Below are 288,358 nucleotides of genomic sequence, written 5' to 3'. Positions count from 1 at the left end.
TATGAAGCTTAGGGAACTGTTCAGGATCAGTAAAATGAAACTGAATGCACTGTGCAATTTCTTAACATTATCAGAGTTGTCTGCACAGTTGGGAACCACTTTGGGATTTGTATCAGCATCACTTACAGGGTTTTAGAAATTTGGAAGTAATGATAACAGTAATAATAGTGCAGGTGCGTTACATACGTTGAGTGAACTTGCAATGGCATTACTCTTGTCTTTTTGTTGTTTGTAGCTCATGTTCTTGTATGATCGCTTGATACCAATACTTGCACACAGCAATAGCAGGAAATATGCCAGAGGTTTTTTTGACATTTATTGAAGTAGGCTGTCAGTAAGATCTTTTACTTTTCTTTTATTAAGTGCAGTGAATCAACCCACCATGTTATACTGTATATAAGGTTATCGTTATATACTGTATTTGTTTTTATAGGTTTACTTTGTCTTAGGCCTATTTTCTGCTTTATGAAGCTTTAGTTCTAGCAGAGTTTTATGGTGGCAGGGGGATTATTACATTACATATTACATATATATATATATATATATATATATAAGAATGCAGCTGACTGAAGAGGCTTTACATATGCAGATTTTTTTATTTTGCTTCGAAAATTTATACATTCAACTTTTTTCATTCAACTAGTAACATGGAGTATTCCTTGACATGATGAGATAATGTTAGAGAATTTAGACATCTAATTATAGATTGGTTGGTTTTCTTCCATGGATTCACAGTGTCACCCACTCACCTATAGCACATAACAGACAGAAGCCAACTCTCGTATGGTTAGATTAGAAAATGGTTAAGTACACATGAAGCACATTAAGCCAGGTTAATGGCCGCTTGTCGGTAATGCTCTGCCTCATTACAAAAGCAGTTTGGATTAAAGTTAAAATTTCCAGGAACAGTGACTGCCTTTGTCCTTAGAAATGAATTTCTATGAACTTTTCTTTTTTTTTACCAGAAACCAATTCTCAGTGTCTATTAGCAGACTATGGCATGCAGTTAATGATCCAATGAGCATAATTGCCTTGTTTTAACCTTGACCATTTAGCCAGCTAAATATAGTAAGTGTAACAAATAAAAATAGGTGGCTGTGTTAGGGCTCTTACAGATGAGCGTTTTTACCTGCGCTCCCCTGCGTACCGTTTTTCTGCGTTCAGCCGCAGGGGAGCGCAGGGATAGACGCATTACTTTTTTTCCAATGGGGCTTTACTCACACGTGTAGGCGCCGAACGCAGGAAAAATGCAGCATGTTGCGTCTCAACCTGCGTTCGGCGCCTACACGCGCCCGTGTGAGTACAGCCCCATTGGAAAAAATGTAATGCGTCTATCCCTGCGCTCCCCTGTGGCTGAACGCAGAAAAACGGAACGCAGGGGAGCGCAGGTAAAAATGCTCAACTGTAAGAGCCCTTACACAGGTATGGGATCTGTTATCCGGAAACCCATTATCCAGAAATCTCTGAATTATGGGAAGGCTGTCTCCCATAGAATTCATTTTATCCATATAATACAATTTTTTAAACATTATTTCCTTTTTCTCTGTAATAATAAAACAGTACCTTTTACTTGATCCCAGCAAAGATATAACTATTTCTTATCGGAAGCAAAACCAGCCTATTTAATGTTTACATGATTTTCTAGTAGACTTAAGGTGTGGAGATCCAAATTACAGAAAGATCCATTATCTGGAAAATCCGAGGTCCTGAGCAATCCAAATAACAGGTCTCATACCTGTATGAAAGCTTTGTGTTTAACATAACCCTGTTTTGAGCTCACTAAAACTAATTTTCTGTTCAAGGGATGCCAGTGTGATGGAAGGATACACTTACATGAAAGCTGAGTACTCAGGAAGACTTTTTTATGAGAAGATGTGCTTCACATATTTGAGGTTTGTTTTGATGCCCTTTACTATTTCTGTTCCAGTCCGTACCATCTGTAATAAAAGTTATTTCTGAAGTGCCTGACATCTATTAAACAATAATCCTAGCATAAACATAAGAAAGGAGTACTTTGTAGAAAAAGAATAGACTCAATTCCATCATTTGATTTTTTTAAGGGAAACTGACATGTTTATATATCATCCTTCTGTCATCGCTGGACTTGATGTCCTGGGAATAGTACTTTTTAGCTGTGGAACAGCTGCCCAAAATTTCAGTCGGCAGTGGAAATCAGGCCGCCTGCTTCAAGCACAGGGTAACTGGGCAACATTAATTGAGTAAAAGCTGGGAAATTAAACAGATTTTCAAATATACATTTTAAAAAATTCAGCAGTTTTTCAAGATACATTTGTCCAAATAATGTCAGTGGTTTTCAAGTTATTTGTAAATTTAATTGCTGCTGAAAGCAGTGGCCATTTCATTTAAGTTCAATGTAGCAGAAGCCAAGGAGTAACAGACCTGCAACAGACGTTGCTACATTGTTTCAGGAGTTAGAACCAAACAACAGAAAGGGATATTTACAAATATTATTCATATTCCACTTTCTAATCAGCACATGGTTACTGAATTGCAAACCCGAGAGCTGCTGAACAAAAAACTAAACAACTCAAAAACAACAAATAATAAAACATGAAAACCAATTGCAAATTGTCACTTTCTACATCAGTGCTGTCCAACGTCTGTGGTACCAAGGGTTGGAATGTTTCCATCCAACATGGTGGAGGGCAAATAATGGAAGCCAGTGTTGACCACTCCCTGTTTTAAACCACACCCACTTTAAACCACACTCATGTTACCACAAGACCATGTCCACATTAATGGTGGTAGCACACCAAAAAAAACAAATGGTTGATGCTCACTGCAGGGATATCACTTATCACTCATATGTGAAAAAAGTTGTCATATTAAGTCATACCCTTAAATTCATATGCCTCATCCTCCCCTGTGGATAACACAGCACCCCCAGCACATGATTAAACACAGTAGGGGCCCCTAACAATACTTTTCAAATGCTAACAAACCCCAGAACAAATACCAGGCTTATCTTCCACAGGCAGAGCAGGGCACACACAGGCTGTGTATGGTACACAAGGGGATCATAGGGAAGGCAGAGTATGGCACACACAGGCAGTGTATGCGCACCCAAGAACAATAGGACAGGCATAGTATCGCACACCCTAGGAGCATAAGGCAGGCAGAGTATAACACACACATGGAGCATATGGCAGGCAGAGTATGGCACACACAGGGAGTATAGGATGGTCAGAGTATGACAAACACAGGGAGCATGGGCAGGTAGAGTATGGCACACACAGGCAGAGTAAGACAGGCAGAGTATGGCACACACAGGGAGCATAGGACGGGCAGAGTATGAAAAACACACACATGGAGCATGGAGCAGGCAGAGCATGGCACACACAGGCAGAGTAGGACAGGCAAAGTATGACACACACAGGGAGCATAGGAAAGGCAGAACAGAGCAGGAGACAGTTTCCAATTATCAGGACCAGTCTACGATGTGCTACATACAGTGACACAGTGCTGGTGCCCCTCCAGCAGTTTGTGTGAGTGTGAACAGGTGAACAATGTGGGCAGTTTCAGTCTGGGTCTCAGATGTGACCAGTACAGGGATTTAGGGTGTGAACAATAGAGGCGTCACATGTGTGAACAATACAGGGAGTATGGCACACCCAGGGAGCATAGGGAATTTGAGGTTTAAACAATATAGGGGCCAGTTAATCTCTGTAGTGATACCTTTTAAATCTTACACATGGTAAGCAGACATAGCAGGAAGACTTTCATGTGGGGGCCACGGGGGGGGGCTGGATGGCTGCATGCGGATGCGGGCCACGGGCTGCCAGTTGGAAAGCCCTGCTGTACATCAGTCTAAAAGTTAATTTAAAGGTGAATTACCCCTTTAAGCATGTATGTTGAAAAGGGAAGTTGTTTTAGCAAGCAAATAGTATTTAGCAATCCCAGTTTTCTTAAAGAGATATGAGTTTCCACATGTCCTAAACATAAAACCCATGACATGCGAAGGTCTTCAAAGCATCACAGTCTTGGTTAGTAGTATAAGGGTGTTTGTTTGTTTGTTTGCTGTTTGTTTGTTTTATATGAATTCATAAAAACTCATTGTATCTGTGACAGTGCCCTTTCAGATGATTAGAGAGGTTTACCATAGATTGCTGGTCTAATCTGCGTAGAGTTCTAAAACAGTGTAATAATATATTTGTTGTGTCATAAAGTACACTTTAGGCTGGTTGGGAATATTACAGCACCTAGAAATAAAGGCCTTCAAGTATCTGCAGATTTGGCACACACATTTATTATTTTTATTTAAGACAAGTATTGCCCAAATTCCTCTTTTGTAAACTCTGAATTCAGTATCCATTACCATTCTTCATGGGGGTTACACTTGGGTCAGCCTGTCTGCTACAACCAGGTTGATCTATAAGGCAGCAGGGAACATATAGTCATGTTCAAGCCTCATTGGCTGCACAGATGAGCTGTAAAAATAAAACAAATACACTAAGCTTCTAATATTTTCCCAGGCTGTGCAGAGAAAGCAGCCACTTGGGATTTGCCTGAATTGTTTTCTGTGACTTCAGTAGTTTGTTCACAGTCGGCAATAGTAATGATATTAAACAACATTATTTTATATTGTTTCTTTTCAACCAAATACAGGAAAACATTTATCACTCTGCTCCATGCTAGTTTTAACTTCAGGATCTTGCTCTGTGCATGAAATCAATCATAATACAAAAGCATTTCTAAAAGTCAATTGTATTTCCTTTAAAGGGGAAATAACTCCTCTCTATTTGTAGGGATTATGTTATTTTTGGTTACTTTTACTTCCAAATAGGTTCTTTTTCACAAATCGTTTTATTTTTTGTGGAAAAAAACTTTTATTCCCAAAAAAATCTTTTGCAAAGATTAAGTAAATTTACACTCACCGTAATTTACTTTTCCCTCAGTCCCTTCAGCAGCACAATGAGATTTATTTTGCTTTCCCTTTCATGTAGGACAAGTGAGAAAAAAGAGTTAATTAACACCACCCATCATAAATATCCGTCAGTCAAAAGCCCCACTAGTTTTTTTTTGTTTTTTTTTTTAAGACACACAGACCAATGCTTAATCTTTTTATCAGGGCGAGTAATTTATTGCTGCCGAAGGGACAGAGGGAAAAGTAAATTCCGATGAGTATAAATTTACTTATTCCCTTAAGTCCCATTCCATTATAGAGACGTTGGCAGCTTCCGCCCAAGATGTAGAAACTTTCCTTGTAGAGTGTGCTCTGACTTGAAATGGCGGACTGAGATTATCCTTAATGTAGGCCATCTGGATGGTCTCTTTAATTCATCGAGCTAATGAAGGTTTCGAGGCCTTGAGCCCCTTGTTCTTCCCGCAGAAACTGATGGATAAATTCTCAGATTTCCTAATTTCCTCTAAACGCTTTAGTTAAGCTCTCAGAATTCTGCCTACATCCAAGAGGGTAAGATGAGGGCTGTGCCCTTGGTCTTCCTGAATATTTGGTAAAACAATCTCTTGATTAATATTATAGGTATTAACAACCTTGGTTTAAAGCTTGGAAGGGTTCTCAAAACAACACGATCTGGAAGGAAGGTTAAATATGGCTCCTTTACTGACAAAGCCTGGATTTCCCCAATTCTTCTAGCCGAAGTAATGGCTACTAAAAATAACGTCTTGAAAGATAGACATTATAAAGATGAATCCTCCAAGGGTTCATAAGGTGATTCACATAACTTGTTCAAAACCTGAGGTAGATCCCAAGCAGAAGAGGGTTGAATGATCCTAGGCCGAATCTTAGAAATGGCCTTGACAAATCTTTTAAGTAACAGTAGGGTAGATAAAGATTTATTTAGGAGAGCAGACAAAGCCGAAATCTGAGCTTTGACAGTATTAACAGCCAATCCTTTATCAAATTCTTCCTGGAGAAATTTTAACAACACCAGTACAGGTGGTTGTGCATGTGAAATCTGTCTTCTATTGCACCACTCTCTGAAATTTCTCCAGACTCTAGAATATTTCTTGTTAGTAGAAGCTTTCCTGGATTGAATGAGTATCTCTACTACTTCTGTAGTAAGTCCCTCCAACTCTAAAATGGACCTGTCAGTCTCCAGGCTGTCATCTTCAATCTTGAAGGATGCTGTCACAAAAGAGGCCCCTGGATCAATAGATCTGCAAAGTGACGGAGGATCCAATATTGTCCCCTGGACATTCTCATTAACAGAGAAAACCAACTCCTCCGAGGCCAGAACGGAGTTAAAAGAATTGTCTGCACTCTTTCCAACCAGATCTTCTGCAATACCTTGGGAATCATCGGTATTGGAGGAAAAATGTAGACTAGACGGAACTCCCACCTGATTGACATAGCGTCTATGTAATACGGATGATCTAGTCTGTTTAAGGAGCAAAACCTCTGCATTTTGCGCCCTTGATGAATACTGAAATTCAAAGAAATCTCTTGTGAGTCTGATATATTGGAACATGAACATACGCATCTTTGAGATCCAAAGAAGCCATATAGTCGCCGCTGTCCAAAATGTTTATTACCGATTTGATGGTTTCCATATAAAACGTCCTTTTGTGGATGAACTGATTGACATATCTTAAGTCTATGATGGTTCTGAAAACTCCATGGGGCTTGGGAACTAAAAAACCTTTGAATAGGTTCCCTGATGAACTTCTTGTGGAGGCACCGCTTTAAGAGGATAATACACTCACCTGCCTACAAAGGTAGGACGAAAAAACACTTGGGGGTTTTGAGTGATGGATATTTATGGGTGGGGTTAATTTACTCTTTTTTCTCACTTGTCCTACATGAAAGGGAAAGCAAAATAAATCTCATTGTGCTGCCGAATGGGACATAAGGGAAAAAAACGAATTATCATCCATAGATGATGTTTTATCGTCAACTGACATTTACAGTAACTATCCAAATGGATAAAGAGTCTTATTTCTGATCACAGATGAGTTTTGGAATGGTATCCAGAGAGTATAATGCACTGATAAAATCTCTTCACGTCTCTTACTGATAACCAAGAACAATATCCTGTATCCATTAATATTAGTGTGTAATCCCTTCCCAGACACTGCTACCTAATTACAGCTCCTCCAGTTAGTCTGGAGTATATATTAGTATCTATTAATTTGTACAATTATTGAGTCCTGGTGCTGTTCAAGTATCTATAATTGTTAACAATGATTGAGTCCTGGTGCTGTTCAAGATGGGTCGATATCACTCCCTTTAGTCTATTTTTACTGAGAAATTAGAATATAGTGATTAGAATAAAGTGCAGGGTCGGACTGACACCAGCAAAACACCCAGTGGGCCTGGCCCAGACCTTATTCTTGCTGCCTGAGACTAACAATGATCCCCCCGGGCCTCCCCTGAATGTGGCACAAAGAAAAAAGTAAAGGTACACGTGGAGGAAAATGGGGGTTGCAGCCAGGGTCGGACCAGGTCAGTAGGATACTAGGCCGCCAGCCCAGATTCACACCCAGATCCATGATTTTCACGCTCCTTCCTGCTGCACCAGCCCAAAAAACCCAGTAGGGCGCCAATGCGTGCTGAACAGCGGGCCCTCCAGTCCAACCCTGGTTGTGGCATCAGCATGTGGAGGACCTGAATGGGGCTGGGGGCCAGACAGGTGTGTGGGGGACCCTGAAATAGCAGCCCTGGTCTGATGCTGATAAAGTGGGAAACAAGGAAATTTATATTTACTGGTGGATGCCAATATGGGTTTGGCACAGTTTGGGCAGAGGAGGAAGAAGCTGGCAACTGGTTACTGCACCCATTTTCAGGACATCAGAGGGGGGGAGCGGGGTCAAACAATTTACTATCCCCAAGAGCCATAAATGGTGATGTCATCAATTACAGTGGGTGCTCAGTGATGTCATTTTTGCCACATGACTCTGAAACTTGTGTATTATAATAAATAATATACCCCTTGTTCTAAAATATGAGGATATTAGAAGGCACCTCAGAGTTCCACGGCCTGTATAAATGCACTCGCCTTCAGCCTTGACCTTTATATGGTCATGGATCTCCTTGGTTACTAATCCTTCAATTTTACAAAGAAGGGGGGGTGCATTATCCCCATTATATTGCATAATAATTAATAATGAATCCTCATTCTGCAATAAAAAGCATCCCTTCTTCTGGGTGATATTAGTTGCCTTCTTTCTTGTGTGGCCAATATAATATATACCTGTTCAGCAGGCATTTGTAAAACTGCTGTCTTTGCTTTATATGCTCTAATATATTTTATAGGAATAAACGACACACTGCTGTCATGGAGAGAATGCACAAAGGCGAACAACTGATACACCATTAAAATGCCATTATTATATGATAGAGTGGATGATTTCTCACAGAAAAATGTTTTCTGCACACCTAATGGCACATACGTTATTGGAGTTTGATACTGAAATGAAGAGGCGCAGGATCCTGCTCATTAACTCACGTGAACAAATGACTGCGTGATTCCAGTGCAAGGTAACCGGATCATTATGTTCAAAATCAGGGGCACCTATAGATAATCCAGCTAGGAGGGCTGCAACTTTTAGGTTATACCATTACATTTCCTTGATTTTTCAAGTGATCTGTCAAGTCTAATGCCATGTTGATTATATTTCAGCCAAGCTGCAATTGGTTTTCATTTTTTATTTGTGGTTTTTGATTTATTTAGCTTTTTATCCAGCAGCTCTCCAGGTTGCAGTTTTAGCAATCCAGTTGCTAGGATCCAAATTAGCCCTAGCAACTATGCATTGATATGAATAAGTGACTGGAATTTGAATAGGAGAGGGCATGAATAGAAAGAACAGTAATAAAAAGTAGCAATAATGATAAATTTGTAGCCTTACAGAGACTTTGTTTTTTAAGGCCAATGTAATGTTGCATGAGCCAACTGCTTCTTCCCTCTGGCAAAGAACAGCGGCAGTCAACATGGCCTTTTCAACCATTGTGTTGGCTCCGGCTCAAACACTCTCAGTGGATCTTGGAGCAAAATGCCAAGTCTTGGCTCCAGATGCAAATAGAACAATGCTACTGCCCATGGTAGGCTGATTTTGGCCCCCACGTGGCACTAGCTTAGCAGAAAACACATTTTAGCACTGTGACGTTAACGTCCAGACAAAATTATTAGGGATGGGCGAATTTGACCCATTTCGTTTTGCCAAAAATTTGCCGCCGGCGAAATGTTGCCAACGGCCATTAAAGTTTATGGGCGTCAAAAAAATATTGACGCGCGGCGAAATATTTTTTGACACACGTCTTTTTTTTTTTTTTTCACACAATGCCATAAAAGTCTATGGGCGGAATTTCTGCGGTGAAACAAGGCGAAAAAATTTGCCCATTCCTAAAAATGATACTTAGCTCCCCTGGCTAATGGTATTTGCCTCCTCCTGCTGTGAGGACATAGGGGTGAATACATATTCAGGGTGAAGTCTAAAAACGAAAGGAGAAAAATAGGCTTAGCTAGGCATGAAAAACTGAATTTTATTTTGTTTTTATCAATCCTGTCGATTAATCTCCCTAGCCGATAAAAATGTTTTCTCAGAGGAGAAGAAGATGAACGGTCAGGGGATAGAACATGTTAAATGAAGGAGATTGTACAGACAGAAGAAAGATTAAAAGTAGAGAACATTGTCGATCATCCCATAGCAGAGGAACTTGCACGATCTGATACTTACTAGTACAAGGAGTAGTCAAGAAAACTAAGGGAGATAAGATATCTAGAATTCTCCCTTATACAGTACTGTGGTTGTTGGTTTTCAGATACTAATTACAAGTCACATGTACAAGCAACTTTTGAAGGCAGTTAGTCTGGGCTGGCATTTTATGGTATCCTTCATTTTTTTCCGGCTTGGGAAGGATTGCTGCTTTCTGCTTAGCTAAATAAACAGTAGCATTTCCAACCATGCAGTCAGGCACATTACATGTTGACAGCAAAAAACAAACTTTATCATAGCAGAGTCACTTAGAAATGCAATTAAGGAGATGTATGCATTTAGACCCAGCAATCACAGAACGTCTCTGAATTTGCTTCTGCAGTGACCTGTGCACATGAGCAATAATCATCCGCAGGCTGAGCTCTTTGTATAGTCATTTATCCATTTCGCAGGCAAATAACATGAGAGTTTCGGCCATGACTTCCATTCGGTTAATCTAAAAATACAAGTAGAATTGCGCCATTAAAATATTACAGGACCTTGATAAATCTTGGCTGTGAACAACACTGCTTTCCTCTCTGCACAGTAATTACTTTTATTATGGCAGCTTCAGCTGGGTAGTGTGAGTAACGGCAGCTACGGGATAAACTGATATCTAAATGGGTCAGCGAGGGGCAGTGATGATAAATTAACCTGCACATGTGTGTTAACCTTAAAGCAGCAGCAGTGGGAATTACTTATCAAGAGAGTCACAAGTGCCCCATTTCTGGTGCAGTTTTGTTTTATTTTACTTGCTTGGTTTTTAGCTCTTTAGTACCCCTTGTCCTTCTGATCCTGAGTGGCACTCACCTATGGCTTGAACCACAGCTATTTTACTTATAGGAAAACTATACCCCCAAACAATGTTGGTCTCTGTAGTACTGAATTTTGGATATTCAACAATAAGCCCATACACGCAATGGGTTAACAGATATCTGCCTTTCCATCAATGGCAACTGTGAAGGTGCAAGCCTGGACAACAGTCATCCTGCCATAAAACAATCCTTGTAGCTACAGTAATGTCCATATCAAAGAGATGCAAATAACTGGACATACTGGTGTGGGTGCAGGGATAGCAAGAGTTCCCAAGGGAATGACACTCTGCTGGATCAACAAAGGGACACCTGGAGCATTGGGTTATGGGATTTCTTTCACAGTGCATCCTAACTTGATTTCAGTCCCTTGTCTATCTAAGAAGAGATGAACCATCTTCAAGAAAAGCTAACATCGACCTGATTGGCTGGGACTGTCTTTTGGGTGTGGCTGTTTTGGGAACAGGGTAGTATGTTTGTTTGAATGGTCTTCCTTATGTGTATATAAGAGCATTGTAAACACTTTATTAGTTAGTCACTTTCCACTCCCTTCCATTGCATCCTTCCCTATCCCTTTCTACCTCCCTCCATGTTAGTTAGTTCCCTTTTTATGTAATACCTTTTAGTTCCTTTGTAAATAAATACCACTTATTTAAAGATCAGTCTGTCTCAAGTCATTAGCCTGGCACCTCAAAATAGAGCAGATCCAACAGTCTCTATAACAATATATTGTACAAAACAGCTCATATAAAAATATACATTTTTAGTAATATGTGCCATTGGCCAATCCTAAATAGAAAATTCCCTGGGACTACACAGACCATGGTGTGCACAAACAAACCAAGGGCACATTGCACACTGGGTAAAAGAATTCAGACAATAATGGGTTGATAAATCAGCCCTATACTAATACATGGCAATTAGGCTCTCTGCGCTAGCGTACTGGCCCTCTCTGCAGCCCCTGTGGACCCCCCTGGACCCCCTCAGGTGCAAAAAGGTAAGCGCACGGTGGAGGGGGGGACGGCAGCAACTGCTGCTGCCTCAGGCGGCGGAGGGGCCAAGATCGCCCTTGTGCAGGTTCAACTGTGAAAGCACTCATGTGATTGGTTGCCATGAATTACTGTCCAGGTGCAAATTTGCCCGGTGTTTATATATAACCCCCACAGAGTCTTGATAATAAATCAGACAGAGACCACATATTCGTCACCATGGCTAATAATTTGCAGAATAATAACATCTGTCTCCTACCTCATCCTGAAATTAAGTTACATGTGGTGCATATTTATAAAGGTGTCTGACATAAAGTGGTGTTAAAGTGTACCATGCATCTACTTTAACACCACATGTAAAATTGCCCAACTTTGTGACGCAATTTGGTTTCCAACCATTGATAAACCTTACTCGAATTCCTATTTCATACAGTTGTAAGAAATGTCCCACTTTAAAAATGGGAGCATGAAGAACCACCCTAAATAGCACGGGGGCCCAATGTGGGTCTCAATTCATATCGTAAGAGTCTCTGTTCTATATATCGCTGCCTGGAAACATGTATAATGCTACATAATGAAAACACATGGTTACAATTCTAATGGGGGAATGTAAAAATAAGTTGCAAAGAGAAAAACAAGTTTTACCCATAAAAATAAAAATTTGCATTTCGCAATGTAATATTCTTCCTTAAAGGTACCGTAACATCAAAAAATTTAAGCATTTTAAAGTAATAAAAATATAATGCAGTGTTGACCTGCAGTGTTTGCTTTAGAAACACTACTATCGTATAAATAAGCTGCTGTGGGGCAGCCATTTAAAGGAGAAAGGGCTCGGGTTACACAGCAGATAGCAGATAAGCTCTGTAGAACATAATGGTGTTATCTGTTATCCACCATTTCACCTGTGCCATATAGCCTTTTTTCAATTTCCACCATTGCTACACAGCAGCTTGTTTATATGAACTATAGTAGTGTTTCTGAAGCAAACAGATCCGTTTTACCAGTGCAGGGCAACACTATGTGATATTTTCATTACTTTAAAACACTTTTTTTGGTGTTACTGTTCCTTTAAATGAGAATTCAACCATTTAAAAAAAAAAACCCTATCCCCCACCCCATGTAGACCCCCTCCCTCCTTCCCCCCGGGGAAATGCCCATTACTTTATACTTACCCCTCGGTGCAGATTCAGGCATTGGAGTTCATGGCAGGTATCTTCCGGGTCTTTGTGTCTTCTTCTGGCTCTTCAACAATTTCCGTCCATTTCAGCGCATGCGCAAAAATTGCTCCAACTGCGCATGCACTGAGTCGCCGGTCTCCCACTCAGCTTACCAAAGACCCGGAAGATGGCTGCGTGGAACTCCGACGCCTGGTGGGGGGGGGGTAGGGTTTTTTTTTTTTAAAACGGTTGAATTCTCCTTTAAGCTGTTATTGCATTGCAAATTTTTAATTACACTTTTAAGACGTGCTTGAAGGTGTCTTAATCTTTTGTAGCAAACATAACTTTTTCAGTAAGAAGTTGTATTCACTGCTCAAACTATAAAATTCACAAACTTTCTTCTACTGTAGGAAGAGGTCACTAAAGAGTTTCCAGGTTCACAAAAGCTCTATTAAATTCGTGCAAAGCAAAATTTGTTTGCACAAAGGCATAACTTTCCTCATGGCGAATAGTTTTTCAATTACTGACTTTTATTACATTCCCCCATAAGTGTTTTGAACACAAAAGGACAATCCTCAGGTAAAAGGTTCCTTCACAGCTGTAACCATCTGCTTTATTTAATTTGCACATGACTTGTCAACATTAATAACCCTGACCGTTGTTTAAGCTCTTGAACTGCGATGAATGTATATTAAGCCCATCAGGCTATGTCATGTTTGAAATGATAAATGAACGGTATAACATGAGATCAGGATACATCTGGGTCACTCCAATGATCACAGGCAGTCGTTGGTGAATATTTTACTGGCTCAGCTTCCCCTGAAAACGGTCATGAACTGTTCCCCCATTTACCATGCTCACAAAAGAGATTGAATCCTGTTTTCCACTATAGCTAGGTCTGATTCATTATCTCATGGATGATCTCCAGCGGCTATAGTTATAGTTTAATGCTATGATGCATTATTTTCTGCATTGACTACACAAGCAGGTGTTTCCTGCCTCACAGAGCCCGTCCTTAGAAAAAGTCTTGTGGTTTATCACGTAAAAACTCATGGATTCCATTAGAGGAGAAAAAAACTTTTCCCCATAGACTTCAACGGAGTTTTCACGTGATAAACAGCGAGATACGTTTTTTTTAAAAAATTGAATCTCGTCCATAAATTTTCACGTGATCAATCTTTTTCTCACTGAATTGAATCTGACCCATTGTATGATACAGGTTTATCTTAATTAGGTAGATTAAGGGGCAGATTTATCAAGGGTCGAAGTGAATTAGAGGGAATTTTCTAAGTAAAAAAATTCAAAGTAATTTTTTGGATACATTGACCATCGAATAGGATACTACGACTTCGAATTTACTTTAACTTCGATTCGAAGTAAAAATCGTTTGAATATTCGACCATTCGATAATCGAAGTATTGTATCTTTATAAAAAACTTTGACTTCAATACATCGCCAAATTAAACCTGCCGAAGTGCTATGTTAGCCTACGGGGACCTTCTAGACCATTTTTCTAAGTCTTCACACATCTAAGTAAAATCGTTTGATTGTACGCTAAAATCGTTAGAAAAAAAAATCGGTGAAAAATACTTCCACTTCGATATTCGAATTTGAAGTATTTTTATACTTCGAAATTCAACCCTTGATAAATCTGCCCCTTAATGCCAACCAAGTGGCATTTTTTTTTGTATATCTGGGCAACATTCCCATAATATGAACTATTTAAAGGGGGCAGCACCGTGGTTAGAATTTCAGCCTGGCTCTGCCACGGCTCTAGATTTGATTACAGCTACATGTAAGGAATTTGTGTCTTTGTACCGCAGATTCTCACACTCCAAAAACATACAACCAGGTTAACTGGCCCTTGATAAAACTGGCCAATGAATGAGAATGTGATATGTACATTAAACTGTAAGCTCCCCTGGGGCATTGGATGATGTATAACCTCTGTGTCAGCACTATATAAATAAAGGATAAATGTAGAAAAAGTAATCATCTTGTTCAGCTAGGGAAGGTATACGCCATCCATTTACAGATATCTAAAATCAAGGAAAAAGTCATATTTGCAGGAAATGAAGACAGATGGTTCTTGATTAGTGGTGATCCCAAACCTTACAAAGAAACAGGATGTATTTCTGGCCTGTCTCACTTAAATGGATACCAGTATATTGCCCTGACTAAAAGTGATTATACCATGTGAATTGTGGAAGGAGCAAAATCATTATTGAGTAAGACTACTTCCATGCTGGAACAACGTGCTGACCTTACTGGATCATCTGCCTTCTGTAAACGTTCTACTGCAGTGGAGATAATCATCTTCAGCAGCATGCACTTGCAATAATGAATTGTTTGTCTTAATAATGCGTAAACTATGGAGATAATCTTCATAAAGCCTCTGCAAGAATAAGGAAATAGTATTTGACAGAATATGGTGAATGTAAAAAAGGACATTCCCAGGAATTAGCAGATAGTAGTGAAGTTACAAACAATGCCAGGGCTAAACTGTTCAAGATCAACTGTTTCAATGTAGTCATTCTCTTAGTGGCTCCATATCTGAGGCATACTTGAGTATAAACTTGGAATACCATTTATTATAACATCTCAAGGGCGGTTCATTGATTTCATTGGGCAAACCCAAGCCAAACTGCCAAAACCATCAAGTTCCTAGATATAGACGTGTTCCGGGTCCAATATTCACTGTTTTCTTTGGAAACATATTAATAGGTACCAGACAGTAACATAAGCAGTACTTATAGCCGCTGAAAATATCATTAGACATCCTGGCTATTAATCATTAAACTGACAAAATGTTCCAGCTGCCATAAAACAGTAAATTCAATCAGTGGACTCCTGTGAAATGTGATCATGAAGGAGCAGCCCAGTCAGCTGGTAATGGGTTTCAGATCAATGACAATCACTGGGAGAAGCTGTGGCGTCTTGACGGACTGAATATTGATGGAACGCCGGCTGCGTATAGTGGAGCTGAACCTCTCAGATACTTTTTCTACCTTGGTGACAGGTGGAAAAAATGATTTAGGGTACTTAGCACATACTGTAATCCATCCATAGCAGCCAATATCTAAAGAAAGATAAGAGATGGAGTGTTGCAATAATTATCAAAAAAGTACATAAAGGAGCCCTCGAGATACTCTGTGCTGTACCTAATAACATTATAATAGAGGTGGTGATAGCAAGCCACATTGACTGCACGTTTTTGCACAAGTCAATGTATTGAATGTAATGTCGAATAGGTTGCCAATCATGCTGGCACAAACTAATTGCCAATAAATGTATTAAACATAACATAATAATGGCCTGTGCAAGCTATGCATATTTTGGAGAGACTCCATGCTCCTAGCACTAAAATATTTGTTGCAACTGAAAAAAAACAAAAAACAGAAAAATGTTGAGCATATATAAAATGCACACAGCAGCCTTTTGGTTAGAGAGAACCAATATTAGGACTATTTGTTAACAGACTGCTTTGCTCATCGGGAGCAAAATTACTTTTGTATATCCAGGACAGACTTTTATAATCGTCTCTCTACTCAAAATTATGTAATTTAAAGTTCATTCTAATATCAGTAAAGAAGTTGCTGGCCTATTCTTGATATGGGTCTGGGATGGCACATAAGCAACTGGAACTTCGCAGGTCTCTGCTGCTGTATTTAGTGCAGGTATAGGATCTGTTATCCAGAATGCTCGGGACCTGGGGTTTTCTGGATAATGGATCTTTCCATATTTTGTATATTCATACCTAAAGTCTACTAGAAAATCATGCAAACATTAAATAGAGCCAATAGGGTAATAAGGATTAATGATATATTATATATTAGTTTGGATCAATTACAAGGTACTGTTTTATTATTACAGATAAACAGAAAATAATTTTAAAAAATTTGGATTATTTGTGTAAAATGGAGTCTATGGGAGTCTATTTCTGAAATTTGGAGCTTTCTGGATAAAGTGTTTACAGATAACGGATCCTATTCCTGTACAGGCATTTTCGAAGAAATACAAGAATGTGATGTAATGTCCTGAGTTATAGGCTTTATTATTCAGCCCTGTTAGCAGCACAATAAATAAATATACAGATATGGGATCCATTATCCGAAAATCCATTATCCAGAAATCCATTATGCAGAACGCTCTGAATTACAGGAAGGCTATTTCCTATAGACTTCATTTTAATCAAAAAACAATTTCCCGTTTTCTCTGCAATAATAAAATAGTGCCGTGTACTTGATCCAAACTAAGATATAATTAATCCTTATAGAAAGCAAAATCAGCCTATTGGGTTTAATTAATGTTTATATGATTTTCTAGTAGACAAAAGGTATGAAGATCCAAATTATGGAAAGACCCCATTTTCAGAAAAAAACCCAGGTCCCATGCATTTTGGATAACAGGTTAACAAATGAGCTAGAATCAAAAAATAATAGACAGAAAATAGTAGACAGACTCATATGTGCCAGGAAATATTCAGACAACAGGATATAACTTTTCAGAATTAAAGTAAATTCCATTGTTGAATTGCAATCTCTTTCCCTGAACCATGCACTTTGTTTTCCAGCAAAAGCACTTTATTCTGATGATGGTATGACTTTAACTACTGAGATTTTGTACAGGGTATTTGTGGTCCCCGCAGAGAGGGCAGAGGAACAATGAGGAGACTGGTGTGCAGCTGCTCCCCCCCCCCCCTCTAACCATAATGAGCCCATTATAAGTCAACAACATGTTTAGAGGATGGTTATGTGAAATTATCAATAATGAACATAATGGAGAGACAAGAATAGCTTGCATTTGATGTAAGCAGGAATATTAGTTTTATAAAGGGGTTTATATCTTTATTTTGCATTAATGTTTAACCCTTCATGCACCAGCGTGCATACTGTATAATATAAGAGTGCAAAAAGTTGTACCTACAAGACAAAGTGCACAAAAAACAGTGTGTATTGCCAAGTAATATTTCCCATTTGCACCTTGTTTTGCAAACGAGCCCTTGTGTTTTGAGGTTGCATTTGGATCTTTTCAAACCTCACGTTTCCTGGCAACAACTCATTTAGTAAGATCAAAGTTCCCTAAATCTAATGCGTTGAAAAAAATAAAAATGAAATATATATATATATATATGACTAGTTCATAGTTTCGATTTAGACGATACTGAAAATTACATTTATTTCAGGCACTAATTATGGTAACAGGTTGCAAAGTGCAAAAAACATGAAAGTTTGCACCTGTTTTTGCACTTTGCACCATACCCTGCGCTTAGTAAATAAGCCATCATACAGGTGCCTACTCCAGAAAAAAAGACCTTGGTGTTAGTCTAGGTTTCCTACTTCCAGGTTTATATTTTCCATTCTCCATCAAAACTTTTTGTTTTTAATGTCTGCCAGTTCTCTGCTCTGACTGAACACATCCTTCCATTCTTTGTGTTCCAGTCCCCAAAATTGGTTTCTTTGCTTTTTAACCTGGCCTGACTTCACAAGATATTCTCCTGCCCTAACACTTTCTGCTGTTAGTCTACATCAGGGATCCCCAACCTTTTGAACCCATGAGCAACATTCAGAAGTAAAAGCAGTTGGGGAGCAACACTAGCATGAAAAATGTTCCTGAGGTGCCAAATCAGGGTTGTGATTGGCCATTTACTAGCCCCTATGAGGATTGTCAACCTACATTGAGACTCTGTTTGGCAGTACACCTGGTTTTTATACAACCAAAATTTGCCTCCAAGCCTGGAATTCAAAAATAAACACCTGCTTTGAGGCCACTGGGAGCAACATCCAAGGGGTTGGGGAGCAACTTGTTGCTTGCGAGCTACTGGTTGGGGATCAGTGGTCTACATTAACCGATTTGGTGCTTCTTTTTTTGTGCCCAATTACTGAGACTGGATTGTGTATTTATACAAATTGTATCTCCCATCAACACTTGCCTAGTATTCCCAGATGTATGTCTAATGTTGGAGTGTGTGTGCATATCTAATAAGTGCCCCAGAACAAATGTGAGATGCTGGTTGTGCATGCATGTGCTCTAATATGATTGGACAGCCAATCCATGTAAAACCATGCACTGCCACTGCCCACCATAGCTTTTGTGAACCCAGAAACTGTTTAGCGACCACTTCCGACAGTGGAAGAAGGTTTGCGAATTTTATAGTTTGCACCAGTGCGCAGTAAATGTAATAAAACTTCTTAATGAAAAAGTTGTTACATTTGCCCCAAAAGATTACCACACCTTCAAGCACTTCTTAAAAGTGGGCAATGCGCAATGAAAATTCGTAGTGCGCAATGAAAATGAGTGTTTTCAACCCATCGACACCCAGTCCCCTCACTGACAACGCAAGGTGTAATGGACCTACTAGATCCCACTGCTGTTTCTATAGTGATAATAGCTACTAAATATCCTGTAACATTAATGGGGAAACTGAATTTCCTCCCTCTGTTTATTGTCCTTGCTCCCCATTTCATGTTAATTTCCCTGTTATTTATATTTGATCCTTATTTCTTACATCTACTGCTTGTCTAGGGATGGATATGGCCCTCCAATAGATTCCTATGGATCCCTGCCACTGACATTATCATGCGTCCACCACCTTGTTTTACCCCTAGTCTATTCCCATACTCTCTCCACAACTGAGTTATCTGGCCAGGTAGGGCAGCATTGTAGTAATAGCCTCAGTGATAACCAATAACACTGTAACATTTATTTTGTTGTACAGGCATGGGACCTGTTATCCAGAATGCTTGAGACCTGGAGATTTCCGGATAACGGATCTTCCATAATTTGTATCTTCACATTTTAGTCTACTAGAAAATCAACAAGGATTATATCTTAGTTTGTATAAAGTACAAGGGATTATTTTATTATTACAGAGGAAAAAGGAAATAATGTTAATACATTTGGATTATGTGATAACATGAGGTCTATGGGAGATGGCCTTCCAGCTTTCTGGATAACGGATCCCATACCTGTACCAAATAGTGCTGCTCCTACTCTCTATTTGGTGTCTTCCTTACCTCTTTTGTTCCCTGCATTCATTATTATAATTCATGTGGTGGGTGACATTTTATTATAGCTCATCTAAAACCTAACATAATCATGCTCAATCCATGTACCTTTAATTGGACGATTTTATTGCTACAGCTTTAACATATATTAAAAGAAAAAAGTCTTTATTCCTCCAACCACATATCTATGCGTTTCGATCCACACTGTGTATATACACAGTATATACCGTAATATGAAAGGCTTGTGCCTTGGTGATATGTCTTAACACATAAGATTCTTTGTGACTCTAATAATATGTTGCTTGTGTTAAACAGGAACAAATGAGCATCAGACCGACAATACAGCAGCACTGGATTCATAAGAATTATGCCTTTTTCTTCAATAGATTTCCTTTAATCGCTTCAGCTTCCTGATTATGCTATAAGCTGTTATTGTGGATTCTGAAACCTGATGGGGGTGGACACAGAATATACGCTGAGGCTGTGAGTACTACCCACCAATATTCCTTTCTCCCTTTATATTATATATCAGGACTATTGACAGACTGCTAACAATACCCTCCATTCAGTAAGAGAACAGGCAGAGTATAAGCCTTAGATAACGGAGAATCTCAAATAACATGTTCACCATGGAAATAGCTTTTCTCCTCTTTATAATTAATATATCTAAAATTCAGCTGAAAGCTTTAGAGAAAAGCCTTAGGAAACAAATCTCAGGCGATGAGGAAACTTCATCTTCAAAATGACCCAGTAGGGTACAGAGTAAAACACAGACAACATTGCATTTGAACAAGTTATTATCGTCTGAATTCTGAATGAGGTCCTACTTAATCTTAACAAATTAATTTTTGGGTGTTATTACAAATAACCATATGCTTAGGCTGGAAGGTTAACCTAAACACAGCCATCTATTAGCCACAGCAGAAGGTTGGTTTAATGTTATATTTTATTACGACAGTATAACCAAGTCCTGGAATGGAAAATTATGAATGATAGCCCAAACCATATTACTGTAAATTATATAGATTTATAAAAATGATTTCCTTTTTCTCTGTAATAATAAAACAGTTCCTTGTACTTGATCCAAACTAAGATATAATTAATCCTTATTGGAGGCAAAACCATCCAATAGGGGTTATTTAATGTTTAAATTAGCTTTTATTAGACATAAGAAATAGGAATCCAAATTACAAAAAAATCCTTTATCTGTAAAGCCCCAGGCCCCAAGCATTCTGGATAACAAGTTCCATACATGTATTGTGTAAGGAGGTTGAGTCTTGGCTTTTAGGCTATGACAGTTACGTAGGTGAATGCATAGTAAAATCTGTACCTTTCTATCTCTAACTCTTGGCATCTTTCGTATGCTCCATATTTGATAATGTGTCTAAAAAAAATCATAGCAAGATGCTTGGCATCTAAATTTTGCATTTTTAACATTGGCAGTTGGAAAGACAGAGTACAGATTTGGGACCTGTTATTCAGAATGTCTGGGACCTGGGGTTTTCCAGATAACGGATCTTTCCATAAATTGGATCTTCATACCTTAAGTCTACTAGAAAATCATGTACATATTGGTTTTGCTTCCAATAAGGATTAATTATATCTTATTTTGGATCAAGTACAAGGTACTGTTTTATTATTACAGAGAAAAGGGATATCATTTTTAAAAATTTGGATTATTTGGATAAAATGGAGTCTATGAGTGACGGTCTTTCTGTCATTTGGAGCTTTGTGGATAATGGGTTTCCAGATAACGGATCCCATACCTGTACATAGTGTGGCTTAAAACTCATTCCAATATCTTTGCTATGTGTGGTACGCCCCTACCATGCTCCCTGATCTGTCTGTTTCAGAGGATTTAAGGTGTGTTTCAATGGTGGAGGGCAAGTAAAATTACCATGAAAATCCCCACCTTTTGAGGAGTAAGGTTCTAAAGACAGCATGGTACTGAGAAGTGGCCCGACTTTGCCTAATATCTTGATTCTATATATTTGGCCTAAATTTAGTCTGTTCTATGACTCATCAGCTGATATAAGGGAAACCTGAAGCCCATTATAAGTTCCAGATGTGGTGCTGTACTGTTGTGATTGCTATTACCAAATCCAGGCCTATGCTCTCAGATCATGTTTCCCTTAGCCTTCCTTTTGGTACCACGTCGGACTGGCCCACAGGGATACCAGGAAAAGTCCCTGTGGGCCCAGGTGTCAGTGGGCCCTCATGATGCTAAACCTTTGATCTATTTCATGGCCATTCCCTATTTCTATGAGAACAAAGAGGCTAAATAGGTGGAATAATAGATTATAGTATGTAAAGAAAAGAGACTAGGAGAATAGAGGTTGAGTGAAGAGAGGAAGAATAATAGTACCGAGGGTGGGCCTCTGGTCTAAAAACTTTTGGTGGGCCCCATGGTCAAAGGTTTTTTGGTGGGCCCCTGGTATCCCAGTCCGACACTGGGTACCACTAACCCTAGGCCTAGATGAAGCACAGGAGGCTACATTCAGCAATAAGCTTTAACATTGTAAATTACAAACTGAATGCCAGGAACAGACTGTGCCATGGCATAAAAGCCTGCAAGATGTTTACCAAACACTTAAACATAGTAAGGCTTATTTATAAACCCTGGGCAAATTTGCACCTGGGCAGCAACCAATCAGTGATTAGCTCTTTTCAGCCAGTTGCAGGTTGAACACTGAAAGCAAATATCTGATTGGTTGCCATGGGTTACAGCCCAGGTACAAATGTGCCCACTTTTTATAAATTACCCCCTGTATATTTATTTATTTTGACTATATTTGTATGGCTGTGTTGTGTTGCTACTATGTTTCTATTACTAATATTTTGTGTTTGGCCTCCTCAATATCCCCAATATGTTATGTCTCCCTCAGGGTCCTGTAAGATGGGTTCTTTTTTTGTTTTGAAAGACTGAGGTCAGTGCTTTCATTCCATTCCCTGAGTGCAAAAAAGTGCAAAGTTCAAAAGTGCAAATCACACATGCACAAAGGGTGCAAAATGGCCTATCCTTAAAAGGAAAAAGGCCCCAATACTTGACTCCCGTAGGTCCTCCTTCACCGAAGCTTAGGATGGCCCCTTTATGCCCGATCCAAAAGGCGCCATTGGGCTTCAGAATCTCTTTTGCATCACAGCTAGGGAGAGTCCCTTTTCCCTAGAGTGGGCCGAAGCTTCCCCCAGCGTTTTTCCAAGTCTTGTTCAAGGAGGACCGAAACCTAATGACCACACGGTCCTCCCCTAAGTCTGTGCAATACCCTAATGGGCAACTTGCACCCTTCAAATCCCAATAGTGAATGTAAACACATAAAAAAGATTGTGATGTACGGGGAGTGTGTAACAAATAAATAAATAGTGAAATACCAGCGGCGGAATGGTTTGTGCCATGAATGAAGGTGGCTGAATGGCTTACTGTTGCTAAGCTCCTTTCCATAGATACCTGTATCAAAAATGATGATATACCAAGAAAAGGGCTATTTTAAGAGGAAGCACACTGTAGGCAGTATCATATATATGTCAGACAAGGTAAAACCAGGCCAAGCACACAAGGAAATTCAGACTAGATTTAAGATGTTGCAAACATTTTTGTGTCCTGAATGCATATTTGCGGCCTTGGCCCAGATACACTTATTATATAATATTTGCACTATTTAAATGCCCTATTTTTATTACTGGAGTTTCCCATCTTCCTTCATAATTTCCTGTAAGATAATTTATTTCTGCAACCTTAAAATAACGACTGTATATATACCAGAGGAAAAGTTTGACTGTCGGGTTTAATGGTGTGTTTAGTGTTGTGCTTTCAGTGCTATGTCAGCCTGGTGTGTATGACAGCATTGATCAAACCATCACTTGATGAGATGAACATTCCAGGGTGACCTGAGGTGCTTAGATTTATCTTAGTTGGATGCAGCGTTGGACCAGGTCCACCCAGTGGTGTAGGAACCAAGAGGAATCATGCAAACAACTAGGGGGGGGGGAGAATCAAGTGTTAATACAAAGATATAAAGACGATTGTGACTTATATGACTTTTATACAGCAAAGTAGAGTCAGATGATGAACAACTCGAATGAAGATACAGAAAAAAATCGATTGCAGCTACCTTCTGCACCAGGAGGTTAAAGGCAGTACTATCTTACAGCAAACAAGAACATTATGGAAAATAATAAGCAAGTGGTAAGTGGATTGATGAGCTTAATTGTGCTAAATTGAAGTCTTCTGGTTTGTCATTCTCAGCAATAGCATGAAGAAGAAGCAAAAGGTTGGATTACATGAAAGAGTCTTCAACAAAGATTAATGACAGTGCTTTGCAGGCAAATATCAAAGTGTCGTTCCAGTGTTATGGTTTGGGACAAACAAAACAGGAAACTGGTGCATGTTTTTCCTCTTATCTGTGCAGGCCTGTATTAGACAAATATTGGGGTAGGTATTTCCAAAGTGAAAATAAAATCCATTTATGTTCTTCCAACTATTTCATGAGTATGTGCCATTGATTAATGGGAACAGTGTCTGACGAGGGACATAGATTTATATTTAAAACAGGTACAGTTAATTATTCTGAGAACTTTATTGCTTGCACTATTCTCTTTCCACGTGCTAAATAAATACTGCTGTAGTTCTGAATGATCCACTAGGTAACAGTCTTATGCTAACCCTAATCCTACCCTATATTGTGTTTAGGGGAAGAGTCAATTGTTCTATGTATTAGACCTTGCCAGTTGCCAGAACTGTAAAGCAGGTTCTGTGAAAGTCAACAAGGTTGCTTTTATATACAGTACGTGCACTTTTCTGCTTCAATTATAATTCATACAAACTCTCCTGTTTGTCTGTGGGACAGTCCCAATTTTGACAGCTCAGCCAGCAGTTCCGGTTTCTTACTGAAATGTCCCGGTTTCTGCTTGATCTCCTGCACTGACGACAGAAAAAGATACAAAGTTTCTGAAACTGAATTAAATAAGGCTTTTTGGCAGACAGTCCACAATAATCAGCACCTGCACTTATATTTGTAACTTTTTAAGATAAGCAAAAGATACAATTGTAACTAATATTTAAGATAAGCAGGTCTCTTCGGAGAAATGAGACTTGCATCTTAAAGGGCAATTCATCTTCATTAGCAAAACTGTAATAACACATAAATCAAGGTCAGGAAAACACAGAATTGGGTTCAAACTTTCCATAAGCTGCCAAATCTAGTAAAATAGACATGGTATTCAGGGGGTGTTACCACCAGAACTTTTTGTCCCTCTTTCCGATTTTCAAATGTTGGGAGATATGATCATTTAAAATAAATTCCATCTGAGGATGTATTCTAAATTACTCCCTAGGGAGAAATCAAATGTAAAGCTCCAATATGCCAATTAGGTTCTTTTGTAATTTATTAGGAGGAATATATATGATAGAATGTCTTTTCTTCCAGTTTGTATTTATTTAGAAGGGATCATATACTTTATAACAGTCACACACTGTCAAGAATTCAGTGGTATATTTTGTGTGGCATCCCTGTATAAGCCGCACACAAAAGGCATATACATAAAGACACTAAAGCTCGGAGATCCGAGATTATGGGAAATCCACACCTACAGCACTAAGCAAGTTTGGAAATAAGGAAGAGTCTGGGGGCTCATCAATCCCCATTCCTAACAGCTCCTTGTCATTTGAATCTATACGTAAGTGTGCTTGTAATAGCTGCTAAAGGCGATGGACCCTAACAGTAGCATTGCATCCATCCCTTAGAGGAGAAAATCATCAGATGTGAGACGCAGTATTTCTTAAGTATGTTCTATATTTGTTTTCTACTATGTCTAATAGAAGTGCATTAAATACCACAATGATTATTCTAGCCCTGTGGAAACCCGCACAGTAATAGATTTCACCTTTAATAACAACATTCAAGTGAACCCTGTTGTCCCACTGAGCTATTGCTGCACTGGAGAGGATTTCCAGCATAGAAATAAGAACATTCTAGGTTCAAAATAATATTCTGCACACTGTTCAGAGGATCATTATGTAAGCCTACTGAATTCACAAGAAATTGAAATTTTCCTTAAGGGTAGCCTTAGTATGAGTAAAAAAAAAAAAATATATATATATATATATATATTTGATACAAGGATATAAAATATAATTACTATTTCCACTTGATAAATATAGCAACAGAATGAATTAATAAATGAATCATTCTTTAACTAAATAACTATATATAAACTATAGGAGTAGCAACCTTTTGTGAAACAGCGTGTAAGCCTCCCTCCTACACAAAAAAAGCCCAGAACCATATTCTTGGGGGTGGGGGGCAAGGTATATTGTGATTTACTATGCCAATAGACCTTTACTGTTGATCCCTTGATTCCACTGCAGACAACCCGGCCTTATATATCACTTGTGTCATCCAAAGATATATTGTACAGTATTATTTGGCTGATCTATACTTATCAATGTCAATAAGCAGGAGGAAAGGACTGCACCTAAGGGCAGAATCTTCTAAGCAACACGCAAAGTGCAAAAAACATAACTTACGGCTCAGACACAGGTATACCAATGCACTTTTTAATATTGTCGTAATAGAGAGGAACTCCTGGGAATGGAGTATAATGGAAATGTGTTAAGATTATAAAAAATATTTGTAAATGCTGGGGCTTTTGACTGCCTAAATATGGAAAGGGGAATAATATCACTATTCTGCGGAGCTTTTGCTGCTGAACAGACAAACACGCGCTGTGTGTTCTGATGGTTCTGATAGATGAGCAACAAATGTTTTGGAAACGTTGCCATAGAAACCAAAAGCATTCTCAAATCTAGCAAAGAAGCAAACTGAGCCGCTGGAAAATGGAATATGCAGAAATTCTGTTTTACTGTTTGTCTGAAAAAGGGACATCTGGAGAACTTCTGCAATGAATAGAGGCAACTGATTTTAATATATATATATATATATATTTTGTAATGCAGGGGCAGCAGGGCTGGATTTCATGAAGCAGTGCCCCAAGGCCACATGGACCCAATGCCGGCCACTTCTTGCTTGCACACCACGCCCCCAGGCTGCCACATGGTCCTAGTGCCGGCCCCTTAGCATACCCTCCCTGTGCGCAAGCGAGCGCACTCTCAAGCACCGGAGCACTGGGGAGCTTTGAGTCCCAAGTGCTCCTTAGCAATGCGGCTGGGCGGCATAAAAATTTGTGGCCTCACATATGGGGCAAATATTCAGGTGGGCTGAGGGATCTTGGGGAAGCAAAATTCTTATTTTAAGAGAAATGACCCATATTCAAAACCAACCCTGGGGCTCTACTGTATATGGTCACCACTGTTATTATATAATTCTACTTTTGCCAAAAGCAGAACACAGAGGAAACCATGATGAGGACCCAAGTTTGTCTTGGTGCATATGATGAAGGTTCTGTTTAAAGGAAAACTATACCCCCAAAATGAACACTTAAGCAACAGATAGTTCATATCATATTAAGTGGCATATTAAAGAATCTTACCAAACTGGAATATATATTTAAGTAAATATTTCCCTTTTACATCTCTTGCCTTGAGCCACCATTTCGTGATGGTCTCTGTGCTGCCTCAGAGATTACCTGACCAGAAATACTGCAGCTCTAACTGTAACAGGAAGAAGTGTGGAAGCAAAAGACACAACTCTGTCTGTTAATTGGCTCATGTGACCTTACATACAGTACAGTGAATCCTACGATCCCAGGGGGCGGCCCTTATTTTTTAAAATGGCAATTTTCTATTTATGATTACCCAATGGCACATACTACTAGAAAAGTATATTATTATGAAAATGGTTTATTTACATGAAGCAGGGTTTTTCACATGAGCTGTTTTATAGAGACCTACATTGTTTGGGGGCTATAGTTTTCCTTTAATGATCATCACAGTATGGGAATCCCTTAATAGGCTATGTAAGAAAATAGACTATATCCAGAGAAGAATTAGTCAGTGCTTTCCTTACACACAAACCTGACAATTTGCATAGACCAAACTCTGCTTGACCAAACTCCCATTCCTCATTTTATCTTATTTAACAATTAAATAACGGATCGGGATAAAACTCGATAAAATCAAGCAAAAACTTGAATCATACAAATCTTCAGATTTGACTAGCTCGATTTTTCTTTGGGTTATCGCCCAAAAACCACAAATTTTTCTGCGTATCGGATGAAACAAAGCGCAGATTACAATATCTTCAAATAGTAAAAAAGACATGTCTTCTACATGATCTCAGCAGGGTTGAGATGGCAGATTTCGGATTTGAACTTTTAGCAGCTTCGGGATATAATAAATCTCGAAAAATTCTAGTTTTTTCGCTCCTCTAAAAATTTGAAAAAAATCAAGGTTTCGTTAATAACCCCCTAAATGTATTTGGCAGTTTTGGCCTTTCAGGGCCACGTTAAATGCATATTTCATGATGTCTTTATTACTACATCCACATTTTGACAAAACTGAAATGTTACAAATATTATATTAGCAATGGTGTGTTGGATATAACAATGGGCTGGGGTAAGAGATTTAACACAGAAACGTCTTGGTCAATTCCTGTGTCATGGGTGTGCCCAGCAGCACTTGGTCATATCACAAATAAAATAAATATGAAGCTACTCCGGACATCAGGGTGAGAGATCCTGTATCCAGAATCGTCATGAGGTTGTTTCTCAGGAAGAAATATTTAAACTATTTAAGGAGACTTTCACAGAAAGCCTTCAGAACGGAAATAACAGTATTGTGTAATTATATTAAGCTCTCCTGTTACTGTAAATGACCTTATTCATTTCACCTTTGAATTAACTTTTAGAATGATGTAGAGAGGGGTATTCTGAGACAATTTGCAATTGGTTTTGATTTTTTATTATTTGTACTTTTTGAGTTGTTTATTTTTTTATTCATTCAGCAGCTCTCCAGTTTGAAATTCTGGTGGCTAGGATCCAAATTACCCTAGCAACCATGCATTATTATTACTGAAATATGAATAGGAGAGGTCAGTGACCCCCATTTGAATGCTGGAAAGATTCAGATGAATAAGGCAAATAATCGAAAACCTTTAAAAAATAAATAATGAAGACCAATTGAAAAGTTGCTTAGAATTAGCCATTCTATAACATACTAAAAGCTAACTTAAAGGTGAACCACCCCTTTAAATGTGAATTTCATTTGGGATGCAATAAGGTCACAGGCAGGATCACAAAGTTATATAAATATATTCCAGCTACCGTAGTTGTCCTCATGCAAACACCCCCTACTCTGACTCCTTATGTTAACAGGGCCCTAAAATGTCTTTGCAGAATGCACTGAAAAATCAATTAATTTCGGTCATCGGTATTGAAAAAATAATTCAACATCACAGAGGAGGAAAAAATATTTTTGATAGACTGCTAAAAATTAGGGATGCACCGAATCCACTTTTTTGGATTCGGCCGAACCCCCAAATCCTTTGCGAAAGAATCGCCGAATACCGAACCGAATCTGAACCATATGCAAATTAGGGGTGGGAAGGGAAAACCATTTTCTACTTCCTTGTTTTCTGACAAAAAGTCACACAATTTCCTCGCACCCATAATTTGCAAATGCAAATTAGGATTCGGATTCTATTTGGCTGGGCAGAAGGATTCGGCCGAATCCGAATCCTGCTGAAAAAGGCCGAATCCTGGCCTAATCCTAAACTGAATCCTGGATTCGGTGCATCCCTACTAAAAATGTAAGTGCATCTTTCTTTTAGGCACTAGAAAGCCATAAGGTATGAATTGTCAGTATAATATCTCGTTTCATTTGATATGTTTAAACTGGGCGTTATTTGCACCATAAATATATATATATATATATATATATATATATATATATATATATATATATATATATATATATATATATGTATATATATATATATATACTGAACTAAACAAATTAACCCAGCACTATCATTATACAACTTTAAGGAACAATTGGATTAAAGAGAACTTATCTGAATTTGGCAAAAAGAGACACTTTTGGTTACATGGTTTGTACAAAGTATGCATAAGCTGATGCGCCCCGCCAAGGCAGTGTCCATGCATCAGTCCTACCTAAGTGAAAAAGGTGCTCTCCCAACCCCCGCCCCTCTAAACACAGTCCTACAGATTACTTAAAAGCCCATAATGCTGAATGTTTCTTTGGAAGAGGTCATGCCAAATAAAGAGAGAAGCAGGTATGGTCTTTCTCCTCCCAAAGAAAATACCCTTTTTCACTTAGGTAGGATTGATGCATGGACACTGCCTTGGCGGGGCGCATCAGCTTATGTATACTTTGTACAAACCATGTAACCAAAAGTGTCTCTTTTTGCCAAATTCAAATAAGTTCTCTTTAATCCAATTGTTCCTTAAAGTTGTATAATGATAGTGCTGGGTTAATTTGTTTAGTTCAGTATATGATATAAGCCACACACCCATGCACCAGACTGATTTTAATTGCAACACATGGATGAGCTGCATTTTTTGTTTTTGTATATATATATATATATATATATATATATATATATATATATATATATATATATATATATATATATATATATATATATATATATATATATAAGTGTTGCAATCTCAGTTGACATGTTTTTTTAACTAGAGTAAAGGCCTCATTAAGCTTTCTGTGATCGGCTGAATCTTCAAACTATGTGATTTGATTGGACATTCAACCATGTTCTGTGATTGGTGGTTTCAGCTTTAGATACTGTAAATGTTTTGGTGATTTTCTAGCCAATGATGAAGTGCCCCTTTTGGCACAAAACTCATAAGACTTTATTTATATGTCATTTCTTTAAACAACTTCATCAACATTTCTTTTAATGTTCTAAGAAGTGCTTAGAATGTTCTAAGAAGTGCTAGGCATGGCACTCCAAATTATGGGAAAAATCTTATACATAGCCCCCATGCCCAAACTATTGGACGATAATGACAAAAACGTGTAATTTAAAACACATACTGTAGTCAGCAAGCCTATCAACCATAGATTTTACCATGGAATGCCATAATTCTTAAATGAATACATTAAAATGGAAAGGTTTATATAAAAAAATATATCCCGATGTCTCTAGTCTAAAGGATCCTTGTAGTGTTGTACTGTACAGTTATCTAGTTTTTTCCTAAGTCAGGGATTGGTGTTTCATATTTGTCCATTCACTCATGTAATCTGGCTTATCATTAAAATATGTCTTTCATATTATTTCACAATTGTATTGGCTATTTCAATAGTTTCTACAACAATTAACAGATGGTGTTTCACAAGCTCCTTATTACTACTAAATGATGAGATCCATTTCTGGCATTAGTTCCCAGCACTCATGGGTAATTCTAGCAAACATTTGCATGGCTAATCAAGGTGAAGCTCCTTTCTGTGCTTGGCTGACAAACATAATCGCACTCTAGGGGCAACTCAGAGCGTCACTAGTTAATAACTGCGTGCCGAAAGAAAAGGGCTGAGTATATGATTGGAAACGGAAAAATAATGAATCGCCTACTTAAATATTTATAATGGTATTTTTATAGTTTCGTTTGTTTGCAATAATTAAAGCTTTAGCAAAACAAAGTAAAGTCAAACCGCTGGTTAATAACAATGTTTATTCAATGGACACTATTAATCTATTTTAGAATCTATTGATGTCATAATATTTTCGTTCCTGAGTGGGTGGCTCAGTGGTAAGTGATGTTGCCCCATAGCACTTGGGTTATGAGTTTGGTTCTACCCAGGGAGTAAAGAGAGTTTATATGTTCTGCATTCATTTCCTCTGGGTTTTCTCTGAGATACATAGGCTCCTGATAAAACTGACCCTACTTTGTGTGATGGTGAACAAGCACCATATAACAATTAGGTGCTATATACAAAAAATGATGAAATAGGTGAGTTTTTTGTTTACCTGTTAATTTTTAAATTCATATTGTTATTCATGTTGTCATGTTGTTTTTATACTAGACAGGGGTGCAACTACAGAGAAAGCAGACCCTGTATAGGGGAGGTAAAGGGGCCCCATGAGGACCTAATTAATGAGCAACTTTAACATATATTGATAAAACAAGTCAACCTCTGGATATGCAGGGGGGCCCACTAATTTGCTGTGGGGCCCAGTATCATCTAGTTGCTCCACTGATACTAGGAATGATTTTTGGCAACTGAATGCCCTGAACAAGGCAGTTATTGTGTGAAAAAAACTGGTTTTAAAGAGGGTTTAATTTACATAGCAGAAGGTACCATGTCAGCTCACTCAAAAGCATTTTTTCAAAGCAATGTACTCTTCCAGGTCCATATGATCCTGCACTGCACATCCTCTCCCCATTCCTCCTATCAGTCACAACACAGGACACAACTTCTCTCAACACAGACATAAACAAAGTCACAGACATAGATTACTCTCTGACCTGAACAGAAAACCCCATCAAATGATTTAAAACTAGAAGTGAAAAACAGGTGAGAGTGAAAGGAAAAGGAACAAAGGCAACAGGGAATTAAAAGTTGGTTGGAAAGCAGGCAAAAGGAAGAGGACAAGGGAGAGAAGAGAAAGGGGGGATGCATGGAAAAACTAAAATAGCAAATAAATAGTAGAACATGGATAAGTGACATCTAAAGCAAAGGAAGGAAATGAAGAAGAAATGTAACTGGAGGGACAAATCAAGTGAAAATACAAGGTAAAAGACATATTAGAACCTTAAACTGGACAGGAAAGTATAGAAGCCTCGGATGAAGTCGTTAAGCGACGAAACGCGTAAGGCATAGACGGCTGACGTCACATCCAAGCGTCCAGGAAGCAACAAGCGGCAAGCGGATTGTGGAGGAAACGCTGGTCGGAACCCCAACAGCAACCGCTAGTAAAGACTTGCAGCAGTACGGACTTGCACGGATAAGTGACTATATGCCTGTTTTAACTACTAAAATGTGAGTGCAACCAATTGTTTTTTTAGGATATTTAATAAAAAGGGTTTTACACTATATTTGCGCATTTTTAACCTCTTCCAGCTCAGAAGGATTACCCTACAATTTTATTTCTACCAATCGTGATGTGCATATGCTAAATCTAAACGTTTGTAAGTACCCATTCAATAGCCACCTGTGGTGAATCGTAAAGGGTAACTGCACCAAATAGTTTTTTTGGTTGTGGAACTACAACTCTCAGTAAATACTGCAGTATAAAAAATTCATTTTTTTTCTCTTTTTCATCATATTTTTTCCCTTGAGCTTTAAATTAGCGCTGACCTTTTAAAGAAAATTTTGGACTGTTGTTTTGTACTCGAGTAGAAACGAGGATCGTTGGGTCAGACAACCAAGGGGAAGACTCAGAGACTTTGGTCACCTAACTTTTTATAAGTTTATATTTTCATTAGGAAAGTATAGAAGCCTAGAAAACCCTTCCAATGAACAGGTCACTTTTATTAGTAAAAGATACAACTGGGGCACTGTAGTGTTCTAATACATGCATGTTAGCTCAACAGATTTACAAAGAGTACCCATCAAATAATATTTTTGGTCAACCTTCTCTATCAATGACCAGTTTAATACTAAACTAATAAAGCATTATAAACACAAAACTAATGCGGGAATGGGATCCTTTCTCCAGAAACCCATTATCCAGAAAGCTCTGAATCAGGGGAAGTCAGACTCCCATTGACTCCATTTTAATCAAATATTTCAAATTTTTAAAATTGATTTTCTTTTTCTGTATAATAGTAATACAGTAGCTTGTACTTGATCCCAAGTAATTTATAATGAATCCTTATTCGAGGCAAAACCAGCCTATTGGGTTTATGTAATGTTTAAAAATAATTTATAATAGACATGGGGAGTATTTACTAAAACGTTATTTAATTAATTTATTTCATTTATAAGTCAACCTAACTCCCATCCACAAATTTAACTAATATCAAAAAAATCAGCTCGAAAAAGTCTTAACAAAATTGTGAGACAATTTGAATCATACAATTTTTCCATTTTGTCATCTGAATTGCTCGATTTTTTTTAGTTGTTGTTGCCCAAAAACAATAACTTTTACAGATCATCGTATGAAACCCAGAGCAGATCACACTGTCAAGAAACAACTTCAGAGACATCTGCCATTGACTTATATGTGACCTTGATAGGTTTGAGCTGGAGTATTTTTGGATTCTAATTTTTACCAGCTTTGGGGTATAATAAACCTCTAAAAACTCAACCAGAAAAAAATCAAGGTTTAATAAATAGGCCCCTTAATATATTGTGATTCAAATTATGGAAAGATCCCTTAATCCAGAAAACCCAAGGTCCCAAGCATTCTGGATAATAGGTCCCATACCTGTATTTGTTGCACAGAAGTGATGATTGCCACACATTAAGCATATCAATTGAAAAATCTTAAGATATTAAAAAACAGAATGTTAGTTAGTAAAATACTGGTAATGGATGTACAGCAGAGGACAAGGGTCAAGATAAAGTATTTTTTGCCTGAAATGTTATTGTTTTCAATATCTCAGAGGCTGACAAAATAGCACAAAGAAAAGAAAAAGCAACCGATAGGATTCAGGGCACATAGGGTTCTGTTTAGGTCACACTCTGCCCTAAGGAAGCACTCTAGCCAGCCCAGAATCACAGGCACTCCCTATCACAATGTTTTCACCAGAAAGGAGCAAGTCAGGGCAAACTGCAATTACAAAAATAACACTCATGAGAAGAAAACTGAAAAAAGAAAACTATTTTCAGAATTATAAAAATATCAATCATTTAGATATACAGAACAATAAAAACTGACTTTTAAAAAATCAATAAAGTAACAACATTTATAATGTTGCACTCATGTGTGCAAAAAAAGCGCAAAAACAGCCCACAATTAGCCCTTTTTTTTTAACTTTACCTATAGTTTTTTTTAGTATTTTAACTGTTTTTCTCTTTAATTGTATTCTCATATATTTGCTTAATTATTACCTTAGCAAACTCATGTTTCCTTTATTCATTTGTATTCTAATATGTGCTTCGTATGTTGGCACTGCTATCATTTTCCTTTTCTTTCTTTTTGCCAACAAGAATGAAATCTTTATAATGCCGGAGCGGTGTCTGTGGCCCATAAATAAAGATGAGCAAAAAAAAGATGCGTGAAACCAATATTCTGAAACTGAAGGACTTATCATTTGTTTTTGCTTTAAACTCATGTACTCATGCACCCAATTACTTTCACAGGGTCTATCAATTAATGTAGCCTCGACAATATCAGTGATCTCAAGCTCTGAAGTTTGGGGACGGAAGACTCCAGCAGTGGGTGAGAGGCATTTAAGGGACTAGGTATTGTGCCAATAAAACACATGGAGATAGTGTGGACATGCTATTCACTCATGTAAAATTTTGTTTTAATGAACTTTAGTAATTCAAGTGCTGCTTTTAATGCTTGTGCCTTTAATCTTGCCTTGCAGAGTGTTGCCTGCCATAGATGAAAGAAAATCTGAGGCAGTGAGATACATGACAGCTGCCATCATAGACTTTAATATATATTAGGTTGTGGGTAAAGCAGTTGCAGGTCAGCTATTGGTAGTGGATCATACTAATTATTATTTGAATTTATTTTACAAAAAAGATTTAAAACATCAAGAATAACAATACAAAGAATTCATAATAGGAAGGCTAATAATTTGAAAGCCTAGTATGGCACTTGAAGACCAACTGAAACATTGCTCGAAAGTAGGTACACACAGGCCCGGATTTGTGGCAAGGCAGAATTTGAGGGGCGGCATGCCGCTCAGACACATTAAAGTTAGATATTAGCACTGGAGACTCATGTTAGTCTCCAGTGCTGTTCCCAACTAAAAAGACTTGTACGTTCATGCCTGAGAGCCAACACAGAGGAAGAGGACGGTGCCTGGCAGGGAGAAGGGGAGGGCGGGATGGCACCTGGCAGGGGGGAAGGGGAGGAGAGAGGACAGCACCTGGCAGTGGGAAGGGGAGGGGACGGCGCCTGGAAGGGTTGAGGACAGCAGAGGGGGGGGGACAAAACTGGAAGGGGAGGGAACATCTGAGGGGGAACAAAACTGGGAGGTGCCAAGAGCAGAGCTGGCCTAGGGGCAGCAGGTTTATAAATCCAGGCCTGGGTAGACATAAATATAATAAATATTTATTTGATGGAGAACTTACCCTATAAATGCATCTGATTTTGCTGTGTTTGAGCTTTATGCTTATGTGTGTGCTGTTGTAACTAGACCCTTTTGTATAATCTTTTTTAAAAATGTTGTTTTATGCACGTCTATAGCGTCAGTATAATATGTATGCTTTATTTATACAGCCATGCACAGCATATGAAGCAATTTATAGAGGAAAGCAAGAAAGCAAAAATATTACCATCATTTACTCTGTCTTTTAATCTACTGTATCTTAGCACTAGGAGTCTCATTTATCAAGTTGCTATGTCGTGCAAATCACAAAAATAGCTGCAACTTTGCATCCATGAAACACAGTACAGAAACTGTACAGAGTCCTGACTTTTGGTAAAGTTGGCCAATTGGGCAAATAATTCCACTTAGCACTGTATTGAATAGATATATCAAAGGTTAGTGAATTCAAATCAGATTTCTTTAATAGCCAAGATTTAGAGAGAATTAGCCAAATATATCCTCACGGACAATCAAAGGAAAGTTTTTTTTTTTTTTTTAAATACAGACAATTGGCATTAACTGAAGGAAAAAATAAAGACATTTTTGAATATTGCAGATGTCATGTAATGAGCCCCCCACCCAAAATATCCTCATGTAGCAAAGCCCTATTGCTCACGTTTTGTGAAATTGGACGTAGAACACAGGGCATTTTGTAGGATCTTTAAACATCAAAGGATCTGAAAGAAATGTAAAGGTGGCCATACACGGAGAGATCCGCTCGTTTGGCGATGTCGCCAAATCAGCGGATCTCCTAGGGCCCAACGATCGGATCCTAACGGTGGCTTTACGGGCGGTCGGATCGTGGGACCGCATCAACCGTCGGGGGGCCCCATACACGGGCCAATAAGCTTTTATCGGCCCGTGTATGACCACCTTTAGTCTGGTTGGAGGTACAGAGGTTTTGTAACACACATATACTGTATTTATGTACTTTATTCACATTTGTAAGATAAGTTATATCTGTAGTGATGTCTGACTCAGCTCCTAAACCAATGTTGAGCTATAAGCCTGTAATACAATGATTGTTAAAATGAAATATAGGTATGGGACCTGTTATCCAGAATGCTTGGGACCTGGGTTATTCCGGCAAACAAATATTTCATACTAGAAAATCATGTAAACATTAAATAAACCCAATAGGCTGTTTTTCTTCCAATAAGCATTTATGATATCTTAGTTTGGATCAAGTACAAGGTACCTTTTAATTATTACTGAGTAAAAAATATTTGTATTATTTGGATAAAATGGAGTCTACGGGAGACAGCCTTTCTGTAATTCAGAGTTTTTTGGATAATGGGTTTCCAGATAAAGTTTCTCATAGGCACATTCTTCTGCAATCACATAATATCTGTTAAACATGTGCTTATAATTGGTTCATAGTGACGTCATCAGTTCTTGTGTTTCACAGTAGGGTTCCTGTTACATTAATAATCATATTGAAGACTGAAGACTGTACCAGGCAAACAGGACTTATATAATAGATGTAAGTGCAACACAAGTATGGCATCCCTTATGCAGGAACCTAATATCCAGAAAGCTCTGAATTACGGGAATCTTCCATTAAGTTAGTTTTAAACAAATAAAACACATTTTTGGAGTTATTTTCTCTGTAATAACAAAACAGTACTTTGTACGTTATGGTAACTAAGTTGCATGAATCCATACTGGTGGCAAAACAATCTTTAGTTACATTGTTACTGTATCATGCTGACATACGTATATAGGATCACCAGCTTGGAATACACTCTTGAATATTAATTGAACTATTAAATGAATAGTGACCTAGTATTTTCTAAAATATAAAAAAATGAAGTCTCAGCTGGTGGGCAGAGTTGGCTGTATTTCAGTATCCAGTTAAAAAAAACAACATTTCGTAGCAACACGCCAGAAAGGTCTCAGGCAGACGTGTTTAATTTACGATTGTTTCTATTTTTTGCTCTTTTCATTTTCATTACAAAGAAGTTCCAATGACAGATGAATAGAAACATTTGTGTGAGAACATGACCTGTACACGGCCGCCCTAGTGAAGGTTCTACTCAATGTAGGGCTTTCTCACATTTGCCTAGTAATTGGGCCTAAGCAAGAGCTAGCGGGTTTCTGGCAAGGGTTTGCTGCTAAGAAATGTCTTCTAATATTTTATTTTCTAATCTGCTGACAACGAAGTAAAGTTTGTCCCTGGCTATCAATTCCTGGGCACTGTTGGAGTTGCTGACAGTGCAATTAACTGCAAAGCCAGATCATTCCCAAAAGATGCATTGACAGCGGCCTTTGAAGACCGGGTTTGTGGCGTTGGGGCAGGCTGTGGCAGTTTTATTCTCGTATTTTCATTATGTTCAGGGCCACCCAGTATATCTGCAGCAGCTTTGCAGAAGGACAACAAGCAAAACAACAACACAAGTGATTGTCCCATTTATTCCTGTCATGGTTTCTTTTCCTTAAGGTAATAAAAGAAATCAAGCTTTTGGGAAAACTCAGCAGATAAATATGTAGGCCGGCGAATAAATGCTGCAGTAAACACTTTCTGTAATTGCAATCTACTGTACTGAAAAGTTCTGTACTAAGGGGCATTGCTGTCAAGGCCTCCTGCTTTAACACTGCAATGTCAATTTTCTGTTGAGTATTTTGGAGCAAAAAGGTGTTTCCTATTCAACTGAATGGGAGGTGGCCCATGCGGATTACGGTGCTTCTGTACCATCTCAAAAAAGCACCTCATTTGCCATTAAGGTTAAGGAACCAGCATCTTCTTTTGTTTCATTATCTCTTCCCCTACCACGAATATTTCTTCTAAATATGGCTTCCACCATGGGCTACAGGAGCTGCAGTACAGCAACAACCTTTGATTGGTCAACACTGATCTCAACTGAACCTGAAGAATGTGTATTCTTAAAGTGTGGATCACTTTTAAGTTAACTTTTTTTAGGTTATAGAATGGCCAATTCTAAGCAACTTTTGAATTGGTCTCATTATTTTTTTTTTTATAGTTTTTTAATTATTTGACTTTTTCTTCTGACTCTTTTCAGCTTTCGAATATGGGCCACTGCCCCCAACTAAAAAAACAAATGCTCTGTAAGGCGACAAATGTCTTGTTACTAGGGTAAATTGGACCATAAACTAGCATGGTAGCTAGGGTAAATTGGACCACAGCAACCAGAAATTACAAACTGTAGTGCTACTGAATAAAGTAAGTAATAAACCACAAATAAAAAATGAAAAGCAATTGCAAATTGTCATAGAATATCACTCACTAGATCATACTAAAATTTAACTCAAAGGTGAAAAACTCCTTTAAGTAGTGATGGGCGAATTTGGGGCGTTTCACTTCGCCAACAAAAATCGCCTGCAAAATTCACAAAAAGGCGAAAAATTTGAGAAACAGCGCCGGCGTCTCGTTTTTGACATCCAAAAAAATGGATGTGAGTCTCCCTGAGCCTAAAATGCCACATTACTAGGGATGGGTGAATAAATTTGGCAGTCGCAAATTTGCTGTGAATTTCACAAAAATTTTCACAAAAATTTGCTGCAGCTAAAAAAAATCGGAAACGTCGCAGGCGTCAAAACTGAAGCGCGTCAACATTATTCAGACACTCATTGACTTTAACCTGAGCATCAAAACTGGCGCAGGCGTCAAAACTGACGTGGTCGTCAAAAATTGCAAATTTCGCAGGACATTCGCAAGTTTTTTGGCGAACTGAAACAGGACAAATTTGCCCAACACTACACATAACAGAGGGCTGTAGCTTTATGAGTAATAGATCACAGGTTCTCAATCAAGTCGTCAGTCCTAACCAGCAGGAGGGGGTCAGACAGTCAATGGAAATTGTGATTGTGCTGCTAGGGTGATGTGAGTATCATTGATTGTGGGGCAAGAGGAAAGGTTACAATGCTGTATATTCTCTATACATGTGCATTTAACTTGCATTTTAAGCTTAATGCTCCTTTGGGAACATAATTCAGGATCCAATTTCTACTTATGTTTCTTCTCTGATATCAGTCAGCCATGCTAATGCTGCTTTGAGGTGATATAAACATTATTTTACTTGATGATGGAAAAATGATACCGTTTAACTTTGTGTTAAAAGCTTCCATCGAGCATCCTGAAATCAGCCAGCCTGTCACATTTCTTATATTTCTATTGACTGATGCTGTGGTAATTATCTGTATAGTAATAATAATTTAGGTTTTTATAATGTTTATGGACCCTATTAATATTATATAGCAAATACATTAATATTACAGCAGTAAACGGCAGGGTTGTGGTGGTGGGAGCTGTAGAACCCGTTGTGATGGTAGATTCTGTTACGGTAACTCCTTTAAGAGTGGCTTGGATGACTAAGAACAGAATAATATTCAAGGGTGGTGTAACTAGATGTTACTGGGCCCCACAGCAATTCAAATTCAATTCGGGCCCCAAAATATTGGTGAGTTGACTTTTTCTACTATGATATGTTGAAATAAGTCCTCACTGGGCCCTCTACACTCCTGGCCCCCCTGCAACCGAAGGGTCTGCTTCCTCTGTAGTTACACCCCTGCAGGTATTGCTATATATGTGAGTGTATAGATAGGTCTGCATAATTATAGTACTTGATATTTACACTATCCAACAGATGCTGTCTCTTGTAAAAGAAAATACAATATAATTGGCCTTCAAAAAAGTGTTTGTATGCCACTCTGTGAAATTCTAGGCACCATAGTCCAGAACGCTGTATACATTAGACAGGGTCGGACTGGGCTTACAGGACACTGGTTAAAACTCGGTGGGCCAGGCCCTTGTAGGCCCTGCCTACCCATGCCATCTACTGCCCACATGGGCCCATGCTTCCCCCTGATCTCTTCCCCCTGCCCTGATTACAAAGGCAACTAATGGACAGGTACGTGCAGGAGGCCCAAAGGGGGGTTGTGGCTGGGGCAGGGGGGCTGGAGGAAGATTGTTGCAGGGGCAGGGGGCCCGGAGGGGTGTGGGGCCCCTGTGGTAGAAGCCCCAATGGGCCTTGAACCCTCAGCCAATGTTGACATTAGATCAGATACAAATACTGATCCATACAAGAGCTAAAATGGGCCCTAATGCTAAGAGCTTACAATCTAAAAGGAGCAGGAGGAGGCCAAGATCAGCAAAATAAATGATGCAACACTGAGCACTGCACATAACAGGGGTCAGTGGCTAAGACCGTATACTGAAGGAAATCAAGGCTAGATGAGGGTAGACTTCTCTAGAGAACTGTGTACGTGATTATCTAAAAGCTAAAAGATAGAAGAACATCTGGTAGAACATAGAATAGAATCCAAAGAAGTGGTGTAGTTCTAGGTAATGAGTGAGGAGCTGAGGAGTAAATTGTTAGAAGAGTATAATGAGTGGTTTGGTGAGTACATCAATAATTTATATTTTGGCCTGAATGTCAGCATGGCAGGATAACAAAGTGCATGTAAAGGAGTTGGCTAAGTACAGAGTCAATAATTTAAAAAAAAAGAAAGAATGCATTTAAATGTTGTTGGCATCTAGTGTGATGAAGGGTTTTATTGTAAAAAGCGTCCCGATGTAGATATAGATTAGATATCACAAGTGAAAGAGAGAGCACTGGACCTTAGGAGAAGGGTTTATAGTGGGTGCCCTATCCCCTGAGTACTTTAGCTATTTATATTCATTTTCTGTTTTTAGAGGTTTCTGATATATTTGCTGCTTTACCAGGGTTTTGACTCAACGCCACTTAAGGAAGTCAGAAAGTCGGTAACCCAAGTGTTAGCTGGAAGTGCATAGGATGGTGAGGATTGCTGACACTATGGGGCAAATTCACTAAAGCGTGAAGCGGCTAACGCTAGTGCAAATTCGCCAGTAATTTCGTTACTTTGCCGATTTACTAACGGGTGCTGGCGTAAATTCGCTAGCGAAGTGGACCTACTCTAGCACTACTTCGCACCCTTACGCCAGGCGAAGTTGCGCAATGGCGAAGGGATGTAACTGCACTAATTCACTAACTTGCGCATTTTACTGAACGTTACCTCTTGCGCCAGACTTGCCTTCACCACCTCAGACCAGGCGAAGTGCAATAGAGTAGATAGGGCTTGCTTCAAAAAAAGTTTAAATTTTTTCTAAGTCCCAAAAAACGCTGGCGTCTTTTACTTTTTTAAGGGTGATAGGCTGAAAAGGATCGTAAATTTTTTTGGGGTACCCTCCTTCCCCCCTACATTTACTAACATATGGCACCTAAACTATACAGTGGGCTCATGTATAGGGCAAAATAACAACTCTATTTTATTTTATAAAGCTTTCCCAGGCTTGTGTAGTGTAATGTATTTGCTGCTACATATCCGTCCATTGTACTTTAACTTGGCGCTGTATGCAAATTAGACATCGCTAGCGTAACTTCACTTTGCTTGACGAATTAATACTAGAGCAACTTCGCTACCATTCACCTCCCTGAGCGCAACTTCGGATTTTACTGAATTAGCGGCGCCCTGACGAAACTTTGCCTGGCGCAGGCGTTGCTAGCGCATTTTCGCCGCTTAGTGAATTTTCAACTATGACCTTCCAAGGTTGCAGTCAAACTAAAAGCCTGGTGTTAGTCTAAAACTGTCTGAAACTTCTAATATCTCAGAAACCACTAAATAAAGAAAAATATGTAAACTGCTCAGATGACTATGCTTAGTAAGTTTACACCAGTGCTGTCCAACTTCTGTGGTACCGAGGGCTAAAATTTTACTGGCCTGTGTTGTGGAGAGCCAATAATAGAAGTCAGTGTTGGCCACTCCCCATTTTAAACCACACCCACTGTAAACCACAACCATTTTACCATAAGAACTTTTAAGATCATATCCACATTAACGGTGGTAGCACACCAAAAAACAAAATGGTTGGTGCTCACTGCAGGGAAATGCCTCATCACTCATATGTGAAAAATTGAAGTCATGTTAAAATATACCCTTAAATCCATATGCCTCATCCTCCCCTGTGGATAATACAACAACCCCCCAACACATGATTAAACACCTTAGGGGCCCTTAACAACAATTTCCAAATGCTAATAACCCCAAGAACAAACCCCTAAAAGGCTTACATTCCACAGGTAGCATAGGGCAAGCAGAGAATGGCACAAACAAGCAGCACTGAGTAAGCAGAGAATGGCACAAACAAGCAGCACTGAGTAAGCAGAGAATGGCACAAACAAGCAGCACTGAGTAAGCAGAGAATGGCACAAACAAGCAGCACTGAGTAAGCAGAGAATGGCACAAACAAGCAGCACTGGGCAAGCAGAAAATGGCACACAAAAGCAGTACTGAGTAAGCAGAGAATGGCACACACAGGGAGGGAAGGCAGAACAGAGCAGGAGACAGGGAAAGCTATCACTCTAATATGTACTACATACAGTGACACTGTGCTGGTGCTCCATTAGCATTTTGTATAAAGTGTGAACAATGTGGGTAGTTTCAGTCAGGGTCTAAGGTGTGAACAGTACAGGCCTTTAGGATATAAACAATAGAGGTGTCAAAAGTGTGAACAATACAGGGGATTAGTCTGAATTTGAGGTTTAAACAATGCAGGGGCCTGTTAATGTTTCTAGTGCTACCTTTTAAAATTTACATATGGTTAACAAACACAGCGGGTAGGTGGGGGGCCACAGAAGGAGCGGCCGCACGCCAGTTGGACAGCCCTGGTCTACACCAATTATTTTTTTGGGATTAGCACCCACTTATGTTCACTGGGGTATCCAATTATAAATGGCTGACAAACAAGAAGAGATGCGGGTTGAGATAAGTAGAGAGCCGATAACTTGTAAATGTGGTACTGGAATCCATATGCAACTGCTGTTTTCTTTTATTAATGATATTAGAAGTATTTACATTGTGCCTTGACTGCAAGATAGAAACACTGTCTCTAGATTATATGTCAGTAGTCGTAGTGAAATGTTTGGAGCGGATACACTTATTGTGTGGCGGGTGAGGGATTCAGGATATATGCAGGGATAGCTCATTGTGCTGAGTGCTACAAATGAGACTATTTTGTTAAAGAATGTGCCATAATGATCTCTGTGCAGAAGTGCTGCGCTTACAGCAGGAAAAGGGAGGGAGCTGAATAGACATAACATTTAAGCAATCAAGTGCACATTGTTTGTAATAAGATGGAGTGATATTTCACATGGGTGCCATCCTTGGAGATGGGACACACAGGAGTAACTGCTTTACAAAGAGAACAGTGAAAGTCAACATTCCAGCAGAGGTAGTAGTGTAGAATTTTAAATGGATGAATCAAATGGACTCTCTTCCATAGACCACTTAGAACAATCAATCTTTGTTTTCAGATGCCCTTATCATTTCTATTTCTCTTTATTTTAGCCCTAGGAAATGCCACAGCACTACGTCCTAAGCTGCTACTAGAAATATTCAGATACAGCCAGGTATGGGACACCGAGTACATTGGCACAATAGCACAGTGTTCTGATCATTTCCTTAGAGATTTCATTGGAAATTGCCATTCAAGTCTCACTTTCTGGCTTTACACGCATCATTGTTTTGCCATGCGTTCTTGGAATTAAGACAATAGAGCAGAAACGTCTAGCAAATAAACAATGTTGGTATTTTCTACAGTACTGTGCTGATACACAGAGGGATATATTTATTAAACGGCAGTACTCTTTGGAACCTGATTCCTTGTAAATTATATTATAAAAGGAGAAGTAAACCCTAACAACAACGACTAGAAGTGCTGTATTATGTAATGAGCTTAGTCCAGATATCCCATTTCTCCAGTACAAACTATATTTCAGCTTTAAGAAATCCTGTGGAAATGTATTTTTAGATGGGATATATTTAGATTGAAATCTTGCAACAGACATTATACAGCTTGTTCCTGATTACTGAAGTCTTTCCATTCAATCAAAGAGCGATCTGGATTTTTTTTCACATCAGTCTCTCCTACCAGAAATACAATGGCTGGAATGAGTGAAGTAGCTCAGGGAATGGGTTTCTTCTCATTCAAATCACCTGCGACAACTCGCTGATAGTTCATGTCAACCACCAGGCAAGTTCTGGTTTGAGTTAATACAATGTTTATTGCAGGATACTCTGTGAGATGTCATGCTGGTTAGACCTTGCCTTGTATAATTCAAATATTTAACATTGGATTTAAAGACATTTTCTCAGCAATTTCCTCCAGTAAATTCCATAGTAAACATCCTTTAGTGAATGTACATATTGATTTTCGTTCTCTAAGTATAGTAAACTTGCAAGGCATGTCGGTGATAATGGAGGATGTGTTTTAACCCGCAATTCTGTACAAAGAGTGATGACGTTGGGCAGATTTACTAACAGGCAAAGTGGCAAATGCAGGCGCCAGTCCGCTAGCGAAAGAGATAGGCGCTAGAGCTCATTCGCACTCTAGGCAAATGGACGTTTCTCGGCAAATTCACTAAAATGTGTATTTTACTGAACATATAACATAAAGACGTCGATTCAACTTTAAATTTCCTGCCGTATGCAAATTAATCTGAGCGCAAGACCTCTAGCGACTTTGGGGAGAAATGAATGCTGGCACATCTTCGCATTGTATTGCTCGCAATGCCGAAGTAACGCTAACGAAAAGTCGCCAGCGTTTGGCGGCCCATGACGAAACTCCACATTTTAGTGAATTAGCGTTGTCTGAGCAAATTTTCGGCTGAAGAAGTGTAGCAATGGGTGCAAAGTGGTCAATGGGGACTTTTCGCCGGTTATTGAATCTGCCCCCAAATGTTTTTGCCAGCCTTGAGTTCGAATTCTGCACTTCACCATCGGCAATTTTTTTTCGGGAAACTACAGCAAAAATTTGCCACATAAAAATTTGCCGCAAAAAAAAATTTCACAAGGAAAAATGCCTGATGAATTTAATGCATTTGGAGCAAGAAAATTTGTTGCACGCTACAAAAATTGCCATGCAGAAAAACATTTTGACTGTTATTGACTTCAATGCATTTCACCAATGTTTTGCCATTTTGCTAATTTTTCAAAATGTTTTGGCCAAAGCGAAACGTCACAGATTCGCTCATCACTATTGGGGATCTATTATCCAGAAAGCTATTAGGGAAAGGCCATTTCCCTTAGACTCCATTTTTTCCAAAAAATCTAATTTTTAAAAAAATAATACATTTTTCTCTGTAATAATAAAACAGTAGCTTGTACTTGATCCAAACTAAAATATAATTAATCCTGATTGGAAGCAAAACCAGCCTATTGGGTTTATATGGTGTTTAATCATGTGCTGGGGGTGCTGTTTTATCCACAGGGGAGGAGGAGGCATATAGATTTAAGGGTATGTCTTAATATGACTTCAGTTTTTCACATGAGTGATATCCCTGCATCAACCATTTGGTTTTTTAGGGTGCTACCACCATTAATGTGGACATGGTCTTAAAGGACAAGGAAAGTCTAAAATAGGATAAGGCTAGAAATGCTGTATTTTGTATACTAAATATAAGCATGAACTTACTGCACCACAAAGCCTAATCAAACAAATGATTTATGCTTTCAAAGTTGGCCACAGGGGGCTGTCATCTTGTAACTTTGTTAAACATCTTTGCCTGACTCTGCACATGCTCAGTGTGGTCTGTGCTGCTTAGGGATCATAAACAAAGCTGCTTGAATTCTGCAGGGCTGGTAAGTAAGGTGGGGCTCCCCCTGCTGTTCATAAGTATGATTGTTTCCCTGCTCAGCAGTTAGGCACCATCTGACAACTCCTATCCACAGCAGTAAATGAAGGGAGAATTTCACTGCATACAGTCAGGTTTCTTATAAAAACGGTTAACATTTTTTAATTAAAGTATATTGGAGATAGGTTTCTTTTTCATTAAAGAAAGTAAAAATGGGATTTTATTTTTTTGCCTTTCCTTGTCCTTTAAATGTTCCTGCCCTCTGTAACACAGAAGTTGGACATCACTGAGGTAGCTCAGTCCTGACTCAGGTAAACTATTCCCAAACACAGTCCCACCGCAGCTACCAAAAAGAGTAGGGAAAACTTTAAACCAAATCTGCCTTTATTCGGAGTAAAGAATAAAACAGGAGTACATGTTTTTCTTTTATAACATTCAAATTATTAAAATATATAAATTATAATACAGCATCTCATTTATTTGTATATGTATGTACATTTCAACAGGGATATGCAGCTGAAATCGTTTATTCAAGCTACGTCTCTGTTTTAAGGTCGGTTTTCAGAAAATAGGCACCGAATTGGCATCCGAACCAGTGCATGAATATTTACAAACTGCAAACTCTGTGATAGCATTCGCTTCCGTTTCCTTTTCCAGTACGTAATAAGTCTGAGTTAACCCCTAACGTGCTAGCTGCCCATTGAGGGTTTATATTTGGTTGAGGGGATTGGCTAAGCTTTAAACCCCTTACACAGCTAGTTACATGGCGATGTATCTCGAGGATACAGACAATGATTTGTGCTTCTTTTATTAGGTCTATTTCACTTGTGACTGCAGATCTAATGCCACTTTGGAGAAAGGGCGTTTTTTCCAGGCTGCAGATTTAGTTATATGACTGCTACATGTTTCAGTTATTTGTAGGACAAAAAAAAGGAGACATTTTTGTACTCAAAGAGACAACAAACGCAATGCAGCAATAATCTAGCCCCTTCCGCACTAGCTCCTGCAGTAGGTCATTTGCACCAGTGCAGTAACCCATAGCAACCAAGCCGTTAGTGTAGGTCAGTCTACTGCCGAAGAATAATGACAACAGCATCCTAGTTGGCTGCTATGTGTTACTGCACATCTGAAAATGTGCCCAATTCTAGCATATAAACCTTGATAATTCCAGTGTGGCTATCTACCCAATGTCTTTATTTTAATAGGACTCCTGAACTGCAAATACAAATATAGGCCTGATGATGCTAAGGGGTTATTTGAGGCCTGTCTTAATCGGTTCCCATTTTTATAAACGGGCGACTGATTCTTCTCTGCTGTCAAAGTCTATATGTTTCTGAATAAAAAATAGGAAGCCGTGGTGTAGAACATTTCCCTTCAGTTTACGGGAAATACAAATGGTGATGCTACATTCAGTGCAAAGTTCTGTACAGGCCACTTTACACCATTGCAATGGCTCCCTTATTCACTGGCTCATATTGAAAGGTCTGAAATCATATTATTTGCTGTGGTTGGTTATAATATTTGTGTCACAGAAACAAACTTTGGCCTTCGGTTTAACACAGTGGGAAGTCTATAATGCACCACAAATGTGATGACTGGTCTGTGCACGTTCAGGTGGACTTCATGCTAAGCTGAACTAGGAGCTTCCTGAAGTTGTCCGCCTGCTCCTCATTCAGCAGGAATTTTCCATATATGTCCATAAGTTTGTTACTTAGCACCAGTTGAAACTCTTCATTCTCAATGCCAATGGCAGCTGCCAGGGCCAGCAGGAAGTATGTAGCAGCATCTTCTGCATCCTATCAACACATCGAAATACATTAGCACAAAAATCTATTACATATATTTAGGAGAGACATAGTTACATAGTTAAATTGGGTTGAAAGAAGACAAAGTCCATCAAGTTCAACCCCTCCAAATGAAAACCCAGCATCCATACACACACCCCTCCCTACTTTTAATTAAATTCTATATACCCATACCTATACTAACTATAGAGCTTTGTATCACAATAGCCTTTGATATTATGTCTGTCCAAGAAATCATCCAAGCCATTCTTAAAGGCATTAACTGAATCAGCCATCACAACATCACCCGGCAGTGCATTCCACAACCTCACTGACCTGACTGTGAAGAACCCCCTACGTTGCTTCAAATGAAAGTTCTTTTCTTCTAGTCTAAAGGGGTGGCCTCTGGTACGGTGATCTTCTTTATGTGTAAAAAGGTCAGACAGACACCTAAAGCTCAACAAACCATTCTCAGGTCAGTTCTGTTAACTGGAGGGATGAACCCCAGATCCCTGTCTAAAGCTTTATTTATTCTGTACTGAGCTGGCACTTTGTAAGGATAAACCAAGAATACTGATAATGCAGAAATAACAATAAACAAAATGCTTGCGAGCATTTCAGAGCTCTTAATGCTATCTGGTCAGGCAACATACAAGGACCTCCTGCTGAATGTGGGCCTCAGTGGAACATGGAGTAACCTCGTGCATCTCTAGGTCAAATCTTGTGCATCACCATAACAATGAGGTCATGTGCTTTGAAAATTTGAATATGTGTGTTGTTTTCATTTGCCTTTGCTAATTTAGACTTAAAGGGGTGGTTCACCTTTATAATAGCTTTTAGTATGATGTTGAGAGGGATATTCTGAGACGATTTGCAGTTGGTTTTCATTGTGGCTTTTGAGTTATTTGGCTTTTTATTCCGCAGCTCTCCAGTTTGAAATTTCAGCTATTTGGTTGCTAGGATCCAAATAATCCTGGCAACCGTGCATTGATTTAAATGAAAGATTGGTATGTGAATAGGAGAGGGCCTGAATAGAAAGATGAATAATAAAAGGTAGCAATAACAATACTGTATATTTGTAGCCTTACAGAGCATTTGTTACTATTTAAAATAAATAATGAAGACCAATTGAAAAGTTGCTTAAATTTGGCCTTTCTATAACATGCTAAAAGTTAACTTGAAGGTGAACCACTTCTTTAAGGTTGCTGAACAAACAGGCAAAAGGATAGCATAGATCCATAAAGCCCCCACTGCAGCCATAAAGTATAAAGTACCTCGGTTCCTCTTGTTACCAACAAGTCTGCATTAAATAGCAGATATATACTGTATATATATAATACATAGGGGATAAAATACTGGTAAATTAAAGATAACCAGTTATAAGAATTACACCTGCATGGAAGCAGACATGAAAACCCCTGAATGTCCCTCTGGCTAACTAACTAACTAACTTAGCTCCTTCTAGTTCACTTTATTCACACTTTATCGATTACACCCCCAGAAGTGGTTCCTATTGTGTTATGCAGTAATGAGAACCAACAAGATCCCAATAGTCTCTCTGCATGTAGGGTTATATGGCTTTATCTGTATAGAAGTAATTGTTTTATTAAAAGGGAACTGTCATTGATTTGTAAGCAAATCCAGCCTGCAGTGGATTTTCAAGAATCGTTTTCGACAGATACGTTTGAGCCATTAAGATCAGCTGAAATATGTCTGTGACTCACAGCATGTTGTTAGCAGCAGGAAAAAAAATGTTTGGTTGAGGAACTCACATATAATTTCAAATATACAAACCACTGAAAGAAAGAAAAGTAAAGACTATTTGGGAAACATATTTATTAAACATCTGCTACTGATTTGCATGTCTGATTCTTTACACCAGGACTATCCTCTAATTTTCCAACTTTGCAAGACAACACTATAGGGCTCATTTACTTTGTCCCTAGATGCAATGGCAAGAGAACTAAGGGGAGCAAAAGAGGATCAGGATCTGGTTATGCTCTGCACCTAGCATCGGATTGAAAACCCAGCTAAACCTGCCACTTGCCCTCATGAATACAGCTCTGACAAATGCAGTCAGCACTGTATTCATCATCATCATCATTTATTAATATAGCGCTGTCAAGATACGCAGTGCTTTCAATGGGGGGGTGCAAACCTCTGTGTTCTGTTTTGGAATGCAGATACTTATGGCAATTTTTAAGGTCCACAGAAGTGTGCAAAGTGCAAAAAAAAACATGGAAGATTGTGCCCCTTTAATCAACTCTGCCTTAAACGTAGTAAAAATAAATATTTGGCGTGCGTTTGGTGAATACTTTACCCTTGCAAGAAAACTCCACCATATTGCATAGCTGCTTCCCTGGGAAAGTAATGAAAACCTGTATGACAATACAGTGGCTGTAAGTATTCATATAGGGCCTTGTGTAAAAAAGAAATGTGTTTTTAACTTGACCGTCTCCAGGTTCACTAAAGGTGGCCATACATGGGCAGATTAAAGCTGCCGATATCAGTCCTTTTGACCGATTCGGCATCTTATCTGCCCATGTGTGGGGGCTCCCGACGGTCCTCCCGATCTATATCGGGCCAAAAATTGGGCAGATATCGATCGGTCAAGTTTGATTTTTTTCTATGATCACAGGACCGCATCAATCGGCTAGTTGATGCGGTCCTGTGACCCTTCTCCGCCCATTCGCAGCATTGTAATCCAATCGTTCAGCCCCACGTTAGTCCGAACCGGATTCACCCTATATCGCCCAGGATTCACCCGATATCACGCATTCGGCCGACGTTCCGGTTTCATCCTATGTCGCCCAGCCGTTAGTGGGCATATCGGGTTAAGATCCGATCGTTTGGTGACCTTGCCAAACGAGCAGATCTTATTGCATATGGCCACCTTAAGGGCTCTTACAGATGAGCGTTTTTACCTGCGCACCGGTTTTCTGCGTTCAGCCGCAGGGGAGTGCAGGAATAGACGCATTACATTTTTTCCAATGGGGCTGTACTCACACAGGTGCGTGTAGGCGCCGAACGCAGGTTGAGACGCAACATGCTGCATTTTTCCTGCATTCGGCGCCTACACGCGCCTGTGTGAGTACAGCCCCATTGGAAAAAATGTAATGCGTCTATTCCTGCGCTCCCCTGCGGCTGAACGCAGAAAAATGGAACGCAGGGGAGCGCAGGGAAAAACGCTCGTCTGTAAGAGCCCTAACTGTGCATTTTCTAGAAAATGTGTAATGTTGGTAGCAAGGTCCTAATGACAGGTTTAGGCTTATGCAATAAAAAAAACACTAGAATCTTGAACATCATAAAAATAAAACTCCTGTAGGGAAAAGGGCTTACATATTACCTTTCTTTTAAGCAGAGCGATATTGCCCAGCCGCCAGTAAATCTTTAGGTAATAGCCAGTCTCTGCATCATGCTGCATGGGAGATGGGCATAATGACAGGGCTTTGAGGTAACAGTACTCAGCAATCTCATAAATCCGTTGGGAATAGTACACTCCGGCCAAGCGATGGAAAGCAACCAGCTCATCTAGTGGACTCTCTGCAAGGGAACATAAACAGTGACACATCAGTAAGGCGTGGAATTTCTTTGCTCTGCGGCTTATTATAAACCAATACCAAAAAGAGCAGCCCCAAAGAGCTTGGCTTAAACAATAGATGAAAATTCCACACATACTGTACTAACAGCAGAACTGCATTGTTATTTGATGTAAAACCATAAACTTGGCTAAGACAGATGCATAGCACATTTCATAAACCCACACACAAACTGAGCTTGCCTCACTTAACAGGAATTATTTGTTCATTCCCTATACGTGTGACAGGTATATATTATTCTGCATCTTAGAAATATTCAGGGTGTCACTGGGTGTCTATGATTAATTCAGACGAACTACAGAGATGGCTATTTTTTATCAAATGTGCCTCTGTATGAGAAAATATACATTTGGGTATCTATATATGTACTTATGAGTGCACTGCAACCTAAATATGTCCATTAAAGGCACAGTGCAGATTACCTACACCAAGGGGCACATTTACTAAGGGTCGAAGTGAATTCAAAGTGAATATTCGAATTGAAAAACGTAGAATTTCGAAGTAATTTTTGGGTACTTCGACCATCGACTATTCGATAATCGAAGTACTGTCCCTTTAAAAAACATTGACTTTGCCACTTTAAACCTGCCGAATTGCTATGTTAGCAGATGGGGACCTCCTAGAACATATAGCCAACATTTGGCTAAGTTTTTAGAAGTCAAAGTGAAATCGTACGATCGTGCGATTAAATCGTTCAATTCGAAGTACAATCGTAGTACGATCGTGCGACGTTAAAAATCCTATGAATTCGACTTCGAATGTCTAACTAGCAACGAAGTTTTATTTTTTTTAAACTATAAAAAATAAAAAATGAAGACCAACTGAAAAGTTGCTAAGAACAGTCTATTCTATAAAACATAAAAGGTAACTTAAAGGCCAACTATATAACAGGGGAACATTTAATGTGAAATAACGCCAGTTTACACTGGAACAAGTAGCATGTATTTTGTAGTAAGCACACAGTACATACTACTCCTTTGCAAGTAAAATACAATATCAGTAAATGTCACATATGTTATTCAGGTGTCAAATCTACCGAGAGAACACTTGGTAACCCACATAGATCAGTTCACACAAACAAAACAATTATACTCTAAATCCATGGAGGCTATAAAAAGGTTAAACACATTGACAACATAAAAATAACAATAAATGTGGTTAAAAGGGTCCTTAATCCCCCCCCCCCCGAAAAAATATTTTTTTGCATAGTGAAGGGAAAATGTAATTCCAATAAACATTAATGAAACATTTTAAGTGATAGTGTATTTCACATTCTCTTCACTCCTGGCACCTGAAACAATGTTGCTGATTGCTAATTAAAAGACCAAAAGAAAACCCTGAATCTTGTTAAGTTAAAGAGTCAGACCAAGAGAACAGAAAGGGATAAACAAATACTGTATTCAACTGCGATTGCATTTACATAAAACATTACTTGAAATGTTGTCATTAATGTACATTAGAAAGATGCTTAGACTTACACTTGCATTCATTAGGCAAAAAACTCTTTTAGGGCGGAGGACTTTTAATGCAAAGCCATTTTGATTATAATTGAATGCAGTTCATTTTAAAAATGAAAAAAAGAGAAAGAAAATATCCCGTTGATTAAAAAAAAAATGAAAAACAAAAATTTTTTACATCAGCGGTTTGCCTACACAACTAAAGGTAGCCATATATTGAATCACTATTAAAGATTTGCTCAGTGCCTTTTCTAGTATCCTTATAGTTAAGACTAAAGCCTCCATTATCTCTTAATATAGTTTTTCTCAGTCTTATATATCAAACCCCCTTATCTAATAAAAGGCACTAAAGCTCCCCATACACAAGCCGATATAAGCTGCCAACAAAAGTTAGCAGCTTATTGGGCAGTGTATGGGGCCCTCCAATGGGCTTCCTCGATTGATATCTGGCCAAAAGTCGGCCAGCTAATTGGGCGGGTTTAAAAATAACGTCAGATCCAGGACCACATTGGTTCGTTGATGTATTCTTCTCATTGTGATCCGACCGGCGGGCCCACGACAGAATCAACCCAAGATCACCCACCTCATTTGGCAGCATCGCTAAATGAGTGGATCTTCAATCTCATGTATGGCCAGCTTAAGTTTGCCCAGAATCAGCAACCCATACAACCAATCAGCAGGAAGCATTTATTGGTCACCTGTTTAAAAGCAAACATCTTATTGGTTGCTATGGGTTACTGCTCCTGGGCAGACTTACACATATGGGAGGTTGTCTCCATAGGTCAGTGGCACAAGGTACATAGTCACTTTACAGAGGGGACGTATGTCCAGAAAAAACATGTTTGAGGGGCTCTTCTGTAGCCAGTGTCGGACTGGCCCACCAGGATGCCAGGAAAACTCCCGGTGGGCCCAGGTCTCAGTGGGCCTCTTACTTCTAACCATTTGGCTTATTTCATGGTCTTCTTCTTCTTCTTTATGGGAAACAGAGGCTTAATAATGGAAGAATAGAGTATAGTAGAGAAAAGAGACTAGGAGAATAAAGAGGTTGAGTGAGGAGAGGATAGTTTGGAAAGTGGGCCCTCAGCCTAAGGTTTTCTGGTGGGCCCCTGGTATCCGACACTGTCTGTAGCCCACAGCACCTTCTATTGAATGTACTCTTCTCTTTACAATGGCACTGAAAACATTTCTCGATAAAAACATATTATGCACCCGGAGGTGCTTCAGGATTGCAAACACGATTCAGGCACATTTTAAACAGAAGAAGAAAGACTGTGATCACAAACACTCTGATTAGGGGTAATAATGCCAATTATTTACTTAACCATAATTTATCTTTAATTTCCCCTATTTTTTTATAATATATTTCTCAATTTCAACTTCCACATTGCCTATTCTAAATGCATCTCATATATCTGGAACCTATAAACAATCATTTCAGAAAGTTAAAAAATAGTATTTTCTTATTTTTATTCGTACCATATGGAAAAATTCTCTCGAGGGTCTCTTTATATATATATACATAGCACTATAATTATAAGTTATTTGATTTTGAATATGCACAGAGCTTTCTTGTGGATTTGTTTAAATGCCCTGCATCAGTGTAATCAGTACCACATTATGACCCGTTCCTTTTCTTCTACTAGATGAAAGAGTGTGTGACATTCTTAAGGAATTTTAAAGGTCACGTTGCTGACCATTAGTTTATTCTTTGTGTCTACTTACATAATATATGTATTTTACCATTTAAAAGACGGTGCTGGCATCAATAAATGAAGCATATACTTTGAATAGTGAATGTATAGGACTTACCCTCATATGTAATATAAGGCACTAAGTTTGCCTAGTAACCCATGACAACCAATACGACTTTTGCATTTAAACAGGTAACTAGCATGCTATCTGCTGATTAGTTGCTATGGGTTACTGGGCAAACTTTTTTTTACATAACCCCATTAGACTTTAAGGGGGTTATTTATCATGGTCCAAATTGATCTTAATATCGGCTGCTACAGACTCCGATCTAACCTGCTCAGGTTTTTAACGCTTATTTATAATTACATATTACATTGCGTGAAAAGCTCAGATTTTCGTGAATTTTCCCCTGAATTTTCCGGAGTTTTCACTCAAAAGCTCAGAAAACATTGTGAAATTGCCCGAAACCAACAACGCAACCAAAAATCAATGGGACTGTTCCCATTGACTTTTATGCAAAAATACGAAATAATGGGGAAAGGTATTGGTACTGGCCTCTTCCACCGCCAGTTATACGTATTACGAAAAAATGAAAAGCCAATACCTTATTTAAAAGTGGGGTGTTCCCAAATTTATTGTGGTGCTCCAGACACATACTTCTGATCATGACTCACGTGTCTGGAGCACCACCCGTACTACACAATAAATTTGGGAACACCCCACTTTTAAATAAGGTATTGGCTTTTCATTTTTTCCCACTGACTTTTATGCAACCTCAACAGGTTTGAGATGCCATGTTTTTCTATTCGGGCTTTTTAGCCCTCGTGGTTTAATAATTTCCGAAAAATTTGTGATTTTTTTTAAGGCTATTATAACACAAAAAATCACAAATTTTTCGGATTTGGGGAATTTCGGGTATTCCGAGCTTAGTAAATAACCCCCATACTGTCAAGTGTGCACGTATATGTGCATACATACGCGCACACACATATGCGGACACACTCAATGGTTTTCCCCTAGTTTTCAAGATATAAGCCAAAAGCTCCACCTGCTGGTCATTTTGGCCAACTGGCTACAGTCAGCTAAAGGTTAATTTCCTTAGAAAGGTAATGTCTTGTGATGCTGAGATCAGGTGACACTTCTCTGCTCATCAACTTAATTTTCTAAGCCAAGCAACATCACAAAACATTTAATTTCCCTGGAAATTAATTTTCAGCTAACTGTAGCTAGTCAGCCAATATGAACTTTTCTGAAAATTTCTTTAAGTTGTGCAATCCCTTTGCACATTGATCCCAGAGTTCAGTGGCTGCTTGTTCTGCAAGAATGGACATGGACACTATATATTACATCATTCACAATACCCACCAACACTGGCACTGAGTCGGACTGCCATGGTGGCATATTCCACTGACTTCTTATAGTGGCCTTGGCTTACAAGTAGTTGTGTGAGCTTATGAAAAAGACGAAGTTGTGCTTCAGTGTCCTGGACTTTCTTGGCTAGCGGGAGAGCACCTTCCTGCAATAAAAAGGGAAACAATTTTTAATTTCTATAAAAAGTATTACTAAGGGTTTACTATGGAGTGACTGTACAGCACAAGGTACAAGTGAATTATGTTCCTGAACAATAAAAACTATACCACTGGATCTCTGGCCATACATCAAATACTGAATATGTACACCTGAAATACAGCATTTAAGCACTAGATCATGCAGCGTGTCTTTTTTACCTTATAAAAATACATTGCTCTTTCTCGCCTCTGAACTCCATGAAAGAAAACATCTCCAGCTGCTTCATATAACCTCAGTGTTGCGGCAATGTCCTGTGCCTTTTGGGATGCCTGTATAGCAGCCTACGCAGAAAAAGAACATTGTTACAGGCCCTGGCTATACCACTTCTCAGGCCTAGATAATGGCAATCAAACATTATAATTCTTTCTCTGCCAATCAAATAAATGTGAATAGGAATTCAGCTAGAAGAAAGCTATTCCTAACAGCATAGCTTGTTGGTTCCACCATTATGTTTTTTTATAAATGTTTTAATGTATTTGGTTACATATCTATAAGAAATGTGCTCTATATCAGGTATTACCAGCAGTTTCTGCAATCCCTGCATACCAGAAGTTGTCAAGTTATACTAGGAACTATAACTTGGCAAAAAAAGCTTGTTTTATGGTCCCTGACATACAATCCAATTTTGTTTGGAGGAGAGGGTCATTATGGAGGCCTCATAAATATGTATTAAACATAATTAAACACTCAAAACGCTCAGACAAAATGGCCACAATTAATTTCCTGATACTTGATAAATCTAAATGAAGAACTGACCACTGTGCATGGAGGGCTCAGGTGCTCTTGCCTTAAACCTTTAGGATAGGAAAGCAGATAAATCATATCAAAAACAAAAATGGGGTCGACATAAATTGCCACAGCTCATTCCAGGGCTGGTTAGTTCTAAGCAAGTCTGACCGTTTCATGCTTCTTATGGATCACTTTTGCTTTAGCATGTGCCAGCCCTTTCACTGTTTATTCTGTAAATACTACCTTCTGACTGGTTGCTATGGTTTATAAGACCTGGTTTAAACAATTTTTACTGTATCCATTTGAGCATCTCCATGGCCCTTGTTTTAACCTGAGCTTATCATTAAGAGCTAACCCATCTAAAGGGCAGTCTACTTATTGCTGTCTGTTTGCCTTACAGACCATTAACAGTAACAGACCAGTAATAATTCTAGTAATAGAACTAACGTATAAATAAATCTCCACTAGCTCTTGCTCTCCCATCATATAATACAATCTTCCTGCTTGAAGCCAATTTTCAGCAGCTTGGTCACGTTGACCCAGATCAATGGAAATCCTTAGACTTTGCTTGGTGTAATCCAGGGCTTTTCGAAGAGACCTGTAATGCAGAGATCTATTTTAATACATTAGATGAAGAAACCTCATAAACAACCCAAAATTAAACACTTTAAGCCATAACATGTCATGGGGAGCCACAGTTTTCCTTAAAAAGTGCCAATAAGGTACTCTCTAGTTAGAGATTACAGTAAAACCCCCATTTTATGTTTTCAGGGGACCAGGAAAAAATGGTGTAAAATAAGAGAAATGCATTATGCATTTTATATTGCTGGGACCACAAAAAAAACCGGTGTAAAATGAGTGAAAACTTAAAATCAGGGTATGTAAAATTGAGGTTTTGCAGTAGTTACAATCCAGAGAAGGTTGACATTAGTTAATGGTTTTAAAGGAATTGTTCAGTGTAAAAATAAAAACTGGGTAAATAGATAGGCTGTGCAAAATAAAAAATGTTTCTAATATAGTTAGCCTAAAATGTAATGGGTAAAGGCTAGAGTGATTTGATGTATAACATGTCAGTCTGAACACTACTTCCTGCTTTTCAGCTCTCTTGGTTTACACTGACTGGTTACCCTGGTTACCAGGCAGTAACCAATCAGAGACTTGAAGGGGAGCCACATGGGTCATTTCTGTTGCTTTTGAATCTGAGCTGAATGCTGAGGATCAATTACAAACTCACTAAACAGAAATGTACCATGTGTCCCCCCTTCAAGTCGCTGACTAACTCAGACTTATAGAGCTGAAAAGCAGGAAGTTGGATTCTGGCTGTTATGTTAGACATCCAGTCACTCCAGCCTTTATACATTACATTTTTGGCTAACTAACTATATTAGAAATATTTTTGCACAGCCTATCTATTTACACAGTTTTTATTTTCACACTGAACTGTTCCTTTAAGGGGCAGATTTATTAAGGGTCGAATTGAAAATTTGAATTAGAAGTTTCTACGTTTTTTTTATGGTCAAAATTACGAGTTCTTGTATAAGTCAATGGGAGAGGTCCAGTGAACATTTTTATGCTGTTAGAAGCCTTCCTGACATTTGAGTTTTTTACAGAGAAAAAACTCGAATCGAATTTAGTTGAATTCGGTTTAAGTTTTCGGGTCAGGAATATTCGTCTGAGTTTTAGATATTCAAATTTATTTTTTTTATAAATAACCCCCCATTCGAATTTCGAATATAATCGAATTTAATAGAGTTTAAAAGAACTCGAATTCGAAATTCAAATGTGCCTCCCAGAGTATCACTTTAAGACAGTGCTCGTTAAATTTCCAATTAAATTGTGCTTACTTGGCGGTGTTCAGGGTCTGGTATAGCTGACTCAGAGTGCTCAGCAATTCACCTTCCTTTCTCTTGTCCTTCAGTAGCTGCACTAGGTACATCCAGTGTTCACAGTAGATTATATGGGTTGCAGTGACAGGGCACACTTTGCTGTAGAAATTGCACAATTCCTCAATGATACTGAGCTGGCCTGTATGAAAGATATTGCACGGGTTCATTGAGGAGTAGCTGGGTATACAAGGTAATGCATTTATAAACAGTTTCTGATTCATTGCTTGCTGCTGCCGCAACAGTCAGAGCTATATATATATATATATATATATATATATATATATATATATATATATATATATATATATATATATATATATGCTAAAAATTACTTTTGGATTTAGCCCCTAGAGATCCCAGGTCTTTATAGCAATGTATCCCTAATATAACTGCCATCTCTAAGCTCCTCTAGTCAAAAAGCCCTGCTGTTATTGTTTTAAACGGATAAGGTTTCAAGGTTGGTGCATTGTTAATGAGAAGACTAAGACAGCTCATGGCATCAGGAGCCACCCTCAACAGCCAATAAACGTTCAAAAGAGGGTAAGAACAAAACGGTTTCTAGTTCTGGCACGGTGCTATTCATTAAAACCAACTGTTGTATTACTATTCAAATCTAGTAAAAGGTTTCCCGTGAAGCAAATAAGGGGGATACAAAGGAATAAAGGAAGTAAGGTTTTGACTTGGATCTAGTATCCAAGTTCAGTATTTACTACAGCGCACCATTGAGATCTACCTGCTGATAGGTTTCAATTAGTCCTTTTAATTGTAAGTCGTCTGTTTACCGCATTATTAAGTCTTATTTGCCAGCATATAATGGAATGGAATTAAAACCTTCTTCGTAGAAAAAATGGATACATTGTGCAGGTCTCTTTGAAAAGTATGATATACAGAAAAGTTTTTGTTTTCTGCCTTGATTGGATTTTACATTTTCCTTTCATCCACATCTAGTTCTACAATAATCCCAGTGACAAGCAAAAGAATAGAAAAGAAGAATAACAAGCTGCGTGCGCTGCAAAAAGGTACAAAAAATATTTTCTCTCACTCTATTCCTCAGTAATTGCTTTAAAATGCTCTCCTTAAACATCCACACCACACTGCCCCATTGCTGACACCCTGTAACCTATAGCAAGCAGGTATTTTTCATGTCTGTCCCATTAAAGTGTGCCTTCATTTATTATTGTTTTTTACGGCTATAATTTGTGTAAATTGTTGACGCCCTGGATATCAGTGTTAACAAGAATTATACCAGGCAAAACAATACATTTTTTTCTTTTACATTTAATCAGTTTAACGAGTATTTTTTTGGTTGCAACCCACCAGTTTTCTATGTCAGTATGCCTGTTGGCAGTCAGTGTTTATCTGTGCAGATCAGACAGAGCAGCAGCTTTGTACTGCAGCATAACATAAGGACAATGGGGAAGCAGATCCATGTAGTAAAATTCAGCATTGCCCTCTAGCACTGAAATATCAGTGAAAGAGAAAATTTAAAGCAAGTTGTATATGTTCTCTTAGCTCCAAGAGAAAAACGATATTTTAGTAAGATTACTGTATATGAAAGAGTATTTTAGAACGTTCACAACTATTCATGTTTTACAAGAAACAGAACATCAATATGGCATCTATTATTTGAAATACTTGGGATCTGTTTCACCTGTCCCCTGATAGACTAAAACTGAGCAAGTAGACAACTGGTTACAAAAAATACGGTGAAACATTTCCCTACTTTTACCAGCATTTGATAATTAAAGGGGTAGTCCATCATAAAGTTAACTATTATTAATGGCCAATTTATATTATATTTATAGTTTTTCCTCTTCTGACACTTTCTCCAGCTTTCAAATGGGCCAAAAACACTTGCTATGTGAGGGACCATTTTTTTTAGATATTGTTACATTGTATTACTTATCTCTCAGGCACGCTCCAATTCATGTTCCAGTATCTCATTCAAACCAATGCCTGGTTGCTAGATTAATTTGGACCCTAGTAACCAGATAGCTGCTGAACTTCCATACTAGAGAAAGGTGTATCTAGTATAGTTAAGTCTAAAGCAACTGGACCAAAGAAGCAGCTCGGATGAGTAGTGAAACATTTCAAGAAAAGTCCAGTTGCTTCAGACTCAACTCTACTATATATTGGATGACCTGGATGAATGAGAATTTCCATAAACATAGAGAAAGGGCAGTTGCAAATGGTGTGAAACTAGCACTCTATACATCATACTAAGGGGCTGATTCACTATGGGTCGAATATCGAGGGTTAATTAACCCTCGATATTCGACTAGGAATTGAAATCCTTCGACTTCGAATATCGAAGTCGAAGGATTTAGTGCAAATGCTACGATCGTACGATCGAAGGATTATTCCTTTGATCGAACGATTAAATCCTTCGAATCGAATGATTCGAAGGATTTAAATCCAACGATCAAAGGAATATCCTTCGATCAAAAAAAGTTAGGCAAGCCTATGGGGACCTTCCCCATAGGCTAACATTGACTTCGGTAGCTTTTAGCTGCTGAAGTAGGGGGTCGATTTTTTTTTTAAAGAGACAGTACTTCGACTATCGAATGGTCGAATAGTCGAAAGATTTTTAGTTCGAATCCTTCGATTTCTAGTCGTTGTCGAAGTAGCCCATTCGATGGTCGAAGTAGCCCAAAAAATACTTTGAAATTCGAAGTTTTTTTACTTCGAATCCTTCACTCGAATTTAGTGATTCGGCCCCTAAAAGTATGTAAAAGTGACCAACCCCTTTCATAAGTGAAAAAAGAAATTTTTTTTTATATATAAACATATCCTATATTAAGCAATTAAAATAAGACTTGCATATGGAATCTGTCGACCATATTCAATATGTAGTATGATTTACTTACTTTTAAGGTTGTTAGACTTCAAGGCAAACATTAGGGCCAGCTCATAACATAGTATGCCTTTCTCGAGGATTCTTTGTTGAGTGAAAATCTGTCCAAGCCAATGCAAAACCTGTACCAGCTCCCGCTCAGCCTCATCACTGCCCTGCACTTCTATATACAACTGGACAGAGTGGAGAAAGTAACTTTCCGCCATAACCACAGCTTGACAGGAAAGAGACAATCTCCCAAAATTAGCCATCACTATTGCTTGGTTTCGCCTGTTCCCTGTTTCTGTGGCCATTTTTAGAGCTTGGGTGTACCCTCTCGATGCCTCAATCACATTATTATCCATCTTTTTGGCATTGGCGAGAAGGTTATGGACAACTCCGCACTGGGTGGTACTGTCTGTTTCCTGCATGGATTCTAGCAGCAACATCAGAATCTTACAAGCTTGTTCATAATGGCCGTCTAGTACATACATCCATCCCAAAAAGACAGATGATTCAAATGCTTCCTCATCACTGGTCCATCTGCCTAATTCAGCAGCCCTTTTAGAGTAACAAATGGCACCTGAAAATAGTTTATATTGGAGGTATAATTTAGATAAAATAAGGCATAATGTTCTTTGAGCTTTCACATCTCCACTCTCATAAGAGCAGGAAAGTGCATGTTTCAAGTAAGGAGCAGCTTGTGCAGGAATGTAGTTGTTTTTCAAAGACCCCTCTGTGATCTTATAAATATTTTGGATAACAATCCCAGCTCTCCACATTGCCGATTGCATTATTTTTATGCCAACAGTCTTGCACAGTTTGGAAGATGCCAAAGCAACGCGTGGAAGATATTTTTTGTCATAGAAGTAACTTAAAATTGGCATCACACCTAATGTGGGGTTTAATGTTTGAGAACATGAAGCAATGAGAAGAAACTGCAGTCGTTCCACAAATGGCAGTGCCTCATCATATCTTCCCAATTGCTGGAGCAGCCTGAAAATGAGAAAACACGTCCTGGCTTCAGATGAGACATTGTTAACAATTATGGATTTTCTTAAAATGTATTTTAACACCTCAAACTCTATTTCTGAGCTGAAATTGTGATGGGGCAAGCATGCTAGGAGACTTGCTGCCTTCTCTACCAATAAGTCCTGTTTAGGTTTCATGTTCTGCTTCAAGTAAATAGCTGCGAGGTTGCCATACAAAGCTCTCAACAGGTGTAAATCAAGAAATCCCTGCCTTGTAGCACTTAATGCTTCTTCAAAATAAACCCTGGCCTGGGATAGCTTCATTCTTTTGGCACAAATCCGCCCCAGAAGAAAGCAACAACGTATGTGAGACCAAGTCATCTGACTTTTCTTAGCCCAGTTTCGAGACGTTTCAAGGTAGAAAACCAAATCTTCTTCCTCAGAAAATCCATAAAATGTGGTGCTTAGGAATGACATAGGCAAGTCATATAAAGGCTGAAAGTAGACTTGGTAACCCTCTTTGTTGAGGAATGTTAAGACAGGTTCAAAGACTTCAGAATCATCCACCTCCCCAGTGTTTAAATCAACAAAGAACTTTGGGTCATCAATGTCGTCCTGTGCTTGAATATGGAATCCCTCCACTTCACCTTTCCATTCTGAGTCTGGACTAGATTTCTCAGATGCACTGCCTTTGGATGAGCCACTTACAGCTTCACACTCCTCCCAGCTCTCAGTGATCTGAATTTCACCCAAGTCCTCATTTATAACTGTAACAGAGAGAGGAAATATTTAGTGTCACTGTTTAACCGTTTTATGTATGTTTTCATCATTATTGGTGATATATGTATACGAAAAAATGCCCTCTATTTTCCCCAAATCAGCTATAAACACCCAAGCAGGTTAGTACAAACTAAAAATCTTTCCATTGAACTTTTCTTACCTATTTAGTATAACGAACTAAGAAAACTAGATGTTCTTTAATTTAAGCAGCAGAAAGAATACAAGACGGTAAATATAGCTAAATTAAATGCATGGGTGTTCACATTTCAGTAATTCATATCTGCCCCATCCTATATGTCTTTGTTAGCTAACAAGGACACATCAAATTAATAGCATTGTTCTCTCAAGAGTACCCTGTTAGATATGAATAGTTTACTCATCTATCTTCAAGAAACGGAATTCCAGATTAAGTTACAGCTCCCCACTGCTGAAAATGAATAAAGATAATGCAGATGAAATATGTTTGCAGATCTTTTGTTTGAGGCTCTCCATGGTAAATCTGCAGATCTTATAGATGTGACCTTTGCATGACAAACAAGAATTTGACTGCATTTTATCAATTTAATTTCCTGTTTTCATCAGACACCTACTTTTCATAACTGTAGTGCACACGAGTCAACCAAGCAGGACATGGTTATTTGTTTTCCTCTATTCTGGTGCCTTTTTAGATGTGAAAGTGTCACTCACTTTCAGTATCAAAAATTGAACAGATAATTTATCGATCAGTTAACTATAAATAAACAGCACGGAGAATCCTTCTGTATAGTTGTTTTAGGGCAGAGACAAACGTGGAGATTTGGGTAGATTAGTCGCCCGGTGACAAATCGCCTCTTCTTCGAACGACTGGACTCCCAGAACTGCCTTCCCGCTGAGAATCTAAATCGTCGGGATGGCACTTGGAGCACTTCATTCTTAACATGTTACACAGTGCCCTGCTGCCATTAAAAGAGCTCCTTGAAGCCTTGGTAAAGCCTCATCTCTAACTTTGCAATTATTTTAAACTGAGAGGTTAGCAATTCTGGAGAGGGCTAAATTGACTTCTTGCTCATCATGCTTTTTTAAAATATTAAAGGAGCTGTTCAAATTTGCAGTTGGTTTTAAAGTATTTGTGGTTTTTTAGTTATTTCGCTTTTTATTCAGCAGCTCTCCAGTTTCCAATTTAAGCAATCCGGTAACTAGGGTCCAAATTACCATAGTAACCATGGATTGATTTAGATAGGAAACTGGAATATGAATAGGAGAAGACCTAGAATATAGTTAAGATTATGTTGTAGGTGTTATAAATCTCAAAAGTGTAAAACATGCTGAGATTTTGTGCATAGGGAAATACCAATGCAAATTTCGGTGGTATTTACTGTTGCTAATCGTTTGCAGGGTCCATTTCAATTGGCCATGCCACTAGTTTGGTCAATCCCCAGTCCTTTGCCAGTACAGTAAGTCACGACCTCTCATTATTTGTTAGAGTGTTCTGGCCTCTTCACATCATGATGAAAGCTGTCAGGCATACAGAGGTGTTTGACCACTGTTAATTCCCATAAAAGAAAAGGATAGTGGTAAAAACTTTTGTTCAGGGAATTATGGCATTGGCATTAGAAGATTATGGCACATCAGATCTCCATAATTGAAAACTATGTAGATGATTTGGGGGGTGGAAAAGTCTTTTATGAGTTGAGTGCTTTGACTACATACAACCTGCAAAAAAAAACTAAGAAATCTCTGATAAAAAGTTTTTTTTACCAATTATTTCTTTTAACAGTTACATTTCACAAAGTGATTTAATGACACCTTGAAGAAGAGCATTTTCTGTGCAGCATTATCTCAGCATTATCACACAAAACGCTAAAACGAATGGCCATCATATAATTAAGACATTTTCTGATGATCCAAGGGAAAAAAAGTTGCAACTTCGACTGTAACCATTCATTATACTAATAAAAGCTTTTTTACCTGGGTAGGAGAAATGACTAATTCAGCCACCCACCAATCTCTCTTTGTCTACAGGGATGAACACGAACCAATACAGATCCATTATCTAAAAAGAACATGTTCCCTGTTTTCATCCTACAGTTATGATTTTAATGCCATCTGTGTTTAATATCGTGTTCAGAAGAGCAGTCAATCAACTTTTGTTCATTTAAAACTGGAGGCCTTTTCATTGCAGAAACAAAGTATAAATAGGAAAAAAAACATAAAAAGAAGAACACTTTGGTGGTATTTGCGCGTTTAAGGGAAATTGTGAAGAAGCATTCACCAATGAGCCATCTGCAGTGCTTGAATTCAGAAAATCAAAATACAATAAAACTTCAGAGGCATGAAAAGAGAGTTCTCACTTGGGAGCTAGGCCTGGCTTTAGCATGCATAGGCTACAAATGTAATGATATTTTCAGAAAGTAGTTGCAGTTCTGTGGACACGGGCAGATGTATATAACACTGAAACAGGGCCTGAGCTGATACCCTACTGTCACTAGAGATAGGCAAACTGTTTGCGGGATCTTGCCTCTCATAAATTTCCATGACAACTATTAAAAATGCTTATTTTTTTCATTTAAATCCACCAGGATAGCTGTCACCTTTGTTTCAGAAAATGGCTGGTAAGTTGTATATTGAAAGGATCAAAGCACTGCCCAAAAATAAAAGTGAAACAGTTTTATGGAACATGAAAGGCAAAGGAGACCATGCAGCTCTTTCTACATACCTACCCCTAATTTAGATGGTTCAGGTGATGCTATTGATCAACTTTAGTCATGTTCAGCTACATCCAGGCATAACCTTCATCCATCCTAACCCCTACCACTTGATCATGCATGATGAAACCAGTGCTTATGTTTAAATACACATGATTAAATTCAGTGCTGCTGAAAAGTGAAATTAGATATAATATGACTCACCAGGGGATGCTTTCATATATATGCCCATAGGTTCCATACCATCTGCAAAACAGAAATATAATCCATGTTACGGGATTTGAAAAACAAGGCTCAAATATGCAGGTGAATAATGAATGCCAAAGTATTATTTGTTGTAAGGGAAAACTGTAGAGTTTGTTTTGTACATTTGTCTCACAAATGGATTTTCTTCCATTTGTGCTATATAAATGGCTTATTTATACCCTCCCTCAGCTTACATTTTAGGGCCTGATGTTAAAGGAGAACTAAATGAATTTGGGTATATGCTGAACTTATTGCACCAGCCTAAAGTTTCAGCTTCTCCATAGCAGCAATTAACCAGGTCTTCAAACTTGTCACAGGGGGTCACCATCTTGGAAAGTGTCTGCGATACTCACATGCTCAGTGGGCTCTGAACAGCTGTTGAGAAGCTAAGCTTATGGGGTCCCTAAGCTCAGTAAGTGACAGCAGTACAGAGCATGTGCAGTGAATCAGCAGAAAAGAAGATGGGGAGCTACTGGGACATGTTTGGAGGCACAGATCTTTACTGTTAAAGGGCTATGGTTGCCTTGGGCTGGTACAGAAGTCCAAAACATAATGTACAACATTTCTAGCCTACTTCTTTAGTTAAGCTTTAGTTCTCCTTTAAGGTGATTTTAGGTAGGTTATGTATAAAAGGTACATAAATATTTTCCACAGTTTCCATGGATTGACAGGAAGCCACGTTGCTTCTAAGAACCATTTGCCAACCACCACAATGTAATGCTACCGCAGCTTTGCCTTATTCTATTGTGATTATGGAATTTATAGCTAGTAACAGAGGGACCCCTCTTGAGGGAGGGTTTACATTACACTGCAAGCCTAAGGGGTGGGGAACTGGAGCACAGCTAGTTTTCTTTTAATCTTTGGAACATGAATGTCTGTGTAAACAAAATACATTTATATTATTTTGAAAGTTAAGAAAGTTTTTATGTAGCTTTTTTTTACAGTTGAATGATGTTGTGTCAAAAAGGGGGATATATTTTCCCTTTAAAGGCTTCATAAGGGCAATTAATGGAAAACTGATATATGCTGTTTTAAATTTCCAAGAAACGCCCAATAACGCCCATGCAGATTACAAGTGGATTAAAAGGCAACTGCTTGTGACTGCGTGCACTGGAAGATTTCATCCCGAAAAGTGAATATTTTTTGGCTGAAATCTGTCTATACACATAGTTACAGTTAGTTGACATTAAAGTCAAAGGGCAGTAAAGTCTACTGAGGCAGTATCAGGTGTGTGACACCTTGGAGGAACTAAGAACATGTAAATTGCTAGGTCTCTTTTTTTTTAAATAATTTACATCTTGCTCCCTTTTCTTGCTACATTTGGATGCCATTAGTGTAGTCATACCTCCTGCCCCTGAGTCGTCTCTGGTCTCCATCAAACACTTGTGTGCACTGTCAAAGTACAATATAATATTGAAATTGCATTTTTAGTTACAGTTTCAATAGGCCTTTTTTTCTGAGCATCGCCACTAGAATAGATCAAAACAGTAAGATATTGGGAAAGTGCATATAGATTAATACAAGAGGTCCTCTGCGCTCAACCCATTATCAATATATTTAGTACATTGAGACATTTTGTGCCTTAACCTTGCATTCACTGGCAACCATGTTTGGGAGTTTGAACCTTGAAAGCAGCAAGTAAGTTGCAGGTAAAACTTAGCCCCTGTGTAAAATGTATACTGAAGCAATAGAATTCTTAATGAATCAGATGCAAGTTGAGTGTAGGACAGGCCATACCGAGGATGACTTTGACGTAGTTGGCCAGCTTAAATATATTGCAATATATGGACAAACAATTCCTGTTTTGTTTTAAGGTTAAGTCATTTTTAGTAGTTGAAGGCACAAAATGTCTCAATGTCCTTAATATATTGATAATGGTTGAAGTGCAGAGGACTTCTTGTATTTGTCTGTATGAATTTTGTGGTCACAACCTCATTGCAACCCCGCTTAATGGTTTTAAAAATTAGTGGTGAGCACAAGTTTCCCTTGTTTGTTATATTGGGAAAGTGCTCATCATCATCAATACTAAAAGTAAGCAGCCATCCATAGGATACAACATGCAAGGAGTTGCATTTTGCTCTCCTGATGCATATTTTAAATGATTATGGATATATCAGGGATATCTGGAGATATTTGGTGGTATTTCGGTGCTGCAGAGTGCAGCTTCTAGCATGTATCTATTTATCTATATTAACAGCCTTTGGGAAGGCCAAACATTTAGTATCCTATGACATGTATTACAACTCACCGAGTCTGTACACTGAGCTGATATCTGTCTGGCAGAGGCTGCTAAGTAGATCCATGCAGCCTTTCTGGGTGTCATCATCGAGGACATTAAGGAACGATCTCTCCTCTTCACTTAGAAAGAGCAAGTCCTTATCTCTGGGAACAAAAAGGACAATGTTACTGATGGCTTTAGTCACACACAATGAGGGCATGCTACCAATTACATTTGTACCACAGAAGGCTACATATAGACTTACTAAGTAAACAACACTGATGATGTTAGATAGAACACTCCTCAATGCCTTGTTTACATATTTTGCTTTACCAATACTAGCAGACGGAGCAAAAATTCTAAAATAGCCCTGCATAGATTACAGTGGTATTTTTCCTGATCATGCCAGTGATATTCAGCTATTGCACCTGCCATTACCACATAGCTGTGATACAAACATTCATAGATTCTGACTGAACTGAATATATTCATAAGGAACTGAAATGTCCACTTTGCCCAGCATGACCGTGTACTAGAGTTGTTGTATAGCACCGGGGGTTCTGGAGGAACGTCATTTCATTTCTACTATGTACCTTATTTACTGTATATGGCTGAAATGACAATAAAATCCACTTGACTTGACATTCAGTTTACAATCCCCTGAAATGTAGTTTTAACTTTAACTATTTAAACAGTTTACTCTTTGCCATGTTATCTATTCCTTTTAATGCAGACCCCGATACTGTTGTACATTTATTTCTATAAGGGTCTGGCCACACGGCTGGCAGATTCATGGAGATTAGTCAGCAAGTCAAAATCTCCCCAATCTGCCTTCCCCCGGCTAAAAATCGCCTGGGGGCAGGAACTCGGAGTTCTTCATTTTCCGAAGTCGCCAGTAATTGCCTCACGAGGAAACTCTGCATAGAGCAGATGCATGAGTAGAAATCAACATCAAAACTATGCAATGAGTATATACTGTATGGGGAAAGTGGTGCTTCAGCTGTTAAGGGGTGCAGAAGAATGCACACTAGTAAATTCTGCTTTTAGATCGCTGACATAGACAATTTTAACTAAGCACTGACGTATTCTCACTGATAAATATCTGTTATTTTTCCTAGCATGATATGTTGTTCATTTGGAATGGTAAAGGCTGTCTTACAAAGCTTTAAGAATTACCTTAATCATGCCACAGCTCATAAATCCAATATGCTTTTTAGATGCAAACTGAGATAATCCTTTTAAAGTTCTCACTTTATATAAATAATCAAGAGGACTCAATGATTACATTTTCATATACTATGTTATTTTATGGCCTGCATAGCCAAGGTATTTAAGTAAAGATACACGCCACAGTTTGTATAGAGGTCTTCTGCGCTAGTTATTAATGGTCTCTGGCTGTTTATCTAAAAAAAAGCAATAGTTTTGAAAAGATCAAAGCAAAAAAAACAAATTGTGATGTAGATACTCATAACAGTGACTAATAAATGTGTAAAAGTGTCCATGCCTGGGCTGATATTCCCTTAGTTATTCTGGACTAAGAAGGCAGCCCTTATATGGAACCAAACGGATGGCTGCCCTGACCATTATGTAGTGGCTGAAAAATTCCATTGGCTTGTCAACGTTATGGGGGATACAACCTCCGCTGCTGACCACCACATACTGTAAGCAGTACGAAGTGTAGGGTGGTAGGGAAGGAAGATACAGCCCTTGACTCTATCCCATGGAAGGAAGCAATGGCAGACACAACTAAGCCCTGTACTGCCATAAGCAGAAAAGTAGAGGGCTGTCCTTGTGGCCCTTAACACTCTACAGCTGGCACATCTAAATGATATGCAATGTGCATATGCATATGTGCGATGAGTTGTACCTCATTGTACAAGAAGCCTAGCAACATGTAAGGTGCAAATTGCAGTTTGCACGTGGCTCATTATATTTTAACGGACTTGTACATACAACATAAAAATGTATTTTTGTGCCATCTGATCCCTTACAAGAAAAAAGTCTTTAATGTATTTATATGTTAATGAAACACAACTATTTTATTATTACAGGTATGGGACCTGTTATCCAAAATGCTCAATGCCTGGGGTTTTCCGCATCTTTCCGTAATTTGGATCTTCATACCTTAAGTCTACTAGGAAATAAATTAAACATTAACTAAACCCAATAGACTGGTTTTCATTCCAATAAGGATTTATTATATGATATATGTTAGTTTGGATCACCTACAAGGTACTGTTTTATTATTACAGAGAAAGAGGAAATCATTTTTAAAAATTTGGATTATTTGGATAAAATGGGAGTCTATGGGAGACGGCCTTTTTGTAATTCGGAGCTTTCTGGATAACGGATCCCACACCTGCATTATTAAATTGTATTTATAAAGCGCTGGCATTTTCCACAGTGCTCTGCAAAAGAAGGGAGTATATATTAGCATACAAATTACATATCAATATTGACTGATATAGTAGATAAAGAGGGCCCTTTTATTGTATAAACATCCAGCAATATTAATACAGTTGTGTTGACAGTCTCAGTCATACTTAACCAATTAGTAACTGGACTGGTACCTGGGTATAGCAGCTAAAGCAAGTTTAGAATTGATGCACCATTTCACTCTGTTGAACCCTCTAGAAACTATTTACCTAAGGTCTCCTTTTCTTCAGACAGGCATGAGAATCCCCAAATTATTGCTAGAAGCCAGCAAGCTGTTGACCAAATGATCACTGATATAGATCACTCCTGCTGGCTGTATCTGTTCTTTGTATTTGCACTCCTTTTCATGATAACATGCACTTGTGCACCAGTTTAAATAATAAATAAAGTAAGTAAACTACATAAATGTCATTTTAGTGATAATTAATGTGTTTCAGTGATGCATGGTGTGACATGTCTGTGTCACAATCGGTATGCCTGATACAGCTACAGTTGGAGTGCTGCTTTTTCCAGCTAAGAATATCCCAGGAATTCCAGCTTTCTGCATTATTTGATTAAATGGCTCAAATTAAGCCCTAGAAACTCAGCTTACAAAAGCAGGGAACTTTATATGAAATACCATATTTTTGGCCAGTAAATTGTAGTGTGATGCTTTAGTTTAGTGTTTTGGGAACTGTGTTTGTAACAAGAACAACAGTGACACCTTCTGGCTTCATTGATAAATAGTGTTCTTCCCTGTCTCCTGAAATCACACATACTTTGTTATTGTTTTTATTATCAACTTTATACTGTCAATTGTTTTATATATATATATATATATATATATAAAAATATAGTGTTGTGTAGGCTTTAAACGCAATGGAACATTGGAACAGGGTTGTTTTTTTCGTGATTTGGAAAAGAAGGTAAATGCAGGTTACTACTAGCAGGTTACTACTAGGCATATGCAGAGACAAAGCCACTAGTAGTACATAAGGACAGGCTGGGAGGGATGTGTTTCTTTGGTTCTACACCTCAGGTGGTGGTGGGAGCACCATCAATGGGTTAATGAGTCCCCAGTGAATGAAGCTTTTGAGACTGAGGGAAGCATTTGGAGCAAAATTAAAATGTTTGCAGATTCCCCAGCATTTATGCCAAAAACCATTTGACTGGTGTATGTTGTGAAAATCTGCAGAGGGCATTCATCTAGTAGCAATAAATAGTGAGGGTAAACAACGAGCAGCTGGATATGGGACCATGTAAGAGGCTTCTGTTCCCTTTATACCAGGGGAATTCACTCAATTAGGGCTTGGTATACTATACTCCGGGACTCCCCAGTTTACACTAAATGCATTGCCCTATACTCAATAAGGGATAGTTTCCCTTTAGAGGGACACCACAAGTAATCCCTGGCCCATGTTTCTTACCCTGAAACAAAGATCAAAACCAAAAAATAACAAGGATGCATTTAGATTTCTACTTCTCAATAAGAATAAAGGTGGCCATAGACTTTACAATTACAATCTTTCCTGGAAAAGATATTTCCAGGAAAGATTGTTTGTTTCAATACACACGTGAAGAGCTGAATCGTCAGATATACAGGTAGAAACAATAGAATTCTACGAGCACTAACAATGACCAAAGTTCAGGCCAAAATTTTCCAGGCAGCCTGATTGATGAGCCGACTAATATCCAAGTCTTCTGCTGATATCGGTTGGCTCGTCTCCATATACTGTACGTACGAAAATTTGTTTTGTATGATATTATCGGTGAGTCTATAGCCCCCTTTATCAAACTGAGATGTCATTTTACACTTGCTAAGAGCTGATAAAGGCAGAGCAGGAAGAGTTGCCAAGAGTGTTACACAGTGCTGGGTAGAAACTTACAAGGCTTTCAAACAGCTTGTGTCCACATTATTAGTTCTGACAAATCCCATGACTCCATTAGAAGGGCATCTGCCCACAAACCACTTCAGTCCTGGTATAAAAAAGCCTACAACTTCAATGGTGTCTCCAGTGATGTAGCTGAGCTCATCCCATCCTGTGGCCACGTGGTTGTCTGTGGCGATGCAAAAACCTTCTCCTGGTAAAAGAATATTTATGGTTTAGGAGATGCAGATAAATATATTTATTATCATTATATATCAATACAATATACAGGTATGGAATCTGTTTTCTGGAAACCCCTTATCCAGAGAGGTCGAATAATGGGAAAGGCCATCTCCCATAGAATCCATTTTATCCAAATAATCGGAATTTAAAAAAAAGGATTTCCTGTATCTTTGGAATAATAAAATAGTAACTTGTACTTGATCCAAACTAAGATACAATTAGTCCCTATTGGAAGCAAAACCAACCTATTGGGTTTATTTAAAGTTTACATGAGTTTCTCGTAGACTTAAGGAATGAAGATCCAAATTATCCCTTATCCAGAAAACCCCAGGGTTGTGTAAGTTACAACAGTGTGAGACCAGCTGAGACATCTTCACTCATGAATGCTGCCACAGTATCTCTGGGATACAATGATTCCAGTCTGTATTGCTGGACTGAAAGCATGGTATAAGTTTTGTACCAGACAATCGTATTTGTTATGCAAACAAATAGGACTATAGTGCTCCCTCTACTGGAGCAATATTAAAAGGGACTGTGTCATTTATTGTGTGTGTGTTTTAAGTGTGACTAATGTGTCTCCCACAAAAAAAACTAACCGATTGGTTGAGATGTTCCAAGCAAGCAGTCGGGATCCATGATGTTACAGGACACTGGGTATGTCTTCAGAAACCATCTAAAAGAAAAGTGAGATGCAGACACAACATTGAAAATTGAATATCTCTGTACTCTCTGTCAGGTCAGTAGATTCTCTCTACTGAAAGGATCTATTCAGTTTGTAAACAAGGTTGTAAACAGGTCAGAGATATTCCACCCCAGATAAATATTTAAGATCTTTGGACTCTCCGTTCAGCACTGCTGATAATAGTATTTTTATAGGTGTGGGCTAGGTTAGTGTTGGTAATCTTTGCTAGCCACTAAAAGCTTCACCAGAAGGCAAGTAGGTTTAAAGGGGAAGTAAAGACTAAAATAGAATAAGGCTAGAAATGCTGTGTTTTGTATACTAAACATAAACAAGAACTTACCGCACCACAAGCCTAAGCAAACAAATGATTTAGGCTTTCAAAGTTGGCCACAGGGGGTGACCATCTTGTAACTTTTTGTACATTGTATTAGCCTGAAGCTGTGGCTTAGCTTCATGTGGTTTTTAATAGCACCCCATACCCACCCCTATATACTAATGGTGGTCCTATGCTTTTAAATATGGGCGTTGGTTTGGGCAATCTCTCTCTCTTAAAAGCCTTAACTGGCGGGGGAGGATCTAGGCTCCAGAGTGAAACCAATGTTCCACAAACACTGAATACAGGTAATGCTATTATGCAGAGAATTGTCTTTTTATATTATGACCTGAGAATAAACAAGTTAGGGACCGCCATATGGGGTTTACCTTGACGTGTTATGGTGGCTTTTCAACTTTATGATCATAACTTTGTAACTAAAAACCCCCTGTCTTTGTAAACACATGCACTTGCATTTATACTGAATTGTTTATGAGACAGGGGCCCAGGGAAGTGCATTGTAAGTAGCACTTCCATTATACTTAAATATACTTTGATTTAGCCTTAGGAGTGCTTCCACAACCCCCCAATTTTGTACATTGTATTAGCCTGAAGCTGTGGCTTAGCTTCATGTGGTTTTTAATAGCACCCCATACCCACCCCTATATACTAATGGTGGTCCTATGCTTTTAAATATGGGCGTTGGTTTGGGCAATCTCTCTCTCTTAAAAGCCTTAACTGGCGGGGGAGGATCTAGGCTCCAGAGTGAAACCAATGTTCCACAAACACTGAATACAGGTAATGCTATTATGCAGAGAATTGTCTTTTTATATTATGACCTGAGAATAAACAAGTTAGGGACCGCCATATGGGGTTTACCTTGACGTGGTATGGTGGCTTTTCAACTTTATGATCATAACTTTGTAACTAAAAACCCCCTGTCTTTGTAAACACATGCACTTGCATTTATACTGAATTGAGACAGGGGCCCAGGGAAGTGCATTGTAAGTAGCACTTCCATTATACTTAAATATACTTTGATTTAGCCTTAGGAGTGCTTCCACAACCCCCCAATTTCATCTTGTAACTTTGTTAAATATCTTTGCAAGGCCAAGACTGTGCACATGCTCAGGGTGGTCTGGGCTGCTTAGGGATCATCATAGATTAGCAAAACTGCACAAGTCAAATAATATCTGCCAGAAGCCGATACAGCGAAACTGATTAATAATTAGAATATGCAGACTGCACTGGGTCCTGTGTTGTCATGTAATCTAATGTGGATTTTACAGTTTTTGTATTTTTTAATACAAACTTTCTCCTACTCTGCAGAACCAGTGGCTGCAGCAAAATAATCCATCAAATAGAATCCCATTTGATCTGTTTAGATCTGGCTCCATGATATTTGTCCCTGTAGCTGGAGTTGAAAACAGTAAAGGGGATGTAAAGGCAAATATAAAATCCAACACACAGTGACAGTTTACAAGGCAGTTCCTGTTTTGTCAAAGAAAACAGCTTTGAACTGCTGGATTCCATTCTGTGCTATGGGGTTGCTGCATTGGGCACCACCAAACCCTTAAACTGCAAAAAGTAACAAGTACTGCATTTTAAGTTACTAGGAAGCCTTAATCCTTAGGGCGAAAGTCTTTTTTGATCAGTAATAAATCCTATAATATCATTAATTAGCCCGTAACTGTCCAGAATGCTATTTTACATATGATGATTAATATTACATAAAACAACACTTTTTGAATAAATACTGGAAGCGCAATTATATTCATGGTGAGTAAGTAGGCCACATCCAGATTCCATACTTTTTTTATCATATTTTCAGACGCAAAGAAACTGAAAGCGTGTGGCCTATTTTGTCCCTTGCTGTTCTTGACAGACATGCTTTAGGGAACATACAATAATTTTAATTAAGATAAATACTGCCAGTAAGTGCATGTGTATGTTTCCTCCAGGTACTCCATTTTCCCTTCCATATTTCAATAAAATCAAGGTAGGTTCATGGGCTCCTGATAAAAAGGTGATCTGACTGTGTTTGAGAGTGCGATATGAACAGCGCCTGATGTGAATGATGTATAAGACATTGTGCAATATGTTGGCACTTTATAAATAATGGATGATAATGCTTACTGGTAGAAGGGATGTGACAATGGCTCCACAGCTACAATGGGCACCAAACCCCGTTCTCCAGTGCTTAAGGACTGGCCTTCCCATGCTGACTCATCTCCAACATCTTTTATATGAACCACATCATTGAGACGGACTTCTAGAAATTCTGAATTCCCTTCATCAAACTCAATACCGCCTCCACTACTGACTACTGATTTGGCATAGAAGTTTCCTGTAAATTAATGATGAAAGATTTGCATTCTAATGTCTTAGATTAAAAGATATAGCAATTATAAGACAGATCATAGGTGCAATGCATACTTACCTTGGGCGCTAAATAATTGCCATGGAACGCTGAATGGTTTGTGTAATGAATGAACAACTTTTGTTCATGCATCCAGACATTGATATATATACTGTTATATAGAAGATATAAGCGGGTAATTTATGTCATGTAATGCTGTGTGCAAAGTGAACAGGAATCTTGCCACAGGTCTCTGTGCTCCATTTAAGCCCCTAACTCTAAGGGGCGCATTTACCTAGGGTCGAATATCGAGGGTTAATTAACCCTCGATATTCGGCTGTCAAAGTAAAATCCTTAGACTTCGAATATCGAAGTCAAAGGATTTACCGCTATTCCTACAAACGAACGAATAATCATTCGGTCGAACGATTAAATCCTTCGAATCGAACGATTCTAAGGATTTTAATCCATCGATCGAAGGATATTCCTTCGATCAGAAAATTGTTAGGAAGCCTATGGGGACCTTCCCCATAGGCTAACATTGGCCTCGGTAGGTTTTAGGTGGTGAACTAGGGGGTAGAAGAATTTTTTAAAGAGACAGTACTTCGACTATTGAATGGTCGAATAGTCGAACGATTTTTAGTTCGAATCGTTCGATTCTAAGTTAAAGGTCATAGTCGAAGGTCGAAGCAGCCCATTCGATGGTCGAAGTAGCCATATTCGACCATTCGAAATTCAAACTATTTTTCCTCTATTCCTTCACTGAACTAAGTAAATGGGCCCCCAACACTCACCGGGGATAAGTACTGTAAATAACCTGTTTATTCTCCAATGCCCCCTGACTTATCTGCCTGCTCCTTCTGTAATCCTTGTCCAAGTCCAAATGGTTAGGGGGTGGTGCTTCCTACTCTCATAAACTAGCATTCACTGAAACTAGCAGTGTTGCCGCTGGCCAATTCGATTTTGAGGATAAATAACAGTTAGATGAAGACAGATTATTTCATGCTACAATTTGGAGTAGCTCCAAGATTTCTCCTATTCCAATTAGTGTTAATAATTTTACCTACCTTCTTGTAAGAGTAGGCCCAGATAAAGTCTAGCCAGCTGATCCTGATTTATAGAGACATGAATTTCAGTATCTTCCACTAAAGCCGAGTTTAGCCAGTATCTCTCATCAAAGAGCAGGTGTTCCAGGCTGCAAGCCACAAAGCCTAAAGAAAGAAGTCTGATTACTATGACAATTTGGATTGTGAATCAATGTGCAGGATTGCTGGGGAGCACAATCATGTAGTGTAGGTTTACCAACTGCTCTTCCTTCATCATATAGCCATCTATAAAGTCAGCCACACCTGGGCCCATTTTCTCATTACCCCATGGGCTGAACAGTTGGGTATTGTAGGTTGAACAGAATCTCTTGTTAAACCAATGTGCTAAACATATCGTCAAGGTGTGCCACTTTACCGGGGGCCATAAAAATGTACCCCTGGAGAGCTACTAGTAGCAGCTACAAAATACCCTATCATAGACAATTTTAAGAATTGTCTCTGCTAAAACACACGTAGGGGGTTATTTATCATTATCCAAAAATATCTCATTATTTTCTAAAATCTACTCTGACCAAATCTGCACAGGTTATTTCCCCTTATTTATTAATATATTTTCCCTAAAATTCACTGTGCGGGAAGAACCCCAAAAATTGTGATTATTGCACGAAACCCAGTGCAGATCAGGATATCTTCGGGACTTTACCCATTGACTTCTATGCAACCTTCAAGGTCTGAGATGCCGGTTTTTCAGATTCTGACTTTTTCCATCCTCAGGGTTTAATACCGAATGATTAGAGTTTTTTTTTCCACTAGTAAACCCCTGTAGTGTCTTAGCAAAGCCAATTATCACTATTGTCTATTTTGTAGCCATGACAAGTAGCTGCTAGTAGTAGCTCTGTGTGTCTTTACCCTAGGGGGCATATTTATTATGCTGTGTAAAAAACAGCAAGATAATACATCACACATCACCAGGCTTCGACGTGTAAAACAACTGCAATAAAAAACTTGTTTTTTTGCTAGTTTTTTCTTAAAGTGACTTCCGCCAGAAGCCACATAAAATAACAGCAGCAAATCTGGCGATCACAGGGTGTAAAATTACACAAACCTTGATAAAGTTGCCATTTATTTTACACAGCTTTTTACACCGAATTTCGTTTTATGCCCCTAATAGTCAAATTAAGTTGGTTACACTCAATTTAGTTACACTCCCTAAACTAATGATACTGGGCTAAGCACTAGAGCTAAGCACAGGGAAAGGGCAGCATAGTATCTGCTGCACTGGCTAAACAAGCAGCTTCAAATGAATGGAGAGGGAGGCCAATAATATATCCATATTAACTGGTGAAAGTCTGTGCGGATTGTCTAACTACAGTTCCACTTCCTATATAGAAAATTTGCATGGAACACAGGATAGAATCCTACCCAGGGCTTCCCAGGACTGTCCCAGACTGTCACCTTTCAGATGCTGAAAACACAAGAGACAGGTGGCCCCCATTACCTAATGACAGATATGTTGTAAATTTCCAGATCTCTTCCACAGTTTTGAAAGTAATAAGGAAAAGGTCCTGGCTGGCTTGGATAGAAACCAGTCGAGCAGACAGCTCCTGAAATGGAGACAAACGGGAAAAGTGACTAGATAGCAGCAGCAGACAACTTGTTTTCTACTGAAAGCAGAGGGGTAAACATGTTTGCACTAGGTGTAGCCTGAATATTCCGTTGACTAAAATGATATATTTTCTTTGTTATTTTGCAGTTGCTCAGTAATAGATTAACCATATACAATGACATTTATATACAGGAATAAGTGTAAGTACATTCAGAAGGGCAAGAGCAAGAAACAGTACATATAAATAGTATAGAACATAACTAACAGCACAAGACAACTGCTAAATGCAAATTAAACTGGAAATTGTGCTTTTACAGCTGCATTGCCCGTATAGAGCATTGGTTATATGTAAGTCAACCATAGTGAAGCAGCAGGGAATTTGTTTGTGCACCCGCTTCTTAGGCTAGGGCCAGATGATCTTTACCAAAGAATCCGCTGTCCTGCTACTCCCCTTGGCTTTCTAACTGGGGGTGGATTTCAGATCAAAATGCAAAATGACGCATTTCGGCACTGAAATCTGCCTCGTCTACATGCAGCCTAGCAGAAACAATTTTTAGATAGAAGGAGGTATAATTAATTTATACCAATACCGCGCCACTGCACTATTGACAAAAAAGGGGGGGCTGCTTCCTTGAATATCACCGTTCACACCAGGTTAAAACGACACAGGAAATCTGAAATAGAATGCAAAAGGAAGCGCACACATAGAGTAGTATTGTCTCAATTAAGATAAGCAATTAAGCCCCTAGAGCCACAGAGTGTTTAAAAATGGTGCCTGGAGAGCTATATTGCAGAAGATCCACCAGTGTGATATTCTTCAAGGTTCCCCCTTTCGGGTATATACTCACAAGATTTCTTGGATTTTTGATGCATATAGTAATGTTCGTTCTTCATCTTATAAGTTTTCTCCAGTCATCCACCAAGTAATATAATGAAGATATAAGCAAAATATAGTATAATATTGCTTTAATAAATATTAAAAATCACCATAAAACAAACGATTTTCTACTCACAAGGATCACCAGATCATAAAGCACGTAGTACCCAAAGCAAAATAAAAGTCCAGAGTTCTCTGGGTCCAGGAAGGTTTCTCCTGTTGCGTCTGTGATCGATGAATAAATCAAACTGCTCCAATATCCGTGACCGTGATCAATGAATAAATCAAACTGCTCCAATATCCAACGCGTTTCGCAGTCTCTCTTGACCGCTTCCTCACAAGGACTTGTGTGATCATCACACCTTCCCTGAGGAAGCGGTCAAGAGAGACTGCGAAACGCGTTGGATATTGGAGCAGTTTGAAAATCGTTTGTTTTATGGTGATTTTTAATATTCTTCAAGGGGGAACCTTGAAGAATATCACACTGGTGGATCTTCTGCAATATAGCTCTCCAGGCACCATTTTTAAACACTCTGTGGCTCTAGGGGCTTAATTGCTTATCTTAATTGAGACAATACTACTCTATGTGTGCGCTTCCTTTTGCATTCTATTTCAGATTTCCTAGCAGAAACAATGCTTCTGGGTGCAGGCAGATCAGTAGCGGAAGCGTAGCGGACTCTATCGTTTTGCAGAAAAACTCGGAGAGCCACCATCGTCTGGCCCTGGCCTTAACGGTGCTGTGAAAAGCATTTCTCAAGGTTGAAATTCTTTAGGCACGCTGCACACACTGCACAAAATGAACTGGTACATTTATGCAATGGGAAGCATTGCACTGATTCACTGCCTGTTATAAGTCAAGAGTGTTTGGTCCTATGTGCTCTGTTCCCTGCAATTGTTGTTCCTTTGATTCCTGCTACCTGCTCCTTTCCCCGTGTAACTTCCTGGTTCTGACCCTGGCCTCACGATTCTGCTCCTGTTATCTGGTTCTGACCAGGCCTGTCTGACTATGTCCAGCTTCTTCCCTAAAGGAGAAGGAAAGGCTAAAACTAAGTAAGCTTTATCAGAAAGGTCTATAGAAATACACCAGTAAACCCCATACTGCTCTGATTCCTCTGTCAAAAGAAACACCACATTTCTTTCCTTCTATTGTGTACACATGGGCTTCTGTATCAGACTTCATTCTTTCAGCTTAAACCTCCAGGGCTTGGGCATGAGCATGCTCAGTTTGCTCCTCTCCTCCTCCCCTCCCTGATGTAATCTGAGCCCACAACTATGAGTGAGCAGGGAGATACCGTACTCACTCAGGAAGTAATGTCAAGCCAAGCTAATATGGCAGCTGCTATACTATGGCTGAAGAGCAAGCCTATACAGGAGTCACTTCCCTGGGGTTTGGGTTCACCATACGTGACAGTATCAGGGATTAAAACTAATACGAAAATAACAAAAGGCACCGCTCAAAACTCACGCTCCCATAGCTGCTCTCAAGTAAAAAGCTGGGAGCTCTGTCCACAGCATCCCCACTGTCTACTCAATATCCACGATCAAAAATGGACGGCACTCCGGACAAAAGCAGGTTTATTGCAGTGCCCTGCAGATAAAAATCGCTTTGCGCGTTTCGGGGGTAAATCCCTTAATCATAAACCTATGATTAAGGGATTTACTCCCGAAACGCGTAAGACCTTTTTTAGGTCCTGATGGGGGCCAAAACATACCTTTGGTTGTTCATGCTTATATTTATTTCCAACATACATAGTTTCAGTGTTTATTAGCATGAATTCCGGTGTTGCTGGACTCATTAGTGTTGGGCAATGACTATATATAACTAAATATACCCAATTTTCATAATATGACATATATTAAAAACACTACGGGCTTGATTCCTTAGTATTGCTAAGCTTTCTGTTAAAGATTTAGACTCCTGCACCAAACAGTGGATTTTAGGTTTTTTTTAGGTCTTTGATCCACTATGGTCTACAAAAATTATTATATGTAATATGAAGCATAATGTAAGACAAAACTATTAGATACACCAGTTTGAGCCAATTCCCTATGCATGTTAAGGAAAGTAAATACTTTTTTCCCAATAATAAACTAGTAAACATTACATATTATTTTCAGACACAAATCCAAACCTTTCATAGATTTATTGCATTTGATTTTTCAGTGCGGATGCTAAAAAGCATGCTATTCAAAGCACCGCTTAGTGATTTGCTTATATGCTTGTATTTATAAATGAACCGTACTACAAAGGGCATTTATGAAGGCTGCAAGTGGTGTTTTTACCCAGTATTAATTATTAGTATTAATTATTTTTAACAGTATTGATATAGGATCTTCTACCTGAAAACCTGAATTCCAGAAAGATTTGAAGTATGAGAAGGCCATTTTTCAGAAAGTAATTTTTTAAGCAAATAACTTTCATTTCATTTTCTCAGTATCTTATACGTGATGGTAACTAAGCTGCTTGAATCCACATTGCTGGCAAAATAATCCTACAGTGTATTGGGTTTATTTAATTTTTTTTTTTATTTTTAGCATACTTAAGGAATGGTGATCCAAATCACACAAAAAAAACTCCAGGTCCCAAACATTCCAAAAAATAAATCCTATATTAACAAGACCCTTCTCAGTGTAAATATTTTTTGAAATTTTGAAATTGAGACTTTGTGCAGACTGATATCCCTATTCAAATACTGCTTGTTATTTAAAATGATGAGACCTAATTATAATTAAGGCATGCTGGGGAAGCTGCCGATTTGCGTTCGTGGCAGATAAAACGGAAGACGTGATAAGGTTACACTGCGTGCTCTAAAATATTGTTTAAAATATAATTACTCCTTTACACATCACAGACCTTTCTAATTAAAGAGAAACACAACAAACTGTTTTAATCGACCAGGCCATGGGCTTGTGCCAGTTACTATGGCATGTTGCCCGGATCTTTTTAACCCACAATATTAAATATGCTATAACACTCTCACAGATCTTTTTAACCCACAATATTAAATATGGTATAACACTCTCACAGATCTTTTTAACCCACAATATTAAATATGCTATAACACTCTCACAGATCTTTTTAACCCACAATATTAAATATGCTAAATTCCTCTCGCAGACCTTGAGCCAGTATTGGTGAAAAAGAAGCTTGGCTATTGACTATTATTTCACTTTCCTCCTAGCTGCCCACAACTTTAATTGCATGTGTTTTACACGCAGTTCCAGCTAAACTATTACAAAGCTGCAGAAGAAAATTCCACTTGACACATAACAGCTGCCTTAGATAAGTCTTTTTGCATTGATTTAAACACTTCTAAATGCTTTATTGATCTTTTAATTTTATTTTTCAGTAAGTGGAGCTGTTGCTCATGACCAGTGCGAGGCAATCAATGCTGATTTCCGCCTTTAGCCAGTCTCTTGCTAATTATATACAGCAGGTAATTGAGAGCAGCTACCAGGCATGAATCTCACTGCCCTGCTGGAGAAATCACTGTGACTTATTTGTTAAAGAAATGTCTTCTTTTAAAACCATGGCACAAGAAGGATTTTGAATGGAACTGTTCACTCAGAAAACAGCGGCCGTCAATGCACCCTTAATCACCTCCTAATGATTTAAAATAGCCTTTAAATGCAGCTCTTTCACTCAATTGCCAATACAGAATTAACCTGAAAAATGACAGTGTGATTTACCGTTAACTCTAGAAAGCAAGCCAGGACTATTTGATATCAAGTTTTCACAGAGTAAAGAAGCAGACACTTGAATACCAGATAATTCAGTCCCCATGTAATTTTTAGATGGTCAAATAAACCCCAATTAAAAATATATATACTGTACTGTACTATAAATGATCTGTTAGTTAAGTATTCATTCTGAAGGGATAATTTCAATCTATTGTTCTAGTGTCAAGGGGAAATACAGTAGAACCCCCATCAAGTTTTTCAGAGGACCAGAAAAAAATGGTGTAAAATCCAGGAAAACTTAAAATCAGGGAAATGTATAATTCATAATATAAAGGTGGGACCACAAAACAACAATGTAAAATGAGGGGAAACTTAGGGGATGTAAAATTGAGATGCACATTTAAATCCATTGATAATAGACACAACGCCATTTTTAATCTTTTGCTGGTATGTCCAGGGGCAATATGGGCAAACCAAACCCGTTGCACTTTGTCTGGGCTAAGCAAAATTTTTGCTACTGTATCTAGAAAACTCTCCTCATTGCAGTTGTGATTTTTGCAGCAATGAACGTCATCAACTCCACTGTGTAAAAAAAAAAGTGACATGAGAGATATTAAGCTATAAAAGAAAACAGGAATAGTTCCTACCTTAAATAGCATTGAAATATCCTTGTTGTCATTTTCTAGGGCCCAAAGCATCTTCCTTGCTGCCTCCTGTAAACGGACATTTGGACCCTGGGTTGAACGTTGCAGGATGGAGAAAGACAAGGGGATTTCTGTCAAAACAGGAAGGGTTGAAGCAGGAGAGGAAACAAGCCACATTTATTCGGTAGCTATGCACAATCCAACAGGCCAAATACCTGGAGAGCTAACAATACAACGACCCCTTGGGCTTAATATCTTCATAGGCTGATATTTCCCTGCAATTCATCAGGCATGCAATCTAGTAAACTGAATTATCTCCACATTGGAAGTGATTTGCTTCATATACACATTGCCATGAGAATAGCTATAATGAAAATAATGAGGATTCTGTGCCGAGAACTTGCAGTCTGCCAATGTGTAAGTACAACTTAACATCTGATACTGGACAAATCCAATGTATGCAACCCATTTACAGTTTCTAATATATAAAACATCAAACATTTCTACATTGTTTCGATTATAGGATCAGCAAGGGTGGTAACTAGAAAGTATTTTGCAGCCATATCTGCTGAACTGTGTCTTTCCATACATGATCCAGGCAAGGCAGGCAAAATAGAGGCATCTGGCACACATAGACACACCCAATTTCTCATGACATAAGTGATGAAACATGTGCCGTGCGTGCAGCAGTATACACCAAGAATATATGTGTCTCTATGTATCTATGCTTCTTGCAACGTCCCATAAATTATGCAGTGAGCATTCTAAGAACAGGCCTTCTTCATTTATTTCAAATATTAATAAATCCCCTACCAGTGCTAAAGGGACTATACACGTCCCAGACATCTGTTCCCAATGACAGAATTCTAAACATAATTATGGGTTATCCATTTATTTTTGCTTTTCAGTGAATTCTCAGTGTTGCTACTGTCAGCCTGTCTTGCTGTAGAGTGAGTAATCATTTGATGGCCGAGGCATGGGTAGGCAAAGCAAAGGAGTTTTATTCAGGGACCATCCATTGACATAATTGTCTTAAAACTGCCACGTTTCAAGCTTGAGCAAAGGCCATACAATGCATGAAGCGTCGCAATTGTCTCTATGGGGCAGATTTATTAAGGGTCGAATTTTCTAATTTTTTTGTGATCAAAACTCAAATTCGACTAGGAAGTTATCAAAACTCGATTCGGGTTTTTTAAAGAATTCAGATTTGATTTTCGAGATTAATCATACTCTGGTCCTTTAAGATTTCAATTATTCGCCACCTAAAACCTGCCAAAGTGCTGTTTAAGTCAATGGGAGAGGTCCAGGGGTCAATCTGGAGATGTTTGCAGCCATCCTGACATTCGATTTTTTTTTTTGGAGAGTTTGATCGAATTCAATTCGATTTTTGGGACGTTTCAATTTGTCTCATGAATTCGAAATTTGACTGTTGATAAATGTGCCTCTAAGGGTGTCACAATTACCCTAAGGGGCAGATTTATCAAGGGTCGAAGTGAAAATTCAAATTTAAAAATTTGATTTGCTAGAAAATAGCCCAAATTCGAATCGGATTTGAAAAAAAAATCGAAAATACGAATATCGAAATTTATCATGTACTGTCTCTTTCAAAATTCGACTTCGACTATTCACCAATTGCTGTTTTAGCCTATGGGGGACATCTTAGAACCAATTTGGAGTTATTTGATGTACTTTGAAAAATTTAAGGTTTTTTTTTTTTGGAAAATAAAAAGCCTATTCGCCCAAAGTTAAAAAAAGTTTAAAACAACTCCCCATCGGCTTGAAATTCGACCCTTGATAAATCTGCCCCTAAGTGTTGAAATTATTAAAAATCACCAAGCTTACACAAGGTCTGCTAACCGATAGCAACTAATCAGCAAGGAGAACTTTCTACTCACCTGGTTAAGAGCAAACCATTTGACTGGTTGCTATGGATTACTAGACCTGGGGCAGACATTGCAACTTTTATTATATTTGCCCCTTGTTCACAGAACAAGAAAAAAAACTTCACTGCGCTGAACTATCAGCCGTTGTCCATTAAAGATGTCCATTAAAACTAACTTACAGTCCGTTATTGTAATTGCTCAATTAAATTCAGCCAAGGACAGAGGCCATACGGAGGGTGCCGGCTGATTTTTAGATACAGAGAACAATGCAGTCATTCATCAACAACATTTTTACCTGTCTGTTTGTCTGCAGGCTGAACAGCTTTGTGAAAACTGATCATATTCACCCCAAAGCACAAGTTGAACCAGATCTAGCTATCTATAGCCAGACAACTTTAACAGTCTCAGATCTCTAGCCTACATTTTTCCACTGCCACACTCATAGTTTTGAAGTATCTTTAAATCACAATTATGGCACTGAAAGATTTTTTTTTAATTTTTCATCCATAGCTTTTTTGAAAAACTATTTCTTGCGCTGTTCTTTCACATTCTTTCCTGTAACTACACCCTACTATGTTATTGCACTTTGAACTATGCTAACTAAAAAAAAGACTATAAAGAGCTACACTATTAAAAAAGAAATGCAGAACCACATTTTAAATAAACAAACTGATAAGCCTATTATAGGTTCATAAAATGTAACACGTGCTGAAAATAACATTATTCAATACTTTTTATCAGCAGATTTATGGCTGAAACTTTACATAAATAAATATATTGAATCAGACATTCCAGCACTTTTTCAATGTAATATATTTCCTGGTCAAAACCTCTAAAGGGGAGGTTCACCTTTAAGTTAACTTTTACATGTTTAAGGCTAGAAATGTCTTGTTATTGATGTTTCTAATCAGTTCATCTCGTATTCATTTTCCAGTCCCGTATTCAAATTATTGCATGGTTGCTATGGTAATTTGGACCCTGGCAACCAAACTGCCGAAATTTTAAATTGGCAAAAGCAAAATAACGAAAAAACAAATAAAAAAATGAAAAACAATCGCAAATTGTCTCAGAATATCACTCTCAACATCATACTAAACATTCATTTAAAGGAGAACAACCCCTTTAATAGCATATATGGTCTTGATTTTAACACATTTAATAATATTTTATAATATTTCAACATTAGATGATACCCTAAAGGGGCAGTATACCATCTTGTTCAATATGAGTTCAATGAACAGAGCTTGTGCTGAACATACTATGATATCCTCTGGCCCTATAGATTTACACAAATGTTTGTGTAAACAATATTTGTACTAGTATATTGATGTGTGTTATATATCACATTCTTTTATACATGCATCAAGGACATTATGTACCAAAGCAATGAATTATTTGTACAAGCAGAATTAGTGAAACTGAGAAATAAAGTGCTATTCAAGGCCTTTTTAAGCCAAGAAGTAGATGACATTAATTTTTTGTTAAGCACATACAGACCATTTGCAATTGAAAATGGGAAATCAGATTGTCAACCATCAACAGTAAATAAGGAATGATCTGTGTAAAATGAAAAAAAAAGCCTGTGTGATGAAGAGCGATATAGATCTTAAATGTGAGTTTCTACATAGGGTGCAATCTTCTAGAAAAAGACTGTTATTACATCAGTAGATACTAAAGGATGGTTTGGATATTTTCAGTTATCCAGCTTGAAGCCCACTGGCCGGATATGGCTTCCAAGAGATTCCAGGAGGCCACCTGCCTCTTTAGGGAGCTCAAGTGATACAATACCTTGATTTTTTTTACAATCCCAAGAGTATACAGGTATGGGACCTGGAATCCAGAATGCTCTGGACCTGGTGCTTTCCAGATAACGGATATTTCTGTAATTTAGATCTTCAAACCTTAATTCTTCTAGAAAATCATTTCAACATTATTATAAAATAATTTAGGATTAATTATATCTTAGTTTGGATCAAGTACAAGGTACTGTTTTATTATTACAGAGAAAAAGGAAATCATTTTTAAAAATTTGGATTATTTGGATAAAATGGGAGATGACCTTTCTGTAATTTGGAGCTTTCTGGATAACGGGTTTCCGGATCTCATACCTGTAGTATAATGAATGATCTGCCCACAAAACCCTTTGTTGAAAAAAATTTACCATTAAAGGTTCCTGTGACAAAAAAATAAAATTTTTTTTTTTTTAAATCCAGTTGAAGTCTATGGTGAAATTTGGGTGTAAATTAGGTGATCTTTCTCAAGTGGAATCTGATCCAGTGCAATACTCTCCATTATTATAATTTCTGTATACGTGTTAAGATTGTCCGGAAGCCTAAGAAAATGTATAACTCGTGCAGGCCCAGTACCCAAAAAATTATAGAGGGTACCCCTTGACACTGAGAATAACAGTGTCACAAATATATAGTATAATGTAATCATATACTGTAGAACAGGGATTATTGACTTATGGGTCGGGACTCAAAAACGGGTTTCCATGCTGTTTAGGGTAGGTCTCCACAATATTCCTAAATAATGTGCATTTTCCCCTCCAATTAAAGATAATAATTAAATAAGGTGAATAAGTGCAGTGCTCATTTTGCAACATAGTTTCAGACCTTAGAGAAATAAGGTTAAGAACCACTTATACTGTATAATAAAGTAGAATTTGATCCGATTCATTGTTCACATATAGGCTGGTAATAGTTAATACAAAAAGGTTATTTCATATAGGGTATTTTAATAGTTGCTACATGTAGCCGAGGGTAAAGTTAAACCACTGACCAAAGGTCACTTCCTACTGGCGTAAATACGAAAAAGCTATAAGTCACATTTCAGGTGACCATTATTCAAAAATGTCTATCTACAAAACCTACTACATGGCGCAGGACCGCCATCAGAAATCGCAGGGCCCCGTACGACAAAATTTCCTGGGCCCCCTGGGCTGCGCCCACCGCAAGCCCCACCTACAGGTCCGCCCTCCCCACCACACAGTAAAAAAAAAAAAATATTGGTGGCTAGGGTTCCCACATGTTAATAAAAAATAAAAAGATATAATGTGGGGGGGGCCTGGCCACCAATTTTGGCCACCAATAAGAAAATTGGTGGCCAGGGCCCCTTAAACGTCCATGCCTTCCCGAAGTCAGCAGCTCTCAGAAAGATGGGGGGCCCGGCTAATCAAGTAAGTGTGGCATGGCAAGGCCCCCCTACCCTCGGGGCCCCCTACAACTCTCCCCCCTGATGGCTGCCCTGTGTGTACCTACATCATTCGACCTAACAGGAAGAAAGGTTTGGCAAAATCCAGCTGCCACATATTGCAATGTTCAAAATGCCCAGTATAACATAAGCCTTTTATCTTACAAGAGTAAATACAGAAGGAAGAATTTTTTGTCCATTTTCACTGAGTTCCCTGTAGGCCAACATAAGGAATACAGACAGTTCACTAGAATGAGCAAAGGGCACAGAACAAGCCTATAAAAAGTTAAAAGAAGTTTTGCATATCTTGAGTTGCACAAAGGTGCAGGTATAATGATTAGTGTTTCTTCGTTTTTCTTTAAAGGAACAGTTCAGTGTAAAAATAAAAACTGGGTAAATAGGCTGTGCAAAATAAAAAATGTTTCTAATATAGTTAGCTAAAAATGTAATGTATAAAGGCTAGAGTGACTGGATGTTTAACAGAACACTACTTCCTGCTTTTCAAATCTCTAACTCTGAGTTAGTCAACGACTTTAAAGGAGAATTCAACCTACCATATAATAAAACCCACTACCTCCAACCCTACATTGTCCCCCCTCCCTGCTCCCGTCAAGACAGATGATAACTCCAGTAATTGCCCCTAATCCTATAATTACCCCTTTTTACAGAGTAAGCAAAGCGGAGCTCACGGGCGCCATCTTCTTCTCTTCAGTAATCTTTGGAAAGTAAGCGCCGTAACGGGGCATTTGCAGTTGAAGCAATCTTCCAGTTCCAGATAACTGCGCATGTGCCCAAAAGTGACGGAAATAGCTGAAGGGAAGGAAGAAGACCCGAAGATTACTGAAGCACCATAAGATGGCGCTGACTCTGCAACAAGGGTTATTTACAAGATTAGGAGCAATTACTGGAGTTATCGCCTGTGCGGGTGGGAGTAGGGAGACTATGTACGGTAGGGGGTAGTGGATCTTATTATATGGGGGGTTTAATTCTTCTTTAAGGGGAGCCACATTGAATTTTTTTTTATTTTGCACAGCCTATCTATTTACCCAGTTTTTATCTTTACACTGAACATTTCCTTTAATATCCTTGCAGTGTGAAAGCATTAGTGTTTACCAGGGTGACCTTTAGTAGTCCTGTACTACAAGCCAGCCAATGCAATTTCATGTTGCTCATTTCATCCTCGAGTATACAAAACTATGAATCTGAAAGGGCAAGAGGAATTATTAGATTTCTCTACATATTTATATAAAAAATATTAAAGCTGTTCATATGACAGCATGCTAAAATGATTTTATTATGATTCCTTTATGATATAGAGAAGGCCAAGCTGTCTTGTTGTGCCCAGATATATTACCAGTGATAAATCCTTCTCCCACTGCCAGGGAGACAGACTCCTTCCCCACTGGGCTCTCCTCAGCCTCACAAACAAGTTCTGAGTCCTCCGCGTCATCTATGGAGAGAGAAAGCATGGAGACTCCTCATGCAATTGTAGATCAATAGTGTATTTCTAACTTGACTGCAGGCCGTAGAGGATATTTACTTGGTTCTACAAAAACACATCCTTTGGTGTAAATGTACTGATTATGTACTAAATTTACAGTTTACTAATCCTACACTTTTCTAACACTTTCATAGCAAGTCATTCTCATATGGGGAAATGCTTGTGCATATTGTACATTTCTCTTACATGTTCTGGCATTAAATGCAATTTAGTGATTGTACCATTAGTTGGCTTGCAAATGTCATTTTTAATAACCAGCAGGAAACAGTTGCAACAACAGAAGAAGCAATGTAAAGCTGTAGTGCCCCATTACACCAAAATGGGACAGTATGAGCAGTTACATTTTTTGCTGCAGAACTGTCTGTATGGGGTCTCTGTCCTTGGCCTATATTATATTATAGCAGAAAATTGCTGCACTGTGGAAGTAAAAGAGTACAGAGGCTTTCAGGGGATGCTGGGTTTGCAGTCTTAAAACAGCTGAAGAGCAGCAAGTTCCATTATACATAACAGAACCAATTATGTAATGTTGGCCCAGGCCCCACCCATATTGAGGAATGTACTCAATCTGTATTTTTTGCATGATCCAAGCTCTTACATGAAGTGGTTCTTCCTCACCCAATGGCATATAGGTACAATTGTAATAATGTAAACAAAACAAATCTGTTTGATTATATACAGTGCCAGCAAAATACTATAAAATTATGAACTAGGGATTCTTGGTGTATGCAAACTTCTTACTTCCTTGCTCTGTGACAAAAAGTCACGTCATTTCCCTTCCCACACCTAATTTGCATATGCAAATTCAGATTTGGATTCAGTTCGGCAGAAGGATTCGGCCGAATCTGAATCCTGCTGAAAAAGGCTGAATCCCGAACAGAATCCTGGATTGGGTGCATCTCTACTATGAACCCCCTTGGAGAACTGAGGTCTATTCTTCCAAATTTAAATTGCTGTCCAATTCAGTACTGCCTTCAGCAGTCTTTCATTTACTAATACAAGTGCAAATTACAGTAGAACCCCCATTTTGCATTTTTCAGGGGACCAGAAAAAAAATGGTGTAAAATCCAGGAAAATGTAAAATCAGGGAAATGTATTATACATAATATATAAGTGGGACCACAAAACAACAATGTAAAATGAAAACTTAAAATCAGGGGCTGTAAAATTGAGGTTCCACTGTACATTATTTGACATTGTTCTTCGCATCAAGAACAATGTAAAGTGCTCACTGGGTGCTATGGGTTATTGCACTGGTGCAAATCCACAAATATGTTAATAAATGAGCTCAGGGTGTTTGTCACTATACTTTTTTATGTATCCATGAGCAGAAAAAAGTAGCAAGTTTAACATAATAATATATCAGCAGCCTCCTTGGTGGAACTAGACTTCTACAGAGACACTACAGAGCCATCTCATTATATTTTCCAATACTAAATACCATTGCAAATTATCAATATCCTGAAATCACCTAAGGATTCCGTCATTAGGAGACTTGAAAATAGTTCCGGGAAGATTCAGTTTATTGATTTAGGTCAAGAGGAAGCTGACTGTGGTGAAAGATGGCATAGAAACGCCAGATTAATATTAATAAAGTACAAGGAAGACATGAGGCTGCACTATTAGCCTTTAGTGATTTACCACAATTCATTTGCCAGTTCTAGATACAGCAACTACAAAAGCAACTATAAATAGAACGCTTTGATTTTGTTTTGAATAGCTGGACCACAATAGGCCATACATAAAGATGCATGCAAGCAGTCTAGTCATGCATATCTACTGATAGCTCTATTTGCTTACCTGATTATTATTTATCAAAGGCATGCTTGAAAAAGAAAAACATGGTGTGTTATTACACAAACTTGGCAGGTCATAGTCTGAGCTCTGATTCCCACTACTAGAATATTTTGACTCAATTATTAGTTAACAACTAAAGCTTGACACTGGGAAAAAATCACATGTGCCTGATAGAAGAGCTCCTACCCCAAAAATATTGTGGCAAGAATTGGTGAATATGAAATATACAATAGTGAAAGAATTCCATTGTCGCTGTTCCAGCAATTGGCAATATGGGTTGTTAGCCTCTAAACAAGCAGTAAGGAAGACAAGTCTCCTTTTTGAGAGAGGTCACAGCTTAAAGATGTTTTGTGCAAACATGAAGCACTACACAGTAAAAAGCTGTGTAGAGTACTTAAAACAATATAGAAACATTGAGAAAGTATTGTGATTAGGTGCCTAATATAAGAGATACTTTGGGGGTTATTTATCAAAGGTCGCATTTTAGTGCTTTGTGAGGTTTTTATAACTCAAATGATCTCACAGCTCGAATTTTTTCATATTTAAGGAAACGCTCAAATGGAAAAAAACTCTAATCTGTGAATACGAGGTGAACAACTCCAAAACACTAATTGTTCCAGTTTTCCTCAGGGAAAAAACTCGAATCACTTGAATTGATTGAGTTTTGAAGCATGTCCCACCGAAAAAAAACTCGAACATCATAAAGAAACATTGAGAAAGTATTGTGATTATGTGCCTAATATAAGAGACACTTTGGGGGTTATTTATCAGAGGTCAAATTTTAGTGCTTTGTGAGGTTGTTATAACTCGAATGAACTCACAGCTCAAATTTTTTCCAATTTAAGAAAAATTCAAATGGAACGAAAACTCTTATCAGTGAATATGAGGTGAACGACCCCAAACTCTAATTGCTCTGGTTTTCCTTGGGAAAAAAACTCTAATCATTCGAATTGATTGAGTTTTCAAGCGTGACCCACTGAAAAAAACTCGAACAACATGAAGGCTATTAATATCTTCAAATAGTTCAAGGGACCTCTGCCTTTGACTTCTACATGACCTCAACAGGTTTTAGATGGTGCATTTTTGAATTCAAGCTTTTTCCAGGGTTGGGGTATAATAAATCTCGAAAAAATTGAGTTGGTTTTTTTTTTAAAATCACCTTGAAAACTTACATTTTTTTAGAAAACAACCTGACCCTTAATACATCTGCCCCTTAATATAATGGTATTATTGTGTATAAAGGTAGAGATCATTGTGGATCCTTATACATAAGTGCCACTACTTTATGGATGGTCTTGCACAGATTTTCCGATTCGAAATAAAGACATTGGATCCAGGAGGTCCAAAACATTGTGTATGTCATGATGCTATAATAGAGGGATCCTTATCTCCTTCCCTTGCTTGGAGGAGGTGGACAATGACCAACAACAGCTACAAAAAGTTTTGGTGGGTACAGTCATAGCTACTAACAGATCACCCTTTGGTGGCCAAGTAGAAACATTGGAGAGAAAAGATGTGTGCAGTCCAGGGGTGTATTTATGTTAAGGCACCAGAGGGCCTGTGCCTAAGGTGGCAGGTTTTGAGGGACAGCCCTCGGGTGCCTATAAATGTATTTTTTAGATTAAAAAACAAAAATCTCCCAGCTTCTTCCACTGATTTCCTTAGGAAATCCAGTGAAAGAGCTGGGGGGGGGAGGGTGAGGTGTATGGGGCCGGGCTGGTTGGTGGAAGTGACGTCTCACGCGTCACGTAGGGGGCATGTTTAGGTCCGGTGCCTAAGGCAGCGTCAGCCTAAATATAGTCCTGGTGCAGGCATCAATTTGTTTGAATCAGATATATATATGAGGTGTGTAGTAGAACTCTACAAGAAGACCAGCACCATTTAGTGCAGACAAGGACGTCATAGGCTGTATTAAATATCATAACATAGACTATCATATTTACATCTGTGATATCATCAAAATAAAACTATTACGTTAATTAATAAGAGATCAGAGTGCTTTGCTGTTAACATGAGTAGTAATTAGGTGCCCCAGGGAGTGTGAGTAACATAATATATATCTAAATGACTACAAGTGCATGAAATTCAGTAATGACATCTCAGTGGCAGAGGTATGTGTATCTAGTACACTGTAAGTACTGATGGTAGGAATTCAAGCACTTGTATGAAGCACGTTTCCTTCAACAACCAATACAAAAGATGTACATAGATTACAAAATTAAGCCCAGAACCTGTTTGCATTATAAGCTCTGAAAATAAATATCATGTCTATTGTGATTTCTAGTTATGTCATTAAAGTTATTATTATCCTCCAAATTGTTTCAAGGCACAGTACCAATTTGGATTGGTTCTTGGTAACTTAGGTCTAAGTTCAACCCGCTAATGAATAGTTTATACTCCATATATTACATTGTCCATCTATGTGTTTTTTAAAAAGCAACATAAATTGTTAAAACTCTTTCTTTTTAAGTAAAAATGTGATTTCTTTGATTAAAGTCTGTACTGTCACTTGATCAAGTCAATGCTAGTCATTATTTCGTTTTTGGCCACTAGGGGCAAATACTAGTTCTTCCAAAGGAAGCTTTTGCTCAAGAGGAATAAAAAGAAATGTAATTAAAATCATTCTTTGTGGTACAAGTGCAAGCGGCTTTTAAGCATTGTGTATTTCCTTATCACAGGAAACTCTCAGATTCTACCAGGGCACCCATTTGTTACACTACTCTCAAACTCCCAGCTTTACACATCTAAGTACATCTATTATGAGAGGGATAATGCTTTCAAGGATGTACAAAGGCTGACACAAAGAGAAAATCAATTTGTGTCCGTAAGCCTGACCTCTGAATAATAACCGTACTATTCAAGTACAAAGTACAAAGTTCATAAAAAGCCTTTGTTATGGAAAGTGTTCACTGTTGCCGTGCGCAATAAGTCAGGTAATAGCCCTTTATCATTGTGCAGAAACCATTCCCATCCAAGAAGGCTGAAAAACAACAAGTTAATGTGGTATTGTGCAGCCTGCATAACAGGACAGTAATCCCTCCTGAGAAGAAAAGGTCAAGTTTCACACACATCTTAATGCTAAGATCAAGTATAGTACTTGTCATTCAGTTAAAATTTCCAGACAAGTCTTGCCCTCAAATATATGCCTCAACCTATTCTCGGATGTTTTGCTGTCTTTCATTTCATATGAAGCAAATCTGTCAAACAATAATGGGTCTATATATGTATATATATCTATATATATATATTTATGAATAGGAGCTGCAGCATTACTTACTAACTACAATTGGCACTTTGTTTTGTAGACATCAATAGGGTAGAAGGTGTTGCTACATTGAGTGTCTACAGAGAATACATTTGTTCTTTGTGACCACAATAAGCTACAGAACACCTTCATACTGTATGCGTGTGGGAAAATTACTTTTTTAATTAGTTTTTTGTGTTCAGGCTATACATATTTGTTGCTGCTCTAGTGCCTAACTACTCAGTCAGACAGTCTTAACCAACCACAAGCCTGAGTGCTTGCCACTTATTCATTTTTCAGCCTCCTACATCATTGTACATGCTTACAGGAGCTAAAAATGTTCTTCACATTTCCTCTCTAGCTAGGATATTTGCATGGAGAGTCATACTGTAATAAAAAGATAGAGCCTGTTTGAAGGGTTGGTTCACCTTTAAGCTAACTTTTAATACGATGTAGAGAGTGATATTCTGAGACAATTTGCAATTGGTTATCATTTTTTATTATTTGTGGTTTTTTAATTATTTAGCTTTTTATTCAGCAGCTTTTATTTCAGCAATCTGGTTGCTAGGGTTCAAATAACCCTAGCAACCATGCAATGATTTGAACAAGAGACTGGAATGTAAATAGGAGAGGGCCTGAAAAGAAAGATGAGTAATAAAAAGTAGCAATAACAAGGAGAGGCACATTTATTAAGTTGAATTTCGAATTCATGTGAGTTTTTGTTAATTCTATTAAATTTGAAAATACTCGAAATCTGATTGGGGGTTATTTATTAAAAAAATAGAATATCTAAAACGCTCACAAATTTTACCAATTCGAAATCTAATTCGAATCAAATTTGACTAAACTCAATTCGAGTTTTTTTCTCAGAGAAAAACTCGAATGTCAGGAAGACTAATAACAATAATCAAATTGGTCCCTGGACCTCTCCCATTGAATTATACATGAAATCAGCAAGTTCAAGTGGCGAATAGTCCAATTTGAATTTTTAAAGAGCCAGAGTTTGATAAATGTCTAAATTCAAATTAGAGAGTTTTGACCATAAAAAAAATTTGAAATTTTTAATTCAAATTTTCAATTCGACCCTTAATAAATGTGCCCCTTAAATGTGTAGCCTTACAGAGCATTTGTTTTTAGATGGAGTCAGTTACTCCCATTTGAAAGCTGGAAAAAGTCAGGAGAAGAAGGTATATCATTTAAAAACTATAAAAAACATAATAATAACAACCAATTGAAAAGTTGCTTAGAATAAGCCATTCTATAACATACTAAAAGTTGAACCACCCCTTTACGGATCTACAATGCAGCAGTGTAACAATAATAAAAAAAAATGAAAATAAAATACAAAATAAACAAATTAGTATGTTGTACGAGAAACGTTAGTCTATAGTCTTTATGGAATCTGCACCCACCAGCCACATGGGTAACATTTACTTGCAACCCTAACCCTCCTATAACACTGGTGATCCTGTTGGTTTTGGGATGACCATTTAATAACTAGTTCTTAGAAGGCTGTTTACCTGGCAATATATATATATATATATATATATATATATATATATATATATATATATATATATATATATATATATATATATATATATATATATATATATATATATATATATATATATATATATATGAAATATATAGAAATCATTTTAAATAAACCCATTTAGCTGAGCTAAGTTTGTAGGTCTGTAACAGAATCTTTTCCTCCATGTTTAAACTTGCATTTGTTTTATATCTTCCTTCATACAGACACGTTTATAGACTGTATCACTGCAGAGTAATATTCTACCTTGTATATTGATTTATAGTTCACATAAAGCACCCTCTGTTATCCTCCAGATGATGTGGTACTGATTTCAGTTACTCCCTCTGCATATGCTGCAGTTTTTTGTGATTAAATCGGTTACTGTCCGAATGAATGACTTCAAGGCCCAAGCAACCCCTCCCTTCACGTGTTAATCATGAAATATCTGCCACACTATGCTACAATACATTATGATACATGATAGAAACAAAACATATAACAAAGGGCTTATTGGGTATGGTTGTTTTAGTAGACACCTTGTTTCCTTGACTTTTTTGTAAATCAAATGAAAATTTACTTTTTTTTATGCGGCACATATGTCATCAGGGTGTGAGATTTCTATGTGTCTTATTCATGCCCTATGTCTTATTCATACACTGATTAGAATATAAAAAAATATTGTGTGTGTGCCACCTCCTATTCCTTATACAAGCATGCCAACTACTGTCACAATGCATCGGGGTGGAAAGCAATACATGCACATAAACATTATTATGTCAGGGACAATTGGCTATGACCAATGTTTGTTTTATACAATGTATTGTGTGCCCAGGTGCACTCTATAATGTATATATACTTGCCTGATGCCATTGCTTCTATGCTGGAGCATCTTTCTTGTCTGTTTCGACTGTATTCTTGCCAGTGTGGCCAACCTGCCAGGAATCCCGAGCCTCTCCGCTCCTCTTTACCTGAGGATGAAACTGATAAACCAGATAATTAAACACTGAGAAAAAAAATCATGGTTTAAAAACATTACGTAGAAGACTATCTGACTGGTGGTTGCAACTTTTACATTACTCCTTACATGTTTAGTAATAACTTGGAAAATCACAACATAAGCACCTGAGGAAGGATCTTTGATCTTTGCAATTTTCGAAATAAAGGGATCACAGTTTGATTGATTGACATGGTTCTCTGGAGAGATATTGTCGATTTGTGAAGTCTGAGAGGTGTAGTGGTTAAGCATGAGCGAAAAAATTGACGGAGATAGACTTTAATGCATTTCGGTGAATTTTCACCTGCAGCAAATTTTTGTCGAAGCGAAACGGGTCAAATTCGCCCATCCCTAGTGATGGTGCCTGGCTCTGTGAGATGATCTTAATGGATGAGTAAACTATTAAAATAAGTGAATGTAAAATTGATTAGGGGGCTCTTCTATGTACATTCATTATTTATTTTCTTTTAATTCCAAGATATTAAGGGATACACGTACTGTTTATATGAATGAATTCTGTTACAACAGTGCCACCTGCTGGTCAGTTTCAAACCATTCTGACCACCAAGTAGTCAACGAAGTTAAAATAAAGAGGCTGCTCTGATGTTCTTCTATTATTTGAGAAAGGTTTCTGATTTTTTTCCTAAGCAGAAGAACATCAGTGCAGCATCTTTCTTTTAAGTTCTTGGTGGTCAGACTGGTGGGAAACTGACCAGCAGGTGGCGCTGTTGCAACAAAATTAATTCATATTAACAGTACATGTATCCCTTAATAATTTGGAATTAAAAGAAAATAAATAATGAATGTTAATTGCAAAAGTTCTTAGAATAGCACCCTCGCCAGTTTTACATTCACTTATTTTAAAGGTTTACTTATCCTTTAATATACGAGGAATAACAAAGGAAACCTTCACCTACATCGTGTTTATACCTTAGTAATAACTTATATGCATGGCAGCTGATACAGTACAGCTAAAATCTATACAGTACGGGCTGTTAAAATAACAACTGCTGACTTGAGTCAAATTATGGTCTAGTTATGGTTGGTATTTCAGACTTATTAGGGGAGTTTCTAGTCTCCACGGAAACCTTTGTATAGAAAACTAGCGAAGAGAGAAAAAGGTGAGCCTTGTTTACATGAGGAATGCATCAGTCGAGACAGAGACCTATAGATGGAATAACACTCGTGCCGAGAACAAATATGAGAGAAGAAGAGGAAACAGTCAAAAGAGATGCGACATTCCTGCAAAGGCAATAGAACAAAGCAACGCTGTTATTCTTATTCTAAAAACAAAGACCAGCCCACATCTATATCCTATGTTGCATGTGTGCAAAGCAGTTTAGTCCCTATATTTATAGAGAAGAACAATGTGTCAGGAAGCTGCTTACTATGAATATTGTCTGTAAGGATTTTGTTCCCATTGGGAGATCTGGTCTCTCAGGATGGAACTTCTGAATATCAGATGGTGTCATTAATAATTTTAGTTCTCCAAATAGAGAACTTCTGTGGTTAACTCCTTGCATGTTACACAGCTCTCCCCATACAGCTGCTAAGAGCACAGCAAAAAAATCTTTTTTTTAAAAAAAAAAAAATAGTTCACGGACGCAAGCGTCGGAAACATGGTGGCTATTTATTGCTATTGTTACTTTGTATTGCTTATCTCTGTATTCAGTCCACCTACTACTCATAATCTAATCTCTCATTCAAGCCACTGTCCGGTAGCTAGGGTATATAAGACCCTAGCAACCAGTTAGCTGCAGAAATTTCAAACCTTTTGAATAAAAAGTGAAATAATTGAACCAAACAAAAATAAAGACCAATTGCAAATTGTCTCAGAATATCACTGTCCACATCATACTAAAAGTGACAAGCTTAAAGTAATGCAAGTTTAAAGGGGTGAACTACTCCTTTAAAGGGGGTTGTTCAACTTTGAAATAACTTTTAGTATGATGTAGAGGCAGGCCTGGACTGAGAATTAAAATAGGCCCTGGCATTTCAGGTACACAGAGGCCCACTCAGCCCACACAGAGGCCCTAACAGCCACCACCAGCCCACTAAATACTGACTTTCTATGGCACCTTATAGCAGCCTCTCTGGCATTTGCCAGAACCCACAGATCCGGGCCAGTCCGGGCCTGTGTAGAGGGTGATATTCTGAGACAATTTGCAATTTGTTTTCATTTTTTATTATGTTTATTTGGGGTTAAATAAACATTTTTATTATGTTTATATGTGTTTTTTGAGTTATTTAGCTTTTTATTCAGCAGCTCTTCAATTTGCATCTTAAGCAATCTGGTAACTACAGTCCAAATTCCCCTAGCAACCATATATTGATTTTAATAAGAGACTGGAAAATGCATAGGAGAGGGCCTGAATAGAAGGATCAGTAATAAAAAGTAACAACAATACATTTGTAGCCTTACAGAGCATATTTTTTTAGATGGTAGTCAGCGACGCCCATTTGAAAGCTGCAAAGAGTCAGAAGAAAAAGGCAAATAACTATAAAACTATAAAAAAAAATCAATAATGAAAACCAATTGAAAAGTTAGTTCGAATTGGAGGTTCAATCTATAACATAATTAAAGTTACCATAAAGTTGAACCACCCCTTTAAGCTTGTGTATTATAAAAAGAGAATACAAAGAAGGATAATAAAGGGAATAATATATGAAATAATGTACCTACAGTAAAATGTGAGGATACCTTGGAGTGCCGTTACCTTCATAAATGCACCTGGCCTTCAGCCTTGTCATTTTATATAATCATGAAATTTCTTGGTGACTGCTAATATCCTTATATTTTACAACAGAGGGCACATTGTTCCCTATTTTATCCATCTTTGTATTCTGTCCTTTATTCTCCCATTTTCCTCTTCCAGGATTATAGCTTGCACATAATTGCAAGGTTTTCCATTCATAAGCCGTCCAATTCTCAAATATTCAGTGGAAAGAAAAATTATCTTTTAAAATATAACACAAGTATGGGACCTAGTATCCAGAATGCTCGGGACCTGGGATTTTCTGGATAACGGATCTTTCTGTAATTTGGATCTTTATACCTTAAGTCTCCTAGAAAATCGTGTAAACATTAAATAAACCCAATAGGCTGGTTTTGCTTCCAATAACGATTAATTATCTCTTAGTTTGGATCAAGTACAAGATACTGTTTTATTATTACAGGGAAAAAGGAAATCATTGTTAAAAACTTGAATTATTGTATAAAAAGGAGTCTATGGAAAACAGCCTTTCTGTAATGCTGAGCTTTCTGGATAATGAGTTTCCATATAACAGATCCCGTACCTGTAATCTTTAGGGGGCTAATGTCTGTTCAATGTCAGTTCAAAATTGGGAATTGCATTGGGGACCTTTCTCACCCAAATGGGTTAATGTCACCCAGATGCACCAAACAGAAGCACGCCAAACAAACACACACAAAAAGAACAAAGGCAGGATGTGCATTGACTAAATGAAGAAAAGGGGTCATCTAGTAAACTACTACCAGGAAACGTGGGTAAATTCCAAGGGATAGCTTTTAAGAAGCACATTATGCTCGTAATTGGATTTTAACCCACTCATATCAGTAAACAGATAGGAGAATTTGCCTGAGCACAGAATGTTTATCCACCAGTAAATGGACTGGTTCTGTGGTGCAGTTAGAGAAGGTTTTAATGAGCAGCAGTAATGCATGTCAGCACTCAGGAGTATTGCACGGGGAGCACTTAATGCACTTTAAAGCCCACATGAAGACCCTGGCAGGAATCCCTTAACTCTTTTATAACTGAGCTGGGCATTGGGTGTTTGCCTGTCCCACCATCACCCCACCCACCCCTGGGGGAATACTGCTACAAATGACATAATAATTTACATACAGTACATGCCATTCGTATGGAAGCAATGTTACACATGTTTATTGATGTAAAACTACAACTCCCAGCAGCATCCCAGTTGGATGTTAGGATGTAGGAAAATCCTCCGTAGCTATGGCCCTCTTCCTTAAAGGAACAGTAACACTAAAAAAATAATTTTTTTATATCATGTACTGTTGCCCTGCACTGATAAAACAGATGTGTTTGCTTCTATAGTTCATATAAACAGTGTAGCAATGGCGGAAATTGAAAAAAGTCTATATGGCACAGGTTAAATAGTGGGTAACAGATAACACCATTATGTTCTACAGAGCTTATCTGCTGTGTAACCTGAGCCTATTCTCCTTTGATTGGCTGCCCCACACAGAAACATATTTATATAAACAATAGTAGTGTTTCTGAAGCAAACACAGCAGTTTTACCAGTGCAGGGCAACACTGCATTATATTTGTATTACTTTAAAACACTTTAATTTTTGGATGTTACTGTCCATTTAAAGGGGTTGTTCACCTTCCAAACACTTTTTTCAGTTCGGTTGTTTTCAGATTGTTCCCAAGAAATAAAGACTTTTTTTTAATTACTTTCCATTATTTATGTTTTACTGTTTTAAATTTTAAAGTTTACTGTCCCTGTCTCTGGTGTTTCAGTCTGGCAGCTCAGTAATTCAAGTGCAAGATTCTTAACTGTTACAATTTTGCTACATTTAGTTGATACATTTCTCAGCAGCATCTCCGGATTATTAGCAACTATTGTATCAATTCTAACAGCTGCCTGTAATGAAAATCAGGGATTCTGCTCAGCAGGGACAATGATAAGAAATGTATCAACTATATGTATCAATTTAGAACAGTTTGGGGGGGTCGGCGACCCCCTCCTGCCAGAGCTGCTTTAGAAGGTGAAAAATGACACTTTACACTTCAATATTAGAAAAACGGGTACAAATAGAAACTAGAAAGTAATTGGAAAAAGTCGTTATTTCTGGTGATCTATCTGAAAACAACTAGTTGTTTGAAGGTGAACCACCCCTTTAACTTTCTTTGACATTAATTCAATTTCTAAAATAAAATATAAATGACAAAATGCAATTAAATAGTTACTAGTTTAGATGTAAAGCCTAGAAAGCTATGAAAAGAGTTACAGAAATAGAAAAGTAACAGCATTCGTTGGTGACACAATGGCTGGACTCACCTGGGCACCTGAAGAACTTCCTGAGGCAGGGAATGGCAACACAGCAGCCCATTGAGATAAGGAGATGTGTGACACAGCAGAACAAGCTGAGTGGACTGTGTGCAGGGCTGTGCCATGTCTCTGCTGTGACACAGTGCCGGTCCCTAAGCACAATGCATCTTTTCACAGCACTGTACATCTGTGGGCTGGAGGAGGGAATAGAGAATAGAGGGAATAGAGAAAGGCACAGTGCTTGTGGAAGGAGGACTTTTGATAGGCATTACGGGTACCCTGACAACATGGCACTTTTTTTTTCTTGTTCTCCTTTGCCCCCGCTGTCAGATTCTGAATTCCTGGCATTCCTCCACAGTATCCTGGAACTAAACCCTTCTCCTTACGCCCACTGGAGCACAGCCGCCCATCCCAACTTTATCACTAAGTATGTTCTGCTGAATATGGGTCACTCTAACCGTTACTTAACTGCATAAAAGCAAAAGGAAAACATCATAAGAAATGTATGGAATATATTTTATAAGTAAGTTAATGTGCAAAAAGTGTGCCCCTGAGCACTCCTGTAATTTTTTTAAAAAAAGGGGGTTTTCACCTTCCAAACACTTTTTTTTCAGTTCAATTGTTTTCAGATTGTTCACCATAAACAAAGACTTTTTTTTTCTATTACTTTTCATCTTTTTTTTTTTTTTACAGTTTTTTCAAAATCTAAGTTTAAGGGTCAGGGCACACAGGCAGATTCGGGGAGATTACTTGCTGGCGACAAATCTCCTCTTCTTCGGGGCCACTAATCTCCCCGAACTGCCCCGCCGGCTAAAATGTAAATCGCCGACGGGATGCCACTCTGACCGATCCATTTTTTGAAGCTTCCTTTTTGGGCGACTTCGGAAAATGAATCGCTCCGAGTGCCATCCCGCCGGCGGGCAAATATTCTCCCCGAATCTGCCTGTGTGCCCTGAATGTTCCTTTTTCTGGTGTTTGAGTCTGGCATCTCAGTAATTCAGGTGCAGATTCTAAACTGCTACAATTTTGCAACATTTAGTTGATACATTTCTCAGCAGCATCTCAGGAGTATTAGCAACTATTGTATCAATTCAACAGCTGCCTGTAATGAAACCCAGAGATTCTGCTTAGCAGGGACAAAGATAAGAAATGTATCAACTAAATGTATCAATTTAGAACAGTATAGAGAATAGTCACCCCCGCCCCCCCCCGTTCAATTCTGGCACGCCTGCGTCCAATTGGGAGCGCCACATTGTCCCGTAGGCTCGGCGGCCCAGTTCAAGACTGTCCGCGCCCCGGCGGTTGTGATAATATTAGTCACAACTAGAAAATAATTGGAAAAAGTCTTTATTTCTGGTAAACTATTTGAAACCAAATGAACTGAAAAAAGGTTGGAAGATAAACAACCTCTTTCTGCCCCATCTCCTCCAGCAATCCAACGATCACTACATGGTTGGTGGTCCAGGGGCTAATTACCTTATGTAGAAGGCCTATCCAATCAAGTTCTCCCACTGCACTTGGCTCTGGATGGTGCAATCATACTGAATGGCACAGCTGCTGCACCACCCCTTTTCACTGTGTCAGTACTGTGACCCTGAACAGGGTACTTTCAATAATATACATTACCAAAACTGCTTTATTCATGTACCTTATTAGTAATTTTCCAGCAAGAGCCGGGCTTCTGAATGGAAATCCCTCCCCTCAGTGATCTGAGCCAACAGAGAGGCAGTTCCAAAATTGCAAAAGCCACAAATAGTTTGAATAATTGCAATTTGTCTGAGACCATCACGATCTACACCATTCCAAAAGGCAACTCTAAAGCATGGTGGGCATCAGAACAAAATCCTCCTTATGAAAGGGCAATACAATACCTACATTTAAGCTATGATTATTTGTGTTATTTCTTCCCTATAAATGCTTTCAAATAAGCAAAAATGTAGCAGTTTGTTCTGCCAATATGCTAATAGCTCAGCATAGCACAGAATGGTAATGGGGTAATGGGCTGTTTACCACCACACAATCTCTGTACTTGAAGGCTGTGAAATTGGCTATGTCCTTGGTAAATATAATACTTGATACTTTTGGCAGCCATGGCATTTTTTTTTTTTTTGCAACAATTTAATCTGTTTTCACAAAGTTGGAAGATGTCCAAAAACTCCAAAAAGTAAAGCAGCACTGCATGAAAAAAATGTTTTTATAACCCTAAGAGACCTACGCATTAATAATGCCTCTAGATGTTTGGTAGGTAGGTGTTTGCTATTTACCTGCACCATTTAAAGGCTACAGAATAGGACTAGAAGTAGGTCTTACTTACTTTTGGTTTGTCTTCAGCATAGATAAATCCTTGCCATTATAACAAAAAGGCAGGTTCTTGAGACTCAAGGCAGCTGGACGGCAGTTGAACCAAATGAGCCTCGCCATTAAACTTACTATTATAGAAACCAAAATGTATTGGGCAAAGGTATAAAGATGGAGCTACTACCTATAAAGAAAAGTGTTTGGAGTGAGGATGCCTTCTACTTATTTGTTTGTAAAACAGAGACAATACTGAGAGAGAAAAAAACAGTTTTGCTTCTAAAATATCCATTTTCATGGAATGCTGGTGTGGGATCTCTTATCCAGAAACATGTTATACAAAAAGCTCTGAATTACGGGAAGGCCATCTCCCATAGACTACATTAAATCAAAATGATTTCCTTTTTCTCTTTACGGGTATGGGATCTGTCATCCGGAAACCTGTTATCCAGAAAGCTCCCCATTGCAGAAAGACTGTCACCCATAGACTCCATTTTATCTAAATAATCCAGCAAACTTGTAATAAAACAGCAACTTGTACCTGATCCCAACTAAGATATAATTAATCCTTATTGGAAGCAAAACCAGCCTATTGGGTTTATTTAATGTTTAAATGATTTTCTAGTAGACTTAAGGTACTAAGAGCCAAACTACAGAATGATCTGTTATCCAGAAAACCCCAGGACCCAAGCATTATGGATATCAGGACCCATAACTGTAATAATAAAACAGTACCTTGTACTTGGTCCAAACTAAGATATAATTATTCCTTATTGGAAGCAAAACCAGCCTATTGGGTTTATGTAATGTTTACATGATTTTCAAGCAGACTTAAGGTACTAAAATCCAAATTAAGGAAAGATCTGTTATCTGAAAAACTCCAGGGCCCAAGCATTCTAGATACCAGGACCCATAATTGTAATAATAAAACAGTACCTTGTACTTGATCCAAATTAAGATATAATTAATCCTTATTGGAAGTAAAAGCAATCCTTAAAGTGGACCTGTCACCCAGACACAAAAATCTGTATAATAAAAGTCCTTTTCAAATTAAACATGAAATCCAATTTCTATTTTTTATTTAAGCATTCTTAGCTGTTGTAAGCTCATTTAAACATCTCAGCTGTCAATCAAATATTGTCTGCCCCTCCTCTATGCCCGTGGCATAGAGGCGGGGCAGACAATTACTTTCACTTTCAATTCAGCACTTCTTAGATGTCACTGCTCCCCACACATTCCCCCAGTTCTCTTTACCATATAACAGTGTGGCCAGGACATGGGGATGGACATTGGGTCCCCCATTCTGGTGCACAAACAAGATTCTGAGATGATACAAGGCTTGTCTTAATAACAGTGTCCACAAAATGGCTGCTGCCTGCTTGCTATAATTTTGAAATCCCAGACTGAAGGAAACAAGATTCAAATAATTTATATAGTGTAATTAAAGTTCATTATCCTTGACTAATCAGATAAAATAGGATTTTGAATAATTTTTTTGGGTGACGGGTCCCCTTTAATGGGTTCATTTAATGGTTTTTAATTATTTTTTAGTAGACTTAAGGATTTAAATTACGGAAAGACCCTGTTTCCAGAAATCACCAAGTCGCCAAGCATTTTGGACAACACGTCCCATACCTGTTGGCTAGAACTCACTGGGTTGTAAAGCAGAGGCAGGGTAGTTGCTGTTCTTTTTTTCCATATAAATAAAGCTGAGACATGTTATGCCATGGGGCACTGTGTATCCTGTGATGTAGTTTAATGTAATGTAGTTTAATGTGGGCCTCCTTTTTTGTTATTAACAGCTGCACTAGGTCAGTAAAACACTTACAGCTGAGAGACCGCAATGGTTTTCTCAAGGAGAACACCCATCACAAACAGCATGAAATACACTGGGTAAAATATTAAAGAACCCAACCAGGGAGCAGTCAAGGCCAAGATATGATATAAGAAAGTATTACATTTCAAAAGCTTTTATCCGCAGTTATATTTAGTAGTTGTAAAAATGTTATTGGCGGCTATAAAATGTAATACACTGTCAATAAAAGTAAGGCAAAACAAGTACTGCGGGTCTAAAGGCTGAATATGTATCAAAATTGGACAACTCTTTGTAGGATAGTGCTTAACCCCTGACTGGGTGAACAGAACTTAAAAAGTATACAATCAGGGAGTTTGATTCCAGCTAGGAATGTTCTATCCCCAAATACCTACGATGTTAGTCCCGGTGCAAGAAAAATTAGCACTGACTGATATCACTTAGAGAAAATACACTGAAAATGTGTCTTGTTGCTCCCTCTTTTGCAAAGCCTAGTAAAGTAAATGTCAGCACTGAAACTCATATATTCTAGTGTTGCCTGTTGGGGCTTTGCTATTCTGATGTTTGATGAACAGACTCTTCACTGCAACATTGTAAGTCCAATTTTATTTTAATTATTTATTTTAAACTTTAGTTATGATGTAGAGTAGAGAGTGATATTCTGACACAATGTGCAATTGGTTTTCATTTTCTATTAAGTGTGGCTTTTGAGTTATTTAGCTTTTTATTCAGCAGCTTTTGCAATTTCACCAATTTGGTTGCTAGGGTGCAAATTACCCTAGCAACCATGCATTGATTTGACTGGAATATGAATAGGAGAGGGCCTGAATAGAAAGATGAGTAATAAACAGTAGCAGTAACGATAAATAGGCAGCCTTACGGAGCATTTGTTTTTACATGGGGTCAGTGACCCCTGTTTGAAATCTGGAAAGAGTCAGAGGAAGAAGGCAAATAGTATAATAAACTATATTAAAAAAAAAAAAAAAACAACTGAAAAGTTGCTTAGAATTGGCCATTCTATGACATACTAAAAGTAAACTTAAAGGTGAACCAACGCTTTAATAATAAATCTTTTGGAACATACTATACCAGGGAGTGTGCCCTTCTCTTTATTTACCTGTAAGATAGATTGCATTGTATGGACTCAAAGACCATGCTGTCAGACAAAACAATTATCAGTCAATAAGCAGACACATTGGATCTGATGCTTTCCATACACATCTGCCAACTGCCTACATCAAACCACACTGAGCACAGGTCATTGCTGCAGTTATCTTGCCTATCCAACACCCGCCAGATTCAAATTTGATTTCCGAGATTTATCATACTCTGGCCCTTTAAGAATCCGACTATTTGCCTAAAATTGATGTATAAGTCAATGGGAGAGGTCCAGTGACCAGCCTTCCTGACATTCAGGTATTTTTGGAGAAAAAACGCGAATCGAGTTTGGTCGAATTCAAGTTTTCGAGTCGGTAAAATGAGTCCGAGTTTAGATATTCAATTATTTTCTTAAATAACCCCCCAGTTTAATTTCGTGTATATTCCAATTTAAGGGAGTTTAAAAATTCAACCTTTGATAAATGTGCCTCAAAATCTCGAAAAATTTGAATTGTTCGAGATTTATTATACCCCGAAGCACCAAAAAGCCTGAAACCTGAAAATCCGACATCTCAGACCTGCTGAGGTCCTGTATAAGTCAATGGTAGAGGCACCTATCTCAATTTAAAGTTTTAGTGGTCTGCACTGGGTTTAGCCCAAAAATTTGATTTTTCTCTTTTCGGGCAAAAACTCAAAAAATTCGATTGCTTTGGGAAAAAGCCCAAAAGGATTTGAGCGATTCAGGTCTCCGTTTGATTTTATCGAGTTTTTCCTCTATCCGATTAAATCAAGTTTTTTTATCAATAAATAAGCTAAAATCGGGCATGGGAGTTTGGTCATGGTTTTTTCTAATAAAATGTGAGATAAACTCAGGTTCTAGTAAATACCCCCCTTAAACACCCACCCTTTGGTAAAAGGTATAATAGGTCCCTCCTATTCAAACTCAAGTCAGCTGTAAAGCTTAGTTTTCATTGACTTTCTAAACAATGTAGATTAAATCCAAATTACCGATATCCATTTCGTCCGCTTATGTTATCAGAACCAAATCCTTACCAGGCCAAATAGCTAAATAATGCCTTTGAGGAATTCATTGCTGTCATGCAAGGATTCTGACTTCCATCATAGTTCCAGTTAAAGGGGTGGTGCACATTTAAGTTAACTTTAAGTATGTTACAGAATGGCCAATTCTTAGCAACTTTTCAATTGGCCCTCATTTTTTCCTTTTTATAATTTTTGAATTATTTGCCTTCTTGTTCTGACGTTTTGCAAAAAGTGAAAGCCACTTGCAAATTGTCTCAGAATATCACTCTCTACATCATACTAACAGTTAATTTAAAGGTGAACAACCCCTTTAAGAAGCAATAATGTAAAAGAGCCTGCCATTAGAGAAGACACCATGCTTGCCAAAGAGTCACGTCCTTAGGTCCTTGTTGCATATTAGATATAGTTGGCAGATTCTTATGACTACATCACTAAGTGCTTATTATCCCGGAGCGGATGAGGGTGCTGGGAAATGTAGGCCCCAGAGGGCTTGGCTCATGAGTTTCTGTCAGTGCTACTGGGTTTCATCTGCAAGATGTGGCTAAAAGCAACAGATAAAAAAGAGCTGAGCTCATCCGTACAAGCAGACCAAGAGAAGGCTTAACTTGATATCATGCTCTGCTGACCATAAACAGACAGGATACTGGTGCATAATGATGGTGCATCTATAGTCTGCCCCATACAGCAAACTGTAAACGCACTTAGCTAAAAACCATTCAACAGAGCTACCTGGGAAAGTATGCAAGGGCTGTGCCTTTTATTTTGACATCCGATGTGCAGAAACAAATGGTAAAGTTCATGTCTTTCTCAAACAAAATCCATCAAAGCTCAGATTTTCCCATCCTGATGTAGCATTCAGCAGGAGCTTTTATCATCTGACAGGCAGAACAGGGTAAATGAACATTAGATAATCACTAATTCCACACAAGGGTGATAAAGAATATTTGGATTGGTCATGTTCCAGTTTTACAGTCATATTATTTGAAAAGCTCTGCTTAACTGTGCCGGGAGAATACAAATACATTGTAGCAATGCTGATATGATAAAGGAACATCTCATTGTGCTGTATAACACGTAGGGAATTCAACTGAAACAATAACATGTCTTGATACCTACATAGAGAGGCATTTGTGCCCGCTACATTCCCAATGTTAATATTTTTATTTAGTTATTACGAGACATGCACTGAATAACAACTCCTTTGTGAAAGATTACTGAACCAAATCTGAACCCTAATTTGCTTGTGTAAATTAGGGGAACGAGGGGCAAAGAGAGTGTAAAAAGAGTAAAAAAACGTTTGACTTTTGTTTGCCAGGCACTTGGATTCGTCCAAATCCGAATCCCGATGAAAAAGGCAGAATCTTGGTCGAATCCCGAACCGAATCCTGGATTAGCCCCTAATGTATTGACTGAATAAAAGAAATGTATCTGTTAATGGATAGAAATGCAGCACAATGAAAGGTGATGCGTTTATGCCTCCGCAGTGAGGGGAATGTCTTCAGAATAATGCAAGAGTCATATTGAATGAGTACAGAAAACACAGATGGGTCACTGACCCCAGCGGCCAAAAAACTATTGCTCTGTGAGGCTACAATTATATTTTTATTCAGGCCCTCTCATATTTATGTTCCAGTCTCTTATTCAAACCACTGCCTGGTTGGTTGCTAAGGTATTTTGGACCTTAGCTACCAGAAAGCTGCTGAAATGCTATACTGGAGTGCTGCTGAACACAATGCACTAATTGGTAAGTCCTTCTTTCCCCTCAACCTGCTAACCTCATTATGCTTCATTGCGGAAAATTCTAACCTTAATCAAACAGGACTATAGAATATGGTGGTATTGTTATTATAAAAAATGACTTTGTATTCAGAGGGCCAAATAGACAGTGACTCATCACAGGAACATGGATTCAAGTCATTCTTATAAGGAAGTGAGCATTGTGACTATAACAGGGTAGGTATATGAGATTCCCTATTTTTATTGGCCTTTATTTGGTTTTCGCAATTCTTTTTTTAAACAACACTTTTTACCATGAAAAAAATGATACAAATAAACAAATGGATTAAATGGCTATGCATATTGACATCCACGTGCACAAATAATAATCATACATATATTTCCCACCAGTGATCTTGATACAATGATAAATGCAGCTGCAACAGCAGAGGCTAGGGGGCCGTTTTGGTGAGGTATCAACAATTAGGGCAGGGCCGCCATTAGAAATCACGGGGCCCCATACAACAACATTTTTGGGGCCCACCCCAGCCCCAAGCCAGATTCCGCCCACTCTACATCACAGTTAAAAGACCACCCAGACATCAGCGCTACAAAGGTTACCCCTTGGTGGCAGGGGCCTATAGAGTATTAAAATAATACATTGGTAGCCAAGAAAAAAAAAAAACCACACACATTGGTGGTCAGAGGAATTGAACTCGTGGCTTCAGGACTTCAACTTCGCCTCCTTTCGTGACTTTGGGTCTTTTCGCCACTTCAGGACTTCAATTTCGGGCGTTTTCGTGACTTCGGGTCTTTTCGCTGCTTCGGGACTTCGGCTTCGGTTATTTTCGTGATTTTGGGTCTTATCGCTGCTTCGGGACTTCGGCTATTTTCGTGGCTTCGGGTATTTTCGATGCTTCGGGACTTCGGCTGTTCAACACTTCCGCATTCGAGACTTCGGCTTTTCGTCACTTCCGCATTCAGGACTTCAAAGGAGTCAAGGGGCCCGGCTCTTTCAAATGTTCAGCACTGCCGGGCCCCCCTTCGGGCTTGGTACACTCTTACCCCCTGTGCCCCCCTGATGGCGACCCTGAATCAGGGTGCTCATTTATGAAAAGTAATGCAACTAGCAAATGCAATGTACATAGATGCATCTTCAGACGTTGCAGGTAGGCTACTGAAAGCTGGTAACTACACACCTCCGGAGACCCCTGTAGCAAAATCTGGTCTGGTACTTTTAGTATGATGCAGAGAGTGATATTTTGAGACAGTATTTGAGTTATTTAGCTTTTTATTCTGCAGCTCTCCAGTTTTCAGTTTTAGGAATCTGGTTGCAAGGGTTCAAATTGCCCTAGTAACCATGCATTGAATTGAATAAAAGACTGGAGTATGAATAGGGGAGGGCTTGAATAGAAAGTTGAGGAATAAAAAGCAATAACAAAACAGTTGCAGCATTACAGAGCATTTGTTTTTAGATGGGATCAGTGACCACCATTTGAAAGCTGGAGTCAGTAGAAAAATGCAAATAATTAAAAAAAAACTAATAAAAATAATTAATGAAGGCCAAATGAAAAGTTGCTTAGAATTGGGCATTCTATAACATACTACAAATTAACAAAAGGTGAACCACCCCTTTAAGTTAACGTTTCATATACTATAGAATGGCCAATTCTAAGCAATGTTTCCATTGGTCTTCGTTATTTTTGTCTTCTTCTAACTCTTTCCAGCTTACAGACGTAGGTCACTGACCCCACCTCAAAACAAATGCTTTGTAAGGCTACACATGTATTGTTATTGCTACTTTGAATTACTCCTCTTTCTATTCATGCCCTCTCCTATTCATATTTCAGTCTCTTAATAAAATCAATGCATGGTTGCTAGGGTAATTTGGACCCTAGCGACCACAATGCTGAAATTGCAAACGGGCAGAGCTGCTGAATGAAAAACTAAATAACTCAAAAACCACAAATAATAAAAAATGAAAACCAATTGCAAATTGTCTCAGAATCTCACTCTCTATCTCATACTAAAAGTAAACTCAGAGGGAAACAACCCCTTTAAAAAATGAATGCCATTTGCAGTTTGTCTTTAGATACCAGGACCCTCATGCCAGTAAAAGTTCAGGGCAAGGAAACTGTAATTCAGATAAACACCCCACAGTGAATATAATTGCTTACCAGCCCACTACTTTTCCTCTGAGCACTGTGCCACCAGCTTCACAAATTTCTCATGGATCCATTATGGCTGTCCAGGGCCACTGGCATGCGCATTACAGTTACATTTCCAATTTGACTCTACTGCTGACATGTCGTTTGTCCAATATTCTCTACTCGATACTTGAACGGACATGGACAGCTCCCAGGGATCCATGGGAAAATGGAGGCATAGAAAAGTCAAAAAAGTAAGTTTTAGGGTGACCGAGTCACAGGTATTGCCTGATAACCCAAGGCAGAGTATTAACATATTGTTGATGTTCTCCAAATTATTATACAGGAACCTGAAAGACTTAATAACAATGTTTACTAAACGTACAAATAGGATTACTAATTGCAAAGTTGGATAGCAATGTGCGTATCGCATACCACTTCAGCTGAGTCATATTTCAAACACACATGAGGCCATGTGGATGAGAATTATGTATAATCAACACATTTCACAGTAGGTCAGGACAATATTTTTTTGTTAATATTAGACTGTGATGAAAGTGCAGACCAACGAGTTGAAATAAATCAAAAATACTTTTGTTTTAATGTCTGGCCAGCATATTACACAAGCATCAGCAGTATCTAGATACACACACACAGATAATTCTTCTTTTCTCTGTAATGAAATTACAGGAACTCCTGACAGAACTATTGAAGGTACAGAGTGCTCGTTAGGATTCTATTACATCCCCTGCGTCAACCAATAATCTCATCTCAGCACACGGTACACCAAATGAGATTATATGATGTACTAATCATATCGAAAACTATCATTCAGCAGTTAAGATGAAAGGCCTAAATATTAACTCTGTGTAAAGACAATTTACTCGGACAACAAATGGCTTAAAGGGGGATGTATAACTTTAGAAACAGAACTATTCACTTCTATAAATGGCCTGCAAAACATGGGAAGATGCATTTAAAGCATGTCTTCATACGTAAACTGTGATCTTGTTGTCCAGTGCTACTACGCATTGTAGCTACAAGCTAGCAAAAATGGGTATAAACTTAGTGGAGAACAGGACAGTGTCAGACTGGGTACCAACAAGCTCAGGGTATTTCCCCCGGGCTACCAGCAGGCCAGACCAACGCTAGAATGGAGCCATAGTATATAAAGCAGACACAGCAGTATGCACTCTTAAAGGGGTTGTTTACCTTTGAGTTAGAGAGTGATATTCTAAAAAAAATTGCAATTGGTTTTCATTTTTTATTATTTGTGTTTTTGGGGTTATTTAGCTTTTAATTCTGCAGCTCTCCAGTATGCAATTTCAGCAATCTGATTGCTAAGGTCCAAATTTCCCCCGGCAACCACGCACAGATTTGAATAAGAGACTGGAATATGAATAGGAGAAGGACCGAATAGAAAGATGAGTAATAAAAAGTAGCAATACATTTGTAGCCTTACAGAGCATTCATTTTTAGATTGGGTCACTGACCCCCTGTTTGAAAACTGGAATGAGTCAGAAGAAAATAAACGATAACAAAAAAAAACAATGAAGACCAATTGAAAAGTTGCTTAGAATTAGCCATTCTATAACATAATAAATGTTAACTTAAAGGTGGCACCCAACCAATCCATCTTCACTAAATCAATGTCTATTGACACGCACATACTAGAGAAGACTATGAATTTCAGAGCAAAATTTAGTGCAGGGCCAGACATGTTTTTTGTTTTTCTTCAATGAGAAAAGATCATATTCGTCGCTATGATGGCCCCTTTGGTTCCGATGACACAGGAGTAGTTGGAAACCCCGTAGCTCCTCACTTATTTATGCTCTGGTTTTCCAGCAGATATTTTTTTTTTATTCAAGTAGTAGTTTCAGAAGCGCTTGTTCACTTGCTGGTGTAAAAATCCAGGACTCATGCTATTTCCATTGTGTGAATACAGGTATGGGATCTGTTATTCAGAAAACCGTTATCTGGAAAGCTCCAAATTACAACAAGGTTGTTTTCCAAAGATTCCATTTCATTGAAATAATCCAATTAAAAATTATTTCCTTTTTCTCTGTATCAACACAGTACCTTGTACTTGATTCCGAACTAAGATATAATTAATCCTTATTGGAAGAAAAACCAGGCTATTTGGGTTTATATAATCTTTACATGATCCAAATTATGAAAAGATCTGTTAACCGGAAAACCCCCAAGTCCTGAGGATTCTGGATAACAGATTCCATACCTGTACCATGTTCCTTTGTGACTGAATACTATATTCACGTGGGAGTGTTTCCGCCTTTTCTGCTGTGTTGAATTTGGGTGGCTTTGCTTTAAACAGAGCATTCAGCCCTTAGTCATCTTTATTAAATGGAAAGAACAAGCGGAGAACGAGTGTATACATGTGTCTTACAATCGCATCACCAGCTAGACAGGAAGCCAAACAAATTATTTTGGGAAAGGCTTGCATGTAACTTTTCCGAATTCTCCAGGCACAGGATAGAGGGCTTGGTACACAGCCTTTCTATTTGACTGTGACATGTAGGAGATCAATTCACTGTGTGTCTTTGGGGGTTTTTACTAAAATCTGGTTTATCGAATATTTTATTTTAAAAAACCACAACCAAACTCCCATGCCCAATTATAGCTTATTTATTAATTTACAAAACTCAATTTAATCAGATAACAGAAAAACCCAATAAAATCGAGAGAAAACCTGAATTGCTCAAATTTTTCTGGCTTTTTCCCGAATTGCTTTGAAAATGTCGGATTTCCAGGCTAAACCAAGCGCAGACCATGAAAACTTCAAATTGAGATAGGATACCTCTCGCACTGACTAAGTGTAGAACTACATGGGCGATATAGGTCCGATCCGATGCCACGCGACGAGAAGTCAGACGTCGGATGCATTGGAAATAAGGTAAGAAATAGATATGTCGGACGAAGTCGCAGCATGCATCCGTCATGACACGACTGTCGGATGCACGCTGCGTCTACATCCAACATTCCTACAACTTACCTTAACTTCAGCGCATCTGACTTGATGCCAGCGTTGCGTTGCGTAGTGTTGGATCAGACCTAAATCGCCCATGTAGTTCTACCCTTATACAGGACTTCTACTGAGATGGAGGATTTTCGGATTCTGCCTTTTAGCAGCATCATTCGAGTTTTTTTTACCTCTAAAAATGAAATTACTAGTGAAAATTGAACACTTGGATTATAATAAATAACCCCCTGTGTGTGCAAAATATACATTTTTTGTGTGAGTAGTGTCTGCATTGTAACTACTTACTGTACCTCAGAAGCATTCCCTATAACCTGTAATAGCACAGAACACCTACAGACAAAATAGGTGTCGCTGTTTCAGTGATCTATATACGGTAGTTAAAACATAAAAGGTCAAGAAAGTCATCTGCCACACATGTACAAAAAACAAATAGAACCCTACCTATACCTTCATACTGTACTGTTTAAGGGAAAATACATGGAAGACAAACAAAACTTATAAAAACAGGATGTATTTTTCCGTTAACCCTCTCCTTGCCGAGCATACATAGTTACAATGCAAGTTAGGTAGAACCAATCCTGTCTAACCCTTCTGCAATACTGCAATACAGCAAAATAAATCTGTGTCATAGTCAGAAAGGGGTTAAGAACAGCCAACTGCAAGTAACACAGCTAAACAATTGACAGATGTTTCCTTTTTGGTGTTAAAATCCTAGGCTGTAGCAAACTTACCTCAGTTGCACGCTGTTCCATTCCCTGTTCTGCCCTGTTATTCAGAATGCTACCCATGTACCTGCGGACATTATGATATCTCTATTCTAACACAAACAATGATTTCTAAAGGCGGAACTGTCATTCCAAACATAATTGTAGAGATCAATAGGGAGGGGGGGAATATGTTTAGCCCTTTGCAGTAACATTTACAATTAAAAGGCAAGCACAATAGATATATATATATATATATATATAATTACAGAGCATAAACCATAAGATTTTTACCTATACCAATAAAACTCCCAAAAGACTCCGGTTATTGGTGGGAGCTCATTTAGAAGCTGGAGGGTTGCAGGATTGGACTTGCATGCTTTGTACAGGTGAATCAAACTTTGGTTTTACACATGGCTCACATGGAACACCACAGTGCAACATATCACAGTATCCGTGGTAAAATGGTGGGAAGGTGCGAGCTGAGATCCAAATATCTAGACAAAGTTTGCTTCATCTGTACGTCTAAGGGCTTATTGATAAGAGTTACATTCCACCTGCCAATGGCATATCTAGATGTTACTGGGCCACACAGCAAAATAATTTATGGCCCCTAAAATATCCAGAGATTATCTTGTTTTACCAATATATATTGAAATTATTCATTAATTATGACCTCATGGAGCCCCTTATTCCTCCTGCACCCCGACAGGTGCAGGGCTTGCTTCCTCTATAGTTACGGCCCTGCCACCTGCGTTTGGTGGTTCCCTACGGCAGAGTGAATACAAAGTCATTGGAAAGAACGGGCTGCATTGTGGTGGAACGTATAAAGGGTCCACTGCAGGAACCACAGGAAGAAACACTCGTGTGTGATAGGAATAAGGCCAAGGGCAGATTGAGGGAAGCAGATCCACTCCATGCCCCATCTAAGGTTGCCACCTTTTGCTAACTTTTTTACCGGCTGGTGGGGGTCGGGTACAAAAAGGGGTGGGGTGTGATGTCAAAGGGGCGGGGTTGTGCCATAAAGGGGCAGGGCCACGGCGAGGCCAGGACAAAAAACGGAGGAAAAAGCTAAGTTTACAGGGGATTGGGGGCGGGCCGAGGGGGTATTTTTAAGGGTATTACAAATTTACCGACAGGTACATTGCCTGTAAATTTGTAATACCGGCCCCGGCTAGGCCGGTAAAATACCGGCCGGGTGGCAACCCTAGCCCCATCTCCATTCATTTGAACCGCTTGCATGCAGTCACACGCAGCAAGAGCGTAGCGGAGGTCGGCCTAAAAATGCCTGCTTTCGCGTATTTGGTCCAACTTCCGCTCCACTGCATGGGAAGTTGTACATATATTATACATAAGTCAGTGGAGATGAGGCATGGAGCAGATCCGCTTCTCTCAGCCTAGGGTTGAGGGCTCCGTATGCCCTTGGCCTAATGGCACACAGGGAGTATTTATAAAAACTGGGGCACTTGGGCAATTACCCAAAGCAACCAATCAGATGTTTGCTTTCATTGTTTTCCTTGCAGCTGGCTGGGAAAAAAAATCTAATCACTCATTGGTTGCTATGGGTTACTACCCAGGTGCAAATATGGCCAGTGTTTATAAATGTGCCCCAGGTCTTTAGTCTGCCACTCAAGTACCGGTCACACAACTGTACTCTAGCACACCATAAAAATGGCTCCCTACCTACACAAACTGTATGTGCACTGCTTTCACGTGTATAAGAAACATTGCCCATGGATATATTCTCCAGCAGTGCAAGCGTTGAATAAAGCCCCCATGTGACCCAAGTTTCATTTTTTCCATCACCACTAAAACCACTCCTCGGATTCCTCTCTCACGCGGGAAATAAAGTAAAAAAAAAAAAGTAAAACAGCGAGTAAAGGTTTAAAGTGAAGTAGTTGTGGTGCATGAGGAGAGCTCAGGTGGAGGAGAGATAACAGGCCGTTGCTCTTGCTACAGCACTGACTGTCATTAGGCGGGTGTCGCGCTCTGATTCGCCTGTGCTCGCTCTGATCTATAAATAACGTAGTGAGAGGCGCAACAGGGAGGCCAAATCACGGATATGCAAACAGACTGGGACGTTTCCTTACCCGAGCGGGTTGTTGACGTTTGATAGAAGTCCCGGGCTGAGAGGAAAGTCCTGTCAGGGTTGAGGTGTATTTCTGAAACTAAGTGGAACAGGCACAGGCTCACGGAGTTTGTAGGACTCTCCCACTCCCTCCCACATGGGAGGAAGGAATGTCTCAGTTCCTTATCGCACTAGTACCACAGAGAACTTTACTTGCCATGGATTGCTTTCCCTAATCCGTGTTCAGCTCTACATGACCTCTCCACTATACAAATCAACACACATTTTAGGGCAGAGCCAGAGACACACGAGGAGATTCGGGGAGAATAAGTCGCCCGCTTGGCAACAAATCGCCTCTTCTTCGGGCGACTAATCTTGCCTCCCTGCCGGCTAGAATCTAAATCGCCGGCAGGATGGCACTCGGGGCATTTCGTTTTGAGGCAACTTCGGGCAACCTCGGAAGAGGAAGCTTTCCGAGTGCCTTCCCGCCGGCGATTTAGACTCTAGCCGGCGGAAAGGCATTGCGGGGAGATTAGTCGCCCAAAAGAAGAGGCAATTTGTCGCTGGGTGACTGATCTCCCCCATATAGCATTGTGTGCCTCTACCCTTACACTGCTTCTGTTGCTTTTGTCCAACTGCAGAAAATTATTTTTTAGCATCAGGTTGCTGATGATCAGCCATATTCGAACATTTTATGTGCCAAATGGTGATGCTGTTCTTCAGTTCTTGAAGTTTGATCATTTAGATTGAAGGCCCAAATAAACAGAAAATGAAAAGGTTTATATGCACATATATGGACACCTGCATGAAATCTGTCCATTCAGCCTGCAAGTTGATTGGATTGCATAGGGTCACAGCCAGGTTGGTATATTACTGTAATATGTTATACCCTAAGGCTAAGGTCACACTGAGCGATAAGTTGCCCGCAATTTTTAAAAGAAAGTCGCGGCGACAAGGCGATTGCCTTTGTGCAGAAGGAAAGTTTAGAGCGACTTTTACCAGGAAGCGATTATCATCCCATAGTGCTGTGCGCTACGTCCATACGCTGTTTGTCTGTACTGGTACGGCCTCTCGTAGCGTTGTTACGTAGCGCCTTGACGTCAGCGCGAAAATTTCCATATTATCGTGGCTTCTATTCTTTGTGTGTGTGTTTGTTTGTGGGAGATTTCTGTGCTTCTCTATGTACATGCTATTTCTCAGCTATCGCTCCAAAAAGGGTCTCTGCGCGTTTTAAAGCTACAGGCGATCTCAAATCAGGCTGTGTACATATTATCTTGCAATTTGCATGAATTTTGATGTGTCGACAAAACGAACGACTTGGACTCGCTTTTAAAAATCGCAGGCGACTTATCGCCCAGTGTGACCTTAGCCTTAAACTGAGCCCCTGTCCCAGGCCCTGACTGGCAATCTGTGGATTCTGGCAATGCCAGAGGGGCTGCTGTAATGTGCCATAGACAGTCACTATTAAGTGAGCTGGTGTGGGGCTGTTAAGGTCTCTGTTTACTTAAAATGCCAGGGTCTGTTTTGAATCCTAGGCCAGACCTGCTCAGGCCCACCAACTGCCTTAGAACCACACTAACTTACCCTTTTCTCTTCCCCGATCTCTCCTTTATCTGCCCTTGGCCCATCTGTTGTATTATAAATCCACCCTTTGATATCACTCCTCCCCTTGCGCAATGATCCCACTCCCTTTACATAGTAGACCTCCTTTCTTATGTTCTAAGAACATTTTAAAAAGGTAGCAACACTAGTTGAACTTGATGGCCGTGGTGATGTAGAATTTAAAAGGCTGGGAGGAGAGAAAATGATAATTAATTACAAATTTACTTGCAAGTACATTGCTAGTACACTTGCAATACAGGCCAGGTGGCAAGCCTAGTATTGTCCAGTATATTATAATCATTATTGTTAACACATACTTATATTCCACAGCGCTGTTATATGGCAACGTTTAACCTTTTCATCCTTACTTAATTTGCACATACACCCTTTTTGCTTTAGGCAAAAAATTTATATTTTTAAATGATAAATGCATTGTCTGTTTGGTTTCTGTCTCTAATATGTAATAGAAGGGGTGCAGTACCAGTGCAACAGAACCATACTAATTAGATCTTTTATCACAGACAACATGTAAAAAAAAACACATTCAGTTCCACGTGCAGATATGGGAGTCTGCAAGAACTTTTCCAGGGAGGAGACAAAGTCATAAACTCAAAAGCAACCTGTTTTCCCATAGTCTATACAATCACAGATGTTAGGGTAGGAGACATCATTTGTAGAAAGTTAAGTTCTTGGCAGAGACACCTACAGGTTATATCATCTGATCAAAGGGCATGTAATATTTATGAATATAAAATTGCCTATTGTGCTTTTCTAAGCAATTTACATTCTTGTTTTTTTCAGTTTTAAAGTCTATTAAGTTGTTTAATAATTGCTAATATAATTAATTTTGTAGCAACAGTGCCACCTGCTGGTCACTTCCTCTGACTGTACCATCAGAGAGAGATATATTCAGAAAGTAAACAGAGAGTTCTTCTGATGATGCTCTGCTCAGGAAAAAAAAAGAAACAGTGCAGTGATTTAGTTTCTGCTGGCAAATTTACCCTCAATTTAGCCTCTTGTGACAAAGATATTGTACCTTATTCCTTCTCATCATTTCAGAAAGTGTTGACCTTGCATAACAATGCTGCAATCAGAGAGCACTTTGGGTCAGAATATTGCAAATAATAAAATACTGTAAGTATTTTATTTTTGTCTAATACCTATGTCTGGAAGCTCTGCCACATATTGCAGTGCAAGCAATGCAAGACTCCTGGGGCAATAAAGGGTTATAAAAATAACTGTACAAATGCAAGCTCTCAACCAATTTTCATACTACAGCCTAATTGCTACTGATGTACTCTCTGCATTGATTTTTTTACAACTTGTTTTTTTTAGATTTTCCCTTTTTTTCAAACCAGTTTTAGTATTTCTTTAAAAACACATCAACTTTTAATTATGGTATTAAAGGACCACAACACCCAGAAATTTCCAACAGACTTGTGCTTTCTGCTTAGTACAGGGAAGTCATGGTTTTATGGAATCTGTGCAGGCTATTAGGGAATCTGGGGAATCATTGGCTTGCCATGAGCTCATTGTTACTAGGCAACATTCCATCTTGCTTATTGTAAGGGGACTATAAAGCAATAGGAGAGTTATGGGGGATAATAAGAAGGGATATGGTAAGACAACCTACATAAGGGGTTATTTATTATGTTCAAAAGTGCAAAAAATATGAGAAACCTAAGCAAAATACAAGTGCTAAAAATATGAGCATTCTGTCCTCATAATTGGAGCACAGAACCCGCACAATAAATATAATGTTGCCTGCTTTCCTGCACTGAATTTATTTATTTAATTTATTTATTTAACAGGCAAGGAGAGGCATATAAGTATCTCCTCTCCCCTTGCCAGTTCCCTAGCTTGTGCATTAAAGGAGAAGGAAACTCATTTTACACTCGGGGTGCCAAAAGTTAGGCACCCCAAGTGATTGAAGTTACTTTCCTGACACTATAGGGCAAAGGTACTTTCAGAAGACAACTGTACCGACCTGGGGTTCCTCCACTGAGCACCACGGAGCGATCCTCCTCTTCTTTTTTGCTCTTCAAATTTCCTGGGGCAGACGCATGCACAGTAGAACAAAATTGCTGGCTTTTTCATTAAAGTTTGGCTTTTCGCTCTACTGAAAGAAGTAGCATGAAGAGAATCACTCTGCGGTGCTCGCTGGAAGAACCCCCGGGCTGATAGGAGCAACTGCCCAGGTAAGTAAATATAATCACCTGGGGGTGCCTTACTTTTGGAAGCCCCAAGTATAAAGACCACTTCTGTGGTCTTTATACAAACTAGCATAAAACTGCAACCAGCACAAGCAATAGAACCTAGGAGTGAAATGCAATACATTTAAACAGTTATCTGTACATCTTTACATTACACAAAAATTAAAAAAAAAGGGCTGAAAATGAATATTAAATGCTATTTCTGGGCCATACAGTGTAAACTGGTGATGTGCGGGTTGAACCCTATAAATGTGGTGACCTGCAGGATTACCACTGGTTCAGTTGGTTCGGGTTGAAATTTGACCAAGTACACTCATCTACTGCTCCAAAATATTCCCTGTCTTGGAACCAGAGGCTCCTGCTGAAGTAGCAAGAAGGTGTGGGTCCTACAATAACAACATTTTGCAGGTTATGGTTGGGTGCAGGTTGAGTTTTTTCCTGACCCGCACATCACTATTATTAACATGTTTTTGTAGTTCAGTACTGACAGATTTGTCACTTGCAATCAGTTTTCCAGTGAGAGGACATTTTTTTCTCATATAGTCGCCCCTATATTTGACATGGACTGACTTTTAAACGAAGCCCCTCTCTGTTATGGTCATATATGAATTTTCCTTCATGGTAAACAAAATGTATATATTTTTTTCTCCCTGTTTTGTAAGATATGAGAGGGAGATTGGTTGTGAATCCTTCTTAAAATCTGCTGGGGAAAACTAAAATAGATTTAAATTACAATTGTCAGAAACCATTAGTTCATCTAAGCTCGTCAAGGCACTCATTTTTAAAAGCACATCAAGTTCAAACGCAATTTTGAGCCATTAGCAACATTAAAGAGGAATGTAAATTCATCAGAGCAATTCTTTTTATCCTAAATGGGGCTTCCTACTCTACTGCCATTGAGATGATGAATCGCATTGAGTACATTCAGACCTCCATGCATTGCAAGTTCTATGTATCCTACCTTCTTTCCATCCAAAATATTATTTCTGGCCATAGATCCTCTTTTGTTTTGGTGTTAAGTAAAAGAGCAAGGAAGCAAAGTGCTCTAGGCACACATAAATGCACAGAGGACACATCACGTTGTACATACAGCTCTGATCTATCTCTGAGTCTGTTTCATAGCAGATATAATGTCACAAATATGCTAATAATTTAGTCAGAATACTGCACATGTGCACCCACAGAATCACACTTACTGCAGAAGGACTTTACCCTAATCAACAAACATTTTAATCAAAAGGGAATCTGGAAGAAGCAGGTACAATGGGCAAATTGCAGATGTGATAGTTTTATGTCTAATGTATTCTCGGATCACAAAGCAAAAGAAAAATTTCTCCCAATCAATATAATGATTTTAGTGACGTCCTGTAACCCAAAGGAGAATTCAGTCTATAGCACTAATGTGCCTTAATCCACTCACAGTTATTAAGAAAATCCCAGACTTCACAAATTAAGCCTGAAAGAATTTAGATGCAGAGTGTGTTCAGATTAGCACTTATGCAGAGTGGAATGGTTCCTTAGTTAACCCTTTCATGAGCCTAATGGCACACCAGTGGCATGTAAATGGTTAATGTGTTGTACCTTTTTAGTTGGAGCCAGGAAAAATGAGTTTGTGCTTTCTGTTCCCACAGTAAGTGTGGCCCTAGATTCAGGATCACTTGTGGTTACATGCATTGCATTAAAGCTTCTGGACATGTTTCAACCTCAACTTTGAGTGCCATGTTCAGCCTGCACAATATACATACCTGAACCTGTAACACCATGCCAAGCTGGACCTTAATCCTGCCCTGATAATATTAATTTAAGAACAAATAAATCAGAGATTGGCAAATATGTAGTTACCATCCATAATGATAGCTAAAAACCTGTAATTGCAGAGTGCAATGTGTTCTCAGTCTAAGCACATGTTTGAATCATGGGAACACATCTCTAAAATTACTTGTAAGCAATGTTGCTATAAAAAGCAGATGAAACACAGATGTGTGTGTGTGTGTGTGTGTGTATATATATATATAAATGTGATATCGACATACTGTAGATGAAGGTGGCACAATGGTTAGCACTATCAGCAAGGTGTTTGTATGTTATATCTATTAGGTGAATTGGCTGCTACAAGAACTGAACATTGTGTGTATATCACTAATGTGGGCTTCAGATTATAAACTCCACTGTGGAAGTGACTGATGTGAATGATGTATAACCTCTAAAAAGATCTGCAGAATATATTGGTACTATATTAGCAAAGACTAGATAGATAGATGCTAGATAGATAGGTGATAGATAGATAGATAGATAGATAGATAGATAGATAGATAGATAGATAGATAGATAGATAGATAGATAGGCAGGTAGGTAGATAGATAGGCAGGTAGATAGATAGATAGATAGATAGATAGATAGATAGATAGATAGATAGATAGATAGATAGATAGATAGATAGGTAATAGATAGATGATAGATAGATAGATAGATAGAGACAGATGATAGATAGATAGATAAATAGATAGATAGATAGATAGATAGATAGATAGATAGATAGATAGATAATAGATAGATAGATAGATAGATAGATAGATAGATAGATAGATAGATAGATAATAGGTAGATAGATAATAGGTAGATAGATAGATAGATAGATAGATAGAAAGATAGATAGATAGATAGATAGATAGATAGATAGATAGATTTACATTAAACCCTGATGACCTCTCCCAGATGAAAATGGGTACCTGTGGAATTTAGTAAATGGGAAAAATAGGATTACAACATACAATTCAATACATATGCACACTATAAAGTGTTTGCGTTATTTATCCTTTTCAGTGAAGATGTACATTAGAGCACCAGCTAAATGTTGACCAGGCACTTACTCTAGGAGTGTTGTTTAAATGGTATTGATGATCTTATTTCTTCTGGTGTCATGTAACAGCGCAAGCAGCTGTGCAATGTAAATGTATGAATGTCATTCTCTAGTATAACTGCCCATCTCCACATGCATTATATACACTTACCCAGTGCCGAGGCATGTCTTTTAAGACTTTTCCTAATGAAGCTTTTTGCATTTTCTGTCCTTTTCATGATTTTCTCCAGTGGTGAGTGGTGCGCAGTAGACCAAGATGATGTACTTCTGGCATAGCTATCGTTTCTCAATAACCTGGGCACTCTGATTAAGGATCCCTGCCCTTCCATCTGTTTTCCTCTGCCATTAAAAGCCAACATTCAAACTTCTTTTAAGTCCCAATCTGCCAACCCTCTCCTATTCCGTCACTCTAGAGTGGGAAAGCATCCAGCTCTCAAGCTTCCATCCCATTTCCACACATCATCAATTATTGAAGTAAAAATCAATAACAAAACAAGGCATGTCTACCAAGGGACAAGATCGGGAGCTGTCAAGGCTGACCCTGCTCAGTACGATGAAAGATCCTGATTGGCTCAGACTGACCGAAACAGAAAAAATATCATCTCAGTCAGCCCTAGTTATGAGGGGGACGAGAACAATGGGGAAATTAGACTCAACCAATGTTCAGCCTCTATTTCTCCTTTAGCCAACAACTGTTTCACCAGCAGGTCAGAATGTACAGCATGAAACAGGCATGTTTTGTACACAAACCCAGCAAGCAGAAAATGTTAAGCCTGTTGGAGGAATTCTGGGGGAGGGATACTTCATCCGAAGGAATCAGACAGTAAAACAGGTATTTACCTGCATTGCTGCAATAGCTGCTTAGCTTTAAATTTAGCTCACTTGGCCAGTCTGTCCAGTTTATTACGCCACAGATCTATGTACATAAGATAAGTTGCCAGTGTAAAGGCAATTTGGGAAAAGCTGAGTCAGTTGTGAGGCAAGCCAACACATAGGCATTTTACTTGCAGAATTGACAGGATTAAGAGGAGAATGTATTGCAGAATGAAGTCGCCCAAAGTTGCCTCATGAGGAAACTTCGGTAACTTTGGAAAATGAAGCGCCGCGAGTGCCATGCCGCAGGCGATTTTTCATTCTAGCAGGCGGAAGACAGGGGGAAGCAGTTCAGGTAGATTAATCGCCCCAAAGAAGAGCCGATTAGTCGCCGGGTGACTAAATCCCCCCCGAATCTCCCAGTGTGACCTTACCTTCAATTTGATGATAACAAAACTTGCATAAATGTATGTGCCAATAGCTGCTAACAAAGCTGGAGAGACCAACTCAGCAGATTTTAGAGGCTCATACAGTATATCTACATATGAATGTGATGGGGCTATATGAACGTATGTGATTATTGCTTGTACTCTGCACTTATTAGGGCTTAGGTAGGGGTGTGTGGCATTGTGTGGTATATTGTTTGCCATCATGTGGTTGAGAGTAACAGATTAGCACAGCAGCAACAGATGTACCCTCACCAAGCAGAGAATAAAGAGACACAGTCATCCACAAATTCAAATATTTTATTTGTACCAGGAAATACAAATATTACAGGAAAAACCTGTAATATTTAGCAAATTAGTGTTGAAATATGTTACATTTGCAGGGACCCTGGGGTTAGACATTTCTCAGGCATTTCCCCTTTTGTAGTTTTGGACGACTAAAATCGTCCTTTAATTAACCCAGGCAGCTATGTCCCTTTTCCTGGGTTCATACTATTTCAAGATTTTCCCACTAGGTGGCAGCATTTAAAAGTATAAAGGGGTATATAACCCATGTGCTCAAGGTCTTTCCTGGGACCTCACCGCTGAGAGATTGTTACAGGCCCAGGGTTACAGTTGTCAAGACTTATAAAGATTATTTAGTGATAGTAAGTGTTATCATAGTTGCTCTAAGAGCAAAATGCAGGCTCGGGAAGGTAGTGCGCAGCTTCCGCTCCAACGAGGAGGATGAGAGGATGAGTGGGGTTAGGACTGCCTGGTATGTGAACCACTAGCATATCAACTTCAGTGCATGAGTTGAGGACCAGGTAGAGTGTCAAGACACAAGACCCCAGGCTGAGGACCCCAATGAGCGGCACTTAAATCAGAAGTGTGGTAATGTATACACTGTTTATTTCACCCTTTAGATGGATTAGGATTTCTGCATCTGACTTTGCAGTGCCTGAAGCGACTGTGAATATTTCTACTACCATGTTTCTGTTAATAAACCAGTTACTATGCTGCAAGAAAACCTCTCTGTGACTGGGTCCTTTGCTACACAGAACAAAACAAGGTACCGGGAGTTGCTGGGAGTTACTCAGTCAGGAACAAGTGAGTCAGTGGCACAATACAAACAGAAATAGTCCTGGTCACACACTATAATTCAATCAGTGTTGTAATACACATTATTTAAATAAATATAGTCACTTTTTCTAGTTGCATAAGGATATACCGTATTTAATTGTACTGAATTCCAGAATTCTGTAAAGCAGAAAATTAGGTATTGTCAGTTGTTAGTTCTAAATCATTGATTGTTTAACATTACGTTACAGGACTTTGATATAAGGGAACAAAAAGGTTTTTAGAACATTGGCTTTTTTTGCTTTAGAAAGTGCACTTAAATATACACATATTCACACAAATACATTCTGGCAGTATTCCAGTCTCACAATTGGTTGTATTAGCACATGTTTATACTCATGTGAGCAGTAATGCCACGCCAATCATGTTACTGGCCATTCACACACCAGGCGTAACAGCCCTTGCATCCTATAACATATATAATACTTAAAGGGATACTGTAATGGGAAAAAAAAAAATTTCAAAATTAATCAGTTAATAGTGCTGCTCCAGCAGAATTCTGCACTGAAATCCATTTCTCAAAAGAGCAAACAGATTTTTTTATATTCAATTTTGAAATCTGACATATTGTCAATTTCCCAGCTGCCCCAAGTCATGTGACTTGTGCTCTGATAAACTTCACTCTTTACTGCTGTACTGCAAGTTGGAGTGATATCACCCCCCTCCCTTTTCCCCCCCAGCAACCAAACAAAAGAACAATGGGAAGGTAACCAGATAACAGCTCCCTAACACAAGATAACAGCTGCCTGGTAGATCTAAGAACAACACTCAATAGTAAAAACCCATGTCCCACTGAGACACATTCAGTTACATTGAGATGGAAAAACAGCAGCCTGCCAGAAAGCATTTCTCTTAAAGTGCAGGCACAAGTCACACATAACTTGGGGCAGCTGGGAAATTGACAAAATGTCTAGCCCCATGTCAGATTTCAAAATTGAATATAAAAAAATCTGTTTGCTCTTTTGAGAAATGGATTTCAGTGCAGAATTCTGCTGGAGTAGCACTATTAACTGATGCGTTTTGAAAAAAACATGTTTTCCCATGACAGTATCCCTTTAACATTAACATTATAACAATAGTAGAATAATAATATAACTATGGAGGCTGATAAAGACATGTCTGTGAAGCACAACCCTTTGCACATTCCAACTGATCCAGAGGAAGGAAAAAACCCACCTGAAATGGGGGCCAATTTGCTACAGAAGGGAAAAAAAACTTCCTGACCTGGATCAGTTGTCTGTTGATTAAAAGCAGGGTATGGGCTTCACAGACATGATATAAAGACAGAGCCTGCTGGAATTTAGTTCCTATAAGAGGAGCCATTTCTGCCTGTCCTATTACGTCCTTAGCCTTTCGTATCTCACATTCTCTCACACAATCACACACCAATCGCTCTAAATATAAATACACTTACCTCTTCCCGATGTTACTGGGTGAGGTCTAGAAGGTGTTTCCCAGGTGGCACTGGATCATATGGTATGACCAGGCAATGCAGAGTATGATGTGTCTCCATGCAGCAGGTGGAGATGTTCTTATTCTGAAGTCCATGGATGATGGTTACTGATGTTTCATGCTGATGGAATTGCATGGCTGAGCCTCAGAAACTTAATCCTGCCAAGTTGAATCTATGAAGGAAAGGCCTGGAATGTTCAATGTCCCCCCCCGATGAGTTGTTGTTCTTTGGGGACTCCAAAAACGATAGAGTCTTTCCTTCATATGGCTTGATGTGCTCCTTTGATGGCTGTATTAAAGGGAGAAAACATTATTAAGTCTGAATGATATCAAAGATCCAATATAGGCAAGTGAACAACTAAAGTGTGTCCCTTTAACATTTAATCAGCCAGTCCAGTTGAAAGTTATGCACTGCATTCTATGCATTTCCAGTTTCTTAAAACTGATAGTCAATAGACATAGAAAACCTAAGTAACTATCTTCCTCTTATCCTGAGACAATGCATTTTTAAAAAACACAATAGTCTGGGGTCGTTTTCTGTAGGGTGGACCACCGCCATCTTCCCCCACTTTGCCAGGTATCCCCTTCACAAGGTGAATACATAGAAAAGAACTTTGCTAAAGTGTCTTTACTGCATATGTGCCAGGCTTCAAATTGCACATGAGAAGCTTGGGAAGCTGGGGAAGATGGTTGTGGCCTGCCTTTCAGAAAACTAAGCAAGGCCACTGGACTAAACTATGGAGCTAGAACTGCCAAAAGTTTAGAATATGAGTTTCTGTGTTTAATGTTACTCTATAAGAAAGGAAGTTGCCAAAGGAACTTTAAGCTACAAAAACCTTGCAGGGATAGTGTTAAAGGTTACACTAATAGGTACTATTAATTGGCATTCCTCTAATAATTTCCATTATTTTATTATTTACCTATTTTTTCCATGAATGCTATATTTCCATCTTAAATGCATACTTACTGTTCTTAGCCTGAATGGGGATGGTACTGGCTGCCATTCCAGCTCTTCCCAGTCAATGCTTGAAAAGAATGGGTGCTGTCTGATGTTGCCATACACACCAAGGCGTCGTTCAGGATTCTTCTCCAGTAGCTAACAAAATATGAATATGTCACGAACGGCACCCAATACCAGAACAAGTGGCAAGCACCCTGGTTTTGGCTCGGCTTCACCAGTAGTGTGACCACCGTTGGGCTTCGGGAGGAGCCCTCAGCTTACTTGGGTGCCACCTGGACTTAACGAGGGGTACAAGGCGAGATGTTCTGGCTGGCAAAGGGGCACGGCTGTTAGCAAAGTCTTTTGGGCCGAAGATCACGGTACAAAAGGATTAGGCAGAAGGATGGTCAGACAGGCTGGGTCGAGGCAGGCGGATATCAGAATCGTCAGGCAAGCAAGGGTCAAACTGGGTTGTCAATCAAGGGGTTAAGCAGGAAGAGTTGTCGTAGGCAGGCAAGGGTCAGGATACAGAAAGCAGAGTAGTCAAGAACAGGCTGGGTCAAACACGGGAAATAAAACAAACAGGATAGAGATCAGATGCACAAGGCTCAGGAAACCACTAGAAACCAAGTTCTATCACGGGCATCTATCTGCAGTCAGAATGGGCCTTTTATAGGGGAAAGAATTTGCACCAAAAACGCGCAAATTCGTGATAAAACGTGCTGGCTCAAACACACCAGCGTGTTTGGGCCTATAAACAACACGCAGGCGCGCCACGAGCGTCCTAAGGAAGACAAGATGGTGCAGGAAGAGGACCACACGGCGGGCGTCCCCGCCGATGGCGGCGCGGCGGGCGTCCCCACCGCCCCACTAGACCACCAGGGCAGGTAGGTTTTATTACAGAATATTGCAGATTTGAATCTAGGTAATGAACCCACCAGTAATACCCTCACATGGGACAGATCATACAGTAGGTTCCATCGGTCACCTTGCGTGGAACCTATTAAAGAATGAAGTATAATGGCACCCTGGGAATTTTCTAGGATATCTAAAAACCTCAAGACGACAAGCAAGGAATTGTTGCGCTTATTTGATAGGTTTATGGGAAATAGATTCTGTACTTGTAACTATCAAAGAAATTTGTATTTAACATTATTTGATGCTTAAAGAACAAGAATTGTGATCAGTTCTGTTTTAGCCAAAATCATGGTGTGTAAATACATGTGGGCAAGTTACAATTCCTCTGTACCACCAGCCATACCCACCTTTCTCAGTAGATCTTTGACATCCCCACTCAGCCAGTTAAGGATGCTGAACTAGTCTTTGGAATCCTCATCATCATCGTCTTCTTCAAATGGGGGCTCACTGGTGGCCATTTCGCACATGGTAACTCCCAATGCCCACCAGTCCACCGCTGCATTGTACTCCTTGTTTTCTAGGATCTTAAATGGAAAGGAAACTTCACTGACATTTTGACCTTCCTCCAATGTTTAGTTAACTCAATACATGATTTTCATTGGAATACTAAGCAGGTCATACAATCTAATGCAGACTGCTACAACAAATTTGAATATGCAAAAGCATTGAGATTTGGGCTGAGTATAGAAATATAAGGATTAGCTGAACCTAATAGTGTTGTCTGTTAGGACTTTCCAGTTTTAACAGTTTTCCTGGTGCAGGTTCAGAAGTAATAGGGCAATTTTCATTTTATAAATCTCTGAAGCTGTTCTTAACTCCCCTGTACTCATTTTACTGCACTTATTCTGTAAATATACTGGAATTTCCTATCTCCGGGGCCATGTAGCCAAGTGTTCCTGCTAGGCCGGTGATGGTTCTTTTGCCTAAGATGTTCTGTCGGGCCAGGCCAAAGTCTGAGATTTTTATGTGGCCTTCTTGGTCCAGCAGTTATCTGGTTTGAGGTCCCTATAATATAGAGATAAATGTACGTAATGGACAAAGAGCCAGGAGATGGATAAATATCATATATTAAATATAATAAACTCACGGCATATTTATAGGGAAAACAGTGCAGCATTACAGGCTATATCAAACTAGACTGAGCAGGGGAAAAAGTAATACAAAGCTGCCTTTTTAATGCAAAGCAGGCCTTCCTTTACCTGGCACAACATGGTCCCATTTGTGCGCAATTTACTAACTGGCGCTGGAATCTGGCTACAATTGTGCACCTGATTGTAGGGGGCACAATTACACTGGAATTCTCCAAATAATTTTGCTTTGAGTATAAAAGAATGGTGAAATGTGCCAATAAACCCTAGAATATCATACTGCTATCAAAAGTGAATGTTTTTAGCATGCAGTAAGGAACACGTTTAATCAAAATATATACAGTTAAAATATAAATATAAGAGCATAAAAAGAGCAAGAAGAGAGCTGGAATAGCTATAGTTATAGTGACCGATGGACGATCCTGTTCTCATGAAGGAACTGGAGACCACAAACCAACTCTGCAGAGTGGAGCCTTTTAAGGAAAGAAGATAATGATCAATTTATAAAGATTATCAAATTCTCCCCTTCTCATTTAGGAATAAGTGGCTGCTGAATTTAAATAAAATGCTTTCTGTAGTCAGAATCTCCATACTGTATGTTACATTAATGCCATTTTCCACATTGTGAACATCTCCTTTAATTAACTGACAATTATCTAATGAGCCCCCTGGGTAATATTTTCTGGATAATTACTAAATGTAAATGTATGAAATAGTGAAATGTACAATATGTTTGCACAATAAAGGTTCATTTATTACAAACTCACATAGAATTACAGTTTAAGACCATGGTGTATCATCCAACATCTGACATTAGCACCTATAGAATGTGCCCATTTACAACATTCATGTGCCACTTACTCAACTCTGGTCAGGGGCTGATTTATCAAACATTAAGTTGTTTTTGTTCTTGATTTAAGAACAATTGTGGATAAGGGATCTTTCCATAATTTTGACCACCATACCTTAAAAATCATTTAAACATTAAATAACCCCAATAGGATTGTTTTGCAACCAATATGGATCCATGCATCTTAGTTACCATCAAGTACAAGGCACAGTTTTATTATTATTACAGAGAAAAAGGAAATCGTTTAAAAAAAATTAGAAATAGGACTCTATGGGAGATGGCCTTCCTTTAATTCTGAGCTTTCTGGATAAAGGGTTTATGGATAAACGATACCATTGGTGCATTTGAAACAAATAAAACTATGATACAGGGAAGACAAAGTTAAATAAAACCATTTTTTAACTTCAGCTACTATGTTGAGGTGTCATAACCCTCCTAACATGCTGACATACTACAGTATACAGTATATAATCTCAATATGGGGTACCTCAAACATGTAACTCTTGCACCTATGGTGTGAAAGGGATCTACCCTAATATGCAATGCATATGCCACAAGTCTTGGAGCAGTATTCTGCTAGAAAAAAAATGCAGAATACTGATGATTGCATCATGCTACATCAATTCAAAACATGCACAGTATCTCACATGTATGAATCAGTTGTACAGGCTGATACATTAGATAGCTTTAAGAAGGGGTTGGATGGCTTTTTAGCAAGTAAGGGAATACAGGGTTAAGGGAAATAGCTCATAGTCCAAGTTGATCCAGGGACTAGTCCGATTGCCATTTTGGAGTCAGGAAGGAATTTTTCCCCCTCTAAGGCAAATTGGAGAGGCTTCAGATGGGTTTTTTGCCTTCCTCTGGATCAACTGGCAGATAGGTAGTTAATAAAAAAAAAAAAAAAAAAGGTTGAACTCGATGGACATGTGTCTTTTTTCAACCTTACTTACTATGTTACTATGTATGTTACTATGTAACATTTATTGGCGCAATTCAACCGTAACCACAATCATTAACAGATAAATTAAAAAAACATTTTCTTTGTAACACCCTCCATCTGCCTATCTCATGTCAGCCAATCCCTCTTGATGCGTTTCGTGCAATTGGGCACCTCATCAGTGGAGGTGTGGCTGGTGTTGGTTACAGCCTATATATACCCTTGCATTTATTTTATACATAGTTCAGGTCTGTATATGTATTCAATTATGTTAAACATAGTGCAGGGTTAGCTTTTGTATACCCTTGCATATATTTTATACTTAGTTCAGGGCTATGTACCTTTCTTATTAGCATTATGTATAAATTAATTAATTACTTCAGAATCATATATGCATTTAAAAATATATATTTGAAGGGTATACAATATATGACCTAACAGTCAATGGATAAATGGCACCCTAAACCCCAAAAAAACCACTTATATGGATACAGTATATACTAAAATGATCCACAAAAATCTCAAGCTAATGTGCATATCATTGAATATATAGTGCCAATATAATAATTGTGATTAAAAATGTTTGTGTACTTCCAAGGTGTTATACAAATTCATAAGTATAAATATTTAAAATCATTTTTTACAACATTTTTATTCAATCCATAGTGATGTAAGGAATGGTTTTAATTCAAAGTGACTATTCATCCCCTCAGGTATAATTGTTTTTAATTTAAAGATTCAGTTTGATTCCAATCTTAATAACTTAGTGGTCAAATTACCTCCACTATTTTCATCTATACGGTCAATACCAAACATTCTAAACTCCTGAATGGACCCACCATGCACAATTTCAAAGTGTTTAGAAACAGGATTATCTTCATCCTTATTATTTATGCCCCTCAGATGTTCTCCTAGTCTTACCCGTAATTGCTTTATTGAACAGCTAATATATAAAGCCCCGCATTGGCATTGCGCAGCATATCCCGTATATCGCGTGGAGCAAGTTATAGTTTTCCTAATTGTAAATTCCTGACTCCTTTCTCTATTATGAAACTTATGTACTTTTTTACTGTTTTGTTTTTTACATACAACACAACCTTTGCATGGAAAGAATTCTATAAGATCTAACCAGGCCCGGACTGGCAATCTGTGGGTTCTGGCAAATGCCAGAGGGGCTGCTATAAGGTGCCATAGAAAGTCAATATTTAGTGGGCTGGTGGGGCTGTTTGGGCCTCTGTGTATTTTAATTCTCAGTCCGATCCTGGATCTAACCATGTCTTTTTCTTAAAACTCCTATTAGCCTATTTGGGGCAACTTGACTTGCTATTGATTTTGCTTTTCTACTTATCACCATTGGGGTTAACTCTAACATCCGTATAGTTAGATCTGCATTCAAGATTTTTTACTGCTTTATATTGTAAACCATATACCATAATATTTAATTATTTAATTTAAATGGGTTACAGTGCATTGATAGTTAACAGGCGCAAGGCGTTCCGGTGGACTGCTTATCTGCTGGCTTTTTTTGAGGCTGACAAAAGGGGCAGGAAACGGAATGAACTTCAAGTTCATGCTTATTTTATCTTACCCAAGTGACACAAACACTATACAAAAGTTTGGACATCTGAGATGAAGAGCAGCAAATGTTTAAAGGAGACATATTGAGTGAAAAACAACAATGTGCCAGTGCATTACACTTTTAATTAATGTGCTTTAAAAAGTAGTGTTTTGGGATGAATTACTGAAAATGCCTCCAAAAATCCTACTAGCCCACCCATCTGTCCTGCTTCCTGCTGCCTCCTTCCCCAGGCTGTGCAGGGGAACTGGCGGCACTCAGCACATTGCACTATAGGATAGGAACCAATCATCAGCAAGGCTGACTTGATAGGGAACTGAAGCCTGTCTTTGCTTGTGTGTCTGTATGGCTGTGATTGGCTGTCCCCCTCCAACTGTGCTTCTGGCAGGGACCATTAGGACATGCCCACCCCTCGTTTGAAACACTGACAGGGCGTAAACACTAAAGGGACCTTTTTGAAGATATTCATTTTTAGCCCAAAGTAAAATCACCACCATATATTATTCATTATTGCCTACAGGATTATTGGGTTTCCACTCATCCTATTTGTCTCCTTTAAGGATACCATTTTCTTGGATATGGTCATTAAAGTACTTAACAAAATACAAAACCATTAAGCCAAACCTCAAAAAGGGCATGGAAATAAATGCTTTTACATGTATGAAGCTCTGCTAAAATATTGACTCAAAATGTTTTATTTCAACAGAGAGACATTAATTTTGATAGATTCTATCAGGGCCTCCCTCTACCATGAAGCCCCTGACTGGACGTTCCCTCTTCCCCCTTGTGGTGGCCCTAGTGTCCCCTGAGCAACAGCCAACTCCAGATCTCTTAGCATAATTTTTTAGGGTGTTTCTTTCCAACCATTCTACTTGGCAATCTCACAATTTCGAGCACTTCATTCTGAGAAGCATACCAAATCTGCATGCTTTTTAGCCCACGCTATCAAAAATGAGCCCTGAATCTCTTATACCACCCGAAAAAATGGCAGCCTATAGACTGATATCTAATGCAGTAAAATGTGAATAATAAGCAAGCATATTGCTGGTTGGTTTCTGTAAGTACTTGTACTTGGACGTCTTGTTCTGATATATTTGAGTTAATTTAAACTGCAGTAGGCTAATCCCTAATTCTACAGGTAAGCCTATTGCGGATTTAGTCAAAGGTAATCATTATTATTGGATATAATAAGAAGAAAGAGGTGGTTCTTGAATTGCAGACACATCATTCATACATTTCGAGACAACTATGAGTAGACCCACTGCTCCCAGCATGGATCACCTGTGAGTTGTGCAGAGAGGGCCTGGAAATCTTTTCAGTGCGGGGGGGAGGGGGTACCCAAAGTTTCACCCCTGGTGTTTATATATATATAATTGTGTTGCTTATATGGTTTGCATTTTTGCTAGAACTATATGCTGTGTGCTGGCCTTAAAGTCACATGCACAGACTTTACTGGAAATGATTTTACTTCTCTGAATCTTTTAATCCCTATGCACAGCACCCCTGTCTGTCTGTATCAATCAATTTTCACTGTCTTTTCACTTTTAATAACTTATCGCATTTCACTCCACATGATAACCCCCCCCCCACACACACACACATGTTATTCACATTCTCCTTCAACCTTCCCCTGAGACCATAAAGCAATATAGAGAATTGGAATCACTTGCTGGTCAATAAGATAAAACCACCCAGCCCAACGCCAATGTCTCGAGAGTAGGTTTTGTTTGTGTAGATGACTAACGGTGATGATGCAATTTGTCCACCACATGCCTGTGTATCACATATACTGCACTGGTGGTGCTGGTTATCCGTTGACCTGGCTTGGTCCCTTAGCAAAATAAACACGGACCTGCACACACTCAAATTATGCAGATGGGAAGCTTCCCTCATTTATTGCATTATTTATGGGTAAAAGAGGGGGGATCTATGGATATAAAAGTGATTGTGCACTTAATTCTGTATCCTGATGAAGGGAGGTTTACCCCCCCCCCCATGAAACGTTGATACTGTTGGTGATGCAATAAATGAGGTAAGCTCCCCAACTGCATAATTTGAGTGTGTGCGGATCCGTGTATATTTTGCAGTTTTTAAGGGTGAAGACACGCAGAGCTACTAGTAGCAGCAACTTGTCCGGGCTACAATATAGACAAAAGTGATAATTGGCTTTGCTAAGATGCTACATGTGTTTTAGCAAAGGCAATTCTCAGTATTCTCTATGGCAGGTTATTTTGTAGCCACAACAAGTAGCTGCTACTAGTAGCTCTGTAGTAACAGGAGCCAAAGTTAGGCCCAGCCGGAAAGTGAATAATAAGCAAGCATATTGCTTGTTGCTTTCTATAAGTACTTGTGGCCTGGGCAGGATAAATGAATATGTAATAAAGGTGTAGATTTCTTCATCTAGTCACCTATAGACAATCAACCAGTAGCATATACCATTGCAGCATATATCATATTGGGTTCCTTTATGTGTGTCTTTTATTACATATGGGGGTAAATATTCTCATAAGTTGGAAAGGTTCATTTAACTCCTAAATACATACAGCAAGTTCCAATAGGAAGTAGAGATCTCCAACAGGACCATTGTTTTTTTATAAAGAATAGATTAGACCTTTCTCTATTGTTTTTTTTTTTGAGTTTCAATAATGTTTTTTGGTGGGATAAAAGAGAGGATTGAGGGGCATCTGGTGAATATGCTATAGGGGCCCCCAACAAGGAAACAAATATAACTTTTTTGCAACTTAGGGGACACAAAATGACTTTGGTAGAAGCACTGAATGTCACAAAAGTGCCAGCAGTGTGCTGCTGGGTTGTAAAAATGTTCCAGTTCCAGGTCGAGTGAACCAGTTTTCAATAAAAAAACAAAATAACAAAAACATTTAAAAACAATGTATAACCACAGATGCTGTAAGTTTTTGAAAACACAGCACAGTTTGTTTGGCTTCAATATAAATCTAAATTTATCAACCTTATCTTAAAATTAACCTTTTTTTCTTAGTGGTAGGCTTAAAGGAGAAGGAAAGTTCTTTTTACTTGGGGGCACCCCCCAAGTGATCGCATTTACTTACCTGACACCCGGCCGTTGCTCCTGTCGGCAGAAAACTGCACCGGCCCGGGGTTATTCAAGCGAGCAGCATGGAGCGATCCATTTCCTGCTTCTTCACTCTTCATTGAAGTTTGGCGTTTCGCTCTACTACGCATGCACAGCCGCGAGATGAAAGAAAAAGTCGGAAGAAGATCACTCCGTGTTGCATCCTGGAACCCCGTGCCGGTGCAGGTTTCTCCTGATTGGAGCACCAGTCCGGGGTGTCAGGTAAGTAAATGAGATCACTTGGAGGTGCCTAACATTTGGTACCCACAAGTATAAAAGGACTTTCTATCTCCTATGAATGATGTTAGAACAGACATGAACTTCACATATGGGTACCGTCTAATTATATCTTACCCTTGTGTACCCCTTTATTTACTTCTAAAATTCGGCAGCCCTAATTTAAATGCATGTTAACTGAGCTGCTGCGAGCCTACAAACTACAGTACTAGTGATTTGATAAAGCAAAATATAAATGGTAATGTTTTTATATGTAGCACACCCTTGAGTGAGACTAATATATATATGGGTAACTCCAGCACGCTCAGTGACACCCCATTAAACGGACCACAATAATGATAAACAGTGATATCCCTTTTCTTTATTAAGCGTAACAAATAATCAGCAGGGATCCGACTATGATTTAAAATATTAAAGCAAGGTATATCTGTATAACAATACACCAACCAACAATGACACCATTTAAATTGCTAATACAAAGTATGCAGAAAATATATGTGCTAAATGTTGTAACTTAATTTCCCTGTCACAGTCCCAGATGATTTGCGCACGTTGGGGCCCTTATTGAGTTTAGCTTATTGGCCAATAGCACTGATCCTTTCCTCTGTCGGTTAGCAGTATAACTCTATAAACTTAGTGAGGAAACACTTTCCTCCCAGGTGAGAAATGACTTGGCAGAGTGTATAGTTCAGCAACAGATGGATTGGCTCCTATTGTTTGATAATACACAGTTCCCCAATAGTGTGTGGTGTTGCAGGTTACTCACAGTCTGTGCTCCAAACTCTGTATCACCTTTAGTAACAGACCTCAGATGGGATGCAGGCAGCTCTGTTCTCTAGCAGCTGAAATCACCTGGGCCTCTTTGCAGCATGTCAGCCTAGGACTCTCCCACCAACCACAGGCAGTTTCCCCCTGCTCCCTTTCTGGCTAGCACTGAGCTCTTTTACAGGTGCTAGTCTAGGACTGGGATAGCAGGGTCAGCTTCTCCCAGTAGCAGCTTCCCCTGGGGCAGGATCCCTGCAGATGTCTCTCCCCTCTGGCAGCTCCCACACAGAGCAGGTACAGCAGGTAGGCAGCAGTCAGCAGTTTTTCCCCCTGCAGGCACACACTTCTCTCCCTTTTTTATAGTCCAGCAGTGTGGTCCTCAAAACATTTTGCGCCCTTTCTTATCATTGGTGGATTAAAGCCCCAGCCAGGTCCTCAGCTCTGAGGCATGCTGGGATATGTAGTCCTGTAGACTGTCTATGCAGCACTTCATGTTTCTTGCTTTAGATAGGGGTGTTACACTCTCCCCCCACCACAAATCTTGAGTCCTCTCAAGAGCAACCTCTGAGCATAATTAGCAATGCATAATATATGACAGGTACATACATGTGTAAGTAACATAACTCAAATTTGTATATCTACCAAGTAAGGACATTGAAAATACACCACAGATCTACACTGAGTTGGGATGTCACCTGAAGAGTGTGCAGTAGAGGGAACATGGGCGTAGGCATTTCTATGGGCCACAATCACAGTCTTTTCTGTACTATTGCCCAGAGAATCATAAGTAAGCCTTTGAGGTGGTCTGATTACTCTGGGTTCTCTAGTGTTAAACACTCTTGACTCTATATGTTCTTCATCACAGTCAACTCTGGAGCCAACATCAGTATCAGTCTCTAGTGTAGGCGGTAGGTTGTCTGACAGTTCATGTACAGATTCGTTTCCATTTGTGATAGATGTGTCAGGAGCAACCTCTGACACCTGGGAAGGTACATCATCTATATTTTCAATTAACTCAGGATTTTCTGGAATAAACTCTGGAGCATTTACATTTAATTCTGTAGTGGGTTCCTCACTATTTAAAGCAGGTCTCTCTGAGTCTGTTTCATAGAAGAAATAGTTTAAACCCCATTCCTCTTCTTCAGATTCATCTTCACTTGAGTAGATGCGACAGTCAGCCCTAGGTACAGTAGGAGTTTGACTCTGAATTCTCTTTGACCTTCTGGGTCTGGTGTTTTTGAGAGGTGTATCATCTACGGATCTAGGCTCTCTTACTGTTGGGCCAATAGGAAGTAGATGGTTCCTATGCCATGTTTTAATAGGATGATTCTTTCCTTCAGGCCTGATCTGATATACTGGAATGTTTGGAAGTTGAGAACAAATTATATAAGGTTGTGATCCCCATCTGTCAGCTAGTTTGTGTTTTCCTGGTAGCCCCAGATTTCTTAGGAGAACTCTGTCTCCAGGCTGTAAATCATGGAATTTCACTTTCTGGTCATACCGGGCTTTATTCTGCTGATTTCTATTCCCTGATGCTACTTGAGCCTTCTCAAAGGCCTGTTGCAAGTTTCTTTTTAGTCTCTCCACATAACTTTGGTGTGATTTAACAGGGGTATCATCCGCAGTAACTCCAAAGGCCATATCTATAGGAAGTCTAGCTTCACGTCCAAACATTAAGAAGTAAGGTGAGTAGCCTGTGGCATCATGCTTAGTGCTATTGTATGCATGCACTAGGGTGGCCACATGATGGCTCCAATGTGTTTTCTGTTCTGAAGTTAGGGTACCCAGCATATCTAACAAAGTTCTGTTAAACCTTTCAGGCTGTGGGTCCCCCTGTGGGTGGTACGGAGTTGTTCTGGATTTATGCACTCCCAGTAGCAGTAACAGTTCATGGACAAGTTTACTTTCAAAGTCTCTGCCTTGATCCGAATGTATTCTATGTGGTAGCCCATAATGAACAAAGAATTTTTCAACGAGCACTTTAGCTACTGTGATAGCCCGTTGATCTTTAGTTGGAAATGCTTGAGCATACCTAGTGAAATGATCTGTGATTACTAGGATGTTGCTGATGCCACCTTTATCTGGTTCAAGTGATAAAAAGTCAATACACACAAGGTCCATGGGCCCTTGACTTTCAATGTGACCCATAGGGGCATTCCGGGTTGGTAAAGTCTTTCTCTGTATACACCGCAAACAGGACCTGCAGTAATCTTCCACATCTTGCTTCATGCAAGGCCAGTAGAAACGGTCTCTTACTAGTCCTAAAGTCTTTTCATAGCCCAAATGACCATGTTCATCATGTAATGACACAAGGACACTTTCTCTATGTTTTTGTGGAAGCAGTAACTGCCATTTCTCTTGGTTTTGTTTATTGGGAGCCCTTCTATAGACCATTCCATCTCTCAATGTTAGTTTTCCCATTCCTTTATCAAAAGTTTAGCAAGGGGATGAGAGTCAGCTTTAAGTACTTCTACTTGTCTCTTTTTAAGAGCTTCCATGGCTACTTTACAAAGAAGGTCATCTCTTTGATCCCTCATTATATCTTCTTTAGAGAGCGGTGGTAGTGAGGTAGCCTGAATAGAGGTAATATTGCAGTAGAGTAACGGAACTCCCTCCAGCTTGAGGCCTATGTTCTCAGCCATGCTACCTGTTCGACATTCATAGGACACTGCTGAACACACAGTCTTTACACCTGGAGCTGGAATTTCAACCCATTCATCATCAGGGTGCAGGGTCTCATGGGGTCGTCTGGACAACCCGTCAGCATCTCCGTTACTGCGACCTGGACGGTAGCGTAGGCTAAATGTATAATTAGCTAAGGCAGCTAGCCATCTGTGCCCTGTTGCATCCAGTTTAGCCGTTGTTAAGATATACGTTAGAGGGTTGTTGTCTGTTTGGACCTCAAATTCAGTGCCATACAAGTAGTCATGGAGTTTATCAACCACTGCCCATTTTAATGCAAGGAACTCTAGCTTATGCGCAGGATAATTCTTTTCTGCGGGGGATAAGCTTCTGCTGATAAATGCAACTGGCCTCAACAATTTTTCATGCTCTTGGTATAACACACCTCCTAAGCCGTCTCTACTGGCATCGATGTGAAGGGTATATGGCTTACTGGGATCAGCATAAGCCAGAACTGGGGCATGAGTGAGGCAATATTTTAACTGATTAAATGCTCGGTCACATTCTTCTGTCCACTTGTCCTCTATGGATTCCTTGGTCCACCCCGGAGTGGTTGATTTTCTTATCGACCTGGGTTTGTCTTCACTCTCTTGATCTGTGTCAATCTGCAGGAGCTGATTGAGAGGTTTAGCCACTCTGGAGAACCCTTCTACAAATCGTCTGTAATATCCGCAGAATCCAAGAAAAGAACGTAACTCAGTAGAGGTTCTGGGTTCTGGCCAGGTGGACACAGCCTCTATTTTACTGGGATCAGTAGAAATTCCAGCTGCAGACACCACATGTCCTATATAGGTCACAGAAGGTTGACAAAATTGACATTTATCAAGTGATAGCTTCAGGCCTTCCTTCTGGAGCCGATCAAGAACTTTCATCAACCTTTCTTCATGTTCTTCCAAAGTTCTTCCAAATACAATTAAATCATCCAGGTACACTAACACTTCTAGTAGGTGCATGTCTCCCACAGTACGCTCCATAAGCCTTTGGAAGGTGGCGGGTGCCCCACAGATACCTTGCGGCATCCGTTCAAATTCATAGAATCCAAGAGGGCATATAAAAGCAGTTTTCTCTTTATCATCTGGATGCATTGGTATTTGGTAATATCCACTTCTAAGGTCCAATACACTAAACCACTTGCTTCCTACAAGACAATTCAGGACCTCCTCTATCCGAGGGGTAGTGTATTGGTCCGGTATGGTGCGCCGATTCAGAGTTCGGTAATCCACACACATTCGAATGGACCCATTCTTTTTACGCACCACCACGATCGGAGAAGCATATGGGCTTCTTGATGCCTTGATGATCCCTGCTGTCTTCAGCTCTTCTAGATGTTTCCTTAAATCTTCTAGGTCACCTGGAGCTATGCGCCGAGACCTCTCTCTGAAGGGTCTATCTTCCTTGAGACGAATCCTGTGTTGAGTGCTATTAGAGCAGCCCATATCCAGGTCACTTCTGGAGAACACTTGACTTTTTTTAAGCAGCTGAATCTGCAATCGGTTTCTCCAATCTTCTGGGATAGGTGAGTCACCAAATTTGAAATCTTCTGGCTTTAACTCCCAGGCATCTGAAGTTAGGTCAGTGTCAGTGATAGGGCAAACTGAATGGACTCTACCCAGCAGGGCATGGGGACGTAGTATAGCTGGTACACTGGTCGTATTCTTGAGGCCTACTCTTATGTTTCCCTTTTTTCGCCTTAAGCATTCCGCCGGCAAAGCTTCTGAAATAAGTTCAACTCCAAGAGGCAAGTCAGCACCTTGTTCCCCTTCAATCATGAGGTCAGGGACTGAGTCCTCCCAGCGCATCTTTACCCGAGCATTCAAACATTTTATTTGCCCAGGGGGAATTACTTGCTCTCTTCTCTGTATAAACCATACATTTCCCACACATTCTTTTGGTTCCCGCTTCTGTTTGTGCCTGGAGACCAGTACGGACTGCAGCATGGGGTGAATGTTAACTTTCTTAAAATCCAGTCTTTGTCTTGAGTCCAACAGGCCAGCAAGCATTCGCCTTATCAGATCAGTGTTGGTGCCTACCACTATGGAAGTCTTAGATCCTCCTGGTCTAGGGCACACTAAAGCCAATGCTTCAACAGCCTCTTTAGATCCGGTCACTGAAGGCGGAAATTCCAACTTGATATTAATATAGCCATCATAAGGGAACTTTGTATCACCTAGGCCCCATAATTCAAGGTTTTCTATTTTTTCCAAAGGGATGTAGCTCAGGTATTTCTTGTAAAAATCCTGAAATAGTATAGTCACTTGAGCCCCACTGTCTAATAGAGCATCTCCGTAGATTCCTTCAATCTGGACTGGAACAACTGGAGATGGACCTGCCAACCCTTTAGGCAATTCAGGTCCCCACCATGTGCAAGCTTCTCTAACCCCTTTCTGGGTACGGGGAGGAAATTGTCCTTTGAACTTTTCCATACTGGTATGGTATAGTGCACCTTCAGTTGGCACCTGTCTTGCTTGGGTTTTGGAGGCCTCCTCGCCATTGTCTACCCATTGTTTAAATCTATTGGAGCTTCTCTTAGGCGGGCTTCCAGTTTGCTCCTTCACTGGGGCCCCTCTGAAGTTTCCCTGAGCCTTCCCTCTCTCTTTAGCCAGAAGTTTTGCTACTACCTTCTGGGAATTCTCAGCATTTCGGCACTGCCTCTTGTAATGGCCATCTTCACCACACCGATGACAGAACCCCAGTACTCCTTTTGTCCTATTTAGTTGAGGGGGCCCAGGTGCTGGGGTATTCTCATATGTAAGATGGAAATCTTGAGCCTGGCTAGAGGTAGGCTTCTCACAGCATACAATATCTGACCTGCACTTAGTGTCCTTTTCTAATGCAGCCAGTTGAATTTTGGCTATCCTTTCAACCATCTCGCTCAGAGCATCCAACCGGTTGTGAATCTCACTTTGCTCTGGGGCTATAACTCCAGTACTCGCTTGAACAATTCGGGTGGCTTCCCCTCCTGGTTTCACCTTATTTGAAGTCATGCTTTTACTGGTAGGCAGTAACTTGGCTTCCATAAGGGCCTCTTCCTCCCGTACTTGTTTGATTAGTTGGGGGTAAGTGGGGACTGCACGGTCTTCCTTTGGTATCCTTAGTTTCCACATGATGGGATCATTCGGTTGAGCTCCTTTCAAGATTTGCTTTACTCTAAGTTGGTCAGCCATGTAGGGATCCATTCCTTTCTTTAATATTATGTGGTGGAGTATCTTCTCTAGCCGTGGGATATAATCGGACATCCTTTCATCTTTCTCTTGGTAGGTGTGTTCAAACTGATACATGAGCTCAGCCACATTCTCAGTTCGGCCATACACATCATGCAAAGCTTGCAAGTAATCAGTGGCACAACAATCCCTTTTGGTCTGCTTCAGGGCCCGAATTACATCCGCAGCTGGACCCATCAAACTCTCGGTGATTCTCTGTTTCTTCTGTGACTCTGGAACATCCCATTCTTCCAGGGCTTGGGTGGCTTGATCCATCCAGGCTTCAAAGTCATCTTCCCCTTCTGGCGTGGGTTGTTTTCCTGAGAAAAAGTGTAGTTTTCTGTATCCAAACCCGCTGTGAGGCTGTATAGGCCGAACACACTTCTCTACTAAGTTTCCTAGTGCAGTAAGGATATCTGCCCCGATGTCAGCAGAGGGCCCACATGGATTTGTTGCGAGGGATGGGTTGTTAACTTCTTTGTTTCCGGCTGCTGGATGTTCAACATCTCCGTCTGATGTGATAACTGAAACTGGTGAAGCAGGTAAAACCAAGTTACACTGATATTTCTCACTGCCGAATGTCATCATGAATGGGACATCATCAGGATTTATAGGATCCTCCATTTGCAGCAAAACGCATGTCTTTACATCCTTGCTATCTGTTTTCCTATCAACTATTAGGCAGCGGCCAAAAGGTGACATTTCATCCATTAACTGGTAAATCTGCCTTGAATTTAAGTTTGCCTCTGCTATTATCAGAGCTAGGCAATATGTGTGGTTTGCCTGACGGTCCTGACACCACTCTAGCACGGCTTGTGGCTCCATCTTCGCTTCTTATGGCAGGATGCTATACAACTGGTGAAAAGGGGCGGAGTCAGTGACGTGGGTGGAGATGATCCCGGACGAGCCCCCAAATGTAGCACACCCTTGAGTGAGACTAATATATATATGGGTAACTCCAGCACGCTCAGTGACACCCCATTAAACGGACCACAATAATGATAAACAGTGATATCCCTTTTCTTTATTAAGCGTAACAAATAATCAGCAGGGATCCGACTATGATTTAAAATATTAAAGCAAGGTATATCTGTATAACAATACACCAACCAACAATGACACCATTTAAATTGCTAATACAAAGTATGCAGAAAATATATGTGCTAAATGTTGTAACTTAATTTCCCTGTCACAGTCCCAGATGATTTGCGCACGTTGGGGCCCTTATTGAGTTTAGCTTATTGGCCAATAGCACTGATCCTTTCCTCTGTCGGTTAGCAGTATAACTCTATAAACTTAGTGAGGAAACACTTTCCTCCCAGGTGAGAAATGACTTGGCAGAGTGTATAGTTCAGCAACAGATGGATTGGCTCCTATTGTTTGATAATACACAGTTCCCCAATAGTGTGTGGTGTTGCAGGTTACTCACAGTCTGTGCTCCAAACTCTGTATCACCTTTAGTAACAGACCTCAGATGGGATGCAGGCAGCTCTGTTCTCTAGCAGCTGAAATCACCTGGGCCTCTTTGCAGCATGTCAGCCTAGGACTCTCCCACCAACCACAGGCAGTTTCCCCCTGCTCCCTTTCTGGCTAGCACTGAGCTCTTTTACAGGTGCTAGTCTAGGACTGGGATAGCAGGGTCAGCTTCTCCCAGTAGCAGCTTCCCCTGGGGCAGGATCCCTGCAGATGTCTCTCCCCTCTGGCAGCTCCCACACAGAGCAGGTACAGCAGGTAGGCAGCAGTCAGCAGTTTTTCCCCCTGCAGGCACACACTTCTCTCCCTTTTTATAGTCCAGCAGTGTGGTCCTCAAAACATTTTGCGCCCTTTCTTATCATTGGTGGATTAAAGCCCCAGCCAGGTCCTCAGCTCTGAGGCATGCTGGGATATGTAGTCCTGTAGACTGTCTATGCAGCACTTCATGTTTCTTGCTTTAGATAGGGGTGTTACATATACTTGTAGCTACCTCTAGAGGGCATGATATTGCCAAAGTCATCCGCACACTGCACACAGATTATATACGATTCCCTGCTTCTTGCATGGAACACTATATTTTATTTTTAATAAAACAGCCACCCTTTTGAGTGAACGAATTATGTTTATTAGCATCTTACCATTCATTTATATTTTTAAAGGTGTGGAAATGTGAGATTGGTATTAAACATAGCACAAACATATATATATATATATATATATATATCATCCTTGATGAGACACAAATGGTATGTGAATAAATATTTTTTATACTTAGAGTGTGCTGGTCCTACCTGCAAAACTATATACAGTGTATATATATATATCTATATATATCTATATATATATATATATATATATATATATATATATATATATATATATATATATATATATATATATAATTCCTTCATAGAAAGCACTCACTGCACACCAGTTGGTTAAAAAAACATAGTTGAAAGAATTACATTATTAATGGTTAGCACCCAGCCAGTGACTTTGTACTTTGTAGACCGAATCCAAGTGCCTGGCCAAACCAAACCCCCAATCCAAGAAATTATTTGACTGTTCGTCACATAAACAAAAAATTCAATTTTTTTTACTCTCTTTCCCCCCTCTTTTGCCTTATTTACATATGCAAATTAGGGTTCGGATTCACAAAGGATTCCGGATTCTGCCTAAATTTCTTATTAAAAGAAACAGTACCAAACGAATCTACACATTACAGGTAGAAGCCCCCCAAATCTGCACAAATACATCGTGCCACAAAAATGCCCACAACCCTGTTCCTTTAACATTTCAAAATCTGATAGTGTGTATATGTGTGTGTGTTTGGGCAGAGGTGCCAATCAAAGAAGACACAGAGCCACAACATATTATTAGTTATGGGAAGTGATATGCAAGTAACACATGTACCTTCTAAATACATAACTGCTCAAGCTGAGATTTAGTGAGTTCCTTTGGTGCAGGAAAAGGACCTTCATTGTTACCAGGAGAGAGACACAGAATCAGCAGTTTTCACAGTCTGTCCAGAGTTAAACTCACAGCTACAGCTATTTTTGTATTCTCAGTCTGTTCTAGCAAAGTGTCTCCATATGCCCATGTAACTTTTTTTCTGTAGGAGGATCACTGCATATTCTTGCTTCCTGGAGACCAGCACATGGCACGTCTAACTGCAAATGTAACATGAGGGCAGTGTATTTGGGCATTAAAAGAGAATGAAAGGTAGAATCACTGGATATGTCAAGGTGGTACCCCTACCCTACTGATTCTAGTTACTTACTTTTTACCCTGGGCCTGCACTGCTCTTCTTCAGACATTGCTGTGGTCCATGGTACTTTTACTGTGGTGCCACCATATTGTTCCGGTGACCCAGACATCCCTTGCACCATCTAGGTTGAGCACCCAAGCACTACTGAACTTCTCCAATATATCTACTGCACAGGCACCCTGCTTCAGTAAGTGAAAGGGATGCATAGCACACCAAAAAATATGCCACTGGGGATCACAGAATAAAAGTATCCAGGGCAGGTACATTTTTTGAAAAAGTAGAACCCTGGTCCAGGGCAGGATGTAATTGACTTGAGCCACATTAAACTGTTCTGCCTAAGGACACACATACCACATTGTTATGAGTAGATACATTACTGCAAAATTATCCATTTTGAGCTTGAGCTGCCCTTTAATAATAATACAGTGGCAGCACATTCTGTAAACACATACACATAAGCACATACTGTAGAGTGGAAGTTCTCCAATGTAACCAGAAGATGGCACTACACTCACACAGCAAACACTACATCAAGCTGCAATTTGTTTTCTTTGAAAAATGAACTAAAATCTTGCTGATTAGTGTCTTACTTTGCCAATAGTGTTATTGACATAACGTGCCTATACAACTGTGACCCATGCCCCCAAACCTTACATTTTACAGTTTGTAAGAATGCAATAGATATAATGATTCAATATCAGCCATTAACAAATTCATCAGCTATTGATAAGTATAATTGGAAGAATGTGTATAAAACTCAAATATATATATATATATATAAGATTTCTGAATAATATTTGACCCTGCACCCACATATGGAAACAAATCTGGATCTGAGTGTGGCTGCTCACCACAGACTGTATATATGTGCCAATATATATAAGGTGGTGCTTAGTTTGCTCCTTCACCATCTTATATTTGCCAGTGCCAAGGCAGTTCATGTGGAGTGGTGGCATAACTATAGGGGCAGCAAACAGTAGTATGGGACCTGTGTATCCATAATTATACCCCTGTTCCTGTGCCATCTTATTTAAGTCAGTACCTAAATTGGCCCTGTGCCATCTTATATGTAAGTATCTATGTGTAAGTATCTATGTGGTTATTGTATCCCCTGTACTATCTTAGATAAACCAGTGCATATGTGCTTCCTTTGCCACCTTATATAATCGTGTAAGTAGATTGTTCCTGTGTCATCTTAGATAAGCCAATGCTTAGGGTGCTTCTGTGTCATCTAATCAGTGGTTCCTCTGCCATAATATATAAGCTTAGGCATAGGTGGTTCCTGTGCCACCTTATATAATTTTGTTCCTAGATGGTTTCTGTGCCATTTAAGATAAGCCAGTGCCTAGGTGGTTCCTGTGCCACCTTATATAATCTTGCTATCCTAACTATGATAGTAGCCCATTAAAAATCATATTGGTAACTGATTTACCCTGGTAAAAGTGCTCAAATTAAATTTCAACATGAATCTCGAACAAATAAGGGAAAAGGAACCCATTTAATTGAATAACCAGCAGCAGCCTTTGGCAATTCAGTGGTTACAGAACTACAATTACCAGCATTCTCCTGCTAGCTCGGATGTGGGAGGGGTGCACTTGTTTTATTTGTCGTACTGTAACAGTTGGAGTACCCAAGGCTGCAAATCCCTGGCCTAAACTATACCCATATCCGAGATACAAAGCACTGGGAAGCAGAAGGTGCATAGCTATCTGTCATTCATTACACTATAGATACCATAATGCTGTTTGAGCACCCAGGTTGTGTTTCAGATATCAGACTCAACACTTATCATATCTTGTCATTCATCTCCATATTTATTCCCTAGCCTTATACTCCATCCACTATGGACTATGCCTTTAATGCTCTGAATGGATGCAGCTACATTGGAAATATGAAGAGCTAGAATGGTCACTGAGGCTCCCTTTTCTCTGCTGCTCTGCCCCACTTACATTGATCTCAAAATGACACAATAAAGCAAAAGAAAGCAGGAGCAGCAATGGCTACATAAAAGAAAGCTGCATCATTCAGTGCTGCAAAGGTAATTTGCATAATAAAAACAAGTTTTTCAGCCCCAAAATAAAAAAAAAAAACAATATCCCCCCCCAGCCTTTAATTTAATGTAGCTGCTGTGAATTCAATCTAAATGCAAGTTTTTAATAATTATGGTCAGAATACATTTGTAACTGCTTTGTAAAACAAGAATCTTTTTGTGTGAAAAGATTTGTGTTCACATAATTCATTTTGTGCTGACATATGAATCATATTGTGGTGACAAAATGTATTTATTTTTACAAAAAGCAGTGCAGGGAAACAACTCCAAACATGAGCAGATAGACTAGAGGTACTGACGCTAAACTCATAGGGGCCAATTCAGCCCCCCCCCCCTCCCTTAAGCTTGCCATAGAAGCAACGATCCGATCATACGAATCGTGGATTTGTACGATTTTCGGACCGTGTGTGGAGAGTCCCGACATTTTTTGTCCGGCGGAGATCAGTCGTTAGGTCGATCTGGCAGGTTAGGTTTCTGTCGGCTGCCGATAATATCTCTGCGTGTATTGCCGATCGTATGATTTTCAGTGGGAGACTGTCACTAGCTTTGTCAGACATAACTATCGTACGATTGCTGTCAGTAGTACATTGGCTGATCTGTTCTTTTACTACTTTATTTGATCGGAATGGTAAGACTTTGATCTGAATGGTTAGTGAAGGGTCGGGAGATGGGAAAGTCCGGTCGTTCATTGATTCGTACGATCGGATCTTTGCGTCTATGGCCAGCTTTATTGGTAATTCAGTTCCTCCCTCACTTGTTCCTTTGTGAAATTATGGATTTTGGGACTCAAATTCCATCTATTTTCCATGTACTGATTCTTTGGAAAATCCTAGAATCCATCTATTAAGTCCCAGAATCCATCACTTAAACCTGGAACTAGGTTAGGGAGGTGTTAAAAGACTCAAGTCCTTTAAGGGGTGGGAAATGGTTCCTAGAAGTCAGGGATAGACTATTATGGTTTCCTTTCAATTTGAGGAATCATGTGTCCCTGTGTAAAAATACAACAAAAAACATATGTTTGTACATGTTATTTTGGGCACCTTTCATACATAAACCAAACTAAATGAGCTCATGTCAAATAGGGGCAATACATTTTTAAACGTTTCAATATTGAGGGGGCTATAATTAAAAAAAAATTAAAAAAATCAATTAGTAATTCATTAAGTAGTCCAAAAGTCCCAATGTAGAATAATCCCGTTACTATTAATTGATCTCTGGGTGTTGCCTCAGATGGAAAGGGCGTGCTCCCCTATTGTGATCTCTTTTTAAACAGTGTATATTAATTAAGAATAACATGTACTTACAATTTCGCAAAAATCAACAGTTCATCAAATGATGTGAAGATTGAAAACCCTACGCGTTTCATCGCCGAATAGTGACTTCTTCAGGAGAACACAATCAATTAAATTCCATCATAAACGGAAGAGATGGATATATTTTTATCCTTGGAATACTGTATTTTGTACCTGTTATTGGTGTTCATGCTTCAGAAAGTGTTCATTTGGCCTGACACATAATGCAGTATATAAATGAATAATAAATTGTCAGTTGATTGATTATATTATTGTTAGGGATGCACCGAATCCACTATTTTGGAGTGTGTCCGAATCCCGAATTCTTGTGAATGATTCGGCCATATGCCAAACCAAGTCCCAACCCTAATTTGCATATTCAAATTAGGGCCAGGGAGGGCCAAAGAGAACTCCTGGATAAAAACTTTTTTACTTTATTGTGTGATGAAAAGTCATGTGATTTTAAGGATTTAGATTCAGTTCAACCAGGTGCTTGGATTTGTCCAAATCTGAATCCTGCTGAAAAAGGCAGAATTTGGTGCATTATAATTGTTATTTATCAGAAAGGTCCCTTCCCCTGAAAAAGGTCACACTTTCTAATATAGTTCTGTATTTTAAACTAACTAAATGCCAAACCAATGCCAAATCTACTCTGTTCTCAAGACCTGGGCACATGTGAAGTGCAGGGCCCTTATCGTAAATAACATTAAGCCAATAGTATGGCCTTTAACTACAGCCAATAAGGGTGCAAGGTTGTGGATCCAGTAAAGGGCCTCCTCACATTTGCTGATATATCATGCCACAATCAAAGGATGACATGCAATCATATATTTTAAAATCAGAGAATAAATATGCCCATGACACAACATAGTTGGTGGGCCAAGACTAGCCTTGCGATTTGTGCGATCAATGATTGGCCATCTTTGGTGCACCAGCCGTGGCACAGCCCCCAGTATCCTCCTTTAGTTCTGCTATGCATGGCACTAACTGCCAGGGAGGGATATTGTTCTTCCATAGCATTATTATTTATTTTATAGATTTCCAGGCAGGAATACTCCGAAGGGAGAAAAGTTTTATTGGCTTTAAGCAGCTTAATTATAAACCAAGCAGCATGAATGTTATTTCTACCCAGTAAGTATTATTGTGTTTATGGGAGGCAGTGCTCCATGGGCAGGTTTATGCAACATAAGTGAAAATGAAGCTGGACGCTAGGGGTTACTGGGGGATCGTGTATAAGGAGAAATGAGTATGTTTAGATGCTGATTGGGAATATTTGAAACTGTGCGAGGAAGTCATTCCATTTTCATTTGCATCTCTAATGTGAAATGGCAGTGGGGGTGTGTGCGTGGGGGGGGGGGAAGACTTTGCATTCTCTCCAGCGGAAGAAGGGGGAATTTTATAGGCACGGCTTTTGTGAAGCGGTAAATTTAATGTATTTAAATGAGCACTGCACTTAAGACAATATTGCCTTTCATTGTGATTTGTGATCTTTGCAGGAGAGGCAAGCATCTGTTCCTCCGCTCTCTTGTCTTAATCGTTCTGCTGGAGGCTTTTCCTCTCATTGCTCTCTTTCCATCGATTTTCCAACGGATTTTTTTTTTCTTGCCAATTGAAGGGACATTACACTGACCCATTCTGGATTTAGAATACGATACAGGCTTTGCACAGTGCTTCCTGCTAAATAAAATAAGGATACTTCAATGTGTTATTGAGAACTCGTTGCCTGGTTGAGCGAGCCGGTATTGCACCATTTGCGCAAGGCAATGTGGCCTCTGGAGGGTGCTTTAGAGTCTGTAAATGAGGAGCAATCATGGCTGTCCTAAGCACCATGATTAAGAAGCACAGACAACTGGAACAGATACTAGATTGGCAGCAACAGGTTACATGGCTCCATGACTTTATGGCAGCTAAGATTTCTGTGCTTATGGCTGCAATTATGAAGAAATTAATCTAAAAGGTGGGCCCAGGGCCGACATCAGAAATCACAGGGGCACCGCACGGCAACATTTTATGGGCCGTCTGGTCCCCGCCCACCCCAGTTCAGCCCCCAAACCTCCCACACACTGACATCAGCAGTGGTCAGGGCCCCCCTATAAGTTTAAAAAAAAACATTGGTGCCAGGGCCACCCATAAAAGTTTTTAAAAAAACATTGACAGCCAGGGTCCCCCATAAAAGTTAAAAAAAAAACATTGTTGGTCAGTGCCCCCCTACAAGTTAGAAAAAAATCATTGGTGGTCAGGGCCCCCCTATAAGTTGAAAAAAAACAGGGCACCATAGAATATTTAAAAAAAAAAAAACATTGATGGCCAGGGGTTTAATAAAATGTAAAATAAAAAAACAAAACATTGGTGTTCAGTGGAACTTACCTTAGGTTCTTCTTTGGCTCCTTTCATGGCCTCGGGTCTTCTCGAGGCTTCAGGTCTTCGGCGCGTCGCCTTTTTTTGGGACTTCAGTGGTTTTGTGGCACATCACTTAATGGGGCCCCGGTTAACTAAAAAACTGCAGCAAAGCTGGGCCCCCCCTTCAGGCCAGGGCCCGGTACAGTTATACCCCCTGATGGCCGCCCAAGGTGAGACCATAGGAGACTTGCCTGATTCATGGTGCTCCTGGAGAAAGTAGCAGCCAACTGGAAAATTATATATGCCCTATTATATGGCATGGCATCAGTCTGCTGAGACGCTAAGTTTAGGTCTCTAGTTTACAAAATGAGACCAGACCAGAGAATCTGGTGACCAGATTAAAAATCTAAACAGAGGATATCACTTATCGAGTCACTGTCAAAATCTGTATGATACTGAAGACAAGATCCAAACTGAAGGTACAATGATTTTCCTATGGAGCAGCAGTTCATGTCTTGTATTGGAAGACAAGCTTGATCATCAAGGGGTACAGTATTTAGCTGCCAACAGGGACATTAACATGCGCCCCTGGTACAGGTAAGGGATCCGTTATCCGGACACCCATTATCCAAAAGGTCAGATTTATGGAAAGGTCAGCTCCCATAGACTCCATTTTAATTAAATACTGTAATTCAAAATTTTGAAACTTCTTTTTTTTCTGTAATTATAAAATAGTACCTTTTAAAACAATTCAGTTGGGTTTATTTATTTAAATAAAATAAACCCAATAATAAATAATTTTTCAGTAGGCTTAGTATGGAGAAGTTACGGAAATTATCCAGAAAACCCCAGGTACCAAGCATTCTGGATTACAGGTCCCATACCTGTACTTCAAGAGCAAAGTGTTTGTCTTTTAACAGGTTATTCGTCACTAATGGGGAGGCTTTATTCCTGGAGGGCAGAGATTTGGTTTATTTTCTGAACTTGAACAGCACTTCATCAGTTAAATACTGTATCCATTCCTGAAGCTTGCTATTAGCAGTCTAACCCCCATATGTAAACAAAGGTACTAAGTTTGCCCAGGAACAGTAACCTATAGCAACCAATATGATTTTTGCTTTTAAATTCCTGCTGATTGGTTGCTATGGGTTACTGCTCCTGGGCAAACTTAGTGCCTTTTATTACATAACCGCCTAAAACTGCTAATATCTAAGAAGACCACTAAAAATAGAAAATGCATGGAAGGAAGTTTATATTGATTCTTTTTTTCCCAGTCAGATTCCCTTTATATGTTATTGCTTGCAGAAGCGAAGCAAGGATTTAACCATGTTTTGAGGATAATCTGTTAAAGTGTTTGGTTGAGTTAACCACGGCTGCACCCTCTCATATAAATAGCTAAAAATATAGCAATAAATGAGGCACGCTGTACAGAACAGCCTATGCCAACATTCTGCATTTACTACATATTCCTATAACAACAAAATGAATGGAAACTCCACTAATTCATAGGGTACGTTTCCCCTTTAAGACAGATTTAGTATGGTGGATTTTCCAGGATCCGTTGGTGCTTTGAAGAATACTGCTGGGATTTAAACTTTGTTTTGATGGATTTTATACCTTCAGGACAACGGTTTTAAATGCATTACATTGGATTATGATGTCTTTAAACCAAAATGCTGTAATTGCTTTCAGCAGAAATTTCACATGCATACGGTTACTGGCTTCAAACATTGGCCAGTCCCTGCTTTGGTATTGCACTTGCATATGTTATGCTTCCCTAGAGGGAGGCTTCTCTATTGCATTACCCATATTTAAACAGCAGAAATATTTAAAGGGGAAGTTCACCAAGTTAATGCTTTGTTTTTCAGGGATGGACCTACTCCAAGCAACGTTTTAATTGTTTGTTCTTTTGTCGTTTTATTTTCTTTGAATTTTTTAATTATTAGCCTTCCTATTTTGCTTCTTCCGCCAAAAATGTGTTCTGGTTGCCAGGTTCACTAACCTCAGCAACCAAAAATGAACTGTCAGGCTTCAATGCTATTTATATCTAGTCTACTTGAATTTAGGTAAAAGCTTATTGAATTGGAAGTTGTGCCATATAAGGGATAATGTGACCCTTATACACAGAAGGCTATGAGATATCATTTGTAAGCTCCATCACCATACAAAAAGAGAAAGGGTTTTAAGCAGGTCATGGTACTATCCTTATATTTTGGAAAAAAAGGGAACATTTTCAGTTGTATCTACTATAGGAACTGACATGTTGCCAATTTTTTACTTTGGCGTGAATGATGGTGGGGTAGGGGTCAGGGTTATTTCCCAACAAGTGAAAAGCCATAAGCTAGACAATCTTATATTATACAAAATAAAGATGCAGAAATATGTTAGGCTTATTCACCATTAAAAATGGTCATGATATTAGCTGCCTGCCTCTTGCAATCATACATTGTCCTGACTCAGGCAGTTGTAGCTTTGCTTTTCACCAGAGAAGAATAAAACCCCTATCGTATGTAGTGTCCCTCAGAGATCGAAGATGATTATTCTATGGGTTTAGGGTCCTCAGTGAGCAAATTGATTGGCTGAAGAGGTTAGGGCATTAGAAAGGACTGCCAGTGTCTCATGCTGATAAACTGACTACCGAAATGAAGTTGACTTGAAGTTGATCTTGAAGTTGACTAGGACAGACTTGTAGGGCAAAATAATAAAGCTTTACACCTGACAACCCAGAATTCTGCCCATACACAAATGATTGCCTATGATAAATGTTGGTGCTGTCTGTTATAGCAGGGGTTAATTTTACAGGGCGCAGGTGACTGAGAAGTTACCAACAGTGAAAGGGTTACAGAGAGTTAAATCAGGGTGGCTCACTGACAACTGTCAGCTCACAGCCCAGGCACCCCACCCAATCTAGTTGAATTGTGTTATTAATTAACTAATGATGATGTCATTACTATTCTGAATCACATTTGTTCATGGGCAGTAAACAGTGTCCGGACTGACAGTTGCTGGTAAAATAAGTACACGGGCATCAAAAAGATAAAAAGAAAATCACTAAAATGATGGAGGCTATTTCCTTACACACCATATTCTAACAAATGATAGTGTTAGCCATTTTGATATCATCATGATATATAGGGATGCCTCATCAGGGAGTGATATGATGCCCAGGAGCCCCTCAGCAACACATTCACAGGTCTGTAGTGGCACTTAGTGGCCATCAGAGACTTTCCCTGTTATTTAAAACAAATGGCAGGGCCACATCTCACTATAACACATTCCAACATGATATTAAAAAAACAGGTTTAACATTTCTTTTTCATTTCATTCCTATAAAAGTACCCTGCCATGTGCAGCCCTATGTGGGGCAATTGGGTGGTGTTGGTGGCAGCAAAATCTGTCATTGTGCCATGGCAACCCATGGACTGGCCATTTGCAGCGAGCCTTGCCTCGGGAGGATGATGTGGCAGCTTCCCAGACAGATTGGCAGTAGCAGCACAAAACAAGCCGCCGGTGCCCGGGATGAGTGTCGGAGCGTGAGCAGAGAGGGAGCAGTCAGCAGCAGTCCTGACAATCTGTGCGTCTGGATTCCTCCCCCATCCCTTCCTAGTCCACACCCCCCTGTGCTGCTGCTGCTGCTGGCAGTTAGACTGACTGTCAGCTCAGAGTGCTTCTCTTACACTAGCGGTGCCACTGACTGCTTGCTGCCACTGACTGACTGGCTTCGCTTGTGCCCCTGGAGGTTGCTGCTGCCCTGCCCAGCATTGTTAGCTCCCTACAGCTCGGCAGAACACTCCTTGTCTTCTCACCTCCCTTTGTTCTATTGCTGTCCCCTTCCCCCATTACCTGCTCTGTGCCACTCTATCCCTATAGCACCACCTTTTATCCAGCACCGGTGCCACCTGCAGCCCCTGCCCCTAGCTGGATGTGCGCCTGGGACAGCTGAGGAGCTCACCGTCGTGTCGCTTGGGAATGGCTGTTACTGGGATGGGAGCCTCACGGAGCCGCTGCTTGTAAGACAATTATATCGGGGACAAACACACCGGCGGGACTCGGCATCACACCGGCCACTCACTTCTCTGCTAAGGCTGCCGGCACCATGAACACCAGCTGTAAGTACCTGCACTACTGTCCCGACTCTCTGTACACCTCACCCCCCCCCCCCAGCCTACAGCAAAGTGGTTTGGGCTTAATGTTTTCGCCTCAAGGGTCAATGGCAAAGGCGGTGTGGGGGGGGGGGGGCGATATAAGACTGTTGCTATGCATGATACCAGCCTATAGCCAGGGATTCTGGGATCTGTAGTTCAGCAACAGTGTGTAGGTTAGCTAATACCCATCCCTCAAAGGACCTTTCATACATTTTAGTGTGGGGCGTTACTTGCTTGGATTTCATCTGTTAATAAACTACAACTCCCAGAAACCCCTCTGCCAGCAAATCCCAGAGTTTAGGGTTGAGGCTGAAGAGATCCAGTCACTAACATATGTGTGCAACCATTGGAAGCAAAGGTCAACTACATCCAGCAACAAAACAGTAGGATAGAAATGAAAGATATATAGATGATAGATAGATAGATAGATAGATAGATAGATAGATAGATAGATAGATAGATAGATAGATAGATAGATAGATAGATGATAGATAGATTGATGATAGATAGATGATGGATTAGATAGATAGATAGATAGATAGATAGATAGATAGATAGATAGATAGATAGATAGATGATAGATAGATGATAGATAGCTAGATAGATTGATGATAGATAGATGATGGATTAGATAGATAGATAGAGAGATAGATAGATAGATAGATAGATAGATAGAGAGATAGAGAGATAGAGAGATAGATAGATGATAGATAGATAGATAGATAGATAGATAGATAGATAGATAGATGATTGATAGATAGATAGATAGATAGATAGATAGATAGATAGATAGATAGATAGATGCTATATAGAAAGATAGATAGATAGATAGATAGATAGATAGATAGATAGATAGATAGATAGATAGATGATAGATAGATAGATTAGATGGATGATATATAGATAGATATATGATGGACGAATAGATAGATTGATAGATAAAAAGATAGATAGATAGACAGACAGACAGCTAGATAGATAGCTTATTTCCTCTGGGTGTGTGCTATTGGCTGTACTGCTGCCATGCAATAATTGCAAGAGAAAGTTCTGTTCATGGCATTGCTTGTATTGCAGCGGGCCCTATGATCTCACCAGCTGTACGTCCCATTGCACTCACGCTTTGCGTTCTATGAATAAGAGCAGTGCATCTGTGCAGCAGGAGCCTCCCATTTAAGGCGCCAGTTTAACTGACAGGCACATGGGCCCAGTCGTGATGCATGCACTTTAATGTATGGCTTTTTTTTCTGTGCTGTGTAATGGTATACTAAAGGGAATAAAGGGCAATAGAACAAGTATTTTTCCTGCTACGCTCTCTCTCTCTATATATATATAGTATATGTATGTATATATAAAGAGAAAGAACGAGGCAGGGAAGAACTAGTCTCTCAAACAGGTAATTTGGGCACCAATATGCACATTCTATCTCTCCCTTTTGTTAAAGTGCTGTAATGTGAGAATTGAGTACATCCTCCTTTTTTATGAATGTTATTCTGTATCTCCAGTGTTACTGGCAATGTGTCATTACCTCAGGCTGGCGCATTTTCCTTGGAACGTCTGCTCTCCCACTGCCTCTGGCTTTCCATTTGTTCATTTGATTTTATTGAGAGTTTGTGATGATACTGTGCCATATATCTGGACGAGGCCTTCACATCCATGTCACACCCCATGTTCAGCAATGCACGGGGCACTCAATTCTTCACTTTTTTATTTAATCAGTTTGGTACTATTTTTTTAACAATGAATGAAGTATTTCATTGCTGTTATAATATAGTGATTGTTATGGGAGAGGCCAGGCAGTAGCAAATGCCCAGCTAATAATCTCCCCTTTAAGAGGGTTACATGCTCAGTAGGTTAAGCCTGTATTAGTGTGTGACTGGCTAATGTTTGTGTCCTGTCACATGTCAATTCTCTTGCCTCAGATTGTAGGGAACCTTCTGGCCCACGTTACAGTCTTTTTGTGAATATTCAGCTAGAGCGTACAGTTAAACTGGTATTAAATGGCAAGGTTGCCAGTAGGCTTGGTAGTATTTTACCAGCTTAGCCAGTAAAATACCAACCAAGACCTGGGTCAGTATTACAAATTCACTGGCAATGTAGTCTGTAGTTGCCAGACACACTGATATTTGCCTGATTTGGCAACCCGGCATTGAGCCAAATCGGACAAATCCCACTGCCAACGATAGGATCATAGAGAGGCCTAAGTTGACCCATCAGGAGATGATCTGATGACCATCCTGATAAATAGTTTGCTCATTTTAAGCCCCCGATGGGCAAACTATTGGGAAAGCCTTTACACCGGCGAATAAATTGCCAACTTGGTGTGAAGGGGCTACATTGGCAGCTCTATATCAGCGTGAATGTTGATAAAAGGATCCGCACACACTTCTTTCTTTTGCAGTGGGGGGTCACCCCTTCACTTTATTTGTTTATTCACCACACCATCAACGTTTCATCAGGATCCTTTTATCAACATTCACGTTGCTAGGGGACCTTGCCGGGTCGACGGAAGAACGCACCACCTCTGCAGGATCAGTGAGATTGGGTGTGCGGTAAGAAAAATTACATTGCAGCTCTATATCAGCACCTGGGAGCCTGTTACAGTTCCCAGAATCCTCAGCCAGACATGGGAGTACTGAGGTTTGCATCAGTGGTGTTGATAATGACAGAAAGGCAGGAACGTGTTGTTGAGGACAGTTATTCTAAAGGTGCTTTGTCCTGAAACGCAAAACTTTAATGGGAAATTTCTGGTGTTTTCTGGTGAAGTTTTTACTGTATCTATCTACCCCTTTTTTTGTTTCCATAGTTTTTCCATCCAAAAACACAATGACATAATTGCTTATTTGATCTAATACAGCTTTTTGTTTTTGTTGGGCTTATTGGATCTTACTTTATGAAGGACCTTTCCATGCAGAGGAAAATCTGCAGACAGATTCTGAAACAAACTGTAGCTCAACAAATTAATCATGTGCCATGTTTCATCGATACAGGTACCGAGCCTGTTATAAAGAATGCTCGAGACCTGGGTTTTCTCAGATAAAGCATATTTTTGTATATTAGATCTCCATACCTTAAATCTGCTAAAAAATATATTTTAATATATTTTTAATATATTTAAATAAACTCAATAGTCGTGTTTTGTCTCCAATAAAATGTATCAATATCGTTTGGGATATTCTGGCCACTATATACATAGCTGGAAGCGTTTACAAATAAAAAGAAATCGCTGGTAGTTCGACAATGTTACAGAGGCTGTTTTGACATCACTAGATCAGTTTAGCCTGGCAACTTCTGGTGATTTTGGGAAAAAAATGTTCTGAGTGCCATCCCGCCGGTGATTTACATTCTAGCCGGCGGGAAGGCATTTAGGGGGGATTAGTCACCTGAAGAAGAGGCAGTTTGTTGCTGGCTCAGTAGCCACATCTGCCACCATCCTTAAAGGGTGGTTCACCTTTAAGGTAACTTTTATTAGTTTATAGAACATCCAATTCAAACAACTTTTCAATTGGTTTTCATTATTTATTTTTTATAGTTTTATAGTTATTGGTTTATTGGCTCTGTAACTATTCTAAATTGATACATTTTGTTGATACATTTCCTATCTTTGTCCCTGCTGAGCAGAATCCCTGAGTTTCATTAAAGGCAGCAGTTAGAACTGATACAGTAGTTGCTAATACTCCAGAGATGCCGCTGAGAAAAGTATCAACTAGTGATGGGCGAACAAATTCGGCAGGTGGGAATTTGCGGCGCTGGACTCACGCCAGAAAAGTCGCTCACGTCAAAAACGCGTCAACACTATTCGGACGCCCATGGACTAACGCCGGAGTCAAAATTGAAGCGATTATCAATTTTGCACTTTCGCAAATTTAACGGGAGAAATTCGCCCATCACTAGTATCAACTCAATGTTGCAAAATTGTAACAGTTTAGATTCTGCACCTGAATTACTGAGCTGCCAGACTCAAACACAGGAACATTAAACATTCAACTTAGATTTTGGGAAAATAAAAAAATAAAAGATGTAAAGTAATTGGAAAAAAAAGTCTTTATTTTTGGTGAACAATCTGAAAATAATTGAACTGAAAAAAAAAAAAGTGTTTGGAAGGTGAACAAACCCTTTAACTCCTTTGCTGCATGACTATTTAGCTGCACTAAGGATTGTCATTGTCAACAGGAAAGTTTTCATGCTTGGGAAACCAGAGCAGAGTCTGCCTGGCTGAATAGGAAACAAAACAAGCGATTGAATGAGATTCCTCGAGTCCTTCTTAACACCTTAAATATGTATATATGTGCCCCCCTTTTTACTTGCAATATGCTGTTTATGCTGGTGTCTGAAATACCCGGCACATGCCATGTCACCAATGAACATTTTTAAACAAGTGTCATGATGTTTCTGGTTGTATAGAGAGCAATTTGTGTATGAGTACTAAAGGGCCAGGATATTTTTTGTCATTTTTCCTCCACTGATTGATGTCTCCTTTTTGCTGTCATATAATTTATGTTGCCCTATTAATCCAAGTGGTATGGCTTTATCCGACATCACTGCAAAAAAAAAAAAAAAAATGCTTCCCATAATGTCTGTGGCATGCAGATGACTTGTCATCTTGGTACCCATAATCTAAACTTTGTCAAGGCACAGTTAATGGAATATCCACCGCTGTATACAGGATCACTTCATGAGATGGTTACAGTTTGCCCAATTACTTTGATCTGCACAGATTTGCTTCAAGGTCAGAAGGAGCCGCTCTGAGCGGTGTTTCCGTGTTTCTTTATACATTATGGATGTGTCCTTGTGGAGTTTGCTTAATGAGCTATAGTGGCAGGAAAAAAACTGTAAGGAGGTGTAGCTTGTACCCTCAATGGATGTAAATTGTTAATGACACAGCGTAATATAGACTGTGCCCGGAATGTGCTGGGCAGCAGAACTCCAGTCTCCTTCCTTTGCCAGTGATATGTTAATGCACAACACCCACGTAAGACAGCTCCAAAAAATATTCAGCTTTAACTCATGTCACTGAGGATGCTGGGAGATATAGTCCATCACAGCTACAAGTCTATGTAGTGGCTCTGAATGGACATATGGCACATAAAAACATAGAATCTCACACAGAGAATGGGGGCCAAAGGAAACATTTCTGTCACTGAAGCCATCATGAATGGGATAATTCATTGTTTGTTCCGAAGGAGACCAGTACTGTCAGATGTTGTGACTTCACAGCCATATGCTGCATTGTGTAGGCCTGCAGATATCAGTGGGGCAATAATGCAATGGCCACACAGTGAATAATCGGTGACATAATGCGCTGCTGTACCCTGGCACCACTCAAGGCAATATGTTTTCAGGGAAGCGTTCTGTTGCATTAGATCCTTTATGTATTGATAATTCAAACAATCCAATGTAAGGAAGAGGAAAGAATTTCAGCAGGTAATACTAAATACACAGTAAAAATGATCAAGATAGGTGTGTTTATTTTCTGTTTTCCAATTGAGTACAATTGCCACCTGTATCAAATATATAGTGAATAAAGTACCCCCTCTTGTAAAATATAAGGATATTATAAGTTACCGAGGAGTTTCATGACCATATAACAGGTCATGGAACTCCGAGGTAACTTCTAATATCCTCATATTTTGCAACTGGGGGTACTTTATTTATTATAATACACAAATTTCAGTGAGTCATGTGACAGAAATGACATCAGAACTCACCGTTTATAACTGATGACATCAGAACTCACCGTTGATAAGGATATAATTTACAGGATATTCATGGCTTTTGTGTATTATATTATTATAATATTATATTGTTATTGTTGTTATTAGATATATTTTAACAGGGATTTAAACCATGAAATAAACTTTTAGTATGTAATAGAATGGCCAATTGTAAGCAACCTTTCCATTGGCTTTTCATTATTTATTTTTTACAGTTTTATAATTATTTGCCTTTTTCTTCTGACTCTTCCCAGCTTTCAGATGGGCATCGCTGACCCCATCTAAAAGCAAATGCTTTGTAAGGCTACACGCGTATTATTACTGCTGTTTTTTATTGCTCATCTTTCTAGTAAGGTCCTATTCATATTCCCGTCTCTTATTCAAATCATGCATGGTTGCTAGAGTAATTTGGACCCTAGCTACCAGATTGTTTGTAATGCAAATTGAAGAGCTGCTGAATGAAAAGCTAAATAACTCAAAAACCACAAATAATACAAAATGAAAACCAATTGCAAATTGTCTCAGAATCTCACTCTCTCAAGTTAACTCAAAGGCGAACAACCCCTTTAAGAGAAACAAATGCCTAAAAAGTGAAAAACACATTTTAAGGATATGCACAACCTGGGATTATATGTAAAACAATGTTTTGTGCTGGAGTTAAAGAAACAAGCCTTAGGCTGGTTTTGCACAGGTGACATATAGGGAGCAGCAGTGATAAATGGCTTGTTTACACTAGAGACTTCGGATACCATATGAAGCCTCAGAGAATGTTCACACTAGCAACTGTGGTGGTTGCTTGAGTCACAGTCCTTCAACTTTTGAAGAAGACACAAGCCCAAACATATAATTTAGCCTGATAATGGAAATTGGTTTAGCCAGGAACTCTCCATTATACATTGACTAGTTCTGACTATTAGAACAATGTAGCAGAACAAGAATAGGTCCTACAGACCTTTGAAGAAGTGGGAAATAGAGTCTCAATTGCAGGAGAGCTGATTTTGGCAGTGCAGAAATAGACAGACTTGAATATACAGAAACTTGTACATTGCATCCAATGTTGGGCTGACACACTGCAGTCACAGGAGAAGGCTGATGCCAGTGGAGGGGCTGATTCTTGGCCTTCGTTTATCCACAGAATCAGCCCTGGATGTCATTAGCCCTTGTTATGTCTAAAAGTCGAAATCAAGTCAAAAAACTGTGGTGGGCACACCCAGGGCTTGTTTGAATACTCACGCAGTACTGTTTATCTGATCAAAAGACAGGTAGCAACAAGCCGGCATGCCAGTGTGCATTGTGCAATGTGCATGCTTCATTAAATGTGTTTTCTCTGCAGGCTGCATTCATGGGATTGTAATATGCTTAAAAACAAATCACTTTAAGAATTTCTGTATTTGCAAACATCAATTCAAATGTCTTCTCCAATATAACACATGAAAGCAATGAGATTATCAGCCTGTAGGAAATGATGATGATAAAGATGATACCTTCCACTGTGGAGATTTTTTTCTAATCATGCCGAATTAAATCTCTGTATTTAAAATAAACTCAGTGTTGCCTTTAAATCGTCACTACACCTTTGAATTTTCACTTTACACAATGTAAAATGTTTCAAAATTGCCATAATACTTCTCCAGGCTAAGTTGATATTTTAGTTATGGTTTAACATAAAATGGTGGAATAATGACAGTGTGCACACACATATGAGTGGAAGTACATGGAATGCCTGGAATTCTAAAATTTCACTGAGAACAACAAACCACTGTGTGTAATAGGGCTGCTATATAGTATGACGGGCAGTTATATAATGTGTTAGGACTGTTACATAGTGGGGTAGGGCTGTTATATAGGGGATAGGGCTTTTATATAATGGTGTAGGGCTGTTATATAGGGGAATAGGGCTGTTATATAGTGGGGTAGGGCTGTTATATAGGGGGATGGGCCGATTTACTAATGTACGCAGACGTAACTTTCCTAGCAAAAGAGACTGGCACTGGCACTCATTCACACTCAATCGCCAGGCGTTCTGGGACGTAACTGTGCAAATTCACTAAGATGCGGATTTTAATGAACGTTACCTCTTGTGCCAGACTTGTCTTCGCCACCTCAGACCAGGCGAAGTGCAATAGAGGAGATAGGACTTCCTCAAACTTTAGTTGAAAATTTTTCCCAAAAAAACACTTTTCTTTTTTTCAGGGTGATAGGCTACAAAAGAGCGTAAATTTTTTTTGGGATAACCGGCTTCCCCCCTACATTTCCTAACATATGGCACATAAACCATACACGGGGCTCATGTGTAGCGCAATATAACAACTCTATTTTCTTTTATTAAGCTTCCCTGGGCTTGTGTAATGTAATGTATTTGCTGCAACATATACGTCCATTGAAATTTAACTTCCTGCCAAATGCAAATTAGCCACCGCTATCGCAACTTCGCTCTGCTTGCCGCTAGTGCAACTTTGCCAGTGTTTGGCACCCTGGACGCAACTTCGCATGTTGTCTGTCCGAATTGTCGTCTGGTGAAGTGTTGCGCTGCCTGCGAAGCCGTCGCTGGCGAATTTTTGACGCTTAGTAAATTTGCCCCAAGGGTCAGAGGGGTGTAGAATAGAAGGGGTTATAACTAGGCTATGGGCTGCACTCACACTGTAGCTGAAACTTTTCTGGTGATGTGACTACTGAACATACTTATATTGCAGCTGTAGGGAGACCCAAGGTACAGAAGTCCCAGTAGGGTTTTATGATTAATGCATACTTTCATATATATGCAAAGAAATACACCATCTTTCCAAGGGGTGTAGGCGTTTTGGGGGCAGCGGGTGTGCAGTGCCCAGTTATTATTACATTTAAATATAAAAATACAGCCAGGGACGGTGAATTGTAGGATATTTACAAAGAGGAGCTTTACTATTTAGAGAAAACCTTTTTGTTCTTAGGCACCAACAGCCCTTTCTATCACATGGGTATGCTTAATAACTGCATTAATTTTTCCTAAGAATCTAATACCAAGTATACATGCTTAATCAGGCTGGGCATTCTCATATTTTAGACAGGAGGCAGAAAAGAGGGAACAGATGGCATATCCTTGTCACTCACAGCTCAGCAGACATAGTTTGGTTCATGTCTATACTCTCATGGCCTTTTACTGCCCTATCTCCCTGTCCCTCTTAGTCAGCTGCTTTGACTGCACTGGCACCTCCAGGCTTGTCGCCCTAAAGAAATGATCTGCCCAAGTCGATTGCAAAGCCACTCAAGTCAGTTCTGCTGTTATTTATTCCCCTCCCTCCCGCCTGGTTATGCGCCCAGTCTCATCCCCTAAAGGATTCCAATGGCCTATAAATAGTCACCCAAGAGATGTATGTTAGGACTTAACCACATGATGTAACTGTTGGCACTCAGAAAACTAGCTTTTACTCCGTGCCCTTAAATGTCCTGCAGATGTACAGGCACGTGCTCCATTCAAACACGATTGGCTCACAGGGAAATATGGAAAAAGAAAAGTTTTGCTCAGTTCAGTGCATCCAAAACGAATCTTGAGCGGCCGTCAAAGGGTTACCGCTAAAGTGTAATAAGGCTTTGCCAAATAAAATATTTGTATTTAAATTCGAGCAGTTAACCCTGAGACGGACAAAGCCTAATGCTCACCCGAGTCGGCGAGTTCTCCATGTCCACCCAGAAGTTTAAAACAAAGAATTTTATTTCAACAGGTATCCACTATACGAGACTACGTATCGTGGATACGAAACGCGTCAGGACAATGTTTGCTTTTAACCTGTTGAAATAAACTTCTGGGTGGACGTGGAGTGCTCGCCGACTTCTGTTCAATCACAGGGAAATATATATAATAGTCAGCCATGAGGATCATAATCCTTGCACACCCTCGTAACTGGATAACATAGTCTTTCTGTATGCAGTCTGAACTAGTTCATCTTCATTCTAATATATTTTTATTTCCAAATTGATATAAATTGCTTATGGTCTGGGCTTTATATGTAATCGTGTTTTTTCAAAGACTGGACTGGTGTCACAAACAGCATACAGGACCAGCTAGTAACCCATTAATTTTAATTATATCTTAGTTTGGATCAAGTACAAGGCACTGTCTTATTCTTACAAAAGCAAAGGAAATCATTTTTAAAAATTTGGATTATTTGGATAAAATGGAGTCTATGGCAGATGGCCTTTCCGTAATTTGGAGCTTTCCGGATAATGGGTTTCCGAATAATGAATCCCATACCTGTAATAATAAAGCAGTACCTTGTACTTGATCATAACTAAGATATAATTAATGCTAATTGGAGCTAAAATAATACTATAGGGTTGAACTTATTTTTTAGTAGAGATCCAAATTATGGAAATACCCCTTATCCAGAAAACCCTTGGTCCTGAGCATTCTGGATAACCAATCCCATACCTGTGTTGCATTTACAGTTAGTGCTATATAAATAGTTATAAATACAGACATAAATACAAAAAAGCAGGGACAGCAAATTCTTTATCGATGCTAGAGGAAATAAAGCAAAAAGAAAACAATCATACCTCCATTTTTCAATATTTCCATTAGTCCTTCCTCTGTCCTTTTTTCTTGCTCCCTTTTAAAAAGCAGCAGTGGAGACATATTTTTTTTTATATTTCTTATTTTAGGTATGATATGTTAATAACAGGGCTATCTGTTACTGATATAGCAGATTCTGTATGAAGCTAATGTAAGCAGCACTGTAGCCTTTAATCACATGCATTTAACAGGAAAGTTTACATGGGAATGTTAATAACAGGACAGTATGGGATAAATGCTTACCTGTACCTTTACATGAATACCTGAGGCCATTGTAGACTTGTTGGAACAATGATGAATGAAGTTGTTGGGAAATGTATTGTAATAACAGAAAGAGCGTTTAGTATTTTGATTTAACATTCATTTATTCACTTTAATGAACAAATTATTTTCCTTGCTAAATTCTCTCAAAGCAAAATTTTCCCTGGGGCAAACATATACCTTAGCACTCGACACTTCTCCCATGGGCATTGTGGCTCCCCACCCAATACAGTCTCTATGCTGAGACCAGCCCCAGATGAGGAGGTACCCGGTGCAGTCCAAGCACCTGCTGCTCTGCGTACTCCACCATTCAGTTGGATGAATTTGTCAATTCTTTAAACATTCCCTTTTAGGTAGATGCTAGAATAATAGATGGGACCTGTTATCCAGAATGCTTAGGACCTGGGGTTTTCTGGATAATGGATCTTTCTGTAAATTGGTTGGGCATGCCTTTAATCTACTAGAAAATCATATAAACATTAAATAAACCCAATAATCTGGGTTTGCTTCCAATAAGGATTAATTATATCTTAGTTTGGATCAAGTACAAATTGAAAAATTTGAAAAAATTCTATGAAAAAATTTCCATAATTCAGAGCTTTCTGGATACTTGGTTTCCGGATAATGGATCCCATACCTGTACTAGAAAATCTTCTGGAGTCCCAATCTCAAGCCATAAGAAAATTGTCCCTTAATCTTTTTGAAATGTAATTCATGTTCTGAATGACTGTAAAATTATCCTTTTTTCCCATTGGGTTGAGGTAATGTGATAACGCAAATAGAGTTTTTAGAGAGGGATTTTGGCTGCGACACAGATGACCCTACTGGGTGAAAATTGAAAATATTAATTTTTATTCGGAAGGGTTATGGACTCAAGTAAAAAGGGCATGCTAATAAATGTCAAATCATTTTTATTGAACCCATAAATAACAGTACAGCTGCTGGATATATCACATAGTGTGCCTTGAGGAGCGTGCTGTGTGTGCAGCAGAGGTTCCTTATCAGTACAGGTATAGGACCTGCTATCCAGAATCTGGGGTTTTCTGGATAAGAGGGTATTGGATCCTACTAAAAATTCATTTAAACATTAAATAAAACCAGTGGGATTGTTCTGTCACCAACATAGAATCAAGCAGCTTCGTTTGGATCAAGTACGATGTACTGTTTTATTATTACAGAGAAAAAGGAAATCATTTTAAATAAATTGGATTATTTGATAAAAATGGAGATGATCTTTCTGTAATTCGGAGCTTCCTGGATAACGCGTTTTTACCTGTACCTTGAAGGCTTACAAACAGGGCTAATGTAACGTTATCATTAGTAAAGCAGGTGCAGGCTCTCCGGGACCCTGATTAGTTTTTGGGACCCACAAAGTTGTGTACAATAATTGTTTATTGTTTGGGTGCCTGAGATATTCTCTGGAAGATACAGGGAGATTAGTCGCCCGTCGACAAATCTCCTCTTCTTCGGCGACTAATCTCCCGAAACTGCCTTCCTGCCAGCTACAATCTAAATCGTCGGCGGGATGGCACTTGGAGCGATTTGTTTTCCGAAATTGCCCGAAGTTGCATCACGAGGAAACTTTGGACAACTTTAGAAAACGAAGTGATCCGAGTGCCATCCTGCCGGTGATTTCGATTCTAGTCAGCAGGAAGGCTTTTCGAGGAGATTACTCGCCTGAAGAAGAGGCGATTTGTCGCAGGGTGACTAAATCTCTTCTGTGCCCTAAAACCTGCCAAACCATACCCTTGGCGCCTTAGCCCCTATCACAGTAACAGAAAGTAAATTGAATTACTTTTTCTGCCACTTCATTTAAATTGATGGAGAATTTCTCTGCTAAGAAAATTAATACTTTGACACCCATACAAATGAGATTTGAGTCCCAGTAATTTGTTTAAAACATCAAGAAGGCAGCAGGGGAGTCATTAGAAGCTAAAAAGGGGGGGGGGGTATCATAATAATGACCTAAGAAACTGGAGAGGGTAGTTAACCCTGCAATATACATTTAATTACATAGGAGTAGTAGACGATTCATTTTTTGCCTTCATATTTAGTAATTAAACTTATTTCTGTTTCCTTTAAAATTCATTAAGTCTTTTGTTGTTCCTTGCTCACATGGCTGCAGTTATCTGCTTGAAAGGATGGCGGCTGCTTTCATAGTTGCCAGTTTGTCAGCTCTCTCAGAAGATAGAGGTCATTGCAATTAAATGTTTTTCTTTCACTTCCAAGGAATAGGGAAATACTGTTGGCTGAAGGAAGGAGCTGTTAGGCACTGTATTGCACAGCTACAGTACTTGCTACAATAATAACGGCGTTCCAGAACAGCCTTAAAACCAACACATACAGAGGTAAAGATTCATATTTACACAGGCTAATATGTAAATATGACTGACCTAGCCAGCCTCTGCATGTTTGAGATCTCTTTATAAACGATACCCTGTTAATTGGCTGGGTTTATCTTATGTTATAGAAGAATGGTACAAATTTCCTAGTTAAACCTTAATTTAGATCAACGTGGTAACTGTCCATCATACCCTTAAGGTGGTATTGGACCCACTAGGGGGGGCTTGAACATTGGGAGAGGGGTTCGGTTAGGGTGAGATTTGGGGAGAATGCCCATTTGCTCTTTTAGATAAACCCGAAAGCCCAGCTTTGACTGTCAGTTAAGGTATGATTGGGGTGTATATGTATTTTGTGTCCTAGATATTACTGGAACTGTGAATGATGTGAAAAACCAGTGGGATGGGTTCCGTTATCTGGAAACCTGTTATGCAGAAAGCTCAGAATAAGGGAAAGGCTGTCTCCCATAGACTTCATTTTATCCAAATAATCCAAATTTTCATTACTAGCTCCAGAGACGGAAAATGACAAGGACCAAGACTTCTATCTAAAATCTAAAATTGTCATTAAACTCCCCCAGCGATAGGTGGAAAGGATATGATTTCTCTGTAATAAAAGAACACTAAGATATTATTGGAAGCAAAGCCAGCCTATTGGGATTATTTAATGTTTACATGATTTTTTAGTAGACTTAAGGTATGAAGATCCAAATTACGGAAAGATCCAGGCCCTGAGTATTCTGGATAACAGGTCCCATACCTGTATCTTTATTCAGGTGAAACCTCCAAGAAGGAACTAAGTCCATCATCCTAGGTTTTAGACGTACATGAAAACTTAAGTGGAAACATACAAATAAAATATAATAATATGATTAAAATGCCTTTAAAATATTATCACTGAGCTTATTGTGTGCACATCATTATTTATTTATATAGCGCTGTCAAGATACGCAGTGCACATGTTGTCCCCTTTATACTATACATCTGCATGTTCTGCATTGGCAACGGCATCTCCACTGACAGCTATAGAACGACATGCCGATTGTCAGCTCCCACTTCTACATTATGTAAATACGCAGAAGGCACATTGCCAGAGGTCAAAAAATATCATTTGTCCCACTTTGTACATTTGATTAATGCCACCATTTGAAGGTAGTGACTTTCTGGACTAAAATATTTTGCCTCCTTTTAGAATTGGGGGTGTTAAGTGAATCCTAAAAAGAGAGCTCTGATCCTTGACTTTGTCGCAAAAGTAAAAACAGTTATTTTGGGTGAAAAGAAATGCACGATTATACGAGAGAATTTGATCTCCTGTCAGGGAATAAATAACAATTTTCCTAATGATACAGCTGCATTTGGCTGTAGTAAGATAATTACACGCAGCATTGAGGTGTAATCATATCCTTTCCACCCTTCGCTGGGGGAGTTTAATGACAATTTTAGATTTAAGAGAAAAGTCTTGGTTCTTGTCATTTTCCTTCTCTTGAGCAAGTAATTCTAAAAGGAAGGCACATGCTGTATGAGCCTGTCATGCACAGTAACCACTAAGCAGCACTGTTCTCTTTGTATGGGATCTCTAATTGCCATCAAAAACTGACCTTGCAGGCTGTTGTTTTCAACATTAACGAAAATGTCTGCGGCTCCGGCGGCCTGGCTGTTCCAGAATAGACTGGACTGACTATGTCATTTACTCTGTAACTCTGTACATTGAAATCAGTACCGTAATGGGATCCATTAACCCGAAAGTTCCAAATTAAAGGAAGGCCATCTTCCATTGAGAGAGGTGTAAATAGTGGTGGATGGTTCCCTCTCCATATTTGTGCTCCCCGGCCTTCAGATGCAGGCAAGCACAAAATCGTTCAATAATCCTTATAGTCCCAAGCGGGTCCAGGCACCCCCTGCACTCCCCAGTAGTTACACCACTGCTCATAGGCTCCCATAGATTCTTATCAAATACAGGTATGGGACCTGTTATCCAGAATGCTTTGGACGTGGGGTTTTCCGAATAACAGATCTTTCTGTAATTTGTATCTTCATGCCTTAAGTCTACTAGAAAATTATGTAAACATTAAATAAACCCAACAGGCTGATTTTGCTTCCAATAAGTATTAATGATATCTTTGTTAGGACCAAGTGCAAGGTTCTATTTTATTATTACAGTTAAAAGGAAATATTTTTTTAAAAAATTGGATTATTTATATTAAATGGAGTTTATGGGAGACGACCTTTGTATAATTTGTAGCTTTCTGGATAAGGGGTTACATACATGTAATTCAAATTTTAAAAAATGATTTCCTTTTTTTCTCTGCAGCAGTATTACTATGTACACCTCAAGCGTCAGAATTCATAACGTTTGTTATAAATCAAGTACAGCTTGTGACTACATAGGCTGTGCCCTATATTTTTACACAGTTCCCTTAATCAACTCTGCGGGGATGTCGATGAAGAATAGTTGTAGTCATGGGTGGGAAAGGAATGGGGCTAAAATTGCTGACGTTGCTCCAGACCATCTGGTAAGTAAATCAAGTCATGCTGGCAAGTGTTAAACTTTAATATTAAAGTTACTGGGCTGTTAGCCATCTGAATACAATTGTACTGCTTTTTATTAAGTCTTTCTTAGGCAGTGTAGCCCCTAAATACTTTGGGACAGAGCCAAGCGGGCAAATAGAGTCGGACACATGAGGGCAGATAAAGTTGGACCAATTTGGCCATGTTGGACCATTGTGCATTAAGTCAGTATGTTGCTCACCACTTTAAAGGGGTGGTTCACCTTTAAGTTAACTTTTAGTATGTTATAGAATGGCTAATTCTCAGAAACGTTTCAGTTGGTCTTCATTTTTTTTCTTTTTTTTTTTACAGTTTTTTAATTATTTGCCTTCTTCCTCTGACTCTTTCCAGCTTTCAAATAGGGGTCACTGGCCCCATCTACAAAACAAATGTACTGTAAGGCTACAAATGTATTGTTATTGTCACTTTGTATTACTCATCTTTCTGTGCAGGCCCTCTCTTATTCATATTCCAGTTACTTATTCAAAGCTGTGCATGGTTACTAGGATCATTTGGATCCTAGCAACCAGATTGGTAAAACTGCAAACTGGAGAGCTGCTGAATAAAAAGCTAAAACCACATGTTGTCCATGTAATTTGGAACTGACGTTGAGGGGAAGAGAAAAAAATCTCTAAAATAATCTTATTGCAAGTACATAATCTGTCATAATTTTTGCAGTTTTTAATTAACGTTAGTGTTTGGCAACTGCATTTTGCCAGTTAAGAATATTAGCTCATTTTTATTACATTTTTCTGTAAAGTAATTATGGCTGTGTCATTAATCAAATACGTATTCATACTGCTGGTAGGTAATGTGCCTGTTCCAGCCAAGAACTGATTGAAGAAACCTGAAATTCTCCCCATTTTTTAACATCAAAAACATAAAACGCTAAACTATTGGAGATTTGCATTCAACATTAAACCTGAGGGTTGCTAAAAGGAGCTGCTGATTTACAGAACCACTTTTTTAAAAGCATAAGCAGCATATATTATGGTTAATGGGTAAGAAGAGGAAACCTGTACTGGGTAGATTTACTTCTCATTGCAGGTGATATAACTGGCTGTACTACTATTGCCGTCACTGAACAATTCCTTTACTGGTATGGGACCTGTTAACCAGAATGTTCGGGACCTTGGACTTTCTGGATAACAGATATTTCCATAATTTGGATCTTCATGCCTTAAGTATGCTAGAAAATCATGTAAACATTAAATAAACCCAATTGGCTGTTTTGCTTCCAATAAGGATGAATTATATCTTAGTTTGGATCAAGTACAAGGTACAGAGAAAAGGGAAATCATTTTCAAAAAATTGGGTTGTTTAGATAAAATGGAGTTTATAGGAGAAGACCTTTCCTTAATTCGGTGCTTTCTGGATAATGCATTTCTAGATAACGGATCCCATACCTATGATTTGCTGAATACTTTAGCAGGTGGTAAGGACAGGGCTGTTGGCACTCCACTCTGCATATAGCAACAACTAGACCTAGAGTCAAACTCAAGCGGGAGACTGGCGGTATCCACTTGGGACTGGGAAGTTGTAGAAGACAACCTATATGTGCCATGGGCATTACAGGTATAGTTACATAGTTAAATCGGGTTGAAAAAAGACAAAGTCCATCAAGTTCAACCCCTCCAAATGAAAACCCAGCATCCATACATACACCCCTCCCTACTTTTAATTAAATTCTATATACCCATACCTATACTAACTATAGAGCTTAGTATCATAATAGCCTTTGATATTATGTCTGTCCAAGAAATCATCCAAGCCATTCTTAAAGGCATTAACTGAATCAGCCATCACAACATCACCCGGCAGTGCATTCCACAACCACATTGTCCTGACTGTGAAGAACCCCCTACGTTACTTCAAATGAAAGTTCTTTTCTTCTAGTCTAAAGGGGTGGCCTCTGGTACGGTGATCCACTTTATGGGTAAAACGGTCCCCTGCTATTTGTCTATAATGTCCTCTAATGTACTTGGAAAGTGTAATCATGTCCCCTCGCAAGTGCCTTTTTTCCAGAGAAAACAACCCCAACCTTGACAGTCTCCCCTCATAATTTAAGTCTTCCATCCCTCTAACCAATTTAGTTGCACGTCTCTGCACTCTCTCCAGCTCATTTATATCACTTTTAAGGACTGGAGTCCAAAACTGCACTGCATACTTCAGGTTAGGCTTTATTAGGGACCTATAAACAGGAATAATTATGTTTTCATCCCTTGAGTAAATGCCCTTTTTTATGCAAGACAGAACTTTATTTGCTTTAGTAGCCACAGAATGACACTGCCCAGAATTAGACAACTTGTTATCTACAAAAACCCCTAGATCCTTCTCATTTAATGAAACTCCCAACACACTGCCATTTAGTGTATAACTTGCATTTATATTATTTTTGCCAAAGTGCATTTATCAACATTGAACCTCATTTTCCAGTTTGCTGCCCAGGTATGGGACCTGTTATTCAGAGTGCATGGGACCTGGGGGTTTCAGCATAAGGATTTTTACAAAATTTGGAACTTTATACCTTAAGTCTAGTAAAATATAATTGAAACACATTGTTGTTACACACCAGTAAGAATTAATTATATAACACTTGGGATCAAGTACAAGGTACTGTTTTATTTTTACAGAGAAAACGGTATCATTTAAAAAAAAAACAAAAAACGAATTATTTGATTAAAATGGAGTCTATGGGAGATAGTTTCCCCATAATTTGGAGCTTTCCGGACAATGGGTTTCCATATAATGGATCCCATACCTGTATTACATTTTGTGACTTCGTCAAGATCTTTTGCCTTAATGCAATATTATACATTTTTATGTTTTACCAATATATCAGATTTTACAGCTCCGGGAATGGTACAAAAAGATCAGCTTTATTTTAACACAATTACTTCATGCATGTTTCCAAATTAGTCATTTAATAAATATCCTGGTATAGAACATTACTGAACCAGTTCTCACCCACACCTCTCCTACAAGACCGCAAGGAAAAGTTAGATGTTGCCTGAAAAATGTTTCCATTTTCAGCTACATGAGCTCATTTGCATATTAGTAGAAAATATATACAAAAACTCCCAAAACAATTAATTGCTGACAAAATCGAGGTACATTTTCAAGCCTGTGCTCCCTTGCGGCAGTATACAACTCCCAGCAGTGCTGATCATAGCTAGATATAGAGACGTTTTATTTTGTTTTAAGTCCCCCTTGGCCTATAACCAGGCTATACTTTAAAACTTTGTTGTTTCAGACATCCTCCAAATCTCCCCCTAGAGGAGCCAGCCCCACAGTTTGGGGATCACTGACTACGGAAAAAAAGGAAAACAAAGATTATGATCTAAAGCATTGCTTTACAGAAAAAAATTCTGGACCAACTGGTTTTCTGTCTTGACATTTTTCTGTTTATATCCCTCAATATTTTGCAAAAGCATTTTCTCTTTAAAAAAAAATCAGCCCAATGAGCCAAAGCTTTTAATATGTATGGAAAGGGAAGTCCAGTTACCACTAAGGGAAAGGCTACACTAAGGGGCTGAATTATCAGGGTTTGAATTTTCCCAATTTTTGAGCTAAAGCCCACAAATATGTATTAGATTTCCAAAAACTCAGTTTTTCATTATTATTTTTAGAGATTTGCTGAGCCAAAAGGCTCAAGCAATCATAATGGAAACCCCCCGCAAGTTCCTTAACTCACTCAAGGTTTCCTTTATGATTGCTCAAGCCGAAAAGGTATTAAATATAAAACCAATTTAACAAGCACTCACAGACTCCTGGATATTCTCAATGATTTTAATTCAGATCTTCCACTAAAAAAAGCATCAACCCATTTGGTCCACGCATTAAAGAACTGTGTATCCGGGATATCCAGGAGTCAGTGAATGTATATAGTGAGAATTTATAGATAGTCATCTGAATTAAAATCATTGAGAATATCCCAGAGTCTGTGAGTGCATGTTAAATTGGTTTTATATTTAATACCTTTTCGGCTTGAGCAATCATAAAGGAAACCCTGAGTGAGTTAAGGAACTTGTGGGGGCTTTCCATTATGATTGCTTGGCCCCTATGATTCCATGTTGACAAAAAAGTATTTGGGTAAAGCTAGTACTGCAATATGGTATCACCAACGTAAAAAGAACATTCAGAATTTTTGAACAGTCAGGGCCACACAAAAGTCTCCTGAAATATTGAATATTCCTGATCAGTGCTGCAGAGAATTTGCAGTGCTTACCTGACTGGGTTCCCAGGTATATGTCTGAGATACTGATGCTGCAACTACCACCTGAGTACCCAAGCTTCACTGACCAGTTAGCCCTTCTGGAACCTGAGTTTAACACAGCCCAAGAACTATTATTATAACATTAATTAAAGGCTAACCTGTTTAACCCATGTGAAGATTCCAAAGCCCAGTCCAGCTACCCTTCCTTCCATATACCACTGAGATGCTAGATCTTAGCCGAGAAGCAGCCATTATTAAAAAAAAGTCAGATTTCTAGCAGAGCCATACATGGGAAATATATAGAAGAGTAGGACTGTGGGGGAGCCATCTGCTTTAGAAAGATAATGTACTGTAAATCCCAGAAAATGCTATATTTATGTGTGAATTCATGATGTACAGCTTTAAGTTAATACGATTATATGTTTTCCAATATGAAGAGCACAATGAAAATGCAATAGCAAAGGGCAGAATTGATAATGTGTCATGAATTCTTGGGAAAAGAATAGATTTTGCTGATACAGTGTGCAAAGAACTGTCTGTACCAGGCACGCTTAAAATAATGCCAGAGGGGTGCAATGGGATTATCCATGGTAGAGGCTCAGCAATTCGTTGCTCGGGTCTAAAATACGGTGTAATCTAATAATGCTTTTGTGAAAAGTATACAAGCTAGCAGGCTGTAATGAAATTTCCCAGGAGACTTGCATGGTATTCACATATCTGCTGCACTCTTTGTGTTGTGTTTGCACTGAAGGTCTGAAACAATATAGAGGCAAAAATCAGGTGGATTCTATGCATATGGCTTAAGTCTCAGCAAAACACAAGACAGCAACAACTAATGAAACACTTTTATAGTATCTGGTCCACAGTGGGATACTGAATTCCATGAAAAAAGCTTTGCATTAATTGCATGTTAATTATACAAGGTAAATTTACAGAGCCATGCGATCAGGTCAATTTGTCCCCCTAGACCAGGGGCTCCCGACCTTTTTTTACCACTGAGCAACATTCAGATGTCAAAAGAAAATTTGGGAGCAATTCAAGCATGAAAAATGTTCCTGGGTGGTACTAAATAAGTTCTGTGATTGGCCATTTGGTAGCCCCTATGTTGACTGGCAACATACAAGAGGCAGTACACCTGGTTTGTATGCAAAGCCTGCCTCCAAGCCTGGAATTAAAAAATAAGCACCTGCTTTGCGGCCACTGGGAGCAACATCCAAGGGGTTGGAGAGCAACATGTTGCTCACAAGCTACTGGTTGGGGATCACTGCCCTAGACTGCACCAGACTGTATGAGCTAAGGAGCCTGGGTGTGCAGTTGTTGAATGCTAATTGCCCCATTAGTGGAATACTGCATGTTGGATCGCGGCCACATCTGTTTGTTGATGTGGTTCCGCGATCCAACTGATCGTATTCTCCGCATTATGATCCGATCATTGGGCCCTAGGGCCCACGATCGGATCAGCACGATATCTCCCACCTCAATGTGGGCATATCGGGGAGTGATCCGATCGTTTGGCGAAATCGCCAAATGAGCGGATGTCTATGTGTATGGCCACCTTAACTCTCCATTAGGCCAGTCACACACAATTTGAGAGCCAATGGACCTTTTGCACATTGGTTCATTTGTCAATATACCATCCTTAGTTTCTAGCATGTCATGGGTGGCCTTATTGATCTAGACAGGAACGAAGAAAACAGGTACCGGCACACAGGTGCAATTCAAGTAGGGGACTTAACCCTTACGTGTTTATTAAGTCAACACAACGTTTCGGGGGCAAATCACCTGACGAAGGGGGATTTGCCCCCGAAACGTTGTGTTGACTTAATAAACACGTAAGGGTTAAGTCCCCTACTTGAATTGCACCTGTGTGCCGGTACCTGTTTTCTTCGTTCCTGTCGTATTGTGGAAGTGCCGACTTCCTAGGGTCCGAGCACCGGGTCTACCACTTCATAGGGCTCGGGTGTGCACGTGAGTGTGTTTCTTATTGATCTAGACACCACCAAATGATTTCCAATTTGAGCTGCTCATTTGGGAACATCCCATGTCCGTGTAATTTGAGAGACACTTCGTCTCTAAAACATGGCTCAGCAATGAAAAACAAAGCATAGCTCAGTCATCTACAAAATAAAAGGAATGCCGTGACTGTCTATTGCAGATAAGGGCTTTGGCATTTGGGCCGCCTCCCCCTATTGAGACACATGCCTTAACAGATCTCATTCCACAGCTGCTGTCACAAACTTGTACCTGGGGCGAGGAGACCAAAGGTTCTGTTAGCAAACATTCACTGTATATGAAGCATACAGACACCGATTCGTTATTGATCATTAGCTACAGATGTCCAAAGGAAGATGCTACACTTTATAACACCTGTTTATTTTGTCTGTATGGCTGTGGCAGATCCAAGTTTTTAGAACATTTGTTCTGGGCTGTGGAGATATCATGTAAAGATAAAATCATGTGTGTAGGATTCTCACTCATGGGTAGAAGAAAACCACTTCACTTGTAAATAATTTGATATGTGCTTTGCCTTAATGGACCGGTAACCTGCCAAAAAAAAGGGAATCTGCATAGGCATGAACGTTATTTATTTTCATCACCTGTAAAATTGGTTCTGTTGATGTCCTGATTTTATTGCAGTGGGGTTGCCGTTTTTATCATAAAAGCCGTACATGGAGAGGCCCATTTATTGCAGGTCGAATTTTAGTGGATTTTTGAAACCACAATTAAACTAAATGCTTATAGCTCTGAATAAAAATTAAAGGAGAAGGAAAGCTACAGAGCCATTTTATCTCCAATAGATTAGCTGCAATAGTGCAAGCTAGAATGCTATATTTATTCTGTAGAATATTTTACCATACCTGAGTAAAAAGCTCTAGAAGCTCTCTGTTTGTTTAGGATATCAGTTGCAGTATTAGCTTGGTGTGACATCACTTCCTGCCGAGTCTCTCCCTGCTCACTTATAGTTCTGGGCTTAGATTACAACAGAGAAGGGAGGGGGGGAAGAGGAGCAAACTGAGCATGCTCACACCTGGGGCAAGGAGGTTTAAGATGAAGGCAGGAAGTCTGATACAGAAGTCCATGTGTACACAATAGAAGGAAAGAAATGCAGTGTATCTTTTGATAGAGGACTCAGAGCAGCACTACTTTGAGGGTTTACTGGTATATTTAGGTGGACCTTTCTGATAAAGCTTATTTAGTTTTAACCTTTCCTTCTCCTTTAAGAGCTACCTGTTTTTTTTCTTTGTATCGGTGCTCTCATTGCCAAAGGCTGATAGACAAACCACCTTACGGAATTTAATTTTGTAAGTGTGAAAAAGAGCCAGGCTGTCTATTGCTGTCATGTTGTTACTAAACTACCGCCTGGCTTTTTTTTAATAATAAAATATGTTTGTTTTTAAAATAAAACAAAAAATGCATAATGGTGTACTTGATGCCAAAAAACAATTATTACATGAAACAGTAAGGCTCATGTCACCCCAGACAAAGTGCTGATCTCGTTGGGTTCTGTTTACTCGGTTTTCATTATCATTTCAGTAGAGTAGGCCTCGAATCCCGCTGTACAGCCTGTCATTTGTTTTAATGGAGCGCCCAAACACAGCAGAAGAGCACCGTATTAATGGAAACTGTCTGTCGCAGCTGTGACATTTAGCTATAGACCAGAAAAGGCACATCTTAGTATTCTCAGAGTGAAGCCCACCATTGGTGACTTTTCACTGCTTTCCAGTAGAACTAACAACAGTGTCCTCTGTTGGTTTAAAGGAACAGTTCAGTGTAAAAATGAAAACTGGGTAAATAGGCTGTGCAAAATAAAAAATGTTTCTAATATAGTTAGTCAGCGTAAAATGTAATGTATAAAGGCTGGATGTCTGGACTGATAATTAGAATAGTCCCTGCCATTTCAGGTACACAGAGGCCCAAATCAGCCCACACAGAGGCCCACTAAATATTGACTTTCTATGGCACCTTATAACAGCCCCTCTGGCATTTGAAACAGACAGAACCCAACTTCCTGCTTTTCAGCTCTCTAACTCTGAGTTAGTCAGCAACTTGAAGGGGGCCACAGGGGACATAACTGTACAGTGAGTTTGCAATTGACGCTCAGCATGCAGCTCAGATTTAAAAGCAAACAGTTATGGCCCATGTAGCCCCAATCTATTCACTGATTGGTTCCTGCCTGGTAACCAATCAGTGGAAACCAAGAGAGCTGAAAAGCAGGAAGTAGTGTTCTGGCTATTATGTTAGACATCCAGTCACTCCAGCCTATATACATTACAGTTTTGCCTAACTAACTATATTAGTATTTTCAGCGCCGATCCGCGCCTTTATGCCGCCTGAGGCGGCCTTCCGTTGCCGCTGCACGACGCTAGTGCAGAGAGCGTAATTGCGCTCTCTGCACTAGAAGAGCCGAATTTCCGGGTTGAAAACCGGAAATTCGGCTCTTAGTTACCAGGAGCGGCATTTTTGCCGCCCCTGGTAACCAGGGGGGCGCTGCCGCCTGAGGCGAGTGTCTCAACTCGCCTCATTGGTGGAGCGCCCCTGAGTATTTTGTATATTTATTATGCACAGCCTCTATTTACCCAGTTTTTATTTTTACACTGAACAGCAAGGCACTTCTCTGCCAGCTGCAAAACTCCAGAATGTGTAGAATGTTCTGCCATGACTCTAAGAGCTTATTTATCAGAGGTCAAATGTTAAAGGTTTTTAATACCATATATACTCGAGTATAAGCCGTCCCGAGTATAAGCCGAGGTACCTAATTTTACCTCCAAAAACTGGGAGAGCTTATTGACTCGAGTATAAGCCTAGGGTGAGAAATGCAGCAGCTGCTGGTAAGTTTCAATCAAAAAATTGAGGGTTTCTGCTCCAATTGGAGGTGCCGGCGTCTCGTTTTTGGATGCCGGCGACCATTCTTGGACGTCGGCGAATATTCTTGGAGACTATTCTTGGACGCCGGCGACTATTCTTGGACGCTGGCGACTATTTTTAGGCACCAGCGACTATTCTTAGGCGCCGGTGACTATTCTTTGACGCCGGCGACCGTTAAAGCGCTTGACCCGAGTATAAGCTGAGGTAGAGTTTTTCAGCATATTTTGGGGGCTGAAAAACTCGGCTTATACTCGAGTATATACGGTACCTCAAATTAACTCGCAACTCGAATATTATCTTATTAAAGAAAAAAAAATGGAATGGAGTTCAAATTGCCAAACCGGAAACTCAAATTAATCAAATCGCTCTAATTATTTGAATTTTCAGCCAAAACCCTCCCAAAAAACACTTGAACATCATGCAGGCTATTAACAACTTCAAATGGTTCAAGGGACCTCTGCCATTGACTCCTACATGACCTCGGCAGGTTTTATATGGTGTATTTTTTAATTTTGAGCTATTTCCCGGGTCGGGGTATAATAAATCTCGAAAAAAAAACCTCTAAAAATTCTAGTTGTTTTTTTAAACTGAAAATGTAAGTTTTGACCAAAAAAAATCAACTTACAAACTGGAATTTATGTGGAAACCACACAACTTGAACCTTTATAAATCTGCTCCTAAGACTAACCCCCATATGTAATAAAAGGCACTAAGTTTGCCCATGAGCAGTAACCAGTAGCAACCAATAAGATGTCTAGTTTTAAACAGGTGATCAGTAAATGCTACCTGCTGATTGGTTGCTATAGGTTACTGCACCTGTTTAAACTTAGTGTAATTTATTACATAACTCCCTAAATCTGTTGATCCAGAACTTGGAAGGCAAATATTTGTACATTCAAAATATGGGCACCATAAACCTGAAACGAGATATTATTGATTGGTATAGGACGCTCAGATAAGGGAAAATATTACAGTAGGGTGGAATATCATTTTGGCATGTCACCTTAAGCCCAGAAATTGCTTATACAGCTGTTTGCAGATAAATATGCATGAATATGATACATGTATTGATTGTGTACAGTAACATTTGGCTCTAGTGTTAGACATAAGCTACATCTTCATTTACATTGACAGTGTGTTTCCCTTTAGCGTCAACTAGAAGGACAGAGCATTTTGCTCTTGTTTCTGCAAGAAATATTTTATTATATTATTCTGCAAGTTATATAAATGCCTATGAGCGGCTGCTGCCACTTGTGCTATTTTTAAATAGAGCAGTAAGAAATATCTTCTTTTGAAAAGGAAACAGACATAGGGATGGTCAATCCGTTTGGGGCAATTTTGGCTTTTTGTTACATTTATGGGACCCTGCCAAACAGCTTTGGACAGTATGTCTAGGCGCAAGTTTTAATGTAAAGCAGTTCATCCGCATTAAGATTTGTGAGCCCCGTTAAATGTTCTATTTGAATGGCTTGATAATTAACATATTCTTCCGTTCTCTGGTTCCCTTCACGGCTATGAATTCAGTCTCCTTTACCCTCCCACTCATTTAGTAACAGACAGAATATAATGTCATGACAGAACAGCTAAAGTGGGGGTGTCTCTGGTCTGCTCCCTTTGCCCACAATCTGTTAGTTTTTCTGCATTAAGAAGAAAGGACGGGCACTTGCCACATTTAGAAATAAGTGCGTGGTATATAATTGCTCAGATGACTTGGGCTGGCTTGACATTAGCTGTAATTTTGCAGTGAAACAAGAAGAATGAATGTTTGCTCCTTGTCCCTAGCTTGATTCTGTCGCTCTCATTTGCCCTTTCCAAGGCTGGTTTAGCCGAGAGTGAGCAGGTCACGTCCATTACAGAAAATCTTTTCTATCTCCTTGCTCATCGGATTATAAATATGAAAAGAATACTTAACCTTTCAGTTAACTTTTGGTATGTTAAGGAATGGCTAATTCTAAGCAATGTTTCAATTGGCCTTCATTCTTTCTTTTTTATAGTTTTTTAATTATTTGCCTTTTTCTTCTGACTCTTTTCATCTTTGAAATTGGGGCCGCTGACCCCAACTAAATAAACAAATGTTCTGTAAGGCTACAATTGTCTTGTTATTGTTACTTTTTATTACTCCTCTTTCTATTCAGGCCCTCTCCTATTCAAATTCCAGTCTCTTATTCAAATCAGTGCATGGTTTCTAGGTTATATGGACCCTAGCAACCACATTGTTGAAATCACAAACTGGAGAGGTGCTGAATGAAAAGGCTAAATAATAACTAGAACTAGAACTATTAATAAATGAAAACAAATTGCAAATTGTCTCAGAATATCACTCTCTACATTATACTAAAAGTTACTTTAAATGTGAACAACCCCTTTAAACAGGAATTTTATAAATATCATTACAAATAAATGTAAAGGAGGGTTTATTTTCTACAAACGTTCAGATACACATTTGGGAATGAATTTGTTTATGTTCATATGAATGGATGTTGCCACATTGGTTCTCTGTTAAAGGGGTGTTTCATCTTCTTTCAATATGTTATAGAATGGCTAATTGTAATAAATGTTTCTATTGGCCTTCATTATTTAATTTTTATAGTTTCTGAATTATCTGCCTTCTTCTTCTGACTCTTTCCAGCTTTAATATCCTTCATATTAAAGACCACTGACCCCATCTAAAAAAACAACTGTTCTGTAAGGCTACACATGTATTGTTATTGCTACACTATTGTTATTACTCATCTTTCTATTCAGGCCCTCTCTTATTCAGGTTCCAGTCTCTTATTCAAAGTATTGCATGGTTGCTAGGGGATTTAGACCCTAGCAACCAGATTGTTGAAATTGCTGAAGAGCTGCTGCGTAAAATGCTAAATAACTCAAAAACCACAAATCTTACAAAATTAAAATCAATTGCAAATTTTCTCCGAAAATCAGCTAACACTGACATAATAAAAACTTATTCCAGGGGCTTCAAGACTTGGAATTATCATGGACGTTTTGCTCAATGCTTATTTGCTTTTGCTAAGCAATAACTTTTGAATGAGCCATCTCTCAGGCACAGCTGTATTGCAGGCCCGGACTGGCAATATGTGGGTTCTGGCAAATGCCAGAGGGGCTGCTGTATGAAGCCATAGACTGTCACTATTTAGTGGGGTGTTGGGGGCTGTTTGGGCCTCTTTGAAATTGAAATGCCAGGGCCTATTTTGATTCCCAGTCCAGACCTGCTGTATTGTTATGTGCCATGAGAAAATATAGACAATCTCAATGGTTTTCACAACCAACAATTAGTGAGTGTACTGTCTCTTTAATAGGGTTTGTTAAAGAAAGCATAATAAGACTTTATCCCAAATGACTTCTCTGGTTTCCATACAATAAAAAGGAGCAAAGCTTGGCACTTGATGCTCTCAGCTCTCGTCCTGTGTTTGGGCAGATACAGTTACACATATATACTTGGCCTTTTCCTTCTGGGTATAACGTAATATAGGGCCACCCATACTCCTGTGTGGTCCGTTTGCCTCCAGCTATGGAACCTTACAGTGTTATTGATTTCAGCTTAGCCTCCAGGAATAAAATGCCGGTGACAAGGCAGATTAGTCATTGCTGTTATTAGTGTGTCAAGGAAGTGGATACATACGAATTTCTCCCAGTGATCAATGGGAGTACAGGTCATTCCAGCGCTAATGTAATGCCCATGCTTCCGTGACAGGAATCTGGCAGTTTGAAGGACAAGCTGTCAGCACAGTACAACCAGTGACGTCAGGGTCTATAAAATACTAAATCACATTATAATTATATTCCAGCTGCACCTGCATTGATAAATACCACTGGGATTTCTCTGCTGTTCAGAGGGGACTGTAACTTCAAAACTGTGATTAGCAAATGCCCCCTTAGTGCATTCTGTTTCTTCTGTAGGCTGAGAGAGAGACACTTCTAAGCTTTCATATGGGCTTGGTGCAGCCTTGATGGTCCATTGAACCAACTGCTGTACCGAACCGATATTTAGAATGGAAATCAAGATTGGGGCTACTATAAATATGATCCACAGCATAAATACGTAATTGCTTGGAATTTAACACTGGTATGAATGAGTGAAGCTCATGTTCAAACTGCTCTTATGAAAAACAACTCCTGTAGTTAGCAGAAGATTCGAATAGGTTGATATGATTCAAGGGGTTGTTCACCTTTAAATTAACTTTTTTTATTATAATGCAGAAAGTGATATTCTGAGACAATTTACCCTAGATTCAGATTACCCTAGCAACCATACATTGATCTGAATAAGAACAACACATAAGGGAGAGCATTCACCCACTTCCACGCTAGGAGTTGACCGGAATCCCTGTGCTGCCATGTGACCAACGCCTCCGGAACAACGCAAACATATGTGTCAACTTGTAAGTTTTTCACGGAGCACCAGGCAGCTTCGGGTCTTAAAATCTTGATTTTATGGATACATTAGAATGATGTATCAATAAAATCAAGATTTTAAGATCCGAAGCTGCCTGGTGCTCGGTGAAAAATTACAAATTGATCTGAATAAGAGACTGAAATATAAAGATGATTAATAAAAAGTAGAAATAACAATAAGTTTGTAGCCTTACAGAGCATCTGTTTTTAAGATGGGGTCAGCGGCTGCCATTTAGTTTTCAATAATTTTTATTTGGAATTTTTCAAAAGACATTACAGTCATATAAATGACATAACTTACATCAATAACATAAATTTACATAATAAGAACAGTTACATAAGGACCTGTTTAAACATCCTACAGAATAGGTCTATAATATTATGGTACTATAACATTATCCACACTTCTAAAATTATATAACGACAGGTAGTCACATTACATCTACTTGCAGATCTTGTAAAGTAAAATCTTCCAATAGGAGTCTTCTTATCGGCTGCCATTTAAAAGACGGCAAGAGTCAGAAGAAGAAATATTTAAAAAAATGAAAGCCAACTGAAACATTGCTTAGATATGGTCATTCTATAACTTACAAAAAGTTATCTTAAAGGTGAACCACCCCTATAAAAGTGCACCAGGTCTAGTAACCCATAGCAACCAGTTGTTTGCATTTAACCAGGTGACTATTAAATGCTACCTGCTTATTTGTTATTATGGTTTAGTAGACCTGGCTAAAACTTTTTTTTTATTACATTAACCCCTAGACTTGTCACTCACAGTATAAGGGATACCTCAAACATGACTTTAAATGAAAGGTAAGTAATGATGGCGTCAGAGCAAAACTGATATAATATGTGTGTTTCTATGTGGTATCGTGAATTAAGGACCCCCAAAAATATAAGGATATTATAAGTTACTGAGGAGTTACACAAGACCAAAGGCCAAGAATTTTTATATTGGACATGGAACTCCGAGGTGACTTCTAATAGCCTCATATTTTGCTACGGGGTACTTTATTATAATACACAAGTTTCAGTGAGTCATGTGACATCACTAAGCTCTGACTATAACCAATGACATCACTAAGCACCGTTTATAAGGATATAATTTACAGGATATTCATGGCTCTTGTGTATTATATAGTGGTTAATGTACCCCCTACTGTAATTTATAAAGATATTATAAGTCACTGAGGAGTTATGTGACCATATAAAATACAGGTCACATAACTCCGAGGTGATTTCTAGCAGGGGGTACATTATGCATTATAATCTAGATTTTGTGGGGGGGTCAGAGTCGAAATTCGGAAGCGCAGCGTCAAATTCGAACGCGCTGCGTCAAATTCGGCGGCCTGGGGCCCCTGTTATGAACGGCGCGTTCTGATGTCAGAATGCACCATTTATAAGGATATAATTTACAGTCTGGTCCCATAGGGAAATGACCAGACTGTAAATTATATAGTGAATAAAGTACCCCCTCTTGTAAAATATAAGGATATTATAAGTTACCGAGGAGTTTCATGACCATATAGGTACAGCCAGGTCATGAAACTCTGAGGTAACTTCTAATATCCTCATATTTTGCAATTAGGGGTACTTTATTTATTATAATACACAAATTTCAGTGAGTCATGTGACAGAAATGACATCAGAACTCATCGTTTATAACTGAAAACATCAGAACTCACCGTTTATAAGGATATCATTTACAAGATATTCATGGCTTTTGTATTTTTTTTTATAAATGTATAATGTGCCAAACACCTGCATCTCCTTCAGGTGCACTGGCTGCACTTTCTGTTGTGTTCACATCCCAGATGACGTCACAAGTAATGTCTTACAGTGGATTTACAAAAGATCACACAGAGCTCTACTTTAAATACAGCGATAAATCACTACTACTTCTGTTAAACTTACTGTAGATGTTATCTTGTATACTTGAGTGGCCTCCTATCCAATGTCATTTCCCTTTACTTATTAAAGAAAATGTACAGCCAATTTATAAGTAGGATTTACTGGAACTGTTCACCCCAATACTCTAAATATATGGTATAGTGCAACTAATTGTTCTATATTTATGAATATAAGTGAGGATGAGAATAAGAGCACCTTGGTTTCCTGGATAAAAAGTGTTTTGCAACGTGGAGCACTCATGCCTTAAAGCTACCTAAAGGCATTTATAGGCAGATTTATCGAGGGTCGAAGTGAAAATTCGACTTTTCGCCACCTGAAATCTGCCGAATTGCTGTTTTAGTCAATGGAAGACCTGGGATCAATTTGGAGTTGTTTACAGCCTTCCTGACATTCCAGGTTTTTTCTGAGAAAAAACTCTAATAAAGTCGAGTTTAAGGGGCCCATTCACTAAGTTCGAGTGAAGGAATAGAGGAAAAATAGTTTGATTTTCGAATGTTTTTTTTGGCTACTTTGACCATCGAATTGGCTACTTCGACCTTCGACTAAGACCTTCGACTTCCACTCGAACGATTCGAATTAAAAATCGTTCGACTATTTGACCATTCGATAATCGAAGTACTGTATCTTTAAAAATTTCTTCGACCCCCTTGTTCGCCACCTAAAACCTACCGAGGCCAATGTTATCCTATTGGGAAGGTCCCCATAGCCTATTGGGAAGGTCCCCATAAGTTTTTTATGATCGAAGGATAATCCTTCGATCGATGGATTAAAATCCTTCGTTCGAAGGAATTGCGCTAAATCCTTTGACTTCGATATTCGAAGTCGAAGGATTTTAATTCGCCAGTCGAATATCAAGGGTTAATTAACCCTCGATATTCGACCCTTGATACATCTGCCCCTTAGAGTCGACCCTCTTCACCCGATTTTTTTTAATAGATTTCGATTGGTCGTATTTCGAGTTCATGGGAGTTTATGGGAGTTTTAAAAAAAAAAACTCCCATGAATTCGAAATTCGACTCTTCATAAATCTGCCCCTTAAAGTTATTCTAACACTTTTCTATAGCTATAAGTAATATGTCAGTAGGGGTCAAAAAAGCTGAATTAGAAATAGGGTGGTAAGAACACGGTCCCAGGTGCATTGCACCTGTTTTTTGTGCTTTGCACACAGCATTGCATTTAGTAAATTACCCCCAGCATTACTTGAAGTAGGCGGGGGAATCGGGGGCCCTTGTGGGTGTGTGCGGCCCCTGATATGGCAGCCCGAGTGGGCCAGGACCCCCCCCAGTCCGACACTGTGTAGAGCCCGAGTGTGAGCCCCACTTAACCCGCAATGGTTGCCCCAAATTTCAACCCATTTCCAAATTTCAATATATATATATATATATATATAGAGAGAGAGAGAGAGAGAGCATAAAAATAAACCTTGAACAAAGTAGATGTTTGGGGTTGCCTTGTTTTACTCATTAAGAAATGATACACAAGATAATGCTAATTATAAATCCATAATTGGATGGTATTAAATCCCTTGTAGTATATGGGGCCCATATGCAGGGCATTGTAGAAAACATGTAACCACAAATCAGCTTTACACTGGTGATCTTTTAATCTGATTTTGTGTTCAAGAGCCGAAGCGTGATTTTCCACAAGGTCACTAGGAATGCAGAAGTAGCAGCACACTGCTACACTTATACACTATCAGACAAAAGAAATATAGTCAAATATCAGACAGAAGCAGAGGGAAACCAGCCCTGAATGAAAAGGTTTCTGGTGTCACTCGGCCCTGGCTCTGATATTGTCAACACATTAGCAGCTCCTGTGTAAATGATCCAGGTCTCCGAGGTGGAATCCCAGGGGGGTGAAATGTGAGCGGAGGGGTACATCAATCTGAATTAACGAGTGAGAACAGGTGCAGAGCGAGGCCAGGCCTTTCCCCCAAACAAAGCCTATCACACCGGCTCTTTTTCCATTCTGTGAGAATTCGGAAAATGTCCACCTGTCTTAATCCTTTCACTGCGAGGTTGTGACCCGCCATTCCTGCAACCTTTTATCCCTGGCAGACTGGTACTGAAACAGAGCCAAGCTGTATAAACGTATAAGAAGTGACAGCGGCACGGCAGCCATCTTTTGGTACATGCAAACAATGACTTATTCAGATTACTAAGGTTTAATTGTTGCTTTCGTTTTAAACATACACACTGAAATGTAATAACTGGTCAATGAAAATGCAAAATAGGAATTTGTTGATATGGAAAAAATGCGCAAAGCATGATTGGTGTCTTCCTTGTTTTTAAAGAACACCGAATGTAGGGAAATTGTTTCCCTCACCGGATGTGCGGGCTAATGGAGTGGGCACTCCAATTGAGGAAAGCAGTACTATTTTGGCCAAAAAATGCCCATAGTCAGTGCGATGATGCCTGCACCAGGAGGGAACTTCCGCTGTGGTTGGCCATGTTACTACATTAAGCATTAGAGTCCCAGCTTGCTCATTTATGTGCATGTGTGTGTTGTCACAAGAGTGAGAGAGCCTGGAGACTAGAGAGCGCATGCCTATCGCCAAATATACTGGGAATAAAATAGTATTATATCAGTGGGGGAAACTATTTCCCTTTGATGAGTGCCCTATAATAGACATTTTGAGACATTTTGAGACTTTATTCTTCAGCAAAGAAAAAGTGCTATTACCTGTCTGATAAAAAAAATATTACATTTTAAAATGTTTATTTTATTACTGCTTTTTGTGAATATCTATTCCCTTATGGCTTTTATTACATTCTCTATAGAAGCACGCTAGTCAATAAAGCTTCTGTTGCTCGCATTGCATTTCGTCTATCACAGGGGAAAAAATATACATATACTTTAATTTTCCTTTTTCTATACAAGCACATTTTATTACATTTTATTTTGTTTGGGCATTTTCACAGAAAGATGCATGGTTTGTGATAGTGGTAGAAAGTCACAAAAGATGAGTACTGTTAATTGTAGTAAGATGCCGCCAACTCTGCTCCCCTATTTCTTAGCCCTTGTCCTTTCAAAATCGGCATTTAAAAAAAAAAATCGGCAATGCAGTAGAATTCCAAAGTAATTACTCCCACTCAATGGTGTAACTATAAAAGAAGCAGACCCCACTGGCATGGGGGGGGGGGGTCATGGGGAACAAGGAACCTACCCATGAGGGAATGTTGTGGGGGGACAAAAACATTCGAGTTTTTTGCTATAAAATCCAAATTTTTAGTTGAAAAAAAAAACCTCAAAGTTTGTTTGAGATTTATTATACCCGGCGATGCTGCAAAAAGTCAGAATCTGAAAATCCACCATCTCAGACCTGCCGAGGTTGTATATAAGTCAATGGGACAATGGGAGTGGTCCCTATCCTATGTTTCCCGAAAATGCAACTATTTTGGGCTAAAATACGAAAAATTGGTGCTTTTCGGGGAAAAACTCCCGAAAAAATCATACGATTCTAGTTTGGTTTGACTGTTTTTAATTAAAAAATCTGGAAAATTTATATTTTGATAAAAAAAAAAAAATATTTTATTTCAGTACACTTATGGGATCTGTTATCTGGTAACCCTTTATCCAGAAAGCTGCGCATTATGGAAAGGCCATCTCCCATTGACTCCATTTTATCCAAATTATCCAATTTTAAAAAATAATATTTCCTTTATCCAGAAATCTATGAATTATGGAAAGGCTATCTCCCATAAACTCAATTTTATCCAAATAATCCAAATTTTAAAAAATGAAATAATAAAGCAGTACCTTGTATTTGATCCAAACTAAAATATAGTTAATCTTTACTGGATTAACCAATAAACCCACCTATTGGGTTTATTAGCAATGTTAAAGGATTTTCTAGTAGACGTAAGGTATGAAGATCCAAATCATGGAAAGATCTGTTTTCCGAAAAGTCCTGAAAATTCTGGATAACAGGTCCCATGCCTGTATTTGATTTTATATTGCCATTTTTCACCAATGGTCTTATTGCTCTTGTGGTTGGGTAAAAGAAATGCTATTTGCAAAGCTCTCAAACTGAGCCCACCCATGGGCGTAAGGCAACTTTGGAATTACCAGCACCCTTGATGCCCAGTGGTGTAACTGCTGGGGGTGCCCACAACTCCTTGCGGCCTGCTAGAGCCACGATAAGTTTTATCACGGGTGGCAGAGGGAGAATTTTGCTGCATGTGCCGTAAGCATGCGGCATGCAATTTGTATGGTGCATCCTGCACCCAGGCTTGCCGTTGTCAAGTTACACCACTGCTAATTCATAGGCACAACTGACTTCCACCAAGTGAATTGGATGCTAATGCTGTTATTAATGAGAAATAACCCTTTTGCCTTTTATTAACACAAAAACAAATACCACATTCTTCCTTTTGTGAATGTTCTCGTTTAGCTAGAATAGAATGTCTGCTTACTAATATATTTAGCTGTACGGCCTCACTGTTGTTTTACAAACGAGGATAAGTAATAAGACGGTAACCGATCACAATTAACTTTCAGAAGCCTGCATTTATCTTCCCTAATAAATAGTGTAAGGAACTCTTATTGCTCTCAGAATGACAAGCATGCTGATAAACTAATAGATATCATAGCACAGCCATGTCAATTTATTTCCTTTTCATTATGTACTATACAGATCTATATGTGTTTGTTTATACATATAACCGCTTTATAAATAACAGAATATAGTAATAATTATATATATATATATATATATATATATATATATATATATATATATATATATATATATATATATATATATAAATATATATATATTAGCTAGTCATCATCTGCAGTTTGGCTTTAGTTCAGGGTTAATCTGGTTTACATAATTTTGCCATACCATGCTGCGGAGTCACTGCTTGCTTCCATTTCTCCTTCCACTGTTGGATGTGAGACAAAGCCAGAGGCAGGTGAAGCATGACTTTGGTGCATTTTCTGCCCAGTACCCGATCTTCTTCCATTCTTCCAAGCTCAGCCAATCGGATGATGATAGGGGGCCAGTGACGTGCAAATGTATTTCTGCTCTCTCTTTTTTATTCTTATTGTTATGCCATTGAGAATGGTCTGAGATGATTTAAATAGATGTGAGCACACAATGTGGGACCCTTTTGGTAGTTCTGGTGGCGTGTCTCTTGTTCTCTTGGATCTGGAGCCTATGCCAAGATTCCCGTTAGTTTTTTGCACGGAAGCCAAAAAAAAAGGTCTCACTTTACAGAAAATCCAGCAACCACATCAAGATTATTTGTTATTTAGGTAACCAATCATTCCATTGTTTCTAAACATTTTATTTGCCAAAATCTCTTAAACTGTGTACTTTATATATATATATATCTAGCTTTTGTATATATTGTATTGCCTTCCAGTGGTTAGCAACAAAGGGTAATTTGTTAACTCTGGGCAGATTTGCACCTGGGCAGTGACCCATGGTACAGGATCATTGGAATAGCACCACAAGTTACTTTCACTTAAAATGCCTTTATTGCATACTTAGGGCATTACAGCAATGTTTCAGCCCATGCGGCCTTTTATCAATCAGCAACCCATGGTAACAAACCAGATGCAATGCAATCCTATTGTATTGAGGGTGATTTCTTAGCCTAATGCCTAGATGCTCCCCTCCACTTGTCATAAGTATTACAGCGATGCTAAATGCAGACAGTGCTGTATTCATTGGGCAGATTCAGGTTATAGGTGCTAAATGGTGACAGTGCAGTTGCCTATAGCAACCATTCAGTAATTATTTTTCATCGGTTTGCACAGGTGCAATTTAGCCCCAGAACCACTATTAGGATTTAGTTATAGAGGTAAGAAGCTTCAGTAAGATTGAGGTGAGAAGCTTCAATAAGATTGTTTGGAGCCAGTTGTAGAAGTGAGAACATTTAAAAGGCAAACTAGGAAGGAGACATTTGTATAAATTAGAAGCTTCAGTAGGGTTTATAGGAGATAGTTGTGGAAAGACGAAGATTTACTTTGATTGCTAGCTAGGGTGTAGAAGTGACTGCAATAACATAACCTCTAGTAGTGCTTCTTGTAAGGGCGATATTCTGCTGTTGAAGGCCTTCCTGCGTAGCACATCTATAACTTAATGTTTGGGACTAAGCAGAGTCATTCTGAAGCCAGAGGCTGATTGGGACTAAGCAGAGTAATTTTGAAGCCAGAGACTGATTGGGATTAAGCAGAGTGATTCTGAAGCCAGAGACTGATTGGAACTAAGCAGAGTCATTCTGAAGCTAGAGACTGATGGGACAAAGCAGATTCAGTGTGAAGCCAGAGCTGCATTTCAGGAGAAAATTAGTAAAAAGCATTTGAGCCAGAGGCAATCGGTCAACCTCTAATGGGGTAGACACGTTCTGCTTTGCTGAGGTGATCTATATACCCAAAAGGAAATCAATAAGTTGCTCCCTTTTCTTTACATTTTAGTTAATTAAGCGTTACTACAGGCTTAGAATAAGTTATATAATGGCTTCCAAGATAACTGTATTTGTAAAATTTTGCAGTTCTTTGTTTACCTTTTTTATTTTAGATGGACAATAAGACTGTTTCCTAAAAGGTCCATGTATAACATGTTAAATCTTAACATGTTAAGGAATCTTTCAAGAATTTGGATAACCAGACCTTGAGTCTGCTACAAATCAGTGGGAAGAGCTGTGAGGCTGAACACCAGGAGGAGGGTCCTTCATGTCCTGTGGGCCCTGGATGCCCCAGTCTGACCCTCGTAGCCCAGCATTCACAAAGTTCCTCTCTTTTCCTGTGTGCATAGTTATTGTGAGCATGCCCTTAAAGCTCTTTGATGAAAAGTATTTTTCAGCAACTGATTAAAGGCTTGGATGTCTATAATTAAGCTAATTAGATCATAGAAATTAAAAGGAATGACTTCTGTTTTTGTATGCCTTTGTCTTTATTTCCTCCTCTTAAAATGCATTTGCAATGATGAGCTGAACCGTGTGAGTAAATTGGCATTCTGGGCAGTAAAGAGGAACACTTTTTTTTTAATCTGTCCTGTTCCACTTGTTTTCAGAATTCACAATTTCGTCAGTCTCCCGTCATTCACTCAAATAGAGATTTAATATTAACTCGCTTGTCCTAGTTCCCAGTTGTTTTTGTTGCGGCACTTGTTTTTTTGGACATTTGTACCAGGCATTTTTTAGGTCATCAGTTTTATAAACAACACATCCAGTAGTTGTGTTTTATAATGTTTATATAGTAAGGGGCAGGGTGTTTATCCAACAGGAAGGCGAGGGAAGTTATCACAGCACCTTATTGCACGATGATGTGACAGGTGTGAAAATATACTACAGCTCTTAAAGCTCTGCTTTATCATTTTAAAAGTTATGGCTACTGCATGTTAGTGAGTGAACCCCAAAAGCACTGTAGCATCTTCCAGTGGACCATACCAAATTCTGGGGTTCTTAGTTCTTTTATCTGGTTTCTACGGATTGACTGCATTTGTTGCAGGTATGTCTGCCCTGCAGCACTTGTAACTAAAATATAATTTTGGACGTTACCAACTATAGTCTGGCTGTGCTGTGTGGGAAATGTTTTTGCAACATTTTCACATTGCCTCATTGCTATTTTATGTAAGGAATTCCAAGTAGGAGATAATTCATGTTTGTACAATATAACCCTTTATTAGTAGTAACATCTGCAAGTTGAACATAGCTTATAAAAACATATGTCACAGACCTGCCACATTTCTGTTGTCCCAGAGAGGTTTTTTTTATTCAAAGTAAAAGACTGAGCAGACCACCTCTTTAAAAGAGAATACTTATAGAAAATATAGGAGTAATAGTAATATTGTAATAATTGATCGATCTAATTGTCTTCCCATCGGTACCAAAGTCACAGCAAATGAAACAAGAATTATTTATTTTCTCTTTATCATTCACCTTCTTCACAGTGGTTTGTAGACATGGGTATGAAACATATACTTACAGGTGAATACTGATACAGGCACCCCATGACAACTAACTCCTGTTTTCAAATACCCAATGGCAATGTAAGGCCTCAGCTTTCTTACACTTCCTGCAGAAATAGAAAAATACAATTAATTTATTTTCACCTGTATGGCTGCAGGGGCATCTTGTTAAAACATGCAGAAGCTTTTGTAGATAACATTTTTTGTAAAGGTATTGTACAGTTGGACTGGAGTGACATCCTGTAGTTAGTAAACTTCATGTAAGTGCTCATCATACATATCATATAGATCAGTGATCCCCAACCAGTGGCTTGTGAGCAACATCTTGCTCCCCACTGCAGTTGATGCTGCTCCCAGTGGCCTCAAAGTAAGTGCCATTTAAAGTTTATGGCATATTTTGAAGGCACAAAGGCACAGGTTTACTCTTACAGAGCTTCCTGTGGGCCAGCAGTCCACATAGGACTACCAGTTAGCCTATCATAGCCCCTATTTGCCATCTCCAAGAAATTACTTCATGTGTGGTTTCCCAACAGCTTTAACATTTGAGTGTGGCTCACAGGTAAAACGGATGGGTTCCCCTTAGACAGATTAACAGAATTTATGCACACGAGATGCAGTGAATGAGATATGTCAGTCTGTTACAGTTTAGGCACAAAAGAATACAGGGTAGAACAGCAGTAGTTAGCATTGCTGCCTTCCAGTGTTGGGGTTCTAGATATGAGGCCTGCGACTGCAAGGAACGTTTGTGTTCTTCCCATATCTGCATGGGTTTCCTATGGGTATTCCAGTTTCATCCCACACTCAAAAAATTTACAGGTAGGTTAATTTGCGTTTGGTGAAGTTGATCCTAGTGTGGTGTAATAGGGGACTTAAGCTGGCAACAGAGGCAAAGATCTGATCGTAGGAATCAGGTCCAGACTGAGAATTAAAATAGGCCCTGGTATTTTGGGTACACAGAGGCCCAATCAGCCCACATATAGACATAAACAGCCCCCACAGGCCCATTAAATACTGACTTTCTATGGGACCTTATAGCAGCCCCTCTAGCATTTGCCAGAACCCACAGATTGCCAGTCTGGGCCTGGTAGGAATCATCGTACATTCCCATCTCCCGACCTGCCACTAACCATTCCGATCAAATAAAGTAGTAAAATAACAGATCAGCCGATGTTCTGCCCCTGACAGCAATCGTACGAAAGTTATGTCCGACCAAAGCTAGTGACAGTCTTCCTCTGAAAATCGTACGATTGGCAATACATGTAGAGATATTATCGGCAGCCGACTGAAATCTTTTAACTTGTCTGATCTCCGCCAGACGAAAAATGTCGGTGCTCTCCACACACGGTCCGAAAATCGTACGAATCCTCGATTGTAAGGATCCACTTTAGACAGGGACTAGGGTTGCCACCTTTGTAAAAAAAATGTTACCGGCCAGCCGGGGGGGAGGCAGGAACTAAAGGGGCGGGCTGTGACACAAAAAGGGGTGGAGCTGTGGTGCAAAAGGGGCGGGCCACATCACGTGAGGGCAAGATGAGGAAGAAAAGGTAAGTTTCCACCAAAGGGCTAGGCCTTTTGTTAAGGCTATTACAAATTACCGGCAGCTACATTGCCGGTAAATTTGTAATACCGGCCCCGGCCCTGGCAGGTGTTCTACCGGCCGGGTGGCAACCCTAACAGGGAGTGGGACTGAATGATGATGTATAATTTTATAAAGCACTGCACAATATGTTGGTGCTATACAGATAATAATATAGAAAAGATCAGTGGAGACACTGGAGAGGGGCCCCGAGTTTGATCCAACCTGGGAAACATCTGCATGGGATCTGTACGTTCTCCCTGGTCTGCATGGATTTCGTTTCACACTCCAAAAACACTTAGGCAGGTTAATTGGCTTCTGATTAAACTGATTTGCTAGACTGGAAGCTCCACAGGGACAGGTGCTGATGTGAATGATGAGCAGTCTCTGTAAAGCGCTGCATGGTTATAAGCATGGTGTTCTCACTTCATAGTGATCTGCATGTAATCTAATCCAGAGTTTTCTCTCTCTTTTAAACTACAATTTTATTATTGAATTTACATAAGGCATGTGCTGAAATTTTCAGTTGTGCAGACATTATCAGTCTGTTATTCAGGCTTAGCAGAATAGTTACATGAGTTCAGTTCAGGACAGTGATCTGCTTTAAACTAATTTATTCATTAAAGGCTACCTGTCACCCCACACCCCCGAGGGTGTGGGGTTCCCAGCGAAACGTTGTTAACATACTTACGCCGATTTATATATGGTGGGTATATAGAGGTCATACAGTATGTATGTATTTATTAGTGATGCTGGGGAAATTGCCGGAAGTGGCCACTTATTATTATGTGGCCAAGGAAGCAAAATAAAGATAGTAGAGATCTTCTAGTGTCCTAGACATAAGATCACCCGAAAACAAATGTGGCATGAGTTTCAAATGGGTAAATAACATATATTTAACAGTTACAAATAGTAAACATAATCCCACATTAAAATATGAAAAAACGCTAGTGTTTTGTCTTTTTTATTACTTTTTCTGGAATAGAGGATATGAAGTCATAATAATAATGTTGAGGATGTAGCTTCATCTTTTTGATTGGCCAGGCAGAACTTGGCAAAATAAACTTTGGTGAAATGGGTAAGGAATAGAAACTTTCATACTTTGTTACATTTGCAAATTAACGATTGTTGGTCTGAGCGAAAATTTGCCTGGCAAAATGGTATGGAACTCCTCTAACGCTGAGCTTTATTATCGCTACTGAATTGTGTTAGTCATTGTTAGTTAGACATTGGCGATGTCCCTGTGAATTATCATTTTGACAAATTTTCACAAAAAACATTTTTTAGAAATGTTAATTATTTGATTAAAATGAGTCTATGGAAGACATCCTTCCTGTCATTTGGAGCTTTCTGGCTAACGGGTTTCCGGATAACGGATCTTCTTAGGTCAACTCAGCAGACTACTACATGAAACCTCAGTGACATCAGCAGTAAAATCCTATGAATGCCCACACTAAGGACCCCCGGAAGCGGGAAGCTCCCGCTTCCGGGGGTCCTTTTATAGACCCGCCCTGCCGATGACGTCACAATGACGTTACAAAAGAGGCGGGGTGAGCGGACGCGACACTATAAAACCGGAAGTCGGATGCCGGCATTTGAAGGTGGCGGGCAGGGAGAGCAGAAGAAGAGCTCAACCCGCACCCGCCCGCCACCTGCGAGGTTGACCCGAACCCGCTTGACCCGCAGATACCGGGTTGGCCCGCACATCACTACTGCTTATCTTAAACTGTTATATTTGTTTCTTTGCTTGTCTTAAATTGTTACAAAAATATTTAAGTGCACCTGCCATGTATTCTGGACTCTCTGCCAAAAGCCAATTAGGTTTTAGAAACTTTGTATCTTTTTCTGTCTGAGATAGTCAGGACAGTTCAATAACAATTGGGGACTGTGGGCTGTAGTGTAGTGTAGTGATGTGCGCACACAATCCTAACCCAATCCCTCCCAACCAGAGCCTTACACTATGCAGCATATCTTTTTATAGACCCCCGCCAACCCGTCCATCTCTGCCATCACAAAAGGGGGCTGGGTGGGGCAGGTGCACACCTATAAATTAAGGGTGCCGCTGCCGGAAGCTGACTATGACCGATGAATGAGAAGAACTTTTTTTCTGAGGTAAAATTTTCTAGGACAATAAATGATTGATCCATTAGTGACTTTGTGTAGCCAATGAATTAGTAAATCTGTGTCTGAGTTTCACTAGTAAATAAAGCCCCGTTGGTATACATCCATCAGACACCTGCATTGAGGCATACATTTGTTGTTATGCCCTCTCAGGCCTTTTCTGTGATCTACAGGTGGCCACATTAACTCCCAGGCTCTAGGGATTCATTGTTCAATCGCCACAGTTACCTGAAGATGACAGTTTTTATGCAGAGCTGTAATATTGTATTACTGTGTCCCAAATTCACATGTTTATGTCAGCATTTCACATTGATTCATACGATAGGGAGCCGGCTTTGCCCTTGGGGTTATGGTTAATTCATTCACCACCCTGCAGTCACCATGGGGGCATCGGTGCGGTGCCTGAAGCCAGCCTGTTGCCATGGAGACGTGAAATTATGCAGTTCTGCAAAGGAGCAAGATCAGGGAACAGCTTTTCAAGAGCTGAGCTGACGTCTTCTCTCCTCCTAATTCCACTTATATGTTATCAGCAGTATCATTAGGAATTGTGTGGGGAGCTCAGAGCTGTGTGATATTTTGGGACGCTGCCCTTCACGCTCCAGAAAGTCAGGGTTTGTGTCAGGATGATGAAAAACAAAAATTCTTTTCATTTGCTTTGGCTGGCAATAACTTTTCATTATAATGATGTGTTATTTACAGTCCAAAAGTGCTAAAGATGCAGTTTATGAAATGAAAACTTCTTCTGAACCGAAGATATTACCCTCAGTCCAGACTATTGTTTTTTTTACTAAAGGCAATAGTGACTGTTTATAAATAATAAGCCATTCTGGGCAGAGTCTGTGTTTACTCCTGTTTAGGGTAATATGACTAAGCCATTGTCTTCTCCCTGAGGCTTTACTCCCTGCACACGGGCACAGCTTCTGCCAGGCCCAGACTGGCAATCTGTGGGTTCTGGCAAATGCCAGAGGGGCTGCTATAAGGTCCCATAGAAAGTCACTATTTAGTGGGCTGGTGGGGGGTGTTCGGGCCTCTATGTCGGCTGATTGGGCCTCTGTGTACCTGAAATGCCAGGGCTTATTTTAGTTCTCAGTCCAGACCTGCCTTCTGCCAGTCACTGCCTGTTGAGTTTTGCTTTCATACGAGGATCATGGAACTGCTTTAGCAGTTACAGGCCTGATGCCCACCTGCCTTTACCCTCTAGCACCAGAGTTATAAAACCCTATACAGCTAGTCATTAGTTTGGCTTATGATCTTGTGAGAATTCAAAAGAGATGATGATGTTACATGACTGACGTGGCAATACTCTAAATTACAGGTTTGTTCCCAACACACAAATGTACTGTATATTTGCCATGAATATGACTTATTTCAAGGAGAAGGAAAGTCAAAAATCAACTAAAGCTCTAAGGGGGTTAATTACTTAACAACTAATGCAAAAATCCCGAAACATTTGTGATTTTTTTTTAAAGAAAATTAGACTTTTAAAAAAAAAATCACGAATTTTTCGGAATTTATTAAACCCTGAGGATGGGAAAAGTCAGAATCTGAAAATCCGGCATCTCAGACCTATCGAGGTTGCATATAAGTCAATGGGAGCAGTCCCAATGATTTTTTTGATGTGTGCTGGGTTTTTGTTTATACCCCAAAATTTTCGGGTGAAAAATCTGAAAAAAATTGCGAAAATCAGATGAAAAGTCTGAAAAAAATCTTTATAAAATTCCGCAAACAAAATTTTCAGGAAAGTATGTTATTAAATAAGCCCAAAAAAACAGTGCAGGGTTTTTTTCAGAAAATATGGAGGTAACTTAAGACTTAAACCCCCTAAGTGTTGCCTATGAAGAGTATATATCTTTAACACTAAGAAGTTATTTATCAAAGTCCGAATTTATCTCAGTTTCACTGAATTAGTGTTATATATAGGCAGTAATGTTCCCGTTTGTGCAATATAGGTATATTAGGAATGAAGGAGAAATTCCACCATGTAAAGTAATTTTATATAACCCATGGGACATCATGGAGAATTCTGTCTTTTTTTTTTAATTTAAAGCAGTGCTACAGTTTAATTTAATATGTAAGTTAGAGAGAAACTGAAGATAGGTCAGATGCCTATTATGCAATCCACTGACCTGCCAATCCTCACTCAATTGCATAACTAGAGGGTCATGATCCAGGTGCCATATTTTCACTGGGTCTCCACCTATGCACTGAGACTCTACCCTCATACCAGCTGCTGGACTTGATCATGATGGCACTTGGTGCAGTTGTAACCCCTCTCCTTTTTATTAGTTACATCATTGCCCTTGCTTAAAGTCCAATTTCTTACTCGCATATATTCTAATAACCACATTTTTGAGACCCACACAAGTTTTTGTGAATATAACACAATAGTGACAGCACTAAACACTAATTCTATCTGATGATAAGCACTTATTTCTAGGGATACTATATATTTACAGGTTAAATACAAATAATTGTTCTTTAGTCCAATTTCTCTTCATATCTAAAAGGGTAAAAACTAGTAGAATTGATACTTATCACACCAGATGATGTCCAATGGCAGACATATATAACTTCTTTAACAGATTTTTAACAGCAAAATTATATATTTTAAATGCACCAGACAGGCAATGTAATGTTCTATCTTGAGAGGAAGGAATCGTACTTTTCACTCTCACTGTAGAGTGACTTTCTCAGAGAACTGGTGCTGTTGAAAGATTGGAACGATTCAAGGTCAAAAATGTATCTTTTGTCTTTTTCCAGAATTGGGCATGGCAGGAAATAAACACCCTAAACACTATGGCAGTGTTGGGCTTGATGAGCCTGCTCACTCGGTAGTATTTTCACCTTGCTCATAACAAGACAATTAAGCACTTCCTTCTGTGTAATATTTCCACCATCTGAGCCAAAAGTTCTCTGCTTTAACCTTTTAGGAGCCAGCAGGAAAGAGACTTGGATACTACAAGACCTCTGACTTTAACTTACATTTTGTTAGTTAGAAAAAAAGGCTTTGGGGAATAAACGGTCACACCATGTAGGTTTTTTGGCTCTGGCTACAGAACAACATTGCTTGATTTTCCCAAAAATACACGGGGGGGGGGGGGGTAAATAATACACCAGGCATACCAGCCCACAGCAATGGCAGGTAGTAAAGGGATCATATCAACCAGATAGCACAAATGGATGTCCACCAAAATATTGCCCAGCTCTGTATTTCTGCTTCTTCTGAACTGTTAAAGGAAAACTATACCCTCAGAATGAATACTTAACCAACAGATTATTTATTCTTATTACATTAAGTGGCCTATTAAAGAATTTACTAAAGAATCTTGGCAAATTGGAATATAGATATCGGTAACTATTGCCATTTTACATATTATCTCTTGTGCCACCATTTTGTTTTGTCTGTGTGCTGCCAGATGACCAGAAATACTACAACTCTAACTGGAACAAGTGTGGGAGCAAAAGACAGAGCTTTGTCCATTAATTGGCTCATGTGACCTAACATGGATGTGTGCCCTTGGTTTGTTTATATGCACCGTGAATCTAGTGTTCCCCGGGGGGCCTTAGTTCTTAAAATTGCAATTTTCTATGTAGGTTTACCCAATACACATACTACTGAAAAAGTAAGAAAATAGATTATTTGCATGAAGCAGGATTTTACATATGAGTTGTTATTTGCAAAAACCTAAATTGTTCAGGAATATAGTTTTCCTTTAATCACAAAACATGTTTGGGAATTGGAGTCTTTGCTGGATTTTACCTTAAATATTGGTTTTCTCAGTATTTCAATTCTACCAGTCTCCATGTGAGTCTATGTTTCCGGGTGGATAACACCTTCTGCCAAGCTCACTATTTGCTTCTGACATCTCGCTTTTCCCCACAGTGGAGACTCTGTCACTACTGCTTAGTCCTATAACTTGCCAGTAAATACCCTCATCTTGTTTACTTCCTGCAGAACCACAGGAGGTGACAGAGCGAAACAGTGACGGGTACGGCCCTGTGATAGTCACAGACAGGTGGCAGCTGAAGCCAAGCTTAGAGCTAATTATCCTGGCACATACGGAGCTTGGCAAAGATGGGCTTTTACAGCTAAAATGCAAATTGCAAACACATTGGGTGTGTGCAGTAATTGCTGAAAATAGGAAAATGCATTAGATCCAGCAGGAATTAACATACAGCCTGTACTGACATATGGCAATTTGATTATTATTTAGCTGATGTCAGTAAGAACAATGCGGACGACATAAATATATACTCAGCAAGCAGTCACAGTTAGTCTCATGATGTCATCAAGTGATGATTGAGTGGATATTGCGCATTAGATAAAAGGAATATATATGGAAAATAAAAGCCATGTGTAGCCATGACAGGTATATATCATTCGTCGGCATCCAGATTCAGAAAAAGAAGGGAGGTTGGCAGAAGATTTAAAAAAATCTGCGGCAGGTGCCTCTTGTCACATTAGCCATTTAAAAGGGAAATTTTTACTTTGGAAACACTTTTGGAAACTGGTAGAAAAAAAAGATTTTCCCTCCGGTGTGCAGCGTGTAGCAATGCACCTTTAGTAGGTAAAACAGTCCCATTGTTAATTCATATAGCTTTATTTGAAAGATGGGCCCATACCTTTTGTGTAACGCCCCTAATGGCCCCTAAAGCATCATTGCTGTACATTAAATTCAACTGGGTTCTAGGGGTTACTTAACTTTTATAATTTTATCCAAATAATGCAATTTTTTAAAAATTATTTCCTTGTATTTCTTTAATAATAAAACAGTAGCATGTATTTGATCCCAACTAAGATATAATTAATCCTTATTGGAAGCAAAACCAGCCTATTGAATTTTTTTAATGTTTAAATGACTTTCTAGCAGACTTAAGGTATGAAGATCCTTATACCATACCTGAATCGATAGTAACTTAACTTAGGGAATTCTCCATGTACCACATTGTTGTGGGGAAGGGGGAGAAAGAAGACAATTACAGAAAAAGGAAACCGAGATATTGTAGATTAAGTAAGTCTTCCTTTAAAATTATCGTTACAAATTATTAGGAAAATGTTTAAAATTGTTTAGTGCCACCTTATAAGGCAAAATATAAATATGGATCTTGTAGTAACCCTTATTTACACACAAACACACAATACAGATGCTGGGCGCTGTAGCAAAAAGGTCTCAAATGCGACATTGCCACTTACAGAATTATAAAATCCTGTGTATTTTTGCCAGAGGGTCTAATTATGCAAACAGTGAATGAAAACAATGAAAATAGGTGTGATATTCAAGAGTAATAATGAGTCATCTTCTCAAGGCTTTTCTGCTAGCAAAGTATTACTAGAAAATAGGTGATCCTTAAATACCTATTCCTGGAAAAGTCATTTATGTATCTCTGATCAGAGATGTGCAACACAAATAGGTATAAAGTTTTCTTTAAAGAGTGCTCCATAAGTCAATTTAATAATTTTATTTCCCAAAAATTATTGGCTGCTCTAAAATTCCATTTGGGATGATTTACAAATTCAAGAATACTACATGAATTTCTTTATCTTTATAGTATACAGTATGTGCTTTGTCATAACTCTACAATACTATAGTATATGCATAATCACTGTATGAGCCTTGCCATCGCTGTAGTGTTTATGCATTGTTATAACAGTATGGCATTGTCACATGGGATTTTCTTCGGCACCCATGTTTTTTTAGGAGTCAAACGAGTGGATCTCTCTCCGCTATGCCCACCTTGAGGTTGGTTGGCAATATCGGGCTGATACGATCGTGGGCCCTAGGGCCCAACGATCGGGTCCTAACAAATGGGAACGGGTGGTCGGATCAGCAATTAGATGGGGCCGCAATCCGACGGGATTTTTAGTCCCATCCGACTTGTGCCAGCATCCAAAACTACCCTGCTTTATAGGAACTTTGATACAACTATTTTATCCCTACAGTATATGTTGTTTTCTATCTAAATATAGTAAATGCCTTGTTATAGTACTACGTGCCTATATGAGCAGTCAGCCCTGTGGAATAGTCTAGCCAACAGCTGCCATACTGTTTATGATAAGATACAGTATGGCAGCTCCTTTTGAATATGCTGAATTATCACTGGGGAGCACATTTACTATTGGTCGAATATCGAGGGTTAATTAACTTGACCGTCGAAGTAAAATCCTTCGACTTCGAATATCGAAGTCGAAGGATTTACCACAATTCGTTCGTTCGAACGATCATAGGAAAAACGATTCAAAGGATTTTTTTTAATTCATCGATCAAATGATTTTCCTTCGCTAAAAAAATACTTAGAAAGCCTATGGGGACCTTCCCCATAGGCTAACATTGGTGCTCGGTAGGTTTTAGGTGGCGAAGTAGGTGGTCGAAGTTTTTTTTAAAGAGACAGTACTTTGACTATTGAATGGTTGAATAGTCAAACAATTTTTAGTTCGAATCGTTCGATTTCGAAGTCGTAGTCGAAGGTCGAATTAGCCAATTTGATGGTCAAAGTAGCCAAAAAAAACCTTCGAAATGCGAAGTTTTTTTCCTTCTAATCCTTCACTCGAGCAAGTAAATGTGCCCCTGGGTGTTCTTTATACTATTTAGCACTAGTCTCTATATCAAATGTGTACTGCCCGAGCATTTCATAATGGGGCTTGCTTTCTTTCATTCTGGGGCTTTTTAAACTCTACCTCTACATCCCTATAAGTGCTTTGGTTTAATCCAAATCTCATTAGTAGAAGATCTTATTTAAACGCTGCATGCCTATAACTTGAGTCAAGTATATTACATAAAATATTCACTAGAAAGAAGTGTAGAAACCCTAAAGGGACCAAACCGAGAGTACTAATAATTACATTTTAACATTAACAACCAAACATAAGAGGATATTATTACAAACTTCCTATTTTGTCTGGATAATTAGCTAATTCTCTCATGGACGGTTTCCTCAAATCTGGTTTAATGGCCCTGTGCTAAAGCTGTGTGGTTTATGCAGTGAAGGGATAATGATATCTGTAATGTAGCTCTAGAATGCACAATATCTACAGGAATTTGTATTTGCTTTGCCCTGATATAGATATGTCCACTGAACAGCATTCTTACAAGGTTTTGTCCACAACCTCTCCTGGTCACACACCAGAGTTACTGTATTTTCGGATTTTTTGCAGTTTTGGGGTATAATAAATCGATATTTTTGTTTTTTTCCTCTAAAAAAATGAGTTTTCCTCTTTAAAGGGGTTGTTCACCTTTAAATTAACTTTTCGTATACTGTAGAGAATGATATTCTTTGATAATTTGCAATTGGTTTTGATTTTTTATTATTTGTGGTTTTGAACTCTCGAGCACCATTCAGAAGTAAAAGCAGTTGGGGAGCAAAACTAGCATGAAAAATGTTCATGGGTGCCAAATAAGGGCTGTGATTGGCCATTTAGTAGCCCCTATGTGGATTGTCAGCCAACATTGAGGCTCTGTTTGGCAGTACATCTGGTTTTTATGCAACCAAAACTTTCCTCCAAGCCAGGAATTCAAAAATAAGCAACTGCTTTGAGGCCCCTGGGAGCAACATCCAAGGGGTTGGAGAGCTCTTGGTTGGGGATCACTGCTTAAATGCTTCAAAACGTGGTGATCCCTTATTTATTGCATGGTGCTCCAGACAACCTTACATTGGCTTTTTATTACCTTTAAAGTAATAATTGTTTGTAGGTAAATTTGCCTGCCAGCCAGAGTTGGACTTGGCCGGCGGGACACCGGGAAAAATCCTGGTGGGCCCTGCCAGTCTAGACCCTCTCCTGCTGTGCTGTCTTCTAACCTCCCCCAGCCCCCGATTGCGGTAGCAAAAAGTGAAAACCACACATGCAACCAGGTACATGCTGGGGGAAAGAGGTGGACCTCATGGCTGGGGTGGTGGGCCCCTAAGGCAGCAGCCCCAATGGGCCCCGGACCCCCCAGTCTGGCACTGCTGCCAGCCAGGAAAGCATCTAATTAATTAAAACATTTATTAAAACAGCTGTCAGATATTTTTTCAGAGATTTTTTTTTTTGCTTTTTCATTTTTTTTGCTGCAAATTGCTCAAATATTTAATCAAACTTCAATAGAATCCTACCTCCATGGGTTAAATACTGTGGTGCTCTATCTGGGAACTTTGCTGCTCTTCAGTTCCATACATGTAGCAATAACAAAGAGAAATCAGATGGCGAGGTGGATAGGTTGTGCTCTTGAGAAAGGTGGTTGATCCCCTAAAATGTTGTGCAGAGATCTGAATAAATCATAAAAATTCAGCACATTTTGCTTGGTGAGTTCCATCTGATTTCTCTTTGTTATTGCTCAAATATTTGCCTATCCACCTCCACCATGTGCAGAAACAATCATTTTTGCACATATTGCTAAAAAGAAATTGGTTAAAGGTAATTAAGAAAAAATAATGAAAAAAATAGAAAAGACCAATTGCAAATTGTCTCATAACATCAGTGTCGCAGTTAATGTAAATTCAAGTGTGAAATTCCCCTTTTACCCAATGGTTCGATTACTGAATTCTGTTTCATCTGCCCTATACCCTGGCCAGGCCCAGCATTTGCACAGCACAGTGAATTGCACCAGCTCTTCTCTTACTTGTTTTACATCCTTGAATTTAATGAAATTAGAAAGGAGAGAAACAGAGTTATGATTCTCGTCAACAACTCACAGTGCCTCAGTAAAAACCCAGTTAATCACTTTGGCTTCCAGGCTAGCCCCGACTGCTATCAGAGGTTGGCTTGGAATATCAGGGTGCATTTATTAGATGGCCTTGGCAGTGGAGGTTTAAGGATGCTTTGCAAAGAGGATGATTTACGGGCCAGTTATAGTAGGAAATCTGTGCGGTATTACTGTAATTAATCACCCCCAGAGCTGGGAATTGATGAGGTTGTGCCATTTCTGTCCCAGTCTATTTGGAAGGAGGCGTATCCATTCCTATACCAACTTGTCTTTCTCACTCACAACAAATACACGGCTAAGCCCATGAGAAGCTGGTACACAGGGCTCTGATACATAAGTCCCTATGTATCAGAGGAGATCTTTGACCTGGATCTTATTTTCATTTGTTCTTTGCAAAGTGATTGAAAATGATCTCTTGTGCTCTGATATACAACAGATACAAGTATTCAATGTGTTACTGAGCTGTGCGTACCAGTCAAGCCTTGTAATGGTTTTTATGTCCACATAGTTTTACTATTTGTTTAATATTTTCAAAAGCAATTCACATCCATTTGGGCTAAGTCACTTGGGGCAATTTACAAACGCATGAGCAGTTGCACTTGTGCACATTTCCTTGCAGTCAGTTGCATGTAAAACCCCATCTAGTAAAGGTACTTGCATAAAAATGCACTGCTTGCTTGCACTTCTGTATAGTTGCACTTGCAGCTGCTGCCTTTCTTCTGCCTCCTGTACCAAATGAAGTGCTGCTGCACTTATTCATGTGGCAGAACCCTGCAGTGGCTCCAGGGTTCCCTCAGCTCCCTGTGTCATTAGGCGCACCACATTTGCATCTAAATTATGGACTGGATGTGTTACTGTCATGCAAACACCACAGATGATGCCAGCCAGACTTGGGAGAGCTTTCAGCGCAATTGTGTTCAAGTGCGAATACAACTTTGTTAATTATGACACATAAGCTGCAACTGTGTCAGATGCAACTCCCTCTAGTAAGTTCAACAACACTAGAATTCTGGGGCGGGGGAATGCTGCACTGGTTGGGCGGGTTCAGGTTAAATGGGATGCAGATTCTATTTGAGTGTCATGGACAACCATTTTGTACAGAACATATATGACTAGCACTATGGGAACCTCATCACTAGCCATACACTATGATGCACTCATGATCACGTGTAGCATAATTAAGATTGAAGAGAGCACTCTCTTATCAGTATGTGTCTCCTGCAGTTCCAGTAAGTGCCAGACCTGGGTCAAGTCTGTGAAATACATTTCCAGATTTCATATTTCATTCCATGGCAGAGTCAAGTGCCCAATACAGATGTTTCCTCAGATGGCAGTTTGAATCCAAAATAGAAGGTTGCCTGAGTTTCTATAGGGTGGTGTAGACTTAAGGGAGGTAAAGGGATGATGTGTTATTGTTATGGTTTCTGACATTTCATTAATGTATCTGTTTAGATGTCATAGCTCCCTACAGAAAACCTTCCTCATGTGATTTCTCCAGTCCGTGTAACCTTATACTGTCTGAGCCTGACATAGTAGAAAGATTATCCTGGATTTACTGATTGCAGCTATTAAGTAAGATAAACACTGAAGACATTTAAATTGCTTTTAATTGGATTTTCAAGCATAGGCCGAGCAGACAGGTGATATTTAATTGAGCCAAATGTAACTTGTTGGCTGGTTGAATCAGTGCATTGAAGTGTAGCACCATTCTATTCCAGGCTGATTGATGACCCTATACATCATTTGGACCTTAAGTGCGCCCAACTATTTGGCCTTCTATGGCTGCTTGCTTACTATGGAAGTACAGAAAGACAAAGTTATACTGTATGTTAGTCAACAGAAAGAAGATTAGAAAGAAAATGGAGGGGGCATACTATATAGGAGAAAAGATAAAGAGATGGAATAAAGCACAGAAGTGGAGAGGTGAAAAAACAAGCAGAAAATAGAGAATGTAAAGTATGTGTGTGGCAAGAGAAATAGAAACATTTTGCATGATACACCCATGTTATCTATGGATGACATAGACCTCTCTCGTTTTCTGTTTTGGTCAGTCAGCTATGGTATTAGTCTATTAGTCTATGGCAGGGGTCCCCAACCATTTTTACCTGTGAGCCACATTCAACTGTAAAAAGAGTTGGGGAGCAACACAAGCATGAAAAAGTCCCTTGGGGTGCCAAATAAGGGCTGTGATTGGCTATTTAGGAGCCCCTAGTGGACTGGCAACCTACAAGAGGCTCTACTTGGCGCTATACTTAGTTTTTATGCAATTAAAACTTGCTTCCAAGCCTGGAATTCAAAAATAAGCCCCTTGCTTTCAGGACACTGAGAGCAACATCCAAGATGTTGGAGAGCAACATGTTGCTCATGAGCTACTGGTTGGGGATCACTGGTCTATGGTGTTCCCAAAACGCGTTACACAGCAACCACCTGTTTTTTAATGCTACAATTAACAGTGTTTTTTACTTTATGAGTTGGCATGTCCTCAATTCTAACCAGGGACACTATCTTTTTGGGATACAATTGTTAACCAGAAAGAGTGCAGAACAAGAGACTGCAGTTTGGGACCAAAGTCTAAAGCATGGGTCCCCAACCTTTTTTACCCATGAGCCACATTCAAATGTAAAAACAGTTTTGGAGCAACACAAGCATGAAAAATGTCTGTGGGGGTTCCAAATAAGGGCTGTGATTGGCTATTTGGTAGTCCCTATGTGAACTGCAAGCCTACAGGAGGCTCTACTTGGCAGTGCACCTGGTTTTTATGCAACCAAAACTTGCCTCCAAGCCAAATATGAAAAAATAAGCACCTGCTTTGAGGCCACTGGGAACAACATCCAAGAGGTTGGTGAGCAACATGTTGCTCGTGAGCCACTGGTTGGGGATCGCCAGTCTAAAGAAAAAAAGTGAGTTATAATATAATATAAAGGCTGGAAGAAAATTGATTAGATGTTTGGCATTCTAGGTGGCAAAGTGGAGTTCAGCTTTAGATAGAAGTTAACAGCATTAGAATGCACTCCTTTAACTTCCTTATAGTTGCACTTTTCACTTCTGCCTTCCTCTTGTTCTGAATTGAGCACTGCTGTGCCTATTGACAAAGGGGGGGACTCTGGAACTCCCAAAGTTGCCACTAAGTCATGCATCAGTAGGCAGAAGAATCGGGTGCACACCAAACTCTGAAAATGACACCAATCGGTGCAATTGTGTCTGATTCCTATCGAAGGCATTTAAACTTCACTCAGCCCACGATGGAGCCATAAGTAAATGGCCTGTTGTGAATGGATTTCTGGCCTTTGGAGCATAGTAAATCAGTTTTAAAACACAAAGGAAATGTTTTCCTGGTATAGAAAGAAAGAAAATAAGTCTGTCCCTACCAAGTACTGTAAGTAGTACAGTTTGTAGAGAACAGAAACGTATATGAAATCATTGCCCAAATTATTCCATTCTTTATTAGAGTCACAAAGGAAAGAGCAGTATTACACTGAACTGAACATACAACAGAAATAAGATTAGTCACAAAAGCAATAGTAAGCCAGCAAGACCTTATAACCCCTTCTGTGATTGAAATGGAAATTTGTCAATAATTCCAATTCTCCTCTTTTCCTTTGGACAGCCTTGGGATGTTCTTGGTATGCAGGTTAATCTGAGCAAAACACAGCCCATTGTATTATAGGCCTGAGAACCTGGCCGACCTGGCAACACATTACCAACCAACCCGATCAGTTTTCATTACTTAACATAACCAAAAGTGGTCCTTTGTTCAACTTGCCATATGTCAAGTGAACGATAACGTTACACCTTTTCTTCCACCCGAGTTAGTACGCAAGTACTGATTTAGATACCTGCACAGACCTTTATAACTGTGTGCCTGTACAACGGGATCATTGTGTCCTCAGGCAAAGTACAACAGGCTTTTTTTAAATTGAGTAAAACTAAAAACCTTTATTCAGCAAATCTTAAAGTAGTAGATTTAGTCATGTAAAGTAGTAGATTTAAGGGGGTTGCTTACCTTTAGATTAACTTTTAGCACAATGTGTAGGGTGATATTCTTAGACAATTTGCAATTGGTTTTATTTTTTTTTATTATTTGTGGTTCTTGACTTATTTAGCGTTTTATTCAGCAGCACTCCAGTTTTCAGTTTCTGCAATCTGGTTGCTAGGATCCAATGTACCATAGCATCTGGAAACCCGTTATCCAGAAAGCTCCAAATTACGGAAAGGCCATCTTCCATAGACTCCATTTTATCCAAATAATTCAAAAATTTTTGAAATTATTTACTTTTTCTCTCTAATAATAAAACAATACCTTGTACTTGATCCAAACTAAGGTATACTTGATCCTTATTGTAAGCAAAACCATATTGAGTTTATTTAATGTTCAAATAATTTTCTAGTAGTAGGTATGAAGATCCAAATTAGAAAGATCCATTATCCAGAAAACCCCAGGTCCTGAGCTTTCTGGATAATAGGACCCATACCTGTACACCAAAATGAGGGCTGAATATATGTTTAAATAGAAAATCATGTAAACATTAAATAAACCCAACAGGCTGGTTTTGCTTCCAATAAGGATTAATTATATCTTAGTTTGGATCAAGTAGAAGCTACTGTTTTATTATTACAGAGAAAAAGGTTAGAATTTTTTGGATAAAGTCTATAGGAATCAGCCTTTCTGTAATTCACAGAAAGGCTGATTCCATATATCGGATCTCATGCCTGTATATTTTTCTGATTTGTTTTTATAAATATAAAAAAAAAAGTCTTGGCGTCGGCTGCTAAAAAAAGCTGTTAAAATCAGCTTATATAGAAAAGTAGTTTTAGTTTCTGCAGATCAAAGTATCAGGAACAATTCCATGTTTTAGTTAGATGTGTTTTTAGCAAATCAAAAATAATCATAAAAAAACCTAAGGACTTTGTTTTATGTATTCAATTTTATTGCTTCCTTCTGGTTTATTATGAGGCATTTATAGATCGGCAACATAGTGCGGCAAAACCACGTTATATACAACAACACATTAGCTTGCAGCCTGAAGAGAACCCAATGTATGAATGGAAGACTGAACTTGATCATTGTATCTTTCCAACCGTAGTAACTAAGTAACAATGATCCGATATAAAATGCTAAGCTCGATGAATTGCTGCTGACTACTCAGCTCAGATTGCGCTTATGACGGAGGATGAGTCTCACTTTAAATCTCATTAGAATGTATAAAGCTGTGAGCAGGACTTGCCTGAGAAAATAAAGGAAACCTCTAGATAATGATGATGTATTGTTGATACACATTCCCTTAAAATATTAAAATCAGCTGGGATATTGGCAGACGTATTGAAGGAAATGGGATCATCACAGGCCTCAATTACACAAGCATCTTATTTGTTCCAATTTTTGTGGAGCAGAAAATTGGATGTGGGCAACATCAAATGGGATGTCATGCATCCAGTTTTCCCCAACTGTGATCTGTTATTTTGTAGACAGTATTGATGTTTAAATCGGTACATGGTTGCTAGAGTCATTTGAACCCTAGCTACCAGATTGCTGAAATTGCAAACTGGAAAGCTAAATAACTGAGAAACCACAAATAATAAAAAATGAAAACCAATTGCATATTGTCTCGGAATATCACTCTCTACATCTACACCATACTAAAATTTCATGTGACATCTACCTGAGAACAAAAAGATCCAAGCTTTAAGAAGCATATACAAAATGAAACAAATGTTGTAAAAAAGGAAACTGTAGAAACTCAGTCTGGAAAGAGTTATTCATCATTTTAATGTTGTGGAGTTCTAAGGCATGGAGAAGTTATTTATTATTCTAGCAAATATGCTTATTTAATAGCTTAGTTGCACTTTAAAGTGTTCACTACATGGCCTCAGGTTTGTGCAGAGGTATTACGGCAGGAATCCTTTGATAGGCGCCTGCTAACGTAATACTTATAATAGTTCCAAACAGAACCTTCTAATAATTGTTATTGAGCTCCTCTGATCTTTCCCCATAGCTCCTTTTTTGCTTCCCATCAGGGAGATTTGTAATACTTGTTTACATTGGTGGATTATATGTAATAATGAGCTCGCCTTTATTCTTCTCTGCCCTGTGTCTGAGCATATTGTGCAGCTCGCAAATAAACTGCGGGTTTAAAGCATAATAAACTAAAAGGATAAATTGTGTTTCCTTTGGGCTGAGGGCGTATTTAGTATTTACATATGCTAAGTGATTTTATGCCTCCTTCTGGATCCTCATTCTATTCCCTATCACCCATTCTCCTGCATACATCACATTTCTTGTATCCTCTGGGAGTCTGCTGACGGTTGCTATGGACAACCCAGAGTTCCCTAGCAACAAGAACCTTGGAAATATAGGATTATTTTAACCAGTTATGTTCACTGTTTAAAAGCCAAATAGTGGCATAAGAAGGATTTACATTATCTTTGGGATAATGACATTGTGTTATTGTTGCAGTTTACTTAAATGGATCCCTTCACCTAAAATATGATTTTTGCATAATGGAAGAAAATGCAGCTTTCTGATATACATTGATTAAACATTTTCAATGGTTTTAAAGATATTTGTAGATGTAATTGCAATTTAAAACAGTCTTTATCCCTTTCTGTTCTGTGCACCTACTCCAGCTGATGCATTTCAGCCCCAAAGATTTACATTTAAACTAATGGGAGGCAATAGGGGCTTGTCCATGTATAGCTTGAAGAGAGCATGTTTCATCAGCCTAACATCTTTATAATACACAGGAGGCATGAATATCCTGTAAATTACAGTATATCCTTATAAATGGTGCTTAGTGATGTCATCGGTTATATTCCGAGCTTAGTGATGTCATTTCTGTCACATGACTCACTGAAACTTGTGTATTATAATAAATAAAGTACCCCTGTTTCAAAATATGAGGATATTAGAAGTCACCTCAGAGTTCCGATACCTGTATCTGGCCTCATATTTTGATATGGTCATGAAACTCCTTGAAAACTTATAATATCCTTATATTTTACAAGAGGGGGTACTTTATTCATTATCTATTTTACAGTAGGGTGTACAAGATACCATAAATAGTTATGTGCGGGTCAGGAAAACTCAGCCGTCACCCAACCCTAACCCATAAAACCTTAACCCTCATTCAACCCTAACCCACAAAATGTTTCCATTGTAGGACACATACTCGACTGATACCCACATCTTCTCCCTCTGTACGAAACTTCTGTGCGCACCTCTGTTTCCAACACAGGGAATCTTTGGGAGCAGTGGAGGAATGTACTTCCCCAGTGTAACCCACACCCAACCCTAACCTGCAATGGTTTCAACCCAAACCCACCCAACCAGTCAACCTGCCATCACTAATACTCATACCGCTGCTGGCTCTCAGCACAATTTAAATAATTTGGGACACTGACAAATTTGATTTGGAGAAATATTTTTATTAATTGATACTGCATATATTGTAACATTGGAATGTTGTTATCCCAAACAAATAGAGTAGTGCTACACAAACACTGCTTTTTGTAGCGCCGGGTGCCGACTGTGACTCTCTCTGCTCAGGTCCGGTCCATACTCCAGAAAATATTTCAGCAGAACTCCGATTAAGTGAAATAATATTTTCATTTATTCCTGCCTCAATCTTGACAACGTTTCAAGCTTAACCAGCCCTTTATCAAACATTGGAAAGTTGTTATGTGATGTCAAGAGGAAGGCCATGGTCCAGCTGGTTAAAGGAGAACTAAAAGCAAATCACTAACCTTGTGCTCTGGTCCGGACCATATCTTTCACAGTAATCTCATCAGCCTGGGGTGCTTTCTTCTAGTCTAGAGCATCAACATGTTTAATTGATTTCCCAAGTATCTGCCTGTGTAAGTGCATGTTCAGTATGGTAAACTTACCGAAAGTAGTGCCAGGGTTTGGATTTGGAATCTTGGAATTGGAGCATCACTAGATAAGATACTATTGGAACTGCATTTTAGTTGCTTTTCGTCATTTCAGTAAAAGCTGCTTATTTCAGCAAAATTCTTAGGTACTTAGGAATATAAATATATATTTAACCATTTTTAAATTTTCAACATCTGCAGGATCTGTACTTTCCAAAACTTCATGTCCGTGACAGGGTTATCTTATTGATAGAAGCAATTGCAACACTGAAGTTTTTGTTTACAGGGAACAAAGTGGAATTACATACAAATTCAAGCATAAATGTTATCCAAAAACAAAAAACTATTATGCTAGGTTAAACCATTCGCTCTAAATAAATATAAATACACTTACCTCTTCCCGATGTTACTGGGTGAGGTCTAGAAGGTGTTTCCCAGGTGGCACTGGATCAGATGGTATGACCAGGCATTGCAGAGTGTGATGTGTCTCCATGCAGCAGGTGGAGATGTTCTTGTTCCGAAGTCCATGGATGATGGTTATGGATGTTATATTGTCCATGCCCGATGGAATTGCATGGCTGAGCCTCAGAAACATAATCCTGCAAAGCAGAATCAATGAAGGAAAGGCCTGGAATGTTTATTGTGTCCCCTGATGTGTTGTTGTTTTTTGGGGACTCCAGGAACCATAGAGCCTTTCCTTCATTTGGCTTGATGTGTTCCCTTGATGGCTGTATAAAAGGGAGAAAACACTATTTAGTCTTAATGATATAACTTATCCAGTATTGGTAAGTGACCCACTACAGTGTGTGCCTTTAACATTTAATCATCCAGTGCAACAGAAAGCCATGCACTGCATTCTCTAAATTGCAAGTTATTTCTTAAAATGTATGATATTCAAAGGACATAGAAAACCTGCACAAGGTGCATAGAAAAACAAAGTTACCAAAGGGACCTTAAGCTACAAAAACCTGGCAGGGAAAGTGTTAAAGGTTACACAATAGGTAATATTTATTGGGATTCCACCTACTTTGTCAGTGAGTTCCCTATTTCTATCTAATAAATATTTCAGCAGCCATGTACTGAAAGGGGGTGGTACTGGTTGCCGTTCAAATTCCTCCCAATCAATGGCTGAAAAGAATGGGTGCTGTTTGATGTTGCCATACACAACAAGGCGCCGGTCAGGATTCTTCTCCAGTAGCTGAAGGGACAAAATATGAATATGAATATTACAGATGTGAGTTTATGTAATGAACCCACCATTAACACCCTCACACTGGACAGATCATACAGTTGGTTCTATCACTCACATTGTGTGGAACCCATTTAAGAATAACATATTACGGCATACAGAGAATTTTCTAGCATCTCTTAAAACCCCAAGACAACAAGCTAGGCATAGTAAAATGTGTAACATTATTTTGTGCTTAAAAAAAATTATATTTAATGTGTTTAACCTGCCAGGGGAATGTGTTTTTTTACTGCTTGGGTTTTAAACTAAATATGGGTTTAACAGAGTAAACAGAGCAAAGGGGCTTATAAACAGCACATTTAGTTTCATATGTGATCAGTTTTAGATAAAATCATGGTGTGTAAATACATGTGGGCAAGTTACAATTCCTCTGTACCACCAGCCATACCCACCTTTCTCAGTAGATCTTTGACATCCCCACTCAGCCAGTTAAGGATGCTGAACTCGTCGATGGAATCCTCATCATCGTCTTCTTCAAATGGGGGTTCACCAGTGGCCATTTCGCACATGGTAACTCCCAATGCCCACCAGTCCACCGCTGCATTGTACTCCTTGTTTTCTAGGATCTTAAATGGAAAGAAACTTTACTGACACTTTGACCTCCCTACAATGTTTAGTTAACTCAACAACACGATTTTCATTGGAATAGTGACCAGATCATATAATGCAGTGATCCCCAACCAGTAGCTCGTGAGCAACATGTTGCTCTCCAACCCCTTGGATGTTGCTCCCAATGACCTCAAAGCAGGAGCTTATTTTTGAATTCCTGACTTGGAGGCAAGTTTTAATTGTATAAAAACCAGTTGTACTGTCAAACAGAGTCTCAATCTAGGTTGACGACCCACATAGGGGCTACCAAATGGCCAATCATAGCACTTATTTGGCACCCCAAGAACATTTTACATGCTAGTGTTGCTCCCAAACTCCTTTTACTTCTGAATGTTGCTCACTGGTTCAAAAGGTTGGGGATCCCTGATATAATGTAATGCAGACAGCTACAACAAATTTGAATATGCAAAAGCATTGAAATTTGGGCTGAGTATAGAAATATGAGGATTAAAAGCTGAACCAAATAGTGTTGTCTGTTAGGACTTTCCAGTTTTTTTCCTGGTGCAGGTTCAGAAGTAACAGGCAAATTTTATTTTATTAACCTTTGAAGCTGTTCTTAGCTCCCCTGTACTGATTTTACTGCACTCATTCTGTAATTATACAGGAATTTCCTACCTCCGGGGCCATGTAGGCAAGTGTTCCCGCTGGGCCGGTGATGGTTCTGTCACCGAAGATGTTCTGTTGGGCCAGGCCAAAGTCTGAGATTTTTATGTGGCCCTCTTGGTCCAGCAGTATGTTGTCTGGTTTGAGGTCTCTGTAATATAGAGATAAATGTGGTTAATGAAACAAAGAGATGGGTGATGGATACATTTAATGGATCTAATATTATAAACTCACATGTCAACTTAAGGGAAAACAATTGAATATATTTATGCACCAGGTACCTGGCTAAAACTCTGCACCTGATCTTTAGGCACAATTACACTTTGAGCGTAAAGAATAGTTGTACCAATGTTTTGCATTTTGTTCCCCTATAGTAAATAAACCCTAGACCATTATACTACTAGCTAAAGTGAATGCATTATCATGTTTAAGGGATCAGTTAATGAAAATATAAATATAAGAATGTAAAAAGCGCAAGATGAGAGCTGGAATAGTTATAGTTATACTGACCGATGGACAATCCCGTTGTCATGAAGGAACGGGAGACCACAAACCAACTCTGCAGAGTGGAACCTTTTAAGAAAAAAATAAAGATGTAAATATTATCATACACTCTCCTTCATCATTTAAGAATAAGTCACTACTGAATGTAAATAAAATGCTCTCTGTTGTCAGAATCTCCATATTGTATGATATTTTAATGTCATTGTCTGCATTGCAAAAATCTCCTTTAATTGACAATTATCTAATGAGCCCTCTAGTTAATGCTGTTTGGATAATCATTGATCATATTAAATTAAAATAGAAGGGAAATGTACAGTACATATAAGTGCTAGTTAATGTATCACAGACTCGGAATTACAGGGAAAGACCATGGTGAATGACCCAATATCTGCCATTAGCGTCTAAAATTTACCACATTCCTCCATGTGCCACTTACTCGACTCTGGTCATGTCCATTGCGCCGTGACTCTCCAGCTGATCCCTCAGGCTTCCCCCGCTGACATATCCCATGATGAGGAAGGCATGCCGCTGGGTACACAGATAAAAGAAAAGAGATTGAAATATGGCGGGTTACATTATCCAGCTTGAAGGTGTGTATGGGTAGTGTAAGGCATAAAAAGGCTTATATAGTGTGTGTAAGGACAATATAAAGTATTTGCTACAGAACTGGTGCAGGGTCTGGCTGGTGCAAGTCAGTGGTATTTCCACACTTTGTCATTTATGTCATTAATGCATACACTGACAGGCCACCTAGGGGATACAGATAAATTAATTTACCTAGTGATTGCCAATAATGACCCAGATTTGTACCTGTGTTTGAAAAGCAGCATATCCATGGCACAGGTATGGGCTTCCTCCGGTCATCTTCAGCACATTCATCTCGGCCTGGATGCTCTTGATACTTCCAGGCTTCTTCTTTAAGATCTTAACAGCCACATTTGGCCTTCTGTCTCCTAGAGAAGCCAGCATGACCTGAGAAATAAAGAGAGAATAAAGTAAATACATATAAGTAGGTCTCTTTTGAGATCATTGTGGATGTAACATGCTGAAATGATTACTGATTTAGATCTAAGATAATATATTCAATGATGTTTCATTGGAAATATTCTTCCAAATCCTTTAGAAAAACATCAGGAAACTATTTTCTTTCTTAAGTTCATCAAAATATACTTCCCTCTGTTTCCTACCATGTCTACGTTATAGTTGTGTAAGTACTCCCTGTTCAGAAGCCCATCACTTACAGTGCCATATCCGCCTCCCCCAATCAAGGAATGGAAGGTGTAGTTTGTTATCTCCAGCGGGTTCAGCCCTATAGGATCAGCACGAGGTATTTTCTGGTCACTTTCACCTAGTGGAAAAAAGATCCCATAGACCATACTATTGGATATATTACTTATTGTTTAAGCAGTTATACTAGAATTCTTTTGAAGGATATGTATAAAGTATATAGAAATAAAGGATCATGCCAAGGGTCACATGCAGTAATGGTACGAGACCAGTCTTTATTCCTTTAGTATTACTACCCCAGCACGTGCTGCAGCCAGTCAGCCAATCAGAATTCAACAGTTTTCCAACATGGACACGGCAGAGTGGACAGAGGCGGGGTACACAAAGTTATTCACAAACAAATAGATAATGAGGGATAATAGCAGATATTGAGCCAGTGAATGGTGGGAGCAAGATAATGAACTGTGTCCAACATTTAGCCTTTTTGCAAATATATACCATGCATATAATTTCCACACCAGTTAGCTAATTAGCAGATCATTTACATACATAGTGCAGAATGCACTGTTTTCTGAGCAGCCATGCAGAGCGACTCCGTGGCAGTGGCAGAATGTCAGGGGATTTATAGATTGGCGAATGGGTTACTGTATTGGAACTGTTGGCTACAGAGCCATATTATGGCTGACAAGGAGGGCTATTGACAGCAATGCACCAGGGACAATTTAGGCTAATGTCTTCATTGCAGCTGGTGCAGGCTATTGGGCTCTAGGGCAAGTATGTAACAGTAACAATATGGTCTATGGAAGCACGATATGTGGGCTATGGATACACTATAATGGAGAAATAAGAAACTTTCAAAATACAATCAATTAAATATTCTGCATAGTTTCTGAAATAATACGTTTATCTTCACTATCCCTCTCTCAGCAACTGTTTCCCTTCATTCTGTCTTCATGCAGCAGTTGGGTGTCAGTTAGATCCAATATATCTTAAAGGGGGGGGGCTTCTTTTCCTAGCAGATGTATTTCAGCTCATTTAAATAATTGATTCCAGTACAAACAAATTCTAACAAAATAACTGCTTTGTGCACAAATACTGCATGTAGAGAGAAAGAATTCCTGGTGATTTTAATAGTGAGCTCTAATCCATCTTCTAGTCAAAAGGAGCTCCCCTATAATAACATTCATTTTGACATTCAGCTAAATCCCAGTGCTTTTTTAGCAAGATTCCTTATTGGCCAAACCAAAATCTTACAATCAAGGCACTTTAAACACAGAGACAACTGTCTATATGCAATGTAGGGTTTTGATTCATTTCAGTATATGCCCAAATCCTTTCTGGGCATATCCTTTCATGAGGCATTTTCTCTTGTGTACCATACAGATGGTACCAACTGTATTCATTCAACTCACTGGCATTTGGAGTAGTACTGGTGAGAGACATACATAAGCAGCATTTGAAATGTATTTTTTTAAATTTATTATATGAAATAAATCAAATAAAACAAACGCAGCAAAATGAAGCGACATCCTGGTGGAAACTTGATGCAGTCTGCAAGAAACTTGAGCCTTTCGGGGGAAGATTTGTCTTCCAGCAAGACAATGACCCAAGCATGAAGCCAAAACCACACTAGAATGGCTTAAACAGAATACTGTCAATGTCCTGGAAAGTCCAATTCTCAATCCAATGGAGAATTTGTGGCTGGACTTGCAAAAGACTGTTTAATCATTACCCCTATTCACTCTAGTTTTGCAAAGAGTAATACACGTATGGGATCCGTTATCCGGAAACCCATTGTCCAGAAAGCTCAGATTTACAGGAAGTCCCATAGACTCCAAATAATCCAAAATTTTAAAAATGATTTCCCTTTTTTCTGTGATAATAAAACAGTACCTTGTACTTGATCCAAACTAAGATATTATTAATCCTTATTGGAAGCAAAACCAGCCTGTTGAGTTAAAGGAAAACTATACCCCCAAAATGAATACTTAAGCAACAGATAGTTTATATCAAATTGAATGACATATTAAAGAATCTTACCAAACTGGAATATATATTTACATAAATATTGCCCTTTTACATCTCTTGCCTTGAACCACCATTTCATGACTCTATCTGTGCTGCCTCAGAGATCACCTGACCAGAAATACTACAACACTAACTGTAACCGGAAGAAGTGAGGAAGCAAAAGGCAGAACTCTGTCTGTTAATTGGCTCATGTGACCTTACATGTGGTTTGTATGTGTGCACAGTGAATCTTACGATCTCAGGGGGCGGCCCTTATTTTTTAAAATGGCAATTTTCTATTTATGATTACCCAATGGCACATACTACTAAAAAAGTATATTATTATGATAATGGTTCATTTACATGAAGCAGGGTTTTACACATGAGCTGTTTTACTCATTATCTTTTAATAGAGACCTACATTGTTTTGGGGGTATAGTTTTCCTTTAAGTTAATGTTTACATGATTTTCTAGTAGACCTAAGGCATGAAGATTCCTTATCCGGAAAACCCCAGGTCCCGAGCATTCTGGATAACAGATACATACCTGTACTAAATACTGACTGCAAAAACTGCAACAAGTTATTTGGTGTCTGCTTTTTTTCAATGTAATCCATTTAAGCAACTTGGAAAGTTAGCAGAAAGTAGCAGAAAGAGGGAGTTTATACAGCTATCTATTATGCAGAATGATTGGGCCATGGAGTTTTTTTCAATAACGTCCATAATTTGGATCTTCATACCTTAAGTCTGGTCAAAAATATTTAAACATTAAATAAACCCAATAGGATTGCCACCAATCCAGATTCATGCAGTTTAGGTACCATGAAGTACAAGGTATTGTTTTATTTTTACGGAGAATTTTTTTTAAATTATTTTTCTTAAAATCGTCTCTATGGGTGATGGCCTTCCCATAATTCAGAGCTTTCTGGGTATAGGATAGGGATAGATCCCTATACCATTCCCTATACCATTCTATAGATCACTGGTGAGTAGTGATGAGTGAATCTGTCCTGTTTCGATTTGCCGATAAATTTGTGAAAAGCATTAAAGGCAATGGGCATCACATATTTTTTACATGCGTCAATTTTTTTATGTGCGCGACAATGTTTCTCGCTCCAAATTCATTAAAGACATTGGGCGTTTTTTCTTAAGGCAACTTTTTTGTCCAAATGCATTAAAAGTCAATGCAAATTTTTTCTTATGGCGACTTTTTTGTCCCTGCAATATTTTTGTCTCTGCAAATTTTTTCACTGTGAATTTTTGCCACAGTTTCAAGAAAAAATTTGCAGATGGCGAAATGCGGACTTTCTCAGAGAATCCATGGCTGGTGAAAACATTCGCTCATGACATGGTGGGGTCTCAGCATGAATATTGTTTTCAGTTTGGAGGCATACTGAAGAAAAATATACTTATAATACAGACATGACCTGGAGAAAAGCAGCTAAAATGGCAGATGTTCTAAATAACATAACATATTACAACTTTTAATAGCTTATTATGTACTTTTCCATAACTGGCAACTTCATACTTAAGAATGGAAACGTTTTATCCAGGGACAGGGCTTACCAGCAAAAACGGTGGATTTTCAGGGGAATCTGGGAGTCCCTGAGTATGTCTAAGGAGCAGCATTGGACTGGGGGCTCTGGCCCCACTGGGGCTGCCACATCAGGGGCCCCCACACCCCCTGGGCTCCTGACCCTCCCTCCGCCACCTGCACAGGCCCCCAACTCCGCCACCGTCAGAGGGTCCTGCCCCAAATCCCCCTGGGTTTTTCCCAAGTGTGCGCCAGCCCAATCCAACCCTGAGTACTTGGCTCATGTCCTAAAATGCCTAGTTTTAGGGAAATATTCAACTTGTTATTCTCAGGACAGACACTTATCCTGTGCCAGCTGGGTTATGGGTTTATATGCATGATTTGTGTGTGAGGATCTATAGTACTTGTAAAATAAAGATTTATTATAACAAAACCCACACTGCTCTGAATGAGTGTATACAGTAACACAATGAAAGCAAATTATTGAGTTGAAAGAGAGAAATGATTTGCTGATAGCGTTACTTTCATTTTTTTTCTCCTTTCTCCTTTATTTCTGCCCTCTCTTGTAAACTTAATAATCCTTGTCTCAGCTGTGTTTATCAGAATCTGCTAATTAGCTTGATAAACATTACCATTTCTTAACGCCTGTTCTTCAAAACACGCTGCCTCAAATCTCCGAGCAAATAAAACATCCGTCCGTTGTTCTTTTTGCAGATCCCTCGGTAAGAATTGGATGAAGTTATTGGGCTTTATTAATGATCATTTCACTTAATGAAATATGGAAAGGATATTATGTTCGTTTGTGCAGTGGTGTATTATGGAGCGCTACTGTACCCAAAAGTTTCTATCACTAACAAATAAAATAAAATCAAAGCCTTATGTTGTACTACGGGCAAGGGGGTGATCACTTTGATTGTAAGCTCTATGGGACAGGGACCTCTGTCCTTCAGTGTCTATATGTTATTTTAGTATTTATTTACTTATTGCAGTCTTTGTTCCCTTGGTCAGTCCGACAAATCACAAGCTACTGTTCTGTTTATAAAGGTTTGGATCTCAACCAGGGTGATATGAGGAATAGCCTGCTCTCACCAGGCACATGCCTTGCCTTCATAACTGCTCATATTAATACAATCAGACCTTTCGGTGAACTGCTCTTCGGCACAAAAGGTCCCAGTAATCTGTGCAGTGGAATGGGATTTGGGATGTGAAGAAAATTTATGACCCATGGTGTCAGTGACTTCATCACAGCCAAGTGTAGCCCTGTCCCTTTTCTGTTCTATTTCAATGCAGGAGCAGCTGATTGCGCCACCTAAATTTGTTTAAATTTTGATTAAAATACTAAAAAGGAAAGGGGTGATTATAATGTGTTTCCCTATTAAATGCCATGGATGTTCATATAAGAAATTATGAATATAATTGAAAAATGTCATTATTTCATGGATACAGTGAATACAGGATTTGGTTATACCTGCACTAAAACCAAACTCTTCGTTTCAAAGAAGACAGACCCCTTTGTAGCCTAAAGATGCATTAATAGAATGCTAGAGTAGCTGAAATAAGAAGCTCACAATACATTACCTTTTATGAAACCGAATCTGTTATGTAATAAGAGCAGCTTGTTAGAAGAACCACCTACATTTGCAATATTCACAAATTTACGCACCAAGTTTCAGCTAGATTTGGCCAATCCTTAGAAAGCAGTTGAAAAAAATAATCAGACAGCTGAACACTATGCACATGCTCAATGAGTTATATTTTTGATGAAAGGCAGCTGGCCTAATACTTGAAAAGAGGAGTGTAATTCAGGAAGTTTTGTTGTGCATAATGGATCTGGTGAATCGGTATATTCAGATACTAATATTCAATTTGTTGTGTGCTCTGGAAATAGAAAGACAATGCAAGACCGACTGTATTTATACTTCTAATATCCTCATATTTTGCAACAGGGGTTACTTCATTTATTATAATACACAAGTTTCATTGAGTCGTGTGACAGAAATGACATCACTAAGCACCATTTATAAGGATATAATTTACAGGATATTCATGGCTCTTGTGTATTATACGTATATATTTATATATAAAGTGACATAGTACCGCACTCAACAGGAATACTTGTGAAAAAATCAAGATTTATTGATGGATTCATTACTAAATCACTCTGTGCACAGTGCAAATAATCCACTCTACCATTTAAAATGGATTCATGAACCAATAAATGTATTTTTTAAGTTGTAATATTGGTGTGTAGGCAGCCATCTCAGGTCACTGTGTCTGGATATGTGCTTTCAGAAAGAGCCAGCACTTCACAGTGGAGCTGCTTTGAAATAAGCTATTGTTTTTCCTACTCAATGTAACTGAAGGAGTCGCGACTTGAGTCAGCTGGACTTGAATTTTTACTATTGAGTGCTGGGGGCATTTTTAGCAATGCAGGTGTCAGGGAGATGTTATCTTGTAACCTACCCATTGGGGGAAAGGGAGGGGTTGATATCACTCCAACTTGCAGTGCAGCAGTAAAGAGTGACTGTAGGTTATCAAAACACAAGTCACATGAATGAGGGCACATGGGAAGCAAAAAATAGTTATTCTTGTTTTTACTGATTTTACACATCCTTATGGGGGGAAAAACAATCCTATTGGGGTTTTTACTTTTAGGGGCAGATTCACTAAGCTCGGGTGAATGAATTGAGGGAAAAAAACTCGAATTTCGAGGAGTTTTTTGTGCTCCTCGACTATCAAATTGGCGTAAATTCCCCTGAGTAGAATGATTCAAATAGATCGAGCTAAAAAACGGGGCGACTATTCGCCCATTCGATAGTCGAAGTACTGTTCTTTTAAAAATCATTCGACTGCCTACTTCGCCAGATTAAACCTACCGAATTGCTTTAAAAGCCTATGGGAAAGTCCCATAGGCTTTTTTTCTAAATTTTTGATTGAATAAAAAGGCATTCAATCGATCATTCGATCTAATGAAAATCCTTTGATCGAATATTCGATGCTCGACTAATCGCCGGGCAAATATTCGCCCATTCGACTATTCGCCAGCGCGTAAATTCGCCCGAATTCCCTATTGATTCTATTCTCCAGTCGAACTTCGAGGGATTTAACCCCTCGAAATTCGACCCTTGATACATCTGCCCCTTAATGTTAGAATATTTTTGCAGCTTGATCTCTTAACCAGAAAAACATTCCAGATAACATATTCCATATTTTTGTGTTTTTTTCCGGCAGTGCCATATCAGCATAACTCCTACAGTCCTTCTGGGAATTCGGGCCCCATCCAATGTTACCGCTGTGGAGAAACGTGCAAGGGAGAAGTGGTGAGAGTGCAAACCAACCACTTCCACATCCGCTGTTTCACGTGTCAAGGTAAGATTGAGCTGCCTTCATCTGGAAATATGGGGCATTTAATTATAAATAGGTAAGACATTAAATAACTTTTACAAAGACAATTAGAAATAGCTTAAAATTATTACTCATATGAAAAACCAGGGCCCTAACACCCTTACTAAGTGGTAAAGAAACGGACACTCCCACTTAATGGTTGTGGGGGGCAGGCTGTAATTAAAATGATTGACCTGTATGAGCAGCCATTACAAATAGTACATTATTATTTTGTGGATATGTCTCTGGAATGTATGTCTTTTATAAGAATGTACACGTGTCTCTTTATAATACTTACTTGCTGATATTGCATGTTGTAATTGTAGTGATTATTAAATATCATCATCATCAGGTTTAATATTGTGGAGAGAGAATACAGGGGCCAGCAGATTGCATCTAAATAATGAAATGTCTATAAAGCAACTTTATTGTTGTATAAATATTATTCAGTGTCATTTATCACAGCACAGAGACACTATCAGCTCCAGAATGAGAAAGCAGGCACACTTTTTTTTAAAAAAAAACTCCTTTGACAAAATTCAAAATATTAACTTATTTCTTAGATTCACATCATCACTTAAAATTCTATATGTGTTACTTGGACATGGTAGTAATGTAATACAAGTACCATTAGCTCTCTTAATAAACATTTTCTGACCAATCAAAATACGTGTTCCCCAGAGCTGTCTGTTATGGAATTCGTTTTCAGCCATTTACAGTATATTCTATAATTCCGAAATATATAGGGGATAAGGTGCAGGTATGAGATCCGTTATCCGGAAACCAGATATCCAGAAAACTCCAGAATTACGAGAGGGCCGTCTACCATAGACTCCATTTTATCCAAATAATCTAATTTTTAAAAAATGATTTCCTTTTTCTCTGTAATAATAAATAGTAACTTGTATTTGATCCAAGCGAAGATATAATGAATTCTTATTTAAAGCAAAACCAGCCTATTGGGTTTATTTAATGTTTACATGATTTTCTAGTAGACTTGAGGTATGAAGATCCAAATTTCAGAAAAATCTCGAGCATTTTGGATAACAGGTCCCATACCTGTACTGACTGTTGCAAAATATAAAAATGCAAGAAGCCGTCTAGGCTATGACAGCTATAATATAGCCCGCCGTATAGCTCATATATAGTCTACCATATAGACTAAAAGTTGGTCCCTATTTCTATGTTTATAAAACTTAGAAATAGGGATCAACTTTTAAACCCTGTACTGTTTTAGGAGTACATTTATACGATACATATTTGTAGTCAAAGAATCAGCATTCCCCATTAATTTGCATTTGCCTACAGCTCACAATTGTACAACTAATTACACAGAATATTTTGATAAATATCTTTTCTATGAATTATATCATGTTCTAAGTCTGCATTATAGGCAACAGGGTAGCAAATATCCTCCTGTATCAATTTTTTTCAAATAATATCACAGAGATAAATGTTTCAGATATGGCAGCAGCCTTGTGATGTTAGGACAGTGTCACGTGTTGTCGTTTGTACCTGTTTTCCCCTGGGCTTTTCATAGGAAGCATGTCAGTGACAAGAGAGATAATTGTTGCAGATTGTTTCCCGTAATGTTCTTTAGGCTAAGGCCACACTAGGCGATAGCGCCGCGATTTGACTCGCGGCGACTTTTCGCCGCGACTTTTAAGCCGCAATTGCTGGGGAAACTTTTGCGCTGGCGTCTATGGGGAATCGCGAAAAATCGCCAGCATAAAAACACACGCGGCGATCTCTTTTCTATTGTCGCTCGAAATCGCCTAGCGAGGCAATTTCGAGCGACAGTAGAGAAAAGATCGCCGCGTGTGTTTTTACGCTGGCGATTTTTCGCGATTCCCCATAGACGCCAGCGCAAAAGTTTCCCCAGCGATTGCGGCTTAAAAGTCGCGGCGAAAAGTCGCCGCGAGTCAAATCGCGGCGCTATCGCCTAGTGTGGCCTTAGCCTTAGTGATTGTCAGTGAGTACAGCATGCCCCCAACCTCCTAAATTGAAAAATTGATCTTCATGTGTTAATTGCACAAACATCTGGTAACAAACCAGGCTCCAGCGTTTCTAGGCTGTGCCAGATAAATCTTATACAGGTATGGGATCTGTTATCCGGAAACCTTTTATCTAGAAAGCTCTGAATTAGGGAAAAGCCGTCTTCCGTAGACTCCATTTTATCCAAATAATCCAAAGTTTTAAAAACATTTTTCCTTTTTCTCTGTAATAATAAAACAGTATCTTGTACTTGTTCCAAACTAAGATATAATTAGTCCTTATTGGAAGCAAAACCAGCCTATTGGGTTTATTTAATGGCTACTTGACTTAAGGTATGAAGACCCATTATCTGGAAACCCCAGATCCTGATTTTGATAACAGGTCTCATGCCTTCAGATTAAAATAGGAAACTGTTTTAAATGATTTCCCCAGAGACAAATCATATATAAATGTGTGTAACATTATACTTAACCAATCCTATTCTAGAAATCTGCTTCTATGAAGCACACTGCAGCCTTCCCATGGTGTTTGGCAGTGGGGAATGAAGTAACCCACAGCAAGCAATAAGATGGCTTTTAAACACTCGACCACTAAATCCTTCCTCCTGATTGGATGCTGTGGGTGACTAGACCTTTTATTTCATAACCCCCCATGCTTCTCATGTATATGGTAATAAATGGGATCATGATTTTTTTTTATTTTACTAAAGATGAATGCTGCCTGTATACCCAATATAACTGTTTAGAGAAACATTTTTATATAATAGCATAGTGGCTGAACAAAGACATACCTCCGTCAAGTTCAACTTTTTGGTCCAAAAAAGCCTAATCAGGCTTTTTGGATGTTTATGTGATTATTCTGTATCGCTTAAACTTTCAGCTGTGTCAAAAGGGGCTCACAAATGCCACAAAAATATTATAGACATGTTTTTTTTTATTTTTAAGTCCTCTGTGAAGCCCCAAATCGCTTCTTATTATCTAATTAAGCAATACCTGCCTTTTTTATCAAACGTTTGAACCAAGGGATTGTCAGAGATGCCCTTGGTTCTTTTCTCTCATCGGAGCTCATGCAACCGATGACAGATTTTAAAAGCATTTTATTGCAGCTGCTCTTGTGCTAGAACTGCTAGTCATATTAACATATGTGGGCTGTTAGGCTGACAGGGAATGTTGGTGCCCCTTAAACTGTCGGTCATATTTAAGAACAAGTGCTTTGAGATTTAATTATAGCACTAAGTCTTACAGTATTCTTGCTGCAGTCCTAAAGCAAAACCTGAGTGAAGGCATTAAAGGAATCAAACCAGTGGAGAATATTATACTGACCTGTAGTTTCTCATCTGTTCCCTTTCCTATTGCCATTTTTTAATTAGCTACTACTAGGGTTGCCACCTTTTCTGGAAACAAATACCGGCCTTCCTATATATTTATCTTTTTTCCCTATTAATAACATTATTTTTACCGGCTAGGTGGCAACCCTAGCTACTCTGCAGTAACCTTGCCTGGTAATTCCTTTTATTAATTTTATTGCACTAAAATCAATAAAAGCTAATTGCTCATTGGTTGCTGTCGGTCACTGCACTGGTGTAAATTTAAATGTATAATGCCTCATGGGCCCCCTGCACACTAGGGGGACAGACGAGATTGCTGTTTAAGGGGTGGTTCACCTTTAAGTTTAACCTTTAGTATGTCAAAGAATGACCAGTTCTAAGCAACTTTTTCGGTCTTCATTATTTATTTTTTTAATAGTTTTTTTAAATGATTTGCCCTTTTCTTCTGGATCTTTCCAGTGTTCAAATGGGGTTTACTGACGCCATCGAAAAAAACAAATGCTCTGTAAAGCTACAAATGTATTGTTATTGCTAATTTGTATTGTTCATCTTTCTAGTCAGGTCCTCTTCTATTCATATTCTTGTCTCTTATTCAAATTAGTGCGTGGTTGCTAGGGTAATGTGTAGCCTAGCAACCAGAATGCTGAAATTGCAAACTGGAGAGCTGCTGAATAAAAAAGCAAAAACCTCAAATAATAAAAAATGAAAACCAATTTCAAATGGTCTCAGAATATCCCTCTCTACATCATACTAAAAGTTAATTCAAAGGTGAACAACTTCTTTAAAGGCCTGATTGAAGCCAGACAGCTATAAAAGGGGCTTTCTTCCCTGGGAATCGGGGCAGAATTTGGTGAATCTGGGGTGTGGCCATGCTAGGGAATGGGGCTTCAATGTTACTTATGGGCATCCTGCAGAAATGTATACACCTCTTCTCTGTGAGATCTCAATAAGCAAAAGGCATTAGAATGAGGGACATGGACTGTCTACGAAGTCTACAGATTTGTCATATGTTATATAGCAGATATAGGCTAATGAAGCACAGATCTGAATACCTGCCAATGTGTGGAATGATGTTAAATGCCCTACTGCTGATTTAATTCCTTGATCCCATACGGTCGCAGTGCAAATAAAATGTTTTAGTGGTGGTTTAATATAGCAATAAAAAGGACTTTACAAGGTTGTTAAAGCTCAGAATTCCCAAGTGGCAGAAAGTCCCATTTTGTTAATCTGCTCTAGTCTAGGTGCTTTGCTTTCACTCAATGCTCAGTATCTGTTAAAAATACAAAATGGGATACTTTATCAGCATTATGGCCGGCACCAGATACGTTGCAGCATTCAATCAATACGACTGCTGATAAGCATGAATAATTTTACCGCTTGCAATCACAAAACACTCTCTTCTGAAGAACTGAATGAAGAAGGTTTCATTGCATTCCTAAACAGGCAATCATTATGTCTAGTAAAAAGATTTTTTTGGGGGGCAAGAAGATACACTGTTAGTAATACAGTAATACAAAAATGGACTAGTGAATAATAAGCAGTCATTGCATTTAGATATGTTTAAATCATATACCTGATGTAAATGCAAGCAGCACAAATAAGTTCTAACATATTTGTATCCTGTATGCAGTTTATTAAGCGTTGTAGAAATCAATAGGCCTAGGAAGGCTGTACAGGTATGGTATGAGTGAAGTTAATAGTGAAGTTCCGCCACTAGAGTGAAATTCCGCCACTCACCATTAATTTCTATGGGATTTTTATAGGCGTATTTATCAAAGGGTGAACTTTCACTTTCACCCATTGATAAATATGCCTTTCAAAATCCCATAGAAATGAATTGAGAGCTGCGAAATTTCACTCTAGTGGCGGAACTTCACTCTTTGATAAATTTACCCCATAGACTCTATTTTAATCAAATAATTCCCTTTTTTTTAAAAATTATTTCCTACAATTCTATTGTACAGGTGTGGGACCTGTCATCCAGAATGCTCGGTACCTGGGGTTTTCCTGCATAATGGATCTTTCTGTAATTTGGAACTTCATACCTTAAGGGCAGAGACACGCTCAGATTCAGGGAAACTAGTCGTCCAGCGACAAATCTCCCCTTCTTCCGGGTGACAAATCTACCTGAACTTCCTCCTACCAGTTAGAATGTAAATTGCCAGTGGGATGGTAATCGGTGCGCTTCGTTTTCTGAAGTCGCCCGAAGTTGCCTCACGAGTGCGATCCCGCCGTCGATTTACATTCTAGCCGGCGGGAGGCAGTTCAGGGAGATTAGTCGCCCCGAAGAAGAGGCGATTTATATATATATATATATCGCCTCTTCTTCAGGGCGACTAATCTTCCCGAACTTCGATATATATATTGGATCCCATACCTTTATTATTATTCTATTGGGTTTAATTAATGTTGAAATGATTTTTTAGCAGACTTAAGGTATGGAGATACAAATGATGGAAAGATCACTTATCTGGAAAACCCTAGGTCCCAAGCAGTCTGGTTAACAAGTCCCATACCTGTACTAGGGTTTAAAGAATTATTTGTAAATAATCCTATATTATATGTAATGTTATAATGTATATTCCTTCTCAGCATATTTATATTTGCACAGGTAGATGTATCAGGAAAGGGTTGCCGAACATCAGGACATAATTGTTAATTACACTTTATTTCTATGGAACTAGGTAATGTCTTTAAAGGTAATGGCACACTAAGCAGTTCCATTAGTTCTGTCGCCAAATCGAAATTCATCAGCAATCGTTTCCAAACGATAATTGCTTGACCTGTGAGAGCACCTGCAAATTACAGGCAATTACTGTAGGACTTAATGGGGACAATTCAGTTTTATCACAGCTTTGCACCCCTTTGCATGCCGGTACTAATGCCCCCCGTAAATATTTCTGTATGTTGGTTCTGTATAAAGTTTTTAAATAAAGCCTTTTTTTCAGTCCACTAAAATCTTACAAGGGATGCTGGGAACTGTTTCCCAGCAACTGGAGAGTCTCAAATTCGACATACTTGACAATGATTAATTAATGGTGTCTTAGCACCAATGATCTGAATAAGAATTCACTGACGTGTACTATAATTAAGCCTGATGTAAGTGAGTGTATTTGATGTACTGTAGGCATCACACAGCCCTGTGCTGGTGTCTATAACACAGAATCCTGAATCACACTGCCAGATGCAGGGAGCAATAAATCGAGCCTGATCTGTACAGCAGGCTCTCCGTCTTTTATTGCATCAAGGGGGGTCTTTGAGCTGTAATCTTTCATATTCATCACTTCCTATTCTTTGCTTTACCAGCTTTTATTGATTTAAAGTGTCTTCCCTATTAACCCCTTGAGACTGTCTAAGCGGTTTTGCCATATATCATGGAAAAAAACGCTCAAAATGGACAGAGTTTTACAAATAAATATTCTGAGATACGCCAAGTCTAGGAGCAATAGCATGAAGGGGGTCACAGGTGTCTTTTTGCAGTGAAATGGACATAATTTTGTGGAGTTAAGAGTTTAGCGCAGGTATTAACATGAGGTGTATGTTACTATATAAAAAATAAACTGCCCAGGGCCAATACACCAAGCAAGGCAATCATTTTACTCTGTTTAGATTGTGCCCGGTGTTTGTCAAAAGACTTGATTTGGAAATATTTCTCGAAAGTACTTGTTAAGGGCCGTAGTGAAACTAGATAACCTATGGACCTCACACGAAAATATTAACACAATAGGAGCCCTGTGATATGTCATTAAGGAAGCTATTGATTTATTAAGTTGCCACTGTGTCTCGTACAGAATAACCATCACATAAAAGACAGAATGTTAGCTTTAAAGAAGTAATGAAAAAATATTCACTCAGTTGTTAATATTTCCCTAAGGTAAATCCATAAGGAAGATCAAGGTAGCATGGCCCTTTAAAATGGTAGCTGCATTGCTACACAGTTTGCGCATATAAATGGGGAGATGGGAAATTAAATATTTATTTTGCATTTGTTTTCCTGTAGTGTAACTTAATTTAACTGATCTCAGTAATATAATGTAAATGGTATGGTTTTTCAGTAAACCAAATGTGAGCTCTCTTTTTTTTTCTCTTTGCCAACAGTTTGTAATTGTGATCTGGCCCAGTCTGGCTTCTTCTTTAAGAACGGAGAGTATATCTGTACGAGGGATTACCAGCAGCTCTATGGAACCCGCTGTGACAGCTGCCGAGACTTCATCACAGGGGAAGTCATTTCTGCCCTTGGACGGACGTATCACCCCAAATGCTTTGTGTGCAGCATTTGCAGGTATTCGAAAAACCACAGCGCATTTAGCATTTTTCAGATGGAAAATGAACAAAATTAGACTAATGAGTTTAGGGCCTATAGTTGACACCAAAACCGATAACGTATAGGAATCCACAGCCTGCATGGCAAATTAACAATTCATTTAGATGCATAATGCATTGCTGCACATAAATCAGTTCAGTCTGTTGCATGCATTTAAATGAATTGCAAATAAGCCATGCAGGCTGTGGATTCCATATGTGTTCTGTTTTAAAGGGGTGAGGTGGCAACCCTATCAGGGACTACAATTCAGATTTCTAATAAAGTAAAATTGAAAGATATTCTCTCATTGGGTGGCTTATCCATTTTACTGTGGCACTCTGGCACCAAAATTATTTTTTAACTTAAAAAAACAGGGTCACTTATCAAATTAAATTGCTTATAATGAACCTTAAACTTAATGAGTCATGGGCTTTTTGGAAAAAGCAACTGGCTTGATAACCCTGCTGGCTAAAATGCATCACTGACCTGCTTGGCTAAGGAACAAACCCTGAATCATTTAGGGCTCTTACAGAGGAGCGTTTTTAGCTTCGCTCCCCTGCGTTCTGGTTTCATGCGTTCAGCCGCAGGAAACCGGAACGCAGGGGAGCGCAGCTAAAAACACCCGTCTGTAAGAGCCCTTAGAGGCAAGAGTTTGTTTTAGGGCTTGTAAATAGGAACCAGTTAAAGACACAGTGTTAGAAGTAAATTGCTAATGTTTATTGATGTATTTTTCATTTTGTAAGCTTTTAAGTATTTGTAAAAATGCATTTGTCAAGAATGATATTGACTTGCTCTGTTTATAAACCATTAATAAAACTAGAGCCATATTGGATCCATAATGTTTGGATTCAGCAAAATACAGAATACTCCACAAAACATGGGGATGAATACAAAACTAAATTCTAATCCTAATTTTCTTAGATTTAAGCAAGTTCCTCCAACGGCAACCTCCAAAAAAGCAATTGTCACTTGTTATCCTAGGTTTTAAAAACATATGAAATTTGGGTTTGGATTTGCATCAGGATTTTGCCATATCAGAAGCCTGAAAAAGAGCAATTTTGACACTGGATTTGATGCATCCCTAAAAAAAAATAACAACATTTTCTCACTAATCCAGGGAGTCGTGTAATAAACCTTTACCCTCTATTATTACAGACTTCCAGTCATTTAATTTGGAGTGACTCCTGAAAAATAACCCATAGACCATTGATAAAGAGAGGGAATGAGGTTTCCCACTGAAACCCAGCAGGACATGAAGAACTCCATTGACCCCTTACCATCATTTATATATCTATAGCCTATAACGCCAGGTAGAGGGAAGTGGTGGGTCGATTATTCTGAATATCTATTACCCTCCTGAACAAGTTGTGCTTCCTAAGTAAATTATATATTTCCACTCAACCCCATGCCCCTACCATGAGGCCTATGCCCCTTTCTTGGCAACTTTTGACTTCAGCATAGGGCATATTATAAACAGAAATTGCCAATAATCTATTTTCCATTAGGAAACAGTACCAGTTGAAGAATATCTTAGCATTCCAAGTTAGTTGTTTTCTAGCTAAACTTGGAAAGTTTCTCACCCAAACACACTGAAGTCATCTTCTACCACCATAACCTTCTGTAACCATATGCACCCACTCTATATACTAGCATCTCCTCCCATCAGTACCTCCCAAATATAGAAGACTTCTTCCCTTCTTCATACCTTTGTAGCCCCAAATACTCACTCAACCTGCATAATCGTTGCAACATATCTCTGGGAAAATAGTAGCAACCAAACAGATGATATCATTTTCCATTAAGACTTTTTGTTTGTGCGACCCTTTAATATTTGAATTATTGCAGAACTTGTCTTCACTTTGGTCCGGCCGTTTACATTTCGTAACTGGGAATGCTGGCAGCTGCCTCTATAAATGCATTCCAGCTCTAGGGTGGGTATTGCTATTCAGATAAATTCATGATACCATGGATTACACTGCACATTTACATACACACATACACAGTATATATATATTCATATATGTACATAACACTGCCTTCTTTTTAGTATCTTGTTTCTAAGGCTGTGGAGAACAGCCAATAATGCTATTTATAACTACAGATATGAAATAGCAAGTGTTAGCAAATATAGACACAGATATGACAAGGTCTTGATTGCTTTTTAAGACATATGGTACAGTGTTCTCTGGTAGACATGCTGTTCAGCAGATGAAGGGTATATATCTGCAGTTTCTGTTTCTATAAATATTAAGTTAAATATAATGACATTGTTGTTTTTTTATATGGAGCCTAATTTATTTGCTTGCTTAGCTTTAGTCGTATCAGTGGCAGCTGCCATCCTAGTTGTTCTTTTGTGGGCTATCTGATCCATAAGTGTGATGAAACTTTGGACTCCAGTGCCCACATTTTCATTAAAATAGTAGAATGACTGATTAGATTACTGAGCAATAATTATTTTGAAGGAATCATTTCTCCTTAGGACGTCTGCAAATGCAGTGCTTTTCCCCCCGGTGAGATATCTCTTAAACTTCTGTATAGTTCTGTTCGGCACTGATCAGACCTTCCTCTTCCTGCCTTCTGTTCCAAATGCTGGACCTCTTATTGACCCACTGGATCCCTGGAGCTACCTCTACCCTCTGACTAGGCAGTAGATCCCGGGTTCACTTTGCACCCTGCGTCAGTAGGTGCAGCACATTTGTGCCTAAAGAATCAGGCGCAGACATCACTCACTCTGTGAACACTGGAAATGTTGCTAGGCAGATTATAAAACATATTTAGCACAACGGTGCCCGATTTGTGGCAAAGTACATGAGCAGTTGCATCCACTTTGGGGAATTGTACACAATTGCAGTAGGCGCCGCATTACGGTAAAGGTGATTATGGGGGGTACCCAGCTGAATATTTCTATCGAAACCAAATTGTTCTTCTGGTGCCCAGGCTCCCTTGTAGTATTTGCTGAGCTGTAATATGTGTTTTGGAAGCTGACCTGATTATGACCATGGAGACTGAACACCAGATGTTACGCAGCCAAACATGGGGGCACCAATGCAACTGTGCTGCTTTACATTTTCCAAAGGGTTATGGAGAAGGTGTGAGGTGCTCAAATAGTGCAGCCTGGAAGTGGGGAAAGCAGGCCTGTGCAGGAGTGGACTGGTTCAGAGGAAGGGGGTCAGTGCCATAACTACAGGGGTGCAAATACACCAGGGTAGGCCAGAGCCGCAGTAAGCATATCACGGGCAGCAGGGCAGGGGAAATTTTTCAAAGCGCATATCCAGAGGGCAGTGAGCGCAAGTCCATGGGGAGGGGGGGATCCACATACTGCACCCAGGCTTATCAGTGGCTACACCACCCTTTAATCAGAAATTATCTGCATCACCTGAAAGACCCAACAGAGAAACAATATATTTTAGGAGTTGGACAAAGCACACAAAAGTTATACTATGACTCCATGCAGTCCAAGTGTAAACAATCCTGTAGCCTTCAGTGTTACCTATTTTTCATGACTGGCAAGACCAATCAAAGTAAATATAGTATATAAATATATAGTGATTTTGATATCTGTAAAATTTTGCCAAAATGTACAGCAATTGCATGAGAAAAAACTAGAGTAAGCACTTGCTATGAAAATGCTTTTCTGCTTGAGTATATTTTGAGTTTTGTAGCAAAGAAGTGAATGTGGTAGATGACACATAGCTTTGGCTAGCAGTAGTGCTTCTCCCTAACAGGATTGTGATTAGTAAAGCATTGAGTGGGGAGAGGCTGGGAATGCAGCTGTGCTGGCATCTATTTTAGGTCCCTCTAGAAAACAGCTGTTCTTAACAACTCCCAGCTAGGAAATCAAACCCCAATAAATTCTATCCTCATTCCAATTTAAGGACCTCCTAGACTCATTTGTCCAGGGCAGAGCACATATTTACCTTTGGATATCTTGTTTGTGCTGATCTGTTTGTACATTTTGGCTCCTGAAATCTGTGTATGAAGTTCAGAGCTGTGGGAGAAGTCTGCATCAACCATGTGCTCTAATCATTACAGGGATGTTATAATGAGACATTTTTCATTTTCATAACAATAGGAGGAGTGTGTGAATTTCCTTACCTTGTTCCATTTACCAACAAAAAATATGTGCCCGGGCAGTGCCCATAGCAGAATATCAGTGATTAGCTTGGGACAGCCAGCTACAGGTAGAGAAATGAAAGCACATATTTGATTAGATGCCATGGTAAAGTGCCAGTCTTGGTAATGATTCATTAAGTTAAACAGAAGGGAGAGTGTATGCCTATTAGATTTCTTCCTAAGGTTAACCCCCAACCAAGCAGGAATTCCACCATTTCTAAAATTTTTGCTGGGGTCACTATACTAAAGAGGCTATGGAATACTGTATTATTGGAATCAGTGATGTAACTACCAGGCAGCAAACCCCACGCTCAAGAGGCCTTTATTCGGGTAGATTTCAGTATGACTATGCATAATTCTGTGTCTTAAAACCAAAATCTGCCTGCTTGATGGCACCAGATCAGGGTTTCTCTGCCGAAAACACACAATTAGCCTATATCATAGCCCCCATCCCCAAGCCTCTCTGCTTCTTAAACTAGAGGCACAAGCAGGTAGCAAGGGGGCCAGTGGGAGGAGAGTCTGTTCACACTGGGCCAGGTATTTCTACTGAATTTACTCTAATAAATATGCATTGTAGGCATATAAAGCTGTCCATACACAATTTGGCCTTGTTTTATTAGACATCAGATAGGGCCACATGAAAGCAGCATATAACTTCAGATATGATAATTGGCTTATTGCCCATGTCCCTGGCATCTACTTGCTGCAGAGCATTCACAAATCACAAGTCTTGTTATAGCACCCAATGAAATGGTTGCATACAGGTGGGAGACCACTTGGGCTAGTGGTGTATTTTCGTTATAACTTGTGTTTGTCTGAACATCTTTTATTTATTCCTCCAAATATCAAAATATTTTAAACAATTTGGACTAAAGCAATTCCCTAGTTTTACTCCATCTTTTTGAATTCTGTGTTATTACTGATGCTAAAAAAACACCAACTTTGGAACATTTCACACCAGATGGTACAAAAGTGCTGTGCTCTTGAAATAGTAGTAAAGCTTTTGTGAATTTCATATTCTTTCCTATATTCACAAAATTGGAGTAAACTGAAATTGGATTAAGGAATATTATTGGATTATACTGTGTATGAAATTCACAAAAACATTTTTGTACACTTTGGAGTTAAATGTTGCCACAGTTGAAATTGGACGGACTACTGAATATCTCCATGAAAATCTAATGTACAATCTAAGTTTTGTACGTTATGAACAAAATTAAGCAGCAATGGAGGTAATGTTTTGGGTTCCCCCGTGATTATTCACCAGGTTAATTTGATTTTTATTGGATTATAAACGGATGAAAATATTATAGTTGCTTAAAGCTGGCCATAGACGCAAAGATCTGATCGTACGAATCGAGGATTCGTACGATTTTCGAACCGTGTGTGGAGAGTCCCGACATTTTTCGTCCGGCGGAGATCGGTCATTTGGTCGATCGGACAGGTTAGAAAATTTCTGTCGGCTGCCGATAATATCTCTGCGTGTATTGCCGATCGTACGATTTTCAGTGGGAGACTGTCACTAGCTTTGGTCGGACATAGATATCGTACGATTGCTGTCAGGGGCAGAACATTGCTGATCTGTTCTTTAACTAATCTGACTGGTAAGACTTTGATCTGAATGGTTAGTGGCGGGTCGGGAGATGGGAAAGTCCGATCGTACATTGATTCGTACGATCGGATCTTTGCATCTATGGCCAGCTTTAGATAGCCCCATATATGAATCCTGTACAGGGGTGCTTCGCCAATGAGGCAAGTTGAGGCTGTCGCCTCAGGCGGCAGCGCCCTGCTAAGTACCAGGGGCAGCAAAAATGCTGCTCCTGGTACTTTAAGAGGGAATTTCAGGGGGGGGGGCAGCAGCAACTGCTGCTGCCTCAGGTGGCAGAGGGGCCAGGATCGCCCCTGATCCTGTAGAATGCCAAGGCAATGTTCTCTGGGACTTTATACAGGATGATCAGTGTAACCAATCAAAATCTCATGCTTAGTCAGAAGGGTATTGAATTTGCCACAGTTATCATGACTTGGTTCAAACAAATAACATCTTTATCCAGGTAATCAAAGGCATTTGATATCATTTAGTACAGACTAGAAATGGCACCAAAAAATGATAAATATGTATTGTTTATCTTAAGCAACATTAGACCTGTGACAGTGGCATATTCCACATAAATATAAGCTACCTATTGTGTGACTTGATGTAGCCGTTAGGATCCCTTTAAATTCAACATGGTTGCTTAGTGGATCGTTTAGCATGAGCTTAAGCACTTTTGGTATTAAATATGCATAGACGCTCTCTAAACACAGGAAATGCCAACAGAAACATGCTTGTACTCATTCATCATCTACAGCCTAATGCAAACTAGAAGAAAGCATCATTTCATTGATGAATGTAAAATCTTCATGTTACATCCTCTGCAATACCGCTCTTTAAGCGCTCACCTCCGTTTGTGTCTGAACTACAATCCCAAGCTTTCGCTCTTTCAGGGTTTATGGGAATTGTAGTTCATCTCCAGGTTGATAACCCAGATTAATGCCTGCACTAATAATGGTAATCCATCAAGTGACGAATGAGTGTAAGTATTTTTACATTCTCATGCTTATAAGATACAGTAATATATCTGATAAAGATAAAAAATACATTCTAATAAAAAAGAATATGTTCCGTTTTTCATCTGCCCCTTAAGTATCTGTCTCGTTCTGCAGCAGGAATGCTGCAATGAATCCGAGTCGACTCACACAACCTGCCTGGCTTTTCAACACTTCAGGTGCCCCAAGGCACTTTCACAGTGTTGTGAATCCCGGATCAAGAAACCTGCCCATAATATACAATACCTGTCATTGAGGCTCCCTTATATAATAAACATTCATAAAATAGATATAAAATCAGAACTGATTTTTATTCAAATAAAACAAATAAGCAGGGACACCTGTAAACAACCAGTATTTTGTCTCTAACTGTATACACTGTACCTCATTATCCAGGTGAAGCCATTTGATAAATACTGTTGCATGCTAAGAATTTTTTGATATTTCTCTCTTTCCTATAGGAAGCCTTTTCCCATTGGAGACAAGGTGACCTTCAGAGGCAAAGACTGTGTGTGTCAGAACTGTTCCCACTCTTTAGTCAGTGACAAGCCCATCAAGATTCATGGTCCAAGTCGTAAGTTAGAGGAAACATTTTCGCAATTATAGTCTTGAGATTGCATTTTCTTACTGTCAGTTGCATGCCAGATTTAGCTGTAATTTCCCTTCCAGGAAGAAATTTTGGAGACAATCTGCTACTTAACTTGCATTATACTGTATGTATTTATGAATACTGTATTTGTGGGAAAGCGACTAAAAGGCCTTTGATGGAAAAATAGTATATATGTGTATTGTGTATTGATCCTGGAACCAACCATGCAGACACAGGAGCAAGCAAAGGCCAGTGGTTGGGCTGCTTCTCTGCTTTCATTTATACACAGGCAATGAGTCAGCTCTGTGCTGCACTAGATCTAAGGCTAACTTCTTAGTTCACAGCTCTCGTCTATGTTCAGGCAGCTGCTAAAAGGCAGTATGTTTTTGGAACTCTTTTGACTAATATGGGCAGCAATATATATTGCCAAATGAGCCCTAGACTGCAATGATGTGTGGACCTTGTCTACCTAAGTGAGTCTACGTGTGCTGAGAATAAGAACCTAACCTCAGAGGAACTTTTAAGCCGGCTAATAAGGCTTGCCTCTTACCACATCCCAAGTTTCCCATTTATATTTGTAGGAGGTGGTAGGGGTCCATGGTACCATTAGCCTTATAGCTTCAGTGTTTCAGCAGGACCTCCAACTCTTACAGTGCAGGATCTTTCTGTCCTAGCTGACCCCTCCAGTCCAATTGTGCACAGGGTGTGGTGTTATCTGACATGGGGGGAAAGAGGAACTTTTAAGCCGGCTAATAAGGCTTGCCTCCTACCACATCCCAAGTTTCCCATTTTTATTTGTAGGAGGTGGTAGGGGTCCATGGTACCATTAGCCTTATAGCTTCAGTGTTTCAACAGGACCTCCAACTCTTACAGTGCAGGATCTTTCTGTCCTAGCTGACCCCTCCAGTCCAATTGTGCACAGGGTGTGGTGTTATCTGACATGGGGGTAACAGGAACTGCCACAGACACCCTGTAATGCACTGGTAGGCCACCAATATGATGGGCCAAATCAGCCAACACTCAATATAACAATTGCATCACCCTGGAGCGAGTAATATCCTGTCGGCCGTTTACTGCAAACAAACAGTGGCCAAGGTTTAAATTTGGTTCTTGTCCAAGAGTATTTTCCACCCACCCTGATCATTATTTAAACAAGCCACAATCAAATATAGACCAGGAAGGTAATATTGTTGGTTCTCTACATGGGACAATCTGCTTCCAATTTAGTTAAGAAAGTCCTTCTGTGTATGGTCGCTTTTTGTTTAGCTCAGAACCCCTAAGAGCACTGAACGAGTTTTAAAAAAATCTGGAGGAGGGGCAATAAGTTCCTCTACCAGTTAATAACAGATAACACTGCTACCATGAATTATGAGAAAAAAATACACTTTGCTGATATACAAATGAGTCAGAAACAATTAATTCATTTTATGTTTACGCCAAACTTCACATAGCTGCAGGGGCAATTGTTATTGTGAAAACACATTGCGAAAGCATATTTCTGCTTGCCTGAATTAAAATCGATATATAACCCCTTTGTTCAGATTTACACGTTATCTGTATGCTAATTACATGCAAACTCGTTTTTAAAAAAAATTAGAGCGTGAAAATCAACGGCAAAACATTTAAGAAAACAAATGCCCAAAGTGAACGTGTCTACTCCCATAGTAAATAATACTGAGTCATGTGCCTACAACTCAAGTCCCACTACCTCTGCTGTTGAAGGTGCAACCTTATAGATCCTAAATCAGCTGCAGTCTACCAAGTTATTCTGGGAGTTATAGTTCATTACAGGCAGAAGACCATTGAGTTACACTAGGAATGTCCAACTTTTTCAGTTTAGAGATACAGTCTGTGGGCTTTTTTATATATAAAAGAAATGTGCAAAGCCGGTGGACAAAGTGAGGGGCATTTTATCGCTTTATAGGCCTCCAGTTGGCTGTCTGGCTTACATCATTTCTGTAGTAACCTTGACGTTCAGCACCTTGGAGAGCAGATTGCGTATAGTAAATGGCATACAGCCGGGACTTTATTATGTATACCATGGCACCTCTGCATGTGGGAGATAAAAGCTTACACCAATTTCTGGCTTGGCTGATGAAGGTTTTTGCTTTCTAGTCCTAATCTATTTGGAGAGCTACCCCCCTCCACCCCCTTCCACTGCTGCTGTACCGGCTACCCAAAAATATGATCTAGGCAGAAGCACAAGAATAGTGCCGATTCCCTGGCTGCCTTGCCGACAGAACATATGTAGAGCATAGGTAGTATCAGAATCCATTGCTATGCTGTCAGCAGGCGTTGGAGCGTGAAACAGTGGCCATTACAGGGCTCAGAGGCTGGGAGGAGGCAGGAGAATAAATCCAGTAAATGAGATCATGCCCCCTGTGTGTCCCTGTGTTTTTCTCCTCCCCCACCCGTCTTTCTATCACCCTCTGCACCCTCCCTTCATTCTGCATTCTCTCTTCGTTTTAAGAAACGATACTATATATTCTCTTGGCACAGAGTTTTCCTGTTTCCTGTCTCTCTTAATCTGTGTCTCGTCCTGCATTTTCTCTCTGAGCAAATAACTACATCTGAGAAATGATTCCGTATATTGAAGGAATTCTCTTTCCTTTCTCTCTTCATTTGCGTCTTGTAGCACCCTCCTTTCTCTCTTTGTCTCTTGTTCTCTCTCAAGGTTTTCCTTCCATTCCTGTTTGGCTCAGTATTATTCACTCTTCCACCTTCTGTCTCTCTCAACACACCCACATGGTTGCCCTGTCATTCCATTTCTGGCTGAGAATTATGGGAGTTGTAACTTCCCAGCAACTAGAAGGTCACCGGTTTAATGCAAACACAAATATATTTTTGGACTCACTCTCCAGTAGTATAATGCTGAAAGAGAATTATCAGCACGATTTTTAATATTGAACATAGTCCACCGTAGGCTACATCAGGATTCCTTAAATGAAAAGTAAAGCCAAATTTAAAATTGTGTAGCATAATAATAACATTTACAGCCTTTTCATTATTGGCATCTTTGCCATGTACATGAATTAATATTTCATTGTTCATTTTTGGATTAAATTTTCAAGTTTGTTTAATTGAATAAACTGATGTAGTGATTGGGTAATAGTCTATCACTCAGACATTGCATCAGTAGAGACAGTGGTATCCGTGTCCATGTTGCAATAGCTGCTCCTCAGGCAAGATGCTCAGGGGGAAGCAAGCGACTGAGACCTGCTTGCGGCTGTGTCAGATGCATGGAATTATTATGGAATTATTCAGTAGCACAGACAAGTACAAAATGGGGAGTGACACAACATTGAAGACAGTGGTAAGAAAACCAGTCCTGTGGAAATGCTTCTGTTAGTGACAAATGGGACAGAATATGTACGCTTAGCCATGAGACAGCATTGCCTTTTTTCCTTGGCGTCAGGTATTGTTTATTATATTCTCAGCATACAGGACTGCCAGAACATATTTTGTAGGAATTGCAGATAAAGCTTCATACCGTGATAGAAGCACATTCCTTACTGTAAAGGCCTTTCCACAGCGTTCCCAGTCTTTTTGTGCAATCAGCTGTTTATGACAAGATACACATCGTACACTATATAGAAATCCCAGAGTGAGATGTATATTAAGGTTACATATTACTATCCTATAGCGGCCACATGTTGCCTGGAATGTGAGAGCTAAGTGCAAGCACCATAAATCATTTTTGTTGGGCTCCGCTTCTGCTGCCTGCATTATGGAGTCACAAGGAATAAGGCTGTATTTGTTTGATGCTATCTTTAATTAACATCTTTTCTACTAATGTGTTTTTATTGTGTGTCTGTAGCCATTATCAGGGCAGCTGAACGTTTTCCATGATGGTGTATTTTTTTTTTATATATACAGACTGTGCAGGGTGTAAAGAGGAGATTAAACATGGCCAGTCCCTGCTAGCGCTGGAAAAACAGTGGCACGTCAGTTGCTTCAAGTGTCAGACGTGTGGCATTGTCCTGACTGGAGAATATATTAGCAAGTAAGTTACCATGTTTGAGAAGGAAGTAATAATACTTATTTTACTTATTTTTAGGGTGAAAACTCTAGGTTAAGAATCTCTGAGGAAAAGGCTTGGTAGGATTTAGCAGTATATAAATTGTAATGAGAGGTTTATGCTAGGGATACACTGAATTTAGGATTTCGTTTTAAACTAACCAATTTATTTTATAGCTCCGCACAACAGAAAATTACAATATTTGATAGCAGGCAGATTAAATCAGTTTTTAGACAAGTACAAAAAAAAAAGTGAATACCCCAAATCATTGATATTAGTCCTTATAAGTATAAGAAATACACTCCCTTATATGTTAAAGAGTATTTTGCAATTGTTCTGCTATAATTCTATCTTATGTTTTAAACAGATGCTATATTCTGTTATATGACAAAGATGTCTTGTTTTCCCTTGAAAAACCTGTTGAAAATCTATGGGAAATCTGGAGAGAAATTGTGAGATTCCTTTTCCCTTTGAAGTTCAATGTCCCTATTAAATGAATGCAAAATTGCTCAAAGCACACTTATAAGCAATTTGCTCTACCTTCATTAATTATTTTTGCTAGTTTTCAAGATATTATCAGTTTTTCCACTGCTAATGTAATGAAATTGAAACAAGAGTGCCACCTTGTGGTCACTTTGACAGCAGAATCTTCTTATGAAGGATTCTGTGAGATTTTATTCAATATAGAGTCAAATCTTTTGTTCAATGTTCAAAAGATATAACCTCCACTGCCCCATGTGTGCCTCAGGTAGTCCTACCTGCCATGCTGTAGAAATGACACTGGTCTCTGTCCCAACTGTCTTCTTTGTGCAGCAAGAACCTTATGGGGTTATGTAATAAAAGGCATCAAGTTTGCCCAGGTTCAGTAACCCATAGCAACCAATCAACAGGTAGAATTTACCTGTTCAAAAGCAAACGTCTTATTGGTTGGTATGGTTTACTGGGCAAACGTAGTGACTTTTATTACAAATGGGGCATAGTGCTTTAGTGTAACCTCATTTTTATGTGCCATGTATACTCATTTCTAAATGACTCCTACTGCACAGAGAAGGCAGTGCAGGTGGTTGCCTACAGCATTGGAGAACTGATGGAGCTGGCCAAGGCACTGGAGGCTATATTGATTGAACAGCAAAAAATCTATATCACAAAACAGCTTCTTTTAAGGGATTCTAACAGAAGCACACCTGTCACCCAGACATAAAAAGCTGTATAATAAAAGTAATTTTCAAATTAAACATGAAATCCAAATTCTTTTTTTGCTAAAGCATTCATAGCTGTTGTAAACTTGTTTAAAAATCTCAGCTGTCAATCAAATATTGTCTGCCCCTCCTCTATTTACTTTCACTTTCCATTCAGCACTTACTAGATGTCACTGCTCTCCCCACATTCTCCCTCTCTCTTTACCATTTAATTGTGTAGCCAGTGCATGGGGATGGACATCGGGTCCCCCATTCTGGTGCACAAACAAGATTCTGAGATGATAAAAGGCTTGCCTTAATAACAGTGTCCACAAAATGGCTCCTGCCTGTTTGCTATAATTATGAATTCCTAGACCAAAGGAAACAAGATTCAAATAGTTTATATAGTGTAATTAAAGTTTATTTTGCTTGACTAACTTGATAAAATAGTATTTGGAATATTATTTTGGGGTGACGGGTCCCCTTTAATAAAATTAATTTTCACCCAAATATGTGTGGTGCACTTTTCAGAGAAAAAAAACAACATTTATCCTTCCCGCACATTTACCCTTAGGGATCTGAAACATAACTGATTACATTGAAAGTGGGTATATTTTGGTGTACGTTGGGGTCATGAATGAAAGTAACTAGGTGTGGCCAGGGTGGATCAAGGGGCTGGCTTAGAATCCTTATTTTCCTGTTGGGAAAGTTGGGAGGAATAGCTAAATATAAATATATATATACCCAGCAGACACAAACACAAACTGCAAAGAACAGATGCCTTATTAGTAAATCAGTGTAAATATCAGAGAGACATGGGCATATATTAGAAATCAGAGAGACATGGACATATGTTAAAAGCAATTTTAAAACCAACATAATAAATCTAGCATTGAAATGCTCAGCTGACTCCACTGACAACGCATTTGTGCTTATTACTTTGGTAGCCAGCAATATGCTGTGGCTTATTCAGCAGAAATAGGCGAGACATCCGCTATGTTTGTGTCTATAAGGGAATCAATTGTAGGATGTTGCTGGTGATTGAATAATATCAGTGGACAGGGTGTTTTTACCAGCTGTGTTCTTCTTTCCTGCAGAGATGGCGTGCCTTATTGTGAATCGGATTATCATGCTCAGTTTGGCATCAAATGTGAAACGTGCAACAAATACATCAGCGGCAGAGTCCTGGAGGTACGGCAGTTATGACCAGTCTTAAGTAGTTAAATGTTTTGGTTCAATGGTAAGTGTTATTATGGCTTGTGATGCCTGCTGCTTCCTTTATCCCAAATCTACATACATTAACATTACAGTAGGTTATCATGTACAATCTATAATCTGGCCCATCATAGTATTTGCCATCCAGTACAACAACCACCTCCTTGACAAGAAACAGCAGGACGCACATCATTCTTGGTGTCATACTTTACCCAAGGACTAGCTGAGCAGGTTCAAAATAATTGCTGAAAGAGGGCCACGTAAGGGGAACTATGACAAAGTTGTACAACTCATTCCCCAGCTGTCTGCTATAAAGATGAAACAGCAAACAGCCACTGCCATGAGGAACAGCTGTTCAACATGTTTATAATCAAGCGCATTAAAGGACACGAGCAATTCAGCTATTACAGAAAGTGATATATATGTATTGTAAAAGGATTTTAATGTCCCTTTTAACGGCGTTGTCTATGAAGTACCAGAGCCCGGCCAAATCTGTAGCTCCCCAAACAGCTATTGTCTGCAGCCGGTCCTCTGGTATTTCTTGGACAAATGCATGTTGCCTTTCTTGTCATTATTTCTGCTGCTCCAAAAGTCATTCATGGGCTCCTTATAGCAGCAGAGGATGCTGGAAGAGTCATACAGGCTCTGTTTCTACCTCTCATAGAAAAGCAAATGGATGCTTCAGCAAGATAAAGATGTTTGAAAAATGATATTGTTTTTATATTTATTTGCTCTTTGTTCCAAATGTTTGTTTGTTGATTTAATTCAAAGGTATAATGTGACAATTGGTGTAGCTTTACGTTTTATAATGGAAGCGTAGGGAACTGCTTTGTGCCTAAATTTTAAGCCTAAAGGGTTCCTATCCTCTTTTTCTCTTTGCTGTGAGCAGCGGAATAATAGATATTTTGAGGTTCCTAGGTATCCCCAAGTTGTACATTGCAAGATGGCTAAGGAGAGCTAATTTATTTGGACCCAGTCTCCGACTCAATAAGGGATCGGCAAGATGTGGAGAAATTCTCTCCTAAAGTAATCCAACATCTTGGAGATAGGTTGGGTATTTTTTGTTTGCTCAATTTTTAATGAGCCGGGCTCATTGAGGCCAGATCTTAGACATGGCCACCACTGTTGGTGCCATTCCACATTAAACATTTCAGTATTTCCATTTTCATTATTTACTGAGTGACCACAACAGTGGATGCTGCAGTCAGGCCACATAGAAGCAGATCACGTATACAGCTGCAGGGGTCTAGTTGCTTGCTCTAAACAGACAAAGCTCTAAAGAAAACACATGAACCCAAATCAAGGTAATGTTTTCCCAGTAGCTCAATTTTAAAAAAAATTCTGAGATTTAAAAAAAAAAAACAACCGATTTTAAATTTGCCTGAGCTCTTTTTCATCCCTGCCAGCATCATGTTCATGTCACATGTAGCCATAATTGAAGGAAATCAGCCTGAGCAGCATGGAAGCAATGGGTTGGAAATAAAGCCCTTCAGAACCTCAAGGCAGCCACTGTGACCTTGAGACTGGTGTCATGCATACACAGCAGAGACAGAGCAGTACAGAATGTGATAGCAATGTATAGTGTTCACGATGACCCTTTTGCACTGGTCCTCATCTTTAGCCCTGTATAGTACATTTTACCATTTGGCATAGGTCAATGTATTCTTACAATATTTACCTTAGAGAGAGAGGGAGTGAAAAATCATTGATGCAGTAACCATAAGTCCTGATAAGAGTGGATAATATCAGCAGGTTCCGACAGTACTAACATCTCTTGGAGCATTGTACAGAGTGAGAAGAACACGGACACAAGGAAGCTCTGGAATTAACACCTGCTGAGAGTTCTTGTTATTTTCAGCACTCTCTTTGTGGTTCGCCCCTATAACTGATTTGATCCTAATAAATCACACCTGGCACCCACATTTGTACTCCCGTTAACTAAGAAAATGCCGCAACACAGATGCAGGCACTATGCTAGAATTATGGGGACAATGTTGCACTGTGGATAAAAACATTCCATTTTTGCACTATGCAGATACAATGATAAATGAACCCCTGTCCTGAATAGTTGAGATTTGCTATAATTTTCTTTTTTTTGTTTTTTTAAACGGAGACCAAGAAAGAAAATGTAAAATGCTTTCATAATCCATTTTCTGTCAAAGGTACATTAAACTTAATACAAAGCAATATTCTTTTATCGCCACAAGCAGAGAACAGACTGAAATAGTTAAGGCACATTAAAAAGGGGGGGGGGATGCATGAAATGAAAGCCAGTGTAGGATCCGGGTTTTGTAAATGTTCCTTTATTGCTTCTTTCAGGCAGGCGGCAAACACTATCACCCCACGTGTGCTCGCTGTGTCCGCTGCCAGCAGATGTTCTCGGAGGGAGAAGAAATGTACCTGACAGGTAATGTATATAGAAGCCTTGGCACAAGAAGGGGAGACATCTATTTAATAATAATTCTAATAAATGTCGCACCATAGGCTGTTAGACAGGAGCTCCTTGACAACTGGAGACAGAGTTTTTGGGATACCTGATATTTAGAATATTAGGAGGCAGGTTTATTAAGTTTTCAGACCACCAGGACAGTTTATAGGGCTGTGGCATATTTACAAAGTATTTCCTGCTTTAACAGAAGTACCAATTTGTCTGAATTCCAACAATTGCTTTAAGTGGTTAAGTTTAGTTAACTACTTTTCTAAGGGGTGAGCACCCTAACCAATCAAAAGCTTGCAGAAAACAGATGAACGTCGTGTTAATCATAATGGAATGCAAATCTATAGAGAGCTTTTGATTTGGTACACTTACTTCTACCCTAGTATATTACAGTATGTCCCATTTCCTATGTTTTTTTTAATTATATGAAACTGTGAACCATATCCGCTACATTATTTTTTTCTAGTGACATCATAGTGATACCACCGGAGCAATCAGGAAGGGCAGGAGAACTGTGGAAGAGGCAATGTGATAGAGTTATATGTAGAAAGCCTTTGGTGCATGTTCAGATTGGTCTTGTAGATTTTATCTGAAGAATACACAGTGGAACCATTCATTTATGGAAAACACACATACATACAGTGCATAATGAAATAAACTGCAGGACATTCCTTCATATGATGCATTTACCAGTCATCCAGGTGCAAGAAGTACTTATACAGGTATGGGATCCATTATCCGAAAACCCATTATGCAGAAATTTCCAAATTATGGAACCCACAATACTGCATTTTATCCAAATAATCAAAATTATTCAAAATGATTTTCTTTTTCTCAGTAATAATAAAACAGTACATTGTTCTTGATCCCAACTAAGATATAATTAAGCCTCATTGGAAGCAAACCCAGCCTATTGGCTTTATTTAATGTTTACAATGATTTTCTAGTAAGATCAAAATTACAGAAAGATCCATTACCCGGAAAACCCCAGGTCCCGAGCATTCTGGATAACAGGTCCCAAACCTGTAGTACCTTTAGTACTCTGCATCCTGCTATGATCGTTATAACTATCATGATGGGCCAAGAAGAAAACCCTTCTTTTTATTCCTTACTGTTTAGGGATTCTGCCTTTACCCCTTATACTGTATATAATGTGTGACCATTTGCCATGATTCAGCAGAACCGATGTTGGGAATGCCAGGAAAACCCAGGAAAAATGGTGCACTGTGTCATTTGCCAGCCTTCGGCAGCCTGTAGTCTTTATTCCTTTTTCTTCTAGAAGCAACATGTGTGGATATTCTAATGCCAGAAATAACAGTCCAACCCTGTAAACATCATTAGCTTTGGACATTGTCCTCCATAAAACACTAGCCTCTTGAGTGGTCTCTGAGTATCATATGTGACAACCAAAATATTAAGCAACTGTTACTGATCTTATTTTGCCCTAGCACCAGTTCATAAGTCACCCTGGTGTACTTTGTAAGGTTCTCCTATTTGATTTGGTAGTTATCTGTATTTCAACTATAACTTTGCTTATAGGCTGAGGTCACAGAGAGTACCCTGGAAGCAAAAATGATTAATTGCAAGAGGAAATTGAGAAGAAAAATAGCACAAATAAACTTTGAGATAGAATCTTTTATGCACACAGTTGCTGATGCTACAGAATGTTATGTATGGAAGCGCAGCTTGTGTTTGAGTTCATCTACTGTTCCAGTATGAGTGTCGGCCTTATTATGCCAGGGTAGTGCCAGAGAAATAACTCTAGTGCCCTCTTCTGGACTATGTTCTCACCATTCTATATGCTTTTGCCAAATAAGAATACAACATAGAATGTTTTCACTTTGTTCCTGGTGACATTTGGTCTATAAATCCATACAGTTATTTGAAATTAATTGTTCCGTGTCCCTCCCTGTACAATGTGATATAATATTTCCCAGCTTACTAAATCATTGCTATCATTACCTCCCGACATTCCATGATACAAATGCTTTAGGGAACAGGAATTATTCAGTAATTATTATCTTCTTTTTCAGAAGGAAACCTATTGCTTATTGCTGCAAGGGGATGCCTGTCCTGTTTCCTCCCAGACACTGCTACAATGCTTCCTTCTTTCCTTGTATACACAAGAGAAGAATGTATCTGAATATATCTGAAGTTTATATTATATGTAAATATGCACTGTGGCAGTGTATGACAGGAAGTCAAAATATAGTCAAAATCACAATGTGCTGTCTATTCTCACTCCTACTGTGCTTATCTTCCATGGAACTGCCAACAATAAATAGAAGAGCAAACCCCTTAACCTATAACACACAGCTTGACATAAATCACAAGTAATGTATCCTTAGCATACTTTTCGACTACTCAGCTACACAATGAAATACAGATACCCGTTCCACTGGGGTATACTTCATCTACAAAAAGACCAAAACACATACAGTAAGTTAGATTCACTTTTGTTCCATTAAATGATGATGATGTGAAGCCAAAGGCAGGAAGGGGTGTCATCAAAGCATAGTGCAAGACAGTGCTGTAAATGCATTGCTTACAAATCATGGTTTTCACTTTGATACAATATATAGGAGAATTAAGGGGGTGCTTTAATTTCAGGTTAACTTTCAGTATGTTATAGAATGGCAAGTTTTCAATTGGCCTTCATGATTTATTTGCAGCTTTCAAATGCGGGTTGCTGACCCCAGCAGCCAAAAAAAATGATTGCTCTGCGAGGATACAATATTATTGCTATTGTTACTATGTATTACCTTCTATTCAGGCCCTTATATTCTTTTAGGCTAAATTGGACCCTAGCAACCAGATAGCTGCTGAAATTCCACTCTGGAGAGATTCTGAACAAAAAGCAGCTAATTCAAAAACCACAAATAATAAAATAACAAAAAATGAACATAAATTGCACATTGTTTCAGAATAGCATTCTCTAATTCATACTAAAAGTTAATGTAAAGGTGAACAACCCCTTTGAAGTGCGGGTCCTACAGTATGTGTGTGTGTGTTGGAAGGCTTTTCTTAGAACCAATGTCATCTCCTTTATCAGTCTCAAGCATTTGATGCAAATGTAATCAAGGTGTCGGAGATGAAAACAGAAGGAATAGCTGTGTGTGTGTAACATGCACAAGCAATGAGGCCGAAGGCATCCGTAGACCCAAGTGCAGACAGCATTAAAGTGATATTCATGTTGGAACACGTGTAGATCAACAAAATATGAGTAGCTGGGATGTACCCGCTCTTTCTCTAGCATGAATATTCAAGGAGACAAGATTGTTAGCGATGTTTGAAGAAGTATACGACTTCCCTGTGTGGGTAACATCAGTGCAATTTAAGATGCTAATACTGATTGATGCTTTCGATGCCGGAAGCATGAAGAACTAGACAGAGCAATTATCAGGGATTCCCTAGAGAGCTCAGAGCCATCTTCATATTCAAGGTGACCTTCTCATGTCTGCATTAAATACCCCCATTATCTTCCAGCAGTCTAAGGGAATGTATTTGTTCTGTGCAAACATTTTCACATTATGAAGTGATTCGCCACAAAGTACCTTTTTTTCTTCATTCTACTATAGTCTTAAAAGAGATTTTCTGCCAAGTTAAATCCATGTGAATCCCTTTTTGTATTCAGTGTTTCTTTTGTGTTGGTGCTTCTGCTCCATTCTAGCAGTTGTGACTATCTCCATGCAATTATACCAGCTAAAATGCTGAATTTCTCTCCAGGCTCTGAAGTGTGGCATCCAATCTGTAAACAGGCAGCTCGTGCAGAGAAGAAGCTCAAAGTGAGTAAAGTGGCACAGCAAAGCTGGCTCCAATCATTTTATCTTGTATGACAATGGGGACATCCAGTTTCTCCAATATATATATATATATATATATATATATATATATATATATATATATATATATATATATATATATATATATATATATATATAAATATATATATATATATATATATATATATATATATATATATATATATATATATATATATATATATATAGGATGTTAATAGGATGGTGCAGCTGTAGAGGTTTATATTCTAAATGTATAGTTTAGGGGTTCCATAAACTATATATATTCTACTGGACTATGCAACCCCAGTGTGAATAAAATACATTGTTATTTACTTACTTGGGTTAACTTTTTTCCATGAACCCACAGCTACCAATTAGCAGTTAGCTTTCTCTGTTTTATTTTTTGGTAGGGATGCACCGAATCCAGGATTTGGTTCGGGATTCGGCCAGGATTTGGCCTTTTTCAGCAGGATTCAGGTTTGGCCAAATCCTTCTGCCGGACCCAACCTAAAGCAAATTAGTGGCGGGAAAGGAACTGGCATGACTTTTTGTCACAAAACAAGGAAGTAAAAAATGTTTTCTCCTTCCCACTCCTAATTTTATATGCAAATTAGGATTCAGTATTCAGCTGAGTCTTTCGCAAAGGATTAGGGGGTTCGGCCGAATCCATAATAGTGGATTTGGTGCATCCCTATTTTTTGGCCATATAATAAAATAATCCCATTAGAAAATCTAGGACCCTCCAAAATACACTAAAGGGATTATTTATCAAAGTTCGATTTTATCTCAATATTTTCTGCTACAAAACTCTAATCAAATCCACTCGATTTCTTTTTACGCTTATTTATTATTACATTTTCACGATTTTTTGGAATTTTCACCTGAAAACTTCGGAGTATTGCACTTCAAAAAATCATTCGGACTTCTCTCATTGACTTATATGCAACCTCGACAGGTCTGAGATGCCGGATTTTCAGATTCAGACTTTTCAATCCCCGGGGTATAATAAATTCCAAATGATTCGTGATTTTTGCATTTGGAATTTAGTGAACCCCCCAAAAGACTATGTAAACCATAACTACATTTGTTCCACATCTTTTTACCGATAAGATTTTTTATTTCATATGGCAGACCAGTAAATGATACAAGCTATCGTTTATTATTGAAAAGTAACTAATATACGAAATGAAATGATATGTTTGCTGGATCCACCTCTTCTTTTAACTGTTCACCGTCTTATCCCCACTTGATATCCATCCCCACTAGAACTTCCCTATGTGAACTGGTTTTTGGTGCTGACTGTACCACTAAAGTTAAAGGTGGAATGGGTGTGCCAATTACCTTTTCTCTCTTCACAGTACAGAAGGGCATCTGAGACTTCCATCTCCCCTCCAGGATCTAGTATTGGCTCACCCAATCGTGTTATATGTGTAAGTAACAAGTAACCAAAGGCAAATACAAGCTTCAAGCTCTGTTACTGCGTAAGATCCATATCACAGTCTGTGTGCACCTGTTATTTATAGGGGTTCTTAACTTTTGGGTAGGGATGTAAAAGTAGGTTCCTGTGCTGCTAAGTATGGGTCTGCATCATCTACTACAGGTGTCCCAAACCTTTTATACATGTGAGCCACATTCAAATATAAAAAGAGTTGGGGAGCAACACAAGTATGAAAAAAGTCCCTGGGGATGCAAAATAAGGGCTGTGATTGGCTCTTTGTTAGCCCCTATATGGACTGGCAGACTACATGAGACTGTTTGGCAATACACCTGGTTTTTATGCAACCAAAACTTGCCTCCAAGTCAGGAACTCAAAAATAAACAACTGCTTTGAGGCCACTGGGAGCAACATCCAAGGAGTTGGTGAGCAACATGTTGCTCGTGAGCCACTGGTTAGGGACCACTAATCTACTATAACAATGTGACATTTCTTCCTGTAATATAAAAAGCAATTAAAATGAGGTTCAAATTTAATATCCGGTAAAGCTAATTAAATGCATGAACTTGGAGCTCTGAAGCATAAGTCCAGTGCTATTAAGTCCTGAATGAATTCAGATGATCGTAGACATACAGCAGGACAATCACCATCTGAATTTACCAACATGTGCAACTGAAAATATTTTTGTATTCTACCCAACACACTTGAAGATGTTGGCCATAATATATATATATTACGTACTTTTCCGATTCCAACATTTCTCACTCATTCAGGCCCAAGTGTCCTTTTTGATTTCTGTCCTTCTTTATATGACTGATGCGTGTGAAAATTTAATCTATCGACCAGTGAATTAGGTTGAAACTGCTGCATCTGGGAAGCAAGGAAAAAAATGAATTAAACATGATGCGGCAGCTCTTTTTTTGCAGAGGGGGTGGGTGGTAGTGGGTCACATTTTTACTGGCGCTGATAGCAGAAACCACATCATTAAACAGATGCACAACCACAGATTACACAGTGCAGAATGACAAATATTGCATTCTTTCTGAGCTTGCTTTTCATTATTAAAGCACCCACCCAAAATAAATATAAGCCATCATAGCATCCTACCCTTTAATTAGTCACCCACATTCCTCATCATTGAAGATGTTTTAATTCAGGTCTATTTGCATCTTTTAAAGGGAAGCCAATAGCCAACACAAATGTTTCTGTGTAGGATTATTGACTTGCAAAGAGATGATATATGTTCTCTCCTATATGTAGCTTCCATGTGTACTCCATCTGGTTGCCCAGGACCATATCTAGAGTAGGGGCAGACCCTGTGACTGCTGTGGCTGGCCACAAGGGATCTGGGGCTCAATGTGACACTCACTGAAGCAGTTGCAATAAATGTCTATAAAACATCTTATTCCTAAAGTTTAAAGGGCCCCCATATGATATTGCTTTGGGACACCCTAATTTCTTCTGACGTCACTGTGTCAAAGCCAGTCTTTTCTTAGTTAATGGTGTCCATGAATACATGACTTTCAGCTCAAATGCAGTAACATTAACCCTCCTTAGGCCACTGCACTATTTTAACATTTCTACAAAATGTGACTTCTTCTTATGGATCATTTTCTCTTCTGGCTTTGGATGTTTTATCTGCTATAATTGGGATTTCTCCTGCAATTGTAGTACATCTTACACATTAAATATAGCCATATTTAATGAGTGCTGCTATTCCATGAAGAAGGTTAAAATATGAAATTAGATATGATAATCAGTTATCTGTAGCCAGACAAAAGGGAAGATAAAGGAGCTGTGGAGTTATTAGTGGAGGTGTAACTTTCAGGATGGAAACTGATGAACAAGACACAGTGCAGCAAATGTAGTGAAAATACAAAATTATTCCAGGAACCTCTCCTGCATGGACACATTTTTGATTAAGGTTAGGTTAGACGAGCATTCATTTCAAACTTGCTCAATATTCTTCAATAAAGAAACAAGATGTAGTTCAGTACTTTCCCCCTTAGGGAAACAGTGGTTTAGCAGCACTTGGTAAACATGAGCTTCTGTCACTTTACTTTTCTATGTTCTTTTTCCCTCTGCTCTCTTCTTTCTAGGCCAAGGTAAACAACGAGATTCTAAATTACAAGGATTTAGCAGCCCTCCCTAAGATCAAACCAATCTACGCAGTGCAGCGCCCTGACCTCATTTCTTACGAGCCTTATAGCAGATACACATCCGATGAGATGCTGGAGAGATATAGCTACGGGGAGGTACAAACGCTGCACGTATAGCATTGCACATTCTATTCGTGTTTGACTGTAATCCACTTAGTGTGATTAAATTGAATACATGCACTATTCCGGGAATGAATGGCCAACCTGCAGCCTTCTAGATGTTGTTCACCACTACTACTCCCAGCGTCATTCAGGGCTGCAGGCCATTACATTACCTATTCCTGTTCTGTTTATATTTGGAGTCTGATGTGTTGATGGTGGCATGAAAACACTGCAAACATTTTATGCAGTTTTAGATCACATGACCATTTATTAAAGGGCACATATACCTTTCCATTCAAGCTTAATTGCAGAGGTAGACCAACAATATCTTGATGAAGTTGCCATGGAAGGTCTGTGTCCCCTTTAGCTTTTTTCCTGCCAATAGTGTGAAAGGTACAGGTTTTACTTAGGAAAAATGCCCAGATCTGCTGCTTTCAAATGTATACTTCCAGTACTCACACACACACACACAACCTCCTTCTTTAATGCAGCTGATGTGTTGCCAGGAAATCTATTATATTTTTTTATGCTTAAAGAGGAACTAAATCCTAAAAATTAATATGGCTAAAAATGCTATATTTTATAAATAGAACTTATTGCACCAGCCTAAAGTTTCAGCTTCTCAATAGCTGCAATGATCCAGGACTTCAGACTTATTAAAGGAGGTCACCATCTTGGAAAGTGTCTGCGACATTCACAGGCTCAATGGGCTCTGAGCAGCTGCTGAAAAACTGAGCTTAGGGGTCATCGCAAATTATCAAGCAGAAAATGAGGTTGGCCTGTAATATAAGCTGCTGCTACAGGACTGATTGTGATGCTAGTTGCAATGGTTTCTGAGCTGCCATGTAGTAATTATCTGTATTAACTACTAATCAGCCTTATATTGCCACATGTATATTCTATGTGTACTGTATATTTTCAGTTGGTCCCTAAGCTCAGTAAGAGACATCAGCACAGAGCAAGTGCAGTAAATCAGCAGAAAAGAAGATGGGGAGCTACTGGGGCATCTTTGTAGGCACAGATCTTTACTGCTAAAGGGCTGTGGTTGCCTTGGGCTGGTACAGAAGCACAAAACATAATGTACAACATTTTTAGCCTAATACTTTAGTTAAGATTTAGTTCTCCATTAAGAAAGGCATTCCAAAGTCATTTTGGAAAGCTGCACCGATTCAGAGTGACCAGATCATGTGAAAATCAAGGATGCCTGTCGACAATGTTGTTACAAAGGCTGCAGTTCATTTAAATGCAATCATCTTAAAATCAGTGCAGCCCAGCAATATATTATAGATGTCCCTGATTTCAAATAATGGTAACCTTAACCCAAACATTTACCATAGTTGCTAATGTTTCTTCTACATGTAGTATTTGTGAATAATGTCACTATGTCTTATACTTTTTAAAGGATATATATGAAGGGATAGACTTGCGCCAGAGAAGATCTTCTAGCCCCGGTTATATAGACTCTCCTCTGTACAGACATGAAGTATCCCTCACCATGCCACGCAATCCACAGCATTACTACATGTCAGGTAAGCCAGACAGTCCTTGCTGCCCTTGCAGTACATAAGTGAATATACACTTCATAGACTGGAATTTATATAATTGTTATTAAAGGAATGTCCACCCAAACAATATTTTGATTTGTTTTGAGTTATGAGCATTACATAAACATTTTCAATAATGTAGTTATTTGTAAATGTAATTGCAAACTGCACTGTCTGATTGTTACTCCTTTCTCAGTTTGCCTAACTACAGAAAGAATGTAGAGTTAATGTCAGGTGGTTCGATTTGTCGTCTGCGGTAAATTGGCACTACTTCGGGTGATAAATCTCCCGAAAATACTTCTCCACTGGCGATAATCGAAATCACCTGTGGTAAAACCTATGCCTTGCAAAGTCGCCCAAAACTGGCTCTAGAGGCAACCTTGGAAAAATTAAGCATTGCGATTATTGCCGGTTGAAATTTGTTGCCTGCAGCATCGCCAATTTATCACGGTGACAAAATATCCCCGTCGAACATTACCCTAAAATAAGTAATCTCTTCTCCATCCAAGACTCTAAGGGAAAACAGGTAAACATACACAATGCTTTGTTCCCCGCAGTTCCCCCATGACAAAGATTTCCTAAGTCCCACATTGCCTTGCAGACTTAATGCTAAAGCATGCAAGGCATTGTGGGAATTGCAGTCTTGGCTGGAGGGAGGCTGACTACCTATTAATTGTTTAAATGGTGTGAGTAGTCAGGGGAAAGAGAGGAGAGAATCAGTAGGGATGTAGCGAACTGCCGATTTGGTGTTCGCGAACGCCGTTCGCGAACACCGGCAAAAAATGCGAACGTTCGCGAACAGTTCGCGAACTTCGAACACCCGCTAAAATCGTTCGATTCGAACGATCGAAGGATTTTAATCGTTCGATCGAAGGATTTTCATTCGAATCGAACGATCAAAGCCATTCGATCGAATGCTTTTCATTCGATCGAATGCTTACAATCGTTCGAACGAATGGAAATCGTTCGATTTTTAGCGGTCGAAGGAATTCGAATGGTCGAACGATCGAACGCGAACTCAAAATGCGAATGTTCCCAAAAGTTCGCGAACATTCGGCGGACGCGAACGGTCGAAGTTCGCGCAAACTAGTTTGCGGGCGAACAGTTCGCTACATCCCTAATCAGAAGAGACAGACACCACATCCATTGTTCAGATAGACATCCAATATATGCAGATTCTAGGGCTAATTTAAGAAAATAGGTTCTAAATTGCACAAGTGCAGTTGCCAGTAGCAACCAACCAGTGCAATACAATGTAGAAAGCAACTTCACTTGTGCAAGTCAGCACATATGTTAATAAATACACCCTCTCTGGTGGCTGCCCCCATGGCTACACAGCAGCTTGTTTATATAAACTATAATAGAGTTTCTGAAGTAAACACTCCAGTTTTTACCAGTACAAGCAACAGTGCATTATGTTTTTATCACTTAAAATACATTATAATTTTTTGGTGTTACAGTTCCTTTAACCCAACCCTCCCTCACTGTATCAAAAGTTCTAAGCACACATTTTGCCTGCTCAGATTCATAATAACCAAAGAACCCACAACATCTGTGCTCCCAACCCAAATCTCTATTCAACACCTACTCCAAAAAGACAGAAGTGATGTAATATGTGTGGGAATAAGGTGTTGCTGTGATCTGACCCAGCCTTCCTAGAAATCACCCATGAAGATTTATTTGTACTGATACCAGTTCCACTTTGTCCCCTCAGTGTTCTTATATTTAACTGTGTCTCAGTACCTCACTATTTCTGCTTCTCTTTCTCTTCTCTCCCTTGCTTCTCACTGTCTCTCATGATTCGTCCCCTTTGGGCTCTATCCTACTGTATATGTAATGTCTTGTATGTCTGTCACTTCTTTATGTTTCTGCTTGATTATTCTTTTGCCCTCATTATACATGTTTTTTATTCCTCGTATGTCTCCATATGTCTGATGTATTGACATTGTTTCTTTCTGCCTTCTGTTGCTCCTACTGCCTCACTTTGCTTTCACTGCCCTTTCTCAGGCACAGATAGTGGGCGCAACTCACCTTTTTATAGCCAGTTAGATGTACGTTGCTCCTCGCCGAACCATTACCAAGTTCCACGGCATTTCCACGTACCAGGTAGGATGGCAAAAGGGAGCTAATTGGCGCCCGCCATGTGAAGCAGGAACATAGCCATGTCATTTTGGTGATCCTCAGCCGTTGTGAGCCTACTGGGGCTTCATTTCATACTGCAGCCCTTTACATTACTTATGTGTTGCATTGGAGAATCCTCATGGTAGTGGTGGGAAAGAAAAGATTTAGTTTATGTTAGTGTTACCCACTGTGGCCTATATAAATGTTAATCTTTAATTGCAAAGCATCGTGATATTTCACTGTACCTCATCCACATACACAGCGTTCACAAATGCACAAACCTCTGCCATTTGTCACTCTTCTGCCAATTCACAGCAACAAAATCCAGATCCTCATGGCTTGATTTATGTACTAGGTGCAAATCCATGGCAAGTCAGAAGCAGAAAACAGCCAAATGTTTGCTGGACAATAAAAAACAATTTGTGCTGTGGATTAAATGTGGATTTTAGCCAAGTCAGCTTGACAGCACGGCGTCCTTAAACAAACCCAGTTCTGCAGATAGATAACCCCATGGCAGCCTTTGCCATATAGTACACCTACCATCATCTCTCTCCCCCCTCAACAGGCCAAGCTGCAGGGGAATTATGGAATTTGTTGTGTAGTAGCAAGTGGATCTGTGAAGAGTGCCTATACTTGCCTTACCCCTTTGCATCTCTTTCATTCTATTGTGTTTTACCTTCATTGGTTTCTTGCTGATTTCAGCCTCTATTTTTTCCTTTTACCTCTATTGTGGTATTGTCCTTTCCTTTCCCCTTGTATACTCTCTCTTTCACTTCTCCTCTTATCTTTTACCACCCTCTTCCCGTCCTCCTCTTCCTTTCTTTTTGCAGCCGCTGCAGAGAGTAACATTTACCGGAAACCCCCCATCTATAAACGGCATGGTACTGTTAAGACCCTTTTTGCATGTTGCACGTTGCTGTGATGTATGCAATCCAGTACGTAGTGACTTTGATGTATTGCATACCAAGCTCTAAATTGCTGTTCTGTAAGGGATAGACAAGTCATGTTTCTGTGGCTTGGTGCAAGATCTACAACTCCCAGTACCCTTAGGTATTGGAGGGTTGCTGGGAATTGTATTTATAACATCAGCTGCAGTGCTACAAGTTGTCTATCCCTGTCCTATGTCCATACTAAGCATGTGTAACAATGGGTGCTTTTACACTGAACTGTATGCTTTGCCCCAGACAGAACATTATTGTATTTGTAGAACCTTACTTTGTGTTTTAAAGCAGTATTTTGTTACACAGATTCTATAGGCAACCCCTATTTGACATTGATAACTGGATTATGCTGTGTGTGTCTCAGATATGCATGGTCATATGTTGCCTTCTGTGATCATATTTGGAGACTCAAGCGTGCAGAAGTGTCAGACTGCCAGCTGGGTGATGATTCTGGAAGCTGAAGTTCCCAAAAAATGGTGCACTTTGGGTTTGACATGGAAGTACTAATATCTCTTGACTGATATAAGATTCAGTTATATTAACTACATTATAAAGAATAAAGCTTCAGTGCCATGTTGTTTTAACATGCCCATATTCACATTTGGCCCTACAGCTATATTAAATCTTCAGCATCCTCTGCCTAACAGCTGTAGAGTCATTTTATAATAGTGGCTTATTCTTTAGCATATCTTTATTAACCTTGAAATTTAATATGGTTAGAAATGTTATATGCTGGACTAATAATACCAGCCGTGAGGTTTAACAACCCTATAACACCGTTGATCTGTAGTTTTAAAGTTTCCTGCAACAGCTCTCTGTCTTCTGAACTTGGTAAACCATCTTTTGGGTGTCAGTGGCACAGCACATGCTCGGTGAAGCTAAGGTTAGGGTCATTGAAAATAATCACAATGTTAGCAGAAGTATGATGCAAACACGCTAGTTTCATGCTTTTCATGCTAATCAGACTTTGATTTTATATATATACTGTATATATATATTTGATTTTATATACTGCATAGTGTGTTGGTTCTTAAACTAAGGTATCTGACCAGAGCCTGTGTTGCAAATATGCAGAAAAGATAACAAGGAGCTAATGGAGGTTTCTTTGGAGGCACAGATCCTAACTGCTAGAGTTCTGTGATGGCCTTAAACTGATACAAATATCCAGAACACAAGCTGTATGTCTGGACTAATTATTTGTGGAACTCCAGTGTTCCTTTAATTTCACATTGCTTAGCTGGAAATATCATAACACTAAAAACGTATGACACATACCGATTTTGAATTGAAATTGAAACAAAAGCATCAATTTTGTGGTAGGCTGAAAATTGATTTTGCCAGAAAATAGAATGTCTATTGTCTGCTCATGAACTTCATTTTCTAAGCAAAGCAACATCCCAAGATATTCCTTTTCTGATGAAATGTTCAGCCCATCCAGTTCCAAGGAACAGCAGGTGGGGCTGTTGTTTCATATTCTGTGCATTAGCCATGTAAAAGCTGTTGATATCTTGAAAACTAGAAAAAAAGTAATTCATGTAAAGTGCTTTAAAGAGAACCCTAAACAATTTTACATTCATTTATTTTGAGGGTTTACATATCATTTAAGGTTTTCATAGTGACAGTGTATCTTGAAAGAACCTGAGCTTGTAGCAATATTAGTACCACTTTGTTTCTGTAGTGCACATCTGCTGGTACATGGAGAGCCTGAGGCCTATCAATATCATCTGTATTATAATGGCATCCTATGCTTTCTAAATGTCATCCCTCATTAAACTACAGCAAGGATACATTTGTAAAACATTGAAAACACGTCTAATTTATTTTAAATCCATACACTCAATATACTTCCTTTGCTTAATTTATTTAAAACAATTTCTGAATATACAAAATACACTTCAGTATGACAGCAGCATTCAGTGATTTTTTTATGTTTCACGTAACTTTTTAATTTGGTCTAAGTCCCTGGAGGCTGGTAATATAGGAAATGCATGAACTAGCTACAGGTAGGTATATGTCGTTGCTTTATGGTCTGTGTGCATAGGTTGGACAAAAACAGAGTTGCACCCTTAGTTGCTGTTGAATTCAGCTCCCATCATCCTCACCCAATCAGCTGTAGTTCATGATAGTTAGTGGGCATTTATATTCCTTGTGTAGGTACTGTATCCAACATATACAAGTATTGTGACTTTGCATAAAAGTGACAAAAGTCTATCTCTTCTATCCCATCTCTCCCTTGTCTCTCCTGGCTGGCGCTGTACACTGGTGTAAGTAAGAACTTATTTTCTTTTCTCTATAGAAAGTGTGGCTTTGTCTAGTGGCTTATTTATCAATGTACTGCTCCCTGCAACAACAGAAACCCCTTTTCTCAGCATCCTAATGTGTTTTGTTTTAATGCATGATTGTATGTATCTGTGTGCCACAAAATACATAAATAATATTAGCAGACTATATCTGCATGTTTCATAGTAACAGAATGTATCAGGTTGGAGGCCCTTGTTTAGATTTTATTGGCCTGGGAAATGAATGGGAATATTACTGTGACATTCTATAGTTTGTTCTTCTATTTAATTTGAGCAAGTGTAGCAATAACTACCGACTTCTCAGGGCTGGAGTTTTCCGGATAAGGGATATTTCCATAATGTGGATCCCCATACCTTAAAGGGCTTTGTCTAGTGGCTTATTTATCAATGTACTGCTCCCTGCAACAACAGAAACCCCTCTTCTCAGCATCCTAATGTGTTTTGTTTTAATGCATGATTGTATGTATCTGTGTGCCACAAAATACATAAATGATATTAGCAGACTATATCTGCATGTTTCATAGTAACAGAATGTATCAGGTTGGAGGCCCTTGTTTAGATTTTATTGGCCTGGGAAATGAATGGGAATATTACAGTGACATTCTATAGTTTGTTCTTCTATTTAATTTGAGCAAGTGTAGCAATAACTACCGACTTCTCAGGGCTGGAGTTTTCCGGATAAGGGATATTTCCATAATGTGGATCCCCATACCTTAAAGGGATGCTGTCATGGGAATTTTTTTTTTTTTCAAAACGCATCAGTTAATAGTGCTGCTCCAACAGAATTCTGCACTGAAATCTGTTTCTCAAAAGAGATTTTTCTATATTTCATTTTGAAATCTGACATGGGGCTACACATATTGTTTCCCAGCTGCCCCCAGTCATGTGACTTGTGCTAAACTTCACTCTTTACTGCTGTATTGCAAGTTGGAGTGATATCACCCCTCCCTTTCCCCCCAGCAGCCTTACAACAGAACAATGGGAAGGTAACCAGATAACAGCTCCCTAACACAAGATAACAGCTGCCTGGTAGATCTAAGAACAGCACTCAATAGAAAAAGCCAGGTCCCATACATTCAGTTACATTGAGTAGGAGAAACAACAGCCTGCCAGAAAGCAGTTCCATCCTAAAGAGCTGGTTCTTCCTGAAAGCACTTGACCAGGCAAAATGACCTGAGATGGCTGCCTACACACCAATATTACAACCTGCATGTTGCAGGTTTAGCTCAATGGGAAGTCAAGCTGTGACGAAATGTCATGGATCATAGGTGAAGCAATTTTTCCTATTATTCTATCAGAATGTTGATTTTTTAAGAACGGTGCATGGTCACACAATGAGTTTCAGTTCAAATTGCTGCAGCAAACCCACCAATGTTAGGGGGAAACATTTAAAAAGATGACATGTTCAGGACAATTCTCAGCTCAATATGGGGACATGTATTTTCAGGTATAAAATGTGTAAAGCTCACATATACCTGTGCCTTCACACAATTCTTACTGACACGAATGGTAAGTGATTTGTTGACAATTTGACACTGCCCTTAGAGCTGAAAAAAATTGCAAATATGTGCAAAATTCTGCAAATAGCTACATGTCACATAGCGCACAGACTGGCCATAATTTAGGTGACCTGTAGATTTTAAACCATAAATCATCTTACAAGTCAAGGAAGAAATAACCATAAGTACCAGGAAATACAGTACATTCCCTCAAAATCTATGTCCTGATGGCCAGACTCCTTACTAGCATACTGGATAGGGATTTTTTGCTACTTTGCAGGCCAAGGAGAAGCAGGAAGGGGGCGAGAAATGAAAAGTAGGACAGAGAAGCAGAGATTTAAGCAGTTTCCAAGTCCCTGGAGCAATTTGTGTGATTGTCACGCTAACTGCATGCCACTTGATCGGGCTGTGACATACAACAATTGTGAAATAGATAAAAATACTATTTTTTAGTGTTACAAAATGGAGCACCCTTAATTAGTCAAGGTTTGAACTTGATGGACTTTGGACTTTTTTTCAACCCAACTAAACTATTTAACTATTTAACCTTGCCTCTGCCGCGGTGAAAGTGATGTACACTTGTTGATCCAGTCATTCCTCCCTACAAGGACTACAAAGACTGGAAATAACTACAATAGCCTTCCAATTTCTCTCAAACCGCTCATGATATAATAGGATTGTGCCACTGTCACAAAGAAATGTTGTGTTCCATGTTATTAATATAGATTAGAACAAACAGAGCACCACCAGCCTCTAGCTGACTTTCATTTTTGTTTTAGAATCAAAATCATTCTCAGATTTACCAATACAGTTTGTATTTTTATAACCTGGGTGTTGAACTTTATTACATTTGGTTATTACACCTGTAAAATGCTGCACAGGAGCAAAACTTACAGATATTTTCTGTTGTCCTCTTCTGATATTCCTTTATAGAATGCATCAATGGGAATATTACAGTGACATTATGTAGATGTTTCTGCTGTTTAATTTGAGCAAATGTAGCATGAGCTATACAGGTATGGGACTTGTTATCCAGAATGCTTGGGACTTGGGGTATTCCGAATAACGGATCTTTCCATAATTTGAATCTTCATACCTTAAGTCTACAAGAAAATCATGTAAACATTGAATAAGTCCAATAGTATGGTTTTTCCTCCAGTAGCGATTAATTATATCTTAGTTGGGATCAAGTACAAGGTACAGTTTTATTTTAGGAAAAAAGAAAATCATTTTTAAAAATTTGGATTATTTGGATAAAATGAAGTCTATGGGAAATACCCTTTCAGTAACTTGGCACTTTCTGAATAACGGAGCCTTTACCTATATCTCATAGCACTAGGTGGTTTTGATTATTATAATTAATTATATCCTTTAACTGACATTCACTTTCTCCTAAATAAGTATCATACTTAACTGGAAATGTCCCTTCTGACATCAGTCATTATGTGTATTTATTTATCTGACTTGTTACAGATGATCCCTTTGAAGCAACGAAAAGCAAAACAAGTGAAGATCTTGTACAGTCTTCTAAATATTTCCCAGCACATTCCCATGAACTGTACTACCAACCTGAATCTGAGTTTTGGATGTATTCCCCAAAAGGTACTACATTATCTATGGCCATCTGCCTGCCAAGAGGGTGTCAAAATTGCTCTGCAGAGGGTAAACCTGTGGGTCCCCAGGAAATAGTGACAGGTTCTAAAGTTCTAAGAATAAACAATTATTATAAAATAAGATTTTATAGTGTGTCTTTTACACAGATGTATGGTATGGCAAATGTTATCATTAAAAACAACCCTGGATTTAAGTCAAGTGCAAATATTTAGTAGTTTGCCAGATGGGAAACTTTCACTCACTTCAGAGGAACGTTAAAGGCTCAGCCCTCGAGCTATTGTGCATTATAGCTTTAGAAGCCAGTCAACTAGGGAATTAAAGTTTGCAACAGCTTGGTGCAGCAAATTTGATATTTATAATGTAACATATAACACTGTGGGAAAATGTTAACTTGCATATTTTTATACAATCAATATTTATGGCAGAGCTAGGGTCATTGTATATATACACAATCTTGCTGGGTATTGTATGTAGAGGTCCAAATATAGTTTGATTCCGAGGAAGCTAGGATCACTCCCAAAAGTCCAGCGTCAACTCAGGTTCTCCTCCACCTGTAAGAAAATTCTTCCAAATGTAAAGTCGCTGTATTCCTCCAAATAAATTTGGGGAGGGAGAATAACAGAAATAAATTTCATATAGTGTAGTATTTTTAAATGTTTTTTGCTGACCCCCTTGGTGTCTATTTAAAACCACCGTGCTTTACAATTCACACTATAATTGTGTCATCCAATGTTTCGTGCCAAACTTAAATTCAAAGCAATTTTAAAGAAAAAATAAAAAATAAAAATAAAAAATATTAAAAAATAAAAAATAAAAGATGGAGGAGAAAGGATTGTTTTGTGAATTATTACATTAAAGAGTAACCAATACGTGCAACCCTTGCTGTTAGTTTTTCACCCTGTGTGCACACAATAATTACGTAACTTTTAAGTGCTGAGTGTGAACACTCTAACCACAATTCAGAGACCGATCGTACCAGTAGCACAAACAACTCACCAGACGTGAGTTTTGAAAGATCAAAGATCAAAAAATGCTGACTCCAGCCTCCGCTGGTTCCACCATATTTTATATAGGTATATAGGTAGCTATGGTAAAACAATAGCCGTTGATCCACCGGTCAGATCTCTGGTCTAAATGTTACAGAACAGATGTAGCTGGATAAATGTAAACACTGTTCTGGCTTTAGTGCCTGGAGCCACTGTCACAAACACCCTCAACAGAAAATGTGTTCCAATTCATTGTTCCTTCAATAACTCTTTTGTGCCATCTCTCAAAATAACTTAAACAATTGCACAGTGTGTACATGTATTGACAAAGGCACCATTGACTCTTGCTATTCTCTCTGCAGTGCCTCGAGCACGGAGATATTCATCAGGCGGAGAGGAAGATGGCTTTGATCGGAGCATGCATAAGGTATCGGCTTCTCTTTCTTTTTTTGTGAATGGGGTGGCAGAGGTGGTGAAAAACTGGGACAAGCTGAGCAGCTGCTGAAATGGGTTCTGATCTTCTCCCTTGTATTTGTCTGTAACGTTGCTGATAAGAAACGAAGCCGCACCTATTGTTATAGGTTCACCACTGTGGGAAAAATGTGTTAAGCTCTCTTGAGGAGAAATAGACAAAAAGGCTATAAATTATCAGTAGAAGAACAACTAATAGCAAGGCTATAGAAAAGGAATAAGATTTAAGTCAACATTTTTTTATTTGCTTCTTTGGTATGGACAAATGAACATGCTAAAATGAGTTAATACATCTTCTTAGACCCATGATACCCAGGTCATATTCTCTATGAGCATTTTCAACTGGCCCAAATGTTGCCATTTAAATGAATAGGATTAACCTGACCCTAACAGTCGGGCAGATAAGCCAGACCCTTACAGTCGGGCAGATAAGCTAGAAAACATAACACATCCAGGTTCATCTCTGCCAACTAACAGACTAGAGATGTGTTTCCTGTGCCTTGGTTCTTAATTTTTGAAATGGATGTTTGCTGCTGTTAGATACTTATGTTTTGTAACTGTAGTGGTCCATGTCTTCATATGTAATTGCTCATGAGCCAAGGGTACAAAGAGTAGATATTTGCAATTAAAATATATAAATGGCTATGAAGAAATGAAGAAAACACCCTAACAATATTTTATAGAAAGTATTTTAAAGTAGTGCTGGGTTTTTTCTGAACAGATATATATATATATATATTAATTGTGCTTTCATTTTATGCAGGGATAGCTAAAAAGGTAATTATTTTTCATTGCTCTTCAGGGTGCAGATAGCAACCCTGGGGGCTTTGAAAATAGAAAAAAATAAATGATGCAACCTTAAAAAGGGACAATGTACTCTATTTATAAGGAGGGTGTACTTTAATTGCATAGACAGTAACATAGTTGGCAAATGTTTATTGTATTCAACAAACAATTATCTGCATATCAGAAGGAGCTGCAATATTCACACACTGCATTTTTCATATACATAGGTGAAATAGCATATCTGCATAAACCAAGATTTTGCTGTAGAGAATGGTTTGGCCAAGAGATCAACAATTTAGTTGTATCACAACAAAGTATGTGTGGAACCCAGATTGTTGTGTGTGTGTGTGTGTTTTATCCGGTACATAAACTGAGCCATGTGTCAGAATAATGCCAATTTTAATTTTTTAAAGGGGAACTATCATGAAAACTAAAGTTATGACACACAGAATTCATGTAAGCAGAAAGATTTCAAGATAATTAAGAGTAACTTGATTCAGTTATAAAAGATACAGAATTGATTACATTTAGGAAGTTTCTTACATCCAAGAGATGAAGCATCTATTATATTTTTGCCTTTAACCATGCCTAAACCAAGGCTTAAAACTTGCTTTTCTAAATAAGCCCTAAATGTAACCTCATTGTGAGCAGATCCAGGGAGGGATTGGGCGAATGATTCTAAAGGAAGAGATGAAAGCTCGGTCCTACGCTGACCCTTGGACGCCTCCCCGAAGTTCTGCCGGCAGTAAGGAAGCTCTCCACACTGCGGGATACGAGGCTTCTCTTAATGGATGTAAGCCAAGAATTCCAGAGCTTGTATGTTGTAGCTGACTCCATAGAAAATAAGTGGCTTTTTGGTTCATTTATAGTTCATTGTTGGAGTTCATTATGGAGAAAAAAATGTTGTTTCTGCCATGCTTATCTGTTATTATTATATCAGGGCGAGTTTATTTATATTAGAGCTCAGCAAGTTTTTTTCTCTGTTTACTGTTATATCTGTTGACTATTGCCATTAGAGATATATAAAATGTTACATACAAGAAAGGAATAAGCAGCTGTAACTATAAAACTTGGCTGCATGTTGGATGTAATACTGTTATACTCTTAACATGAAATACCCTAGAGACTGAAGCTCACTCACTGGGATTTAAAGGAAATATAAACATTTAAATAAATAAATGTAGAATTGATCAGTGCAAAAATTGTCTGCTAGTATAATGAATTTTGAAACAACGGGGGACAGGGAATGGGTCAGAAGAATGAGAACTGTTCTGATGTTGCTTTGCTCTTGAATAAGATAAGAAAAACTTCAGATATCTTATCTAATTTCTTTCCTGAGCAGAGCAAATCCCAGGTCCAGAGCATTCTGGATACCAGGTATCATACCTGTACTACTAAAATTGAGAAAGGGGAAACCTGGGAGGAGGAAAGAAAATGGCAGCCACCATTAACACAAGCATTAATAACACAAGAAAACATACTTTCGACCTTTAAGATATATCTTCTGGATGGCTTCCATGTATGTAGAGAATATAAACATGGTTATGCTATGCAAAACAATAGCACAGGAAATAACTGTTTCTAAAAGTATATTTGGGAACTATGTACAGAATTCCTGCCGTTATTTTTCCTTGTATGATAGTATCATTCTAAGTGTCTTGTTGCCATCACCAGAAAGAGGTTCAGTGAACTTTCATCAGTTCTCATTGTTATATTCATAGAAATGTCAGATTTAGGAGCTCTAACTCCAAAGTTTGCTCCCCTTAGCTTGGAAATCTGGTATTGCCCATTGTTAATGCAAACTAATATTTTATTTTTGCTTCCTGAAATGTAAAATGGTATCTGGTTGGCTGTTAGGGTAACTGACCCTGGTAACCAGAAAGCAGATGAATCCAAATGCTAAATTTCTAGTCTTATGAATAATATTTTGTAGTATTTCTTTATGTATTCAAAGCCTCTCCCATTCATCTTCTAGTCATTTAAATCATTGCATGGTTACCACGGTAAATGGGACTCAACAACCAGTTAACACCTTACATTATAAACTGCAAACAAAACAATCCAGTGCTTACAGCCATAGTATTGGTAAGCAAGCCCTATGATGTCCCTGGGTTTCAAAAAATTAGTATGACCTATATAAATGACGTTATTGGCTGTTGGAGCTTGTACCTTCATTGGGTGCATTGCATAGCACCATCAACAGAAATGCACAGAAGTTATATGAACACGTGCATTTAGCAAAGGGATCCAATGATCCTGCAAATATAAACCACCGAATAGGGATGCACTAATCCACTATTTAAGGATTTGTCCGAATCTGGAATCCTTTGTGAAAGGTTTGGCCGGATCCCAAACCGAATCCCAAACCTTAATTTGCATATGTAAATTAGGGAATGAGGGGGGAAGAAGAAAAAAATTGTAACATTTTTTTTACTTCCTTGTTTGTGTGATAAAAAGTCACGTGATTTTTCAGCTTTGGTTTGGCTATGAACTTGGAATCAGCCAAATCCGAATCCTCTGAAAAAGGCAGAATCTTGGCCAAATCCAGAACCAAATCATGTATTCGGTGCATCTTTACCACAGATAAAGGGCCTTTTGGCTCTGAAATCTTGTGATTCTCCCCTACATCAGAATAATATTTATTCATTGTAAATGTGGACATGCATAGAGCTTCTCCTTGCTGCCCTACTATCTTCCTGCCTGGACCTCTCTCTAACTTCATGTGGCCTGGCAGAGGTCCGTCTCATGCCTTTATGCATAGACAGCAGAAAATCTCACAATGAATAGCATACATAAAGCAACAATATATTCAAAGTCTGTGCCTGTGTCTGGACTAGGCAGTGTACAGATGTATGAAATGTAACTCTGGCTTTCCTTTCTTACAGCTCCCACCAGGCGCTATCTGGCTGACAGTGGTAAATACATTTTCCTTTTGGAGTCGCTGCATGCGAATATTATACCATTGTGGAGCAAGTAGCTGTCATGAGAGTGTGTAGCATGGCACATCTGTGTACAGAAAGGGTTTTTTTTCTATATTACATTCTAATAGTGACTGAGGTCTCTTTAACTTACTTTCCATTTTGTTCCAGATCCCTTGATTTCAAAATCAGCCTCACTCCCAGCCTACAGGAGGAACGGATTGCACAGGGTACATAACGGGAAAAGTATGGGAGGGGTGAAAGATTGTCTCTCGACAGGCATCTGTTTCCTTCTTTTTTTTTAATAGCACAACTTTAGGTCCCTTACATGAGAGAGCATTTGTATCTGTGTTTGCTGTGCAGTTTTTTGCGTTGATCTGATGAGTCTCATGGGTCTGTACCCACTGGAGTGCAATAGGCAATAGTGTGTATGCAATAGGCATCTGTAACTGCATCTGCTATTTTTATGCATTTTGCCACACAGGACAATAGGTACAAGCTCCTATGTGTAAGGGCCCTTAGTTTTCTTTTTGCGCAATCTTTCCTCCACTGACTTGTTTTCGTTTTGTTGCTTTCAGCCTCTTCTAAATCACCATTCATGTCAGTGACAGGGTAATGGCTGTTTCAGTCCTATTTCAGCCAGTGGAGTAACATTACGTGTGGCATTAGCCAAAAGGAAAGGAGACCTTATCTACAGTATATGTTGGGTGTATTAGTACACATTGCAAAATGTAAATATGTATTCCAGCATGTTAATTCAGGAGCATGTGTATATTTCTATATAGATAGAAATAGGAGAATATTAAGTGCTGCAGTGATTTGCAACAGCCTCTCCCTGGTTTCACTGTATTACAAATAACTTAGCTGATATATGTACAGTATATAATGTTGCAATGATGAGTAACTGTGGCTTTGTATGTCCAGCCTCCCAGCACAGAACTTTTTCACTATGACAGTGCCAACGCTGTGAATTGGGGAATGCGTGGTAAGAATTAAGTTGACCAATATTATTATTTGTTGCGGCTTCACAACTTTTTTTCAGAAAACATTTATACTATAGGTATCGGACCTGTAATCCAGAATGCTTGAAACCTTGGGGTTTCTGGATAAGGGGATCTATCCGTAATTTAATTCTCGATACCTCAAGTCTACTTAAAAATCATTTAATCATTAAATAAATAAGAATAAGAATTAATTATATCTTAGTTTGGATCAAGTACAAGGGACGGTTTTATTATTACAGAGAAAAAGCAAATCATTTTAACACATTTTAATTATTTTATTAAAATAGTCTATGGGAGATGGCCTTCCCATAATTTGAAGCTTTCCGGATATTGGATCCCATACCTGTATTAGGTAAAAGATGATACCTCTTAACAAATTGTAAACTAAATATATGCCAACCTCAAGGGCCTTATCTTACTGAGAAATATGGCTCCCATCATGATTATGGTTAACATATCATATTTGTCACAGTCTTAATGCTTTCCACTACAAACAGTGGCAGGTGTGTATGGTTAAATATTTTAAACCTAACGCAATATATATCAATGTATTTAATAATATGATACAAAATAGTGTTTTGAGGCTTTTCTAGAGATTTCAGATTCCGCTATTTCAACCCATCCAAAAATATGACTTCCATCCTGTTTAATCTGTTTGCTAAGATCTTTAAGCGCCACAAATTGCCTCCTGCAGCTGCCATTTAGGAGGCTCCATGGTGTGTTGCAAGGCAGTGGGCAAATCTCCTTTTCCTACAGAATCATGAAGCATAAATAAGTTGTTTTGTATAAATGTAGTAACATTTACAAATATATATATATATATAATACAAATTGGACGACCAGAATTTCGACTCCAACTCCCCCACAAAATGTAGATTATAATGCATAATGTACCCCCTACTAGAAATTTATAAAGATATCAGAAGTCACCTCTGAGTTATGTGACCTGTATAAAAGCACTCGGCCTACGGCTCATGCTTTTATATGGTCACATAACTCCTCGGTGACTTATAATATCTTTATAAAATACAGTAGGGGGTACATTATCCACTATATAATACACAAAAGCCATGAATATCCTGTAAATGATATCCTTATAAACGGTGCTTAGTGATGTCATTGGTTATAATCAGAGCCTAGTGATGTCATTTCTGTTACATGACTCACTGAAACTTATGTATTATTATGAAGTAATCCCTGTTGCAAAATGTGAGGATATTAGAAGTAACCTCGGAGTCCCATGACTCGGCCTTTGGCCTCGTATTTTTATATGGTCATGGAACTCCTCTGTAACTTATAATATCCTTATATTTTGCAAGAGGAGGTAGTTTATTCACGATATAAAGATTTCAGGAGTATGAAACTATGTCTGTGACAAAAGCCAGTTAAAATAGTATTCCTGACTAAAATAGTGCAATGTTTCCATGATCCTTTGCATCTCACTGCTCTCTTTCTTCTTCTGTTTTTGTCTGTTTTTATACAGAGTACAAGGTAAGAAGATTCATTGTGGAACCAGAAAGGCCAGTTGCTATGACAATAAGCCATTATATATAACATTAAACTGACAGTGTTTGCTTGTTTTGTTCAGTTACCATTTGCCTGCAGATCCCAGAGCCCTCCCAATAACTCTGTGTGCCATTCTGTAGCTTTAGCCTGATATCCTGAGAACAGTCCCAGGAATTACCCTTAATAATGAAAACATAGCACATTGTTTAAAGATAATTCACTTGGACATTGGTTTCCAGTATATATTTAATTGGGAATTATAGTCCATGCCAACAAAGGTTCTGCCATCCCAAGACGAAAGGCCTAGCCAATCAGGCCCGGATTTGTGGAAAGGCCACCTAGGCCCGGGCCTAGGGTGGCAGGATTTCAGGGGGGCAGCATGCTGCCCAACCACACCCACATTGGTTTAGAAACACTGGGATGTGCTGGAGATACAATATATTTTTAATTTCCGGTGCACCAATCCCCATTGCTCCGGTCCCCCTGGAGGGGACAGGGGCGACGAACGGTAGTGGGCCTAGGGGCGCCTACTATGTAAATCCGGCCCTGTAGCCAATTGCTTAATAAGAGGCTTTAAGATGCCTTCCAATACATAATAATGGCTCTGGTTTTGGTATAAACTTAGTACAATTAAATTGTGATGGAAACCCTGCTTATTTCTTTGCTGAGCTATTCTCAGTGTAGCTCCCAGGCCCAGACCATCAATCTGTGGATTTTGGCAAATGCCAGCGGGGCTGCTGTAAGATGCAATAGACACTCACTATTTATTGCGCCTGTATGGACTGATCTTTTTAAACAGTAACTGGAAAATTAACAGCTGTTTCTTGACAGATTTATCCATATGAATTACTTGTTGTCACCAGTAGAGGGAGGACTAGACTTCCTAAAGATGTAGACAGAACACGCTTGGAGGTGAGCACTATTTTCTCACACCCTGTGGCCCTCTGTTTTTGTTAATAAATTTGCCTATCCCAGATTATTTTATGGGGGAATATCTGATGTCTATCAGATAGTCTGGCAGCAGTGTTTTGCCTGTAACTGGCAGACTCAACCTGTCTGAGGAGGCTTAAGGTGGCAATAAATGCCTAGTTTGGTCAGACTGTTTTGCAGATTTATATCCTATATATTTATATCCTATATAATCCTTATATTCACCTTATGATTCACTTTCAGTGTGTGCAGGATAATAAAACAATTTATAAGAAAATTTGCAATTGATCTTCATTTTTTTATTGTTTGTTTTTTCCTTATAAAGAGCCACGAATATCCTGTAAATTATATTCTTATAAACAGTGCTTAATGATGTCATCGGCTATAATCGGAGCTTAGTGATGCCATTTCTGTCACATGACTCACTGAAACCTGTGTATTATATTAAATAAAGTACTCCCTGTTCCCAAATATGAGAAGACACCTTGGAGTTCCATGACCGGTATAAAAACACTCAGCCTATTTTTTATATGGTCATGAAACTCCTCGGTAACTTATAATATCCTTATATTTTACAAGAGGGGGTACTTTATTCACTATAATAATAACATTTTTTGTTGTGCAGCTCTCTGGCTTGGAATTTAAGAATTATTTGGTTGCAAATTATATATAATATTGATACAATAAAGTGATTCTACAGCAAGGTATGATAATATTGGTGATATTAAAGGATAAGTAAAGCATAAAAAAATATGGTTATAAATGGTTTATTTTATATACTGAACTTACTGTACCAGCGCAGAGGTTCAGCAGCCCTATAAAAGCAATTATCCAGGCCTTCAGAGTTGTCTACAGTACCACCCATCTTTGATTTATGTAAATCAAGGGCAATATTTCTATATAGGCATCTGAGGGCCCGTGACTAGGACAACAACTATAGATGCCACCTATCCTTTTGTTAAAAAGAAAATGCTTTTAAAATATTCCACCCAGCCTATCACCAGACACTTACAAATAAATCTATTATTGGAGCTTAGGAGTAGGGGGTACCCCTTCTTTTTAGCTAAAGGGCTGTGGTAATGTTGACTGGGTACAGAAGTCTAAAACATATGGAGTAATATGTCTACATTTATTCTTTATCTCTAATTCTCTCTTTCTCACTCTCTCTTTCTAGCGTCATCTATCGGCAGAAGAGTTCTATCAGGTCTTTGGAATGACCATATCAGAGTTTGACCGCCTGGCACTGTGGAAAAGAAATGAATTGAAGAAGCAAGCCAGGCTCTTTTAATCCCATCTAACATGTGCCTCAGATATAAATAAACACCTCTATAAATATATTTATAAATATATATATATATATAGATCTTCTGTATGATTATCACATACCATATATATATTGTATTATAGGATAATCTCGCCCTAGGCTGAGACTTTTGTTTTAACCCTTTCAGACGTGGAAAGGACTACAACCTGTTACTATGCAATGTGTTGCAATCCCTTTTACCACTGAGAGGGTTAACCTGAGTTGAGAGCTATTTTGAACTCTCGCTTATATTTTTTAAGGCTGTTTTTTTATTTTCTATACGCTGCTGTTTCTGAGAGTTTCAACCTCCACCAACAGGGAGAATATACAGTACATAACACATTGCTTTTACAGATATATGGTTTGACTCTGGCATTACTCATTTTGATGCGAGAACTTGCAATTATTTCCATTCTGTAACAAAATTACCAATAATTTACCACCGGCTTATTGGCTATAGGTCGTTTAGAAATTGCAGCCTTATACAAAGTGAGTTTCTAAAAATGCCATATGACGGACACTTGATAACATATTGGGCTGCACTGCTTTAGGGTGCACCCCTGGGAAGATGCCACCGATTAATTTTGGCCATTAGCCAGGAGAACCATTCACAACTGACCTGGAAAGCAGCCAAAATCCATGATTCTGTATTAGTGCCCATGTCTCCGAGGTTTACCAGGCCTGCTTCCTGCAGTTCATGATTCCTTGCACTGTGAATGTCAATGTTTTTTCTCTGCTTATGGACCCAAACACCCCATAACACCAACAGCATGTGAAAGCAAAGGGAAGTACTCAGTTATCTATGTGGCCTTACAAATTACAATTATAGATAGACATGGATAGACATTCTCCTCCATCATGCCCCAGTATGTCATCTCCTCTGTACCCCCTGTCCTTTTTATGGCAGAAACTAGGTGCTGAATTGCAAATGCGTAGTTACACACAACAGCCAATCAGTAATTTGTTTTGACCAGTTTACTGCCAGTAACAAAATGGAAGCAACTATTTGATCGGTTGCCATGAGCAACTGCACTTCTGCCATTTCGTAGCTATGTTAGTAAACCTGCCCCTCTCTGTTTTGCACATTTTCTCTCATTTGTAATAAATGGTGCACGGTTTACTACAGGTCCAGTCATCTATAGCAACCGACCAGCAGGTACCTTAACTGACCACCTTTTTGAAAGCAAACATCTTATTGGTTGCTATGGTTTACTACCCCTGGGCCTTCTGTCTTGTATTACACATGGGGGTTGCCTATGAACAGGTAGAAAAAATATTTCAAAAACATTTTTTTTCAAAACTGCCCTGGCACTTTTCAGCCTGAGGATATTCTAGTGGCTGCTCTAGCATAGACAATGCAGCGTGTGCCATCAGCTTAACGCTACCAGCCTTTTGCCTACTATATTTTGTCTTCACTTAAAACGTGGCATGAAGATGTCCTAAAATCACCCCCATTATAGTCTGTGAAAACACACAGATATTTGCCTTGCTATTGCCCCTCGTGTGAGTTTTCAGGAGAGAATTGCTTGAAATTCACATGTACTGCCATTTTCATGATTCCCGTAGAAAGCAAGGGGTGATTGGAGATGATTTGGGGCACTTTGACACTGTATTTGAATAAAAGTAAAATAAAGCCAACCTCCCCCAGGGAATGCTGGAACAAATGGAGTTCTCTAAACAGTCCGTGTTCTTAAAATTCATTCCCAACCAAACCTAGTGAACTTTCCAGAAAAATTCACTTACATTTTTAACCTAAAAAAAAGTTCAAATTCCATCCTGCCTTGTAGGAGGAAATCTTTGCATATGATTTTCTCAATACTGAAAGCTGGTATGGATGACCAGAGGATGGTGATTTTTGTACAGAGAAAACATGGGGCCCTCACTGGCCTGTGATTTGGGAGAGATTCCAAGATGGCCAGTGGTGCTAAAATGAGCAAAGTTAGGCAGTATTAGCATTATACTGTAGCTTCCCTTAACCAGACGAGAATCCGCTCCTCCACTGCTGCCCTTCTGCCCGGTGTGCTTGCACCCAGAAACATTACCTCAACTTGGGTGCAGACAGACATGGGAGATTTTGCATTGCGCACCGAAATCCACCGCATCTGCCTGCACCTGAGCAGGGTTAAAATTTCAGCGTGCAGGCATGTCAGGCAGAAGCGTAGGAGGGGATCCAACTTGTCTGGCCCCAGCCTTAGACAACCACATGTGCAAGGCCATACTGTACTGATCCAACTGGACTGATTGTGGTGCTGACCATTCCAGTTTAGGGGTACATGACTACTTCCATTCTTTAGTTGGGACATGAGCACACAGTTCAGTGGGAGGTATATGAATTCATTGGTCTCTATGTGAACAATTTCAGTTCTCACAGATACTTATAAATTGTAATACACTGTCACGCCCTTTTTTTGCCCGTTAAAATCCAAACTTATCCCTGGGGCCTCGGATAGACTAAAGCCTGAAATCTCCGTACTAGTGGCGTGGCTAGTAGGGTTGAGTCCATGATGCAAAGGTATTTCAGTGGCGTAATGCTTGGGGTCAGTACAAACAGTTGAAAGATCTGCTCAAGAAAACTACGTGTGTGGAGTTTAGTTTGTGTCTGTCCTATAAATGTTATCATATTTTGTATATTATTTATATATGATATGTATGTTATGTCATGAACACAACTCACACTTTAGCAGAACCCTAGTGACATCTAGTGGTTATTCCAGCACCTGTACTTGGATGTGTTCCTGCTGTGTGTGTGCAAATGTTTTTTTAGAGTGCTCCGTAGAGCTTAAAAATGTGACTTTGCTGTGCCTCATATCAGGCAAAAGATATGCCTGATAATAAGAGCAAGGAATATTTTTACACCTTAGCAAATTGTGTTCTTAATGTCACATGCTAGTAATATTACGGGCTGGCATGGGAATGTATAGCACTGGTTAGAAAATGAAAAGACATAATACCATGGCCACATACGTTTGGTCTGTGCAGTGTCCAAAGGATTGTATAGAAGTCTGTGTATATATTTACAGCCACAGCAGTCGACGTTTCATATTTACTGCAGGGCTAATACCCCATTAATTATCTATGTGATAGAAGCAGTTTAGTCAAATGATGGGTTCTGGGCACCCAGAAAGCATTGTGCTTCCAACTTGCTCTTGAGCATGGACAGTTTTCCCCCTGAGTCTACATAAATCACATTTCTATTGGAATCAATGGTCTCTTGTTCTTTAGCTGTAGTTAAAATATATGGTGCTATATCATGTTGTTGGACAACAAGTTCCCAGCAGCAAGAATTCTGGGAGTTGCATTTCAGTGAAAGCTGAAAAAGCCACGCACCACAGTTTTATATTAGTATTGAGCATCACAGTAACATGGGGAACAGAAAAATAATTCATATTTTTTTTGTTTGTTAATCCAGAAATGTGCATTTATTGTTAAAATAACTTGTCAGACCTACACCTTACAGTAGATACCTCCCTGATCAAAAATATATATTTCTTGTAAGGGTTAAACGTCTCAACAGGGTGGGTGATTCAGACAACAGAGTAAAACCACAAACAACACCTGTGCCGCACAAACATTCCTTGCTACACTTGCCTTTTGTCTCCCTAATATTTACTACTGATTTAATCAGTATATGACTGAATGTTACCGGCAAGCCATAGATGCTTTGTGTGCTGCCAAAATGCAGGGTTTTACTGGATTCAATTTGTTTTATCACAAACATCACTTATCTTTTATTTGCCTTGCATTTGGACTCCAGAAGTTTCATATATTAAAACAGCTTCTTCTCTAAGCATTTCTCTTGTTGTGTCTTTTATTAAACTTTGCATTTGCCAAATTCCATAGTGTATATACAGCCCTGTTTTATAAATGTATATTAACACTACTTTTTGGTCAGTGTTTTATCTTGGATGCTGTAAAAAAAACATATCTGGGCCAAAATAAACATGGGCTAACTAATAAAATCCCTCCTGCTAGGATTATGAAAGTGCGGTGTTTCAAAGAAATATTATATTTCAGCATAAGGCATTCTGATGTCATGGTGTCCTGTCCTGCTGGGGATGAGATGCTAGATTTTCACAAAATATTAAGAGATCTTCTGGAAAAACACCAGAGAGAGATTAGCTTGGTGAACATGTTGAAAAGAATAGGTCACATAAAGATGAAACCACAAACTATTTTTCTTTCAATTGTTTTGTCTTTTTACCCTTGGGGTACTCAGTAGAAATAAACCACTTCATGAGTCAGCTGTAAACATTCAAACCAGCTGAGCAGAGATGTTAAACTTCCTATATGTAGTGGTGGGGGGGGGATTCACAGAGAGGTCACTCCCCCATAGGTGGCAGGAATGTGCAATAATGCATCACCTATTTTAGGGACTGTGGCTGTGGGATAGCAGGTATATTAGGGAGAGATGGTGCCTATAGTAGCAGTAGAATAATAGTCTCTGGGAAGGGAGTGTGGCTGTGGGATAGCAGGTATATTAGGGAGAGATGGTGCCTATAGTAGCAGTAGAATAATAGTCTCTGGGAAGGGAGTGTGGCTGTGGGATAGCAGGTATATTTGGGAAAGATGGTGCCTAAAGTAGCAGTGGGATAATAGCCTCTGGGAAGGGACTGTGACTGTGGGATAGCAGGTATAGTAGGGAGAGGTGGTGCCTATAGTAGCAGTAAGGATAATAGTCTCTGGGTAGGGGCTGTGGGTTAGCAGGTAAAGTAGGGAGAGATGGTGCCTATAGTAGCAGTGGAATAATAGTCTCTGGGTAGGGACTGCAGGGGGTACCCACAGGAGGTTGTATGTTTTACAACAACACTTGATGATCACAGGTGGATATCCAGGACTAAATAATGAGTTCCTATTCAAGCCCTGCCTTATATAGAAATAAAGCTCTGCTTTTACACAGCCAATGCCCAGTTTGCAAGAGCAGCTTCTGGAACTTATTTAAGGTGGATTTAGACGCACCAATAATATTGTACGAAACAAATTTTCGTACAATAGTATAGTGGGAAACGAGCCGACGGATATTTGGCTCGTCGATTGGGCCGGCAGGAAAATTTCGATTGGGTGCCATTGAAGGAACCTGAACATTAGCCATTGTTAGTGCTGAATCTTTATATACAGGTAGAATTTTATTGTTTCTACCTGTATATCTGACCATTCAGCTCTACATGTGTGTATTGAAACAAACAATCTTTCCTGGAAAGTCTTTTCCAGGAAAGATCATAATTGTAACGCCTATGGCCACCTTTTGTCTGACTACTGAAGAAATGCTGGACAACGTTATGGTCTCTGTGTTGATTAAAGTAGGGGTTGTACACAATGCAGCTAATGTAACCCCTGGTCTGCACGTAATTTATTAGTCTAGATTCTGATTTAAGGTTGGGATGAAGAACCTAATGATGAACAAGAAGAGTCTGTTTTTGGTTTAGACATGTCTATGCATTTAGCGTTCTGCCTGTGGGCAAATAAGCCAGATCTACACAAACAAGACAAAGTGCATATTGTTAAATAATTACACCAAAAAAGGTTTCAAGTTGGCATGTAATTAATGGCGTGTTTATAAAAATTCTTTGTTGTCTTTTCCCGCTAATGCCACCCATCATGATTACAGAATAATCTATAACAAAGAGCTCACTGTGCTTTGTTCTTTAATCACAGGCCTATGCTCAAATGTGTGCCATTTTTACACCTCCTCAGACCTGGCATCATCCTTTGAAGTCAAAGGGACAAATTCAGATGGGGACGACTTTTTGGAAAAATGTTGTGTAGAACAAGAATCCAAGACCAGGCCGGAGACAAAGGAACAAGGTTGGCTGAATGCTGAGCAACTGGAATCCAGAAACAGCAATACAGACAGAAGCAATGCAGACAGAATCCTCAATAACTCAGTACAATCAGGCAAGGGCAGGAAGCAGGACTGGGGGTTTTAAAGGCAAAGGGAGGTTTCAGTCAGGGAGTTGCACTTGCACCTGATGGACAAGCTTTTGTAGAACTTGGAACATGAACTAAATTAGTAGCATTTCTATTTGAGAGAGCCCAGTGCATAACCCCCGCATGGCATGCACAACAGCCCCTACCTGGTCCTCCCACCATTCACTTGCCTGCTTGCATTCTGGGTCTGCTTTCTCTATAAATATACCACTGTAGGAAAGGATTTACCGAGCTACATTTTTTGCCATGTAACATATTTGATTGGTTCAAGAAGCGACCTACCATATAGCCTGATCTTTACCAGAGGAATGTATAGGCCTGGTCAACAGTGTTCAGTCTGTCTGTTTACTGTTAAACAAGTGTCTCTAACATCTGACACCATCTGCTCCGTGGGACACTTTGGTTCTCTTTACACTTGACCTTTTTTTGGGTGGGGGTGAAAAATAAACAGAGAAACAATAGGGAGGATGCACTAAATGGTGACATGTTTTGATATGTGTCCATTTAAAATGGTGAGATTTGTAGTGCCAAAATATATGACTGTAACGTGAGAGCTTCCTTTTAATGTTTTGTGTATACAGAAGCACTTTCTGTTAAAGGGGACATACACAAGCTGATAATAGCTGCTGACTGGGTCCCTCCAGACTGAGTTGGCAGCTTACTGGCCTGTGTATGGTGTCAGCTGATGGGCCTGAATGAGCAATATCTGCCAGATATTTATAGGGGCAGCTTTGATTTTCCAGTTGGATTGAGGACTGCGTCTGCATGTTGATGCTGTTCATGATCCAACGGCCGGCATATCAGCAGTTATGATCCTATTGTTTGGCTCTTTGGTGCTGATGGGTGAAGGATACACTTGTTTTCCCATGGATGTATTACTATAATTAGGATATCATCATCAAAAAAAAAGGATTGTCAACTTTTGCCATCCAGGGAAAAACAGTGGCAGCCAAAACGTACTTGTCAGGCTGTTACTGCATATAGAGCACCAGTCTGACGCACACAGAATGGTGATTTTCATTGGATTTGGTTAAAATGTTTAATTTAGTGCTTTATACATTTCCCACAATGATCTACAGTGATCAGAATGTCAAAAACAGACATTTTTCCAATTTTCAACTTATACTGAGTCCTCAGCTTTTATTGTAGAGAATAGTTGGAAGCACTGTTGGAATTGCTGGAGGATGGGTACCATATGGAAAAAGGACATTGACTTGGTATTTTTAAGTCGTACACCCAAGTATATGTATAAGTGTACATCATAGATTTTTCATGCTGCTTTCGAAATTGTTGGGCTACTGCAGTGCTTAGTGCAGGGCTCAATTTAGCCGGCAGCCTACCCTGTGTAGAACGACTGCACTTTTGTGACAGTTGAAGTATTCTGGGAGATGTTGTTTTACAATAGCTGGATGTAGCAAGATTACACACTGGAATATAGTGGGGCAAATTCACTAAAGGGCAAATTTTAGCCTGCGAAGGCTTCGCCACACTTCGCTAGGCGCAATTCACCACTATGCTAATTCACTAAAATGAGAAGTTGCCTCTCGGCAGCCAAAAGCTGGCAAAATTTCGCTCGCCACTTGTGGCATGCCCCTCAAATGGTTAAAAAATTTTTTTTAATAGTTACAACTTTTAAAGACAATCCCACTTTAGAATATGAAAAAAAGTGTTTATTATC

The 288,358-nt window shown here is 39.0% G+C and overlaps 2 protein-coding genes across 14 annotated transcripts; one reads left to right on the top strand and one right to left on the bottom strand.

The window, feature by feature from the left end:
- Positions 1 to 47,207: 47,207 nt before the first annotated feature.
- Positions 47,208 to 126,987, bottom strand: sh3tc2.L (SH3 domain and tetratricopeptide repeats 2 L homeolog). 5 transcript variants are annotated; one of them, XM_041586202.1, is made up of 18 exons: positions 126,466 to 126,987; positions 98,584 to 98,703; positions 91,002 to 91,097; positions 84,576 to 84,703; positions 79,263 to 79,368; positions 77,786 to 77,929; positions 76,496 to 76,706; positions 73,961 to 74,037; positions 73,140 to 73,335; positions 68,869 to 69,002; positions 66,579 to 66,620; positions 61,974 to 63,677; positions 59,065 to 59,245; positions 57,668 to 57,818; positions 56,650 to 56,772; positions 56,288 to 56,438; positions 51,521 to 51,717; positions 47,208 to 48,186 (listed from the first exon to the last, which is right to left on the bottom strand). In XM_041586202.1, exons 1-18 carry the CDS (start codon positions 126,671 to 126,673, stop codon positions 48,001 to 48,003), a joined length of 4,155 nt encoding a protein of 1,384 aa, XP_041442136.1. In that variant the 5' UTR covers positions 126,674 to 126,987; the 3' UTR covers positions 47,208 to 48,000. The 5 variants fall into 5 exon arrangements, with proteins under 5 accessions (XP_041442136.1, XP_018107646.2, XP_041442139.1 ...); XM_018252157.2 differs by lacking the exon at positions 126,466 to 126,987 and adding an exon at positions 119,662 to 119,816; XM_041586205.1 differs by lacking the exon at positions 126,466 to 126,987 and adding an exon at positions 119,662 to 119,809 and having other exon boundaries at positions 84,576 to 84,662.
- Positions 126,988 to 158,998: 32,011 nt separating this feature from the next.
- On the top strand, positions 158,999 to 284,545 carry ablim3.L (actin binding LIM protein family member 3 L homeolog). Of its 9 annotated transcripts, XM_041586196.1 has the most exons (22): positions 158,999 to 159,460; positions 229,420 to 229,557; positions 236,993 to 237,176; positions 244,358 to 244,470; positions 248,362 to 248,488; positions 250,779 to 250,872; positions 253,216 to 253,303; positions 257,060 to 257,118; positions 258,495 to 258,566; positions 260,671 to 260,826; positions 262,235 to 262,361; positions 264,384 to 264,482; positions 265,328 to 265,378; positions 270,726 to 270,839; positions 272,200 to 272,264; positions 273,746 to 273,887; positions 275,980 to 276,009; positions 276,184 to 276,242; positions 276,937 to 276,997; positions 278,500 to 278,507; positions 279,354 to 279,434; positions 280,627 to 284,545. In XM_041586196.1, exons 1-22 carry the CDS (start codon positions 159,448 to 159,450, stop codon positions 280,738 to 280,740), a joined length of 1,995 nt encoding a protein of 664 aa, XP_041442130.1. In that variant the 5' UTR covers positions 158,999 to 159,447; the 3' UTR covers positions 280,741 to 284,545. The 9 variants fall into 9 exon arrangements, with proteins under 9 accessions (XP_041442130.1, XP_041442134.1, XP_041442133.1 ...); XM_041586200.1 differs by lacking the exon at positions 260,671 to 260,826; XM_041586199.1 differs by lacking the exon at positions 264,384 to 264,482.
- Positions 284,546 to 288,358: the final 3,813 nt, after the last annotated feature.

Source organism: Xenopus laevis, chromosome 3L (genome assembly GCF_017654675.1).
Source record: "Xenopus laevis strain J_2021 chromosome 3L, Xenopus_laevis_v10.1, whole genome shotgun sequence".
Lineage (NCBI taxonomy): Eukaryota > Metazoa > Chordata > Amphibia > Anura > Pipidae > Xenopus > Xenopus laevis.
The sequence above is the reverse complement of the archived record's forward strand: the minus strand, read 5'-3'. Positions and strand labels throughout refer to the sequence as shown.

Excerpts from the sequence above, each read along its gene's own strand:
- sh3tc2.L (XM_041586202.1), bottom strand. The coding sequence starts at position 126,673 with ATGTTGGCTTTTAATGGCAGAGGAAAACAGATGGAAGGGCAGGGATCC. Across the intron at positions 63,678-66,578 it reads ATATATGAAAGCATCCCCTG|TTATAAATGAGGACTTGGGT; the intron begins GTGAGTCATATT and ends TCTCTGTTACAG. Across the intron at positions 48,187-51,520 it reads TCGCTCTGCTTAAAAGAAAG|GATGCAGAAGATGCTGCTAC; the intron begins GTAATATGTAAG and ends ATGTGTTGATAG.
- ablim3.L (XM_041586196.1), top strand. Across the intron at positions 253,304-257,059 it reads AGAAGAAATGTACCTGACAG|GCTCTGAAGTGTGGCATCCA; the intron begins GTAATGTATATA and ends ATTTCTCTCCAG. Across the intron at positions 260,827-262,234 it reads AGAGATATAGCTACGGGGAG|GATATATATGAAGGGATAGA; the intron begins GTACAAACGCTG and ends TACTTTTTAAAG.